Source organism: Perna viridis, chromosome 3 (genome assembly GCF_037379345.1).
Source record: "Perna viridis isolate PV_CMFRI_1.1 ecotype Kerala chromosome 3, ASM3737934v1, whole genome shotgun sequence".
In the NCBI taxonomy this organism is placed as follows: domain Eukaryota; kingdom Metazoa; phylum Mollusca; class Bivalvia; order Mytilida; family Mytilidae; genus Perna; species Perna viridis.
In genome coordinates, this window is record NC_142447.1 from 39928057 (window position 1) to 40194156 (window position 266100).

The 266100-nt window shown below is 32.1% G+C and overlaps 10 protein-coding genes and 3 long non-coding RNA genes across 53 annotated transcripts; 5 read left to right on the plus strand and 8 right to left on the minus strand.

Moving 5' to 3' along the window:
- The first annotated feature begins 1236 nt into the window (after positions 1-1236).
- On the plus strand, positions 1237-22525 carry LOC148622223 (uncharacterized). Of its 4 annotated transcripts, none has more exons than XM_088571888.1 (13): positions 1237-1383; positions 5210-5250; positions 5983-6146; positions 7047-7085; positions 8024-8164; positions 11650-11698; positions 13553-13635; positions 17261-17579; positions 19689-19757; positions 20216-20479; positions 20769-20891; positions 21190-21264; positions 21866-22525. In XM_088571888.1, the coding sequence occupies exons 1-13, from the start codon at positions 1340-1342 to the stop codon at positions 22033-22035; spliced, it is 1581 nt and encodes a 526-aa protein (XP_088428014.1). In that variant the 5' UTR covers positions 1237-1339; the 3' UTR covers positions 22036-22525. The 4 variants fall into 4 exon arrangements, with proteins under 4 accessions (XP_088428014.1, XP_088428015.1, XP_088428016.1 ...); XM_088571889.1 differs by having other exon boundaries at positions 8039-8164; XM_088571890.1 differs by lacking the exon at positions 19689-19757.
- A 1223-nt stretch (positions 22526-23748) lies between these two features.
- LOC148622224 (15-hydroxyprostaglandin dehydrogenase [NAD(+)]-like) lies at positions 23749-33811 on the minus strand. 2 transcript variants are annotated; one of them, XM_088571892.1, is made up of 7 exons: positions 30819-33797; positions 30385-30508; positions 29848-29954; positions 29278-29374; positions 26417-26493; positions 25562-25707; positions 23749-23979 (listed from the first exon to the last, which is right to left on the minus strand). In XM_088571892.1, exons 1-7 carry the CDS (start codon positions 30909-30911, stop codon positions 23841-23843), a joined length of 783 nt encoding a protein of 260 aa, XP_088428018.1. In that variant the 5' UTR covers positions 30912-33797; the 3' UTR covers positions 23749-23840. The 2 variants fall into 2 exon arrangements, with proteins under 2 accessions (XP_088428018.1, XP_088428019.1); XM_088571893.1 differs by lacking the exon at positions 23749-23979 and adding an exon at positions 24008-24595 and having other exon boundaries at positions 30819-33811.
- Positions 33812-37006: 3195 nt separating this feature from the next.
- LOC148622225 (uncharacterized) lies at positions 37007-60944 on the plus strand. 5 transcript variants are annotated; one of them, XM_088571884.1, is made up of 5 exons: positions 37007-37093; positions 39522-39781; positions 50848-51222; positions 51928-51993; positions 53428-60944. In XM_088571884.1, the coding sequence occupies exons 3-5, from the start codon at positions 50890-50892 to the stop codon at positions 58534-58536; spliced, it is 5508 nt and encodes a 1835-aa protein (XP_088428010.1). In that variant the 5' UTR covers positions 37007-37093; positions 39522-39781; positions 50848-50889; the 3' UTR covers positions 58537-60944. The 5 variants fall into 5 exon arrangements, with proteins under 5 accessions (XP_088428010.1, XP_088428013.1, XP_088428009.1 ...); XM_088571887.1 differs by lacking the exons at positions 37007-37093; positions 39522-39781 and adding an exon at positions 43793-44411 and having other exon boundaries at positions 50848-51048; XM_088571883.1 differs by lacking the exons at positions 37007-37093; positions 39522-39781 and adding an exon at positions 43794-44411.
- A 1104-nt stretch (positions 60945-62048) lies between these two features.
- On the minus strand, positions 62049-107345 carry LOC148622226 (band 4.1-like protein 4). Of its 8 annotated transcripts, XM_088571899.1 has the most exons (30): positions 106992-107345; positions 98009-98113; positions 96855-96897; positions 96334-96415; positions 95643-95740; positions 95180-95300; positions 94883-94970; positions 84118-84206; positions 83756-83819; positions 83137-83228; positions 81002-81073; positions 80084-80196; positions 79685-79766; positions 79343-79423; positions 78905-79018; positions 77739-77801; positions 76688-76801; positions 74962-74997; positions 74328-74441; positions 73461-73529; positions 72820-72888; positions 72013-72135; positions 71569-71602; positions 71043-71129; positions 69910-69950; positions 69432-69512; positions 68474-68554; positions 65519-66449; positions 65053-65116; positions 62049-64165 (listed from the first exon to the last, which is right to left on the minus strand). In XM_088571899.1, the coding sequence occupies exons 1-29, from the start codon at positions 107136-107138 to the stop codon at positions 65066-65068; spliced, it is 3285 nt and encodes a 1094-aa protein (XP_088428025.1). In that variant the 5' UTR covers positions 107139-107345; the 3' UTR covers positions 62049-64165; positions 65053-65065. The 8 variants fall into 8 exon arrangements, with proteins under 8 accessions (XP_088428025.1, XP_088428021.1, XP_088428023.1 ...); XM_088571895.1 differs by lacking the exon at positions 65053-65116; XM_088571897.1 differs by lacking the exons at positions 65053-65116; positions 81002-81073.
- On the minus strand, positions 87041-90502 carry LOC148622227 (uncharacterized). The gene has a single exon (XM_088571903.1). It carries the CDS (start codon positions 90080-90082, stop codon positions 89381-89383), a length of 702 nt encoding a protein of 233 aa, XP_088428029.1. The 5' UTR covers positions 90083-90502; the 3' UTR covers positions 87041-89380.
- An 8-nt stretch (positions 107346-107353) lies between the features above and the next one.
- LOC148622228 (small ribosomal subunit protein uS19-like) lies at positions 107354-116701 on the plus strand. Its single transcript, XM_088571904.1, has 5 exons — positions 107354-107432; positions 109748-109848; positions 113840-113972; positions 115829-115930; positions 116537-116701. The coding sequence occupies exons 1-5, from the start codon at positions 107424-107426 to the stop codon at positions 116648-116650; spliced, it is 459 nt and encodes a 152-aa protein (XP_088428030.1). The 5' UTR covers positions 107354-107423; the 3' UTR covers positions 116651-116701.
- A 4732-nt stretch (positions 116702-121433) lies between these two features.
- On the minus strand, positions 121434-126988 carry LOC148622229 (uncharacterized). The gene is made up of 3 exons (XR_015920600.1): positions 126417-126988; positions 125102-125293; positions 121434-122732 (listed from the first exon to the last, which is right to left on the minus strand). It is a non-coding gene; the product is annotated as an uncharacterized LOC148622229 (long non-coding RNA).
- Positions 126989-130321: 3333 nt separating this feature from the next.
- On the minus strand, positions 130322-142821 carry LOC148622230 (uncharacterized). The gene is made up of 6 exons (XM_088571926.1): positions 142765-142821; positions 136184-136289; positions 135539-135668; positions 133176-133355; positions 131246-131381; positions 130322-130507 (listed from the first exon to the last, which is right to left on the minus strand). Exons 1-6 carry the CDS (start codon positions 142778-142780, stop codon positions 130407-130409), a joined length of 669 nt encoding a protein of 222 aa, XP_088428052.1. The 5' UTR covers positions 142781-142821; the 3' UTR covers positions 130322-130406.
- Positions 142822-142823: 2 nt separating this feature from the next.
- LOC148622231 (E3 SUMO-protein ligase PIAS2-like) lies at positions 142824-169778 on the plus strand. 10 transcript variants are annotated; one of them, XM_088571909.1, is made up of 15 exons: positions 142824-142865; positions 145391-145551; positions 146003-146049; positions 147718-147753; positions 148139-148165; positions 154296-154433; positions 154952-155036; positions 155524-155574; positions 155912-156002; positions 157520-157654; positions 158098-158203; positions 159183-159256; positions 163644-163804; positions 165549-165700; positions 166945-169778. In XM_088571909.1, exons 1-15 carry the CDS (start codon positions 142842-142844, stop codon positions 167607-167609), a joined length of 1953 nt encoding a protein of 650 aa, XP_088428035.1. In that variant the 5' UTR covers positions 142824-142841; the 3' UTR covers positions 167610-169778. The 10 variants fall into 10 exon arrangements, with proteins under 10 accessions (XP_088428035.1, XP_088428032.1, XP_088428031.1 ...); XM_088571906.1 differs by having other exon boundaries at positions 142828-142865; positions 145982-146049; XM_088571905.1 differs by lacking the exon at positions 148139-148165 and adding an exon at positions 150749-150778 and having other exon boundaries at positions 142828-142865; positions 145982-146049.
- A 9669-nt stretch (positions 169779-179447) lies between these two features.
- On the plus strand, positions 179448-246529 carry LOC148622232 (myocyte-specific enhancer factor 2C-like). 9 transcript variants are annotated; one of them, XM_088571920.1, is made up of 11 exons: positions 179448-180238; positions 180462-180551; positions 195272-195382; positions 221057-221183; positions 225836-226039; positions 234477-234617; positions 238040-238247; positions 238745-238926; positions 240673-240778; positions 242987-243152; positions 243611-246529. In XM_088571920.1, the coding sequence occupies exons 4-11, from the start codon at positions 221130-221132 to the stop codon at positions 243903-243905; spliced, it is 1356 nt and encodes a 451-aa protein (XP_088428046.1). In that variant the 5' UTR covers positions 179448-180238; positions 180462-180551; positions 195272-195382; positions 221057-221129; the 3' UTR covers positions 243906-246529. The 9 variants fall into 9 exon arrangements, with proteins under 9 accessions (XP_088428046.1, XP_088428048.1, XP_088428047.1 ...); XM_088571921.1 differs by lacking the exons at positions 179448-180238; positions 180462-180551; positions 195272-195382 and adding exons at positions 206597-206737; positions 207706-207824; XM_088571922.1 differs by lacking the exons at positions 179448-180238; positions 180462-180551; positions 195272-195382 and adding an exon at positions 200139-200290.
- On the minus strand, positions 204862-208918 carry LOC148622233 (uncharacterized). 2 transcript variants are annotated; one of them, XR_015920606.1, is made up of 4 exons: positions 208786-208918; positions 207664-207795; positions 206481-206721; positions 204862-205120 (listed from the first exon to the last, which is right to left on the minus strand). It is a non-coding gene; the product is annotated as an uncharacterized LOC148622233 (long non-coding RNA). The 2 variants fall into 2 exon arrangements; XR_015920605.1 differs by lacking the exon at positions 204862-205120 and having other exon boundaries at positions 206429-206721.
- On the minus strand, positions 230109-237027 carry LOC148622234 (uncharacterized). 4 transcript variants are annotated; one of them, XR_015920603.1, is made up of 3 exons: positions 236977-237010; positions 231619-231803; positions 230109-230248 (listed from the first exon to the last, which is right to left on the minus strand). It is a non-coding gene; the product is annotated as an uncharacterized LOC148622234 (long non-coding RNA). The 4 variants fall into 4 exon arrangements; XR_015920601.1 differs by having other exon boundaries at positions 231615-231803; XR_015920604.1 differs by lacking the exons at positions 230109-230248; positions 231619-231803 and adding an exon at positions 232680-234034 and having other exon boundaries at positions 236977-237027.
- Positions 246530-248104: 1575 nt separating the features above from the next.
- LOC148622235 (uncharacterized) lies at positions 248105-263124 on the minus strand. 5 transcript variants are annotated; one of them, XM_088571927.1, is made up of 9 exons: positions 262987-263124; positions 260438-260520; positions 259111-259314; positions 258178-258306; positions 256471-256687; positions 255613-255797; positions 251783-251882; positions 250886-251018; positions 248105-250245 (listed from the first exon to the last, which is right to left on the minus strand). In XM_088571927.1, exons 2-9 carry the CDS (start codon positions 260489-260491, stop codon positions 250035-250037), a joined length of 1233 nt encoding a protein of 410 aa, XP_088428053.1. In that variant the 5' UTR covers positions 260492-260520; positions 262987-263124; the 3' UTR covers positions 248105-250034. The 5 variants fall into 5 exon arrangements, with proteins under 5 accessions (XP_088428053.1, XP_088428056.1, XP_088428057.1 ...); XM_088571930.1 differs by lacking the exon at positions 262987-263124 and adding an exon at positions 261292-261348; XM_088571931.1 differs by lacking the exon at positions 262987-263124 and adding an exon at positions 261317-261337.
- Positions 263125-266100: the final 2976 nt, after the last annotated feature.

Here is a 266100-nt window from a genome sequence, read left to right on the forward strand (position 1 = left end):
ATTTGTCCAGTATGGTGGACGCGTTTTTCAACAAACGGTCGTCATTCCAAAGGGGACAAATTGTGCTCCTCTACTTGATGACCGTATCCCTTCACTCTAATGAGGCTGGCTATATAGCTGATTTGATCAAAAAGAAGGAAAATCGTTTAGCGGATCTTTTGATCTGAGTTTCCGCTATATAGATGACGTATTATTGTTAATACCAATATTATTGTTAAGCAATTCTAGTTTCGGGGCTTTTATACATCGCATCTACCCAAAAGAACTTGAGATAAAGGATTCTACAGACACTGTCAAGTCTGCCTCATATCTTGACCTACACTTAGAGATAGATGGTAAAGAAACACTATTGACCAAAATATGCGACAAACACGATGACTTTTCATTCCGTATTGCCAACTTATCTTTTCATCTTTGGCAAAATCCCTTCAGCATCTGCGTATGAAGTTTTCATATCACAACTCATACGTTATGCCAAAGCTTGCCATAACTACGCAGACTTTTTGTATCGCGCTACGCTGCTTACAATTAGGCTTCTTGAACAGAGTTACGTTGCTACAATATTGAAGTCATCACTACAGAGATGGTCGTCATCATGAACTCGTGGATTGTTATGGTGTATCCATCTGCACCATGAAAACTGATTTGTTCAATGTGTCTTAGTTTTCCTTCCCTCTTTCGTTTACTTTGGACTTGACATTTTATGAGCAACTCGGCGGGTGTTTCTATAAAAGTAGAGGACGCTTACCCTACCGGTGCACCTGGTTCATGCTCTCAGTTATTCGTGGAGCCCGAATTGCTCATTTTTCTTTACTTTGTTTGATTTTGTTTATGTTCTTTGTTGTGTGTGTCTGTTTTCCGTGTCTGGTCTTTGTCCCTGACTTACATCCTTATGATTTCCACTAGAATCTTGGTTCCTTTGATTACTTTTTCAGGTTTTGGCAATGTCTTTTCTGATTTCCTGTTTGATAGTCAGCATTCCCTGTTTTGCTTCATGAGTTAAACACTTTCGTTCCGTTTAAGTTATCCATAGTTCGTTTCTTTTTCACAATCAGAGATTTAGAGATACGATCAACTACCAAAAAAACAAATTTTGGCAAAGTAAAATAGGAAAACAAAGGATTTGATGTATTAAAAACTTATTTCAATTGCTGATGTGCATGTTTAAAAAATTATTTTCATAAACAATTTTGAGTGCCCTGCTGCAGTCACTGTAATCTCGGATTGCGAATCTTGTACCATTAAAGTACACTTCGGTTCTCGTTCAAACCAGTGGCTTATTGTTCAAGCGACGCCATTTTCTCTCTTTTCGGCGTGCAAACGACCGAGTCACCATAAAATGCCAATGCAGAGAGACAGGAATATGCAAAGAAACGAAGCAGGGTGTCTACTTTTTAATTGTTTTTCTTTTTGAAAAAATAAGATTAGATATGTTTCAGTTGATATGCACGACTCGAGCTGTATTAAAACATTGCCGGATATTCCTTCCTCCTTGTTCAACTTCATCCCACTGCATACCAGTATATATTAAAAAGTCTTCATGAAAAAAATTCAAATGCATTTATTCTAAAAAAAAAATGTCATGATAAAATATCCCACTTTTGATTTGATTGTTTGGGCAGATACATACTTTTTGTCATTTTTTTAATTCCACTACACGCTGCCTGAAAAATTTGTTCTGGGCCAGTGAAAATTTTGAGTCACTGGCCCAAATTGCATGACGTTGCCTCCCCCCCCAAAAAAAAGTTATTTGTAGGGGTTGAAAGTTGGGGAAAATGAACTAAGAAATAATCATTCAAATTACTAAGACAATTCAAGCAAAGGCATTAGTACTGGGAACAATTGAGAATTTGAACCAATTTGTTATTCTCGCTAAATGCATCCTAGAAGTAAGAATACCACAAAGAAGGAAAATTTTTATTTTAAGATTTTATTCATTCTTCTATGAGCCCTTCCGTGCACATAGCACTAAACACCCAACTTCAGAGTTTAGAGAGTTTGTGTCTCCGCCCCCTTGAATTTAAAAAAATTCCAGCCCTCTTTCAGGCCTGTCTCTGCCATCCTTGATATTGACCTTTGTTTCGATTTGTTAACATTGTTGCTATTGCTCTAATGTATTTCTATTAACCAATCACAAAGTCCATTATATACTTACGATTTGTCAGACAACAAAGCATTGTGGGAAAGCACCACTCGCCAGCTCGCCAAATACAAGTAGATGTGTATTTTGGCAAGTTCTCATCAGCTTACACTCGTCAATTTGCCGACTGTCATTTGATTGGCAAGTTCCAAGGAAAGTTAACCAGCCAACATGCTATTTAGTAAAACATCCCTTAACATCATTCATTAAAAATATGTCTCCTACATTTTAAGAAGTTCAGCTTGAATATGTCAAGTGAATTTTGGCATGATATGCACAATTTTATTGACTTCTAAAGCATTGTTTACGATCTGCCATATCAATTTCCGGTAAACAGGATGTGCCAAAACCTACACGACAGTCCCGATCTCGTATTAGTATTCAAACAACATTATCTTGGTAATTTAAGATTTGTTACCTTGAAAATTAGTTGTTTAGTGTCAAAATAAAAATGAACAAGAAGCAAATGATAAACATTTTCTTGTTTCATAATGATGTATCTGTTGAAATATAATTTTATTTTTAAAATATGAGTTCAGAAATGGAGTACTTATTTTGTTACTGTAAAGTACATGAAAAACTTCAATGGGAGGGAATGTTCGAAAATGGAAAAGTGTTTGATAGAGTAATCAAGGGAGCCAAGGTTATAGTGGTAATCAAAAGAATGTAATCCAGGGACAAAGACCAGACATGGAAAACAGACATACACAACAAAGAACGTAAAGTAACTGAAATCATACAAAGTAACAAAAGCAAATGAGGAACTCAGACTCCACTAAAAACTGGAGGCATGGACCAAGTGCACTGGTAGGGTAAGCGTCCTCTGCTTTTCTAGAAACACCCGCCGAGTTGCTCATAAAAAGTCAAGTACGGGGTAGACAAACGAGGAAAGGAAAACTATGACCCGTTGAATAAATCAGTTTTCGTGGTGCAGATGGATACACCATAACGATCCACGAGTTCATGATGAATAAAATTGATGATTGATAAAAAACAAATGAAAAGATAGTTATAGAAAGAAAAAGAAAGGAAAAAGATAATCAAAAACAAGAAAAAACATCTGATAGTACAGACAAAAAAAACCCCAAAAAATGGGCTAGTTGAATTTCTATTTGGCTAGCAAGATCAATATTCCACTAGCCAGAATGGCAAGTTGGGGAAAAAAATGGTTTCTCACACTGCAATGTTGGTTGAATCGTATTGTATTTGGTCCGAGTCACACTGGGACAAATTAATCACTTATCTAAGTTATCTACCTTTGTCAAAGAAAGTGGTAAAAAATAAAAACAAGAAATGACGATGATTTTTAACAATTTTTCTAGCACGAGTGTGTAGTCCCCCAAACATTTTTTTTTTGGGGCCAGCAACTTCATGTCTTTTGGGAAACTTAAGTCGCCCTAATACAAAACTGGTTGCATTTGGCGAGCAGGCAACTGGCCATTTCAGGCACTGTAAACAGTTGTACTACTATGAGGCAGGTGTAACCTGTAAGAGGATGTTGTTGAATATATTGATATTTTGAAGAATAAGATTTCATGCAGTCAACTGCTGTAGCCTCACCAGTCACAATTACTAACAAATTTTGAATTGAGATATTTTTATTAAAATTATTGAAGCTCATCAACTTTAATTATATGGTAAAACCCAAGATGGACCAATGCAATAAAAAAAAAATCCTATCAACTGTGTTCTGTTCAGGTCCTGTATATTTCCTTTTTTATGATTGGCATGACCCACTTGTGGTGACGGGGACACCTTGTGGGGGGTCATAGTTTCGAACGGTCCATAAAACTGTCAACATGATCACAATTACTTATTTTGACTCTTAGAACGGATAATTTTAATTGTTATTTTGAGCTTGTATATCTTTTTGCACATCAGCAGAATGAGAAGGTATAAGTCTTTCCATTTTTTACAAAAGAGAATAGAATGAACTTACCTTTGATGATTTTCTAGGGTATTTTCCCAAGAGGAACACTCACTCCTGTGATTTTTCAAAATGGGAATATATGTTGTTTGCAACATTCATGAAAAGCACATGAGCTCTTTTCTTTTTACAGAAATACACCAGCAAACAAGTGGGTCTTTTATATTTAGCAACATTATCAAATTATGAAACATAATAGCAATACAGGAGAAAAATCAATTTAAATAATTCGAAGTTGTGTCCGGTAAGGCTACTGACCAGTGGTACTATTTTTGCCCCTGTCCCAAGTCAGGAAATTCTGGCCTTTGTTTGTATTGTTTTGTTTTCACTTTCAGTTTACTTTTATGTTGCTGGAGTATATGGGGGCAACTATTCTGTGTACCTGAGTATATTTAGGGCCAGGAGCGGCCTGCCCTGAGGTGACGGGTTCGTCATCATTCGTAGTAGACCCATGGGTGGCCTTGAGCTGTCATCCTGGTGAGGTTGTTGTCACTTTGACATATTCACCATATCCATTCTCATTATATTATTATTTTTTATAATTTAACGAATGAATGAATGACAAAGGTCTTCAGTTTCCTTATTTTTTATAACGGGGGTGGTGTGGGGGATGTACAAAAAATGTATCCTGGTTCATGTTCAACGGTGACATTCATGTACATGTATCTTTCTTTATCTTGGTCATGTGTGCATTTCATTATCATCTAACATTAATAAGAATGCCTAATACATTGCATACAATTGATCAATTCTGTTTTTATTATTGTAGGTTGAAATAAATTATTAAAATGTGGATAAATTTTGGATTGCATATAAAGGTCTTAAAAGTGTACAGTAAATCACAATGACTAACTTATAAAATGAATATTACACGATGTATGGAATCTTGAGGTGATTTGCACATGTTAGTATACACCCCATGATGAACAAAAATGTATGATCCAGATGCAAATGAATCTGTTTCTTCATTACAAAAAAAAATTATTGAAATTTGTAATTCTGCTTGAATGATGTACCATTGTACGAAATTAACGGTAGACTGGTAGACCAAGTCAGATTTTAGTTTCCCACACTGATGTTCAATGTATACACCAGAAAGAAATTTTTTTAAGAAAGTGTAATATTTGAACTGTGTTTTGCAGGAAAGTTTTTATTGGTGGTTTGAGTTGGGATACAGATCAAGGTATGTTACTGTTATTTGGTTTGTTAGGATCCATTAAGTTTTATACAAAAACTAAAATACATGTAGGTTAGCTACCCCTTGACTTTCATTTGACTTCATAAAACTATGAAACAGTCTTCTTAGAATGGTGAAAACAATATCCATTTTGGTTTTGTTTTTAGACAACTCTCCTAACTAGCTTTTAATCAGATTTACAAATTACAAATGCTGTGTTATTTCACACTGAAAAAATATCACTACGCTCTAAGTGGATTAATTCCCAAACATTAGTCTAAGAGCAGTTTCTCACCAATTATTTGAACACCCAAAAACCACCAAGGGAAAAGTTTTTTAAACCCACAATTTGTTTTACGATTTGAGTTATAAAATCACTGAAGCATGACTTAAAGTACACCAAAAGATTATTACAACAACATTTTCAAAGATTTGTAAACAAAACAGTATGCTCTTGTCTGCATAATCACCATTACAAATTTAAGTTACTAATTGGATAATTAATTAAAAGGAGGGAATAACCAAAATATCACAAGTGCTGAAGTAAATGAAGTTCAGTACATTAATTAGATCTGCAAGTGTTCTTAGCATGAGTTAATACATTTGTATATTTTGGTTATTCTCGATAACCAATTTACAATCAATGATTATGGTGAAAGGGAATTAAAGAATGTCTTTAATTGTACTCTACCAACATTTTATTCCGTTACATATACTTAACTCATATTCTTTTAACAGAAAGTCTGTTGCAGTACTTTGCCCAGTTTGGTGAAGTATGCGACTGTGTTGTCATGAAGAATCCACAAACGGGGAAATCCCGAGGGTTTGGTTTTGTAACATTCAAGGATCCTAATTGTGTAGATACAGTTCTATCAACAACACATACTATAGATGGGAGACAGGTGAGAATTATTTTGGAGCATTTAGTACCATAAAAGCATATCTAGTCTAGGAGGAACATTGAGGTGACAGTAGGTGGTTTTACCAAAGAACTTGTGACTATATGATAATCATTCTTGGTATAAAACTATATTTTGTTACAACTGAACTTTGAACTAACAATCTGTAGTGGAATGGACACTAGGACTAAAAATGTATTTTGTTTGGGAACCTTATTAGCACCACTACACCACCATTCCATATAAGTTTCATACATTTGCTCTTGCAGTTACAGTCTGATATTCACTTGGAAATTTCCTTTAAGTTTTCTGATTATGTCACTTTATTATGAAACACTTGTGCTAGGTCAATTATATTTGGTATGCATTTGCATTAGCATCATTACATCACGGAACTTTCTCTTTCATGCACATGCCCTGCAGTGAGTCCTGATCTATGGACTTCGATATTTATTTTTTTATTTTAATGTTGAGTTTTATGAACTACTTATACTAGGTCAATGGTATTCAGTTTGTTTAGCATCAGTACATTACAATTCCATATCTGTTTCATGCATGTGCATCCACAATCACTATTATATATTTAATAATAACTACCATGTGTGTGCGCAAAACTAATTTCTGTGATAACAGTTTATTGTTTTGAGTATGACATTGACCTAATGATTGTACTTTTGTAAGAAGGAATTAAGCAGATAGTCCGCACCAACCTCAAAACTAATAATTTTAATTTTAATAAAATAAGTGTATACTAGAATTCAAGACCATGCAGGATAAATTTAAAGAAAGAAGATTTTAAGGGTACCATTTTAGACTTATTTTTTTCTTTACTCTTCAAATTAATTTATTTCTTTATCTAATAAATATGTCTAGAAATAGTTTTGACTGTTCATTTCATTTCAGGTTGATGCTAAAGCTTGCAATCCCAAAGGGGCTCAAAAGGTGGGTTTATCTGTTTTGGCCACATCAAGTTACTTTATAGATTCCAGGAATAACATAAGGTTTGATAAGGGAAATACCTACATATGGGAAGAAAATTTCTCCTCAATTCTAATAATTGTATTTACAAATTAGCTTGGTGTGGCCCACAGTGTATGTTTCTACTGAAAATTTGCATTTTGTTCAAACATGATTTTGTTTATCAGAGCAATACTGGTAGGTATTTTAAATTTTAATGACGTTTTTTGAAATAATACAAAAACCAGATACCAACTGCATACTATTTACAACATTGTATTATACATGTAGCTTGAATATTTCTTATCAAAAGCTTTCAATTTGATCATGGATATTTTTGGGTAAATTTTTCCCATTGTTCTTGCTCTCTTTTTCTTTTTTCTTTCTCTGGCTACTGATGTGATACCAAATAAATATTAGCTATTTTCAATGACAACATTATGTCAAACTAAGGGAGCTGTCGATGATTAACTGTGTAAATTTGTTAATGACAGAGTATTACGTCTCAGTCTGTCAGGCTTGCTGTGATACTATCTGACTACTTATAACTGCTGTTATTCTGTATATATTTTAATTTTGATAAATTTCATGAAAAGATACCATCATATTCTGAATGTGAAGACTATCTATTCGAAATTTTAACCAGATCAATACAAGGTAGAGAAAAACTTCTCTGTGAGTTTGTCAATTTTTTTATTTGGAGATACATTAATATATAATGAAAATATTTTTAACAACGAGGTTTTATATTTCAAGCACAGTAGGATTTTTACCATGATATAGTTCTGAAAGAGCCTTTAATTTAATTACCAACTAATACATGTACAAAAGTGAAAATATAATGATGCATGTTGCATGATGTATTGCCTTTGTACATGTTAATTTTCACAATTTTAATAGTTTCCTTGTGAAACAAATTTTAGTCATTTCAACCACAGGCACAACAGCAAAGGCAACAACAGCAGCAACAAAAGTCCTTTGACAACCACCTCAAGATATTTATGGGAGGCCTGCCAAATGTGGATGCTGATTTTCTCAAGAACTTTTTCAGCAAATATGGACCTGTAAGTACTTATATTTTGGATATATACACTACAGCTAATGACTATTTTGAGGATTCCACATGCCCATAGTGGACAAATTAAGTTGCCCATTCTTTGCCAACCTTTATTGCCCACGGTGGATGGGGGTCCACATGCCCACCGTATCAGGTGAACAGTAGTGTCCACGCTCATGGCATCCGGTGGATGTGTTAAAACTTGTTGATTGGATTTAATGCATGATTGGTAATTTTGTTACTGAGTTCAAACAGTTGACAATTAAAAGGATTATGTGTCAATCATTACCTTGACCATGAGAATCAATTTTCTTTTCACTTAAAATTGGCCTCAAGCCAAAATTGTGTAATCATTTTTCCGTTTTTTCCTTCACCTAGATCAACAATTTGACCACGATAAGTTCTGTTATTAAAAAGTCACAGTAGTATACGGTTGCCTTTTAAATAAGAACGATGCTTTATTATTTTCATTTTTAAGCCAACAACAACAAAAAATGCTTTGAGCACGTCATAAATTGATACTTTTGCTAATTTCATAAACACTTTGTAATATCGTAGTCCAATCATTGTGTTTCACGTTTTAATCAAAAGGTGTGTCCCTGTATGTTGAGCATCGTATGAGGTTGATTGACATTTTGTTGACACTGCAACAGTTATGGATCGACGAACAACGTGCCTTATTTGCATAGATAATAAAAAAAATGAGTAATAATAATTGAAAATATTTAAACTTCGACATAGTCATTCAAAAACATGTAACTTTAGAAATATACAGAAATAGAAAGTTTTGTTTTATTAAATTTTTCATTATTGTCACTTCAGATGTTTTTAACCATTGATATTAAATCAAACTCTTGCATTTTACGAACCAGGCTTTTAATTTCATTTAATTCCCGAAAATTTTCATATTAAGTTATCAGTCAAAATGCATTTTCGTAATTTGATGTCTTACAAAGTGTTTTATTTTGAAATCATGTTATTTTTTAGGGTCTTTTGGAACTTTATCCCAGAAACATAAATACTTTCATTTTCCAAATATCCATTGATAGTGTATGAATGTACAGGTAAATGACACAAGGGGAATCATATTTCATATTTTAAATAATTAATTCTTCACTGTTTCTGGTAAAATTAAGCTATCTAGCTCAGTACAAGTATTTTCCTGTTTACTAAATGTGATAATCTTTTAAAGCATTTATGATATTTTGTTTGATAGCCACCTAGAAAATAAATTATTCAATTAAAGACGTTAACTTATTTAGTTAAATCTCACAAATTCTACCGGAAATAGTGTGTATTATTTGTGTAATGGTGCTACTTAATACTCGAGCCTGTCTCACTCTGCCAAGGAAGTGGTCCATCTACTGCTAATTAACGAGAAGGAAATTTGGTAATATTAAGATTAAAGAATAAATAAAACTAATGTTTCATGCTTACAGAAGTGTATTAGGTACATCCAAAGTTTTTTACTAAGTCAAAATTTTGACTTTTAAAACCTCTATTTAAAATAAAAAATAGTGTTTGATTCCACCAGATAAAATCTAATAAAAAATTCAAATTCTTTGAGTATGAATTTTGAGACTTACTATGGGTATATGTAGAATAAATTAAACTCATTGGTATCTCCATGAACAGTAGTGTGCTGACTTATTAGGCCTGTTTCTGAAAATATCCAACATATTTCAATGCTAAAACGGGACAAAAATAAGTTTGAAGATTTCATATGTTTTGTGTTATTTTGCCTTTCACTTGTAATAGTTGAAATGGATACATATTAAATTATTATAGTGGAGTAATTTTAAAATTTTACCATATTCAAAATTCGTAACCACCAACCCTCTGTAGTTTCAATTGTAAATGAACAATACTTTTTCGAATTTTATTAAGGTTGCACTCAATGTATATCTCATAATTTATATTTTTTCATGGTTGTTGACCAAAAAAAAATAAAATTATTACTCCTTAATCTTAGTACAAACAAAGGATTAAATCATCATTAAATCACCTACTTGTGTAGGTCTTCTTAATTACATGTAAGTGCCATTAGCTAATACATGCCTGTTGACTGTCCAGTTTCAGTTCTCAATACTCTAAACCACGCCCTCAATATTCATACAATTTATTACCTGTCAATCAGTGATACTTTATCTTTACTTAAAACCACACCCTCAACATTATTTAATTGATTACCTGTCAATCACAGATCTGAGAAAGAACTCCTGCATCTTAAGCCACCATGAGAAGTTGAAATTTTAAATATTGTAAGTAAAAAAAGGATGCACTGTTTCCATCACTTGGCCGTAAAAGTATATTACCTCAGAATTCATCTTACAAGATTAGTTGTTGGTTCCAAATTTGTGTAAGTTATGTTGAACTATTTTTTAATACATTCTAATTCATCAAGTAGGACTTGATTAACGTTAAATGAAAATTTCGAGTATAATAAAATTTATTTGTTGACAAGTGGTAGCACTGCACTGCATTTAAACATGTTGCTACCGTTAATTAACAATTGTCAATTAAAGAGATCAAATGGCACCTGTCAAATTCTTACCATGAGTATTTTGTTTATAATTCATTTTTTGGCAAATGATTGCACTTCCTTGCTTTAATCCCCAACCTACAGGTAACTGATGACTGTCAGTCAAAAAAGCTCTCTTGACACACGTGAAATTTTTGTCACAGCAAGTTCATACATTATATATGCATCTTATAATACAACAGGGCCGCAATATTTATTACGTAAGAATGAATTCCTATTATAACAAAACAAATTTCAAAACTGACCACCAGAATTCATGGTCAGAATGGACAGAGATCAATCATGTGTCCAACATGGGCCTGTGGGGACGGTCTAAGAGTGGACACAAATTGTCGACCATGGGCAGAGGGAATCATTAAGATAGTCATTAGCCATAGTTTATTCAATCAATGAATAAATATTAATTGGTTAAAATATATTTGAAATTACTACCAATATTGGAGAATAAAACAAGTTGGATAATGTAAGGGAAAATGAAAATGGGGTGAAGTAATTATTGTCAATGTCATGGAAATCATCACTTTACAATTATACATTAGGCAAAAGTTAACCATATTCTCTTAATTTAAAAACACAATATGTCTTGCTTGTTAGGCCTAAAAATACTTGTTCTTTCTATTAATCAGAATGCTAATATGTGAATAAATTACTGAAGTGGTTTGAATAAGATATATTTTATGTTAATGTTTTAATCAAGTTTTCTGTGGATTTGAGAAAAGGTTGACAGTACTGTCAATGCATATATGACATGTACTAAGATCATCATTTTTAGAATAAATAGTGTTTCCTGTGTTTGCATTTACACTTTACTAAATTAAGATAAATTTGTAAGAAGATAACTTTTGTTGATAGGCTAAAGCCTAGTATTTATTATTTTTGTTTACTGTGTGTTTGCGTTGTAGAAAACAAAGTATAAAATTAACATGGATTTTGTTTTCTTTTATCCGCAGGTACTAGATGTAAATGTAGTGGTTGATCAAGAAACGAAAAAATCCAAAGGTGAAGTTTATTTTTATGAACTCTATAATTCAAAATTAATAAAAAAATGTATTCATTGAATTTAGAAAAAAAGAAAAGTTTGACACAACCAGAAAAATTCATAATTTAGAAATTAAGGCTAAAAATAAATATGCTAGGTTCTCAGGCCCACCACATCCCTACAAACCCTCCCACACCTGCGATTATTATTATGGTAAAATCAGGAAATTTTATATCCGTTCCAGAAATGTTCATATTCAGTCCAGAAAGGACTTTTAATTGCCACTTGACAGAAAGATTAAAAGTATGATGCGATTGAAGCAGTTATTTAACATTGATCATTAAAAACGAAAGTTTGTCTCAAGGCAGAGAGATGGCTCTTATTTCTTGCCACATCTAATATTCCAGTAAAAATTTAATGTAATGGAGTATTTTATTTAACTTCTCAACATCCTGTATGTTTACAATATTGTTCAATTCAATGTAATTTCTTGAGAGAAAAAAAGAAAACTTACTTCTGATAAAAAAAAGCCTCCCTCCGGCATCAGTTTTTTTAAAAGTGGCCTGAGAACCTAGGCATTTTTTTTTGTATGGCCTAGTACAACTACCTTTGTGACTGATGTGGCTGAGGCACAGACAAACACTAAATCATTCATTTCTCTCTTTTTTTTTTTCATTTTGAGAATTTACTTTGTTAAGTAATGGGCAAAGATGGAATCAAATTTTTACTTTCCATTGCTGTGTCAATAAATTTTTTGGGGCTGAAATTGCTAATATAATGGTTGTTGCCTTACTGTAATTTTCTAATACACTCTTTCTTTGTGAAAGTAACTTTAATACATTGTGTATATTAGGTTAAGTTAACTTACTGAAGTACATTTTAAACTGATTTTATAAATATTAATATGTGTGTTTAAGTAGATAGTTGGACATAAAAAGGGTTGGTAAACCTCAGTATTTAACTTTGATGTAGGTATAGTCAATTTAAGTTGTCTTGTGTTTCAGGCATCTACTGATTTTAGAGAATCTGTGGCAGTATAAAATTTTAGAACTTTTTTACTTTAATATGAATAAGACACCAATTTCTTTTTTTTTTTTTTTTCAAAACTCTTTAAATATCATACTGCTTATGGACATGTCTTTGTCATTTCATCTGCCTGCATAGGTATTGATTTATTTTTTTTAGTTGAACCAGCAGTCTTTATAAAAATCAGACAGTAGGTGATTCATGCATGTCAAAAACTCCCTGAATTCTGTTATTTCTAATTCAGAAACATTTACTGATATCAAAGTTATGTGGATTGTGTATGAAATTGGCGCTATGAAGGAATTATCATTCTTGAGTTGGTTTGCTTTGGTTGATTTTAGTGGGAGATGAATGTATGGATTTCTTAAATATGCAGATCAAACTATAGAAAGGACTATTGTTACATAAAAATATAGCATATTTTGACCAAAAAGTATGTTTTGTTTGATGGGTTTTTCAACACCATGAATCACCCTACTATAGGCAGTTTCTGAATTTTATATGGGCTGGTACTTAAATAAAAACGCTTTTTAAACTTAGCTCATAATTTTTCATAGCCATAGTTCATTTTAGACTATGGCAAACTTTATTCAGCTACCAGTATTTGGCAGAACAAATATTCCAGAAAAAAAAACTTACTCTGAACTTTCACTAGACAGAACTTAATCACAGGAGGGCTAGATATTTCCTAGTTACATCCAATCTCAATGCAGGCAAATAGGATTGACTGAGTCAGTTGATTATAAGTAACAGTTATCTATTCAAACAATGAATGTATTTCCAGGTACTGTAATTAGATTATTGCGTTGAGTTATGTTTTAAATTTGTATGCTTTAATTTAACATTAGGATTTGGATTTTTGACTTTTGAGTCAGAAGATAGCGTTGATGCAGTGTGCAGTGAGCACTATGTGGTTATCAGTAATAAGAAGGTTAAATTTTACTTTTATTTTTATGATGTGTACACAACTCATTACTTGCTTTCGAAACTAATACAGGTCAATATATTTTTTTTCTGCAAATATGGAATTTTGTACTGATTTCAAATGGCCAAACTTTTCCAGTAAGGTGAATAATTAAAATATTGAAGACAATTCAGTTGGTGAACAGTCTTACTTACAAGTTTTAAAACCACTTTCTGGTATTAAAATGTTACACAAATTTATGCTAAGATTTCAATTTGTTATGTTATTGGCCTCGGTTAAGATATGTATGCAATGATGAGTTGTGTTTATGATTTATAATGATACAGCTAAATTTGGTCTTCAGATCTGACATTTTGCAGGTTTTTATTATATTCTCATCAAATTAATGTGATTTTAACAGCCTAAAGTATAGTTAAAGTAAAAGTTGTAGTATTTTTATCATGGAGTGGTGTCAACTTGTATTCAGAGTCTGTTCTATCATAGTGAGTTTTACTCTTTGTGTGGTGTGTACTTCAAATCACTTATGCTATATGCTTTAAGTAATCTTTAATATTGATACATTCCACAGGTAATCAGTGCACTGTTTTCTATATACATGTTATTCATTGTACTAGATACATGTAGATACTTAAAATGATATAATATCAGTTATGTAGTATCATTATGAGCTATTTGATAGGAAAAATAAATTTATTTGTATCCATAAGTTACATGTAAACTTATGAAGATGGTAGAGGTGTTAGTAATATTTCAATTACTGCTTGCCAGTTATGGTAAGAAGTTTTATGTGAAGGTGAGTACTGGTAAACAGGAATATTAGTAGGATGTTAAAGAAGCCTTAGAAAATCACAATTTGAAGAGATATTTTCATAACCATAAATATTGAGAAATGTGTACCATAGTAGTTAACTACACTTCATCTACAGTTTGGTGATACTAAATCTGGGTATCTATAGGATTACATAAACCGATCAAAATTGTATTCAGTTTTTATATGAGTTGGTATCTAAGAGAAATATGTTCACTTATTGACATATAAACCTGAATTTGGATCTTTAAGCTTGGGTTTACTTATACTGACATTTACCATCCTAGACATTTTATAAGCATGACATTCAATGATATCATGTTGCACTGCTATTTTACTGAACATAATTCAATTACTATTGGCTTATAACATCAATTTTTAGAAATGCCAAACAATCTGGATTTATCCTTTCAGCACATATTTTGTTTAGCATAATTCAGTACCTACTACATGTAGTAATCTTTGCCATAGTTAGTCAATGTAGTTATTGTTTGGAATAAACTTTTCAATAGATTTTGTACCTACATATTTAAGCATTAGGAATACTTCCAGTTTTATTCTGGTACATGTACATATTTTTTTATAGTTTGCTTCTGATAGCTTTATCATGTCAGATCTGAAAATCAAATGTTATGGAAAGAGGTAACTCAGAGCTTTTATTTCTTCTGTTTATTTATGTTTAAAGTGTAAAGTTTTGATTTTTCAATAAAATTAGGTAAAAAAAAAAGAGTAAGCTCTGAGAGATCTTTTGTAAGTTAATGAATGGGTACACGTTTTGTTTGAATCCAAGGAATGGACTCGAACTGAAGTACAGATCATTCATAGTGTACAGAAATAAATCTTCTACTTGTCAGTTGTGTTCAGTATTTTATCTTGAATTTACTGTTTTATTTTATAGTGTTGGTTACAGTGAAATAAAAAAAAAATGAAAAAAAATGCTGTAAGAAATTAATGGGACACTTGCTAAGATGTACACTATGAAGATCTTTGTTGCATAGCTTTATTTCTCTGCAGCCATCTGTCGTAGATACTTCACCCCTGCCCAAAACATTAACCATGAATGTTCTCTTACTGTATCCAGAGTATGTCCCCTATCAGTCTTAGCACTGTAATTCGCTATTTCAGTGATATACCACTCTCAGGTTAGAAATGTATTATTTTAAGAAGGAATAAAGCCTAGTAATTAAAAAGTTTTTTGTTACATATTAAATGAGCCAAACATTTTCTGTGTTTTATATTTCTCCTGTCAACAGAACTATAAGTATCTATTCCTGTACTCTACCTTTGTAGGGAATATTAAATTAGAGTTCTAACTGCCTGCTTGTAAAGGTCTATTATTTGTGTGCATGTTCTTTAGATATTGTGGCTACTTACACCATTTTGATATAAATAACATGAATTTAATTCAGAAAGTCCTTTCATTGCTTTATTATAGAAGTTGTACAATATATGATAAACAAATGGCATTTTATAATCCTACTCTGGATACAGAAGTGAAGTTCACCTCATCATATTAAATGACAAAGCAGATTTTATTGACTTTTAGAAGTTTAGTTGAGTTAATGAATTTGGTTTCTTCAATGAAGGAAACTGATTATCTTATATGTACTATGTTATGTGCAGCCATTAACTACTGAAAAAAGATTATGAGATGACCAATATACAGTTAAAGTTGTTTCCTTGATTTAAAGTGCAAAGTTCATAGAAATATTTCAAAGAGAAAATTATGTAGAAAAAAATATCTTGGATTATTTAATTTTTCTTTTACTTCTTGTCAAACCTCCAGAATCATCTTTTTTTCTGTTCATTTTTGTAAAAGAAAATGATGTGTAAATTCACCTGCTTGATACATATCTGTGATGATCAAATTGAACATGGAACATAAGATTGTATATCTTCCTCATATGTACAAGTTACAACTTCATCTTCTAACGTTGTTATTTTTAAGCTTAACAAATAAAATTTCATATAACCATCACTTACTTAATAATAATGTCAACAGTAATTGGATAATGATGTATATACTCATTTACAGTACAGGTCTGTCTTATTCTAGTATGTACTGCCGGTGGGAATTACATGAGGTACACTGAAATTGTTAAGTTTTAAATTATTTGTTGCATTATTAAACTAATTTATGTAAGAGTTTGCAGGGGTGTTGGGTATGCCAATTTAATCAGCTGTAAGCATTTAACATACACCTTTATATTTCACTATTTTCTGCTAGGTTGTTATATAGTTTTACCTTACTTAGATTTACTATTTATGTCTATTGTGTGTGTGTGTGTATGTTTTATTGTTTGTTATATCCAGTTATGTTGTCAGTATGTAATTCACAGTAAATGGTTTACTGTTGGACAGTATATATGTACCATAGCTATAGTGTGATTTAGGCTTTAAGTGAAGTCAGTGAAATCTGCTTTGTCTCTGCAAGGAAAATGCATGTTTTCATAATGTGTTAACAGTTTATGGTGAATATCATATTTTAAACATAAACAGCTCTCACTACTGCTTCATTTAATTATACCATTAAGAATTAGTTAACTATAAGAATCTTTACTTGTTATATATTTATTAATGTAATTAATTTAAGACTTATAGTTACAATGTTTACCCAACTTATTACAGGTACTTTGATATTAAGTATTACCATAGATAACATAAGTCTATAGTTGATAAATATATATTAAAGATGTGTATAATTAAGTTACATTTTAAGTTATAGTAGAAAATTTATTTATAGATAATTTAAGGTTCAGTATAATTTGTACTTTTTTTACAATGGACAAGACTTTGATGGTATTATATTTTTGTTTTGAACAGGTTGAATGTAAAAGAGCTGAGCCAAGGAATGGTAAGCAACACCAAGAAGCCATTACTGCTATCACTCAAATGATCACCGGTGCTCAAAGCACGCCTACACCCGAATCCTGGCAAGAGGCTGCTACCCAGTGGACTCAGGCCCAACAGCAAGCCCAACAGGCTGGATATGGGCCCAATGGTGCAGGGTACCAACAGGGATATGGACAAGGACCACCAGGGCCTCATGGTGGACCTCCACAACATCCGTACGGACCTGGACCAGGAGGATACCAACAAGGATATGGACAACCCCAGGGTGGGTGGGGACAGCCACCACAAGGTATGAAGATAGGCATCGTTGAATGAGTTATCTATTGTTTCTCAGAAGTATTAAGGAGTATGATAACTCCTTACATCTATAAGCTAGATTAGTCAAAGTGTTTGTTAACTTTGTCTGGAAATTGATCAAACTGTGACGGGCAAGAGTGTATTTGAAGACACTTTAAAAAAGTAAAAATATTTTGTGGTTAAAACATCATGAGTTGATAAAAACAACTTGTTCACTGTGTTTATGTTTGTACTGAAAAATCCTTAAATTTAATTTCATCTTAATATATTACTATGTTTCTAGCATGATATATCCAGACATGTGGTATTGTCAATAAACAAGGTTTTACTCCAGAATCACTGTAACTACAGTAATGACTTGACTCATGTTTAATTGTTTGGATACTCAGTGATTGAGAGGGAGCTGGGTACCTTTTGTCAAATTCCTGCTGAAAATGTCCCATGAAATACAGATTTTTTTACAAAGAATGTTAAAGAATGGCCCTTTGAAATTCTGAAGATCATTAAAAATGGTCCAGTCACAAAATTTTAATCTCAACCACTGGTTTACTTCCTGGCTAGAGAGTATATTCTTTGCAATGAAGGACGTCAAAATATAGTGATAACAAGTTGAGTTTCATATACCAGTATATACATGTATATGTCCTTAAGAATAAATAATAAATATGAAGATCCAAATAACAATGTGGTATCACTTGGTATTTGGTCTCTTCTGCTATATTAACCAAATCTTGGTCATTTTGCACAAATCCCCCCCTTTTTTCCAAAGAAAAAAAAAACGTCAATAGGGTTCTTAGCTTAAAATTGTTTTGAAAAAAATATGAATGATTGCTGTTGCTAAGAGGAGCTGAATGTTCTTTCATATTATTAGTCATATCTCTAAGGCAAAAGGAAAAACTACCGGTAATATCTACAAAGGCCTTGGTTTAGTACATATAAATACCATTTCTCTGTCAAAGTTGATTATTTTGACACTTTTTGGTAAATAGTCATATCTCAAAAACTTCAGCAGATTGGAGTAAATTGGAGGTAAGTTAATTGGGCAAAACGAAATGTAAAGTTTTTCAAAATAAAAGTTGTACAAAGACTCCAAATAGGAGTCTTTGCCCTACTCAGCTCATTATGTGAGAGAGAGGGCCAGACAAGACATTCAATTCTCTCAGAGACTTGAGTTAGAACTATGAAAGACAGTATGATGTTGTGATTGTAAAATTAGGAATGAAAATACATTTGCATGCATGTTTCTATACTGTAAACTAATTTTTGTGAACAATTTATTATGCTAATTTAGTAAGCAAGAGAAACATGCAAAATAAATCGCCACAATTAATTTTCTTTATTGTGGAAAAGATGTTAGGGTGTAAGTTGCACAAATAAAAGGCAGTGAAATTGAATTGATATATAAGAATCACTTTAAAAACAAGTTGAAAGTTTTTAGTATGTGCTTGTTACACATGAGATTGTCCCAAGTTGACCACCTATCCTGGTTCTAGGCTCAATTTAACAACAAGTCTTAAGTGTAAAATTCATTGTAACTAATGATGCCTATTTTCTATTATGACATCATAACTTATGATTAATTTGACACTTACAACCACCACTCAGTGGTTGGTGATATACAACATGAAATAATTTGAATATCTTGTGACTATCACATCTTACACAAGATGAAATAAGACTGCCGTCATTTTTCTTTGATGCCTTTCAACAGTGTGTCAAATGGTGGTTGTTAATAATTTTACACCTGAAACACTTGAGAACCAGCTACATGTAGATACAGAGTAGTGGAGTTAAGTTCTATTGTGCATGGCTTTGAGCAGTGTTTAACCCTTTTTGTTGTCAGTTTGTGAAAGAAAGCTATACCCTTCCTGGTCTTTTCCCCACTTTGGTAGTTTTCACTCAATTAAAAGAGAGTTGAGGAATTATTCGCATGTTTCATTCTGTTTATGATGATTAGAATTTCATATTTATAAGTGTTGAGAATGGCTTGAAGTTTTGCATGAATGCTGTAGTCTAGCACAGTTGATGGCTTCACTGTTTTGCATGGTTGTTGTCTTCCCAGACTCTTTGGTATGTACACATGAGTGGTCTTTTGTTCTAGGTGGATGGCCCCCTCAGAACCCCCCTGCTGTTGCTCCTCCTGCTCAACCACCTGCCCCAGTTCAGAGTGGTAGGTGATATAAAACTTGACTTAATTTGAATACTTATTGACTTTCACATCTCATGTTGTCATTTTGGTCTGTACACATGGTTCTTATCATCAGATATTACTGTTAAATTCAAGTTGCTTTCTTGATTTTCTTGTATTATTTTCAGTACAACCGGTACCATTTTGTTCCTATTAAATGTTTTGTACTTATACCTCTATTGGAACTAAAGGAATACACTGCTCTTGCTTCCTTTCTTGAGACTGTATCATATAAAGCAGTTTTATCATTGTTTTGTTGAAAAACTCATCTACATTCTGTGTTGGGTATCTAAGGTAGATATAGTCAACACCATGTAAAACATGCTATTAAATTTCAAGGTACAAATTTTTTTAATGAAAATTACATGATAGTAACATACATTTTTCTTTCTGTGAATAAAAAATTGGCAACAATCTTTTAATGAAATACTTTGCTATAGGTTACCAAGGTTACCAGCAGCCAGGGTATCAACAGGGTGGACAGAACCCATATGGTTCCTGGCCAGCTACTACATCACAAGGGCAGGGACCACCACCTGCTGGACAGCCAGCTCCTGGTCAGCCCCATAGTGGTCAGCCTCCTTACAGTGGTGGATATGGACAGCCACCCTCTGGCAGTTCTCAGTACTCTGCTCCTCCTAGTGGAGTACCACATCCAACATCTCCACAGTCAGGAGCACCACCAAGACACTATGGGGATTATAGTATGTCCTTACATATTTCTCACATTCATATGTTTGTTTTCTATAAAATCTTAAAGTCCCAATTGATTAATGAGGATTGTAATCAGATGTATTTTACTTGGAAGTTAATGTATTTCACTGAAATAGCCATCAACAATGACTTATTTCTTTCTTCTTGTCAATTGTTGTAATGAAATGCAAATTAATTTTATTATACCCCCACTCATGAAGTGGTTTCTCATAGATGTTGAAATATCTCCTTTCTTGAATAACTGTACTTGAATGTGGTAATTAAAACTTTAAATTGTAGGTTCACAGCAAAGTCAACCCCCTGCTCATGGAGGCTATGACTCCTATGGAAGGCCTCAAGCCCCAGGAAGTGACCCATATGGCCAACCACAAGCATCATCACAACCACCCCATGGAGCACCAGGTAACTTTGCTTTCTACATTAATATCTTTCAGTTTAAATTAACGCATATATAGAAAAAAATACTTGCTGAACACCACAAGTATGTGTTTCTTGTTACAAAGTACTGGGAAAACTTTGGAGTAAATATCTTTTTGATTTCAGAGGTTCAGTCAGCAAAATGCAATACTTATTGAGAAAGTTAAGATGCTGTATTAAGATCCTCATTCAAAAATAGAGCAAACAACAGAAAAAAACCTGATAGTTTCACAAAGCATAACACGCATTACATGTTAAAAACACAATGTTATTCAATATACAGGCTATGGTCATCCCTCAAGTGGTCCCCCAGCAGACTCTGGACCCAAACCTGATTATGGTGGATACAGTTCATACGGTAAGTGAACAAATATGTAAAGAATAAGGTATAAATACAAATTTTAGACCAAGTACTAAGTTATTGAAAATCACAAATTGTTTAGTCTCGTTTTCTTGGTGAAAAGTGTGGACATAGTAACATGTTCTACTATTTGCTCTCCAGTAATTACAGGGATGGGTTTTTTAGCGGATATCCACTATTTCAAATCCAGATTTTACCATAATGATATTTTTTTTCTGTGTATTTACTTCTGATTTTGCCAATTTCGACTTTATTTATTGACCCAGGATTTGACACTAACTATTTATTTTGTGGTCAACTGACTACTTCAGGTGTAAAACAGGTAGTCCTATTGACAGTTCTGTTCTTTGATCTTGTGAAAAATAAGGCAAAATTTAGATAGCCCATAGGAGTACCACGAAAAATTTTTCAAGTAGTCCTCTCCAAAAGTAGGGTGGTACAGGACTACCAGGCTACTGTTAGTGTAATCCCTGTTGACCTCGTCAAAAATAACTCACTTTCAGTGTTCTTTTCAACTAAATAATTCAATCAGCAGTAAGTTGGACTTTGTATAAATGTAGGAGAAACATTTATGAGATTTTACGTAATTGCTTTGTAGGTGGTGGATATGGAGATGCAGGGTATGGTGGACCATCCTCATCAACACCTGGTTACGGAGCACCCCCAAGTGACAATCCCCATGGAGGCTACAGTAGCCCACCAGGTGGTGGATACTCGAGAGGTGGGCAGCCATCTGGTGGACCGTCTTATCATCCATATAGGAGATAAACTACAGTTGTTTTTTAATGTCAGATTTTTTATGACATTCTTCATTGAAAACTGAAAAATCATCATAGGTGTTTGAATAATGTGGAGATAGGAATATATATATGAAATTATAACATAGATTCTTTATAGTGGAAAAGCTTCACATTGTGAATTGACGTTTGGTATTTTTAAAAATATAGTGGTATTAGCCACACTCTCCTTCAAAGAAGGAGCTTATCCATTCCTTTGTTGTTGTAGTATATAACAGATAAAGAATCACAAAAGTTAATATCATATATTTTGATACCATTTGTTACATTGAATTGGCAGCTCATTAATCAGTCAATGTCATCCTGTCACCAGAAAGCCATTTAATCATGTATATCTATGACCAACAATCTTTTGTTACCATTTTGTTTGAGTCGATGTAAGTGCACAAATGTTGTGCTTTTTAGGTTATTCTGTTTAAACCAAATGTTGATCTTAGAAATCAATTAAAATTATCACAGAATCAATAGTTTGCACTAAAAGTCATACAAAGTCCATCTTGATGTTTTTTAAAGCATGAAATTTCATTTTTTATCAGAATTGAAACCCACTGTATTATTATATTAATTTCTAATGATTTTTGTAATGGCTTTGTCATTGGTCCGTAGATAATTTTAAGAATGTGATTGATAGTCATTTAATGTGGTTATTTGTTGTGATAGAAGCTTTCTTCCAACTAAGGTTATTAAATCTTCAATACCAACAACAGGGTTGGGTTGAAAATTTTAAGAATTCAAATGGTTTTAATCAAAATTTTAAGTCAGGATTTTATCATTACAGTTCTTTTTATACCCCCCCCCTCAAAATTTGTTGGGGGATATATAGTTTTCATGTCGTCTGCTTTTCAGTTTGCCCATCCATTTGCCTGTCCAAAGTATTTTCTAAGCAGTTTGAAGTATAGTTATGAAACTTTGTGAGATTCAATATAACCACATAGAGATGTGCAATACTGTCAGGAATTTTATGTTTGTACAAAAATTGCAGAAATGATGGCTTTTGAACTTGGTATTTTTCAGCAAAACTTGGTCTCATGCATTGTCTGCTACTCCTCAGTGACTTGGATGATTGTTATGGAACTAAATGGGGTGTTAAATTACCAGTTTGTGATGTGCATATTATAAGGAATTTATGTTTGGACAAAAATTGAAGAAATGATGACCGTTGGAACTTAGGCATCTTTCAGGGAAACTTGGTCTGATGTTTTGTCCACAACTTCTCCTTAGCAACTAGCAGGATTGTTATGAAACTCAATGGAGTGTTAGGTTACCAGATGGAGATTTGTATATTTTAAAGGAATTTATAGTTATATTCTGTTATTGTGTTGTCAACAAAAGAGGTACAGATTGCTGTTTGGAGTTAGGTATTTTAGAAATGGTAACAAATTGTTTGTCAAAAGCGCTTAGTCTATCCGCCATGAAAATTGTGTCCAATGTGAATTATATGTCCATATTTGTCCAGAAATGTACAGGGCTCAACAGGCTGTGGGAGTATTATTCCCATTAGGGGCAATGTCTAGTTTTCTACCGTACTTTTACTACAAATATTGCACATTTTCACATTGTTAATACACCTTGTAAAACCCTGTCTGAAAATATGGGGGTTCCTGTTTGGGCTTCTTTTTGAAAGAAAAACAGTGACGAAATGAATAAATATTCCCACTCTCTTGTTTTATGATGAAGAAAAAAATATGATACAAGATTCTTTATTATATTACATTATAAGCCTTTCTGCATATGATATAGATAAAAAAAAATTCTGTTCAGAAGTGGAAGATTTAGCTATTGTTTTGGTGATAGTTTTGACTGCATAAAAACAGGATCTGTCAGAAAGTCTGTTTTGAATGTTGATACTTCTAATACTGAACCATTGGTACCCTCTAAGAGGAGTTTGTCAAAAGCAGTCTCAATTGTTTCCAACCTAAAAGACATACATTAAGTGAATGTTAACTTAAGGTTAGGAGAAGATTAGTGACTTGTACACAAGTCGCCACGTTTTTTTCATTGTTTAATTAAAAAATTGGGTTTGCACTTTCAACAAATATTCAATGTGCATACCATTTCTATACACTTCAGACTAGTGAGACTAATATTAGTTTTCACATTTCTATTGACTTATCAAACTATTTGTTATGGTTGCTTTATAAAGAGTACTTGGTAAAAACATAGTATCTACTTTTAATAGCATTGAAAAAATTTTTGATCCTTCGAAAAACATGGCCACTGTTACTAAAAATAGAACATATGGGTCAGAAGTTTTTTGTATCTATCTCCAAAACTGTTTGGTTAAGCCAAACACTGACAGGTATGATGAGATCAATCTCTGGTAAAAAAATTCTAATCTGTTAAGTCATGTTGGAGTTATTACCTCTTTCCGACATTTTTTTTCTCTATTTTTAATGTTATTTCTTTCAAAAATCTTTTCTTCTGAAACCTCTTGACCAATCAAAACCAAACTTGGTATGAATGTTCCTTAAGGTGTTCTGCTTAGAACTGACATGGGGGTATTTATCTGTCGAAAAACTTGGCTGTTGTTACTAGAAAATTAAACATAGGAGTCAGACAGAAGTTTTTTGCATATATCTCAAAACGTCGTTATGTTTAACCGAATTCTATCACTTGTCAAAATGATCCTCATCAGACCAACAAAAAGTCTGCATTTGGTGAAAGTTGTCAGATGACTCCTTGTTAGAGGTGTTGGGCTTGAAAGGTGAAAATTGTGTAAGTGTGTGTAGGTGTGTTTTTTTCTTTTTTTTTTAGTTTTCCGTCAATATCTTGAAAACTATGATAGATTGAAAGAAACATTCAATTGCTGAGATGATCTTTATGATAAGGCCTACAAGAGCGCAGAGATCAAAGTTGTTGGACGACTCTGTTAGAGATATTGCCCTTGAAAGGTGAAAAGTGATGTTTTTAGCAGTTTAAAGCCAGTGCCTTGAAAACTATAGTGATAAAAGAAACTTTCAATTGGTGAAATGATCCTTATGATAAGTCCTACTGAAGTCTTCTTTAAGTTAAAATTTTTGGGTAACTCCTTGTTGAGAGATATTCCCCTTGAAAGGCAAAAGTTTAGGCAGTTGAGCAATTCAGGCTCCTGGGAGTCTCTTTTTATTTTTTTGGTCTGATTTTGAAAATTTTTAATTGAATTTCAAGTTTTGTGCTTTATTTTGTCCAAACCAGTTGTGGCCATAATGAATTGCAAGTCCCTGTATTTAAGTGTTTCAAAAAATTGCGGTCGTATCATACCGCGCTCTGCAAAGCTTTTATTGTTGTCTATCATAAAAACTTCTTGTCAAAGACAAATGGGAGAATGAGCACAAAAAAGATGCTTTTACTTATTTCCCCCTCATAATTAGGCCTTATTACCATCAGTAACGATAATGTAATTTTAGGATATTTATATGTTCGATTGACTGAACAAACTACCATACATTAAAATTTCCAATAAGCTCTAGCTCAATTAACAACAAAAATGTTTATCGCTATCTAGAAATATTACTTACGGTAATAATCCAATGGCCTGTTTTGCTGCCTCAAAGACAGGTGGGTCCAGTGTTTTAGAAGCCCCATTTTCAGTTAGAGATGTTTTGACAAATCCTGGACATAGACACATAAATTTCAAGCCCAATTCTTTCATCTTTGGATGTTTCTGAAATATACTGCTGTATTTAATATACGGCATACCAATAATTCTAGAAAAGGCAAAAAATATCCTCTAGTGTGCTGACTGACTTATTAATCAATTTTCGTACCTGACCACACGAAATGTTTTCATATTATGTGATGCCCTCTGAAAAGTGTGTCCGTCCACCTCTCAATCCCCGGACAGTTTCCAGATGATAACTTGAGGACGAATCAATGATTAATTTTGGAACTTCGCACAGTTGTTAAGTACCATGCAACACAGGTTAAGCTCAATTTCCATAATTTAAAAAAAAAGTAAACATGATGTGGGAAGTTAACCCAAATATGCAGACAACATAAGTTTATTTTCACAGGCAACTCCTGGGTTTGGAACTCCCCTTTAAAAAGGTTACGCAAAATTTGGACAAAAATTAGCAAATGATAGCCTTGGAACCCTCTATCCTCAACGTTCTTGATTGGAACCCCAATTTTAAAGACTGTGGATCCGCCCCTGCTTTAAATCCTTAAACTGAGTTAATCTAGTATTAACTTTTAAGATGCGTAACTGCTATATACTCTGGAATAGTCATTATGTATGGTACTTAACCATTTTCATGTTCATTTTGTTCAGTCTTTCATTATGAAAACTACTCCCTATTCAAACCATGAAGTTGCTATTCAAGTGGAGTGATACCTGGATAATCTCCCAATAAATTTTCTATCCACATACTTACAGCCCACGATTTCGTAAAATTCACTACTCCACTTTTTGTCGCACAATATGTTGGTATAGCATGGTAGGACTCGAAAGCTAAAAGAAAAAAATACACTTCCTTGAAAGGAGGAAATACTTACAGAGAGACTCTAAAAGACCTGGGTCGTTTTCATAGGATTTTGACCATAAGTAGGGCCAATTTAAAAAAAGTGTCCCCAATTTTCATTGGAGTCTTTAAAAAAAAGAAAACTCGTAATGGCCCCAGAAATTTGCAACTGAAATCTTTGAAAATGATTTTCGACATTTTTGGCTTTAATAAAACTTAGTCATAGAACCCCGTTTGCTTCTTTTGCGGCCCCGAGCAGGTCCGGGTGTTAAAAGAATAGGCCTGCAGCAGCTCTAAGCTTGTCGTATAAGGCGACTAAATAGTGCTCAGAAACCTAGCCGGAGGCTAGGCGCTCTGCCCACAGAGCAACTGGGATGTGTGCCCCAGGTGGTGGAATGGGTACCCCTGGCGTGTTACATGCTGGGGTTGTCAGGCTATAAAACGGAAAACCTGACCGCAAACCATAGTGGTGCACCGTGTTGGGAAAGATGCCACGTTCCTCGCACGTTAAAGAACCCTGCTGTGGTATTCGATAGGAGTAGGAACATTTGCGCTCCGCCACAGGAGGCTAAATTGCCCGACCTTACCCATCCCCCCTTTTTCCAGTGGCAATCAAAGTTTGTCGACCCTATTGTCCTTGTGTCCCATCCTTTTTTTTTCATTTCATGTTCATTTTATCATCCATTTCATGTTCATTGTCTGAATATAGCTGAAATATTGCTGCTCGGACGTTAAACCCCAACAAACAAACAACAGCTTCTTTTGCGTAGTGTGATTTCAGAAAAAACACATTTTCTGTAAGCACAAGATGGTTAGTAATGTGCTTTTGGGTGGAAAAGTAACATTTTCGTTAAAAATATAAAACACTGAAACAGTAAATGTTACGTAGCTTGATCATGATCATGATTTTCTTGTAATATCCGTAGCCAAACTGAATTGACAGTCGTACACTGCATTATTTACGTGTCAATTTCTGTAAGAATCAGGCAGTAGGTGAAACATGATATGAAAAAAAACCCCATAATTTTGATAGTGTAATTTGACTATTTGCACCATCAGAATCAAGGAAAACAGACAAGATTTTCCATATCATGCGGGACCATTGAGTTAAAATTTCATTGAAATGCACCGAAAATGAGCTTTTCAAGGGCAGATAACTCTGTCAAAAACATCATTTATCTATGATTCTGTTGAAAATTTTCTGAGCAAATCAAATGATGAAGAGATCAAATAATGGCCTTTTCAAATAAAGAAAGCATCCTTGAGTGATATTTTATTGTCAGATCGGTGGGGTTTTTACATGCATGTTTCCGATTTTTCCCATTTGGCCTGATTCTTACAAACACTTACATTTAAAATGCGAAGGTTTTTAGTTGGGAGTCTAACCCGGGAATATTTTTTTATGTTATGAATTTTTGATAAAAAAAATTATTATTAAATTGCCATTTCTTTCTTTCGATAATCGATTAGTCCTATTTTATGACAGGAAAGTTCATATTTTTAAAAGTTCACGTTGCACCTCTTTTCTAGGTGTTTCCCAAACAGTCGATTCGTGACGTATTTAAATGCTGAATGCTAGTACGTTTCAATGAACAAAATACCGGGAAAGTTCGCCCAAGCCCTTTCAGTTTCACTTTTTCTGTATTGACGTAGTTGTATAGTATTAATATTTTTTTATCCATTGAGGTATAACAAAATTATTTTAACCAATCAGATTACAGTATTTATCTCTAATTAATTAATATTGGCTTAGTTTTTGGTCCGAGGCTAGCCATATTGAACTGAGGCGTAGCTTAAGTCCAATATTACCAGCCGAGGACCAATAACTCAACCAAAATGGAAAACCTTACGCAGTTGTACCTTTATTGACTAACTAGTCCAATACGTCATATTGGCTTAGGCCAGTATGAATTTTAACCAGGCCAATATGACATATTGGACGGCATAATCCCGCTTTGGACGGCTAAATCCCGTATTGGCACACTTAAGTATTCTGTATTGTATAGGCAGTTTTGTTCATATTAAGTTAATATTCGAACGTTAGTCAATAATAACTGCTATTGTTAGTTAAATAGTCGATTCATTCACCACCTACATTTAGATTCTTTCTGTTTATGTTTCAAAGAGCAAAATTAACCATTCTCAAAATGTCTTCTGCAATTCATTTTTGAATTGCTCAATATATCGAGTGAACCCAACTTCATTGAACCGGAATATCATTGATTAGTCAGATGACAATTCAATGCTAGCTACATTAATGTAGCTCATTTGTCATACGTTGTTCTGGTAGAGCTACATCGAGGTCCCGTTACAAGAAACGGAGCAGTCTGGGTTGTGAGTCACAACTAAACGGATTCGTGTTAAATAGATATTTTAATTTAATTGTTTGCTAAAATATAAAATAAAAAATGAACTCTTTTCAACAACAACAAAATCAGCCCCGTCCCTCTCTCGCTAATAAATGTTTGGTACATTAAACATTGTATTATTGCCGACGACTTTCTGCGAACAAATTTCGTACTTTTATTGCTACAATTGTCTACACGAAAGAGATCTTTTAACCAACGACTTGCCTTACAAGATTGCGTAAATTTTCGTGTCAAGGTGAATCATACACCAACTCCTACTCAATCGCACAATAAATAGGATGTGGATGTACTAGCAACACATCGATGAAGCCTTATACCATACGATTGGACGAACAAGTTGCAATATAAAAGCCCCACTTCTAATATACACGGTGGGTTGGTTTGTAAGCTTCATGGAGGACTTACCCGACATTGAGGCAACATTTATAATAGTGCCACCTCTTCCTCCTTGGTCTTTCCTCATGTGGTCTATAGCCATGTTAGAACCCTTTATCACTGCACTCTGGGAGAAATATAAAATAAGCGCAAATGGTGCCGACTGGCAGTGCTGATTAAGAAGGTCTGTACATTTACAAGAAGTATAAGATTCTCGCTTAATTAGCTTTTGTATCTATTACGCTTTGTTATTATGTGGTAAGTTGCGCCGTTTCCGAAAATACTTTAGTAGCACTATAAGGTAAGGAATAAAAGTACAAAACTTACATATAAGGTCATATATCTGTTGTTTTTTTTTAAGATGTGCAATAAACAAGTTAAGTTGTTGCCATCAATGAGTTAGTAACAAAATTTGTTACATACTTTCATTGCACAAGTAAACGTGCAGTTATTCAAATACCGTTAGAAATTAAGTTATGCAGCACATTTTTTTCAATGTAAATTCACTTTTATGGGATTCCTACAACTTTTTAGTACGGAGCAAATACCGCTACTTCTGGAATAGTTACAGAGTTCATATAGGTGCTTATAAGTACGTACCAAATTTACAGCAATGCAGTTATCGGGTTTATGCTCGTCCGCTATCCCGGCATTATTCACTAACAGTGTAATATTTTTACACAGTCTTACGGCTTCTCTGAACGCACCTGCATGAGGTAGAAGAGTCGTATTATCAAAGAGAAAACGAATATAAAAAAAAATGTTACATAGAAATTACTTATTCGTCTCTTCAATATTAAAAAGGCTCGCATCTTTTAAGATTAAATCCATTTTGTAAGGCCAACTTGATGTATTGAACCTGAATTAAAAGGTGTGTGGTCTCTAAACGATCTCAATACAGGTTTCATTGTACATGTAGTTTTTGATTGAGAAATATGATTATGGAAATTCTTTTAACTGTCCACTTTATAGACAATCTGACAGATTATTATCCTCCAATTTTTTATCTCTAAATTTTACCTCAAAACTGTTCATTCTTTTTTTAACCTCTAAATGTTTACTTAAAAAAGCTGTTCACCCATTTTTAATATCTAAATTTTAACCGCTAAACTGTTCATCATTTGTTACAGATTTTACCTCTAAACTGTTCATCATTTGTTACATCACACTTTAGGAATGTAACTCTGTGATCACGAAGTCTATCATCCAACTCTTTTACGGTCTCGTTGCCGACCACCGAGTTAATATCAAAAATAAACACCTGAATCCGAAGAACAAGGAGTTTACTTGTGAATGGTATCACTCTTGTACAGTTTCAGTTTTCCTTTCGAGATACAAAACTGTTCATTGATGAAAAGATAATTTCAAAATATTTCGAAACGTTCAGTAAAATCTTGCTTAGAATCTTCAAGTGTCATTTTTGCAAACATAAGTTATAAACATCGGCAGGGTTCTCACAAAACATTTAAATAAAATATTATATAATATTAGTTCTAAATAAAAATACAACATCAACGTTCTTAAAAGAAAGACTTTTCTGGTTAAAAAGGCTAATTTAATAATACTCCTACCTTATAACCACGCCCGAGTAGACATTTAGCGATAGATTTGCCAATTCCTTGAGAAGCCCCTGTTACTATAGCAGCATTTCCACTTTCGTCCATTGCAATTCTTCAACTGCTCCGTTAATCTCGAAATTTTACATTTACAGGAAGATCTATCAAATTATTATTAATACCACGGGAAACGTCGACAACCAGAGGGAAACTTGAGAAAAGTATATGAAAATCATATCCGTCACCTTTTTACACAAGTGATAGTCATTAAATATTTTCATCCATTGATAATCGATGATCTGAAGTATGTGTATAACACAGGAAACTTTATCAAATCATTTCAACCAATTTCCTATTAAAACTTTTTTACAATGTAAATTGGGGTGAATGGAGATCTTTATATACATGTACTTTGACAATGACAAACGCTGTCAAATGCCTTGCAGCTGTTGACAACGCTTGTAAGCAAATTGACAAAACCGGAAAATAATTTCAGCTAATTGCATTAAACAATGACAATTACAAAATGTATTAAAAACAGTACCTTCTAGTATATGTAAATGTATTCTTTCATAAAAGTCCCTGGCCGAACTATCAAAACTACATCCAAAAGCTGTTACGCGTCCTACTTAAATCTTTGTTCTATCTTCATTATACTCCCACAAAGTCGAAACACTCAAAAGGGTGATAATCCAACTTTAGGGTTTTACATGTTGAACCTCGTATAAAAACACAACTCCTTCTAAACCACGCAGGGGATTTTGATAGAATCTTATAGGAATATAGAGTCAACACTTGATATATAGGTTTATGATGTTATATCACACCATATTTTTAGCAGCAGAAACATTGAAAGGGGCTTTTTGAAGCATTTTTTATATGTCCAAATGAGCGGAACAAAGTACTATCTGGTTACCTGTATTGTCTTTAACTACAGGCGTTCTTGGTGGTTGTATTTTCCAGGGAGCTTTTTAGTGTTTTAGTGGTTTCACACAACAGACACTATATTTGTGCATATATATTAGGGTAAGCCCAGTTTGGGGATTGGCCAATCAAAAAGAAAACAATGCTGCTTACTTTCGCCATTTGTTTTTCTTTGGGCAATTGATTGGATAATGAAAAAAAAAAAAACAGCAACAAACCAATCACGGAATAGTATTCAGTGGGTAACCAGGACACAGCTCGCACAACAGCAAATGCTAACAAAGATCGACAAAAGCTGTAATGTGATCCCATTCAGGTTTGAAAGTTAAGTGAAATCAGGCTGAAGTTCTCCGGATTAACACCCACCATGTCCAACCAATTCATCTTGAAGGAGTACTCATAGGGAATATTACAAACAGCACATACTGGAAGTATATTTGATTAGAAAAGAGGGAAGGGTGAGAATGTAAATAAATACAAAAGAGCCAGCTTTTATACAGTACACAAGCATCTGAAACATCAAAGATCTGAGAAGGTCAACGAAGATAGTAAAATCAAAACTAACGAAGTCTTGTTGTATGGTACGGACAACTACAATTACAATAGTGGAAAGGGTGCAGACTTTTATAAGCTCTGGTTTAAGACGTATCCTTCAGTCTATTGGCCAAAAGGCATAAGCAACATGTCTTGGAGGATACGTCTTAAGAGTTTATGAATTTTCCCATGGAAAATTACAAGACAAATACCTGTAGTCCAAGAACCTTTGCATAGACATTGGAGGTGGAGACCGCCAACCAGGTTGTTGGGTGTTGGTGGGATATATATACGTCTCTTTGTAAGTCTTTCTATAATGGCTTGCATTCCGTACGTAAATATGGAAAACGACTAATACGTTTAATGGCAATGCACTTAATTACCAGCAACAAGGCGGTTAAAAACACGAATCGTCTGTACAGCAATGTCCAATGGCAATTAAAGCCTACGTGAATCTCATTTTTTTATGCTGAATATAGCAATTTTAATCCTATATGATGCAGATTGCCAATGCAAATGTAAAAAGTTTAAGATAAGCGTATAGGGCATGGAGGATGTCTGACTTAAAAGTTAAAGTACAACTTGAGTTAATTGGAAAAAATTATTTTTCGATATGCCGACTATACACATTCTCGATATAATTTCTATGTCCGCAACAAGCAAAAAAAGTTTCATAGCCCATGAAAGGAAGGTCTGCTTGAAGATTATTTCTGTCAAATCCACGAGTATCGTCACAGTCGAGTGAATTTCAACAATAAAATAAGAATGCTCTGGATCTACGACACCGTCAAACTATGTTTTCTTCAATATGGCCTTTTTGTCAATGAAGCCACGACAGTGGCTGAAATTTACCTAGGTATTACATGAAATCTTCGTTGTTAAGCAGATATCATATTTTACAGTAGCACTCGCAAGCATCCGCGATCAAGTTTTCAGGCACAGACCGTAGTCAATGGGAAGGAGTGAAACGTGAAATGGAAAAGATTAAAAATAAACATAAATTCATTTTTTTTTATCAAAACCAGCATGCAAGAGAAATTTCGCATCTTTCATTTCATTTAGAAGTCCATATAATAAGTATAATAAGTTCGCACTATTTGATGACTTGTTTCATCGGCCTGTTTGATCACGTGGTGACGGTCGAACGTCATCACCGTCCCAAGCGTATTTTAAAATTTCTCACGTGATCTTAGAAAAAAAGTTGCTGAAACTGAAAGGGTTGCCATTCAGGAAACAGCTTTGCTAATTTTAAAAGGTGGGAAACTTCACAAAAAACATCCCTTAGTGTAGACATCATTCTTTCTTCACAGATCCTGAGTTGCGAAAAAGTTTTAATTGTCTTCAAGTTTTTCTGCATCCTTGGCCTTCGTTAATTAGTACCTTCGCGTCACCTTTCACCAGATGAGCATCATATCAAATTTTGATATATTCTTAGATTTGTCTGATTGTTTTAAGATGTAGATTTTAAACAGCCTTCGATAAGATACAAAGTTCTTATACAGAAACGAATCATTAATTCTTCGAAAATGTAATGCCAAATTGCGGAAATATGATGAGCATATACATGTACATGTATGAATGTAACATATTTTGTTTTATAATATACCATTTAAATAATAAATATGTCTACTTCACTAAACTGATATTTATTATGTGATCTGTTATTTTGTACTTTGGAGAAAAATGTGCAATATATTTTTTTTCAAATACATTTTGAAGAGAACATCAAGTTAATTTTAAATCATATGCAATAATTTGAAGTACACATATCGTAATGTACATAAACACATAACAATTAACAACACCTGTTCAAAACTGTGCAACATATTAATACTTGTCTAAGTTCAGACAGTAAAGATCTTATTCACCAAAAGTCTTCAATTTATGTTTATTTGGAATATTTCACAGCATTGCATTTAATTAGAATGGAACTTGCTAATTCACTGCTCCTTATCGGGATTCTGTTAGTAACTGTATTTAATAGAGGTGACAGAACCCTGCCCTTGAGTAATCGGACAGAACTCAGAGTATGGCCTACTACTGGTTGAGTTGCTGCGTTGATGCTCTGGTCTGATTGCATGGTCATAATTCAATTTATGGTAATTGGACAACAAAAATGACAAATTTACATGGTTTGACAGGATTCAACAGTGGTTTAGCCACAAAAGCCTACAATCAGGGGCGGATTCAGACGGGGGCGTGGCGGGCGTGTGCCCCCCTAAAATTTGCAAAGCATGGGCTCATAGGTAGATTTAGGCGGTTTTAGGTTGAAACTTTCATTTTTCGCTAATTTTACAACAAAAGATATCTACATTGCACCCACTCTAGAAGAATATTGCAAAAAATTAACCTTAAAAATTTGTTCGCCTCGCTCCGCTGGGCAAAATTTTAAATGTGCGCCCCCTAATCTAAAATCCTGGATCCGCCCCTGACAATGCACTTATATGTCTTGAGAGAACACTAATTTTAAATCTTTTTAGACTTACATGTAAAAGTATTTGATTTAGTCGTATAATAAGCATAAGCAAATGCTATGTGTAGTGAAATTGGTGAAACAGGAAAAAATGGGAGATCATTGATTTAACATGTATATTCATCAAATCTATGTGTCTGAAAAGTTGAAAAAAGTAATGAGTAATCTTTCTCCCATTTATCATGTCTAGGCGTCATGACTACTCGGTTTATAAACTATCTTTAAAAAAAGTTTTGTGTCTAACAGATAAAAACTTCAATAAGAAATCTGAGAGCAATGACTCACAGTGACCCCCGCTTGAAACCACGATATAAGGAAAATAAACGGAGTCCTCGGTAAACTGAAGGAAGTTGTCGATTTTTTTTCTCGAAAATGCATCCCACCATATGGCATACCCATAGGAAGAATGTTTCAAAATTTCAAGCCGCTGTGATGAGTAGTTGCTGAGAATTTAAACTTGGAAAAATATTAAGTCAAAAGAAAAACAAAGTCCTCGGTAAACAGGAAGTTGGTATTTTTTTCCAAAAAATATATCCTATTATATGACATACCAACTCGAATTATGTGTTAAAATTTCAATCCACTATGATAAGTAGTTGCCGAGAAAAAAAACGACGGAAATTACAACTTGCAAAATAAGACCAAAAAAAAAAAAATAATAATAAAATAAACAAAGTTCTAGGTTAGGTGGAAGTAGTCGATTTTTGTTCCGAAAATAAATCCCACCATATGGTATAACTACAGGAAGAATATGTTTCAAAGCCGCTTTGATAAGTAGTTGCTGAGAAAAAAACGACGAAAATTACGACTTGCAAAATATGATAAAAAAATAAACGAAGTTTTCGGTAAACAGGAAGTTGTTAATTTTTTTTCGAAAAAAGTACCACCAAATGGCATAGCTACAAGAAGAATATTTTAAGATGCCAAGCCACTGTGATGAGTAGTTGCTAAGAAAACTGTGACGCAAAAAGTGTTACGGAAACACGTACAAGGGTAAAACTGTATATCCCTTATCCTTCGGAATGGCGGTTTAAAAATAACTTTCCATATTTTAATATCATACAATCCATTTTTTTATAATTAAAAACGTGAATAGAGCAAATTATGAAGGCCTTCATTGACTCAGTGCTTCAGTACTTTGATATATGGGAGTTACAAACTTTGATTGCAAGAAGTTATACAAAGTACATCATATACTTCTAAAAATTGCCAAGTTCAATATGTAAAATTATTTTGAATTGTTTGTTCGTGTGTAGTAGGAGGTGCAAATCTTGAATATGAAGAGTGTGAAGAATAATATTTGTTAAATAATGTTTTAGGTTACAGGTTACCAGATTACACAAAGTAATGCCGTCCACATCATATAGTGAAAAAAAAAGGTTCAACATAATAAACACTTTTTCATGTTAAATTGAATTTTCCCATAGGAGGTGCACATCAACCTGAAATAAATATTGTAGAAGAGTGTTAGTTCAATAAGTATTGATTACAGAAAGTGTGTACCGAGGACATTGTAATTTTTTTCTTTTTTTCCCCTTTTTTTTTAATTGCTAAATTCTTACACGCAAAATAGCAATGGTTTAATACATTTCACATAGCATCTACATGTACCCCATAAACTTTACAGACGGACAGACGAAGTTTATGTACACCATGTAAACAAACAAAATAGTCCAACTTTGACGGAATTAATTAAACAATTAAAAAAATAATAATGCATAAATCATATAACGTATGTGGAGAAAGATACTTACATATGAGACAGTTCAGTCGCTAAATACACCTGCTAAAACTGCTAACATTATTGATATCAATAAATGATTTACCAACATCTTAATAAATATTTATTAATATCAACACGTTAATAAATATGTATTAACATGTTATTAAATCATTGATTGATATCAATAAATGGATGAATTATTCACATGTTATTAAAGAGGGTCCCACTATAGGTGGCTTAATCGTGATGAGAAAAGTGTAATTGCTTATTTTATTGGACATTGCCCGTCATGCATACATACATGCCAACCCTACCGACTTAAGAAACTTTTCTACCGATTTCAAAAATGATTACCGATTTTTTTTCATCTTTATTTAATTCAACTCTACGTTATGGTCGAGTCCATACTGTGACGACTTTGCCATTACTGGGGGAGTTTAATAAAGGGGAGTAAAACGCATGTCCAACATAGTATACGTATACCCCGACCTTTTCATTGGTTATTTAATTACATATGCACCAATTAAAAAAGTTAATTAGCGCGCTAGATTTTGAACTTGGGAAAATCTCAAATACAATACAAAGAAGTGGGGTGAAGGTTGGCATGTATGATGCAAAACCCGCAATAAGATTTAGGTAGTACACTTGACTTTGTGCCAATTGTGGATGCAACTCCTCGAAAACTGCTCTACTATTTTTGTTCAAATTTTGTAGAATGGTTAGTCATCATAAAGCATCACCTTTTTGATTTGACAAACTTTACAGTTATGGAACTTAGTTGAATTTGTTCATGCTACACAATGGGAACACTTTGTGAACGCAACTTCTTAGAGATCATTCAAAGGATGATGTTGAAATTTTGTAGGATTGTAAGTCACTATTTGTAGTTGATTATATTGTGTCGCAATTTTGATTCAACAAATGTAACAAGAGTTATTGGACTTAGTTGAATTTGTACATACTACATCATGGGAAAACATTGTGTATGCAACCTTAGAACCAGCCCAACGGATTTTGTTGAAATTTTTTGTAGGATTGTTATTCTGACTTATTCATCATATGTGGTTGATCACAATGTGCCATTATTTTGATTTGTCAAATTATAAAGGAGTTATGGAACTTATTTCTCTTTCACAGGCTACACTATAGGAACATTTTGTAGACACAACTCCTTGAGAACTGCTCAATGGTATTTGTTGAAATTTTGTAGGATTGTTAGTCACCATATATGACAGTGATTTTGATTCTACAAATTTTACATGGATTATGGGACTTTTGCTATTCAACTCTGTTTGCAGCAGAGGGGGCATTTAAATATGTGTAGCAATCTTGTTCTTACTAATAAGACTGATGGCTTAAATTAGGTATAAAATTATTAACCTGATCATTTTCTATTTGACAAAAAATGTTCACTGGAGTGAGATACCTTCAACTACAGTATTCCTATTCTTTAACAAAATGCAGAGGAGTTCAATTGTATGGCAAGCCATTTTCATATATATTGGACATTTGTGATATCTCATATGATATATCAGATATCTTATATATCAAATAAGGTATCTTCATTAATATATCAGAGATCTTAATATAAATATAAATGTCTCATATTCTATATAAAAATAATGTAAAAGATATCAGATAAAAATGAACAATAAAGATATATTATATGCTGTATACAATGTCATATGATATATACATGTATTATATAAAATATTTTATATGTTAATTAAGACATTTTATATACTAATTAAGATATCTAATTTATAAGATGTCTGACATATTGTAAGAGATATCTTAAATGCCTAAAAGATATGTCTTGCTATACAAGTTTATTTCTTTGCCATACTAATAACTTATAAACCTAGTATATATTTATTTGTTCATAAATTATCGGTAACTAGGGGTCAAAGGGCAAGAACTCCTATAAAAGATTTTCGTGTAACTTCGGTAACAATGGAACAATTATTGTTGTTCATTATTTTCTTAGTTATTAATAGATTTGATATGAGTCTAATTGCGATCCACTATAAAGAACAATAATTTTAAATTGGGAGAAAGTCTTATAATTCCTCGACAAAAAATTACAGAGATTTACAGATGAAATACCTTTAACATATGGAATTTATCTAGTTCTGACATTAACAGGGAAACAACTAGTCCAACAATTTGACTTACGAGTTTGACCACCTACTAATAAGTACAGCGCTTGATGTTGAATAAGAAAATTTATTATCAACTATTCTTGAATCAAGGATACATTTCAATTTTTCTTTTTTAGATAACAGCTTTCAAAGTTAAAAAAAAATGAGATTCCTGAGAGCTTGTGTCACTAAATGTTATCTGAATACCCAATATCTACCATTAAATGTAACAGAAACATACAAAGCTTTTGAAAATTTAAATCAATACAATGCACTGGAGATCACATAAGGTTTCAGTTGCATTTTTGAGTGATCACTGTTTCCTCAATGAACCAACTGAAACACTAAGTGGATTGTTGTACAGGCCATTGCAGTGGAAAATCTGATGAAATTGTTCTAGAGAAATTGATGTATAATGCAGAAATCTCTTAATTAGAAAAAAACTGGGACCAAAGTTCACTAAAGGATACCTCCTACTTCCCTCCCCATGATCAATTATAGTCAAAATATAAACAAATTCATTAAACAAAAAAAATTGATTTCCCTGGATTCTGAAATAGGGTACCTATATAAAAAAGTAATTTGAGGGAACCAAGGTTATAGCGGTAATCAAAAGAATGTAATCCAGGGACAAAGACCAGACATGGAAAACAGATATACACAACAAAGAACATAAAGTAACTAAAATCATACATACAAAGTAACAAAAGTAAATGAGCAACTCAGACTCCACTAAAAACTGGGTGCATGGACCAGGTGCACCGGTAGGGTAAGCGTCCTCTGCTTTTCTAGAAACACCCACCGAGTTGCTCATAAAAAGTCAAGTCCGGGGTAAAGCTTCAAAATATCAAATGGCTGTGATAAGCAGTTGCAGATAAAAGCTGTGCCTTATTTGTTGATTATATAAATCCTTATTTTGCCAGATGTTGTGAAAAAGATTGAAAATAGGAGATGTGCTATGTAATGAGCACTGTGTGAAAGACACATGAATTCCATTTAGCAGTGTCAGAGGAGTTGGATTATGGTACTCCTTGGTTGGCAAATGACAAAGTCCAATCTTTGCATTAGGAAACCTATTAGTCATTAGGATGGAAAAAAAGAGGTGCACAATGGCAGCATGTAATGAAAAATTTGTGAACGTTTCATCCAATTCCATTCAGCAGTTTGACTAGAGTGGTGGATGGTAAGCAGCCTGGTCACTTTATGTAATTCTCTGTCTAAGAATCAGGCAAAATGTTCATAAAGTGTGGCACATGAAGAAAAAAAATGCAGAGATTTAATTGCATTGACAAAGTATTTATACCTTATAACCTCAAAATATAACCACCAAAGGTTGGCCATTTCAAGATATTGATAGGTCAAATTTAGTTGAAATGCACTATGAAAAATTTTCAGAAAATGTCTCACATCTAACTCACTTGCACGTCAGTTTATAAATACAAATATTTATTCGTTCAAACACATTTGCAATAAATAGTTATGACACAATACACAAATAGTTTGTATATACATGTACACGTAAAGCAAACTAGGACATCAACAAAATAATTACAACAGATTTACATCACCAGATGAAAAATAATAACTTCAGTATCACTTCAACAACACAAAGACTAGACACTGCTGAAGTGCATAAACAAAGATACCATTAATTGTAACTTGAATATATCTGTATATAAATCAACGAACTATTGATTTATCCTATAATGATAGGTCACAATGTCCTCTTGTAGTATTTTTACTTAAACTTTGCTGTACTTTAGTTTAATGGGTAATTTCCTAATATATCTGTTTTAATCTATAGAAATAGCTCATTAGTAACAGGTGATTCCAAAATACATTACAAATATCCCACCACATTAGGCACAGACCATTTTTCTCTTGAGGTGAGGGTGGGGGTAATTTTATGGTTTTATGTTGGGTTTGAAAAAAAATTTCTTCCAAGCGTGAATGTTAGTTTTTTCAGTACCAGCCACAGTTTAATTTGAAAATCTACATAGTTAAGTAATGGGGGAAATATTGAATCATATAATTTTTTTTCTGTCAATGGCTGAGTAAAAGAATTTTTTTGCTCAAATTTGGAATAATTCAATTTTTTTTCAAAATAAACCCAGTCCCCCCTCAGTATAAAATGCTCAGTGCCTTACAGTTCCTGTACAGAACTACAAAAACTTTATTTGGGAGAGTGATAAAAAAACATGTTGGAGTGGGGCCACTAGACAGTCTACCCTCTTGGCACCAGCAAAATATTTGACAAGTCTAGGGAGGGAATCGAACCCTCTTACTCCAACTGCTCATTGAAAGTGAAGGTAAAGGAACTATGATTGATACCAGGAACAAGATATGCAAAACCAGACCATGAACTGGAGTATTGACTATGAATGAACATGACAACATGCCCTTATTGGTGTTGTTTTTATGCACAGTCAATTATCAAATTCAGGTTGTACAAATAACTGTAATGGTTTAACTACCCAGTGTATTTTTCAACGAAACCTTTTAAGATTCCTTATAAAACCTATTTCCATCACTGATCTACTTAAAGACTGGTAAAAACTAAAATCATACATACAAAGTAACAAAAGTAAATGAGCAACTCGGACTCCACTAAAAACTGGGAGCATGGACCAGGTGCACCGGTAGGGTAAGCGTCCTCTGCTTTTCTAGAAACACCCTTTGACAGCATCAGTTGCTGTTGTCAAGAGGTTTGATACTTGGGTAATTTGGATAGGTTCATAAAAAATTGTTCAAAAAATGGGCTGGTCCCTATTGAACATAAGTCCCTATTGAAGATCTGTGATTTCTTAAATGTGTGAGGAAATTCTACATTTCACATGAGCCAAGCATTAGAAAAGTGGTGAAAAAAATGATAAATTTGATTCTAAATAATTTCTCATACGTGGAAGAAATCAGTCAGAGTGACAATATGGATAATTGTAAGTTCCTGTTTCTTCATAAAACACTACTTTTAAAGGAGAAGACCATGTTATTGTGCAAGTCATAAATATAAGTCATATCATTTCCTATATGTGTACAATTGTCAATGTGATGTTATATTGAAAATGAGGGGTAATGACAAAATTATGGAACTGATAAACTCTAGGTAATAATCAAAAGGCAAAGTCAAAAAGGAAATTCCATGCAACAAATGGAATAATCAAGGAAAAAAACTGTTAAGTTGGAAACCACTGTAATGGTTCAGGTGTTTCGGATGGAAATTATGGGTTAAACCAGTTTTATAGAATGAAACTGGTTATCAGCTGTGACATTACATTATGCCAGAGCTTGCCGAAACTTTGCAGACTTTTATGCAGACTTTTTGTATAGCGCTAGACTTCTAACAAGTAGGCATCTGGAACAGGGTTATGTTGCTACAAGATTGAAGTCATCACTACAGAAGTTTTATGGTCATGAACGTATCAATCTGCGCCATGAAAATTGATTTATTCAACATGCCATAGTTTTTCTTTCCTCTTTCGTCTAACCTGGACTTGACTTTTTATGAGCAATGCTAGAAAGCAGAGGAAGCTTACCCTACTGGTACACCTGGTCCATGCTCCCAGATTTTAGTGGTCATTTTAGTTGCTCATTTGCTTTTGTTACTTTGTGTGTATTAATTTAGTTACTTTATGTTCTTTGTTTTGTATGTCTGTTTTCCATATCTGGTCTTTGTCCCTGGATTACATTCTTTTGATTACCACTAGAACCTTGGTTCCCTTGATTACTCTCTCAATGCCCTTTAAATTTGAATATTCACCAAAGATGTTTTCAAAATGCTGGAATTTTTTATCGACAACATATTTGTCCAGTATAATGTTTTTCAACAAACAGTCAGCATTCCAATAGAAACATATTGTGCTCCTCTACTTGCTGACCTATTCCTTAACTCTTAAGAGGCTGGCTTTAAGGCTGACCTGATCCAAAGGAAGAAATGTCATTTAGCCAAATCCTTTGATCTCAGTTTCCACTATGTAGATACATATCGTTAAACAATCCTAGTTTTGGGGATTTTATACATGGCATCTACCTCAAAGAACTTGATGTAAAGGATAGCAGACACTGTTAAGTCAGCCCCATATCTTGATCTACACTTAGAGGTTGATGGTAAAGGAAAACTGTTGACTAAACTATTTAACAAACGTGATGGCTTTTCATTTTGTATTGTTAACTTTCCTTTCATCTGTGGCAATATCCCTTCAGCACCAAGGTATGGAGTTTTCATATCACAACTCATGCCAAAGCTTGCCATAACTAGGCTGACTTTTTGTACCATATTAGTGGACCCCGTGTGGGTCCATTGTCAAATTAATAGGCCTGCAGTGGGCCCTACGCTTGACATAAAAGGTGACTAAATAGTGCTCAGAAATCTGGCCAGCGGCTAAGATGCTCTGCCCACAAAGAAACTGGGTTGTGTGCCATTGGTGGTGGAATGGGGTACCCCTGGGCATGTTACATGTTGGGGTTGTAAGGCTATAATACAGAAAACCTGACTGCAAACCATAGTGGTGCACTGTGTTAAGAAAGTTGCCACGTTCCTCACACATTAAAGAACCCTGCTGAAGTATTCTATCAAAGTAGGAACCTTTGTACTCCAGGCGTGGATCCAAGGACTGGCATACTGGGTGTACGCCCCCCTTCCCAAATCAGTAAGATAAAAATTTTTCACCACAATTTTTACACCATAATACCTTTTGCCTTGTTTTGCACGGCATTTAATCCAATTAGCGCTCCCCCTGACCTCAAATCCTGGAATAGGGTTATGTTACTACAAGATTGAAGTCATCACTACTGAAGTTTCATGGTTGTCATCATGAACTTGTGGATCATTTCAGTGTATCCAATGCACCATGAAAACTGATTTCTTCTACTTCATAGTTTTCCTTTCCTCTTTAGTCTATCCCAGACATGACTTTTTAAGACAAACTTGGTGGGTGTTTCTAGAAAAGCAGAGAAGGCTCACCCTACCGATGCATAAGGTCCATGTTTCCAGTTTTTAGCAAATAATGTTAAAAGAATTAACTTTAAAAAAAACATATTGATACATCCCACAGGTGCAGATCCAATGCAGAAGTATGCACCCCCACCTAACGCTGAGGAAAAAAATATTTTTGTGCATCTAATATTTTTTTTACAAATTTTACTGCCAAAATTACCCCCTCAAGCTATCCAGATGATCATGATGTTCACCGAGGCATTTTTTTTTTAAATCTGACATTCCTCACTAACCAGGGGAGGCGACCAAGCAAAATTAAAGTTAGCTTCTCTAACCTGAAATCTTGGGTCTTCCCTATGTTGGAGATGGCCAAATTTCCTGTTTTAAGAGGTTGTCTTCTGACCACATGCCCAGGGGATCAAAAGTTCTGGATGTATGAACTCATCAGCAGTGTGGCGTCAGGGCTAATAATTGTGTTTAAATGCAATGAATTACTGAGTTTTAAACACTACCTAAGTGCAACATCTAATTTGTAACCCCTTTTGGATGTCACAGTAAGGACTTATATTTTAAGTTCGTAACTTCGTTTACTTCCGACTATGACTATGAGCAGGTAGTGAACCGAGGCTAGTGCCAGATACTTATTATCGATAACAATCAAACTGCCTTTTCTCTGTTGACTGATTCTGGTGTACAACGCACGACATGTTACGATAGATTCGTGTTAAAATGATGTTTACCATGTACCTCGATGGAGATCTTCTACTTTCACTTCGTGAACTCGAAGGCATTCTGGGATTAATCACGTGATACTGCTTAATCGACCTCTTGATGGGGTATCGCTATCACTCTGAAGTTGCATTGTCAAGGACAAAGAATGGTAAGAAAAGTTGTTTTCAGATAATGCAACGTCGGTATAATCACATTTTTTATTTGTATTCCATATCTCAATTACAAACAATCACTTATGCACACCTAGCAAATGCATCAAAATTTTGGTTATTGATTTTGTCAGCCATGTTGTTGGGGGATGGCATGCTGATAAGAACATGTATTTGACATGGTGTAGTATTACTGTTTGTTTCCTCTTGAAGCAACTGAAAGAACATAAAAGCAATTAATTTAGCTATTTATATATTGCGAAGGAAAAAATTTAAGCGATTAACATATGGGATTTGCAGATGCAGGATGCCAGTTTGGGGTATAGTTTTCCCTGTATGAATTTGTCAGAATTTTATTACTTTGCAATTCACCCATAAAATTCCTATACATCCTTGTGTTGCTAGCAGCTGTTAATCCTTGAAGTGCATAACTAAATTAGCTTTCCTTTTGGATAATATGCCCCAAGTAATACAAAAATCACCTTCACATTCGCCGTTTACGTCTCATCTAGTGGAAGCTGGTTTACAGTTTTTACACTAGATAAAAAAGAATATACATGATGCATTTGAAGGGTACAAGAACAGTAATATGTCTCAGAAGATAAAAATATCTGATATGCTACTATGCTTCAAATAATCTAATAAAACAGAAATTTGCATATCTTATCAAATGGTCCTTTGATAAATCAGGATGTGAATATATATTGGTCCATATTCTTTTAGATCATTTTTTAGTAACAAAAAACTGAAAAACTACATTAATTGGACTTAATATGCATATAGTACTCGAATTCCTGACAGACAACATATTTGATTGCTTTGGCCATATCATTTATTGTCAAGTTATTGTAATTCCCATGGGGACTAATTGTGCACCATTTATTATGGATTTCTTTCTGTATTGTTACAAATCACAGTTTATGACTAGAATAAAGACCCTTCCAAACAACATTTGGTAGAACAAATTAATAACAACTTCAGATATTTGGATGGTATATTGGCTCTTAATAACCAAGACTTCTGAATATTTACAATGTATACTAAAGATATACATACAGCAGAACTTTCTTTGAATAAAGCAACTATCGATAATCCAGAATGTCTGTTTCTTGAACTTAGCATTCATATCAATAATGGTAACTGAACTTAATTCTAAAATGTACAATAGAAGGTGTGATTTCCTATTATTAATTATCCGTTTTTAGATGGTGACATCCCTTTGTCACCATCTTATGGTGTTTACATATTGCAACTGGTTCAGTTTGCTTGTACTTGTAACAATGTTTTGGACTTTAAAGAAAGAAATCTTTATATAACTGAGAAATTACTACATTTAGGTTTTATATATTACAAGCTCGTAAAAACATTCACAAAATTTTTCAACCAATTTGACGAACTCATTCTCAAATGCAAATAAACACATGTACTTGTAAGTGACTAATACGTCGCATATCTCTCACCCTCTATTTTATGGTACAGTGGATTCCACTTAATCGCATACTTGTTCCTTGCTTAGAAATTCAAGGAACAAATACATTTCCCATCTTATCCATGTAAAAAATTCCTCTTACTTGCAGAACATCAGACCGAAAATTCATCATTAGTAAATACCTCAGTTTTCTAAAGGACCTTGTTTTACAACACTATTTTATCCTTCTTTTGACTAGACAATATGGCAGGAATCTTATTAGACATGATAAAAGAATATGTCCCACTTAAACACTGATAATATGAGGTATTTTCCCTTGAAATGATGAAAATTACATATTTTTTTCTGACAAATAGGCTATGCTATTAACAGGAATCCACCTAATTTTCTTAACAAAGCATGGAAACTTCAATATTTACACAATAAGTTCACAAAACCTTTGAATAGGCTGATTTGTTAGGGATATACACAACGTAAATTGTAGTTTTAACCTATGATATTAGTATTGTATTAGTATTGATTCGCTCATAGTGTTTTTACATAGAAACTAATACACTATATTTAAAAACAGTTTTGGACATGACACAGGTTGTTCCCTCTAGTCCAATTTCAGTGCCTCCTGATCTTACATGTGTATGCTTGTTGGTTGATGTCAATGTACAGGGACTGAATTTCAGGATTTTTTCCATTAGCTAAATTTAGCAAGTACAGAAAATTAACACTTGCTAAATTTAAGTTTTTTGGGTAATTTTTGGACTTTATCTAAATGACAAATAGAATTACAGTTAGCAAATTTTAGTAAGTGGAATAATTGCTACTGGCAAAATTGAATTTCAACTTGCATTTCCCCTTAAATTTGATCACAGATGTAATTGAAGAACATTTCTGGAATGGTAGTTAATGTAAATATCATTTATTGTTGCTTTCCCATAGGTTAATGCAGTGGTTAAAATAACACCAACCCCTCTTGCCTTAGGGGAGTGAAAATGGGAAAGGGTTAGTTAAAACAAGTTTAAAATGCCTGATGCTGTTGGACTAGTACAGATTTGTCACCATTATTGCTCTTACTTGATAGGGTTCAAATTAGCAGTAGTCCTAGGTCCAGGACCCTTTAATTTCTTTTCAGCCTTAATCCTGGCTTTTTAATCTCATACATTGATACTTTATTGAGGACCTTTCATTTTCCTCAAGTGGACCTTTGATTTGAAATTTGATAGTCTGAACCTATCACTCTTGTAAACTAATTTGAACCCCTGCTTGAATGTACTGGTTTGAACACTTTCATTCTGGTCAGAGTCTTTTCAAGTATTTTTGGTACTTGTAACTGCAATCCAAATACAGCTGTATTATTTTTAAGGTTGAATTTATGTTCATACTTGTTGATTCTTTCTATTTGGTAAGCTCTATATTATCCAACATGTACCAGTGCACCTGGTCCATGCTCCCAGTTTTAAGTAGAGTAGAGTTGCTCATTAAATTTTGATTCTTTGTAAATGATATTTTGGTTATTTTATGTTCTTTGTTTAATGTGTCTATTTTCCCTGCCTGGTCTTTATTATTAACTGGCTTGGAGTATATATTTTTTTCTACTGATTACCACTCAAATCTTGGTTCCCTTGATTATTTTTCCAGCTGTATCGTAGGTCACAAAAAGCTCTTTGAATTGACTTATTCTTCAGACGTAGCTACTAGCACAAACCACTAAGGAAGTAATAATATCACAGTTTTCTTCATTCAATGTGGATTCCTCTTAACCTTTTGTAATTAATTCTATAGAGTAAGTTAAAATATTCGGTGTTTCATAAATGGTAATGAGTTTCTTTTTATCAACATGTTGGAACTTGTATGCATATGTATGATTGGAAAGATGACTGAAAAACCATTTACATACATGTACATTTGTATTTATTTACATGTATACATGAAATGACCAGTAAAATCCAGGTCCGGGTGTTAAAAACAATAGGCCTGCAGCAGCGCTAAGCTTGTCGTATAAGGCGACTAAGTAGTGCTCAGAAACCTAGCTGGGGGCTAGGCACTCTGCCCACAGAGCAGCTGGGATGTGTGCCCCAGGTGGTGGAATGGGGTACCCCTGGCGTGTTACATGCTGGGGTTGTCAGGCTATAATACGGAAAACCTGACCGCAAACCATAGTGGTGCATCGTGTTGGGAAAGATGCCACGTTCCTCGCACGTTAAAGAACGCTGCTGTGGTATTCGATAGGAGTAGGAACCTTTGCGCTCCGCCACAGGAGGCTAAATTGCCCGACCTTACCCATCCCCCTTTTTCCAGTGGCAATCAAAATTTGTCGACCCTATTATCCTTGTGACCCATCCTTTTTTTTCATTTCATGTTCATTTTATCATCCATTTCATGTTCATTGTCTGAATATAGCTGAAATATTGCTGCTCGAACCCCAACAAACAAACAAACAAACCAGTAAAATCAGACACCTATCAAGTCAAAAATCTCAGGCATGAGGCTACTCACCAACTTGATAGCCCTGAAGATAATTTTAATGCAAAATTTGTTGTAACACTGAATTTTATTTAATCTTAATTCTGACATATAGCCCCTAATTTTTATATTACATGTACATGAACTGAATAATTTTATACTTCACATTGAGCTACATTGTTTTCCTAAGCTTGTAATTGTTTACAGAAAATAGTATGGCAAATGAGAGTTGTTGCAGTTTCATTTGACCATCTCCCACATTCTGTGTGCCATAAGAATATTAAAAAAAACCACTTGAATGCTTTTTTTTTTGTTAGAATGATAGTTCATGTATAGGTTACTTGATAGTATTGAATATAAGTTCATTTCTTAAAATATTTAAAATTAAGTTTGACATAATGTTTGAGTGATCATTTTCTTTTGTTAGCATTGTTTAAAACTGATAAGATCAAGATAAATGTATTCATTGTTGATCTTAGGATTTTGAGCCTCATTACAATTTCATGTACATGTATATTTTTAACTAGTAAAGTATAATTTAATATGTGACCTAAAGATCAGGAAAGAATCTACAATGTACAAATCTAATTGTGTGTGCAATTTGTTTATAATTAAAAATTTATGTTTGATTAAATATACTTGATTTACTGTAAATATGTTGGTTTTACATAAAGCAGACATAATTTTTCCTCAAACAATCAATAATATGTATGTATACCGGTAACACACTATGTAAACATGTGTGAGATTAAAGGTCTATAGTAAGTACACAAAATGTGTGTTGGTTTTCTATTATTACCACAGAATGTACATTTGCTGCTACTCTTTCCCAAAAACACTTTTTATTTATATAGTTGGTAGGTACATTGAACGTATGATTATTTACAAGAAAAACAAAATTCCATTTCTTTTAATTTTTCAGTTTTGATTTTAGAATTGTAGCAAGATAAATGTGAAATTTCAGATATGTTAGACACAAAAAGAAAAAAAAATGAATAATTAGCAGGATTAGTTTTGGAAAAGCATTTTATCTTTTTTTTACATGTTGTACATTATTTACAGTTGAAATTACCTAGCCAGTTGATGTAATAGTTGAAGCATTAAGAATTTACTAATAGCACATTATCATAGTCTCATTCAGATTAAGAAATCTCTTAATTATATGCTTGTTTTACTTCTGTGCACATTTGAAAAAGGAAGAAATAGTTCCCTGAGGTATGGTATTGTAGTCATTTATATATATGGGTTGAGTCTTTTATATACAATGATTTACACTGAGCATTAGTGAGGTATAATATATGAATAAAAGGCCAACCTGTGTCGTAAAAGAGTTCATCACTGACAGTGTCATCACTATTCCTAATATGAATTATTTTTAATACTAAAACAAATTCTGCATCTAAATCACCAAGGGGTAGATTTATCAGATAATATTTCTTAAGACATTCATAGGATGTCAAAAGAATAACAATTAACCTAGTAATTTCTGCAGTTGTTTATTTTCATGGATTTTTGTAATAAACATATATATGTGTATCATTTTTTATGGTTTAACGTCCGAGCAGCAATATTTCAGCTATATTCAGGCGATGAACATGAAATGAAAAAAAAAAAATAATAGAAGTACACTGTCAAAATTAATACATTTACTGAGTAACTAATTTATAAACCCACTACCAGTTACAAAAATGTATAACAAAGCAGAAGTGATTTTTTTTATTGAGTTCAGTTGAGTTGGAATACCATATGTGTTGGTTTTGTATTTCTATTTAAAATATGGCATTTAAATCAAGTATTTAAAATATACATTGTAATGTCTTGGTAGTCATAGCATAAATAATCAAATTACTGGTCCTGACTGGTAAAATTTGGGTAGGACCAGAATTTCAATCTCTTGTGCTGGTCCCATGACTGACTGACTGAAAGATTTTGTGAAGTCTGATTACATGGGACCAGCAAATTTTCTGTGGGACTGACAAAACATTTGCCTTTGTCAGTCCTATGTCCAACAGCAGAAAAAAAAAGTTCACAAACTCTGAGTTGTGAGAAGTTTAAAACCTATTTATACCTTTGCTCAGAATATAAGGGGTTTACTGTTTTACGTCTGTCAATCCATCCATCTGACATCAAATATTTTCAGAATTTACAATTCGATGTTTGGTGTGCAACTTCAATTTCTGGTCCCATAGCAATCTTTTCGATTTCAGATTTGTTGCATGTCAACTTTTTGGGCATAGACTTGGTGTATTCTTCCTAAATTTTACCCATTGGCAATAATGATATTTGACCTGATTCAGATGAAAAAAGGAGTACTAGGCAGACACTGAATTTAAGCCAATACTCGGATGTTGTTCAAGAATGAATATGAGTACCATTTGTAATTCCAAGTGAAGTGTATAAGAGACTTTTAAAAAAAATCTTTAGAGTTCTTGACACAAAAAAGGATAAATTTATAAACATTCTTAATGGAAATATATTTATATATACTTATCTACTTGATATTGAATTAGCATATAATAAATGATAATTGTCAATAATTTTATTTTCAGTTGATACTGAGGACCATATGATTGAGTATTGGTGCTGTTAAAATGGATACAGAAGAGACAATCTCCTTAATAGATAGTCTTTCTAATGTCAATAACTACCCAGACCCTAGGTCAGTGAATGTAGTCCAGTCACACACTGATTCAGAAAATGTACAGACTGAAACAGGAGACAGGGAGACAATCAATAATGTTGACGAGAAGGTAGATAACTCTTTGGTAACAGAGTTAGCACCTAGTAGCAACTTTACTATTAAGGATTGTAGCAATGGTTTGCCTCAAAGTGATGAAGGGGATAGAGAGATGGTTCCAATAAAATGTGATGAATTAGATGGAGCTGATACTGCAGACAAAAGCTTCCAAGATACAAATAAACAGGTTTCTGTGCAATTTATACTTGTATATTTACATTTGATTGAAGGTTTTGATTTTTCTTTTCTTTCACCTTTGGGAAGGTATTTATAATGAAATAATTTTCAGTATGTAACTAGTTTGTCTATGCCTTCATCTTCACACCTACTGGTTTATTATATATTCCCTCTTAATGAGTGGATGATATATTAGAATCACCTTGCCTGTCGGTCTAAATTTTGTCACAATTATTTGTATTCCCTATGGATGGATATCTTTCATTTGGGTTGTATAGGTGGGGCATATGTTGTAAGCAGTTTTGGTGGCTGTCTGATATCAACTTCCTGTTTTATTGGACAGCCTTTTTCATTATATACAATGCTAAAGAAAACTTCCATTACAAAAATCTTGGCTGCCATCAGATAGATTGATTTCAAATGTAAGTGGCTTCATACAGATGGGCATTTTGGTAACTGTCTAATATCAACTTCCTGTTTTTTTAGACAAGTGGAAGAATATTTATCACAATGACAAGTCTAACATGCTTGCCAGTTTAAACATTACTTAAATATATTTTTAGCAATATAATATTATATGACATTAAGGCAAGAAGATTGGTTAAATTATCAGAACACTTATTTTTCATGAAATATACTTTTAACTGACATGTTATGAGTGGAATTGAAAAGGAATTGCATTTCTGAAAATTTATTTTACTTTCTTTCTTAACAGGGAGATACCACAACCACAGAGAAAGCAAATCTGGAAGTTGTCCAGGTTCCTAAGTCTAATGAGCAGGTATTTTGTCTGTTTATCATTACTTTGTTAAATATAGTTTGGGACCAACCATTTTGATTTCAGGGGGGATGCTAGGATCAGATTTTGTGTCCTGGATTTTTTTCAGTATAATTTGGGATTAAATTAAAGGTCTTTATTTCTACTGGAATTTCGGTATGCTGAAAGTGACCATAGATTTTTGGTTTTAGCCGTGTTTTCTAATTGGTACATGTTGACATCAAGGAGGTCATATATTTATATATCTCCTAAATCTATCCATGTATTAAGAATTTTTTATGTTGGCTTATTTAAGGAGGTAGACCTGGTTTTAGGGACACAACCAAAAATCACTGGAATGTTTGTATTCACCATTTTACAGCAATCTTATGTAAGCTTCTAATCAACTTAGATTCATTTTATTCTGCTTCAAATGAAAGCTTGAGAGGCTTTGGTGAAATTGAATATGATGTAAACATATCACTGATTTCATGAGTTATGTCCTTTACCCTAGGTCTACCTACTTAATGTCCATTTTTGATCTTTTTAAAATTCTTTAACCACTTTCATTCTGTCAAACAAGTAATCACAGTTCTTAGAGTGGTTTGAATGCTGGATCCATACTGGTGCCAAATGTCATGGTTTGCTGTCATAACGATATGTGTCTTGTTGGTCATTATTTCCACTCAGTTATGATTTGTCACATATGAATACATGTTTCTGATTTGGATATGGAGTCAAAATGTCATTCTAAAGATCACATACAGGGTTTGACTTTTAAGGTTGTAGTATTGCCTGGGACAAGTTAATTACCATTTGATTAATTAAAAGAAAAATTATATTTGCCCAAAGGACAACCAAATTTTGTGTGTTTTTATACACACGTTTGTCTAGACAGGACATATTGTGGTATACCTGTGTCCGTCTGTCATTCACCCTTCGCACAGGTACTCAGAAATGCTGCCACTAATTTTTGTGAAACTTTGGGGAATTGTTTCTTTCTATTGATGTGAGCTCCCTTTTGATTTTTAAAAAATGCTGCCTTTTCACTTCTGACTTATGGGAATTTATTCATATGAAAATGGGGTGTTTTTATGTTTTCTGACTATTAGTCAAAAACCCTTAGAGCAATGTCAATGAAACTTTGATGAATTCTTTATTTATATTGATGTTAACTCCCTTTCAATATTTATCTATTTCCAATATTACAATTTAGAGATATAAGACTTGGTTCTTAAAGTGTAATTTCTGAATAATCATCTTGTCCAATAGGACAAGGTTCACAAAGTGTTAACGTCACATCTTGACATTAAAGGTTAAGTAAAAAAATTGACGGCAGAGAAAAATAAAGATGTATGCAATATACAGTATGATTTGCTGGTTGACAGCTTTTGTCAAAATTGACAGGTTTAATTTAAAAGAAATTGTCATTTTTAAAATGATGTTTCTGTTTTTCAGGATCATAATGATGGATATGAAATGAAGACAAATACAGGACAGAAACCTGTTGGCACAGAACCCAAGTTCCAAAGTAGGTCACTATTTGCTGCTGTTTCTACGGAAGATGAGGATGAAAAACCTTTTGACATTAACAATTCAGAGGTTAGAGTTGAAGAGAATGAATCAGTTGCTTCAAGTAACAGGGCAACACCTACTTCTGAGGTCATATTTGAAGAATCTCACAATAGGGTTACACCTACATTTGTGGTCATAGGTGAAGAATCTAGCAGTAGGGTTACACCTACATCTGAGGTCATAGGTGAAGTATCTAGCAATAGGGATACCCCTATATCTAAGGTCATAGATGAAGAATCTAGCAATAGGGTTACACCGACATCTGAGGTCATAGGTGATGAATCAAGCAGTATGGTTACACCTGCATCTGAGGTCATAGGTAAAGAATCTAGCAATAGGGTTACACCTACATCTGAGGTCATAGGTGAAGAATCTAGCAATAGGGTTACACCTACATCTGAGGTCATAGGTGAAGAATCTAGCAATAGGGTTACACCTACATCTGAGGTCATAGGTGAAGAATCTAGCAATAGGGTTACACCTACATCTGAGGTCATAGGTGAAGAATCTAGCAATAGGGTTACACCTACATCTGAGTGTATTGTAGATAACCCAAGTAATAGGGCAACACCCATTCATGAGGTTCTTGAAAATTCTGTTGATGTTTCTAGCCATGGCAGTATTCTTGAAACAGATGAAAAACAGATATATGATGAGACTGTTTCAAGTACTGACAATCTGAATGAAGAGAAACCATGTTCAATATCAAAACAAAATGAAAACATATTTGATAAACTGACTGGTCATTTCAAGAATACAGAAGAACAGCTTGATATGAGAGATAGTTCAAGTAATTTTCAAAACTCTCTGTATGGATTAAATATGAACCAAAATGATGTTGAGAGAGGTTCCCAAATTGCAACAGATTCTGAAAGAGAGGCTGCAGAAGATGACATAATGAACTTTTCTATCTCTCAGGATGAAAGTGAAGTGGAGACTCCAGCTGTAGCAGATGACACAGGTAGAAATGAATTGATATTAAGTGTCAAACCTAATTCTAATGAGACAAACAGGAATAAGGAAATTGAACCCGATTCACAAGTTTCAAATGATACAATTAAGGAAGTTCCTGTCGTAAATTTTGATAACCAGAATCCTGCTGATTCTCATGACAGTCCTGCTGAACAGTATAACTATCTGCAGAAAATGTCTAATGTGATCAAAGCAATTGATTCTTCCAAGTCAACAACAGCACAAAAGAAAGACAGAGATAATATCTTCTCAGTCTTTAGTGCAGAAATATCACAAGAACCTTCTAGCTCATTACCATCTCAGAAAAGATCAGAAACCGCTGATGGACGCCAAAATATTGAAAATGAGTATAATTGCATTAATGAATCAACTACTTCAGTAGATGATGAATCAGCAATTCATGATAAAGCAGATTTAACATCACAAACTAGTAATTCAAATCCAAATTCCGAATCCATCTCAATGATAATATCAAATGAGAATTCTCAGAGTGAACAGGATTTCATTGATACAAATAATGCAAGGAATGATTATGATGATTATCATCTTAATACTGGTTCAAGGGAGACTGCAAGTGAGTCAATATCTGACAGAGCCTCTGAGGAACCAGTGGAAGTTTCATTACCAACAAGTGGAAGGTCATTTGTGCAAGCTATAGTACCTGAAGTTACTGGACCTCCACTAACTGTTAAGGTAAAACGAGAGCAAGATACAGAAGAATCTGGAGATATCTTAGATATTCTAAATACCACAACATCTACAGTACCTGTCACTAGTGGTATCAATGTTGAATCAACTAACGAACCGATTTCAGCTGTTACCAACAGCAGTTCCTCTACGGTATCAGTTTCAGGAACATTATTCCCATCAGCTGGCATTACAATCAAGGAGGAGCCACAAGATGATTTTAATACTGGCCCTTCAGATGTTCCTCCTTCCAATAGTCTAGAACATCTCTCAAGACAAGTTAACAATCTTCATAGGCCTAAATCTTCAAATGTTGCAAAGAAAAGTACAACCAGTAGGCCTCCATCTCAAGGGAAGAAACCTAGCAGTCAAGTTTCTGTACCTGTGAATGTGATGCCCCGTCCAGCTGCTCCTAATACTATTCAACAAAGGCAAAACATGACAACAAGATATCAAATAACTAGTTCAGCTACAAACCTTACTCAAATACATCCAATCTCACAGGTTCAGCTTGTAAGACCAACAATGAACAGACCCATTACTGTTAATAATATGAAAACCGTGACCATTGTCTCTAATGGTAGAACGCTCACAGTACCAGTGTCATCTGTCATTTCAGTATCAAAACCATCATCCCAAACAGAAGGTGCAAAACTAACTACACAAACTGCTATTAAACCAACTACTCAAACACCTCTACCAAAGAGTACCATTAATATAGATACAGTTGGACTAAATGCCATCACAGAGCTTATCGCAAGGAAAAATCCAATACCTAATTATAAGCCACCTCCAATTCCAGATAATTTAAAGTCAGTCATAGCTGAAGATAAGTGTAAACATATTTGCTTTGAATGTGGTGATACATTTCTCTTTGAATCTAGTTTGAAAGTTCATAGGTCAAGGACAAGTATGCTGCTGAAGTACAAATGTGAAGAGTGTAAAGGAGAGAAGGTTTTCTTCAACAAGTGTCAATTTTTAGGACATCTCAGAAATCATCTAAAAATAGACAAGTCTCAAGCTGTTCCAATTCATATTAAATCTGATTCAATATCAATCACAACACTTGATCATGGACCTAATGTTAATCACTGGTTAAAATGGATTGATGACATAGAAACAAAACCTGAATCACTACCAAGAAAATCACAAGAAGATATCAAGAAAATGTCTGATAAGAACACTGCTAAAAGCAATGAATGTATTGAAGTCACTGGCAAAGCAGGAAATGAATTAAAAAGTTCAGAAAATAAAATTGTCAGGAAAGAAGAAGGATTTCATAGATGTCATGAATGTGGTGGAGTATATACAGACCTTAAGAATCATTTTGGATACTATAGCAATGAAGGGAATCGATATTCATGCAACAGTTGTAAGAAGATGCTACCCTCCATGTGTTCTGGGAGGGCACACCGACGTATTCATGAAGACAAGGAGCCTTATGTCTGTCCTGAGTGTGGTAAAAGTTTCTCGTCCCTTTATGTTGACGAGAAAAAGATGCCAGATCAGAAAGAATCATTTGCTTACCATGTTTTCTATGAGTGTTTTCATACCTGTCGTGCTTTAAAAACCAACTGTCCTAAATGTGATTTGGTTATTTGTAATTCTTTCACAGACTATCAGGCACATTTGGGGTTAGCTTTAGAACAGTATTATAAATGCCAAGTTTGTCCTATGGCATTTAAACAGCCAAATTCATTCTTAAAGCACTTTGTGACGCACAATGATTACAAAAGCTGTAAGAAAAGCTTCAAGGTCATATACCGTTGTCATGTGTGTGATTCCGTAATGGATAATAAAACTGTATTGGAGATGCATATAATGAAGCATGTAACAGAGGCAAGAAATAGAACTCACTATGAATATATGTGCCGTCTTTGTAAAAACTGGATTTCAGGTCGACTTCAAATGAAAAAACATATGGAGGAAAAGCATGAATCAGTTGTAAAAAATCCTAATGCAGATCTGAAAGAAATGTACCAATGCACTGAATGCAGTAAAATGTTCAGCAAGCTTTTTGATCTTCTGAGACATGAGATATTGAACCACACCCATAAGAAACCTGCAGGACATATTTTGAGTGTCAAATGTCGTACCTGTGGAATTCTGCTATTCAACAAACAAAACAATGGCAAACAAAGTAAACATTTCTGTATTAATCCTGACCCAAACAAAGTACCATACACATCAGTTTCATTGGATCCTAACCAGAAACATGTTGATGTGGATACTGTGGAAAAATCTATTGCCTGCGCATTGTGTTCAAAAGTTGTGGCAACCAAACGGTTACTGCAGAGTCATTTAATAAACCATAAGATGCAAGGGGAGCTGATTTGTCAGTACTGCCAAGATACAAGTTTCACCACTGTTGAAGAAGTACAATCTCATCAAGATGAATGCCAAGAAAGACCTTCTGGAAGAAAGAAAGGGAATTGTAAACCTGGTCTTCCGATGATAGAGTATCCATGTGATGTTTGTGGATTTATTTGCTTCAATAAGATTGATCTAGCCAAACACCATAAAGAGAATCACACTGAGACTGGAATCCATCCTTGTCATTTGTGTAGTTCTACATATGAGTCACAAGAAATGCTTAGAAAGCATATCATGGCTACCCATGAAGGGAAGAGGATACTACTTCATTGTCATATTTGTCAGAAAAGAGGCATTAAAAAGGCATTTTCTTCCAAAGATAGATTTGAAAAACACCTCTCAATGAGGCATAAAAATAGTAAAAACAGAACTGTTGTGGATAATGATTCTGATGCTAAAATGACACCATCCCCAGAAGCAGTCAAAAGAAAACTTAGTGAAAGTGATGACTCAGCACCAATGAAAAGACTACGTGTTCATGGTGAAGCACAATTTACATGTGCAAAATGTCCCTTCTCATGTAATGATAAAACCAATTTTGGTGCCCATTTAGTTGAACACAAGATAGAGAATTGCGTCCAATGTTTAGAATGTGGTCTAAGTTTTGCTGTCATGCCAACGTTGAGAAAACATTTATTTATGGTTCACAAAATCAAAGATTTCGACAACTATTGCAAAGAAAATGCCATTGATGAATTACCTGAAGCCAAAATGGATGATAGTGAAATTAGAAAAGGATTATTGAGTGACAGTGAACAAGAAAAGGAATCTTCAGAACAGGAAATGGAGTCTTCAAATCCATTAGAATGTAGAGTATGTTATAAAGTGTTTGATACTGAAGCTGCTGTCAGATCACATCTTCGCACCCATGGTATGGCATTCATTAGAAATCGGCGATTTAAACCTAAAGAAAGGGGAGGTAATCAGGACAAGAGCCAGGATGCTAGTGTAATATCCTGATTAAATTATAAGTGTCAGACAAGAAAGAACACATAATGATTAGAATTATTCTGATGCAGATTTTTGTTCAGCAATTGATTGTACCAGGTATATTATTGTTGTAATTAGGGATTGTGGACAAATTGGATGAACATGAGGAACTTACTCTCTAGGAAACATTAATGTGAAAAGAAATATTATCAATTTAAATGAAGGGTTTTCTTCAGAAAACTACTATTCTCATTAGTTGTACATAGAATTATAAAGAGTTAAATCCAAATTGCTTGAAACCACTTTGTTGCTTAATGGTATTTTAGACTAATTTAAAATGTTGTTTTTTTTTTCTAATTCTCATGATTTAGTTTTAATGCAGTGTAGAAAAAGTAAAAGATTTGTGAAAGATTTGAAAGAAGATGTAGACCAAGAAATATACATATCTAAATATGTGCTCATAAATCAGTGTTTACTAATGAAATTGAGAACATTTGGGTTTTTAGTTCACTGTGAATTGAACACAAATTTTAGACCTTAGAATCTTTTCCATTTTTTCATTTATAGTTATGTACATAGGCTTTCAAATTGTTTATTTTATTTGGAATTTAATTCTTAAATTAGATTATTATACTTATAAAAATGATTTAAATTACATCTTATATATTATCTGGGAAGCTTGTAAAATGTGATACATGTAATGATGAAATGATTTTAGGTTTCTTTTTATGAACAACGTGGTGGGTGTTTCTAGAAAAGCAGAGGGTGCGTACCCTACCAGTGCACATGGTCCATGCTCCCAGTTTTCAGTGGAGTCCGAGTTGCTCATTTACTTTTGTTACTTTGTATTATTTTAGTTACTTTATGTTCTTTGTTGTGTATGTCTGTTTTCTATGTCTGGTCTTTGTCCCTGGATAACATTCTTTTGATTTCCGCTAGAATTTTGGTTCCCTGTATTTCTCTTTCTTTATCCTAACTGAATTTGTTCTCTTGTCAGATATTATCGCTAGTTATGACAAAAATATGGTATTGCAGCTACCAGTTCATCCTTTTGTCTTTACTTAATATCATTGAAACCCCTTAGGTTGAGTATCCTTCTTCTTAGTCAAAGTTTGACGTCACATGATCACATCAATACTCCTCAATATCTGTGTTGACCCTCTAGAATCTCATACTTAATTGATTTTAACTAAAATGGTACATAGTTAATCTTCAAGGTAATATTGAAGCCTGGTTACAAGTCAAAGATAAAGTCACAAGACTATTTACTGTAATTGTTTCATACCCAAATCACTAATATATTGGATTTAACAGTTGAGTGGGGTTTTTCTTAGCTGTAGTTTGCAACATCTTGTTTATTTTTGTCATTTAAAAAATGTATTTTTGTCATTCTCTTTGTAAAGAATATTCTTAAATCATCATTCCGTCATTAAATTTATTTTTGTTAGATCTGATGCGTTGTCTGCTAATTCTCCTTAAGGACTGTAATGGAACTAAATGGAGTGTTAGGTTACCATGTTGGGATGTGCATAGTGGCAGAAATTGTTGGACTGAAGCATTTTTACACAAAACTTGGTCTCATGTGTTGTTCCCATATCCTCCTCAACTTGCAACATTGTTATGAAACTTAATGGGGTGTTAAATTAACATGTTGGTATGTGCATATTGTCAGGAATTAATGTTTAAAGTAAATTTGCAGTCATATTCAGTTATTGTGTTGTCAACAAAAAAATAGTACTGATTGTGGTTTGGAGTTGGGTGTTTTAGAAATGGCAGCAAAATTGTGTGTCAAAAGTGCTTAGTTCATCCCCCATAGAAGTCTTGTCCAATATGAATCATATGTCCACATTGGTCCCCAAATGTACAGGGTTCAACAGGTTGGGGGGGGGGTATTATTCCTGTTAGGGGCACTATCTAGTGTATTCAACTCCATCTATATATTAAACAATTTCCCAATTTTATAGTGTACATACACCAGTAATGTGTAATGAGTTCATAGTTCATATATTCCATAATTATTATGCCATTTATTGTGTTCAGTCTTTAAATGTATAGTGTATTGGGTTATTTGTTAGTTCAATGTGATGGATTAGCTACACTAATAACTTCATTTGTTAATTGCCATATATGCTCATTTTTGCAACTTGCAAATCTTTAGGCTTATTAGAGATGTTTACAGCCCTTATGCGGAACCAGAAATTTTTTTCTTGAAAAAAAAAATCAAATGGTCTTAGTTGTAATTTTTTTTTAATGTTAAGGTTTGGCATTATGTTTTGAATTTTATGGGAGATATAGAAGTCATTCTAGTTAGTTATTTTTATCGAGTTATTCTTAGTTAATGAGTTATCTTTATGCAATTTTGAAAAAATTGTACATATTGTATATGGAAAAGTGTATTGCAACTAAATATATTTGCAATAAAAGTATTTTTATTTTTATCTAATTTTCATTATACAACTACAAAGTATTTGTGGTGTTACATGTATAATGGTATGGCACTAACATCTGCGTCATCATATCTGTAGACACTAGATATCACTTGATGTTTGTGTGATTGATTCATCTTTGTAGAATTTTTCATCAAGGTTATAACTACTTTAAAAGGAGGTTGTATTTTTTTTGTCCCAATTGTTTTGGAATACAGTACCAAAAATGAGCCAAAAACAAGTACATGTATTTCAAATAACTTCAGTAAAAGTATTTGGATGTCTATGATATTATTCCACATTATTTTATACCACAAAGGTCAGGCTTGGATTGATTTCAAGTGTAAGATAAGAACTGTTTAGGAATGAGGGATGACAATAAATGTAAGTAAGTGGGTCTCTGAAATTATACCACAAAGTCTCAGACCATCAAAGGCTTGGATCAATTTTGGGTGTTTTGACTTGAACTGTTCAGTAATTAGGAGACAGAAATAAGCATTTTTCATTTCATTTGACAACTTGAGTTAAAGAGAATGAATCTCTTTGAAATTGTATACCACAAACTGCCTTCCCCCTCCCCAAGGCAGGTGGATTTGGATTTGATTTTGATTTTGGGGGTTGTGACTAGAACCATTAAGGTATTTGAGGCTAAAAAGGGGCCACTTCGATTCTTGCAAATCTTTGGCCTTAGACAAATGCCCCATTGCAATCAACATTCAAAGCTGTACCAAGTTGGAATGTCATGTAAAGACTTTTTCAACTATTCAAGGTTTAACTTTTGCAGTTGTATCAAGCTGCACCGTCAAGCATTCTATCCACTTGTTTTGAACCTTCTGTAAGGTCATAAAGAATGATACATACCATTAACAGTGCATTAAGGATTGTTTTCAGAGTTTTTACAAAATAAATTTCATTAGACTCTTAAAACATAAGTACATAGATACTTTCTCAGATTTAACTTCTGTAGGATCCTTCAGAATGATGAAAATATTTATATGCAGCTTAAGCATGATTTTGTTGTAGTATGCTATGTTTCTGACTTTTTACACAAAAATAGATTTACTGAAATCAGTTCAGTAACATCAATGCATGTAAGTGAACAAAAAATCAAGCAAGTCTTTTTAAATATACTTTATTTCCATCCTCATTAAAAAAAGAATGTACACGATGATATGTTAACCAGGAATTATTCAGACATCTGATATGCATAGAATATAGCCAAATAAATAGGCAGTTAGAATTAAAATGATTAATTCAGATCAGTTACAACAGAATTGGTCCATGCCTTGTGAAAGCATTCAAAACTACCCTGCCATTTCTGCTATACTAAGAAATAAACCATGGATGCAAAAGAAGAATTTCTCCATGAAAAATTTGCCGGAATTGTAGTCATATGAAAATCAAGGTAGTTCTATCCACTAGGTAGTGCTAAAAAAGTAAGATAACACTAGAAATAAAAATCAACTCAAGAATTTTGGCACAAATCCAGGAGCTAAGAAAAAAACATAATGGTAAAAAATTTAAGCAGTTTTACTACAGTTTTACAATTGAATCAGTCAAATTCCAGATAGATTCTTCCCCCTAGTGCCTCCAAGACTTTTCTTTGTGTAACAAGTAAGTCTGCGGAGTTCCAATAGGAAAACAAGATGTAGTGAACACAAGTCCTACCCATCATCCTTACACATTATAATTGATCCATTCATTATAAAAAATACCAAAATATATGTATACATGAGACTCTAATCTAGACTAGTTAGTTGGAATGTATAATCACTAAAACAGAATCAACAAGAAAAAAAGGGTAAAATGTCTGACAGTATTTAAATTATACCAGACTACAAAAAAGTAAGTTGGCTCTCTACCTTAAGTTCAGATTTAAATTTTGGAAATATATATTTAGTTAACTGCATACCTGATACTGTAAAACATGACCTACGTAATTTCTGCTGTTATGTCTTGTGGAGAAATTGAGCCCATACTTGTCGAAAGGTAATGATGAACATTAATCCAACACTTCAGAGGAAATATTTCATGTAATTTAGGTTACATGGCATTTGTTTTAAAATTACTGGCAACTGATGTTGCATTCTCACAACCTTGATTCAAGATTTTGAAATAGACTGATACAATATGACAAAATTAATAAGATTGACATCACATCAAAACAAGAAAAAAAAATATTCATACAAGTATAAATGTATCAAAAATATATTTCACTTATACAAATGATTATTGCATTCCTTATATTGCATCAATTCACACATACACACTTGGTAACTAGTAAATTAAATAAATATCTATGAAAAAGCAACCATATTATAAAATATATACAAGTTACAAAAATTAACAAGAGATTCAGATGTACAAACAGTTACCAACAGGGCAAGAAGCAATAAATTCAGCAGAAATAACTTTTTTTCCATACCTTAGTAACTCATCTAAAATCACCTGAGGTCAATTTCACATAAACTCCAAGTGTAAAATTGATTGTAAATTCTGATGTCACAATGCTGTTTTTTGTCCTGTCATCATAGGTTATGATGAATTATTACATTGGGTATGGGAAACGAAGAATATCTAAAAAATACATGGCCCATAAAAAAACAACCTTCTTTAAAAACCCACATGGCAAGGAGCCAAAAAAAAAAAACCCACAAACAATATACTTTGAGGTTCCAAAAAGGGAAATAATAATTGTAGAAATCATACAGCACTATAAAGTATCACAAAATTAAAACTTACAAGGGAGATAATCACGAAAAACTTAAAATGTGAACAAAATGTACACAAATTTGTATAAATCTTTATAGGACAAATAAGTTTAGACATAAAGGAATTATAGCAATGTTGTTTGCATAGATTAATTCTTTATTGTTTTCATGACAATTTGAATGAATAACTACAGTTAAATAGGGTGTACAATTATCAGTTAATCTTAGTAACTATTTAATCACTCTACAAATGATGACATTTACTATCTTGCAAAATTATAGACCAATTGTTGTTGCTAAATTCTTTGACTACCATCTAACGGGAAATACAGTTTGCCTATTTGAATCACCCTTTAAAATTTACAAAAGACAAGACAAATATTCAAATTATATTTCTGTCCAGAGGTCACGACCATGAGACATTGGTTTATTGACTACAGTTGTGTCTATCCTTTCCCTCGCTACTGATCGCTGTTGATCATGTGGAGATGAATACATATGAGATGACTGTGAAGAGACATTCTGAAAATAAAAAAAAAAAATCAAGTTGTCAAGGTATATTTTACTGTTCAAAATAACCTCGTATCAAGAAATTAAATATTAACTATTTTTCAAATTTTCATGATAAAAATTATTACAAAAAAGCTGTATCCTCTGTCTAATGTACCTGGCATCTATGACATCCGAAGTCTCTAGCAACTATATGTCACTGGTTATGTTAAACTTAATCAGATGGCCTACCTTAATGAAGCTATAAAAATAAAATTAACATAAACAAAAATATAATTCCTGACCTGTCTTTACAGGCAAACCCTTATAACCATTAGTACTTCAGTGCTTTTTTTAATTAGTAATTCACCCTAATTATTACATCTGTATGTGCAAAACACATATACCACTCTCTATAAATGGTTTCAAGTTAATGTTTCCTTTATTGCATGCTTAATTTAAGAATTCAGTGAGAAAAAAAATAAAATATCATGCTCTGAAATAATTTATTATTTGAATTCAAAAATTAAACATGCTGCATTCAATATTTTGTTGTGAACAAGGCAACTCAGCAAAATTGACAATCAGGACACCGAGACCAAAAAGAAAGGTTTTACATATATTTTTCCTTAACAAAAAGCATAATTTCTGATATACATTTTAACATTTAGGAACAGAAACATGCAACATTGGTGCGAAAGAATAATACAATAAAAACAAAATAAAAAAACACCAAAAAACTTTCAAATTGTAATATTAAAAAAAATATATCCTGAGCTCATGCACTCACATAAAAATGTGTTATATTTTCATTAGTGATTGTATCATTCTCTACAAAAATCAAATATTTAAAATGCAGATACACCAAACATGCATTAACTGAATAAATTAGTAAAAAAATTAATTAGTTAGGTATTTACTGTGCTTCCAAAATCACAAAACTGTTGGAATGGTGTGAATGTAACTCTGGGTGAAATTATTGTTCTGAAATAAACACAATGAGAACTTAAAAAAAATGATGTGGGAAAATCACTATTGTTGTCATTATACACATATAAATGGTACTCTTAGTGGTACAACTGGATTTTGAACATTTTGTATAACCTAAGGCAAGGTACTTATTATTAAAATATTCACACTATTTTAGACTTAATTTGGAATTTCAGTATTGTAAGAAAGTGATCTTTTCTACCAACTTGAAAAGAAAAAAAAAAAAAAGAGAATCTTTGTCAGAGTTTACTACTGGCCATGATCTTAATTGAATACTCTTTTACCTTGTTTATCTTCTTAATAAATTGTGCAATGAACATTATTATAATTAACAGATTGCTTCTCATGATACTTCAGTAACCAATCACTTCTATATTGAACATATGTTAAACTTACTGATTGATGATGATGATTTTGTGCCCTTAGAGATGGTGGCCCTTGTCGGTAGTTTGTATTTGAACTATTGTACATCCTACGTATACTGTCTTGTGTGGCATACATGCCCTGTGATCCTTTAGGAGAGCTATACAATTGTTTAATTGCATCTTGTGTGCCATAACTATGGTTATACACACTTGAAGGGGTATAGCTGGTAGGGAGTGTATTTCTCTGTCTATCAGGAGCCATGTTTCTCCCACTGTGATTCGAAGTATTTGGTTTTGTAGAAACACCAGTATTGCGAACTGAGGGTGAGAATTTTTCCTGAGGATTAAATCTATTGTTTGCATTGTCAAAGTTTTGTTTCACAGGAGTCTGATAAGGTGATTGACCATATTGATTATACGAACTCCTGTCAGGTGTATTCCTAGAATGCAACTGACTTTGAGAAGTTTGTCTGTCAGGTGCCACATAACCTCTTGTTGGAGGTCTTTCTGGAGTTCCTGTATTATGTAGTGGTCGCTCTGATGTACCAGAATTTCTGTTCAGGCGTTCAGGAGTTCCTGCGTTTCTGATTGGTCGTTCAGGAGTTCCTACACTTCTTATTGATCTTTCTGGAGTTCCTGATGAGGCCCTTGTTACTGGCCTTTCAGGAGTCCCAGAATTCCTCGTTACAGGTCTCTCTGGTGTTGTTGAGCCCCTAGAATTTCTTCCATGTGAGTCAACAGGTCTTTCTGGTAAAGGTCTATTGTAATAATTTGTATATGACATATGTTGTCTTCCTTGATTATATCCATCAGGCTGACTTGTTGACTGCATATGTCCAGGCAAGGGAGATAATCCAGTATAATTGTTTTGTTGATTTACTGGACTAAAAGCAGTTCTTTCACTGGATCTAGGCAAAGGCTGTCGAATAGTCCTCTCATTTGGCTGGAAGAATGGACCTTGTCTGTATAATATAATAAAATCAAATGAAAATAATAAATCTATTCTATTCTTTATATCAGTACTATATTAAATGTTATCAACTTTTTGAATAAAACTCTTTTTTCTCTTTTATCAAGTTAAAACTAGATCAAATGTATGTTTACCTGACAAATAGTTCAGATTGATATGTCTATTGCTTCTTAAATAACCTTAATTATTCAACTAATTTTCTTTTAATGAATTTATAGGTGCTATAAACAGTCAATACAGCATGAAAGTTAAACAGACCAATAACAATTGATCCAAAATATCATCAGTACAGTCAAAAGAAAGCATGTCAGTGCAGCATACAAATAATCAACAAAATTCAGCATACAAGAAGTATAATATAAAAAGACAATCACCTAAAAACTTGTCTAGCAAAAACAAAGACCACTGACTTAGACATTAGTACAGATCTAATATAAATAATAAAACATTACTTATGTCAAGTCAGTAATAGTCAATTCAACATTTAAGTATTAAAAAGAAGAACCTTATCCAGCTAGTCAATAAAACAATTATCCAAACAGAAAGAAACAAACCAAATCTAATATGTTTCACTTCACTGAATACATGGCTGAAATAAAATGTTCACTGAATACATGGCTGAAATGTTCTACTTGATATGTCATTTCTGTTATTTCAATACAAGTGATTTAGTTAACAAGCATTAAAGAGTTTAATTCATATAGAAATTTGTCATACCACTGAAAACCAATTTATTTTCAAGGTTGCCTTTTTGGCAATATCATAGCATATTTCAATTTAAAATTAAACATCTTTATGATAAATGAATGTTGATGTCCACAAAGGCATCATTTATACACAATGATTTGTTTTCACTATCTATTGTATTTGCAAAAATAGCAAAAATAATTTGCTTGTGAGAAATAAGTTGGTTTCCAGTAATCATTGTCTAGGTAAATTTGCTTGTGAGAAATAAGTTGGTTTCCAGTAATCATTGTCTAGGTAAATTTCAATTCTTTCACAATTACCGGTACTGCAACTTGTTTTTTTATATATATTATAAGATCATAATCAAATAAGAACTTAGCAGTAATTTACCAAATGTTCCCAGTGTAAAAAAATTGATAATTCAAATGCAAAGTGAATTCAGTCATTTCACTAACGAACTTTCTCCTGCCAAAATATCACAAAACATCAAAACATGTAAATCAATCCGCTGTTCACAATCTGAATTTTATGTTGAAAATAGCAACAAATAAAGGAGAAAATCTATAAACAAGATAACATTTCAATTTGGAATTATTTTGAAATTGAGAAAGTGACCAACAAAATAATTTGTAAAACAAACCCTTACTAAGGGGTCAGTCATGCCAACATGGCTAAGGGATATAAGGTTAGCTGGATAACAAAAGAAATGGATGACAGCAGATTTATATATATATTTTTTTCATTTTTTTTCTTAAGTCTAAAATAATTCCAAATTCATATAATACCTTGTTTATACAATGAATACGATAATTCATCGGTTATCGTGAATAATGAAAATACAATCACTCCTACCAAGAACGCATTAAGCACTTGTTACATATAGGCATTCTTCGGCACTTGTCATCTTATTTTGCTTATTCACGCTTTTCAGAAAATTATCCTTTTAATATATACAGTGCATAAATGCAACTTTCTTCAAACTGTAAAGCTAAATTCTTGTTTAAATTCAATCATTGTAAAGTATATTCCAATTCATTATTATATGGTCTTGAATTACATTGAAGACAGTAATCTTTTGTTTCTGAAATAGAACAGTTATGCATGAAATATAAAATATATCATTAATAATGTCTAGCCATTTACAGGAACAAAAAGCTGTATTTCACATTAAAAGTTGGAGTTCTCAGCAAGCCAACCAACTCTTATCACATGTTGGTTTTTGTTGTTAAGTGCAAAGCTAAAGAACATTGCCAAGAAAGAAGATAGAAATACAGGATAAATCCAAGTCTGTGTTGCAGAGGGAAACAATCCAAGGGTGATCCAAATTACCTGTCAGATTCAGACTCTTCCGACCCTGCCTCCTCGTGTGTTTGTGTGTTTGTCTGTGTTTCAGATGTAGGTTGAGGGGTGCTGTTTGTAAATTATACCATAATTGTTTTGGATGTTGTAGATAGATTATGGTTGATGTAATGATATGAAGATGATGTTGTCATGAATTTATAACAATGACATCTGAGCCTGAATTGCTCACCTTGCTTTAATTTCAACATGTCAACAAACATGGCATTCCTTTGCTACATTGAAAATATAACATTTCATACAGAAAATTTATCCAGAGTATGTGCACCATTTATATAAGGATGTCGGATCTACATCACTCAAAATGATGCTACAAAATAAATAATGGACCCTCGGACCTCAACATTTAATCCTTGAAAATCAAAAGGGTTCCAGATAGTATGTACCATGCTCGGTCAAAATCCATTGTAGGATGTTGAATTTAGAGTGATCGTAAGAATGTAATGCACTGGCAGGCAGTTGTATATATCACTATATCTCTTGGTTGTTATACAGAAGTAAACAAAGCAATAGCAAAACTTTGATGAATATCTTTATAGGGATGCTGTCAACATAAAGAATCATAAATGAGTTGTCTGATTTGTGCCAAATTTGTAACATGAATTTTTTACTTGGTCAATGCAAGTCTAAACAACCTCAAGAAAATAAGAAAATGACATTACAATATCCATCATGACAAACAGCTAATAACTGATTATAAAAAAAATAACTAATCACATGCTCCCTATTATTCATAAAAGTGAATTAAGAAAGGCCCAGTAATATTGATAATGGTATAAAATATGACTGTTCTAACTACAAATATACATTACTGTCAATATATAGATATGGACCAATCAATACTACTCCTGTGACACTGACATGTATAAAAAAGTGTGAAATCAACAGTGATACCTTCCTATAGTAAAAACTTTTTATATAAACCTACCTTCTTCCAGTTTGTTGCTGTGTGTTTTGTGAACTTTGACCTCTTTGTTCTGTACTTCTTATATTCATTACATTCCCTTTACTGCAAAAAATATAAATTAAGTAAATTTTACAAAAACTGCAATGAAAATAAGAGTAAATATTGTTATGTTGGACCTTTGTATTTTCTACAGGTACTAGAAACAGGACTTTGAATGTTCAACTATATTAACCATAGAATATGACTACCAAAAAAGCAAAGAATGGTTCTATACTGAGCAGACAACAGTAGATGATATCTGTTTTTGTGTGAGTTTCTAAACAAAAAGTGTTTAAAACTAAGCCAGATCACTTATTTCCTTACAAACCAAGAAGTCAATACTTCATGCAAAAGCAGTGCAGTGGAATAATGAATATCATAACACTGAAAGCTGAGGTACTAATATGTGAAAACACAAGGCTTCAATTTATAACTTGTAAATTATTGATTTCATACATACCTGAATCCACCTCTTTGGTCTGTTGCATTGCTGGTAGAAGTCTGAAAGATAGGAAAACAGTAATATCATTATCATTACTGGATATCAATTCTACCTAAAAATGTTACAACTAATTGATTCATACAGTACCCAGTGTTTTTATCAAGGATCCATTAATTTCCATTTCTTAGGAAAACATAATCCATTAAAACCAAAGGTAGTTTCTTAAGTTGTCTGTCTCAAGTAACATCTCAACCTTAAGTTGTCTGTCTCAAGTAACATCTCAACCTTAATCATTCCTGGTAATTGTACTGAGTTCATAAAACAAATGTTCAGTAAAGACTAATGTGGAATAGTATTAATGTTAAAATGTTATAGGAATGTAAGTATAATTAGTAATAATTGTAAAAGCAAAAAGTGAAATGTTCCATTTCATGAACTCATGAAGTCTTCCTATGCAAAATGCCCTTACCATTTATTATGGAGAAAAAATTAACACAATCAACTCTTCAATTGACAGTGTTAACTTACAGGGATGAATGCAATTGGCCAATGTCTTTGTAAATAAGAATATATATGGTGTAAATGCTTCAGAAATTAGATATTATCTTGAGATGTTAAAGTTAGTAGTAGCCAGAGGTATAGGACCCTTAATTTCTTCTCTAGAACATCTGAAATTTCTTTTACAAGGGTCCTGGGCCTTCAACTAATGTAACTGACTTTATTGTAGACTTTTGTCCTGAAGTGTACCATCGATTTGAAAATTTGAAACTTGCAAAAGTACAGGACCCTCTACAGTTGAAACTAATTTTGAACCGTTGTACATGTATAAGTTTTTTTTTTAACTGAACTCTTTCAAAATCTAACTTAAGACCTCCGAACTGAAAAACATACAAATCTACAATCTCCCAAAGTTTGAAAAAATGAGCCTTTCAAGATTTAAACACAAATGTTTCTGGAAAAGTCAGTGACTTCTGAAGTTTCTGCAATGTAAATGTCCAAAAGACCTGTCTACAGAGAAAATATGGTAGTAAGCATAGATCCTACATTATAGAATCATATTAAAGAAACAAAGATTTGTTTCAGATGAAGAGACAACTAAAATATCATGAAGTTGTTATGGATAGTGTAAGAAATCTTTGATCTACTCCAACCTGGTCTGACATATTGGAGGCATCTTGACTATAAATAGTATCATGTGACATGGCAGACACAGTATCTGGATACCATAATGTATAGTCCTATGGTAAATAACAAAATAATATTTGTATCACCAGTGTATTATATTTCTGAAAGAAGTATGAAATTTCAAGGACTGTCTTAAATTATTTACGAGTGAAATTCATTCTACTTAGTTATATCAAAACTATACACATGCATTACGTTTTTATCTGAATAAAAAAGGAAATGCAATGATTTGATAATTTACACAATTAACTTACTTTCATTTCATTTTAACATACTATGACTCATATATCAGATTTGAAATGGGTTTGCACACAACAATACTGGGCTCATTTTCCACACCTGGTTTTTTAGCAGGGAATCAAGTCAAAACCCTAAAAAGCACCATTGGACATGTGCATCAAGTTCAATAATCATATAGGCACCTAACTCTGTTGCTTGGCAACGAATACCTAACAAATTGTAAATACTGGTATACAGGATAAAAGTACTTACAACTGGTTTTTCTTGAGGTCTGTCCCTGTAAGATCTACAACAGAATTGTCTCTTACAATGTTCCACAAACAATCCTACATAACTGTATTTAAATGTGAGATTAATATTAAGTTCTTCCTAATTCTTTAAGCAATAAAGGATGATACATGCTTTTTTTTCAGAAGTAAACTTTATTATTTTAGCTACTTTCATTCAGAAAAAAATGATGCTAACTACATCTATGAAAACTTTATCATAAGATCTGAAACAGGGATGATTTTACGAGGTCAACAAATGAAAGAAACTGGAAAAATCGGAAGTAAATACACAGTAAAAAAAAAAGAAAAAAAAAAGAATGGTAAAATCCTGCTTTGAAATAGCGGAATTCCGCTATAATGTGAAAAAAAATCAAATGGCCAAATAAATTTGTTTTACTTTCTTTAAATTACCTACTTATACACATACCTGTAAGAGTTAGTGTCACTATAATAATTTTTCTGGCCTGCCTCTGGAAACAAGGACGAATATAGAGGTGGAACCTCAGCCTCTCCAGAACTCCGAGGTAGATTGGCATTGTGATCGGGCTCACTGAAAAGAAATTAATATATTAGTAGTTATCTAGGCTTGTCTTCTTAAATATACTATCAACTAAAGTACAGCAATTAAATGAAGAGAAAATATCGCTGTTATTATATTGGTTTTGCATTGAATACTGAATACAAGGAATTTTGGTGCAGATTATTTATTTAATATTTATTTTTTATTTTTTGTGGTTTTCCAGATCAATTAACTTTTGTTAACAGTCTAAAATTCATAACGGATTGTATGAAATTTACACTGAAGAAAATATTCACAACTGCTTTTATTTTTTTTTAACATCTTACCATGAAAATAGCAACAAAAAAACAAAAAAACTGCTGCAAAAAAGTTTAGATTACCTGTTTAATTTGAACACATTCTTACTTCAAAGGTGATGTCATGTATGGAGTTAAAAATAAATCATTCTTACAAATGATTTTTTAATTCATGTTCAAGTGTTTTTTTCTGTTGTCTCACATTATTATTTCATCCCATATTTCGTATTCAGGATTTAAAACAGATTTACTCTACCACTGTATATCATGTTTCCAGATTACACCTTAACAGGATTTAAAGCATTTTTTCTTAATTGTCTTCTATATCAACTTGAATGACTAATAAAGTAGCACAACCATTGCAAGACTTCACAATGAAAGTAACAATTTCTTCAACTTAACTTTGACTTTGACTTACCCAAAACTTTTTCTCTTCGGGGATCGGTATCTCTGTCTTAATTTAGCTTTAAAAGGCTCAGCTTTTGTCCTGAAATTATACATATATTAATAATAGATTAAGCAGCTATGAAAATTTATTAAGTGCCAATTAAGGAAAAAATAAATTCACATTCAATATCTTATGTTTTCACATGCAAGTTTTAATTATTATCATTATCATAAAAAACAATAGATTTTTATATAAACAAATAACATAAAATATAATAAAAGGGAAAAAAGCTACTAAATAGAAGAATATTTCACCAAATTCATTTATTAGAACTAAGACACAATAGAAATACTGTACATTACAAAAGTATTGCATTTTCTTACTCAAAGGACTATTTGTATTTTAGAAGTAACAAAAATCACACTTACTCTACTTGAACATAAGGTATATCTCTGAGTCATTCCTCAGACATTCCTTCAGTGTCTACTAGGTATATAAATCACACTTACTCTGCTTAAACATAAGGTATATCTCTGAGTTGTTCCTCAGACATTCCCTCAATGTCTACTAGGTATATAAATCACACTTACTCTACTTGAACATAAGGTATATCTCTGAGTTGTTCCTCAGACATTCCCTCAATGTCTACTAGGTATATAAATCACACTTACTCTACTTGAACATAAGGTATATCTCTGAGTTGTTCCTCAGACATTCCTTCAGTGTCTACTAGGTTATATCTAAAATAGGAAAGAGACTTTTATGAGTAGAACTATGCAGTCTATCTAAGGTTGATCATACCTAACTAATAAATAAAAACTTCCTTAATTCATGACCATGTGACCTTTTAACTTCTAACAGAAGCATCCATTATCCTTAGACATGTACATATTTTAAAAGAGTTTTTTTTTCTGTTTATCTATTCAGTTGTACAGGATCTAAGTTCACTTCATGAAAGCTGTATTTATACCTTATATGCATTTCTCTATTGCCATAGGGAGTAACTTTAACTCACTGAAGCCCCGTGCAGGTCCGGGTGTTAAAATAATAGGCCTGCAGCAGCACTAAGCTTGTCTTAAAAGGCAACTAAATAGTGTTCAGAAACCTAACTGGGGCTAGGCGCTCTGCCCACAGAGCAACTGGGATATGTGCCCCAGGTGGTGGAATGGGGTACCCCTGGCATGTTACATGCTGGGGTTGTCAGGCTATTGCACGGAATACCTGACCGCAAACCATAGTGGTGCACCGTGTTGGGAAAGATGTCACGTTCCTCGCACGTTAAAGAACCCTGCTGTGGTATTCGATAGGAGTAGGAACCTTTGCACTCCCCCACAGGAGGCTAAATTGCCCGACCTTACCCATCCCCCCTTTTTCTAGTGGCAATCAAAATTTGTCGACCCTATTATCCTTGTGTCCCATCCTTTTTTTCATTTCATCATCATTTCATGTTCATTTTATCATCCATTTCATGTTCATCCGTCTGAATATAGCTGAAATATTGCTGCTCGGACATTAAACCCCAACAAGCAATAACTCACTGAAAATGTTCCCTGAGTTCCTCAGGAGGTCTCTTGTTTCCAGGAGACTTTGTTCTCCTCCTCCTTCTCCTCTTAGCTTCTCCTGCTGGAGCAGAATTTATTGATGGTATTGACCTAAAAAATATGGAATGTCTATAGCAGTCAAAAACTAGTATAAATATCAAAGATTGAGTATATAAAGTCAAATAAAATGTATCTCCCTGTTATAAAGTAAGAAACAATGTGTATTATACACAGCATTACATTGTAGACATTTGCTACTAAAATAAAGAATAGAGAGTCATAATTCTGTCCAGAATAATTAAATCCTCTAGATTTTACTACAAATTGAATATTCACTGCTTTCAAAAAGACCAGACAACTGATAATAAGAAATAACGAAACTGGATGAAACAGAAATTTTCACTCTACTATTATATAAATATAATCCAAAGTCACAAACTACACAAAAACAAAGTCAAGAAAACTGAAAGAAGCTGAATAAAACACAGCCTAAACTTTAAACTAAGCCCCCTTGCCTTCTTCCCCAGAAGAGACAAAAAACCTAACTGCCAGTGTAATCATTTTTTACTTATAACAAAAGAAGTACAATGATAAAAAAAACTGGTTAAAACAAATTATTTAAATCGCTCACCCATTCATTTGATTTTCCTTATTAGACAGATAATACCTGAAAATAGATTTTCAACAAAATTTTCAAATGAGTTACTACTGATAATTGTCACACTTTATTTTAATGTCACATATTTATCCACATACAAATATTTTACACGATATCACTAGAAGAAATTGCACTGGTTTATATTCATTTAGTTCATTTAATACAGAAACAGATGTAAGTACAAGAAAGCAATATATAAGAAGAGTGAAAACAAAACTTTTCGTCAACCAAACTTAATTTTGAATGGAACCTAAAACAGAAATATGGTCAGGGGCTGCTCTGGCTTTAAAATTCTCTTGCCAGAAAAATCGTGAGCTGCCAATTTTTGTTGCCACTTTTAAGAAATTAGAGCAAAAATCTTTTTTTCTAATTTTTTTTAAATATGACAGTATTAAGTCCAGTGATGAGGTATCAATTCATCAAAATAACCCCTTCATTCATGACATACATGTACCCAAGATTCACTTTTGATGCATGTATAAAGCTGGTATTTAGCTCTAGTCTCAGTCAGGATATAAAACCATTAGTCACTTTGTATATGCAAAACAATAAAGTACTACTCCAGAAACAGGTGTTTTATTTCTATCAAGGACTTTATATTACTATGCTCATATAGTCCCTAATTTTAAAACATGTTCATTGTTGACCTTTGTGGTCTAATTAAGTTTATCTTCAAATATAATTTTGTGTTTTGTTTATAAATTTTCAACTAACTTGATTCTTTTTTCAATTGATAAAATTTATAGCAAACTACCATTGACCATTAATTGTGCCCCTTTTCAATTACCTCAAATTCTATTTGTCTGAATTTAATTAGAATTTGGGAATCCCCATCTATTTGTTTACAGATTTTCCTGCCAAAAAAGGCACATGACAAAAGTGTAAACAAATGTCATCCATTTTCTTTTATCAATTCTTGCTTTTCAAAGTGTTTTAGACACGTCCTGATGGAATAACCATTGTTAATTGGATTTACTTTATTCTGTTATAAGGTAAATCTGTTTCTGAATGTATCCTATGGTTTAACAGGGCTGTGAAGCTTGTATGTAGGCACATGCATATGGCCATGATTATGTTTACCTTTGACCAGATGATAAGAATTTTGATTGGCTCAATAATATATTTACATCTGACTGACACCTACCAGGAGGATATTGTGATTCACAGTAACCTAGTCTAATTACACTCTTCACGTTGACGTACTCCCAAACAGTTAGAGTGGGGAAACGCAATCATCATAGTCTAATTACTTTTGATTGGCTTCAGTCATAAATTGGTTATGGTCAATCTGACCAGGTGTCAACACCATTGTTTAATTGGAGAGAATATCCGTTGTTGACAAACTTCATGTCAATTTTTATATACAAAACCTAGGCGCCAAGAAAATCGCCAACTGGTTATTTTTGTCGCCAGATCAAATAAAAAATCGCAAATTGTGACATTGGCCAAGTCCAGCACGATCCCTGTAGGTTTGTTTGTCATTCACTGTCTGACCTGATAAATAGGTCCTGACTGAAATCATTTTATTGCCCTGTCTCATTTTTTTTCGTATGCAGTTTCAATGGCTGTCTAGGGTGACATTAGTTCAACATAAAAAACTATATTGTTTTCGTACAAGGGACCTCCACAACATGATCAGTTCATTTAAGACAAATTTTACTGTAAATAATCTTTCACAATCATAATGTAAAGTATTTACCCTCCCATAGCATCTTTCCATTGAGATTCAAACCAATCACCAGAACTTTTTGGTCGATGTTGACGAGACCTTACAGGTGATACATCTGATTCACTGCCACTGTCAACTTCTCTCCTAGAAAATAAAGCTCTTACCCTTCACAATGTTTTTTAGTGGACTCCAATCAGTAAATATATTTGTCTAGGGGCAGAGTTGAAGACATGAGAGAGTGCTTAATGACCAAAGATTAATACTGTCACATTCTCTCATTTAAATAATTTTGTTTTCCTAAAAAAGGAGGGCGTGCACCTGGTGTGCCAGACAGTAATTTTGACCATAAACAAGAAAATCTAATTATGATACAAATTACTTTTTAAATGCTGGTACTTTATTTTCAAAAGACTAGCAAACACCAGTAAACTGACCAGTTATATCTGTACAAGTTTTAGAAATTTTAAACATAAGATTATTTCTTTTAATCATGTAGTTTCAGTTGAAATCAATTTGAAAATCATAATTTTGGTCAAATCATTTAAAGATACAGTACATCCTTTTCTAATTTGCAATGACTCACATCTCTAAACAAGATACCATGATCAAAATATCTTATTCCTCTAGAAGTCTATATAGTAAATACCTTATTTTCCTAGAGAAGACTAACTACCTTATCTCCTGGAGAAAACTAAATACCTTATTCTCCTAAAAAGAAGTCTCAATACCTAAATCTCCTAAAGAAGACTAAATGCCTTATATTCTAAAAAAAGTCTAAATCTTACCTTATTCTCCTAGAGAAGTCTAATTACCTTATTCTCCTAGAGAAGTCTAAATATCTTATTTTCCAAGAGAAGACTAATAACCTTATTCTCCTAGAAAGTCTAAATACCTTATTCTGCTAGAGAAGTCTAATTACCTTTATTCTCCTAGAGAAGTCTAATTCCTTATTCTCCTAGAGAAGTCTAAATATCTTATTCTCCCAGATAAGACTAATTACCTTATTCTACTAGAGAAGTCTAAATATCTTATTCTGCTAAAGAAGTCTAATTACCTTATTCTGCTAGAGAAGTCTTATTACCTTATTCTCCTAGAGAAAGACACATCACTTTCATTATCAGAGCCTTTGTTCTTAGGAAAATACCTACAAAGTACAAACATATTCAAACCATTAACATGACAGAATAAGGTAACTATTAACTTAATCTCATATATACTTAAGGCCAAATTGACTTAAATGGTAGATTCCCATCCAACCTCCACAAAAAATATGTGTGGGTGGGAGGATTTTATTTTTTATTTCTTACCAGATATTTGCTAGCCTAATTTTAGCTATTTGAAGTATAGATATGTTCTAAATAATTAGCCACATCAGTTTCAGAGAAGAAACATTGTTTTAGTCATTAAAAAATGAAAGATTTTGGTGTTATAGTTTCTCAATATTAAAAACTGATGTGAAAAAAATACCAATTTTTAAATTTCGACCCGATTCCTTTTTTATTTTTGCCTATTTTATTAAGGGCAGGATGGGATGAAAATCAATAATTATTTTCTTCGGCCTAATACAGGTAAAGCAATCAACATAGAAGTATATATAATGAAAATCTAAGTTAGATTTCTGGTCATAAAAACTCATTCAAAACATAGGTCTCTAAATATCCATGTAAAGTAATTATCAATTTGGTTTCGATAAGTTAAAAAAAAGTTATAACTACCACTAACTCTAATCATACTTTTTAATTACTGGTATTGAATTGACTAGCTCTATTTTGCGCATTTGTACAAAAGAAATAGATATTATGTAAAGTTTTGTAAATTAATTGGCTGATTTCAGTGTAATATTATTTGCAGTTCAAATTACATGACAAATTACACATACTACATTTATATACAATATAACACTTACATGCTAAGATAGATTGTATTTTGGTTACATTAAGAATAGAAGCAACAGCTAACAGGAAAACCAATTCAGACCAGTAATTCTGACTTGAATCCAACAAGTTAACATTCCTTCCTTAATACCTTTTTTTGTCACATTCATAACAGAGAAGCATTCATACCAATATTAATGTCTCTTGTACTTGATATCAAAGAATCAACTTCTAAAACTTAGTGAAATGCGACTTAATCACTTAATCACTGAGGGGGGTGGATGGCCAGTTAAGAGATCTGTTGATAATTTCTTTTTAATAGAAAGTTCTTTCATACCTCAAGTATTCTTAAGGTTTTACTACAGTTTCTTACTTTCTCCTATGACCACTTTCTGTGTCACTTCCTTGGCCAGCTGATCTCCGTGGAAATCTGTTAGCATCACTGTACATAGAAACAGGGGAATCTCTCCCAGAGGTGTATAATCCCCTGTAACACAAAATTTCTTTTTTCACCAACATAAGTACATTCATAAGGAAATGTTATTGAAGTCTGGCACATTGACATAAAAAACTGAAGCATGCTTGCTTCTATTTTGCTTCTGTTCACCTCATTTTCAAAATAAAAAACAACACCATCTTAATGAGAACTGTTTGTATAAGTATTTATGTATGAATCAGACATTTGAAATGAGCAGAAACATAACAACAGTGTAAAAATTAAGGCTGAGATTTGAAAATACTGAATGAATGTGTGGTTGATTAATTAGATCTCTACTCCCACAAAAGGCTTGGGCAATAGTTTTCTACTTACACATCTGTGTTGACTTCCCATGGAGCGGATCTAGTACTCTTAGGAGAATTTTGTAACTCAGGCAAAGATCTATGTCGAGGTCTGCAAAATGATTAAACATATGATCACTTACTGGTAATTCACACATACCAATATAAACAAGTAGAGAGCCTAGTGCCATATAAGATATTAATGGAACAAAAAATAGATCACTTTAATCAGTTATAAATGACAAATAAGATCATAAAAAGAAAGCATGGGAAACTCAATTCCAAATATAGTTCAATTAACAATGCACTCTTTTCTCCGTTAAACACTTACACAAATTCTGATCTTTACAAAAAAAAGTATTTCATTACTCACCCTCTGACATACTCAGGTGCTGCTACCATGGAAACAGCCCTGTCTGTTGGCATGTAAGGTAGGCCTTCTGATGACAGGTGTGCTTTAAAGAAGATAACAAAGAATACACTAAGTTTTATGTTATTCTCCAAAATAACAGTAAATGCTACTTTCATTACAACTAGAATACTATGTCAGAAAGGGCCCTGCCCCCAAAACTGTTTCCTACAAAAAAGCAAATTACCCAATGAAACCAAAGTTGATAAAGCACTTCTAAATACATGTATTTGCGATTAACTACTTGACAAAATTTGAGTTAAAATTCATCACCAAAGTTTGTGTAATAAACAAATATTCTCGTAATTTTTCAAACAAGCCCACAGATTGAATTATAAGAGTTCTACGGATATATACACTAACAGTTAATTCTGGAATCAGATGTTGTCCTTCGTGGATATCGTCTACTTGTTGCCCTTGGAACATCAGGTTGAGATCTGCCAGATTCTGACTGAGTGTCTCTGTTCTGTCGCCCACTGAAATACATTTAGACTCTTTATTCAATATTTTTTTTTAATCTATTTTTCCTTTTTTTTCTCTACTGTTTAAGACTTTCAATTTTCTATCTAGAATTTTCATACATGTTTAAATTCAGTAGAGATTACAATTTGGAATATGTTAAATATGAGATATCAATAAGAATAAAAGTATAAGACGGTGTAGGACTCAAAAGACTGTATTAAAATATATAAATCATGCTGTCAATATACAGTAAACCAGAAAATTTTGGCACCAACTTTATTTAGTGGTTTTTGTGATCCATCTTTTTAGCACAGTATTAAATGTGTGATTGTTTGTAAAATCACAGTGTTATGTTCTTCGAATAAAATATTTATGACAGTTCAATTTTTGTTTCACCGCAAAAATATGGAAGATAAAACTGACTTATTTATGTTCTGGTCTACAGTATCAGAAATACATCTGCATACAAAAATGTCAATATGGTGTTTATTCTTCAAAATCATAATAAATTATCTGGTATGAAGTGAGAACCACTCAAATTCAAAGCATGCCAATTATATGTGTTAGTGGAAGAATAAAATTGACACAGCAGAAAAACACGAACTAAATACTATAAATTATAGAAATAGTAAACATTATCAAACAAATAAGCACATGATAATGATGATGTTTGTTTAAAACATGTAAAATGATATAGTCCTACTCAGCATTAAAAGCATTTTGATTACAACACTATAGTTTTATTATATATGAAGTGGACATTATGTACACCAGCTTTCCACATTAGAATCAAAGTCCTTGGGAAGCTTATATTCTTACCTCCGACTCCTTCGAGCACTTGATCTGAAGTTTTTCCCTGATATAGATAATGCATCAGCCACTTGGTTTAGTCTAGCATAGGGATAGCATATGAAAATGAATGGATATATATATAATGTTAACATGAAATGTAATGATGTATAAATATGATGAATTCAAATGACTTCAAACTAGAAGCAGAGTCGTCTACATTTAAGAATAAGGTGTGTAATAAAACCTACAATGAACTGCCTAAATGTTTCTTAGAAATTTCTGAAAGAGGAGCTTAGTTCAATTCTTAATCATCTACTGTCTAAATCAAACAAATTTTAATGCACTTGAAAACAAATGTAGTTGCAAATCAAAATGCATTTGTCAATAAAACTTCTTTATAATAGAATAAAGATCATCACATCCTACTCCCAAGGTTCAACACAAATCTTTTTTTCTAAACCCTAAGTTGTTTCACAGAAAATAAAACTCTTAACTGTTTGCATCTACATGAACTCAGTGAAGATAAAATGTCTAATTTTCACACATAAAGAAGAGAAATATAGGGTAAACATGAATATCCTCACTTTGAAGTGAATATTAAGGTCAATTAAATTTAAACAGGTGCATTAAAGTAGATTGTAATTGCTCTACCTATATTATAAATTGATACTTTATTTTTGATAAAAAAAAACATTAAGCAATTAAGTATTAAGTACTAGAATTTGTAGGAATCAGGCAAAATTGAAAATAATGAATCATGCTCAGCAAATTACAATATGAGCACATAATTTATAGTCTATTGTGAACAAATTGATATGTTGTTTGTTAAAGAAGTGTCAAAGGATGTAGAAAAGTGATTTCAAAGTTACAATAGAATGATAGAATTAAAGTGAATTATCTCAATTTGATGAAATAGCAATGCATTTCATATATTACTGATATTTCTGCATTCCAGATAACATTTTGAATTAAGATTTCATGGACAGACTTGTGTGTGTTTTTTTTTTCTACCATGATTCATCCACTACCTGATTCTTACAGAGAATAACACTTAAGTTTAAATATGTAGAGGACTATATACACTAAATCACTCAATTACTTAGATGTTGTAAAAATGCATTTGCAATATATAAAATCTGTCAAAAAGCTTAGCTAAGAGGTAGTTAATCCAGAATATATGTATAATACAAACAGTTACTTCTTAAAGCTAGTTGCAACCAGGCAGTAATTATCATATACATCAATTAAGAATTTGCTAATTAAAATAGAATGTATAAATAAGTTGCATCATGCAACCCATATACAATAAGTATATAATCTTTGTGGATTTTTTCTTTTAAACTAAAGCATGTTAAACTATCAACATGTTTTACATTTTGGTTTACAGCCAGTACCGGGGTAATACAGTTAACTTCATGAAGTATAATTCTTCTTCCCTTGGTTGAACAAGAAATCTGTGAGTGATGGCTCACTAGTGATACCCCACCTTCAATCTTGATTAAGGAAAATAAACCAAGTCCTAGGTAAACAGGAAGTTACTGTCAATTTTTTTTTCCTAAAATGGATCCCAACATATGGCATACCCACAGTCCTTGCTGGGAAAAGTTACAAGAATTTTTACTTTTAAAATTATTAAGTAAAAAAAAAACAAATAGTCCTTGGTAAACATGAATTGTTGTCACATTTTTCCAAACATGTATCTCTTCATATAGCATACCTGGAAGAATGAGTTATGAAGTGGCTATGACAAGTAGTTGCAGAGAAACTGTGGCGGAAAAAATTGTTACGGACATAAGGAAACACAGAAACACAAACAAGGGTAAAACATGATCACTCCCTCTCAATTGGAGCAGAGGTATAACAACCATTACCAGACGAAATGTATTAGATAGTTAACTGGACTAAGGAAATTTAAACTTTCTATCAGAGATTTTAATACCTATAATATAAAAGAAAGTTTATGTTTTGATATTATCAACTGTGCAGTTAACTACCTAAGACATTTCATCAAGTACAATTCAATGAAGGAAAGATCAATTCATATAGTTAACTGTAGTACTCACTGTAAAAGAAAACAATAGAAGAAAAAAACCAACTAAGAAGTAGTAATGTAAAATTCTGGATTTACTTCCATTTTCTAAATATCTATAATCAATACCAACCTGAAAAATGCATGATGTTCTACACAACACTTCCATAGATGTTTACAGGCAGCTTTAGTATTCAACTCAAATGCATATGTGTGTTCCTCATTCTGAAAAAATGGCATTAAAGGAACATTAAATGATACCCGCCATGAAGTGGGGAAAATTTGAGATGGCAAAATGTTCAAAATGGCCTTACCTGAATTTGGATAAAAGTTGAACTTAACCTGTATTGAATGGTCCTAAATAATTATGCAAAGTTTCAAATTCAATTGATAATAATTTGTTATTTGACAATAATTGATTGTAAATCAGAGGATTTTAATCGATAGCCATTTGAGTTTGTTTTTGTTTTCTTGAGTATACATGTATATTATTATATTGTACATTCTTCAGTATACCTCAATTTCTTACTATGACAGCATCTAAGTCAACCTATGAATGTCTTTATAAATTATTAGTTCACATGTATTGTGATAAAAGAATAGTTACATTTTGTATTTTATTCATCTTGCTTATCATGATGATTTTTGTTAGCATATACTTATATTATGTAAGAAAAGTAAGTACCTTATTCTGACATCTATTGTAAAGTTCATATGAATCTTTTTTTTTTTGCAATAACCAGCATACTTACACTTTTATCTTTGACTTTAATTATAAATATCTTGTGTTTAAAAGTAACTTTGGTTATTCTTGGCCTGTAATAAAATTAGATTGATATATAGATAATTATGTATAAGATAGTATGTTGTATAACAATTTGGCAAAGTATATTAATTAATTTGTATCAAGACAAACAATGTATATTGTACTTATATTCCAAAAGATTATCATTGATAATATACCTGCAGAAAACTTGAAAATAGAGATTTAAGGTCTTTAAAAATTATTTCACCCCTCTCAAGGTCTTTGGCATCCTCCCACCACTACCCAATACATTTCCAAACACCAAGTTTGAAAAACAATTTTTTTCATGCTTCTTTCCCAATTACTTACCAGAAATAGTTTCCAACTTTGGCTTTATTTTTATACACAACAATACCCGTAGGAGTCAGCCCTAAAAAGTACTCCTGGTTACCTTCACCCTGAAACAGAAACAATTCAACTAAATGTAAGAGTAACCAAGGGAACCAATACCCGTAGGAGTCAGCCCTAAAAAGTACTCCTTGTTACCTTCACCCTGAAACAGAAACAATTTAACAAAATGAATGAGTAACCATGGGAACCAATACCCATATGAGTCAGCCCTAAAAAGTACTCCTTGTTACCTTCACCCTGAAACAGAAACAATTCAACAAAATGAATGAGTAACCATGGGAACCAATACCCGTAGGAGTCAGCCCTAAAAAGTACTCCTTGTTACCTTCACCCTGAAACAGAAACAATTCAACAAAATGAAGGAGTAACCATGGGAAACAATACCCATAGGAGTCAGCCCTAAAAAGTACTCCTTGTTACCTTCACCCTGAAACAGAAACAATTCAACAAAATGAAAGAGTAATCAAGGGAACCAAGATACCAGTGGAAATCAAAAGAATATAATCCAAGGATAAAGACTAGACAGATTTTTGTACCCTATAATACAAGAAAGTTTCTGCAACACAAGGATAAGTACCAAAACAATTTCTAATAAAACAACCATGTTCCAATGTTCCTTGCTAATGAAAAAAGTGCTGAAAACTTTAAATTCACTGAAATTTTCTAAGTCCAGGGGCCATAACTTCCATAAAAAATCAATCAACCCTAACCAAAGTCGAACTTAATCTGTAACCTCTCATAGTAAGCCTACATACAAAAGATAAAATCAATTGGTAAAAGCATTACGAAAAAAAGTGTGGAAAACTGTAAATTCACTGAAATTTTCTAAGTCCAATGGCCATAACTTCTGTAAAAATCAATCCACCATAACTGAAGTCGAACTTAATCTGTAACTTCTCATAGCAAGACAACATACAAAAGATAAAATCAATTTGGTAAAAGCATTACAAAACAAGAGGTTCCCAGGAGCCTAAATCACTCACCTGGTTAAATTTTGTCTTTCAATGCCAACAAATTTAACAAGAAGTTGTCTAACAATTCTGACTCAAGAAGACTTTGGTAGGACTTACCATAAAGACCATTACATAGCTTAACAGATTAAAATGAAAATCTGCCTACAGATAGATCTCATCATGCTGAACACATTTACTCTATGTCAAAATTTGGCTAAACCTAACAGTTTTGGAGATATATGTGAAAAATTACAGTCCGACTCCTGTCTTCTATTTTTAGTAACGGCAGCCATGTTTTTGACGGATCATAAATCTAAACATACCATCAGTGCAAGATACACCAAGGAATTTTCATACCAAGTTTGATTCCAATAAGTCAAGTAGGGTCAGAGGAGAAGATTTTTGAAAGAAATAAAATTAAAAATAGCAAAAAAACGTCGAAAAAGGGAAGTAATACCTAAATGGCTTTACAGATTAAAATGAAAATTTGACCACAGATAGATCTCATCATGCTAAACATTTTTACCCAATTAGAATTTGGCTAAACCCAACGATTTTGGAAATATATGAGAAAAATTACAGTCTGACCCCTATATTCTATTTTTAGTAATGGCGGCCATGTTTTTTATGGGTCAAAAATCTAAACACAATATTTTGTGCAAGATACCCAAGTGAACATATGTGCAAAGTTTCATATAATTCCGCTCAGTAGTTTCAGAGGAAAAGTTTTTGAAAAATTGTTAATAGACGATAACGGACGACAAGTGATGGCAATAGCTCATATGGCCTTTCGCCAGATGAGCCAAAAAAGTGCGGAAAATATGGACAGAAGCCCAGCATTTCCATGTCCCCTTGCAATGCATCATGGGGGACAATAAGAATAATAAATTGTAATTACTCACAAGAAATCAAGAAATTACCAATTCAGTGATAAAATGGACAGTTCTTCATATGATTATGAATAGGATACGAATGTTTGAGATAAAACCAAGTAAACAATGACATAGGAAAAAAATTCTGCCCCAATATTCATATCATCACAATGTACAATTCACGCTAGAATCACTAGTATCACTTGTATTGCCATTCATATTTGTTAAAAGTTCTAATTTAGAACACCTTTTCAACTTGTCAAGAGCAAACTAGAAAGTGAATCCCACAAAGGATACAACACTTAAGCTTTCTGGATTGGGATTAATTTTTAAATACAGCACAAGATAAATAAAAGTGAATTAGGTAGGTTTTTGACATGCATCTCATGAATTACCTCCTGTCTGATTTTTACTTAATAAGACCTAATATACAGTGGATAATAAAGAATCATTTATCAATTCACCTCCCCATATAGAAAAAAAATACTGTACATTGTAAGAACTGTTTTGATTTTAAGTCTTTTTTAAGTCGCTAATATTGTTAGCAACTTCTTGCACTCATAATTTCAGTACTTTACATTTGCATATGATTTGCATAATCATTTATTACTACTCCACATTAAGCTGCTGATCCATGTCATGTTTACCATCATAGCTTGACAGTTCTAGCTTCATACGAGATCAAATTGTACCCCTGAAATATTATTCACATGAGTTCTACATGTGTTTTTTGCTTGTATGAGAACAAGAAGTTTACATTAATAAACGAAATGATCAGTTAGCATTGAACATTACCCAGTTTCTGATACAGACACAGGGGCTTGTTACAATTGACAATATAAGTCATATACATTACCCGCACTTCCTGGTAACCGGTTGTTTTGATTGAAACACATTCAGGTCATCGCGGTTATGAAAGAGTTATCATATCAAGGGAACCAAGATTCTAGCAGAAGTCACCCAATTTTAGAGCATATCAAATTCATGTCATTTTGGATGTTGAAAGCAAGCCAAAATCAGTGGCATAGAATATTTAAAAATCAGCAACTTTGTGACTTCAGTCTTTGATTTTTTAAAGCTTTTTATTAAATCAAATTCAATTCTTTCTCTGTGATATGGAACATTGTAGTACAATTTCATACAGTGCAATACACTTTCACTTAAATTACTGTATAAAAACCAGAAAAAAATATTTAATTGGTCCTATTTAGCCCCTAATTCCTAAACCCTCCAAAATCAATCCCAGCTTGAGTTTAGAGTTATGTTGTAGTAACCCAGTGCTACAATTCTATAAAGAATCATAAACTACTACTCAAGTTAATGTGAGTAACCCAGAAACAAGAGACTCCCAGGAGCCTGAATCGCTCACCTGGTTAAATTTTGCCTTTTAAGGGCAATAACTCTAACAAGGAGTTGTCAGACAATTTTGACTCCATTTGATTCATTGGACACATTTGTAAGTCTTATAATAAGGATCATTTCAGCAATTGAAAACTATTGGCTAAACCTAACAGATTTGGAGATGTATGCAAAAATCTGCTGTCTGACCCATTGTTCTATTTTTAGAAATGGCAGCCATGTTTTTTCAGCGATCAAAAATCAGTCATTTTGTTAAGGATACCCTATAAAACAAAAATGCCAACTTTCATTGAATTTTGCTAAATAGTTTCTGAGGAGCAGATTTTTTAAAGTAATAACATCAAAAACAGCAAAAAACATCCAAAAAGGGCAATAACTCCAACATGGGTAAACAAATTTTCACCAAAATTTTACCACAGATAGATCTCTTCATGCTGAATAATTTTTTCCCAGTCAGATTTTCGTTAAACCTGACCGTTATGGAGATATATGCAAAAATCTGCTGTCTGACCCCCATGTTCTATTTTTAGTAACAGCAGCCATGCTTTAAAACAGATCAAAAATCCAAATGGTCATTTTGTTAAGAATACCCTTTACCAAAAATCCCCACATCAGTTCAATGCACGATACCCCAAGGAACATTCATGCCAAGTTTAGTTCCAAATGGTCAAGTGGTGTCAGAGGAGAAGATTTTTGAAAGAAATCACATTCAAAATAGCAAAAAAAAAAAGTCGAAAAAGGGCAATAACTCCAACATGGCTTAACATATTAACATGAAAATTTGACCACAGATAGATCTCATCATGCTGAACACTTTTAACCCAATGTCAAAATTTGGCTAAACCTAACGATTTTGGAGATATACGCTAAAAACTACTATCAGACCCCTATGTTCTATTTTTAGTAATGGCGGCCATGTTTTTCAATGGACCAAAAATCCTCACATCAGTTCTATGCATGATACCCCAAGAAACATTCATAACAAGTTTGGTTAAGGTAGTGTCAGAGGAGAAGATTTTTTGAAGAAATAACATTAAAAATAGCAAAAATTTTTTAAAAAGGGCAATAACTCCAACATGGCTTAATAGATGAAAACCAAAATTTGACCAGAGATAGATCTCATCATGCTGAACACTTTTACCCACGTCAGAATTTGGCTAAACATAACAATTTTGGAGATATATGCGAAAAACTACTGTCTGACCCCTATGTTCTATTTTTAGTAATGGCGGCCATGTTTTTCGACAGATCAAAAATCCCCACACCAGTTCTATGCAGGATACCCCAAAAAACACTCATACCAAGTTTAGTTCCAATTGGTCAAGTAGTTTCAGAGGAGAAGAGATTTGAAAAATTGTTAACGACCATGACGGACGACAACAGACGCCAAGTGATGGCAAAGCTCACATGGCCTTTGGCCAGGTGAGCTAAAAACCATTGTTTTGATCCCCTTTTCTTTTACCTCTTACTGAACCCCTTTTTGGATTATAAAATTGGTTCTGTTTAGACAGGTGTAAGTTTATCAAGGTTATAAATATATTTAAATTGATATAAAGGAACTAAAAAAGGGATTGGCTTAAATAGTTTTCTGCCTATAAGATTTACCTATGAATATTGCAAAGAGTGACAGGCTGTTCCACCAGTGATATATGCAAACCAATTAACATAGTAATGAGAGAGGTTGGGAAGCAGAAAAAAAAAATGAACATTTTTTTCATGTATTACAATAAAGACATACTGACTACTACATTTTAAGATACAATTGAACCTAACAATAAATACAAATAACAAAACAATTTACACCATTTGCTAAAAATTTGCACATTTCAATGTGACATTAAATACCACTAAGTAATAAAAATAAGTAACTGTTAGGAAAATATCATTTGTAATCCTTAAGTATGTATATATGATGTAAGCAATGTACATGCAGTCTTCTTGTTTTGTTTTTGTTTTGTTTTTTCACGAAACTTGAGTAAAATCTTAAAAGTTCAAAAACGATGTGAAGCACTTCTAGTCCTTCATTTATTCCATATCTCAGTACTTTTTGTGCTCAATAGGTATTGCTTTGTCTCTGCTGGAGGAAGGCAAAGTAGGAAGAATTGCTTCAATGGTTAGTTTGCCACCTTCACTTAACCTTGAGGTCAATGTTTCTGGATTGACTTCTGGAGGCAATAAATAGGACCTTGCATATTCTCTCTTTGAAGAACGATTTTCATCTTTCTCTTCATGTTTCGCTTGAACTGATAACTGGTGGCCTGATGTTTTCACAATAATTTCCTCTGGCTTGAATTGGGACATGTCATACTCTAGATAAAATTTCCGCTTTCCACTACTATCTTCCATGATGGGATTATCCATTCGAAAGTTTTCCATCAATCTCCAGTTATCAGTGGAAGGTAAAGCAAAGCTGTCCTTCATTTTGTTGATTTCATCTGCCATACTTCTAGGCATATCAGTAATCCTTAAATCATCAAATTTTGGCCAGAAGCTTTGTAAACTTCTCTCCCAATTTCTTCTCATTTCGTTGTTTATTCTGGCCATTTCATTGTCAAAACTTGTCCACATTTGACTTGATGATAAAGGTCTCCTTTCAAACTCATATGGAACCAAATCATCAAACCTAGAAAATCTGCTATCATATGGAATTGGATCTCTTAAAACTGGAACATGTCGATCATATCGAGATGGCCAATAACCATCATATCTCACTGGAACAGTCCTTGACATAAGAGCCATTTTCACCTTAAACTTATGAAATAAATTCAAAGAAATCAATTCTCAGAGTAAATGCAAATCAATCTTAAGTCAATCTACATCCAAAATACTTTAATCCAACTATCCCTGGCAGTTCATTGAATTGCAAGCTAAAAATTGTCAATTTCTAATTCTCTCTTTAAAACCACAATCCTCAGGTTTAAACAGTTTATAACATATGAAAAGTTTCCAAATACCACTTCAAAACAGCAATTACAACTTCAACCTCAATTAATTTCTATCTACAGAGATAAACCAGTAAACTTAACCAGCAAATATAAGTATCCCACCAAAATATCTGCTCCAAAACTCAACAAGTAACTAATTATGAACAACTTCTCCCTTTAGATGACCTTCCTCCCCCTACAGGTATGCCTTTATTCAGCATAAAAACAAATTTTTTACCCCTTGACAATTTACGCCTCAGCAACTCTACAAAGTAATATGGTTGTTTACTATCATTCCATAGCCATTATATCATTAATTTGATTACTTAATCATCCAGGTAACAAAAACTGGATTTGTACCTATTTTAACTGCATTTTCATCTCTGCACTTTGTCTAACTTCAGCAGCATTAGTTTCACAAATCTTTAAAATTGAGATATAAAAAGAATTAACTTGGTTAATTGCCAGATTTAAAATCATTACTCCTTCCATTTTAAATCAAACAGCTCCTATGAGTCAGAATAAACTAAAATCCAATTTTGATGTTGGACTATAACCAAACGTTGCTTAAAATGCTGCCATTTAAGGGACATTATTTTGTACTTTGAAAGGAGCCATGCAGCTGATTGTATCTGAAGTTGCAGTAGCTTTCTATCTCTTGCAGCTGATGTGATTTGAAAGTCCCATCTCTCATACAAAATTTGCATGATTAACATGGTAGTGTAGCATACATATGTATACTTCAAATAAACAAATCTAATTAAATATGGTAGCTATCCAACAATCAATTTCAGAGGAGATATTTGATAAGTGTTTATATTAGTTTTAGTCTCACAACTCCTACAACCCCTATGTAAGTTTAAAAACCTAATTGATTCAAGCATAATACAGTAGCCATATTTTACAGATGGATAAAACATATAGTTCAATTACTCTAAAAATTGGTATGTGAATCATCAATAACCTTGTTCCATCAAATTCATTGTGTTTAAATGGGTCATTTATTTTTTTTCAAGAAGACAAATGTAGTTCTATAATATCAGAAGGAAACTTGCAGTTCCAAAAAAAACCTAACTTGTTTGAGAATTCACCAATAAAGCACAATGGCCAAAACTATTTCCAATATAGAAGCTACAAGATCTAATCAGTATAATAAAAATAAATGTGAATAAAATAATGCTTTCATAATCTGAAATGGTTCAAATAATCAAATCTGAGATTTCAGAATGGTCCAGTTCTACCTATCAGTCAATCTCAGTAGAACAATGGCTGGCTTCGTGTACAAACACATCTATATCTGACCAATGAAAATACTACTACCAAGCAGTTCAAAGGATAACAATGTCTGGCTTCATGTACAAACACCTCTATATCTGACCAATGAAAATACTACTACCAAGCAGTTCAAAGGATAACAATGTCTGGCTTCATGTACAAACACATCTACACCTGACCAATGAAAATACTACTACCAAGCAGTTCAAAGGATAACAATGTCTGGCTTCATGTACAAACACCTCTATATCTGACCAATGAAAATACTACTACCAAGCAGTTCAAAGGATAACAATGTCTGGCTTCATGTACAAACACATCTACACCTGACCAATGAAAATACTACTACCAACAGTTCAAAGGATAACAATGTCTGGCTTCATGTACAAACACATCTACACCTGACCAATGAAAACACTACTACCAAGTAGTTCAAAGGATAACAATGTCTGGCTTCATGTACAAACACATCAATATCTGACCAATGAAAATACTACTACCAAGTAGTTCAAAGGATAACAAAATAAAAACACAGTTTCATAAGGTACACCTCTATCTAGTGTACCGTAAGTTCAATAATGTTCCCTAATATAGTCTAATTAACTTCAAATGTATGGGACTTGAACTACTAGTCAGACTGCATGCTTGAAAACATTTAAATTAAAAAAAGTGCAATAAAATTCAATAAATAAAGAATTTACAAACAATGGCAACAGTAAAAATGCAGATTCCAAGAGATAAATGTGTAAAAACAGTAAAGGTTTATTCCAGATCCTTTCAGTCATGTTTTGTTGTTATGTACTAGAATTTGTTTTCATAAAATATGTTTATAGATACCTTTTTTTTTATTCCAACATTTACTATGTTCAATTTCTTTTTCAATTAATTTTAGGCAAATTCCAAATACATGTAGCAGACAGCCATGAAAAATTAAATTAATGCAATGGTTTTTACATGTAAATATCACATTTTTGCAGCAAAGGAAGTTATTGTTATCAAGAAAGTTAGGGGCTGACAGAAAACTTCTATCAAGGTATTTAATTAACACACCTGTTTCACCTTGACACCATCTACAGGTAATTCAATACAGGTGTGAACTTGTCATTAACCCTTATTTTATATACTGTAAGACCACCCAAATGATAAACTGAAATTAAATCTCAATCACTAACAGTCCTACTAGTAAGGGAAACTGAAGCTATTGCTTCTAAAGCTGCAAACCTTCAAAAAACTGTATTTCTCATCTCTTCATCAAAAAACAATTACACACTCCTAGAATTTTCTAAGGATGATGAAAATCATCTTCTGAACTGGAGTCCTTTTTACTAGCAATTTTGTTTTTGCTTCTCACTCTTTCTTACTAACATTCAGTTTATTTGATTTGCTACTATGTTTTTTAAAACCAAAACTTGGTGGTCACAGACAGATGTAACCCCCAGCCCCCACATAAACACATTCAAAATGAAAAATGCTAGTAACTCCTGAATCCAACTTGGCTTGTATTTTGTGGTCAGAGGCATTAATTTTAAATTGGCAAGTACAAGTGTGAGTTCTTTAATTACTGGAATCATCAAGAAATTAGAAGTCTGACAGACAAACACATGGTTAAATGGAAAAAAACAGATAAGACAATCTCTTATTAGGCAGGAGTATGATAAAATACAAGTTTACAACTCTTTGTGAAAGTCAAATAGTCTACAATATTGTAATTAATAAAACAATAAAATCAATACTACAGTGTACTAGACAAAGCCAAATTTCTAGAAGCATTGAAATTCCATTTTCAAGCCACAAAACTCCAAATACAGTTTACATGCATTTTCCATGCAGCAAATGCAGCCAGAGGGTGCATAAACACAACAAGATCTGAGGTGTGTGTATAGTGGTTTGTGAGTGAACTCTTGTAGCATGAATCAATTTTAAGGAATTTCAATGAGTGCAACACAATAATTTGGATACTGAAATTTATAAAAATTTCTGGCTTTATAATATTTCAAAAAATAACTTCCTTTTGAGCAAAGTTTTCAGAAACTTAGTGACACTACAATCTGTAACTTATGGTAAGTAATTCGTTTAGACATAATTTTCAACTGACATATTAAAATTTTAAAATGTAGGGTGTAACCTTTGTAATACCTCTATAGTCACAATGTGATAAATGATGTTGCAATAATTGGGATATATATTGAACAGAAGAAAAAGAATAATCAATTGTGATGCAAATTGTATTTTCATTCTTCAAATGTCACTAAATTTTCTTTCATGTATATGATCCTACAAAGTTTCCACAGCAGTTTAATAAACTTCATATGATGCTATGTCACTAGGCAATGATAAAAGCTCACTTCTACAAAAATGTCTGAAATCACTCTATGAACACAAAAGATCAATCATTGTGCCTAACCAGTAAAGCTTTTAAAAGATTCTACTCTGTGCATCCTTACCAGAGGCTGGTAAACATACATCTGTTTAAAATGTATTGGTAATATAACTCATTACCATTCTCCAATAACATATAAGGATTTTGATGTTTAGGTTTAAGTATTGTCAATACTCAGGCAATTTATCAAATTTGAAAAATACATTTGGAGATGCAAGAAAATCTCGCTAATAAGACAACATACCCTATAGTTATAGAAGTTCATTATAGAAGTTCCTTACACTTTAAATGATCATCATATGACCTAAGATGAAAATATAAAAGATTTTTTTTTACTGTTAGCTGCCCCTGACTATTGCTGTGAAAACTAGTGGTACTGTGAAAAAGCTTTCAAAACAGAAACCTTTTCCATACATGGTCAGTGAAGACTTAAGATTATCTCTCTAAATCATCCATCTTACAGGTACCTCAATCATTATCATATTTATGTATACCTTAATAAGATGCTCTAGTTTCCTTAGTTCCTATAAAATTTGCTGAGCATTTTAGAAGGTGCAACACTTATCTAATCTTAATATATTTACATTGAATTATAATTCCATTTCATTAACAACTGCTATCCTGCCTCGTCAATCTTTAAATGTATGACAACTAAATTAATGATATATCTTATCAAAATATATTGTCTAGAAGTAAAACCAATGAGACATACTGACTGACAGACCAAATGTGTTCCAACAATATAAACCAACACTTTGTTAACAGAGGAGGCATGTTCAGGGAACAATTTTGCTATTATCTTATCTATTTTCCGAATTTTTCTGGTAAAATTGTTTAAGTGGTCTTTTAAAATTTACTCTCAGCTCAGGCATTCTATTAAATTCAAATATGGACAATTAGCACTTGTTAATGTTAGTGCATATATTTTCACAGCTAGCAATTTTTGGTGAGTTAACTTACCAAAACAGGATGAAGGTCCACACCATACATATCATACCACTTAACCTTGTCTAGAAACTTGTATTCCGCTGATGCTGGTACCAAACCACTGAAGATTTAAAAAAATGGCACCAGTAGATATAATAATGATTTAAGAACCAATAAAATATTTTGTTGTATCTTAAATAGGAACAATTTAGCTGTTCACAAACTATTTAAATTTTTTTCTAAAAAGATACAGATTTCACAGATTTATTTGTAAACAAAAGTTATCTTTAGATTTTTTTTTACAGTGAAGATTGACATTTCTATACTTACACAAGACGTTTGTGGTAGGATGATATTCTGTCTTCCAGTTCTTCTGTCTGATTGGGGACAAATCTGAATTCTGACACATAACCTGTAGAATATCTTTGTTGGTCATAATCACCTAACTCAGCTGCAAAAAAATAAACAAAAATTAAAACCTGGAAAGTTAATGTTAAATTGACCGTAAGTTATAATGTCGAAATCCTATTTTATACTCTGATATCATTACTAATGATCAACTTTTAATACAGTTACAACTTTTTGTAAAATTGACTACAGAATTGGGTGATTGTTTTGTCTTCTTCAAATACCTGTAATACTGTAGTGTTCCATATCATACTAGTGAAGAGAGATAACTCAAACTGTCTTAACTAATTATTAACAATCACACTGAAAAACTAAAAAGTCTGAGGCTTTAATGCTACCTAGAGATGAAATATAACAAACATGATGAAATATATTTCAGACTTACATTGTACTGCATATGCAAATAGTTCAGTAGCTTCATCGAAAGTGAGAGGTAGTCTACCTTGCAGAATATCCCTCTTGATTTGAAGAAAAAATTGATACCTAAAATTAAACAATGACAAAACCAGTAAATATTAGCATAAAAGATATTTTCATGTCATCTTCATCTTTGTATCTAGGAAAACAAACTTTAAGTGGTAAAACTACAAACATGAATTTTAAAAGGCAAGAAAAAGTTCTATTGAAATGTAATGGAAATTTCAGTTTTCTTAATATTAAGCAAAAAAAGTTAGGTGGCCCCCAGATTTCTTTTGAAAATTTCTTCAAGAAAGATGAGGACAATTTATATACTAAAAATTATTAGATAAGATCTACGTAAAGCTACTCAAGAAGTATATTAAATCAAAAGAGAATGATGGTTAGATACATGTTAATCTGGAACTTACTGTAATTACTTTAGACAAAAATTCAAAATTAACTTCTGGAGAACAGTGACAAAAAATTTCTCCACATTGCAAGGTTACTAATATATCTTTTAAAAATCAACTTTAAGTATGACATATGAAGTCAATTCAAAGTTCTGTTTAATCCAAAGGACATTTCAAGGACAGATGGACACAGACAGACAAGACACAATATGTCTTCCAATAATTGAGTCATTATGTATAAATGTCTATGCTTGTGGACTTACATACCTAGTTATTTCTTCTCTGACTTTACAAGGATCTGCTGGGTAAAACTTAACACCAAAATACAATGTGTATGGAGTATTGCACACTGAAATGATACAAAGTCAACCTACTCAGCAGACTATTTTTCAAGTGTTTTCCATTATACAGTATACATGAAAGTGTGTTGTGAAGTTTTTCTCCTTTTAAAAGCTCAATGCCAAAATATGTTTGTTATGAAAACAGTTTTTTTTTGTTCAGTAGTAATAACAAGTTCTAATTTATGGCTTACATTTGTATACTATATGCTATCCACAGAATTCTGAGTATCCGCTTCAATTGTAAGGAAGGTCTATTAAAAATACGCTTTTAACTTCAGTTGAAAAATGATCAGTTGACTGAATGCAGGAAACAAAATTTACCTCGTAAATAATATAAAAGACAAATCAAGGTAGTTATTGTTGATAAGTGCCAGTTAAATTTTTTTTAATAACTTGTATTTTTTCATATTTCAGCAATAGGGTTGGTTTGTTAACAACATTACTTACATTTTAACTGTGATGATAATGATTTGAAAGGATCCAACCAATGCTGTTGAATAAATAGAGTAATTAACTATGTCTTACTCTTACATGTTTAATTTTTTTTTCATTCTTCACTATTTATTATTTTTATTTGTTTACTCTTACTTCTTGTGGTAATACTAATATCAAATCAAGTAGAGCACATGTGCTTTCAAGTCAAATCAATTTTCTAGTTAAAATTTTGAAAAATCATTGAAATGAGTGTAACAGAAAGAAAAATAAGAGTTTTACATCTCTCTGCCCAATTTTGAAGTCTTCACACCTCAGCAGGGTCTGTTACATTAAAGATTGCTCTATTACCCAGAAGTCAAATTGTATTAGTCAAAATGACAAACTAAATCTATAGAATTTCTATTTGGATGTCCATCCGAACAAGTCCATTATATTCCAAGCAAAGTAAGATTAGTATTTACTGGCTAAACAGGACAAGTTTTACAAAGTCTTTATACCACTCCCTGACTTTTCTAACAAAAGAGAAGGGTTATATTGGCCATTTTTTTAAACTATCTACTGTAGAAATATTCATCCACTTGATAACTTAAATAGATAATGTATTAAACTTATCCATAGGATAACTACACAAAAGATAGCCAGCATTCTACAATTCTGACGTGTAAAAGGGCAATAACTCTTGAACAGTAAATGCTAATTTTTAGGGTACCCTAACCAAACTTGGCTTTATCCAAAAAAGTGTGACAAACAGAGTTCAGGCCCAACTTTCAAGCAATAAAGATTTTTGTATTGACCATATTGGGACTATTCTGTAGAAGTAGGGGCCTAACAAAATTGGTCCAAAGCTATTGAATATGGGGCCTGTGCTAAATTAGTTCCATGGTATACCTTTGATTATAGTCAAATCAATAAAAACAAGTAAAAGCTTTATGCGTGTACATGTACCTCATAGTTCAAACAAAGCCGAAAAGTACTACCACATGTACTATCATGGAGAATGTAGTTTGAAGAGTTGTGACGGATTGTGAACAGACATATATAGTACTGTAAAGGCAACTTAATTATGTTACACATATAGCCAACTTTCTTATCTCTCTTGATACCTTTAAAATAGGGTTCAAAAGTTAAATAATAAAATGATTCAAACTGGATATAGATGTACTTACAGTCTGGTCTGAGGTGTCTAAATACCGAAGGCCAAAGTAATCTTTTTCTTCTAAATTCAAATATTTGAATACTTTGTCTAACAGTGACAATCCTTTATGGCTACTCTGTAAAGGAGAGAAAAAAAATGTCAAGATAGGGAAGTCGTACCAAATTAAAACTTTTAGTTCCATAACATCAAATGAATCAATTGTTTGTCTAGTTTCCAGTCTTTATAAAACTGTCTTATCGCTATGAAAGGAATTAATATACATAATATACAAGGATATCCAGTCAAATATCTTATGTGATCAGACTATCATTTTATGTGTGGTAGAAAATTGTCTCTGTGTCTAATATCATATGCTATTAGACTGAAGTTTATAATGAGAAAAAAATAGAGCTCATACATTGTAGCTCATAGCAAACAATTTAACTTGCATGCACAATACTAATACATTTTAGATAATTTACATTTATGTATGTGAATTGTTTTTTTTTTTTTCATATTTTTTTTTAAAGGTACTGGTAGATGGCAGGTAGATGACTTTTTAACCTGCCATAACAACTAATAAAAGAAGGATATTTATTACACCAACAAATTCTTCTAAAGCCAGTAAAGGTGGTATAAAAGAGAAAAATATGAATTCCCGAACAATCCACCAGTGGATCTGGCAAAACATTCACTCTGACAATCAATTCTGAATTTTAATTTAAAAAAGTAAAATCTTCTTGAACTTTTGATAAGATGAAAAAAATATGGCATACCCAAAGACAAATATAAATACATCTGCATTTTCATGCATCCCAATGCTTGCTTCACCTAAGTGTTCTCCAAGCAATCAATGTTCATGTTATGTCAAAGTGTTATCATTTCAATTTCATTCAATATTCCTTCCCCTTTTTGACTCTCATTCACAATATTCAATCCCTCTCAAGTGGATCAATGGTTAATTTCACCAAAATACAAGTTGATTTTGATGGGGGAACCTTAGGGTCTGACTTTATACAGACTTCAGGCCAACCGTAAAAAAATGTTGGTTTGCTGTTTTTAGACATACTCATTAAAATCCTACTTACTCAATTTTTTTTCATCCTTTCCGAGACAAACTCTTTTTTATTCTATTCTTAGCACTCTGACTTCACTTTTTGGCCTTTTTCAGAAACAAAAATTCACCTATCTACCTACTCACATAAAATTTTTCAATTGATAAACAGCAAACTAACATTTTTATAAGGATGGCCTATGGGTATAAATGACAAAACCTTGTTAGGAATAATTACATCAACACATTTTTCTTCAATTTAAAAGTGTATGTTTCTAAATAATAATAATTTTCTAAAAAAAAAAAAAAAAACAATTCAAAATTTGCAGAAAAATTTAAGCAAAGAAAAAACCGCATTCTCCATAATAATTTTCAAAAAAAATGTTGACTGACATGTTTCAATTAAATAAAAGGCAACTAAAATTAACTGTAGTGAGTTAATGAAAATAACAGTGAACAATGAGAAAATCTTGTGGGCCAGTTATGGCAGGATACATACATGTACTGTAAACGTATTAATACTAATGTCAAGTGAACATATTTGCGTGTATTATTTTTCCCGGTTTAAAAAAAATTAGCATTATATAATGTTAAAATTCAATTCTGCAGGTATTAATCTTTGTGATTTTCTGCCCACTGCCAAAATAAATACACCACAATAATTAATATATTTACAGTAATTGAACAAAATTATAATCTGTATCTGTATATTGATATTTCAAGGTAAGCACTCATGAATACAAACAAGAGCCTGAATCGCTCACCTGGACAAATTTTACCTTTTAAGGGCAATGAATTTAACAAGATGTTTTCCAACAATTTTGACTCAAGAAGACTTTGGTAGGACTTATTATAAGGACCATTGCAGCAACTGAAAGTTTCTTTCTATCTATCATAGTTTCAAGATATTGGCTGAAAACTGTAAAAATAAAAAAAGAAGTCATGTCTCACCATTCAAGGGCAATAACTCTTACAAGGAGTCATCTGACAACTTTTATCCCTGAAGACTTTTGTAGGCCTTATAATAAGGATCATTTCTGCAATTGAAAGAATTTGGCTAAACCTAGTGTTTATGGAGATATATGTGAAAAACTACTGTCTGACCCCTATGTTCTATTTTTAGTAATTGCAGCCGTGTTTTTCGACGGATCAAAAATCCCCACATCAGTTCTATGCATGATACCCTAAGAAACATTCATACAAAGTCTAATTCCAATTGGTCATGTAGTGTCAGAGAAGAAGAGTTTTGAAATATTGCTAACGACAGACAACGACGATGGACGCCAAGTGACGGCAATAGCTCACATGACCTTTGGCCAGGTGAGCTCAAAAGTGATACAGGATTTCTCAACTTCCATACATCAAGTTAATTAGGGCTAAACAGGGGAAAATATTTCAACCAAAATTGTGTTCTCTGCTATTTGGAAATAAAGGCACAAAACTTAACAATATAAGACAACCTGCCTAACTTTCAGTAAAAACATTCCCCACAAAACAACGAACATATGCATCCATTAGTGGTACATTGTACATGATTTTAAATTAATGGCACACCACTGGAGAACAGTGAGACTATGAGACTACTATGTAATCACAGCTTTACATCTTTTCATAGGTTAACATGTGTGACACTTGCAATTTATTCTTATCAGACGAATTCAATCAAATTTCATTTAACAACTAGTTCAGCTTTAATGAAATACCTTTAAATCACAACAAAAAATATTTATTCAAATCATACTGTTATTCAATTTTATCAAAAAGGATTCAAATGACACTATTATGACCTAATTCTTTCAACTCAAATTTACTATCAGTTGTATTTTATAGCACCTTTGACTTCTGTCATTCTGAAATAGAATTCTTCAAAAGGGCATTGCTAATTTCTTGTTTGCAACTGATATTGGGGTCAGAAGTTTCACTTGTCAATATTCATCCAATTCAGTGACAGTCAGTAGTTTTGGTTGCACAATAATGAATTAAGTCATTTTGCTATAAACTTATAGGGTGTAGTTGTATTTTACTACAAGTGTATTCCCAACATTCAGACCCTACCTCAAGTATTGCACTATGACCCCAACTTTCAGTCACTGTCTCCAGTAAAGTGTATTATCAATTTTTTTATACAGATTGTGATTTTCCAACTGATTTTGGGAAGGGGCCCAGGGTCCATGCAGTTGGGAAAAAGAGTGTGAAAATTCTAACTTCAGGAAATAATCTATAAACTTGGGGAAGTTGTGTCATATTTCTATTTGGGAATGGGGCCAAAATTATGACATCTTAACTCTGGGGTCAATATTTCGTGAGGGTCAAAATGTCTTGTGACTCCGGTACACTGTATTTTTTTCCCATTCATCTCAAAACTTTGATAAATTCATAAAAACTAACAGGCAAACAAATACATGAGTAGTCGGAGAAATGAAATCATGCAAGAGCAATATTGTCTATTTGATTAGATTATAAATGTCCATTTTATCAGAACTCAGAAATGCTATAAAATGCTTTGTACTATTATAATATGCCTGAGGTTTAAGGTTCACCTATGATTTACATTGTATATCACTGCCATTTTATTATAAAGCATGTCCCTTTTCAGATTATAACAGATATACAAACTAATCTAAATTTATCTTGATAAATGATCTATCCAAGGGTCATCGTATGTTACTGTCTGGTTATAACAGTTATATATAACCATTGACCAAAGGGGATAGAAAGTCCTAAGAGTGTTTTTAATAAAGTACTCCTTTTAGACTTGTTTGAAAAATTACATGACCATGATCACAGTACCCTAAATGCATTCACTCTTTAACACATTACTGTTTTCCATGTGAAGAAGTCGTACAAAATGAGGATGACTGTTCTCTTATAGAGAGGGCCAGGTTGTGTCTTCAATCTCCTACCTTTAATTAACGTAATGTTGTGTTACCAGATACCTTCTGTTGTTATAGTATGTTACTGTCTGGTTATAACAGTTATATATAACCACTGACCAAAGGGGATAGAAAGTCCTAAGAGTGTTTTTAATAAAGTACTCCTTTTAGACTTGTTTGAAAAATTACATGACCATGATCACAGTACCCTAAATGCATTCACTCTTTAACACATTACTGTTTTCCATGTGAAGAAGTCGTACAAAATGAGGATGACTGTTCTCTTATAGATAGGGCCAGGTTGTGTCTTCAATCTCCTACCTTTAATTAACATAAAGGGTTAAAAAAAACTTGGAAGGTATCTGGTAACTAGTCTAGTTACTTACATATGTAGCTTCAAGAAAAAGTAACATTATCTCTCTTATATTGTGTGCATGTAAGTAATATATAACACATAATTTCAAGAACCATCAGTAAATGATGCATCTACACATTCACTTCTGCCTGTTCATCCCCACTTCTCCCTAGTGTCTCTCTGAAAGAGAAGTCACTTCTCCCTGTTTTTCTCAAGCCCTGACTAGAGAGTTAGTAAGCTAACTCAGGTTATTAAACACACAAATATCAGATCATTATTGTCTATGACAAAGAGTTGAGCATTTTAATTCTTATGCCCCTGTGCAGGTCTGGGTGTAAAAAGAATAGGCCTGCAGCAGCACTAAGCTTGTCGTAAAAGGCGACTAAATAATGCTCAGAAACCTAGCCTGGGGCTAGGCGCTCTGCCCACAGAGCAACTGGGATGTGTGCCCCAGGTGGTGGAATGGGGTACCCCTGGCGTGTTACATGCTGGGGTTGTTAGGCTATAATACGGAAAACCTGACTGCACATAAATAGTGGTGCACCATGTTAGGAAAGATGCCATGTTCCTTGCACGTCTTAGAACCCTGCTGTGGTATTCAATAAGAGTAGGAACCTTTGCGCTCCGCCACAGGAGGCTAAATTGCCCGACCCTACCTATCCCTCCCCTTTTCTAGTGGCAATCTAAATTTGTCAACCCTGTTGCCTTTGTGTCCCATCCCTTTTTTATTTCATTATCATTTCATGTTCATTTTATTATCCATTTCATGTTCATCGTCTGAATATAGCTGAAATATTGCTGCTCCAACATTAAATCCCAACAATCAATCAATCAATCATTAATACTTATGTACTTATTGGTTTACCTTGAATTTCAAAAAAATTGTGTATTAGAACAGATAAACTGACAAAAATCTGATAATTAGTGCCAAGGTGACAAAACACAAACAAACTGAATTCACTATTGTAACACTGAAATAATTTCACTTTAACCTCTACAGTAAATTTCAAATCTTTCTACTTTTTAATTTTACAAAATGTATTGGATTTGTGAACTTTTAATACCGTTTTGATGTGTTCATGTGTATCAACATAAAAAAAATTTGTAATTGTGAAATGCAACACTGCATTTGCAATAAATCTTATGTTTCATTTAAATAAAGAATGCAATTAGTTTTCATATTATACAAGCCTTTAACTAAAAAAAAAATACATATACATCCCGTGCTTAATATATGGAGATCTCTTATAAAAAGAGAATTTGACTAGAAAATTTATATTATTTCAAAACATTTAATATAAAGCTTTTTTGTTGTTACAACAAAATTGCATATGAAGAATTAAGGTTAGCAGAAAAAATGTCATTATCTACAAATTTACAAATGACAGCATCTTTTTGATCAAAGCACGGCCATGACATGTAAAATTAAAATCAATATACACAAAGAGGGTATACTGAACTCTCCTAATCTCCTTGAAAATCATAATCATAACAACAATAATCTGTTAAAGTATGTGTCTCCTACTACTTAACTGTAATTTTATACCAGTTATTTGTAAATACCACAAAGTAAGGTGTTTATGTTGCATAATTTAACAATCTACAGAATTTAAAAGGATTCCCTTACACACCAAGAGCTGATTTATATCTTGCTGCTTATATTATAAATCTTACAGTTTTGTTAATCAAATAAATGCTGGTGTGGAGTTAAATACTTTTGAATTTTCTTTTTAAATTTAACTAAAATACTTCCATAAAAGGATAATGTTTGTAAAAAGAGTTCCAGACCTTACATGTTTTAGTAGAGCAAAAGAGCATTCACACCTTTAAAAAGAAGGAAGACACATTGAACAATAAACAGATTGGAAAGGATCCAGTTTATGTTAGTACATGTAATATCATAATACAATTGTATTGGGAAAAATGAATTCTACTAGAAATTTTACAGATATATGTATTCTGGATCAAAGCGTTAGTTTATTTGTAAATGTCAAAATTATCAACAACAAAAAAAACAACAACAAAATGTACCTACTTTATATGACTATACTATTTTGTTCAACTTTCTTTGCTCTCTAATTATGTACTAAATTTTTTTTTCAAAAATGTAAAAAAGAAAAAAAGAAACATTTCATAATTTAGGGGGGATTTAGCAAGTGCCTTTGTGGACTCCTGTTCATTCCAAACCCTGAATCTGATGTATTATCTTCCCCTTGAATGGAAATTAACCATCATGAATGAATCATTACTCAAGGCCACAAAAACTTAAAATACCATTTTCTTTAAAAGCCTCTCTTCAAATGAAAACAAAAAAAAATAAAATAGAATATAAATTAATGGCATCCACTCAGGAAGACTTATCAGAATAAATACTAAGTACATAGCGACATAAAAATTTGATGTCTCAACAAATATACAACAAAAAGATTACTGTAATTATCCAAATACAAATCATTTTTTGATAAAATAATTATACATTCAATTCCATACATGTACATGTAGGTGAAGCAAGAACATACAATGTTAAACATTAACAAGAAGATAAAGAGAAAATTCAGAATTGCTTTTTTATAAATAGTGTAAGTTAAATTGATTGCATTTATTCAAAACAGCATGCTAATATTCAACTACATCATGTGTTTAAATCCAAATTATCATGATACCCCCAGTACATGAAAATGAAATTAGAATGAATTCTTCAAGTAACAAATGCCACGAATAACTCCTGTCAAACGTAAACAAAGATAAAGCATGTATAGGATAAACATGGAAATTTGCTTACAACTGTAACTCCAATATCTATTTGAGAAGGTGTAACCCATGGTGGGATATCACTAAACATGTAATTTACCTTTACTAAGTGACTTTAATTAGTCGTAATAAGTTTAAGTGTAGAACTGATGCAAACAAGGTCAGGGTTGAAAAAAAAAAGTCAGAAATACTTATTTTGAAAGGAAGTTAGGAACTACACTGCATAGGGCTTCTACAATGTACATGTAGTTAGTAGTACTTTGAATGGCAAAGCCTAAAAAGTTCATGTAGCTATTATTTGTTGAAGTGTGTATTATATTTTAGAACTTCTGATTCTTTCAACTTTTGTGTATGAACTACAAGAAATGTACATTTCATATTGTTGTATGTCCACAAGCCTTGAAGTAATATCTGTCCATAAAAGATTGAATTACTATTAAATATTTTCATGTACAGGAAGAAGGTTTCTTTTTATTACTTATTAGTTTGATACACTTGCCTCCAGACACAGATCTACACCCCCTAATTTTTTTGCATGAAATCTTTTCACAAATCCTCCAAAAATTCTCTTGCTTGACACAATAAAGTTAAACAATCCCAGTTTTGGGGATTTTATACATCGCATCTACCCCATGCCAGCGCTTGTTGTAACTACGCAGACTTTTCGTATCATGTTAAACTTCTTACAATTAGGCTTGTGGATCAGGGTTATGTCGTTACAAGATTGAAGTCATCACAACAGAAGTTTTATGGTCATCATCATGAACTAATGTATCTATCTGCACTGTTAGAAATGATTTGTTCAACATATCTTAAGTTTTCTTTTATTCTTTTGTCTAAGGTACCCCAGACTTGACTTTTTATGAGCAACTCAGCAGGTGTTTCTAGAAAAGCAGAGGATGCTTACTCTAAAGGTGCATCTGGTTCATGTTCCAGTTTTTAGTGGAATCTGAGATGCTCATTTACTTCAGTTACTTTGTATGTATCATTTTGGTTATTTTATGTTTTTTGTTGTGTTTTTCTGTTTTCCATGTCTAGTCTTTGTCCCTGGATTACATTTTTTTATTTCCGCTAGAATCTTGGGTCCCTTGATTACTCTTTGCTTTGCTGAGCATTTAATCATCTTGCCCCCCTTCACCGTTGATTTTAGTAAACGGACTAGTTCTTTACTATTTTATAGAGTTCCAGCTATTATATCATTTCATCAGAATATTTGGAAATTTGGATTATTTCTTCGCAAAGATCTTATAAATGTACATGCAGAGTTCTTCCAGAGATTGCCACAAGTCTAATGTGTACTGCAAACTTTTATATCTATATAGGCTACTTATACATTAAACATGTGCATGTACATAACTGTCCACCTAACATGCCTCTAAACTATTATTATTATATTTTACTAAATATGTGTAGTATAGAAGTAAAAATAATGGTAAAATGTTAGAGAAAGGTTCCCAGCACATCCGCACTTGAATTTTCTCAAACTCTGCTGATTTGCTTGTGCTGCAAAAACAAATGACTATTATGACAGTTTGACAGATCCTACCATGAACAGTTCCAAACCATTCCTGAATTTGTATTATGTAAACTTCCTTTCATTCAGGTTTATTTACCATTTTAGGCATCACAATGTCTCATACTATCTGTATTAAAGGGATTTTCCGAGGGAGATAGAGAAGTTCAAACATAGCAAGATCTTATATAATGGGTAAAAAATCTGGAAGATACATTTTGTACCAGAAAAGGGGATTGCTACAACTACAACTCCCCTGATTTCATGATGTTACAGCATACAAAACATTTATGATGCAAAACATATACAACTTCCAACTATGATTTGATTTGACTAAGCAACTTCAACACTAATTGGGGTATGAGCCTATTCTTCTTTGTAAGCAATCCATGTATCACTGTCTCATATGATACATACTAGTAGCTGATAGGGATATTCTTTTGCATGCTATACTACTAGTAAACAAACCTTAAATGAAAATAACTGGTCGGCATCGTCCAGAAATATGACTTTACAGACAGGTCCACCTTTAGAATCACCATGTTTGCCGGAACTTAACTTATCATTCCTAAAGAACCTAGGTAAAAGTCTGGATAATCGAAACGAATTTGACATGTTCGATACATAAGTTTGTATCAACTCCCGGAATACAACGTTTTTTCATGTTCCGTATTGCGTTTAAATCTCAAAATGACCGCCTTTGCCATGTCTAGACATATCTAAGAAGAAAATGAATCTTTCTTCCATTCTTCACAATCAAAATTCACATTTTTATTCGTCGCTCTTCACCTGTCAACAAATTGTCGCACCTGTCCTCAGTTAACTTCCGTTTCAGCGAGCAGTACTCGTTTCTAATTCCAGTTCCGGTATCTGTCTTTTTCCGGTTTCACAACTCTGAAAATGTCTACGGTACATGTTTTTATATGAAAATCAGTTAAAATCTTCTCAATCGGTTTCAGTAAGAATAAATTTTGTACTTTAATCGAAACTCCATTCATAATAGTTTAATTAGATGTGTCAAGTTTTAGTGTTGGGAGGGATTGGTTCATGGAATGAGCATCTTTCCAAACTCGAACGTAGTATTTTCAACACTGATATATTCAAGTCTTTGCTCTTAAATATAGTGGGTTTTTTTCTGAGGAGTTCATGTCTCACAGTAATACCATGCACATATCACACATTTCAAAATATGGAGGTCCAGATCATTTCACTAACTTTATCTTCAGTATTCTGTTATGTATTCCATGAATCGCATAATTCAGAAAACAAGTTCAGCATTTTATGATAAGGCTACTTTTGCCTTCATTTTATAGAGAGTTGTCACACTTTAGAGCAGTTATGTACAGGGTTGTTGAATTGTGAGATTCCACACCTGTCTGAGGTTTTATTATTTTTTTTGCAATGCAGGTACCTTATTTATTACGGTTTTTGTAGGAGGCACTTTTCATTATTTTGTTTAATATAATAATAAAATTGTATGAAATTTTTAAAATTCAAGAGGTACCTTTCAGTAATTCAGGATAAAAGTACCTGGTACCGCCTCTTATGAAAGGCCTGAATTTGGTGGGATTGCCAATTGGCAAAACTGAAATCGGGTGACAGGTTGGGAACAAGATTTTTGAAAGAGATGGGGTTTACCCCTGTTTGTACTACTCCTCACATGGTGGGTGTTTTACTCATTTAAAAAATTTCGGAAACAGTGATTTTGTTAATATTTTTCCGAATATCCTCTTCCCTTTTGATTGGGAAAATTTACACCAAAAAATGGAAAAAATATGCAGACCATGACGACAGCGCCAAAACAAAAAACAGCCATATACATACAAATAAGATTTATTTGCATGTAAAATTGATTCATTGTTTTAAATATTAAAGAGAACAAGTAAGTTTGATCTTTGTTATAACTTACTTGAGAGTACAGTTTCACTTTGTTCACTAAAAATTCATAAGAAATGTCTAAGTCCCTTAAACATTTCATCCTGTTTGTCTAGGTGTCCATTTGTTAACTCTTCATTTAAGTCCTGTGACAAATTCTCATGATTGCATCAAAGTTTATGTAAGCTGGTTTCTATTAGACAATTATACAAACACAGTTTACTTTGGACATTTGGAAAAGGTTGGAAAAGTCTTCATGATTGAATTTGACATGTATATAATTCATGTAGTCAGGTACTCCTTGCTGGAACACCGTTGGTAAAAATATTAAAATGAAACAGATGAGTACTGCTGTAAGTCAAATGGTTGACAAGCAGACCAGTATACCTCAACATAAAAAGCTGCATTTTGTGAACTTTTCAACTGAAATTCTAATTGCACAGGATCCATAAGGGGTGATTTATTTACTACAAGTCTCTTCATTTTTGATGGGGGAGTTTCAATATGGTCATCTAATTCACATGTCAACACTGGGCTGATTGGAGCAAGATGTAAACATGTTTAAAATAATGCCATCAACAATTTTCTGTACGATCTTCTTTGTGTCACTTTTATCACTACAGTACTTGTAGATGGAGTTGTATAGAATAAGTCCTTTATGGTTTTAGAACCTGCTGTGTCGCGTTTATTTTACTTTTTGAATTAGTATAATTTGTGTTGTGAGACATGATTCCGTCTCGAGAAATATTAGGGTAAAATGTGTATTAGGGAATGAAAAGAAGTAAAGTTGAATTTCTGGATGGAAAATCGTACCTGCGCCGACTTTGGACCAGAAATAAACGACATCTGAATCTCTTGAGCGCTTCAGGAAACAAAAATCAGAACCACAACACTTGAAATCTAAGCAGAGGCTTTTCTTTTCAAAAGTAAACTATCAAATTTTTACCAGTTTTACATTGGGAGTTTTTATAATTTTGGGAAATAAATACACAGAATTGTGAAATTATATCTGGGGGAAACAGCCGAAATTCAGAGGTAAATTAAGGCTAACAAAATCACTGGAAAATGAGGTATATATACACATATATGTTGAAAGTTTAAATAATATTTTTTTTGGGGGGAGGGTAACCCTTATTTCAGGACTTGTTCCCAACCTGTTTGAAACCTCAAAGTTACATGTATTATGCCAGATTTTGGTTAAACTTTTTGTGAATCTCCTGTAGGTTGTATGAGACTTGGATGTGATTGTCTGGCTACAGATACATTTGTACTATTTTCTTGGAAGGAAAACTAAAAAGCATGATCACAATTGTTTCTGATAATAATTATAGATTTCTTTCATATTGCAGGAAGTTGATGAACAGGCTTTGTTGGAAAAGAAGAAGAGACGTACCTTCAGGAAATATGCCTACAGAGGTGTTGATCTTGACCAGCTTCTTGACATGTCTAAGTATGTTCACATTAGGAAATACACATCAGCATGCCCACTAGTTTTTGCATCTGGGGATTTGTGCAACCCTGACCTTTGAGTTAGGGGTACAGAGGCTTTTTTAAGGGTACAAATTACTAGACATAGTCAGACAATGTTTAACATCTTTAGTAATCAAATATTCTATAAAAAAATTTGATGCATTTTGACAGTGAACAATCTGTTCTTGAAGACAGAACTAGTGGAAGACCTGAAATTCAAGAATTAAAATAAAAATAGAATATTGCTAATGTATATGCTTAAACATTTGACTTACAAAATTTTACATGCATATAAGTGGAAAATGTACTGCAGTATTTGAATGGACATATTGCACATACAGTACACTCGGGGGCATTTGTTTCACCAACACTCAAGTCCAAGTTATAAATCCATATTAATTGGTGAAACACCATGTCAGTCTGATTTTTTCTCGGTTAAATACGGGAGTTACTGGTTGTTAATTGTGTACTGAGAATAACTGACCTGGGTTTGAAATTCATCCAGTATTGTTAAGTTAATCTCATTGATCTCCGACAATATGAATGTTGGCACTTGAGCTTCCAGGTCACTGACCTGCAAAATTCATTGGGGACCCATGGCAATAACAACGGAGGAGTCAAGTGGACTTGTGAAATCTACGCTAGTAACACAGGGGTCGCGCTGGGCTTCGCCAATGTCGCAATTTGAGATTTTTTATTTTATCTGGCAACAAAAATAGTCAGTTGGCGATTTTCTTGGCACCTAGGTTTTGTATTATAAATTTGACAGGAAGTTTATCAGCAACAGATATTCCTCTAATTTTGTGTTGACACCTGGTCAGAGTTAATTGACTATGACCATTTTAGGACTGAAGGCAATTAAAGATAATTAGACCAGGCGACTGTGACTGACAATATCCTCATGGGAGGTGTCAATCAAATGTAAATATATTATTGAGCCAATCAAAACTCTCATCATCTGGTCAAAGGTAAACACAATTAAGGCCATGTGCACACATGTGCACGCAGCTGCACACAAGTTTTACAGCCCTGTTTACCATGTAATACATTCAGAAACAGACTTACCTAATAACAGAATAAATTAAATCCAATTAACAATGATTATCCCATCAGGAAGTGTCTAAATACTTTTAAATGAAAGAATTGGTAAAAGAAAATGGATGACATTTGTTTACACTTTTGTCATGTGACTTTTTTGGCGGGAAAATCGGTAAACAAATAGATTGGGGATTCCCAAAATCTAATTAAAGAAATGCTATTCAGATATCAAGATACTTAAACAGGGACACAGTTAATGGTCCATGGTACAAAATGTAGTTTTGAGTTTAGATTGAAATTTTATCACTTGAGAAAAAGAATCAAGTTTGTTAAAAATAAACTAAAAAATTGTATTAGATAAATTAAACCATAAAGGACAAAGGTGAACATGTTTTAAAATCATTGACTATAAGAGAATATTAATATAAAGTCTTTGATAGAAGTAAAATACCTGCTACTGGAGTAGTACTTTTTTTATTTTATGCATATGAAAGTGACAGACTAGAGCAAAAAACCTGCTTTATACATGCATCAAGAGTGAATCTTGGGTACTTGTATATCATGAATGGAGAGGTTATTTTGATGAATTGACAAAGATAATTCAACAGTGGACTTATACTGTCTTTTTTTTTTTTTTTTTTTAAGTATAATTTTTTTGGCACCCTATGGCCCTAATTTCTGAAAACTGGCGACAAAAAATGGCAACTGGCGATTTTTCTGGCAACAGAATTTTGGAAGCCAGAGTAGCCACTGTAACATGAGTCGATTGTTGATTTGTCAATCTTTAATCAAAGCCATCAGCACATTAAAACAGTGGTTGGGACAATTAGTATGTGGTGTTAACAATTAGCAATTATAACCTGGGAATCATAAAACAGATATTTATCGTTTATAAATACTTCATTACTGTCCTGTATTGAGTCAAAATTAATTGCAGTCAATTTGATGACCAGACACACATCAGAGACATTGTATGCAACGTGTTCATTTAAATTACTAAAAATAGACAACTGTGTAAGTTCCAAAATGCGATTATTTTTATACAGGAGTAAACATCGATCGGCATCAATTAAAATTCTTTAACAAAACTTATCATGACAAGACAAAACAACTTTTTCAATTACCTCAGTTCATTAAAATAAAGATATATGTAGGTTGTATTTGAAATGTACTTAAAGTAAGAAATGTCTCAGAATTAATTTGAAGCATTTTAAGTGGTCAAAAATGACCTGATGAAGAAACAAAGTCGCTGTCTTGTCCTCATTTGATAAACATATTGTAACTTATTACTGACAATAATTGCAGTCCTGATTAAAGGCTTCTACTTTGCAATTCTTTCGTACACATTATCTAGATGGTTTGGGACCTTAAGTAATCTTTTATATCTGGAAAAGCAGTTCAATCATTAAAACTATCAGAAACAAAAAGCATGACCTGACTGTTTTTTACAAGTCCATCACTCGAATCAAAATTGTTGGTATAACAATCAATACATTCAAAGTGTTTTATTTATAATTATTATAGTAATTATCAATATAAAAGTGCAAAATTAAAATATCAAAAGATTACATTATTACTTGATAAAAATATGAAGTAATATTTCTCCATGACAGCTACACAATGTATATATAAAAAATAAAAAATTAACAATGATAAGCATGTACAAAATTATAAAAAAAAAATAGAATGTACAGAATGTTTAATAGCATGACAAAATTTTTATCCTAACTGGAGTGCTCCAAATTAACAGAGAAACAGAATATACATCGAATCTTACAATGAATTCCCTGTTACGCCTCGTTGAATTTGACTATTACAATATACAAAGGTCGGTGTTGGCTAGGTGGAATCAGGGTATTAAACACTGAATATGTTGGTGTAACGCCGAGTTTTACTCTGGTCGGACTTAAGTGTTAAGAGAACCATTCTGCTCTTGAGTGTAGTGTACATGTCCATTATATGATCTTGAAGTGAGGTTTTTTGGGAAAGTGCAATATGATTTAAAATATGAATTGTCAGTAACTTAGGACCACTCTTCCATTTGGCGTATGATAACCTGTCATGGAAATTGTGAACTTCTAGAATGTAGGATTGTTGAATACTGTAGGTAATCAAAGTGTAGGAGGGTGTATTACAGTTGCTGTCTGTGTTAGCGGTAGTAGAATATTTGCATTAGTGACACTGTTATAGAAATAAAGGCTTAGGCAAATGCTGTGGCTAATGTCCAATGTATTTGACAGGGGTTTCATTAACTTTTTGCAATGCAGGTACCTTTGGTTTTGTAGGAGGTACCTTTCAGTAGCTTAGGAGGGTTAAAGTATCTGGTACTGCCTCTTAATGAAAGGCCTGATTTGAAGGCCATCCTCAAAAATTAATCAGCTACCTTTTACTGCTAACACAGGTTTATATTTGGTATTTCAGAAAAAAACTATTCCATGAATAAGTAAGTGACCTAATGCTAAGTGAGTGGTCATTTTGAAAACTGTCCCCATTTGACATTTAGAATATGTATTGCTTAAACACTATTAGGTTTAACTTCCCCTACAGAACTGCAGGTTAATTAAGTATTTTGAAGAAATTTTTTTAAATTCTAGATTAAACAAATAAGCAGCGACTTCAATCAAGCTCTATGTTATAGGTTACGATAGCACCATGTCATTTATTGGTGTCTGCATGACAATATTTTTACTCTGTATTTTCTTTTTCCATGCTACATATTAACCTGATTATCACACCCACTTTCTCATCCCCATGGAACAGAGTTCATAATGTTAGTTTGTGCTTACTTACATGGGTTTTGTTAATTCATTGTTGAAAAAATTTATACACTAATGTATGACTATTACCAGAGACCTAAAAGAAAATTATGTGGGGTTTTATTAAGCCTCTGATGTAAACAAAACATAACTATTTATTTTTATTTTTTTCAACAGTGAGCAGCTGATGGAACTTTTCCCATGCAGAATCCGTAGACGACTGTCAAAGGGTCTGAAAAGAAAGCCAATGGCTTTGATCAAAAGACTGAGACAGGCAAAGAAAGAAGCTGGACCACTTGAAAAACCAGAGGTAAATCATGAGTCGGAAACTGTCAACATAGATATTTTTTATATATTAAGCAAGGCTGTATTTGGATGCTGTGACTTAATCTACCCAGGAATAAGGAGGAAAAAAGGTCTGGAAACAAGAATTTTTTTTTGTTTGGGGACTCAGGGCTATAACTTGAGAAAAAAGTACATGAATCTCTTTGCAACTAACCTAATGTCCCATACTAGGATAGACCACTTGGGTTGCAACTTAAACCAAATAGGAATAAGTTGTCAAGAAGGGGCCACTAACAAGCATTTGCCTGTTGTCTAGACAATTACTTGAATAAAAGTGTATAAATTTCTTTAACATTGTTCGATAAGGTGCCATACATTTAATTGCATATCCAAATTCAGATATCATAGCAATAAAAAAATTAGAACTTATGCAAAACTCTTTACAACATCAAACGATGATGCTAGAATAGTTAACTGACATTGTAGGCAGGCATATAGAATATCTCCTATGTATAGGGATCACATTTTTAGATTACATGAGACCTGTTTTAACAAAAACCTGAATAACCTGAAAATCTTCTAAACCAGACACCTGTTAAAGTCATCAGTCTAAATGTATTTGGAACCTTGGTAAACTAAACACTTCTAAAATGATACAACTTTTATGAGAAACTTGGCGAGTGTTTCTAGAAAAGCTGAGGACACTTACCTTACCGGTGCACCTGGTCCATGCTCCCAGTTTTTAGTGGAGTCCGAGTTTGCTTTTGTTACTTTGTATGTATGATTTTAGTTACTTTATGTTCTTTGTTGTGTATGTCTGTTTTCCATTTCTGGTCTTTGTGCCTTGATTACATTCTTTTGATTACCGCTATAACCTTGGTTCCCTTGATTACTCTTTAAAGCCCAAATAGGTTTTACTGTACGTTACAAGGATAAACCATGTGAAATTACCTAAATTTAGCTCTGGGTGAGGTAAAGCCTGTGATGTGTCACTGTGTGACATCACATAGAAACGAGTACTATCTTTAAAAAATTATAGCCGACACAGTACAATTTTGTTCTTTTACTTCTAAGTTCCTTCATTTCTTTCAAGAAAATAACAAATGACACGTAATTTCAAATTTTCTATACAAGAGCGTCCTTAAAGGAGAAGACCATGTTATTGTGCAAGTCATAAATATCGAAACTGATCTGTTAAATATTCAGGAAAATTAAATTGAAACAAACTAATTTCCTTTTCTTTTTTAATTTATCGAGATTTATAATTAAGAAATTTGAATTTCCCACGCCTATGGGCGCCACCATGATCAGTCGAACTGTGACGTCACGAAGTCGGTTTGTGAAAGTAAATAGGTAATAGATTACGATGTCCGAAAAAATTTGGGGCTTTTCTCCTGTAACTGCAACCCAAAATAAATAGAAGAAGAGATTGAGGCACAACATGCAAATGTCAGACATCATTGACGCACAACAGGATTTGCAGCCAGATAGTATTGGTTGTAAGGAAAATCTTAAGGCTACTTCCTAAGAATGTTCATGTTGCTGGTAAAAAAACTTTTAGAACATTTCTCTTTTATCATTCGTGCAATCATAAACTTGACAAGTCATCATGTTTTGGTGATTAGATAAACAGAATCATAGAAATATTTACAGAATATTCTTTGTTTACATATCATATGCAGTACTCGTATCAGTACCAAACCGACTTAGTGACGTCACGAGCCAATCGGAAGCTATCGGTAAAAATTAAATAAGCCTGACTATGATCTTCCTTCAGAAATTCCAGACCCTTAATTGTAAGTTATCAAATTGTCAGTGATTATGGCACTATTCTAGTTTGATATATATATATCAACTGATAAATACTTCCTCATTTTTTAGGTAGTCAAGACACATTTAAGAAACATGATAATTGTTCCAGAGATGATTGGAAGTATTATTGGTGTCTACAATGGAAAAACATTCAACCAAGTTGAAATCAAGGTATAGATACTATTAGAGTAGGATTAATGTTGTAAGGCTTGAGACCATTTTCAAGTGCGCAGATAATAATAACACTTATAGTCCAAAATTAATAGTGTGTTTTTGATTTCATTTAATTTAAAACTTACTAAATAGTTTTTTAGGTACTATAAAAATCAAGTCACCAGTAAATAAAACTTAAGAATTCCTATCTTTATTTCTTACATTAGGTAAGCATAAACCTAGTTGGTTGTTATGGTAATTTTTTATTTACAAAAAAGTGCAAATAGTTTCTTCTGGGTAAAAATGATGTCAACAACTTTTGCTCATATATTTCCTAAAAGACCATGGCCATCAATAATAGTTTAATCAAGTGTTGGGATAACTTTAGTCAGCATTGATTGATTTCTCATTGACTTTGACCATTATTGCACTCTGCAATATCTGCTTTTTGTCATAAAAAAGATTCTTTCAAAAAAATATTCTGGACATTCTAATTTAACCTTGGTTAATTTTCAAAACCTTAATTCCAAGGTAATATTTAGCAAATCTCCAATTCACACAATGCACATGTAAAAAGAAATCTTTATTAATCAATTTCACTCTTGTTCATGTTTTCTCTTTCAGCCTGAAATGATTGGACATTACCTTGGAGAATTCAGCATCACATACAAACCAGTTAAACACGGTAGACCTGGTATCGGTGCTACCCATTCATCTAGATTTATTCCACTTAAGTGAAAAACTGGACCTAGTGATGTAAAGAAAATAATAATAAAAAAAAAAAACAAATATGTATCATTATTAATGGTGTATCCCAGTAAGCCATGGTGTCAATGTGACAACTTGTCCACCTCCTTTAAAGATTTTTTTTTCTTAATTAATGTCCTCATTGTCCTGAATTATAATTAAACACTAGTTTAGTTTTCCTTCGGACTGCACACACACACACCCCTTGCATTGAGGCTGAATTGCAGAAATGTAATTTGCTGTCTCAAAGCTTGTGTAGTCTTGTCCACCTGGTCTGGTCTGGGTTTATTTGAAGTCATGTGTAAAGCATTTCAAAATTTTTAATTTTTTTTGCAAATTTTCCTTAAAAAACTAACAATAGACTAATTGTTATACGAAGACCCATATACCACTGTTTAAAACTGGAGGAAGACTTTGACTAGGCCTCATTACCATTTCCAATAGTTTTATTTGTGAAATTGTATTAAATCAACACAACAATGAAAGCAAGTGAACATAAAGGTTTAAAACAACTGCTGATATATCTAAACCAAGCCCTTTTCTGAATTAAAGTTTCAGTCATTTTTGTATGGTTTGTATAGGGTTTTATATGGCCACAAAAAAAAACGGCAGTTGTAAAATAGTATGATGCTGTGTTAATTTGTAGACAATTGGGTTTTGAGCATTAACTTGAAAATTAGTTGATTGTCCTTTATATAATTTTATAACAATGTTCTAGTCAACAATGGAAAGATTGATATTGATTATCAAGGCTATGGCCCCAATTATTTTAGAATTAGGGTTCAGAAACAAACGTGATGTCTATGTTCTACAATATTCTATACCACAGATTGTTTTGGGGCTGAAGATTTGGAACATTTTTGAAATAAGGTGCCAGATGCAAGCATTTTCCTGATATAATGACTATTGATGAATGGATATCTCTCCAAAATTAGAACCATCAAAGTAAGATATAATTTTGGAGGTTGTGACTTTCAACCAAATATGTATGTGCCAGAAAGGAGCATATGATAACTTTTCAATCTAACAAAATTTTGCCCTTTATCTAAATAAATTGAAAAAGAAGATATTTTAGTTATAGGCTATAGCATTGTGTCCAAAATAAGCACAGAAAAGAAGTCTTAACTAAACCTAATGTGCCAGCATTTCAAATTTTCTATGGAAAGAGGAGATAACTCTGTCAACATAGCTGAAATGAAATTTGATACAAATCATAATCTGATCAATAATATATGATGGTAGACATTTTAGTATTAATTAGAGGATCATTGACAACTTAAAAGAGTTTTTATATATTTTACCTATCTTAGAACTAGAAACTATCGAAATAGTGAACCATGTGTCCATTTTTCAAGTAATCGAATTTTGATGAAAATAATGAAATAACTATTCTACATTTTGTGGTTAAAAAAATCATTTTACTAGGGCAAAACTAAACAATACATTTTTTGTGGTTTTTAATTTATCAAAATACCGTATGTCGCTGGTCCATAGCTGGAACTTTCCTAGTGTTTCAGAACACTGCATAATGTAGTCCAAATGTAATTCTTTTTATTTCATTCAATACATCTTTTTTTAACCTGTAAATATGTTTCTGGCAATTATTCAGCTCAATAACATTCTATTATTTCTGCCAATAAAATTAAGATTTAATCTTAAAATGAACCAAGGATTTATATATTTAACTCCTTGAATGAACTAAAGATTTGAGGGACTCCTGTTTGGATGATTAGTAGTAAATTAGCATTTATGTCCTTGCTGTAATTTGCCAAGAAGCATTAAATGTGCTAATCATGTTCCATTTAATATAATCAGTCAAAATCTCAATTCCATCATCAATATTTTATGAACTGGAAGTGAAGAGCAGTGATTTTAACTAAGTAAAATTGGCGGGAAAATTCAAATTGTTTAAAAAAAAGTGTAGTTATGAAAATCTTAATATGTTGATCAAGGAAATTATTTTCGCAAACTGAAATTAGTTCCATTTACAGTATAATTACAGTGTAGAATAATACTCCGTTAAAGCATTTTTGAATGTGATTGCAAATTTACTATTGGACAGGTTTAAAAAATTGGTGAAATGGTGAAATAGAACGAAATATGTAAATGTGTATGAACTTTGATACTGTTCTACTACCGAATAGAGTTTTTACTTCAGAAATCGGTAATTGATCGATATTCAGTCTTTACATATTAGAAAAAAATTCTAAATAATGTGGAAATGCAAATATATGAAAATAGTTTAATTTTGCATCATGTAATCTTTTGAATTTTTTTCCATGCTACAGTTTTCACAAGAATCAAAAACCTACAGTTCTAACAACACTATGATTTAATTCAAAATGATGAAAGTGTCAGAAAATAAGCATTTTCAGTAATGAAAAATTCAAAAGGTACCTATCCCAATTCAAAATAACTTTCATGTTAAGTGCGAAATAATATGGGAGATAGTTAATATTTAAGAAAAAATACTTCCATCCAGGTATTGCGGTAACTTCACATGAAGTTGATAAAGGAAAAAACGGAGTTATATCCCCTTTCTAATGTTTATTTCCATAGGAAATTAGATGTGCATATTTTGAGGTTTCCGCACTATGAAATTTCTGTTAGACTTTTTTCAGTGTTTATTTTGGCCATAATGCTACATGTTTTAATCGCATTTTCTGTTGCTTAAAAGTTATTTTGACTGGACCTAAAATGAATGGATCTCTTTGAAATTATACCTTAAATTGTTAAAACTCAGAATGAAGGTTGGAAATGTTTTCACCATTTGCGAATAGTGAGCAAAAAATGGCCACTTGGATTCTGGTCAAATTCTTAACCTCTAATGTCTAATCACAAAGTTCAAAGTTGTTACAAGCCTGAATGGTGTGGCAATACTTGCCTCAACTGTTTAGGGTTTGATATTTGCGGTCGTATTAGGTTGCACCCTGCGAACCATTTTATTTTCATATAGCTTGTGTTTAGGCATGTACTGAAGAAACGCAGTTCCAAACTTGAGAAGTTAATCTTAAATAACACAGTACTGTATGTGCATCAGACAGAAAATTGTTAAAAACAGGAAGGCCTGTATTCATTTTATATATTAACGTGAATTTAAGCATTTACGTATTAAGGGACATAAAAGAAGCACTTACCTTGTATCCATGAGTACACGGTAATCGGAAAGGGCACCCGACGCAACCATTCGATTTTGAACATTAATTAGGATATTTATGTCAGGACTATGGGTTTTTCAGATCCATTTTCGGAAAGAAAATTTGCGCAAATATATCTTAACTTCTATCAGAATTTGGTTGATCTTGCTTTTGTTAAGAAGTTATGTTTATAAAATCTAACTTGTTCATTTGGATTGAACATGTAATCGATTAAAATTTCAATTGTTATTTTGATTATTTCCGATATTCGATTTTAACAAATTTCGATTTTTCAATTGCCCAACAAAGTGTGGTTCCCTACTGAGTTGGACCACAAAAGGAAGATTATGAGAATTGAACAAACATTGTTTTTGTTGCCACACGATTACTTGAGTTGAAGTGTTTGGATCTTTATGAACTTCTATGTGATGTGTTTTAAATGACATTCCAATGGGGACTAATTTCACTCCTTCTGTTGAAATAATTCTTCACTAATATTAGTATCCTAGTTACGGGTTTTCACTGTATATTGTAAACCATGGCATCGCATCTATGCATTGTTGGCGGGTTGTACCGTGTGCAAGCCTTTTAATCAAGTAGTAAAAGGGCGTTTAGAAAATTGATTTGGACGTATGATTCCTTTTCCTGATTAAAAAGTATCAGTATTTTGATATGACCAAAGTGTAGGAGTAGTAGTATGGCACCGCAGTCGTTCGTAGACGCTTGGGCAGTTATTAGTTGCTGTATGCTAACCGTGTTTATGTTTATTTTGAACTTCGCATTGTGATAAGTATAATTCAAATAAAATAATTAATTTCTTGTTATCTGTTCACAGTTATTCGTTGTCAAATATTATAGAAAAAAAACAAATTTCAGAGCTGCATCAAGTTTGCACCAAACCATTCAGGATTCGACATCTGTGGTCATAGCAAGCTGATTCCAGTTCATTTTATTATTTTTATTGCCTGCAGTCATTTTTAGCTCACCTGGCCCATAGGTAAAAATGTTCAGCATACTGAAATCTACCCATGTGCAAATTTTAGGACGATGATGATCTTTCAACCGTTGTTTGATTTATTTAAATGCCAGGATCCAGGTGAGCGATTCAGGCTCCTGTGAATGTCTTAAAAACGTTACCCCCTCCAAAAATGCGCCGTTGTAGATAATTGATATCGTCCCACCATATAAGAAATGTCAAGCACAAGTGTTGAGGGTTTGATAAGTGTGCTCGTTTGCAGGTGCGCCTTGCTGGACATTTTGTTAATTGGTATTCTTAATTGGAAGATTTTTTTTATGGAACTTGAATATATAGTTACTACGATCTGAAGTCATTGGAAAGATATCACATGCATTTATCTGCTCATTGTAAATCACCAGTGATGTTGTTGCTTCTGTTAGTGAAGAGTTACTACCAACTCGAAAATAATAGCTGATATGAAAAAAAAAATGACAAATACAGATCAATTGATTAACAGAATAACCATATACTATAGTATCTGCATTACTAAAATTTTTGATACATATTCATAAACTGAATACTCGGTATTCAGCAAATATATTTCAACAATAATATAAGGCTGAATATCCAAATGAAAATAACATGTACAAATTTATTACAATACAAGCTATATCGGGAATGTAAGATACTTAAATCATCAATAGGATGGCGACTATCAAACAATACATCGCAAGAAATCTGGCCAATGAAGATTTCCATAAAATATGCAGATTTATTGACTGGATTGCTCCATACAATTTACACAGATTGTCATATACGCATGTATATATACAAAATTATTTTACCGCGATTTAGTAACGATATAGTAAAATATTGGCTGGAACTAGTGTATATTGTCCACACTGGGTTTCTGGATATCAAATCAATAACTATATTAAAGTATATCGTGTGCTACCACGAATTCACTACTGTCTGTTTCTTGTACATATAGTACTCCCGTTGTCCACCTCGCTATTGTCCGTCGTCTCTTCACTTGTGGCGTCCAGAGTAGCCCAAAAATCAGCGACTGGCTGTTGTCGTCGTATTGGAATTTTTCTTGCGAACTGTTTCAGTGCCCACTTTCTGATGAGTTTCCTATCAAGTGTGCGTGCTATTACAAACGACGGTACAACTGCAAGGAAGTGAAGAAACGGTGCTGTACTACAGACCACCAACATTACTTTTAAGTTGTCCATGTCCAGATTCGTATAAGTAGTATCAATTATTGAGAATGCCTTTCTGTTCCCTTTCAGATACAGTATTAACTCGAAATATCTTGTAGGTGTCACAAATACGAGGAAGGTGAGTGATACAATCATATTTAAAAACAAAAGCCACCTACAATTTACATTATCACTATTGTGTGAAGCGACACCAAAACATCCTAGTGAAATGTCCGATGTTCCCTTGATTGTTGCCATCTTTTTAAGCTTCATTACATTAGCAATAAGTTTGATGATCAGGAGAATTGATGCTACTGTTGTCCCACACACTACTTCTGTTACCTCAATTGAGTCCATGTAGTGATCCGAGAGTTCGCATGTGCTCATAGTGTAAGAGAAACTGTTATTTCGTTCCATAGCATATTTTTGCTCCCATTTAAGCTCAGTGAACACTAGATATGGAACATTCAGGGCTCCACTGATAGTAATCATTGCTACAGAGAGGATTTTCGACGTTCGTCCATTGTTTGTCCATGATAACAGCAACAAAAAAATACAAGATGCATTGGAAAAATGCTTAAACCAGTTCAAAAGTTTACAAAGCGAATCCGAAAGTTCTGTCCATCCAATAAACCTTTCCTGTTGCAGTAGATGAGTCAAACTGAATGAAACCATAAATATAAGCTGGAAGACGAAAAACATTGATTCTGGAACTGATACTTTTGTCTTCTTGATACTCAAAACAAGTCCTAGGAATACTAATTGTGACACAAGACCTACCGACGCAAAACAAGAAAAAATGATTGAAAATGTTTTGGTGGTTAAATGTGACTGCCCACAATGTTCACAATCTAGTAAGTCATCCCGTGAAGCATTACGACTTTTGTTAACAGCCATGTCCTATCATTTCTTTGATGTCGGTAAATATGAAGACTTTGCCACAAATTTTAAACTTTGCTTAATGCGACAGCTTTTTATGATATGATGTAAAGGAAATGAAGTCACGATATATAACATGTAGTCGGCTTATACGCTGTCGTACTTATTTGATCCCTGTATTACAAAACAGACAATTCTGTAACTACAGAAATTAATATCTATTAATTAAATATGAGAACTCGTCACGATTTCATCGATACTTTTAATACGGTATTATTATAAGTACCATGAACTTATATCGACTTCACCATTCTTGCTAAAAATAATTTAATAAAGAAAAGTTACAAAGTATGCAGTTGGGTACGTCCGCACATGCCACATTCCTAATTGAACAAAGATGGACAAAATATTTAAACTGGATTCAGCTCCGACTGAATTGTGATTATATGTTCGACTTCGAGAAAATTGTAAGTGGTTTAAGAACTTTGAAATTAGACAAAATATAAGCAATGTTTACAAAGTTGGCACCCAATTCCTAAAAAGTTAGGATCATAACCCTTTACATACATCAAACCCTTCTTTTTGTGATATGGACCTTAAAGTACATTTTCGAAGATATATAATGATATGTACTTTTACTTGAGTATGAACGCAGAGAATACCTTCACACCACAGGGCAGGCTGCAGCTAGCTCCAACACAACATTATAAACAGTAGTCCGAAATTACTCAGATGTCCAACGGCTAATTTGTCAGACAAGCCAGGACATCCCTATAAAAAAACAACAACAAAAAAAACGGGATTTTCGGTAATAAGTCGACATTGTGTAAATTAAAAGAAAGACATTTATTTTTTGTCAGATGTACATTAGGCAACACTATTGACATTTTCAAGATCACAATAGTTTGCTATTATTCCAATTTCCTTTCTCAAAACAAAAATCACTACAGAAAAGTATAAATATTATTGCAGAAATACAAATACATGATATTGGTAATAATGTAAACTTAAATTAAATACCAAGTTTTAACTTTCCAAGAGCCATGAAAGCAGTAAATTTGAGACTCGAAGCGCGCATCAAAATCGGTGCGCTAAATCCCATGAGTTTGATATTGGACGAGCTTTGACGCCCCACAGTCCAGCTTGTCTGGCAAATCAGCCGTTGGATGTCGGAGAAATCTCGGGCTATTTACACAGGCACAAGGAAACAGTTGCCCCTGTATAAGCATATCAAAGATCACAAAAGACCGAAAAATCTGAAAAGATTCAGTATATCCAAGAAATTTGTTTGTTTTTTTTTTTTTTTTTAAATTAAATTAATTTTGATTTTGATCCGAATTCGGACAAAAACTGAAAACTTATGAAACATGATCATATTCAAACATCGATGTTTAACCCCATTCAGAAATGCACGCAGTTGCTATAGTCCTCTGTTTCAGCTCAACGACAACAACTGCGAGGAAAGCACCATACTGTTATACAGCAGCAAAATAAAAAGTGACTTCAAGTATATGGAACTCTGCTAACCACTGATCATTCAAACTCAATTTCAAGTATAGATCATTCTATTACTTTATCGATACCATATATAAATTTAATTCATAACAATAGAATATGTAGTTACTTGAACTAAGACAATAGAATATAATAGTGCCAAGCAAATTGGAACAGAAATGCGGCCTATTGTTTATTTTTCGAGAGAGATTTTTAGTCATTATTTTAAAATCAATTAACTCTTTTTTTCCCAAAATTAATGTGATTTTTGACTTATAACCCCTTTCAGATACATCAACTGCTCATTGTTATGAATACTTCTTTTATTCGATTTAGATCTTCATATGTATTTGCTTTTAATGCTGCTGATTAGAAGTTACTTCTTGAAACACGTGTACATCATATCATCATAGGGATGTTTGAAATAATAAAGCATAAAAGATTTATTTGAAGTCGGTTTTACATGTAACAATACAACATAAGCTCTGTAGAGCTTTTATGCGACATACATATATGACAATCACAATACATAAAACACATAAAACAGTACGCACATCATGCAAAGAATAAATAATGTTTTTAAGCACAGCAATTCTAAGCAAAGTTAAAGCATATAAAGCAAACATAAAATGCAGATTAACTGACATTCATGTAATAGCTATCATAAAAAGCACTAAAAGTAATTCAAGCATTTAAAACAAAAATAAAGTTAAGCATCAAAATATAAAAGCCAGAGTATACAAGATAAATAAATAAATGATCTACAACTCACTGAGATCTGCAGCAGGAACACTGACACGAACTGCCCTCCCAACTACCAACCTAACTTTTAAACTGACCCAAAGGCATTTCTTCCCTCATTTTATTCGGCAGTTCGTTCCAGAGTTTGGCCCCTGCATAGCTGAAAGAGTGTAGTCCATGGGTAGTTGTCCTTACCCTGGGAACATCAGCTATGTTGTTATTTCTAAGAGTAATTACATTTTTTAATTTCAATAAGTTAATGTAGATATAATGGGCACTGTTTATTAATAATTTTATACACCTCTATTGCTATCATTCTAATTCTTCTGATTTTTAAACTTGGTAATTTAGATTTAAATAACAGTTGTTGATAAGTACTACAATAGTCTTCATATATAAATCTAAGGGCACGCTCCTGTGTTTTATCTATTTTTCTGGTATTACAATCACCACAGAAGTGCCATATTACGGGACAATAATTAAAATTTGACATGATAAATGAATAATATATAGTAGGTCTAGCTAATTTGGTTCAATGTTTACTAATACGTTTAAGTACATGTAACTGTCTTGATGCCTTTTTACAAATGTTAGAAATATGGGCATCAAACTTACGCTGATAGTCAATTGTTACACCAAGTAATTTCACTTCTTTTTCATAGTGTATGATATTACCATCTAGATTAAAAGAAATATTTTTATTTTCAGTTTTCTTACCAATGGCTATTGCCTGAAACTTGCCAGGGTTGGCCTTCATATGATTTAAACTAAACCAGTTAGTTAGCTCTAAGCTTTCTTTTTCTAAGATATTTACAATAGTGTCTATATCCGAATGTGAATATGACGAAGTATTGTCATCTGCATAATTATACGATGAACTGCTTGTTAAAATATGAAAAATATCATTCAAGAAAATATTAAAAAGTACAGGGCCTGATATAGAGCCTTGCGGCATATATATATATATATATATATATATATACACACACCTTTCCAGGTACTTATATCTATACCAACTTTTACACATTGTTTTCTTTTACTTAAATAGTTGTCTATCAAGCTTAAAGCTGATTCAGATAATTCATATGCATTTAGTATTAAAATTAATAAATTATGAGGACGGCAGGTGAAGGCTTTCGAGAGGTCAACCAACACGGAAGCAATATATTGATCATCATCAATAGCCTTCTTCCAATCCTCAATGATTTTCAAAAGTGCGGTCTGGCAGCCGTACCCTGCTCTAAAGGCAGACAAATATGGGTGAAAAACATTTTGAAAAAAAAATCAATTAGCTGTCGGAAGATGGCTCTCTCGAAAAACTTTGATACAACGGGTAAAATACTGACTGGCCTATAGTTACCGACTTCGAGTTGACTATACTTCTTGTGAATCGGCACCACTTGAGCCTCTTCTAGTTTGTCCGGAAATACAGAGTGCTCGATAGATCTGTTTATTAATTTTGTTATTGGTGTCACAACTGCTGGTTCAGTATTTTAACGGATAACCCGTCTTTACCTGTAGCCTTATTTACACCAAGTTTGTTTATTTGTTTATCAACAAATTTCTCTTCTATACATTTAAAAATTAAATTACCTTCAGTTCTACAATGATGATTGGGGTTTTTACGGTCTTGACTATCCTTACGGATCTCGCACGACCGCCCCTTACGAGGATTCTGTTTGTAAATTTATGTTAGTACTTGGAGGTAGCGAAGCCCAGCCTTCGGGATACCCGACCGAAGAACTCAGAGTATGTCCTACTAGCGGCTGGGCTGCTGTGTTGACGCTCTGGCCTACTGCTAGACCCCACGTGGGTCCGAGAGCGTTTCCCCACTCTAACTGTTTGGGAGTACGTCAGCGTGTAGAGTGCAGTTCTACAATTATTATATAAAGCTTTTATACTAGGGTGGTTCTGATCTACAGTACAGTCTGACCCAATATCTTTTGCTACATTAACAAAAAAATCATTAAACATATTAGCAACCTTTGCCTGATCATTTATAATGTTATCATTGTCACATAAAATAATGTTGTTCTCAAAATAACTACCTTTGTTTGTTAAGAAAGGTATGATGGTGGGCCAAAAGTCTTTGCTTTTTGGTCCCCCTACACAACGCTCTATAAAATAGTTTCTGACTGATTTACGCTTGATTTTGTTTACAAAATATCTCTGGACTCTGTATTTTGTCCAGTTTTTCTTTGATTTTACCTTATTATATTTATTGTACAACATCATTTTCTTAAATATAGATTGTCTAAGCTCTTGATTCATGAATGGAGCAGGATTTTGTACATTTTTTCGCTGTTTCAATGGTATGTGTTTATTTACAATATTTAGAAGATCAGATTTAAAGTCTTCATATGCTTTGTTGACATCATTGTTCTTATCAATTTTCTCATTAAATGTGCTTTGTTCAAGATCTCTTAAAAAGTGCTCATGATCAATTTTTTTGAAACTTCTATATGATTTATATTGAGGATTAATTACTGGCACATTGCTTTTAAATTGAAATGATATCATATTGTGTACTTATTGCAATTGAAATTTACTACAATTTGTATGTTGTGTTTTTTGTTTGTTAGTATAACATCATTTAATGTTGGTTCAGCATGTTGTGTGAAGCAGGTGGCATCTTTCTCTACATTCTCCAGGTCACATATATCAAAGACTGACTCTAATGTCTGTTTCTTCTCTTTAAACATTAGGTCATAATTAAGGTCACCAAGAAATACAATATTGTCATATCTTACTGATATCCTGTCATACGACTGTATAGAAGTGTTATTAAAATCATTAAAATCATTATCTGTAATTGACTGTGGCCATATAGACCGGCGATCAGCCACTTTTTAGCATTTATAACCACTTCCACACATAAGAATTATATCGTTTTAAAATCAAGGTGTTTCTGTCTATCGCTCGCAAGATGAGATCTGATCAAATCTATGGCAAGCTAAAGTGAACAAAAATGAGCATTTTCTAATATTAAAAAATGATTTTTTAATATTACAAATTCATTTTCTAATATTTCAAATTCATTTTCTAATATTACAAACTGGATTTCTTATATCACAAAATAAAAAGTTTCAAACACTTGTTTAATGTTAAAAATTCAATTTAATTTCTAATATTAAAAGACTATTTTGGAATATTAGAAATTGATTTTCTAATATTAGAAAATGGATTTGTCGTCTTCAATGACAAGTTTTTAATATTAGAAAATTATTTTGTAATATTAAAAAATGTGACTGATTTTTTAATATTACAAATTCATTTTTTAATATTACAAATTCAATTTGAAATATTACAAAATGTATGATATTTTATAATATTACTAAATCAGGAATTTGTAATATTAGAAAATGAATTTACAATATAAGAAAATGAATTTGTAAAATTAGAATATAAATTTGTAATATCAGAAAATAAGTGTTTTCTAATATTAAAAAATGATTTTTTTTATATTACAAATTCATTTTCTAATATTACAAATCAGAATTCTAATATTACAAAACACTTTTTTAATATTAAAAGTTCAATTGAATTTCTAACATTAAAAACCGATTTTTTAATATAAGAAATTGATTTTCTAATATTAGAAAATGGATTTGTCGTATTCAGTTATGATTTTTTAATATTAGAAAATCATTTTGTAATATTAAAAAATGTGACTGATTTTGTAATATTACAAATTCATTTTCTAATATTATAAACTGTGTGATATTTTATAATATTACTAAATCAGGAATTTTTAATATTACAAATTGAATTTCTAATATTAAAAAATCTTATCTAATATTAAAAAAAAAAAATGATTTTGTAACATTAGAAATTCATTTTCTAATATTTCAAAATATTGATTTTTGTCCACTTTGGCTTGCCGTACAGATTTCATGTATGCGGCTACCTCCACCATGGGCCGAGCTATCTGCCCACCAGAGGTGGTTGTGATCCAACTTAAATTAAGCATCTGGATAGGTGTCATCAAATTTTGTCTCGGCTATGATCAGTAAGTCTACTATCGAAATCGAAACTTTATGACAAACTTGTCGATTTTTAATTTTCAAACTGTCAACTTACCTTTACTTAGCAGCATTATATCAACATCTCAAGCCAACAGAGCATTTCAGACAGTTCAATTACTGTCAAATATGTGATCTGTATACAGATTTTCTTTGTAGAGCACAAATACTGTCAAATAATGGGATTTCCAGTCGTACCAGATTGACAACCTGCTGAACTTGACACTCTTCAGTGTAGCTCCTTTGACATACCGTTTCAGAGGAGCCACATAGCTAGATCTTATGACTAACAACAAAAGAAACACATTTACTCAATTGCAAGTACTTAACTATGGCACAAACAGAGTTTTCCTGTGAAGGCCTTAAAATTTATTAAAACTAAGACATTGTTATTGGGTAAGTTCATTTTCGCTAAGCTTTATTGTCATGATTATCAAATTCAGCATTGGAGGATTTAGTTGTTTAATGTATTTCAAAGGTGACCTTTTATGTCTATTTTGGACAATTTTCACCACTTCCATACATTTTATATCATGAAACTTTGTAAAATTAAATATCACCTTGGGAGTTGCACCATTGTTATTGTTGGGACCTCTTGACGTCTGACAGTGATTAGATGAACTTCACTATTGTAGCTTTACATTTTTATAATTTTTTTTTACTTGAAATATATGTGACAGGTGCTGCTTGTGGAACAGAAAATGCTCACCCTTCCAGAGCACCTGATGTTAATCCCATTTTTGTTGTTGTGGGAGTTTTTATATTAAGTGCTTTATTTTTGTATGTGATGTCTTGTTTTCCTTATCTTCAGTTTTATTTATCGATTTCTGTTTACTATTTTGTGTATGTAGATTGTCCCTGATTTTTGTTTTTACATTTATGCCATGTACTTAGAATCTGATGCATCAACATTGTTCTATTATTGATGCTTCAGTATATTTTGTCGCTACATATCCTCTCCATACAACCACAAAAATTCTGTGGTCCTAACACTAAACATTATTCTTACCATATATTTTAGTTAGTTAAATATGGGTATTACATGTCTGGACCTGCATCACCATTGTATATTTGCCACCATAAAGCGATCTTTACTCTTTTAAATACAGATTGCTTGAAAATGGCTGTTCAGTTACAAACTTTCATATTAAAAACAAAATAATTTTACTTTTTTGTATGTCAGACATCAGAATCCTCAGGGCTTTGGTACATGTTGTATATAACAGAGATTGTAGGCCTCAGATAATTTATTAACATTAAAATTCTGCAACACACGATCCATTGTTCAGATTTTCTCCTCAATATCCATACACATTATTGTCTGTACCTAAATGTCTGCAATCTTGTATTACGTTTTACTTTCTTTTGTAACTGTAAAAATCCATATAATAAAGCTTCTGCTGTGGGTGGGCAACCTACAAAAAAACAATCAATTTAGTGTGCATGCTCATATACCTCACACCCCCAGATTGATAGACATTTTCAATAATTGATGATGCAAATATCAGTAGTGTATTTCAACAACCTAATTAAAATTAAACAAATCAATTGTTCTATACAGTCACTGCATGTAAAGGGTCATCTGAACAGAAAGTACAATAGAATGTTGTGATATCCTACTTATAGTGACTGAATGGAACAATGATGGATCTAACTTTAATTTGATTGGCATTTCTGGAAACTCAGTTCAAAGAGGCAAAACTCCCACTAATACAAGGAATCAATATTTGCTAGTAATATGCACAGCTTCAGAGTTTGTCCTTACTACCTACCAAGTTTTGTGAAATTATGTTCTATAGTTTGAGAGGAGATCCAGTGATAAGATGCTTCAGAAGTCTTCTTCTGAAAACTATGTTAAAAGTACTATAAATCTGTGTTTGAGGTATTGAAAGTCCTGGTGATATGCACAACTAATATTGTGTTATACATATTTATTATGAAACTCTATTTAGCAGTTTGCGAGGGGTTGTGATGATAGAAAGAAGATGGACAGGCAGATGGACAGACTGATGGACATGCCAAAACATAACACCTTTCACAACTATGTTCAAATATTTGTTTGGATTGATTGCAGTATACAATATACAGACTAACATTTGATACAATTATTAAGTACAATTCATTTAAATAGCATTATGTTCTATGTTACATACCAGGTACATATATATCTACAGGAACAATTCTATCACATCCTCGTACAACCGAGTAAGAATAATGGTAATATCCCCCACCATTGGCACAGCTTCCCATGGAGACTACCCATCGTGGGTTAGGCATCTGATCATAAACCTGTAAAAAGTAAACGTAGAATTTGTTATAGCAAAAACAGATGGTTTATCAAGGCAAGCTGACATAAATAACCATTCATCAGTAGACTCTTGGTATACGGGTTATATTATAATCAGGAATCTATAAAAATTAGTGCTATTCCCACTTGCTGCAAATACTCTTTGCTGCCCCATGAAGGTGAATATAGAAAGGCCTGTATTTATCACTCAACCTTGGTGTTTAATTCTAATTTTTGAAATGGTTTATGTACCTGTATGCTCAAATTATTTTCTTTTATAGCTAAAGTGCTATCTTTCCAAGATTGTGATCCTCTATATTATTTTTCTAACAGGAATACTTCTGAAGTCATTGAATTGTAGACTTTATAAGTCATCTTGTAAAACATTCATAATATTTTAATTCTAATGCAATATTTAAATATTAGAGTTTTTTTATTGACTGTTAAAGAGTAGGATTATCCATGTGGCATCAGAACATCTTCACAAAAATCTACTGAAAGGACCCATTTCGCAACAGTAAAAGTACAGATATCTCTTAACCCATGGACACTAAAATTCTATCTGTAGTGGAAGTTGTTACAAAGCAGGTCCTTGTCAGAAGAATAAACTTCCTCCATTGTTGAAAGCTGCCATAGCAGAAAATTGAAGGAACTTTGTTTTTGTAAAATGTCTAGGTAAGCAAGCAACCACCTGCACACATCCATATCAAGGGTCCGGAAACAGTAAAAAATGCTGGACACTGACCGAGAAATTTTGCAAATGACCATTTTCCAATATCCGACATATAAAATTGTCAACCCTTATAAATTACAATCTGTGTGGTTTTATTGGTGTATAAACATCCTGTCTCTCTGTATCCTAATTGTTTACTGAAAATTAACTGACAGGTGTGTGTCAATTTTGCCAACAAGAATCCCCTGTGTCAGTGATTTACCTGTAACTGATAAGTTGATTGCATAATTGAATCAATGGTACACATGCAGCCCCTTTGTGTGTATGAATTAATTGAAGTGACTCAGAGAATTTTCATACATTTATTACTTGATTTATTAAGAAAAAGATTGACGAAGTCCATCATTTTCCTGCATTTTCTCGTTCACTCATTATGATATTTTGTAAAAGACTGAGTATGTGATGAAATAACACTAATTCCAATATTTATCTTAAAATAACTACATAAAATAGTTTTTTTTTTTAACTTTTATTATGTTTATTTTCGATCTGAGCATGAAAAAGACTGACACAAATATCTTTTGAAGTTTGATAAAATGACTGGCATGGGCTGTCAATATTTCCAAACCCTTGATGCATATGTATGTTTTTCTCAAATTCTGCTTAAAATTTTTAATGTTTATATCACATCTAAGCCCTGTACTAAAAACCTGTGTGAATTTTCAGTCCTTTTCAACGAAAAATATAATTGATACAGTAGAAAGAGCACAAACTTTGTAACAGAGAGCAAATGACGACCTGAAAGAAGGCATACGCAGAATCCTTTTCCTCGTATGGCACCATGTGGTACATCTTCAAAGAGATCCATTTACTTTTAAGACATAGTATTGTATGTATACCATGAAAATACTTGTTTCTGGTCCATTTCTGGTCCCTGATTCCCACACTTAAAGTGACATCACAAAAATCAATTCCAGTGTTTTTTTTGTGGTTTCACCTTGTGGAAAATTTCATAAAAATCTATTTACTTATAAACCAAGTTATTGTCTTGACATAAGGCAATGGTGACAGCATGATGCCATTGTACCACTGAAGTTTTTTTTACATTAGTATAAAGATATACCTTTCTTAATGCTGGTGCCATTTTATTTGTGAGGGTTCCAGCAACAATCATCACATCAGCCTGTCTTGGACTGGCACGAAACACAATTCCAAATCTGTCCATATCATATCTAGGAGCTGCAAAGTGCATCATTTCCACAGCACAACAGGCTAAGCCAAATGTCATGGGCCACAATGAATTCTGAACCATAAACAAACGAAAAAAAAATCAGTCAAATGCTGAGATTAAACTAGATTTTTACATTTTCCTAGAAACAGCATAAGGTGAAACATTTTTAATAGTATAAAGGAGGCTCATGTTAGCCTTAAATACAACTGAGAATTTAACATTAAGAGTTGAATAATGGAGACTTGAATCCATAAAAAACAAGAAAACATATAGTCTTCTGATCATTCTAGCAATATAAGGACAAAAGAATTGCTTGAAGTTGACTAGAATTCAGATAAATTTGTATTCTGTCAATTTTGTAATTTTTGTTCACTTTCCAGTAATTTTTTTGGGAAAGGAAATAGGTGTCCACATCAAAGAAACAACTTCATATTTGGGAAATACATTCATTATTACATAATATATCTAAAAAAAAAACACCAAAGAAACAACAAAATTAACAATCTTCAGAAATTTTTATTAAATAATGTATAACCATTATAAGGTGATTACAATGAACTTATGCCACAAAACATTATTTTTCCTAATACTTATGTATTTTACTGCGTTATGAAAAATTTAGTTATTACAACAAAATTGATTGACATGCTCTACACATTAACTGCATTTTTTTTTCTATTTAGACATTTAAGGAATGGTTCTAATTTTTAACCTGTTATACAAAATATAGTGTAAACTGATCAAAACCAGGTTATTTCTAATGTGTGACAGTCCAAATATTAAGAATTGATTCATAATCTAAATGTTATTATGTTTGGGATTATTTGAATCCTGAATTGCAGAACGATCAACATAAATGACGTCATTGTACAAAGCCAGGTTATATTTGTATATGGACTAATGGCTTTAACAATGAAAATTTTGAACCAGAATCTTTAAAAAAAAAAACAAAAAAAAAACAAGAGGCTCCCAGGAGCCTGAAACGCTCACCTGGTTAAATTTTTACCTTTCATGGGCAATAACTCTAACAAGAAGTTGTCCGACAATTTTGACTCCATGAAGACTTTGGTAGGACTTATCATGAGGATCATTTCATCAATCGAAAGTTTCATTCTATCTACATTGTATTATAGTTTTCAAGTTATTGACTGAAAACTGTAAAAAACATATTTTTTTTGCCTTTCAAGGACAATAACTCTTATATGGAGTCGTCTGACAACATTGATCCCTGGGAACTTTTGTAGGCCTTATAATAAGAATCATTTCAGCAATTGAAAGTTTCATTCTATCTATCATAGTTTTCAAGATATAGGCTGAAAACTGTAAAAAAAGTTATTTTTCAACTCTCAAGGGCAATAACCCTTACATGGAGTCATCTGACAACAATGATCCCTAGAGACTTTTATAGACCTTATAATAAGGATATTTCAGCAATTGAAAAATATTGGCCAAACCTAACAGTTTTGAAGATACATGCAAAAAACTACTGTATGACCCCTATGTTCCATTTTTAGTAACGACCGCCATGTTTTTTTAACCGATCAAACATCCAAACTGTCATTTTGTTAAGAATACCCTAAAAAACGAAAATACCAACTTTCATTGAATTCTATACATAAGTTTCTGAGGAGAAGATTTTTGAAAATAATAACATCAAAAACAGCACAAAATGTCCAAAAAGGGCAATAACTCCAACAAGGGTCAACAGATTTTCATAAAAATTTTACCACAGATAGATCTCATCGTGCTGAATTTGGCCCATCCTTACAGTTCTGGAGATATATGCAAAAATTTGCTGTCTGACCCCTATGTTCTATTTTTAGTAACAACGGCAATGTTTTTTAACAGATCAAAAATCCAAATGGGGCTGAATACTTTTACCTACGTCAGAATTTGGCTAAACCAGACAGTTTTTGAGATATATGCAAAAATCTGCTGTCTGACCCCTATATTCTATTTTTAGTAACGGTTGCAATGTTTTTTAACCGATTAAAAATCCAAATGGTCATTGTGTTAAGGATACTCTAAGGAACAGTCATTATAAATTTCAGGCAAATCTATTCAATAGTTTCAGAGGAGAAGATGTTAGAAGAAATTGTTAACGACGATGACGACGGACACCAAGTAACGGCAATAGCTCACATGGCTTACAGCCAGGTGAGCTAAAAATCAGTAAAATTCTTCCAACTGAACTGAAAAGGATAGCAAATAATTGTTTAGCAGAAACAGTAATTATTAATAAAAAAAAATGTAACCTTTCGACACCAATTTAAAGCATCATCTAAACGTGCTACTGCCCACTGGCCTTTTGTCTCTGGAGTAAATGGGGAATATGGGCGTCTTTCTTTTGGCTCCAAAGGACTTTCTTCTGATCCAACAGGTGTGCTGAATAATATATACATGTTGAAAAAGAATAAATCTTAAAAATATTTCAAAATTGTGTACTTGAAGTTTCATGGGTTTGAATGGGTAAATTTTCAGGATTTTTTTTTATGAAAGAATTTGTGAGCTCTCTTACCGTACATAATAAAAAAATCACATAAATACTAACGGTTGGTGGAAAACATAAATACCCCAAGAAACATGTGGAATAAATAAAAATTTAGCCAGAAGGAGTAGACTCTGGTTTCATCATAGATACATTGTATACATGTAATAATCGTCATAATGAACAATGCTATATGTGTGTGTATTACACCCACAAGAGTAAAACCAAAATTAACTATAAGCTTAGGAAAAGCTTCATAAAAACCAGATGGTTTTATGGTTTCTTTGCGGGCTCAAATTCTATTTGAATAACTCATAAGATCTTGCTATGTAATATATGAGGACTGTTTATAAAGTCTTGAACAAAAAATATCACTTGATTTACCTTTTTCTTCAAAAATACAATTCCTCACCTAGTATTTTGTGCAGTTGCAACTTCTCTACATTTGACTGTTAATGGAGCTTGCCGTTTCAAAAGGAGATTAATGGCCTGGCTGTAGCCTCCTTTTAACAGCATTACTGGAAATGAAACGAACAAAACTGTTAGTACTCTGTACATATACATACAATACATAAATAAGATCGTATATGAAAGACCTATGTGTCAGACTATTGTTACAGGTAATAATGAACTGTATCTAGTCCAATTTATTCCCATTTGAGGCACCTTATTTTTAAAGGTTAAAAAAAATACATAGTGAATTTACATTAAATAATAAAAAAAGAATTAAGTTCCTCTATACTATATGTGCATACTTCACAGGTTTTCCTTGAATATCAAAACTCAGATAGAAGACTGAAGAAGATTAATTAGTAAAATTAATTTAAATACCTCCATAAATGGTTTTATTAACCAGTTGTGTAAAAATATGTATACAATTTCCTCATTCAATATCAAACTAAAAGAGCCAATACAAATCAATTATTGCGCAAATATAGACATTACAGGCTCAAAATGGCCAGCCTCTTCATGGATTTTTCACTTCTGGAGACTTTTGCTTTTTATTTCAAGACATGAATTTCCTTTAAACAATTATCTGAATAATAAATCACCAAACTAGCAAACTGGGCATCAAATAGCTGACCTCAGCTCATTACAGATATCCTTGACCAAATAATTTAATATTACTGAACCAATATGAAAAATAAATGGGACAAAAAATAAAGAATAATGACAGAAATTTTGTTTGCAAAATTTCCATCCACCAGTATTGACAAGAACTTACTATGTAAGAAGTATAGTATGGATCAGTAAAAACTAGTAAAAAATGCCAAACCTTGCCTGAAAATTACCAAGGCATAATACCACAATTTAGGGGAACTAAGGGTGTACATACCAGAAAGCAAAATAATTATTAGGATGCATTGTATATTTTTTTGTGATTAGCCAGTAAATACAAACTTAGTATCATCTTAAAGCTTCTCATACTAGGTACATTTGTGTACACACAGAACACCAGTTTTTTTACTTAGATGTAGAAAATTACTTTTTAGAGCCTAGATCTATAACTTCTTGTTTTGTCAAATTTTCAGAACAAAAGCTTATTTTAACCAACTTTTAAAAAGTAAGTTACATCTAAAATAGATGAATTAATCACAGAAAGCAATGGGGCTTTAGTGATATTACACCCCAATTCAATTTGTACCTTCATTCAGGAGTTAAAAAATAGCATAAAGCAAATTTATTTTGGTATACTCGTATACTGTTAGCATTTATTGCAATTGCAATACCAAACCTTTCTTTGAGATTATTTGCTTGCTTCAGTGATTATATACAAATTAAATCATAGTTTCCAAGATAGAAGATAGCCGAACAGACTACAATTCATGGAATGCTTCTTTCAAAATGATGATGCTGAAGTGTTTGAAAACGAAGTCATCTTCCCCATAATTCCCGCCGAACACTGATAATTCAGCCAACAGACATTTCAGACAATGAAAATTGGTCAGTGTCTTCATATATCATGACATTTTATAAAAACTGTATTGGAAGGTAATTATTATAATATAACAGGGCTGACAAAATAAATAATTGTATGAATTCTTGGGGTGTTTTGTCTCCTTGACATATTTATCATATCCATTCCCCTTAAACTAATTTGTTTTCTAGTTTCTACATTGTCAGTTAGTATAGTGGTTAGAGAGTAAAGTCCCTGAAAATCAGCACAACTATTTGATGGATTGATGATCGCAGACCGATTGATCACAGATGGATCAATAACTAATGACCAGTGACCGATCTCATTGTAATTAAAAAATTATTTTGTCCTGTAAAATGATGGATGATTGATTCATGCGAATTTACGAATTTTCACTGGAAAGAATCTCCATTATAATATCATATTAAATATACCTTAAATTTATGACATTAAATCAACAAATTGTATTTGTAAAAAATAGATGTAGTCAAATGTGTTGTGTTCATTCCGGAAAATTGCAAAAGGGGGCTAGTGGCCCCCTTGACAGCAAAGCAGGGGGTCATTTTCAGAATAAAGGGGGCCAGTATGGCAATATCATAAGGGGACATTTTTACATATCAGGAAAGATTCAAGCAACAAATAAGTTAACCTCAGGTTTGTATACACTTTATAGTTTCATTTTAAGTAAGAGGTAACAGAGATATATTAACTCCAAATGAATAAAAAGAAATACTAGTATATGTTGTTTTTTATTATGGCACTGTCTTGATTCAAACTGTAAATCAATAGGATGTTGCAGCTCCACTCACAATCTTTCTGTTCTTATCAGGATCTTTTCCAACCCAGCCAAGGCCCATGGACAATGAACAATTTCATCTTCTTCACTTGAAATTCTTGACCCCATGTTCACCAGCCATGTCCGTTTTTTTCAGTCAGTCAGCTGATCTGAAATTTACTGGGTCCCGTCAATAGGATCAGGGGAAATAATTGTGTCCCCTGCACACCGCCTGAAGTTTCATTAAATTGTTTTTGACCTGTGAAAAGTTATAACTTTTACTTGTTTACTATGGAATGGGCATTTAAATGACGGATACGCATCCAGACATGGAAATGAAAAAAAAATCCGATCAGATCAGAAATCAGATCCACCTTTTTGTGCGCTATGCATAAAATATCTGTGCCAATGCCGCAAGGGCACGGTCTGGAATGAACACTGATGTGGACGCCATTGGCGAAAATAATATATTCCCATTGATTTTTAACTGAATTCTCTATCAACTTAAAGATTAATGATGTCACAATTTAAAATCAGATAGTTTCAAAGACATAAAAAGGTTGTTTGGAGACAAATCTTGGGTTATTTGGAGCAAGTGACAGTGTTAATTCATGTGTAAAACAAATGTAAAATAAAAGTAATTAATTGATGTTTAAATCTATTGCATATGTAAATATGTGTAAAAATTGGCAAACAAAACAATGGAATCTGTTAAATATATTGACCACTCTGTGGTAACATGATATGAACACCAGTTTAATGGATCTGTCTGACAGATCTATGACTGATGACGATTTATGTTACATGAATTTGTTCAGGTACTGTAGAACTCGTTGTTTTCAAGAAATACATGAAAACAATTCTCAGTGATCTGCTCACCAAAATTTTATTCCTCAATGACAATCATTGTATAATAGCCTTACCGGACGCAATTTCCAACCATTTTTGCAATTATTTAATTTTTTTGTTTTTTTTTCAAAGATTCAGAAAAAAGTGGTGTTTGGGCTTTTATTACCGAGAAAAAGCAGGCCCTTATCTAGAAGGAGAAATGAGCAAAAACTTCTCCTTGTTTGTGCTCACTTCTCCCTTTTTTCTTTGACAGGGAGAAGTTTTTGTAATAGATTACATAGACAAAAATGTCAATATTGTAATTTTTCAAATAGAATTTACCAAAACTTCTCCTTGTCCATGATGCCTAGATTAAGCCCTGAAAAAGCATGGGTATTCTTGAAATAAAATTGCATGCGCACTTGTAGATATTCGCAGACGACGAAAAAAAAAAGGAAAAATAAAGACATTTTGGTAGATTCTCCTATAAAAAAACTGTTAATACATGAAAGGTACGTATCCCTATGTAATTAAACTGTTATTTCTAAGTATATATAAATCCAGGGTATCATAATAACCCATCAAATGTCAAAAATCCACCCACAATAAGGAGTTTCTTCCAATGTTTACACATCATAAGATCACAGGATGAGCCTAGTTGAGAAATCTGAGGTATGGTCTAAAATGTGTAACCTGTACCTGTACCTGTACCAACTTTTCCCTGTACCCAAATACTATTTTGACAACTTGCTATAGGGTGTGTAAGTCTCGTCATGTGACCCTGTGATTTCACGAGAATGGGTCCTAGTCTTCCATTCAAAAGCATGGAGATGTCATTTAGAGAGTGTTGAGTTCAGTGTTAAGGGCAAAACATCTTTTTGTGTAAAAAATATCGATAAAATGCCAAATATCTACTTCTGCATGATAAAAATATTAAGAAAAAACATAAAATAGAAGATTTTGCATTGTTATACAGCGTTTCGAGTACCCGGAAGTAAACAATTAAAAGCAGACCAGTCTTTGGTTTTTAATACGTTCTACGTTGGAAATTGTGGTAAAGGAAAGGAAACCTGAACAAGACTTACAAACCCTATTTCCAGCTGAAAGTTGTTACATGTATTTGCAAAATGACATGATGGTAAGGTTAGAATTAATGATTTGTAAAATGTTTGTCAAAAAAATTGATTTTATTTGATTTTCTGTTTTCAAAAGGTCTAAAATGTGTAACCCCATACCCAAAAATCATTTTTTGTTATCTTTGCTAATTCAATGTATATTTAACATTAGAACATTATATTATCAAAATTTCCATTAATGATAAGTTAAAATCGCATCAGACTCTGTTTAAGAGACTTTGTATTTCATTTTGGTTAAGATCGTATCCATGCTTTGCTGGTAAGGGGATTGACACTAGGTACTGTGCAGAAATCAAACTCAATCACTTCTTTTTTTAAAACAATATCAAATCTTTCAAAACTATCCAAAGTCTTCAAATGAAGATTTAACCTCTTAACGATTTTAGAAACACTTAAAAATCGGACAGAATAGTGAAAAATAGTCCATAAATAGTTGGATTAGGTAACTTCAGGTTACACATTTTAGACAATTTGACTTCAGAAAACCGGTCAAACAAGAAATATCAGAAAAATATACATTATTTTCTTGATAAGAAAATGAATTGGAACAGACTTTTTCACATCTCATGCAATTTTTGGTTCTTAACATACCGTGAGAGTGAATATTTTAGCAAAACATTATTTGGGTACAGGGAAAGGTTGGTACGGGTACGGGTTACATATTTTAGACTCTACTGAAATCTGAATGCAATTACATAATGATGTTTAAATGGCTGACTTTTGTCTGCATTGTTTACCTTAGAAAAATGTGTATTTCACATGTTTAATCTCTTAACAGCCAGACGACAATATTATGAAACAATAGAAGGATAAAAATTCAACATCAAGTAAATCTTTATTTTGTTATTCTTATATTTTTAAATGGTTTTATAGGGTGTTCGCATTTGTGTCTCCGTAAAATCACAAAATAGTGCAAAAAATAGGTCATCAAACTTGACCAATATATATTACGCTAGGTTCCGAAGATTAGAATTCATACATTCAATTTAATGATGAAGGGTATATCTTAGTTCACACAGACAATAACAAAATTCAAAGCTTTATTAAAGGGAAAGACCACCTTTGCATTAAGTTGGGCTCTTATGATAAATCATACCCACATAAACAAAATTAAATAACCTTTAATGCAAAATGCGCTTTTATAAAATGATCAAGGCTATGCGAAGTTCTAAATCCTTGAAATATAAGGGGATTGCCATCATGCAGAACTCTCCTATCTGAAGGAAGATCATAGCCAGATTTTATTGATTTTTACCGATAGCTTCTGATTAGCTCATGACGTCACTAAGTCGATTTGGTACTGATACAAGTACTGCAAATAATATATAAACAAAGAATATTCCGTAAATATTTCTACGATCACGTTTATATAATCACCAAAACACGATGACTTGTCAAGCTTACGATTGTACGAATGATAAAGGAGAAATGTTCTAAAAGTTTTTTTAACAGCAACACGAACATTCTTCGGAAGTAGCCATACGATTTTCCTTACAAATATTAGTCATCTGGCTGCAAATCCCGTTGTTTGTCAATGATGTCTGACATTTGCTTATACATGTTGTGCTTCAATCTCTTCTGCTATTTATTTTGGGTTGAAATTAGAGGGGAAAAGTCCAAAATTTGCAATTTCTTCGGACATTGTAATCAATTACCTATTTACTTTCACTTTACAAACCGACTTCGTGACGTCACAGTTCAACCGGTCATGGTGGCGCCCATAGGTACAGGAAATTCAAATTTCCTAATTATAAATCTCGATTTATTAATTAAGAAAGGAAATTAATTTGTTTCAATTTAATTTTCATGAATATTAAACAGATTACTTTCGATATTTGTGACATTCACAACATGGTCTTTCCCTTTAAAAAAGTTTATATAAGTGAACCTCCAAAAACATTCGAAATTGCGTCCACCAAGGGCAAGGCTAGTTCATTTTTGAGAGCAAAATATCTGCATTCTGTGAGACATTCTTTTCAAAATTTTGAGCAAAAACTTGTCAAACAGGAGAAAATGACCCCTTTTAGTCTGGTAGTTCAAAGACGAATTCATTTTTTACAAATCAAATCAGTCAAAACTGATCTACCGGCAATATGGGATGTTTGAATGTCTTATTGAACTAGATGTTTGACGAACCTAAAAACATCACTTTGAAGGCAATGTCACAGAACATACTGAGTGGAGGGTTTTTTCTAAATTTTAGGACGATTACAATCGTGAGAGCTTTGCAATAAATAAATAAATATATATCTATCGACATCAATCAATAAATCAATAAATTTTGCGGAAACAGTGTCTCGTTTCAAGTTTCTTTCATTTCTTATTTCGTAACCTACAATTTTTTGCAGCCATTTCTGTTTAGCCGGAAATGAGGTCAACACTTTTTGGCGTCTGCGCAATTCAGCGAACAAACATGGCGGACACTGGAGATCTGAAGGTAGGTGATACTCAAATTTTCCCGCTTTTATCTTTATTTACTAAATAAAATGGAATAAACTAAGTTTATACTGAAAGAACATAGTGTGATGTTTATTTTTGACAACATGAAGTTTGATTAAAATCTGTTTGTTTTCGAAGAAACTTGATTTTTATTCCATTTTTTGACATCCTCTTCATATGGTCGTGACCTAGATTTAAAACCTAGAAGATTTTGACACATTACCCGAAAAATTGTGTATCAGTGAATCTCTAGTGTAATCTGTTGTTCAGAACAGACTTGAATAATCAGTTTACGTTTACAGTTGTGTATTTTTTCAAACTCATTTTTCTGGACATTGTCATAAAATCTCGAAGCGGGAGGTTTTCATGTTGTAATGTCAAGGTCATGATGATCTAAAAATAGACTTCTCCAGTATGATATTTTGTTGAACATTTCCTTTCTTTCTGTAAATTACCATGTAGACTGTATTACAGACTGAGTTATGGATGTGTTGTTGCTATGGTAGCAACTGCCTCAATTTTACATTTCCTCCAAGTCCAATGAATATTGGTAGGTTTCACTAGTCCTCATTATTTTATACTAGGTTTCTTGGTTCATGACATTATGTTTTAAAAACTCAATTTATTTCACTTATTTCATTTATTTTTAGATACTAAACAAATGCATCTTAACCAGGGGTCACGCTGGGCTTCGCCAATGTCGCAATTTGCGATTTTTTATTTTATCTGGCGACAAAAATAGCTAGTTGGCTAGGTTTTGTATATTCAAATTGACAGGAAGTTCATCGGCAAGGGATATTCTCTTAATTAAACAATTGTGTTGACACCTGGTCAGAGTTAATTGACTATGACCAATTTACAACTGAAGGCAATTAAAGGTAATTAGACCAGGCGACTGGACTGACAATATCCTCTTAGGAGGTGTCAATCAAATGTAAATATATCATTTAGCCAATCAAAACTCTCATCATCTGGTCAAAGGTAAACACAATTTAGGCCATATGCACGTGGCTACACACAAGTTTCGCAACCCTATTTAACCATGTAATACATTTAGAAACAGACTTACGTAATAACAGAATAAATTAAATCCAATTAACAATGATTATCCCATCAGGAAGTGTCTAAATAATTCGAAATGAAAGAATTGATAAAAGAAAATAGATGACATTTGTTTACACTTTTGCCATGTGACTTTTTTGGCGGGAAAATCGGTAAACAAATAGAATGGGGATTCCCAAAATCTAATTAAGGAAATGCTATTCAGATATCAAGACAATTAAACAGGGACACAATTAATGGTCCATGGTACAAACTGTAGTTTGATAGAAAATTTTATCACTTGAGAAAAAGCTCATCAAGTTTGTTAAAAATAATAAAAAAAAAGGTAAATTATATTGTATTAGGTAAATTAGACCATGAAAGGCAACTTAAGTGAACATGCATGTTTTAAAATCAGGGACTCTATGAGAATAGTAATATAGTCTTTGATGGAAGTAAAATACCCGTTTCTGGTGTAGTACTTAATATTTTATGCATACTAAAGTGACAGACTAGAGCTAAAAACCTGCTTTATACATGCATCAAGAGTGAATCTTGGGTACATGCTTGTCATGAATGGAGAATTGACAAAGATAATTCACCAGTGAACTTAATACTGCCTTTTTTTTTAAAAAGTACAATTTTTTTTGGGCACCCTTTAGCTCTAATTTCAGAAAACAGGCGACAAAAAATGGCAGCTGGCGATTTTCCTGGCGACAGAATTTTGGAAGCCAGAGCAGCCCCTGTTAACCATACACAGAATATATTATAACAAATGTCCAAGTTATATGAAAAACAATTTTGTGAAGATGTCTGATGTCCATACTTATAATAACAGACATAAGTGAATGTAACTTTTTTGTTCCATCTGCAAATTGTCATTCATCTTGTCTAATACTTTTATTATTATATTTATAATGTGTGAATGTAATAATACAAATGTATGTTGATATACAGTCTAAATAAAGCTATCTAAGCTAGCTATCTATCAATAATTATTTTTCATTATGACTGCATACTTACAGAATTTTCCTGAACATTGCCATCTTTTTGACAAATTTGACATTTTATCCTAGCATTTGTTAATGTTTAATACACATGGTTGTCATAAATGTTTTAAAATTCCAAGTGTGACTGTCTGTCAAGTTTGGGCCTATGATATCTTCTCCTATTTAAAAAAAATAAGTCTTTCCTATTACAAGTGCGTGTGTGTTTGTGTGGGTATTTCATCAGTACAGATTAAATTATCTTTACTGCAGTGTAGAGGATGCAGTATAATTGAGTCTATGATAATGACTATATATTATGAAACAAATAACAAATTTGTACCCCTCTGTAGTTTTTAAGTTTAAAATGTTTTTAAACTGTAAGTAATGAATACATGTAAATATTTAAATTCTTACTGTAAAGCTATAAAAATAAGATTTTTTAAAGCTTATAGTAATTGTGTTCATATGCATAACATATATTTTTTATTTGTAGCAAATGGTAATGAGCTTTAGAGTGTCTGAACTACAGGTACTACTAGGATACGCTGGCAGAAATAAAACAGGAAGAAAAACAGAGCTCATGCAGAGAGCTTTACAACTTGTCCAGAAAGGTGCTTCAGTACCTATACAAATAAAGATCAGGGAATTGTATAAGTAAGTATTGTCCTATGGCATGACATGAACTATTACTGTCTTGCCCAAGTTTTGCAATGATTTCATTCTTTCATACAGTTCTTTAAGATAACTTTTGATAGATTGATCCATGTACATATATGTATCCAAGCTACATAAAAATTAATGCACTTATAAAATGTATATAGTAGTCATTTGCATGTTAGTCAATTCTGCCATTTTACCAGCCATGAGACTGATATTCATGCATATCAAATGTTAAATAAATTAACTTATTTTTTTGTATAAATACTTAAATGTACAAAAATGTATGAAAATGATCAATGTGAATTAATTTTATGTTGTGTTAGTTTTGTAACTTTAACAGCCAAACAAATTTATAGTTAACAACATATTGTGTGCTCATTACTCAACTATTAATGGTTCAGCAAGAACTTTATTATCTTTTCAGTCAAATTTTTTCATCTAACAGGAGGAAGCCCCCTGGAAAGCCAGATGACGGAGCAGTATATAGTAACAGTAAGTTGATGTTGTGTACTTGCTTGTCTTTAAAACATGATGTCTGTTTTCTATTGACAATGTGGTTATTGATAATAGAAGGTTCCATCTACAATATTTTGCTGTCCCTGAAAACAGGATTTTTAAAGATTCATGCTAGATTCCATTTTAGACATATTCTTTTTAAGGATAGAATCACGAAGGACAAAAAAATGATGAGCCTTTCAAGTTTGAGTTTGACAGGTATTTCATTTTTTGAAAAGTAAATAGAAAACAGACACTGCCTACAGGTGATAGAAGTGTGGATAAGCATGTAATCAGTTATCTAATCTAACATTTAGTTTCAAAGCTTACTATCTAATTCATATTCTAATGCTTTTTGATCAAGTGTTTATGTACAGTGGTATTGTTTGCCTTTAATATACTTCCTAAATAAAGCTATTTCCTCTTACGAAATTTTCCCAATTTGTCCAACAAATAACAAAATATTATTCCAAATAAGATAATTGTTTTCCCAAGTTGTAGTAAGATGCTGGATATACAATGTAGTGTTTCTGTTTAAAATTGCATGCACTGACAATTATTTTATAATTTGTCTTTTTTATTGTCCTTTATGATATTGATAGTTTTTAAATTTTTACATCGAATTAAAGGATTTGTATATTTACTTCATTATTTAAATGAAAATGTATCACATTTTATCCCATTGAATGCATGTAAAGAAAAGGGATGGAGTAGTTTTGAAAAATGCAAACAACATCACTGACATACTTGTATTCTTTTATCAATTTTTGATTTTTTAAAGGCTGTTATCTGATTAAATTTAGAAGCATAAATTAAATAAATTGATTAATGAATTATAAGATTAGGTGTAAAAATGTCCTTTGAAGATTGCCTGTCAGAATGATCACTATGTATGTGTGTTAAATCCCTTTTATGCCACTGATTTATCAAGTTCTGCTGAATTTTGAAAAAAAGCTTACATGAGTTTTTATACAACCACAAAAAATGCAGTTGTATCATGGTTGTGGTGTTGTCGACTTTGTTAATTTTTCATTTCTGTGCTAAAGCTTAAGGTGTAGTGAGCCAAATGTCACAATTTTTTTTTAATGTAATATTGTTACATGCTACTGGAGGAAGCTTGCTACTTAAAATGGTGTAACTGGCCCTTGCCATTCTGCAAAAAACAAGGGACCGTAAGGGGTAAAATAGGTGTTTATTCAAAAATGATGTAGAAGGTACATTTTATTCTAACTGTTTTTGAGGTAATGGGGTACAAAGTGATCAATAAAAGCACCTTGAATACAGAATTTTTTACTTAAATTGAATTTCAAAACATTGTGCAATATTGTATTCAAACCAGTTGTTATATCCATAATAAGCTGACAGTCCCTATGTTTATGTGTGTCAAGAATTAATTTTGTGTCCACACTTACCCTAAGTGAACAGACTTCAAATGGCTATGGTTGTATCATGCTGCGCTTTTTATTTTAAAATTTCATCAGTTTTAATTTGAATTATGACTGTAGAATTTTTATCTTTTGTTACCTAGGTGTTTATTGTAACATGACTGTTCCTGTCCCTTTAAAAGGTCCATTTAGACTGTGTCTGTACCTTTTACTTGTTGAGTTGAAAGTTACTCTATCAAAGTCATAAGGTTGACATAAAGTTTTGTATATTTTGTTATAGGCAATCCCACTACATTTAACCAACCAAACTGGTTCGGTAAGTTATACAATAGTATTACCAATGGCCAGTCTGAAATTCTTTTCCCTGTCTTATATTGCATGGCCAAAATTCATAAGATTGGTACACTTCATGCAGCTTTTTCAGCAAGTTTCACAAGTATAACCATGTAATAGAGATTTATGATACTGAGGTATTTCAAGTACAGAACAATACGGGTAACACATTGAGATTTAGTTATTGTCCATAAACAGAGTGCCAAACTTTGTCAACTTGTAACTCCTTGTCCAAACCAAAGATTGCAACTATATTCGTTTTATAAGCAATCAAATTTTTACCACTTTAATTTGACCTACATTCCAAGCCTGTACATGCTGTCAAACATGATAAAATGATGAAAATTTGTGCACTATCTTCATTCCAGACACTGAGAATGTGCCACCAAAGAATGGTAAAGTGGGATGGGAGTTTTATTTATTTCAACATTTTTTGTTCACATTCCATTTCAATTGGAATCACTTCTAATTAAAACTTAAGTTATTGATATCTGTTCATCCTTCCCTGCATGGTCTTTTTTTTTCAGTTTTTTATATTTTTTTATCATTAGTCTCGTAACTGTCAATTTTTGATTAAGAGGTACAATGTACCAAGTACTTGAATTTGATTCCTGGAGCAATACTTATTACTTGTACATAGAACATAGTATCTGATAAGGTATCTTGCATAAAATTCAACTTTGCAATATAAAGAAATTATATTTGCAAGATAAAAGATACAATAGGTAACAGGTAACCTACTGGAAGCATTGCTAATACACTTAGTTTATTATCTCATTGACATGGAAGAAATGCTCTATATGAAAACAAGTTTTTAGAAATCTTTGTTTATAAGATGTCTTTTAATTTAATCAATGATTAAACTCCTCACTCTAGGCCTGAAAAATCTCAAGAAAATTTCCTCAAATCTTTATTTTTTTGTGATCTCGTTTGTCCAAATTTGACTAGAAGAAGAATATGAGGAAAATCTCAAGTTGCAATTTTTTAAAATTAAACTGAGCCACTGGCCTGTCAATGAATATTCAATGATTAATTTGAGTGCTTACTTATTAAGTGACAAATTGGTTCAATATTATTTTTCAACATGTCTCAAAAAGATTAGTGAAAAGAATAATGTATGATGTTTATTCCAAAAAAATATTTTGCTTTAAAGCTGCATTAGCTGTCATTTTTGTGAATTTCTGTTTCTGTTGAAATATGCATTAACTTTGAATTATTTCTACTAAATTGTACTTTTCTTGTACAATGTCATTTGATATCCATAAATAAAATGTTTTAAATACATGAAATACACATCTATATGTTTATTGTCTTGCAAGGCAAAAAATCGACCTAGATGAGTTTGTATGCACGTGACTGCCATGTGCTGTAAGGGTTGCTTCTTTAATAACAAACCTGATTGCATAGCGAAAGTGGTTATTCAACGACAAGGAAAACTGACCGACTCAAGCCTGAAAAGAAAAAGCTCGAATATAACTCAAGGATCTTTTTGAAATTTATGTATTGTGATATAATGCGGCTCAAATATGATTATTATTTATTTGAAAAACAATCGGTTTATTGGTTCTGGCAGTGTAAATCTGAGTTTAGGAAAGCTCAATCTGTGTCCATCTGCAAGCAGCTTGACTGTGCTTTAAAATGAAGCTATCTGATATAGTGTTTGTTAATAAAAATGACTTGAAAGCTAAAAGAAGAGGTCAGTAGTTTCAGCTGTCGAAAAAAATTTGATTTTTTGGGGGGTAGGGTTCATTCCTCGGACCCTCAACAGAGCAGAATTACTCTGTAGTACTCTATTTTGCCTGGAAACTGAATAAGAATGATTTGTCACCACCATTTCAATGACAACACCTTGTATTGACTACTTCCGGTTTATGGACAAACAAAGGCCAAAAATTGGGAAAAAATCCTCATTTTTTCACACGAAAGACCCTTCAGAGAGCTCCTGACACCCCCCAACTTGTGACAGTAACACATTTTATTTGGCTTCAGTAGCCTTCACAGTCTTCAGGCTGTAGGATGAATGTGCTTTGGTTCCTGTTTTGTTCCCGTTGAACCCCACAGGTAGCAAATAATGGCTAGTAATGGATAAAAAGGACTATTTTCAAGTGACAGACCCATTTTCATGTGTTGGCCCACTCACCCTCCTCACCCCATCCACTGCACCCCGTGATCACCCATCTTCAATTTATATATAACAATATCAGTACCATTGTGTAACTAATTTGCATAAGTTTGCAAAATAATGAAATCTAGACTTTTGTTCAGAAATGCGCAGGACGGCAAGGGTTAATTATTTCAATAGCATAACTACAAACTTATTTCATTGAATCAGCAAAATTCAGTGGAATCAAAACTGAGCAAATTTGGCAGCTAATGCAGCTTTAAGAAATTATTTACTAATTCTCACATAAATTGTTTAGATAAATCATATAAGCTTCATCTAATACAAATTATGTCTTATCCTGCGTTTCCATTAAAGTTGTCTGCAACTTTACAGACATTGCTAAATTTAATTCTCACAATGAAAATTTTGTATGGTAAAGTGAAAACACAAGCAACAGTCAAATTTTTCTACCAAATCCATTTTTCCTGCCCTTGCTACCCGACAGATTTTGTTATTTTTACCTCAGTTGTCAGCTTAAAGGCATATTTTTACGACTGTTGAAAATTATCAGTAAATATTAATGAACAAATAAGTCTTCCAGATTTTTACCTGAAATATTTTATGTGGAAGCTCATTATTAATATGTAGATCTTATAGTTGTTTTTATTGTTAAGAGATATTTGTTACTTTGTGGTCATGCATGTTACAGTTATTGATAAATTTGTCAAGACATGAAAATGAAAAGTTAGTTTTCATGATACTTGTTGTATTTTATTCAAACTTTTCAGCCAGTTTCAAACAGTTTAATGTTATAACATACTAATTAAAGAAATGAAGTAAGATACATTTTCTTTTGGAAATATTTATTTTTCAGTGAAACTGGAAAATGGAATGAGATACCGAGGTGAATACAATTATTTTTTGTACTGTCACATAGAATACTGCTTCCTATGCATGTTAATACTCCCTTCATGCCTGTATAGTGATTTTGTAGATTTGTATCTTATATTTATGTATTTAGCTTCTTCTGTTTTTCACTTTAAAACATTTTGATAAAAGAAACCAAACCAATTTCTTCTTTAAAAATTCCCAAGATGTTGAAAAATAAATGTTGAAATTGTTCATTTTTATTTGAGCATACATACATATTTATATGTCACATTCAATAAGTACATGAAAATACTTTCAAAATTTCCAGGATAATATTTTTACAGTCTGTCTTGTTATACATGGACTTAAAGTGGATGTAAAATTGAACTTGAATGAAAGTGTTATATGTAATCAAAACTTGCATGAACAAAAAATGTACTGGGATGTTTTCAAGGTATTGTTATCTTTCCATAACTACCGGGTAGTAGTCACTGATTTGTGTATGACAAGGCTTTAAATTTTCTGTGCTCTTGACAATTGAAGTCCATGCTTAATGCAGATGGATTGTAAGTCACATATTGACATCATTTTATTTGGAGTTTTTTTGTTGTGCTATAGAGTATAGATGTTGTTATGTCATTGATACATATAATTATTAGTGTGATAACATAACATAGGTTTAAACTTCAAACTTACATTCCCCCCTTCAACTACTGTGCTTTCTTAATTCTTTCATCCTTCAGTGATTCTGTTGTAATTTGCAGAGTAGTTACAGTTAAACAATTTGTAATTGTTCAATGTATGACATTACAGGAAATGATTTGATTGAAAATTTTTAAAAAGCTGTAGAAAGCTTTCAGTATGTTGTTTTCAAGAATTTTTATCCATACAATTTATGCAGGCTTTGCTTTTTTTAATACATATATTACTTTTAATTATGAAAAAAAACTAAAGCAAAGGCAGATGTACTTTCTGTTTGAAGATGAACACGTAACAAAACTTTAAAATTGTTGCATTTTGTTTAATAACAGACGTTAAGATTTCTACAAACGTTATTATTTTATTTTAGCAAAGATGGCACAATAATGAATCCCCCCAAGTTTTCCTTGTCTTACCTGTTATGTCTCTGACAAAGCCTAATTTCCTCTTCTGTAGGGACATAAAACAATAGGTAGCAGTGCTCTTGGATTTCAGAAAATATTTAAAATCCGATAAAAAGTTTATTTGGAGTTAACTTTCCAGCAAAGGAAATCAACATACAAAATTTACAAATCAAACTTTTCTTGACGATTGAAATAGTGTATCCTATTTTTTAACCCCCAAGGGTGAGTTAACTAAGCAATGCATTGCATACAATGGTTGCAACCTCATGTTACTTAAAATTACAGTTGACAGTTTTATGTGCAGTGAGCAAGACTTGTAACTCACGAGTGAAGTATGCAGCATCTGGGCTTGGGACATGTGAATGTGTTCACCAAATCATCCTGAAACACATCCATTACTAAGCTTTATTTTGTTTGGTTTTTAAGATAGGAGGAAATGTTTGGTATATACTTGTAAAAGTTGAATAATTTACCTATTTTTATAGGACTTTTAAAATGTGGTCATAAATGACAGTTGTTTTCCATAGCTATTCCATGTCCAGACAATGACTTCATCATTAGTGAATTTTTATGAACTTATACAAGAAGCAATACTCCAAAAAAATTTTGGGGTTTGTGACTTGAACTAACAAGGAATTATGGACCAAATATAAGCAGTTTCATTATGTTGATAGATAAACTTGACTTTAAGGTGCACTATACAGTTGCATTAAGGCACACTGTGTTGCACACCAAGTGACCCCCGTCAAATTTTGTAAAACTTAGAATTAAAAGTTGAAGTTTGGTGAATATATTGTTTAAATGTAGTTACGCATTTATACATAGACAGATGTAATGTACATAATGGTAAACAGGTGTTATTTAAATGAAGAATGGTATCTGGAACGTTTCGGTCCCCTGCCGTATTAGGTTCTCTCCTAAGTATCTGATGGCTGATTTTCAAAATACCTTATTTTACATGAAGTTTTGGAGCTAAAATTGTGAGAATGAATTGAAAAGGGTCTTATTATTTTTACCCTTTTTCCACCTACTCCATGCATGCTTTCATCCTGTGGTAGTAGTGCCTGATATTTCATAAAACATAGTATTTGGCTGTTAGTTTTTTAAAAGGCATCCCTGATTTGTACTAAAACTCAGTATTATTTATTTCAGTATGTTACCATGGCTATTGGATTTTATAACAATAATCACTAAATTACTTATAAATGACTTGAACCTCTGATCAAATTCCTATCCTGTGTCAAGTATTTATTCAATTGAAATTCATAGCTGTATAAAGCTTGAATGATGGTTCCATACTTGCCTTAACTGGTCAGTGTTCAACCTCAGCTGTCGTATCAAGCTGTGCCCTACAAAGCAAATTTTTAAAGACTTATTGTGAAATATGAATTATATACATCTATGCTTGATATGTAGTATTTTAGCATGACCATTCTATGTGACAGTACATAAACAATTTAATTAGGAAATTTATATTTATACCACCTCAACTCATTGTGTATTCTAGTTTCAGTCCATTTAGTAAATTTACCAGGTATCATATTAAGAATTTTCATATTATACATGCATGCTATGTGCACATTGAGCTGGAGGGAGTACATATGTTTATCACTGATTTCTACTGAAAAAGGATTTAGCAAAATTTTTAAAGCTGTTATGTGTACTAAAATTGTCAACTCTGCTCAGCCACATGTTTAGCATGAACTAGTGATATTACAAAGCCAAAAAAATTCAAGATTGTAAGAATGATGATTTGAATATTTAAGAAAACTGTCCAGCATGTCATACAGTTAAAGATACATGTACCTGTATAATCACATTTGCTAGAATATCACTATGGTGTCACTAGTTACATGTATGTAGTTATATGGATCAACATTACTGTTCTAATTATTTGCACATCTTATAACATACACAGTATGGAGGATTTTAAATTACAGATTTGTGTTATATGATTTGTTTATTGTTGAATATCACTTATGACAAGTTATCATTGATTATGTTTCAAATTTGAATTGTTGATTTCACATTTCTATGTTATACATGTACATAGTACTTCTATAAAACAAAAGTTTTCAAATTCATTGTCATGACTGTATAGTTATTTCACTACCACACACACTACTGGTAATTACTGTTTTGTAGTACTAAAACATGTACAGTAGATAAAGCAATGTTGTATCGAAATAAGCAGTTTGGTTTGAGCTATCATTTGGTGAGCACAATTATAAAGATGCTATGATGAAATTGCAGGGGTCATGAACTCAGTTGTAATGTTAACTGTATCCATGGTAACAGTTACCATCATTACATGTGGTAGAGATGGTATATTTGTTGCTGTAGATGACATCGCAATATTCTGAGCTATTTAAAATAAATGGAAGCATGAAACACACACTAGGTACTTAAGTGAAAAGGAACATATCCACATTAATAGAACTTTTTCAGGTGCCCTTGATTTTTCTGGGGGAGCCAGCCTTGTACAGCCTCCATCATCTTCAATGTTTCCTGTTCATCCTGATGTACGACTGAAACATCTTCCATTTTATGATGTAATAGCTGAGCTGATGAAACCTACAAGCTTAGGTAAAGTGATTTTGAGAAAGACAAATAAAAAGGAACTGTGCCACATTGTGAAGGATTTTCTGAACACGAATATTGTTATTCTTTTTCATTATCTTTACTTGTGATATCAGTCATATCATATCATATAAGAGGCTACATGTAGAAAGGCAACAACAGGTGATATGGTTCAGTAACTGTATTAAGTTTAGGTTGACCAAGTTAAACATACATTACATTGAACTGCATGTGTCAGAAGATAAAAGATACCAACTCATTACAATTAAAGCAGTAGAACCAGTGTTCTTCCTTGAAAATTCAAATGACATTCTGGTTACTAGAAAATTTGTATAGTACTTGTATCTTAATTATCCATTGATGTTTTTGTTTCTCATGTTTTGTCATAATTTATAAAGAAGTACAGTTGCAGTACTATTTAATGTGGAAGAGATATAATGTAAAATATTTAGTGGTTACTCGAAATACTTTGTATGCATGTATAATTTGCATGTACAAAATGTAATTGAATAATTTAATTTCAGCCCCCAGAGGATCATCAAAGTTTCAGGAAACACATTATAACTTTCATCTGACACCCCAGCAGGCACAAGATATTGCGATGTCAAGGTAACAGGACTACACATGCTTCCTTCAGTTCAAATGTAATAGTCATTTATACTTGTATGAAAAAAAAATGCAGGAAGAAAAAGCAATGTTTTATGAAATAGCTGTTGTAGATTAAAAGCAAACAGATAGATTACAAGTCAATAATTAAAGTGTGCAAGTGTTGCAGGGACAGTGGAGAAATTTCACACAATAACTATATTGACTTGACTTGAGAAAAAAATAATGCACATGTCTTGTGTTAAATTTATGTTGTTTCACCAAAAGCAAAAAAAAAATAACAGGAATCTACTATTTGAAAATATGTATTGCTACAAAAATTGAGCAAGTAATGATTAAATGTATCAAAGGATTATCAGAGAGGGTTATTTAAGTTCATGTTATTGATTTTCCATCTCTAAGTACAGCATGTTCTGGTATAATTTACCAAAGATCAAATTATATAAAAATATACAATTATATTATACTTTGAATCATTATTCTTTTTCAGAGATTTTAGACCTGGTGCCAGATGTGAATATATAACACAAATCCAGTTACGGTATGAGAATTTATGAAAAAGATGACTTTTCAGCTTGTATTAACTTGTTAGGATTGATTATAATTGACAAACTAGAATAGTGATCTAACAAATCTGATTTCTTACAAACAAGAAAAAGAATGAATCATCTGGTTTCAGCAGCATTCTTCTGTCATTTTGATGAACATTGTATAATTAATGTGTACATTCAAGTTACCAAGAATTTTGAAAGTGTATTAATCTATGTATAAAGTGTTATAAGTTAGGGCACTTACAATTATCTAATGTTTGTGTGTATTAATCTATGTACAAAGTGATTTGAGTAAGGGTACTTACAATTATCTAATGTTTGTTTCAGCTTTTGTTTGTTAGAGACAAGTTGTGAGCAAGATGACAATTTTCCACCAAGTATATGTGTCAGAGTTAATGGTAAATTGGCTCCTTTACCTGTAAGTATGGGGCTTTGAAGGAAATTCAAGGCTCTACTGTAAGCTTCAGTGTATAATAATAGAAAAGGCCTTATTTTGCTGAGAAAAAAATTAGAAACAAAACAATGCAACAGTCAATAAAGATATTTTAATTTACCTCAAATTCATGCAATAAGCATGTACGTTAGTATACCAAAAACACCTTTAAAGTGTTCTTCTATGTAGGGATTAAATGTTACCAAACACAGGGTTGAAATATTATCTATAATAAAAATTGTAACAGTGTTGAATATAAAACTCAATCGTTGAAAAAATAAATTATTTTGGCAAAAAAATTTACCTTATTTTTATATGAACTTTTGTGGTTGTATAAAGCAAGTATTGTTTTCTTATCTTAGTTTGCAGATCCTCTCATATTCTAATCTTTAATATACTGTTATGGTTTATTTTATATTTGGTTTTCAAGTTGATTCAAACTAGGGTCCAAAATGAAACTCTTGATGTTCTTTGAACACATTTATTCTCAGATATACAAAGAAACTCATATTCACAGATGTATTTATCCATGAATTAAGTGTTTGTACATGCCTTCACTAATCAGGACTTGTGTAGTCATATAAAGCTGTACCCAGCAGAGAATTTTTACAAGTCTTTACCAAAGCTCATGGAAAACATCTAAAATGTAGTCATTTGTTGAAATGAAATGTGTCAAAGAGGCCCTTCCAAAGAGTGAGAAGTAAATTACACCCGAATTTTTATACAAAGATAAATAGTGAATACACATTCAGCATAGGTAAGTTAGGAAAAGATCAATTTTTAGCAATTTTTAAAAAAATTTCATTTGACTTATTCATCAAAAATATACCTAATCCTTTGTTAACTATGATGAAAGTGCAGGGGTCATGAACTCAGTTGCTATGTTGACTGTATCCACAGTGACAGGTTTCCTTTTCTACATGTGGTGGAAGTGGATTGTATGTTGCTTAGGGTGACACTGCAGTATTCTGATTTCTACCTTGTTTGATCTATGTATCTTGATGTACTTCAAAAGTCTTAGATTCTACTATTTTGATATTAAAGAACAATTTTAGATATTGGGAGGAATGAAATCAATAAATAGACATAGGGTCATGAAACAGAATATATTTAATATGGATATTGGATATGAAGTTTATTATTTCCAATTGATTTATATCAATAATGACACAATCATTGTCAAATTTATAATTTATATTGTATAACATCTATTATAGAGGCCAACAGTAATCTACATAGATTATTACCTTAGAACCACTGAGGTCTGGATTAAGACAAAGAGGGAATGATCTAGCATAAATCACTTGGCGCTAATATAGAAGTTAAACATTGGACAACTTGGCATGCAGACAGACAAGTTGTCCCAAGTCTACTGGTTTCTAGGATGTCACCTAACTTGATAATTGACATATTTATGCCTCTCTAGCTGAATTTTGTTCTTTTACAGGTTACACCTGCCTCATACTAAATGTATAACATCTATAACCAAACTTTTTTTGTAGAATCCTATTCCAACAAGTAAACCTGGTGTTGAGCCTAAAAGACCTGGGAGACCAGTTGATATTACAACATTTTGTCGTCTATCACCGACAATGCCCAACCAGATAGATGTTTCATGGGCAACAGATTTTGGACGTGTTAGTACATAGATTTTGAAATGCCTTGTTATATCAGACCTGATTTTCCTCTGCTGGAAAGTGGATTCTGCTTTTTCAAATTTACAATTATGACTTTTATTTTACTGTTATTTACTTCCAATTTTGCCAATTTCTGCTTTGTTAGTTGACCTTGATAGATCAGGTCTGATGGTATGGATGTATAGTATTTTCTTCAAATTCCCAATAAAATTCCATTGTAGTGGAAGAAAAGAATTGATGTTATTACCTATTTGATATGTTGAAAACATGCTATACAAATTCAGTACATATGAAAACATGGTCAATTTGAATATGATTTTTTTACCAGGATTATTTATGTCTGAGATTTGAACTGAAATTTTCTCCTCAATAAAATGCTATATTCATGCATCTATTATGAATTGCTTTCAGATAGTCCGAATGTTTATACTTCCTCATTACAGGGTTACTGTGTAGCTATATATTTGGTGAAGAAATTATCATCTGATACACTTATGATGAGGTTAAAACAGTTTGGGAACAGACATCCAGATCATACCAGAGCATTAAGTATGTCCATTCTCAACTTAATCCCTTTATAATAAAATTTACTCCTATGTTGACAACTGAACTGTCCGTCTTACTAAGGGGTTATATACATCCTTATTGTCACTTTGAAATGATCTTGTCTCATTATTGCTAAAACCATGCATATACTGGAAAACAGTTAAGTAGTAGTCTTTATAAGAATCATACAAATTTTGTACTATTTTATACACCTCAAAAAAGGCTACATATTTTTATTTTATTTGCTTTATACGTCTATATGATGAAATGTATAATTATTCATTCCAATTTGTCTGCTCTTAGGAGATAATCCACATCGAAAATCCAACAGTTCTATTGTATTTAAGTGTCATTTACAGAGTTAACTACTCTTTTGAATTCTACTAATGTACATTTTATATTATTTTTACCCTAAGAACAAGGGTTATATGAAAAGCCTCATGTTAATTTCTGTTAACTATAACATTTTGAACAAAATATCAAAAATAAAAATTTGTAGGCAACCATGAATCACATTTTACATGATTCTTATCTGGAGTCTGGAGTGCTACTTAATGCTAAAATCAGGGATCAGGACAAAAGCCACCTGTATAAATACCTATTGTAAAAATCCTATTTACATTTAGGGAATAATTTTCTTAAACTGAAATTGTTTTATTTGAGTATAACTACAGTATAAGAATACATAATCTGTTGATATAGTTTTTTGAAAGTAATAGCAAATTAATTCTTGGAGATTTTTTAAAAAGATGAAATGAAACAAAGTGAAGTTAAATACTTTTAAACTAATCATCTACAGTTTACTTTTCCTTAAATCATGTCCACAATAAATTTCTTTGCATGCTACAATTTCCACAAAGGATATTAAAAAACTCCCAGCACTAACAGCACTTTGACTTTAATATGTGAAATTGCATTTTGAGGAAGAATGTTTCTTTGTGTGCTTATTACTATGTGAATGAACAATTTTGTGTTTTTGCAGTCAAAGAAAAATTACAGAGTGATCCAGACAGTGAAATAGACACTACAAGTCTCAGAGTTTCTCTTATGTGTCCAGTAAGTTGATATCATTTCACAAGACTTAATTTGGTCCTCTACCATCTTCACCTTAGGGGACTATATACATCAGTTTTTTCATTCCCTCATCTCACCACATATTTTGGGGACATTTTTTCTAAATGCTTGAGAGACATTTTGTATGTAATTTATCATAATTAGGTTACAGATCAAGTGTTTATATGTTTCTTCTTTGACTATTTTGACAATATTGCTGACTATTTACTTAATAAAACTTAAAATACTTATTATTATCAAAATCCTCACAGGTGTTCAGTAGGTATTTTTATGTGAGTGTATCTAGCTTACAAATTCAGTATTTGATCTATTTCAGTTATCTGATTTTAAAAAAAAAAATTGTAATTATTTTTTTTTATTTAAAACATTTCATAAAAACAAGACTGACATTTTCTTCAGTTACACTCTTTACCTTACCAAATGAAATTAACTAGAATGTTGAAATTGAAATTCTTGTGTGATTGTTTAATTTTCGACACATTCATAGTCCTTTTATTTTCATTTATAGACTAGTAGGAGACTGTTGTATTGTCCTTAAACTATACACATGAATCTTTGAGAAAGTTGAGGCTTTGGTGTAATAATAAAGGGGCTTCTGGTTTATACAACAACAACAAATAATAATATTTTATTGAAGTGTCACCATTGTTTACATTATATATTACACAACAATAAAAGAACATAGTTATCGTAGAAGATGCCAGCCGATAACGGCTTATGAGACACTACGAATAAAACAAACCACAGAAAGCAAGATAAAAAACATTATATACTATAATGCTTAAAACAATATACTAAATGATTGCATCTTTTCATCTGTAAAACAGTTTATGTACACAACTGGCTAAAACTAGAACCATTTCTAAATTTGACATGAAAATTCAAGTTTGTTATCAATATCTAAAAGATAAAAGTCCTTAATAAAAACACAGGCATTGGTGAATAAATCTTCTGGTAAATCTGAGTAAAAATTCCATTCAAACTGAAAATGTTACTCATCCTCAGTACTATTATTGTTACAGTAAATACATAAACGTTCATTCAGAGGTATAGGTGGTCTATTATATCTGCCAGTCCACTTTGAGTTGTAGTGGACCAGATCCTGACAAAATATGTTTGTGATTTTTTACAAATTTAACATAATCTTCTGTACAAATAGTATGTTTAAACAATCTATAAAATCAAAGTTTTTGCCATTCACAGATACATTGTCATTTCATACTTCTTCATACCATTACTCTCTTTCAGTAATACAAAGAGATTCCCATACATTGTTCAACATCATGTGCATCATAAATTAAAATATATTTGTGACCAGAGATATGTCCGATTACTTTCAATGTAATTGATTAAATTACAATTACTTTGTCAGATGTATGATTAAATTAAATTAATGATTACAGCATTTCTGAAAGTAACTGATTAAATTAATTATTACATTGGCAAATCAGGGATGTCATTAGAAGCCGGCAGCCGGCAAAAATCGACGGCTACTCTTTCAAACGTCGCCGGCTACTTTCGTACCCCACAAAAATAAAATTCATGAAATATTCTTCAAGACCCTCTTTATATAATATACTGACAATATTCATCCACAAATATTAAAGATTGCACTTGAATGACGCATCGGTGTGACTTTAATGCATTGTTTGGTTGCTAAAATAAATAGTCCGCGTTTTTTCCCTGTTTCTAAATATAGACTTTCTTATTTTTACCGAACTAAAAATACTTCGTTTCTGGTCAGCCTGTGACACAGGGACAATCATCTATCTGTAGTTTTTTGTCACCAGGGCCAGCTAAGGCCAAAAAGACAAACAGTGACAATGGTAGATATAAATTAACAATCATATTATCGATGATATTTAATATCTTATTTTAATTCAATAAAATACTAGCAAGGTCATTGGGTATGACAAGTGCCATTTTTGTCAAAACAAAATTTTCAACAAGATTGGATGGATTGATGGTTCAAGCGTGTAATGAGAGAAAAGATTGATATGGGAGTGGTTAATTATGCTAGTTAGCAAAACAATTTAGAAAAAAAAAATAATTAAAATCTCAAATTATTTATAATTAGTTTGTGTTTTTAGATACTTGTCATCAAGAAAATTTAAAGGAAAAAATGGAATGAATGTGCATGTGACAAAGACATTTATTTGAAGAAAGAAACAAAGCAAAAACTTAGCAATTTTGTTGCCCCGTATTCACTTGCAACTTTATTCTTAGTTAGAAAAAATATGACATTCATACAGGAAAAAAGGAAATGCATCGTAATGTATGTAATATTGTATTTTGATTTTATTTATTTTTTCTACATCTAGTTTTCACCCTAAGATTATGCATTCTTTGTTGTCACTTGTCTTAAGTGGAAAAAAGAAGGGTCTATGCAATGGGGAACTTTTCAATAATAAACAATTTGTTCAAAATTAAAAAAAAATATCACATTTTTTAGGCTTAACCAACAGAAACTTGTATAAAAATTGTAATCTTATTGTCCTGTACAATGGCCCAGGAGAGCCCTAGAATGCAGGATATTGCACCATTTACCCCGGACCCCCTGCTGTAATGGGCGGCTTTGCCGCCTACTTTATCTAATTAGCCAGCTACTTAAAAACTTAGTGACATCACTGCAAATAATCATGATTACATCTGATTATGATGAATTGCAAATGACTATGAATGAATTGAAAGGTCTGGAACATTTTGTTTATGTTATTTATATTTTTCTTAAGGCCTTAAATTCTTTGAATTTTACAGGTAATATTATTTTTTAAAGTGAAGTAGAACATCAACCTTCACTAGTTTATTAAACCGCATAGATCTATAAAATATATACAAGTTCAATATACAAACCGTACCCTCAGAAAACCAGTCTTCCCTACGAACCGGCCTTTTTCAAAAGTCTGATATACCTTAAAACCTGTGTGTTTTGTCTTCAATAGACCGGCCACCCCCTAAAACCGTATATCAGCCATTTTTTTTCACAGTTTTAGTGACATATTTCAAATAAAAACAACCTCTCAATTCCGGCTGCCCAGTTATTGTTCACTTGTAATATATGTGTCAACAAAACTAAATGATTACGTAATATTATGTAATTAATAATTCATTCACTGATCGGTTTGCATTTCATCAGTGGACAGATGATAATTAAAGGGGACAGTAGTTTAAACAACAAATTTAATCTAGACATTACATTTTGTCACTGGTTGGCTGTTAATTGGTGTGTATACACATCAGGCAACCAGGGTCATTTAACAGTACAGTCTTTACGATCTTTTAACATTCAATTAATGTGACCTGTACCCAAGCCAAAACAACGTAGGGATGAAATTATTAGACTTTGTTGATAGGTAATTTATGAAAACAATACATATAATTAATTACCATCAGTATCCCTTTGATCTTGAATATACATTCTTTCAAAACTGTGAACATTATTTTGTCTGCAGTACCGTTTGTAAAATTAAATCATTTACAAATGATGCAAGCTTTGAATAGTAATATAAGGCCAAAAGTTTTGAATTGGCATTAAACATGTCTCAACCAATAAACTGACAAGGTGTAGGGTTATAGAACACATTAATTGAAACAGCTCTTAGAATGCATTGCTATTTTTCACTAAACCAGACACCCCTATAAACCAGCCATTTTTTCTTGTCACAGTGGTGGCCGGTTTGGAGAAGTTTCACTGTAACAATTTGTGAATTTCATTTGAATTTTAAGAACCACTGCGCTCATTTTATATATATAAATAAATATATAAAATAACCATAAGACCCTTGGTTTTTACTTTCATACTTACAAAATTCATTAAAACAATTGTATAAGATCTTCTGATAGCTCTTACAAACATTTTTTCATTAAATAATTAGATTTTTTTGCATGTTGGTATTGAATTAATAATGGTAATACCTTCACAAAAAAAGGAGAAAAAACAAATGAAAAATTTACACAAAGAAGCATTGAATGATTAACAATCATTTTACTCTTTTTTTGTTGTTGACATAATGCCTTATCCATAGATACTCTCTGTTTGCGATCTAGCTCTAAAACTCTATAATCCCATGATGATTCATGTCTGATAGACCATGCATGTATCTTTTTACATATCACACTAGTATCAATGTTCTTCAAAGGATTTCATAAAAGAAAAATTTGCATTTTTAACAATGCATCTCCTGAGAGAAAACCCATATCCCCTCTTGCAGCTAAATTACTGCTTCTCCTAGTTATATATGATAAGATCCAATATCTGCCCCTGGATTGCAGATGTATTTGTATTTAGAAAAATCAGTAAGGAGTTGAAAGTCTCTTATTGAATGTCCTATGTATTATCATACAAATTTTGCATGTTTTTTTTTTTCAGTTGGGTAAAATGCGGATGAGTATTCCCATTCGAGCGAGTTCCTGTACACATCTTCAGTGCTGTGATGCAATGACATTTTTGATGATGAATGAGAAAAAGCCAACCTGGATGTGTCCTGTGTGTGATAAAATAGCTGCATTCCATAAATTAATAATAGACGGGTAATGAAATAAAAACAAATCTTGTGTATTGATACAGTTTACACCAATTTAATGTAGCAATGCATTGATACTGCAACATCACTATCGCATCTGCTGCAATAAACTTATGTTGTAAATATTGGATTTAGTCATTCAAAGAGATATATTTTTATTCCCAATAAACCACTTTATGGAATAAGTTCTTAATTTAGGACAGCTATAGTTAACCCAACACTTTAATTAATTAAAAAAGAAGCTTAATCAGCGATAACTACGTACATATTTTATGGATGACATTTATCCTGTGAAAAAACAAAAGTAAAAGGTATATTGAAAATTAAAAGACATTTTTCTGGACAGATCAAATATATGTAAATGAAGTATTTGTTAAACATGGTCAAAAAAACTTTTTGTTTGTCTTATCAATTCATACTTCCTAGATTAATGTTAGATAATACATTCATGTAAGTCATACTTAAGTTTGACATTTAAATGCTTGAAAGTAATATTGGTGATAAAATGGTCACAAAATATTAAAAATTTTTATGTATGAAAGATTTTGTTTTTTTTGAAAGAATTGCCATCACCTGGCATCTGTAGTCTTCGTCATCGTTAACAATTATACAAGACTCTTCTCCTCTGAAACTACTTGACTAATTAGAACCAAACTTGGTATGAATGTTCCTCGGGGTATCCTGCATAGAACTGATGTGGGGATTTTTTATTTGGCCGCTGTTACTAAAAATAGAACATAGGGGTCAGACAGTAGTTTTTCACGTATATCTCCTGAACCATTAGCATTAGCTGAATTCTGGCTATAGGGTTAAAGTGTTCAGCATGATGAGATCTATCTCTGGTCAAATTTTGGTTTTAATCTGTTAAGCCATATTGGAGTTATTGCCCTTTTTCAACGATTTTTGCTATTTTTAATGTTATTTCTTTCAAAAATCTTCTCCCCTGACACTACTGGACCAATTGAAACCAAACTTGGTATGAATATTTCTTGGGGTATGCTGCATAGAAACGAAGTGGGGATTTTTGATTCGTTGATAAACAGGCCGCCGTTACTAAAAATGTAACATAGGGGTCAGACAGTAGTTTTTCACATATATCTCCTAAACCTTTAGGTTTAGCTGAATTCTGATATGGGGGTAAAAGTGTTCAGCATGATGAGATCTGTCTCCGGTCAAATTTTGGTTTTATCTGTTAAGCCACGTTTGAATTATTGCCCTTTTTCAACAATTTTTGCTATTTTTAATGTTATTTCTTTCAAAAATCTTCTCTGACACTACTTGACCAATTCAAACCAAACTTGGTATGAATGTTCCTTGGGATATCTTGCATAGAACTGATGTGGGGATTTTTGATTTGTCGAAAAATATGGCTGCCATTACTAAAATTGAACATAGGGGTCAGACTAGTTTTTCACATATATCTCCAAAACCGTTAGGTTTATCCAAATTCTTTCAGTAGCTGAAATGATCCATATTATTAGGACTACAAAAGTCTTCAGACTCCTTGTTAGAGTTATTGCCCTTGAAAGGGGAAAAATGACTTTTTTTTTAAATAGTTTTCAGTCAATATCTTGAAAACTATGATAGATTAAAAGAAACTTTCAATTGTTGAAAAGATCTTGTGATAAATCCTACCAAAGATGAGTTAAAATTGTTGGACAACTTCTTGTTTAATTTATTGCCTTTGAAAGGCAAAATTCAACAAGGTGAGCGATTCAGGCTCCTGGGAGCCTCTTGTTTTTTTTTTTCAGTTTATTTGTTGAAATTTTGAAGCAGGCTCCAGATGTCAATGAAGTACAGTTTAATCAAGATGGTGAATGGAGCAGAATAAGCACTAAAAAGGAAACCCATGTAATTTCTAGTCCTGTTATCAAAAATACAAGACCAAGTCCTGAAGCTAAAGGTAATATTGCAGATAGCTTTTAGGTTGGTTATTTTAAGATGATTTATCATTAAAAATTCAGTTATTCTCATTAATAAAAGCTTAGAAATATGGGGGTTTTACCTGTGAGTGTTGTCTGAGAAAATCTCACAGCATTAATTTTAAGAATTACAAATTTGATAGTTTTCAATTTTATGCTTTCTGCTAGGCACAATATTGGAAGTAGAAAAGAAACCAATATTGATATAAAACTTAATTTTCAGTGAAAGATTAAAGCCAATTAAAATAATGTCATGGTGTTCATGTCCTGTCTAGTGTCTTACTAAGATGCATCATTTCCTTTTTCAATAAACAAAAAATAAGACCAAAAAACATATCCTGTATCAATTCTTCTAGCTATGAACCATGTAAAAGGACATGCATAAGTTTTTGTGGCTATTAATATTTTTTAATATTTCCATAGCTCATATTGATTTGGATACAAAGTGCCCTGATTGGCAAGAAATTAAGTACAATTCTGCCTTAAAATCAGGCAGAAGCTTATGATTATTGATTTGTACATTTTTTAATCCCCAATTTTTTTTTTGCTTGGAAATCCTTCAGTAGGCTTCAAAGGAACTGTGTTCATTAACCCTTACCCTGTGGGAACCGTGTGTGTGTATATATTTGTGTTCTGGCAGTTTTATTTTTAGCTTTGAAAAGCACAATATGATTTCATATGCAAGCAGAGTGAATGTGCTTTAAATTGAGCTATATTATACAGAGTTTTAGCAAATAATAGGGACTTGACAGCTGAACAAGAGATTATGAGTAAAGAAGGCCATAAAATTATTGTGATTTTTTGAGGGGTAGGACTCAAGTCTCGGTCTCTAATAACAGCAGAATGGATACATAGTGCTTGCATTTCAAAAATATTCAAGATATATAGCAGATCCAAGAAAATGAACACAGTAAGAGTTGTATTAAGGATTTATTTAAATAGTTTCGTTGATTATTTTGAGATATGAAGACTCACCTCTTTATTGGTTTTTAAACAGACTTGTACTTAATTTTAAATGCATGCCAATTTTTGTTTATGAATTTATTACTTGTTACCAGTTTTTCTCTTTTGATAATGGAAAAAAAGATCAAATGATTTGATAAAAAAGTGCATGCTGCATCAATCAGTCAAGGTTGAAAGCTCACCAAGGAGCTATTTCCTTGTTAAACCGTGTACTACCTGATCAGTTTTGGTTTGAATGATTTTTATCTTCATCTCCTTGTAGGTGCTTCCCCAGAAAAGAAACCCAAGATGGATGTGATAGACTTAACATTAAGTAGTGATGAAGATGATGAAGGTGCATGTACACCACAACCTGCACCATCAAACACAAGTTCCTGTAGTCCACGGGTAATCAGCCTTGATTCTCCTACTCCAGTTAACTCTACAATATCGTCTGATTCTCCTATACTATCTTCACCTCGTTCAAATATTGGTTCTCCATCACCGGCAAGTTCAGTGTCAAATTCACCAAAGTCAAACAAAGGATTATCACCGAATAAATCACCATACCGACCAGCCTCAGCTGCTCGATCTCTCTCTCCGGTTTCGTCAGATGGAACCATCCCAAATCCTCCATCACCTTCAGTGCCAGTCATGCCAAAACCACCACCAACATTGAGTTTCCCAACAGATTTTCCACCACAGACAGGTGCACCATTACATTCACCATTGGGTGCACGGATATCCCCCATTACACCACCATCATCATCACTTCCTCCTTCATTCCAGCCTTTTCCTTTTCCTCCCCCTGCCCCTGTGTCATTACCTACTGTCCAACCCCCGTATCATGGTCATTACTCAAATTATGATCCTCCAGCTCCAGGACTTGACAGAGAAATTGAGGACTTTATAAGAGGTATTGTGTGGGATAATCCAAATTATCGGTAATATACTGTTAACTGTTATACAGATGTGACAACAACGATAAGTCGTAACTAGTCATTTTTTAGTGGAAGCAAGCATTAATGTTCAGGGAATACAATTAATTTAGCTGAAATACATTTTAATCATTATCAAAATTCAGAATAATGAACTCCTCATATATATACTTGTTTTACTTTGCATTTTCCCCTTCTATTTTTAGATATTTTTTTTTTTAAAGTAGACGTCTTGTTCATTTTGCAGAAATCTTTTATTTTTTGTTTTTATTTATGACAAAAGATGATCGAGGGAAAATGTTGACTCTGAATACTGCAAAATTATCTGTTTTTATAATTATGTCTGATAAGTTAACAAAAATTGAGTATTTTTTATCATGTGGTATGACTGGAAATGTTTTAATGCACTTGTTTTTAATAGGCCCAGATGAAAGTTGACAGATTACATTGTTCTTCTTTATTTGTCTGCAAAATATCTTTATTTTACGGTTTTAGTAAAAGTTCTGTTTTCACATGTTCAGTTCTCTGAAGAAATTCATGACTAAATTTAGCAATTGATATTTCAATTTAAAGTGGGCAAGGATCATAACACAAATATGTTAAATCTTTTCACTTTTTACTGACTTAGAACCAATGAAATGTCAATATGCTGAATGAATATGTTAAATTGTGGTTATGTGCCTTCACTATAATACAATAGAGCAATAATCTGTTTACTTGATATTAAAAAAAAAAAAGTGTATTGACATATTTTTAATGTTAATTTTATCGGAAAATCTTACTGCACTACTTCTGTTAATTGTCATAGAAGAAGTCTACTTGAAATGGGATTGAGTTTAAGTTATTATTTCAAGTAATAACAGGGGCCATAACTACTAGTAAGTTCTATGTAGATATTGTAACAGTGAAACCTGTCTAAACCAAACCTCTTCAGAAGGTCTACTTCAGTTTTAGATCCAGTTTAAAATTCTTTTAAATTGAGATGTAATGTCAGACAACAAAAGTATGCTGGTATTCAGGGTTTAGTTTTGACATAATTCACTGAACATGGGTTAATACTGTGGATGGCAGTTTACTGAATTATAACAGTTACACAAAATCAAATTTGTATAGAATGCCAAGAGATAATTAAAGAATAAAAATTAATTGTAGCATAAAGCTCAAAGGTCAAATATCTTTTTCACACATATTTGGCTCAAACTTTTTAATATTTCACAGAAGGGTATCCTATCTTTCAATGGATTTAAGTTTTGTAATTCAATTTCAACCTGTTCAGTGGTCCTACTTGTAGTGATAATTCTGGGCAACTGTCAACATCTGTATCTTCTATCTACAGTACATACATGTCAGTATCTGTCTTAACAGTTCACAATGCATGATATATTTTGTTGATACTTCACATGTTATCATCAGTGCATATTTGCTCTTGTGTTGTTCATCTCATTTGGTCCATCCATTTGTACTTCATCATTGCCATTATTCTGTATTACAAACCCTTGAGAAAAGTTGATTTGAATGTCTATTATGATGTGTGTAGTGAATGTTTATTGTTATAAGTTTGTCATAATTTATCAGCAGTGTTTTCCAATATTGCTGTAACAGCTATTTCTATTTATTTTTTTGTAAATTATTGAATTGTGGGGGTTCTTTTTGCCGATCTTGAACTGTTATAATGTGAAATTCTGGTCTGAAATTCATTCTTAATTTTTTCCTTTATAGGGTAATATAATTTAAAATTTTAGGCTTAGTTTAATTTTATGTTTGCGAACCTGCAGTATACTGATTTGGATCATAGTAGTCGTACAATGTATTCTATCTCATTTTGTTCCAGCAGTTTTGTATCTCATTGAAAATATTTTCATTTTTATTTCATTTTTTTTTTTGGTACTTCATAAATGATATCATCTATTTCATGTTTTAAAAGAAAATCCTCATTTTGCCTTCTAATGAAATGGTTGGTTTGTTGTATATTTTCATTTCATCTTCAGAAATGTTAAAATTTCTTTGTTATCAGAATATATTTATTTATTAAAAACATGTCATAGATGATGATGAAAGATGTTAATAAGTGTGAAAGTTCTGTAGAGTGAAAGATGTGAAATTGACATTTTAGTCGTAAATATGTAAATACACTGTGCGGAGTCACTTGGGTCATTGATCATTAAATTGTTGAAACATAGTTTTGTTTGGTTTTTTATGCTGGTGTACCAAATTGATAAACAATACTACAAATGTTATACATAGTCCTCAGGTGAAATTATCTCCCTTTCAGGTGGCAACCCGAAATTAGATTTAAAACTTACATAAGAGCAGAATAGCACTGATTTTGTTTATTTTAATACAGTATTGAGTAACATTGAATGTTATACCACAGACCACAGACTTTGTATAATGTTTGTAGTAATGAACAGCCTGCTAGAAGTTCAACATGATACCTTCAAATTCTTTGATCAAACCAGAATTATTTGAAGCTTTATTTTGTGTAGGAAGTTGGAGATTTTGTTGCCGATTAAGTTTTTTAGGTTAATGTTCTCAAGCTTTACTTTATCTACCACTTTAAGAAAGCAAGACTAGATTTTTAATTTAACCACATATCTGCCATTCTACCATCATGTCATGAAAGGTTAAAAGATTTGTTAGGAGCTAGAATCGGATCTCATATCAAGTATTTCAGAGCTGCACATCCTTTTTCTTCAAGTCGGGATTGATCCTCAAGTCATTTGGTCACTTTTTGGGTTTCTTAAACATATTTAAAGAACCATCTAACAAAGTCTTTTCAAACTTGAGACAATATTTTAGGATCAAGACTCTATTTAGGAAATAGGTGTTATTTCATTTGAAAAGGGGGTTTTATAGATTGCTGCATGATAACCAATACTTTCACTTTAACAGAATAATATGGATATAAGATAAAGGTCAATTTGAATACAATTGTATATATCACATTAACAAGTCAGAAGTTATGGCCTTTTCCCACTTATGAATGTGCCTGTGATAACCCAATCAAAATTATTCCAGTTCACTCAATTGTAATTCTCTTTCCCAGGTTAAAATAGTTGCTTTCAAAAGTCCCAATAATTGTATTTTGTAAATAACCCACCCCCTTTGAGACATATCAACATAACCATATAATATATTCCCATGAAAAATTATGATGCATTATGTACTAGTTGAATGGTATAAAATCTCTTGATAATATAAATATCAGTTCATCTTTAAAGGGATGAAATAGCTACATAATAGGATACTGGTAATTTCTTCAAATACGGTTTCATATGTTTAATTTGCAGAAACAAGTACTCTAGATACCAGAGAAGATCAGTACCAGGTTATCTAGAATAACTTAGATAATTCAAACACCACTTCAGCTGCACACAAACTCCTGTGTTCATTTTTGCTACCCTTTACTGACATGAAATGGCAGGAAATCACTGGTTTACTATCCTAGTAAAATATATGATGGAAACTTCAGAATTTCTCTTATGCATGGATTCTGTAATTGTTTAGTTGGGAGAAATCTAATTATCCATGATTCATAATGTATCACCAGTTAGTCCAATTTAGTACTATCAGCACTAGAAGAAGAATTAATTTTTAAGAGAGAAAAAATAAGTGGAATCAGGGTGATGTGCAAATTGCAAGCTCTACCAATTCAGAACTAATACTAACTGGACAATATTTTACACAGCACACTAAGGTAATTTTTATCATCTTGAATTAGACTGATCAAAATCAACCTGCTAAACAATGCAAACAATGGTAGACATCAACTGGTATAAACTATAAATTATTATAGCTTCTTGTTATATATTACCTGAAGATTAGATTTGTATGTTTGTTGGGGTTTAACGCCCGAGCAGCAATATTTCAGCTATATTCAGGCGATGAACATGAAACTATGACGAAATGAAAAATGGGATGGGACAGAAAGGATAATGAGGTCGACAAATTTTGATTGCCACTGGAAATAGGGAGAGATGGGTAGGGTCGGGCAATTTAGCCTCCTGTGGCTCAGCCCTATGGTTCCTACTCCGGGAAAACAGCACAGTAGGGTTCTTTAACGTGCTAGGAACGTGGCATCTTTCCCAACACGGTGCACCACTATGGTTTGCGGTCAGGTTTTCCGTATTATAGCCTGACAACCCCAGCATGTAACACGCCAGGGGTACCCCATTCCACCATCTGGGGCACACAACCCAGTTGCTCTGGGCAGAGCGCCCTAGCCCCCGGCTTGGGTTCTGATCACTATTTAGTCGCCTTTTACGACAAGCTTAGCGCTGCTGTAGGCCTATTCTTTCGACACCCGGACCTGCACGGATGAAGATTAGAAAAAAAGACATTTTCTTAAATATTAAATACATCAACAAAATTATTGATTTCAGAAATTTATTGAGCATATTTAACAGCACAACTGTTCAAAAGCTTATACCTCCCTATTCTGATAACACTTAACCATCTATTATTTCATATAGCTATCAAACAAATATAGTAGAAATTTTATTTTTAATGATACATCGGATAATTAAAATATTGAAGATAGTATCCCTTTATCATGAGGCTTTACAATATTAAAAATCAAGTAGGAACCAGTGGCGATGTTATTTCGGTTGACCTTAATAACGTCAATGACCTAGAGGTTATCGATTAGAAAAAAACCCTAAATATCGTCCACCTTCAAAAATAAACTGGCCATAGTATCGACGGGTCATAGACGACGCCCATTTGTCTTATTGTAAAAAAAGTGGTGCAAGCGAGATAAAGTCGATAAAATTCTAATCTCTCACCTTGAAAACATCATAGAAATTAACAGAAAACGTAATCCATGTTCTAGAATTTGACTTCTGAAACTCAGTTCTCAGTTCTCAGTTCGTATTTTTACCGACAAAGCAGCCAATGATGTGGTAGTAGTGTGACGTAATTGCTAGTTAAAATGTACTTCAGAATGAAATTTCACAACTAAAATGCCCGTCTTTTTAACCAATGCTCTCACTAAATTAAAGATATTGTAATAAAGCCGCTATGGTGTTAAACTATTTTTGTAATGTGAAAAACTCAATGGAAGTGTTGGATAAACCCATAGAAAGTCCTTACTTCCACATTACTTCATTAAACAAAGTTTCTTATCAAATAATGTTTCGATCAAACCAGATCAAAAAAATATTTGCTGTAATAAAGAAAGTAAATTTTTTTCTCAGACGAACGAGACAAATATAAAAATCATGCTTACTGGACTTGTGAGGACATTCTTAATTAGTATATTCTCTTCGTTTCGGCGATAAAAATTATTGGCAGGTATTCCTATGGGCACAAATTGTACTCTTGCTAGCATATTTATGCCTGTACTGTTATAAATCTCAGATAATGACCAAATGTCATAAGGAACCTTCCAAATCAGATTTAATAGACACATTTCATAATACTTAACGCTATCTTGATAATATTTTTTGCGGTGATCAATCCGGATTTCAAAAATAGTGCTGAAATTTATCCTAAGGAATTGACTTTAAATAAAGGTAATAAAAACAATTTAATTGACCTTTTTCTGAATTTGGATGTTTCCGTTCCATAAGGTAAACTCAAAAATAAAACTTACAAGAGGGACGAATTTTCGTTTCCAATTGTTTATTTTCTCTTTCTTGACGGGGACTTTCATACGGTGTATATATTTCTCACCTAGTTCGATATCCCCGTGTTGTAGCGATGTTGTACGTTTTAAAGAACGAAATCTCAGTATTAGTGGTATATTGTTGGCAAGGTTTTCGTTATTTAGAGTTTTACTAAATTCTTCCTTAAATATAAAGATTTGGTGCTGAAGTTAGGTCGTTACTTGATCCAAAATAGGATTTCACATCCTAATTTTTTTTATGGAAGTGTAATAAATAAAGCTCGAAAGTTTAAACAAAATCTTTTTTGTCTAGAAAAAAAATGAGTGAATAAACTTATCCCTAAGGGTTATCTTCACCGTAACTTGTTAAGTCTTTGAATTGTTTTTCTTTCTTTTTTTTTCTTTTTGGTTTTATTATTGACTCTCTTGTTAATAAAATAAATATTAATTAATTCTATTACATTTCGTCCTACTTCCTGACATTGCTTTTTATCTTGGCATTTGCACGAAGTCTTATATTTTTGTTTAAGTCAACAAGTTGCTTTTGGATTTTGAACTACAGAATTCGAGGTAGATACAGCTTGTTGTCTTTTGTTTTATTTGTTGAAATGTCCGTATTCTGTGTTGATCTCAAATTCGAATTCAACAGATTTTTATAGTTCGTTTTATTGTAGTACTTTATCACCAGTGGCCCCAGTTAAGATAGAGTTGAGCGCTCACAATCATGTTTAACCCCGCCACACTTTATATGCATACCCCAAGCCAGAAACTTATAGTTCAGTTGTCGTTGTTTTTTTATGTACATTGTTATTTGTTTTACGTTTTCTTTCTTTTGATTAGGTTGATTTTCGTCCTTTATGAATGGTTTCACTTCATTTATTTCGGGGCCACTTACAGCTTGCTTTATAGTGTGGTGACCTGTATAAGTTTATTTGTACGTTGCTTGGCTTTTGGTGAATGGCACTCTTACCACATTTTTTGTATATTAGAGAACTGTAGTTGTTTAATATGTCATGCAATTATACATTTGATAAAAATGGTCCCTTCAGCTAGCTGTGACAGTGGAGTTGACAAGATGCTGCCTATTTGATAATGTCATTGCTGTGTTGCAATATTAAATATTATACGACTAATACTTTCACAAAAGAATTGTATCGTAAATTTGTTATCTGTTCTGCAGTTGTACATTTTATACTATCGGAAATAAATTACAGTTGTATACTGGTATGGGGCTGTCGTCGTCGTCATCCGAGACACTTGGTTTTCGTGCGATAATTTGAGTATTAATGATCTTAATGAGATATTGTAATAAAGTTCCAAGCCACAAAAGGAAGTTTGGTATTGACTTTAAGGGTTATGACCCCAACCGTTTTAGAATTAGGGTCCAAAAAGTGTTCTTAAACAAGCATTTTATATAATTTACATAACTCCAGTTAAAGCATATGAATGTCGATGACATTGTTCCACAACTGAATTTGGGGGTAAAGCCTTGAACTTATAAGAAATTAGGGGCAAGAAACATGCATTATTCTGATGCTCAGACGATAACTTGTCTATTAGTGAACGAATCTCTTTGAAAATGTATTGCAAGGTGTCATCACCAAAAGAAGAATCACTTGGATTGATTTTGGGGGTTAAAACTTGATTCTTTTTGGAATTATGGGGGGCCTGAAACAAGCATTGCCATATATCTGTATAATAAATTGGGTCTAAGTGAATGGATCTCATATAAATTTTATTACAAAGTGCCATAACAACAGGAAGACTGAGATTGATAGTTGGTGTTGTGACTTGGGCCACGTAGAATAAGAGCCACATAGGGATCAGAAACAAGTATTTTTACTGGAAATATTAGGAATAAGTGCCATAAAGTGACTACTTTAGTTCTGGTCAACTTTAAATCCTGTGTCAAACAAAATTCAAACTTCTGTCAAATTTGAATGGTGTATCCATATATGCTTGCCCCGACTGTTCAGGGTTCAATATCTGTGGTTGTATCAAGCTGCGTCCTGCGAAGCATTTTATTAATTATAACAGACAATGCTGTTTGAAGGAAAAGGAAACCATTTTCAAAACTAAAAGCAAATAAACTTTACTCCTATTGAGCTGTGATTTATGATTATCTAAAGGCTAAAAAGAATGACCAAAAACCAGTGTTGCCAGTATCAATGATACTAACAACTTCATGGAGACAGTGACGTGGAATAACCCAAGAATGGACAAGCAGTGCGGAAAATGAAAAATTATAGTACTCTCATTTACCTTATATTAAGTTGCTGATGAAATTTCTTTCTATGTGAGCCATATGTCTTCACTTTTCGCCCGTTGTCCTTATTTTCAATTACTTAGAAATCCCATTAGTGGCAGGGATTGGCTGGAATGATTAACTGAGGACAAGACAAACAATCCACTCTTGTTTCACACGCTTACCACATAAATCATTGCGTGGATTACTTACAAACAGTGTTACTAAATGCTAATTCTTTGTTAAACAGGCACGGAACGATTTAAACTACGAAAAATTCAGGAACGAAGTTACAACTAAAAAAATGTCCGGAGAATTTCATTCTTATTGAACGAATCATGGAGAGTCTAGGGGTCTAAATCTGCACCAAATTGCAACTATCGCTTCCAACGTTGGGATCGACATAATATGCCGAATTATATCCTCCGTTCGTCTCGTATCTTCACATGTTATTGTTTTGTTAGTGTAAATGTTTCGGTTCACCAGGGAAACATGTATGTCCATCAGTTCTTGTATCTTGTCGGTGATAAAAACGGGTTTTTCACTTTGCCTTAACATATATTGCACACCATTTTCATTTTAACTGGTTGCAGACCTATGAGACTTTACACTAAATGTCAAGTAAAAGCTGTTTTCTATATGCATCCGAAATGGAATAAATGTCAGTATGAATCTTCATTCGTTGGCAACGAGGTGAAGGTACTCTGCCTGTTGTTAAAGTTTTTATTTTCTACCAAAATATTCTTGATTTTGACAACACTTTCCATATTTCAGATTAACATGGTTTCTTAATATAGATTCAACAAAATTACTTTAGTCGAATGCTTTAGGAGGACTGACGCATTATGTTCTTGAACACAGTGCTTATTCATTATTGGTGGTTCGGGGTTATTTCGTAGTTTTTTTCCGATCATCGAGTATCGTTTTTTAGCTCACCTTGCCAAAAGCCATATGAGCTATTGCCATCACTTGGCGTCCGTCGTCGTCGTCGTGGTGAACAATTTTTCAAAACTCTTCTCTGACACTACTTGACCAATTGGAACCTAACATGGTATGAATGTTCCTTCGGATATCATGCAAAGAACTGAGGTGGGGATTTTTGATCCGTCAAAAAAAAAAACGTTGCCGTTACTAAAAAATAACATAGGGGTCAGACAGTAGTTTTTATATATCTCCAAAACCGTTAGGTTTTGCCTAATTTTGACAGGATAAAAGTGTTCAACATGATGAGATCTATGTGTTGACTAATTTTCATTTTAATCTGTTAACCCAAGATGGAGTTATTGCCCCTTTGGAATTTTTTTTGCTATTTTTAATGTTTCTTTCAAAACTCTTCTCCTCTGACACTACTTGACCAATTGGAACTAAACTTGGTATGAATGTTCCTTGAGGTATCTTGCATAGAACTGATGTGGGGATTTTTGATCTGTCCAAAAAAAAAAAAACATGGCTGCCTTTACTAAAAATAGAACATAGGGGTCAGACTGTAATTTTTCGCTCATTATATCTTCAAAACTGTTAGGTATAGCCAAATTCTTTTAATTGCAGAAATGATCCTTATTATAAGGCCTACAAAAATTTCCAATTATCAAAGTTGTCAGACGACTCCTTGCAAGAGTTATTGCCCTTGAAAGATGAATAATGACTTAGTTTTCAGCCAATATCTTGAAAACAATAATAGAAAGAAACTTTCAATTGCTGAAATGATCCTTATGATTAGTAAAAGAGTCAAAGTTGTTGGACAACTCCTTGTAAATCTATTTCACTTGAAAGACAAAATTTAACCAGGTGAGTGATTCAGGCTCCTGGGAGCCTCTTGTTTTACTTCTCCCGTTCATTCGTGCAAGAGGGTGCTTTCGTTCATATGTATTTAACGTTCATCGTGATTTACAGTGCAATTACGTGCAATTACAAAATTGTATCCCCGGCTTCGTAAAAATCTAGGATTTCGATTTGTTGATGGCACATGTTGAAAAAAAACCATATACCCGGACGTTGCTAGCTATTACCCAGGGGGAAGTCACGCGCGTACTTGTTTTGTGATTTCTACTCCATCTGCTGCTTGTTTTCAATGAGAAATGGATTCTGCAGAAGCACTTGTATGTCCTTTATTTAACTTCATCATTTATTCCTGGTTTTATTCCATGAAACCTTTTACATAATATCCTTATCTCTTGTGCTTCGATGAAAATGTCATGACGTCTTCATGAATGGAATTCCTGACTTAGTTATACAAATGACCCACGTCGACGTTGCAGCGCACGACACGCGCGTTCTCCGCGAAATTAAAGTTGGCCGATAACTCTTATTCTGAAAGATAAACGTTGAATATTTTGGTAGGTGTAGGGTTCTACTGAAGGTAGTAACACATTTTGCAAACGAATATTCAAATTCTAGATTTTTCATATTTATTTTTACTAAGAGTAAAACAAAAAAGTCACGTTAGATACATTATGTACTTGTTTCCATTTGTCCCTAAATGCTGCTATTTGGGCAAAGACCAGAGGATGAAAATAATTTGATGCTTTTCCGCACGATATGTTATTTCATTAAATATCAAACCAAATTTAGAAAATATGTTTGCCTTATTTACAGTGCACTGAGATTGCATCATGAAATCGTTTTTTTTTAATTTGCCGTTCTTCCGTGCACTTAGCCCCCTTTTTACAACCTCTATGTATATAATAATTGATAGACTAATTATGATTGCCAGGTTTTTTAGGGGTTTATTCCTGGTTTACTTCTCCGCGTTGACATAATATCTCCATGCATGTATATAATTATATAATATCCAGTGTATTCGCGACAAGAGGCCAAAATTGATGTGAATGCATTATGCAAGCTGAAATTATCTTTTCAGGACTTTGAGTTATCTCCCATGGAAGTCGTTCTACAGAATATAAGCATTGAAGACGACGAACAAGACTCCTTGTGTGGAAGTTTTAGTACAGGACATACTTGTGTGAAAACTTAGCCTATCTGTGATAATAGAATTAGAAGTTTGCAAGAGTTATAAATCTTTACACATTGAATAAATGGAGCTCAGCAGATGACGGGTCGACAATTGCCCACATAACACATTATTGTCGTCGTTCGACATGTCTTAAGCAGCATCCCGTTCAATAATCTGATAGGGATTAGTGGCGGATTGTAGTGTTTCACTCTGATTGAGTTCCAATCAATATTAAAGGGAAATATTCGAGAATGTTTAGGGGGTTAAGCATTTGCAACTGCGCATTATGTCACTGGTTCAGCTTCATTTGAATTACAAGTATATAGAATATGCGTCAATCATTTCATTTTGTCGCCTATATGCATATTACTGATATATAAAACAAAACAAAAACATATTTACTATTTGGGACAACCGCAACTACATGTCCTCGGTATACCGAATATTCCAGTACTATTTTCAGTAAGACTGCGGCCAGTAAACTCTGGTTGTACCTACACATTCTCTAGATTCCATAACTGGATTGTCTATATTCTTGACAATGCCATAAATTTTGGTTCTGCGTCACTATAGGAGAATGTAAGGTTAATTGGAATTTGCGGTGATAATTGGATCAGACGCGATCTCCGGATTTGTAAGATCTACGATACCAGCGGATTCTTAATGTCAATTATACAACCAAGGATTTGAACGGGCGCTGGTCTAAAGATTTAAGCCTTGTATAGGAGACACATAGAAAGAACTCCTGGCTTTGTTTGTGGGCTCCGACTTGTCATTTAAAAGTTGTTAGGTCTTGCCAATTTCAGTAAAGAAATGACGCACATTATTACATTAAAATGCGCTGCATGCTTATCTTCAATAATTTTGAATTCCATGTCACATTGGTTTTTGTTGTTTATTTTGTGCATAGCGGCAGTATTTAGAAACATATTTAAGCAAAGCCTTTAGCATTCCATTCTTTGTTTTTATGATTTTGTCTGGTTTTTCGTGAAACTGTTTTTAAACTAGTAAAAGGTACGATTGTTTTAATTACATTACTGTTAGACAGTAGACCTTTTTTACTTAAGTCCACTTCAAGTTTCGAACATAAAGACTGTATTGTTCTTTTTCCAAACCCCCTTTTCGAAGTTCAAAGAATCGGACACAACTTTTCGTTATTCATTTGTACATTAATTACATTACCCTTATGAGCACGAAAGTTTAATATTATTTTGGTTTTACGTAGTTTACTAAAACATAAGCACCCTAAACAAGGACTACGGTCCCAAAATTTGCGCAAAGGAAAACACGTGTCATGTATATATGAGACTAGATCAGGATCCCTGTTGAATTGAGACAGTCCACAGTCGTTTATAAATATCTCCAATTTATGCCTTAAATTGATTTAGGAGGAAGTCTGATAATAACGGCAAGTTTAAAATGGATTTATATTGATCCAAAAAATTTATATATCATACGGCTGAAGGTGAAATCAGGTCAGTGATGACGCAAATACATAAACACGCACTGCCTATCTGGAATGTAGTCTTACTCAAGACGAAATAGTTTCCACAAAAACAATACCCATCGCTGCTATTGTACGGTTAGAAACCCACTGATGCTTGAGTGCATGCAGTGTCTTTGGCAACAGCAGCCGATTGGTATCATCTGACTGAGTTGTGCATCGGCCTTGTCAATCAATCCGCGTAATAATACGCTAGTAACGATCAACCTATATATAAGATATAAATGTGTTTTCTCTTTCCTAAAATAGCATATCTCGTCGAATTTAGTGACAGTCTCTAGCAAAAATAGAAACACTGAGGCTATTTTGGTTTTAATGATATAAGAATAAAGGTAAGTTATTTACATTTTTGATATTATGTTTAAATTACATTGCAGTTTCTAATTTTTGGGCATTAGTTCAAGAACATAGCGAATTTTCTTAAAGCCGATAATATGAAGATTTTAGTGATTTTGGAGATCTTTACAGTGTCTTTGGGTCGAGTTGACATAGTTGTGCACCTGATCGTGTATGATGGTAAAAAATGCATTAAATGGCACGTGCATTATCTTTCAGGCATACCAGAGCTACAAAGTTGTGCCTGCAAAATTCGTCTGCTACAGTTCTTAGATCACGAACATCATACATCTGATATAAAACATATAGGTAAGTCTTTGTGTATTAAAGCTGTACAATATTAAACACAACTTAAAAACATTTTACAGAGGTGGAAACGTTTGGAATTATCTGATTGCCGCAATTAAAGCCATTACGACTACAAGACAAAACTCGGGTCAGAATAGTCTGAGAAATAATTGATGTTAGTCAACTTAATGAAATTGGATAGAGTTTGCGTCATCAGCACGTCAAAAAGAATAGGTTGTCACTAGCAACAAATTACCAAGGTAATTGGTGCACCTTGTATCGGAAGATCGGCTTGAAAATTGACTCTGGTAGTGGAAAAATCGTTGACAACTGGTAATGAGAACCTTCCTAATCTAAATGTAGTTCGGAACAATCAATGCTATTCCAGATATTTAATAAAGGTAGAAAAACCAAGGACAGTTTGGTATTTTATGTAGGTTGTCTCCCTTTGAAAATCTCTAATTGTCAAATATTCTTTATTTTTTATGTATATCACTAATCAGTAAAAATATTTTTTTGACATTGAATTAGATTGAAAGATTTCTTGTGAAAATACTGATATTTTCTTCAACCTTTTATCTAAGAGCGGAAATAGTCGATGATTTTCAAATTCATTCATACCTAATACTTATTCCTAAACGTTCGGTGAGCTGCATCATACATCGACCATAAATTGAAAAAAACTTTGACATATATAGGTATAGCAGAATATTGGCTCATACAAATCAGAACTTTTGATACATTTATATGCTGATACATGTTTCAGAATTCAGCAACTCAGAGCATCAATGTTGAGAACTTATGCCTTTTTAATTTCTTATCACCCATGGCCAACAAAGATATGAAGAAACACTGTAACACTATTGTCTATCTATGGCATTCTTGAAAACACCCTGGAATAATTTACATCCTTTGGAAAGATTTTAACAGTAACAGAACTCAGTTAATACTTGATTACCGTTTAGGAAATTTTATAACTGTGTTGCTTTATAAGATAATTAGAGGATGCCCTCGAAATCGCGGTCAGTTGAGCAAAGTGTGGACACAGTACTAAATTGAAGGATACAAATAAAATGAGTATTGTTGTAAAGGATCTATGATCATCTACCAAACATCAATGGTGTACAGTTTTGTTCATATTGCTTAAGTGGTTTAAGAGGAGTTGACAATTAATCTTTCAGGAGGACTTTTGACTCAGAATTATTTTTTTTTGTGTGCGCAACACACAAAAATATGTACTTTTCTAACGCACGTAAGCGAATATTTTTTGTCTTTTTTTATTACTTATTTTTAACTACTTCTTACCAAAATTATCTTTTCTCCAAAGTCAGGATTGAAATATTTTTAACAACCAAAGAAAAAAACCAAGCCCCCTGGAAGTTAAATGGTGCGTTTCATATCCTCATGCCAATGCATTTTTCTGGAAAAGTTTGTTTAATCTGGGACTAAGAAGCTGTTTTATTGGTCCTAGGTTTAATTTGACCCAGGGGTATGGGAGGAGTTTATGTTTTACAACAACGATAACAACACAGACACACACAAAAAGAAGACTTGAAAAGTTGATATGGCCCGTTGAAGTAAAAAAACAAACTCCATTAAAAGACACTTGCAATAAACAATCTGACTGCTCCAGACATGCGTTGCGTCAATAACATATTTTTGCAGCGAGGGATTAATTCTAGATTAGCAGTCTCAATCTGCAACTCTGGTGCTATTAGCTGGTTATCCAGAGGCTTCGCCCAAGTTTTCACTCCATGGCCAGTGGACAGCAAGAGAGTAACCTTGATTTTTATTTTATTGAGAATTCTGCTTATGTGCACGTTATAGGGGACCTACTTGGTCTGGTTTAAGGGTTTTAACGTTTTTTCATTGTTGAAGACCCTCATACAACATCAAGACGCAGAAGAGGCATTAAAGCCCTGTAGATATTGGTTATTTTCAATGTATTGTGCGAGTTTTTTTTCAGAGGCACATTCACTCCGTAACCACCCTTTTATATGTACATGTATATACAAATATGTGATCAATCAACCCCAAACTGGGACTTTTTAAAAAAAAATTAACGTTTGAATAGGCTAAAAAAGTCAAAAGGGGACTTTCTAGCATATTTTGTCCAATTTTTCTGTGAAATTTTCTGTTAGTTATGCCCAATAATGCTTTCGAGTAGGTTATCAAAGTGGTCGCTTGCTAACTCAAAAAATGTTTTTTTTATCTAGCTCAAAATTAAACTTGCATGTATTTTGTGCTTAACAACTGTACAAAGTTTTGTTTATCAAATGGAAAACGCCGGGAAATGAGCGGACAGACAGACAGACACTCAACTGAATTTTTATGCATAATAATAAGTGTGGGCTTCATTCACACTTTATCCGAACTGTGCATTTTGCTTGAACAGTAGTTTTTATTATATAATGTAATAAAAGGACAACTACATCTACATATATACTATAAACTTTTCAGACTTGGTACTATGTTTTTTAAGTCATTCTAAATGTGTGAAAATGTCATTTCCTGTTTGTTTGTGATTAATGCTTCAGTTGTTTTTTTGTTGGTTTTTTTTGGGGTAGGGGTGGGGTGGGAGGGAAGGGGAGCTGGATTGAACACCCTTTAATTTTCTGGAGGTTCTGCTCCACACAGTTAAAAGGTGCATAATATATTCTTAAAATTCAAATAATTCATTATGTTATTCAAAACGATGAGTAGGGGGGTTTACCAGTCATGCCAGTTTACACATAAAAAGGGGGAGGAGCCGGACATCGGGCACAGATGTTTACACATAGAAGGGGAAGGTTTATTTCAACACATTATATGTCTGGACAATTTTGAAAAAAATGGTGGATGTTGTATAATTAAATTAATTAACGTACTATACTCGTGTAACACATGTACACATGATCCGGACGGTACGTCATTTGAGCATTTGTGAAGCGTATTATAACGCTAGGACCAATGACAGTCTCTGAATTAGGATATTTTACTAAAAATTCACATTTTCTGTAGAAAAAAAGATTGTTTTAAAGACAAACTTAAGAAGTACAGACCACTACATTTATACCTCATGTCATAAATGTATTTGATCTTGTATGGTTTCAGAGGAGTTCCGCTCAAAGAAATCGGTCTCTTTCTTTGGTAGTATAGATAGGCTAAAGGTCAAGGTCATAGAATAAGATTTTTACACACTGCTTAGGGCTATGATTTCCATTGCCTGGAAGTTAGTTTAATAAGAAAATTTAGAATCAATCGACGGGATTAATGTTGGGATCTATTTGCAAACTATCTTATTAAAGTTCATTTGTACTTTGTACTCCTGTAATCCACTGTTAGAACCCAAACTTTCTCCATGCCTAATCTAATCTAACTAAAAATCAATGTCAGAAATGGTTTAATACTTCTATGAACTGAAATTGCATTTTGACAACTTATGATGTCTGCACTGCTCAATTGAGAGAAATCGCAGCTGGAGTAAAAATACATTATCAAGGATGCAAAACCTGATAAGTTTCAATTTATATTTCAAACAGCTTAACATAGAGTAAAATAGATGTTGAGGATGAAAGAATAATTGTTTTTAAGTCATGAGTAGATGGAAATGTGATCATGGTTGGCTAAAAATTTCACAATCGCTGCAGTTGATCTTAGTATGATTTGTTCTTTTGAATTGAAATGTTTACTGAAGTGTGACATAATTCTAATTTTATGCAACTGGAAGTGTGGATTTATTGCATGAAGAGGTTATAAAAGTGTTAATGTTTCCATTTATGCCAATTTTCAAAAGAGCTCTTCAGAATTCTGAATTGAATAATTTTCTCAAATAGTTATTAGTATTTGAACAGTTTGAGGGAGATGGCACTAACGACTTTCATTTAAATGACTTTTTAACCTTTTACATTTTATCCAAGAGGAATCAAGTAGCTGAAGTGATCTTTCTTAAATGTTGCCTCATCACCTAAAGACAAGGTCATGTGTGACTGAATTTAGCAGCCTACTCCTTTAGGTACCAGATATATGCTTAAGATTTGTACACATCCATGTTGTTTGGACTAATAGCTGAAATCTTTCTTTTTTGGCACTGACTGATTTAGTCATCTATGCAGATTTTGAGTTGTTGTAAGATTAACCACCTTAGGGAATCTTCCATCTGTTTTACTTTTCTTGCAATTTGAACATCACCTATATTGCCATCAGCTTCAATCACATTTTGATATTTTATTACTGTCGACATTGATAAATATGAAGTCATTCCATGTAAAAAATTTGAGGAGCAATGTTAGGATGTATGACCCCCTGAAAGCTGAGTTCCAGTAAACGTATTCCCTTCTACAATGTAACAGTGAAAGACATGAGAGCTAGTTTAAAAAATCTCGGCTTATGTGCCATCAACAAATTTGATATATATACTAAGATCTTTTTTCAAATTAATAACATTCTGGTGTTCATTTGTTCCAGAATATTTTCAGTCATATCTATAGTATTTTGTTAAAAGTTTTAATTAATTATTTGTTCCACTCCCACCTTCAAACTTATGACACTAACAATACCCTGGCCATAGACAATGAAACATGTCAGACAGCAGGCATTTAGCCTGATCAAAATGGTTTTTAGTATTTTTTTCAAGTAGTCATCTTTTTGTTATCAAACAGGTTGCATCATAATGCTGATTTTCTAACTAGTCATGTTAGATGCCATTTGTGTATCCAATTTTAGCAAGTTGTCTTTATTTGTATAAATGTGCTCTAGATATATTCCATACATGCTGACATGAGTGCACAACCATGCCTGTAGCGAGATCTACATGTGATATTCTTAAATGATCACAAGATTACTACCTGGTAGATATTAATTTAACCAACATTGTAAATCAGCTACTATGAAAAACTTCCGTAATGTTTTTATGGAGATTTTGGAAATACTAGTCTGTTTTTGACACTCCTTGAGAATAACTGCTGGTTCATCTGTTACATATTTTTTGCATCCTGGCACAGGTTGCATTTAGATATGAATCTATTTCATGAAAAATTAAAAAAAAAATGATATTTTTGTATTATAATCAGTATACAAAAAATATCAACATGATATGCTATCTACTTTATAAGCATTGTTTTTATTTATTAAAATATTGAAGGTACATATATTTATCTCTATTCTGAAATATGTTCATTTCCTTCTGTTGAGGTTGTTGTATCTTAGTTATATTCACTGTATTCATTCTCATTGTATTTATTATGATAAACTCACTGAATATGGCCACTTATACTATAAATTGTTTCTTATGGACTTGTAGACTTTGTATAACATTTTCCCCATCATAAAACGGGCAAAAATTTATTATAGTTTTTATCATTAATGCCAGAATAAAGGATTTGTGTTGTAAAAAAATATATTCATATACATAATTATGATGTAGTACTGCCTCCCTCATGATTTAATGATATTGAAGTTAAGAATCATATGTTTTATCTCAAAATGCTGTAAATTTATTACATTCAGTTATTTATCAAATAGATCACAATGTGTCAAAATGGGATTTATATTTAGTATGTTGCAAAATATTTATAAAGGTGTTCCCCAAGGCTCAATATTTGGACCAGTATTATTCAACATTTTCATAAATGATTAATTTTCCTTTGTTAAAGACAGTACCCTGTATAACTGTGCAGATGATAATACATTGTCATACTCAGACTGTGACATTGATGGATTAATCACAACTTTGGAAAACGAAAGTGATATTTTAATAAAGTGGTTTAAGATAATAAGATGAATGCTAATCCAGAAAAATTTCAGGCTAATGCCATTAGGAGAAGAACTAAAACTAAGTATTTAAAATTCAATTTGGATGGGAACAAAATTATTTGTAAAAATGAAGTGAAGCTCCTGGATGTGACAATCAATTATCAATTGAAATTTAATTCATACATTTCAGATATATGTAAAAAAGCATCAAGGCAGTTAAATGTACTAAAACAAATCTGAAACAATAGAAGTGATATTATTAATAAGAAATCTCCATTATACCATCATGATGTTATTTCATTAGCAAAATATTAATTATTCTTTTAGAAAAGACAATATAGCAGAAGTTCTAAGGGTAAGAATAAACAACTATGAATTGCATTCAGAAAGTTATGCTGGGGCCATACTCTGGAATGAGCTGCCTAAAGAGGTTCATGCGTAGTCTGACTTAATGCAGTTTTAAAGTCTAATTAACAACTGGGATGGCAACTCTTGCAGATGTGGCTCCTGCGGATCTTAAACTTCTTTCTTTTTCTTGACTTATTCATTTCTATCAGTTCAGACATGGTTGATTAAGCATTTATTTAGCTTACACATGTGATAAATTAGGACTTAATGCTTGAGTATGTTTTGATCCCTTGTGCTGTAAGTATGCTAGCTTCAGCTATGTACATGCTAGACTTACTGTCTTATGTGTGTGTGTCTTACATTTATTTTGTTTTATATGTCCTATTGCATGCACATGTAGTGTATCTTATGTTTTATGTGTATAATATGTTTTGTTTTATTGTAATTATTTATTTTGGTGAAAAGCTCGATATAGCTTATGTTTGTATGTTTACTTAAATCTGACTTAAATAGTTTCTTAGTCTTAGTCTTAGTCTTAAATCAGACTATAATTGTCTAGTATTGTTAAAGAACATTTGAAATTTAGGTTTCATTTTTAGCACATATGGCCTCAATCACTTGGCATTGTCATTTGTTAACAATTCTTGTCTGAAACTACTTGACAGATTTTAATGAAAGTTGGCTTGAATGTACCTGGTATTCTGTCTAAAAATTGCATCTGGATGTTTTTTATTCCTGAAAACATGGCTGTCAGGGGAAAAAATGATGTTTTTGTGGTTCTAGCAATTGTCTTGAAAACCGTAATAGATGGAAACAAGGCCTACAAAAGTTTGTTATTGTGATGAAGTTTTAAGATGGCCCTTGAAACACTAGTCATTTATGTGGTTTTTATACCGGCCACAAGTAGTGGTGAGATATTATGTGATACCCTTGGAAAAAAATTTGCACTTGTGTGTCTGTCTGTCTTTCAATCCATCCACCCATAGTTTCCAGACGATAAATTGAGAACATATCAATTAATTGTTTTGAAATTCTTAACAGTTGTTAAGTACTATAAAATACAGGTTAATTTAAATTTTCAGATAAATCCTTAAGAATACTTTTTGACTTTTTTCACTGTTTACCATTTACCATGATGACCTGAGAACAGATGTAAGAATTGCTTTGAAACTTTGAATAGTTGTTAAGTACTATGAAATACAGGTTAAATTTAGTTTTGAAAACCCATGGGCTGCCTTTGGCTGATATTTATCATTCTAGTTCTGTTGTTTCTTTGACATATTCACCATTTTTACTGGTTTTAAATCCTACATTTATGTATATAAACAATGTGGTAGGGTGTCATTTAATCTCTCATCATATATCCAATTTTTGGCTTATACTTTAAAACCTTATCAGGTAGGGAAAAGGTTTCATATGATATATATATAGAATATTTTTTTATTCCTGAGGTCAAATGTTAATAAGGTGAGAAATGAGTTCCAAGTCAGGACATATAAAGCTTCTAGTTATTTGAAACAAATTCTGGAATTAAAAGATAAAAAAGTTTAACTCATTTCTTGTTTGAACTGAAAATTTTGTTTCAGAAATGAGAAAAAAATTCCATGTAAGAAAAAAGTGTTTTGTTTCTTTAAAAATATTCAGTATTCAATAGATAAAGTTTTTGACTGGCAGCTAGAAAATTTTTAATTCAAAGGTATGGTTTTCCTATATATAACTTTTTGCTTAGTGTTGTTCTATTTTGTTTTGTTACAGTGTGTTGTCTTGTGTTTTTTTTTTTTTTTTTTTTTTTTAATTTTTAAAAATTTGTTATTTCATATATTATTTTTTAACAGGATGATGGGTCCTGGTAGCTATTTCAAATATTCTTTTCTCAGGAGATTTCCTTACATTGAAAGTTAGGAACAATACTGGTAGATATAATTGGTGCTGCTTGTATATCTGTATAAAATGCTCACCCTCGCCACCATCCTTGTGTTAAGGTTAAAGGCTAATTGTTGAATCACTGAAATGTCTTATTCTTACAGGACAAATGTTTTCAATGGACAAATACTCTCAAAGGGTATTTAATTTCTCCAGCCCATGATCTTTTAGTCACACGAAAATTTTGTAGGATTATTTGAAGAAGGGTTGTTCACATCTTTCAAAGAACATTGGCCTTAAAATACCTTATTATGTGACCTCTGGGTCTGTCAAAACAAGTCGACCCTCCTAAATATGTAATGAATAACCAAATGTTTCTTAACCAAACAAAATGGAGAAAAGGCATTTTAAATAGAAACCTTTTGTAAAAAGACAATATTTAGTAATGGCTCGATGACAAATAGATACAAGAATCGGTAAAAGTAGATGTACTCTATAGAAACTTTATTGGCCAGTGACCGAAATTTATAAAAAAAAATTACAATGAATTTCAATTTAATTTTATGTTTTAAAATAAGTTCATGCTTGAAATGATACATGATAAATCGATTTAACGTTGTTGTAAGTTAGAACATATAATATATCAGATAAATCCAGGCTTTATATTATGACAGTAGTGGTATGTTTTCTCATCTAATTACAGTGTTTAGTGAAAAAGTGTAGGTCTTGCAAATTATACTCAAACTGTATTGATTTTTGACTTGTAGTGTTTGGAGCCATTATTATTGGAACCATGTAAGTTGATTTGTAAAGTATTGTATTCCTCTTAATTTAATTTTGTTTGGCAGTATTGAAATTTTATAGTAATGCAGTCATTTCTATCAGGTTTAGGACATCGTTACGGCTTCCTCTCTTGGTTAGAACGGTAATTGCATTATTTGCTTTTCCTATTTTTTTGGTTTTTTTTATGTCACAATATCTTGACTTTCTGTGTTTTCAGTACTCTTGGAGAGTAATGTTGAGATATTGAGTTTCTTTTTGAAAACTGCTGGAGTTAATTGATTCTCCTTGTCATCCAATAGTTTCTTACAATTATTATTATGTCACATATAATTATAATTTTTTTCATCTTCATTGCATAAAAGGAAAAATAACTTGTAGAATAAAAACGAATTCTCTATATTCCTTGTGAATCAATGTAATGGTAGACAGTAAATCCCATCCATCACACCAGGTCCATGCTACCAGATTTTAGTGTAGTCCAGGCTGCTCATTTACTTCTGTTTTTGTGTTATTATGGTTATTTAATGTCCACTGTTGTGTCTGTATAATTTACCAGCTGTTGTGTCTGTATATTTTGCCAGCCTAGTGTTTATCCTTGAAATATATTCTTTTGGTTTCCCCTCGATATATTTGGTTTCCTTTTTAACTCTTACTCCACATTGTAGTCCTACTGGTAGGACATTAACACTGGACAATGTACTTTAGCTGTATTTTAGTCCAGCTTTCATTTCTAATATTGACAATTGTTGTTATCTCATGACCCTAACATCTCTATTTGACTGTAATAAGTTAAAACAAAAAATAATAACAACATTGAATTATAAATGATAGGTCAGCTGATTTATTTAGGATTTATTTTTCTATATCAGAGGTTACAATCTTGGACCTATCTTAAAAAGACGAATAAGACCTCCTTATAGAAGTACTAATGCTTCATTTATAGGTGCTAATAGAAGACCTGGAGTTGTTTAAAGTCTCAACACTGGTTTTATTTACTTGTTTTTCTTTACAGTTGTGAAGATAAATTAACAGCTATTCTATCTGTGAAATGATTTGACATTTAAAGTTGACCACTGCTTTGATCTGCTAGTCCTTTCACTTGACCAATGGCTCTTTCTATTGTCAGGTTATATCTTTAAAGTTTTATTTTATTGTCATAGGTTGAGCACCATTTGTTGCATCTTACGCCTTGCTAATGAAAGTTAACAATACATTTTAATAAAGACACGTGGCTATAACCATTAATTAGCATCTTCACATTGATCCACCCGTTATTTCATGAGTGAATGATTGCTAGCGGTTTCTCTAGGTTGTCGATTAAAGTTATGGGCCATCTTTAGTGCAGAGAAATTAAAGAAAGTGTTGTTTGAATAATGGTGATTAAAATTTTCGCAATGGTCTGACCTCTGGTCATGTCCTTTGACCACAAGTTCAGGACAGGTGCAGTCACTGCATCACAAATTTTCCTTTTATTTTAATAATTCCTTGATGTATTAATATTTCCATGCACGCATCTGTCCATATTTTAAATCCCAATGTTGGTCTGCTGGTCTTATCAGGAGATAATGTGAGTTTAATGACATAGGTTAAATTTAAAATGGACATGATAGTTGTGAATTTATTTTGGAACCTTATGGTAAGGGGGTACTCTGTGTTCCTAGCTGATAGCAATTAATCATGAAGACATTTTCATTATTTTTTGCTAAAAAGCTTCTGTCAATTATGATGTGTTTTTGGCAGAAATTGTGGTCATTTTTCATAACATTAGCATGCATGACCAAATTTTGTCTGTCTATGATTGGTTACTGTTTGGTCTGAAAAATATTTGATTCAGCATGATAATACTTAAACATGAGGTAGGGTCATGAATTTAAAAAGAATATATATGCACAGACATACTGAAATAGATGATGTTTGTTTTTTTATTTTGCTTAACCCTTCAGTTACTTGAAAGCTGGGTTTGGGTGAACAATGAAGTACTTTGTACTCTATCTGTCAGATTGAAAATAAAAAGACATGGGGATGGAAGCAACATTCTAATTTAGAGATTTATCAGATTGTAGAAACAAAGCATTTTATACTGCCTCAATTACAGATCATATTTTTTTTTCAATTTTTAGAACTAATGCAATGAAATACATTTTGTTCAAAATTATTGAAACATGCTATTCTTTGTTAGTTATAATTATCTACCATATTGATATAGAATGAAATGTTTTATTTGTTCATAATTATGCAACATTTTTGTAATGCATTTTCAAGTTTTAAAATTCATGAATTTAATATGACTATTTTGTTTAATAATAGTGAAAATAGTGGATTTAAATTATGCTGTTTAAATTTTAACAAATAAACACAACATTTAATCAAATACCCCATAACATATTCCACAATTTCCACTCTGTTTAACATCAAATTGATAATCAACAGAATTTTTGTGGGAATATATTTTCATGATTTTTTTTCTTCCTTGAGAAATTAGTGAAAATAAATTTTCATTAGTTTTGGCTTGCATTGTAGAAATGTTACTCTGAGTAGCTACCTCATATGATAGGAATATAAAATAAAGATATAGATCATCCTTATACAGGGAGACCTGGAGAGACTCATAGAGCCTGAGGTAGACAAACCACTGTTAAGAAGATTAGAAGCCAATAAGGGGTAATGAAAATAAAGATTTATTAGGAGATAAAATGAGCAAACCAGTATGGAAGGTCCTGGACTTTTCTGACTTTGAAATCCATGGACCACTTGAGAAAACTAAATTCCTCAGTAAAGTATCAATGTAAAGAGTAAAAGATCCAAGATCTATGTAATTAAAATTTCAAAGATTCTAAGTCAGAAATTGAAGGTCTTGGACCTTGAACCATCACTAATATGAACACTGTTATATTAAAAGAAATGATGAATATTTAGTAAAGATGTAACCTGTTCTTATAGAATTATTGATTAAGTGGTTCCAGAACATGAGAACTTGTGTTTCATGAAACATATGATTATCTAGGTTCAAACACATTAACTTTATATTTCTCAGTCAATGATGTAGAGTTGGACACAATTTAATCTCCATTTTAAGTCTATGCATACTTGCTCATAAAATTGTACTGACTTGAAAGTAAAGGTTAATTTCTATGAAGCCATTTTCTCATTTTGGTTTATATTTTCTGATGAGCAGGGAATAAAATTGATTTTGTCCTCCAAAGTTATGCTCATATTTTGATCAAGATTACTAACTACATTACAAGGCCATTTATAATGTTAACCTGAGACTTGTGTTTATGTAAGATAGGATCATTTTTGCCAAAGTATGCTGTTTCTCCATTTAAAAAAGGAATGGAATGAAATCTAAATACACTACCTGTAGCTTATTTCAACTGAAATAAAATGTACTTTATTCTCTATACATGATGTATACCAGGTCAGTTTGCAGGTTTCCTGAAACAGGGGGTTGAGGGGGACCTGGGGAGAGGGTTTTTAGAGCGGGGTCCCCTGCCAGTTAGAAATTTTTTTAAAAATGGAAAATTTTTTTTTCAGAATTGGGTTTATTATAAGGTAATGACATGTATATTAAATTTATTGAAAAAATGGAAAAATTCTATTTCTCTCTTACCCTTTTTTGTGGAAAGGGGGATAGGAAAGCAACCAAGACACCCATTCCAAAAGCCATGCATACAAATTACATACATTATGTGAAGGAATCACGTTGAGATTTATGCATGTGTATCATTCAAAGAAGTATTGCATCGAGTAGTTAAACAGGTTTATGTAACCACTGGATGTCGTGATATCACCATCCCCAACAGTTCAGAGGTTTGATTTATGCAGTCATATCAAACTGCACCCTGTGAAGCATCTTATTTATAATTTGATGAGTTTTGATTGTATTGCAGGCAGAGATAGTGTAGTCCCCGAACATACACCACATAAGTGCTAAGTTATATATATATAACAGTAGTCATTTTTAATAGAAAAAGTCCGTAACATCACATTAACGTGACTTCGTGTTATATGCATTGAGAACTGACTTCATATTGAAATTCCTGTAGTTTGTTCATTTTGATATATAAACAGAACATGCTGTTTTACATGTTAAGAATATACAGTATTCTGTTTTGTTTAGGTTATACATATCAAAAATTCTGTTTTTATCAATTTTTAACAAATTTAAAGTGGTTTTTGTTTATTGTTGATACTTGTATTGTAGGTTATTTTTGTGGTACCTAAGTCTTGTTTTCGTAAAAACAAATGTCACTCTAAATGGCGTTTAATGATGAAATAAATTTGTTTTTGAGTTTTGTATCAAAATACCTCGTGTTGCCGGTTCATACCTGGAACTTCCCTACTATTTCTGAACAATACACAAAAATATATTTCAAATGTAATTCCTTTATATCATTCAATACATCTTTTATAACCTGTAAATATGTGTTTGGCAATTTTCCATCTCAATTATATTCTCTCATTTCTGCAAATAAAATGAAAATCTAGTCTTCAAATGAACTGAAGATTTGAGGGACTCCTTTTGGGATGTTTAGTAATAAATCAGCTGTTAGGGAATGAAATTTTTGCAGTAACGTGCCAAGAAGCATTAGATGTGCTAAGCTTGTTCCTTTTTTATACAATTATCAGTCAAAATCTCCATCCTATCATCATTATTTTAAGATTATTAAACAGGAAGTGAAAAGCAGTGATTTTACCCAAGTAAAATTGGCGGGAAAATTCAAATTGATAAAGAGTGTCTAGTTATGAAAATCATAATATGTTGATCAAGGAAATTATTTTCGTAAACTGAAATTAGTTCCATTTGAGTCTAATTACAGTGTAGAATAATACTCTGTTGAAATACTTTCGATGTGATCGCAAATTAACTTTTGGACACTGGTTTAAAAAAAAATGGGAACAGGGTGAAACAGAAAACAATTTGTAAATGTGTGTAAAGTTATACACTGTTTAACTATCAGTTACAGTTTTTACTTCAGAAATCAATAATATCGATTGACATTCAGTTTGTACATATTAGGTAAATCAGTTCTAAATAGTATGGGAAATGCAAATGTATGATTATTGTTTTATTTTACATCATGTAATATTTTAAATCTTGTCCATCTTAAAATTTTCACAAGAATCAAAAACCCCAGTGCTAACAGCACTTTGATTACATCTTTTTTTTTGTGTTGAAAAAAAAAATAAGATTGAGAATATTCTTTCTCTAAAAATTTCTGACAATTCGTGAAAAAATGTCAAAAAATTTATACCTAATGACTAAATACAATTGAACAAAGATCATTAACAAAACATTCGAATGTACATTGATATTACCTCAGGTCAGAATGACTTAAACTTTTTAGAAAACTAAAAGAAAAAAGGAAAAACTTTTAAAGCATACATACAATAGAACCAATATAATATATATAAAAAATGAAGAAATTTGAAAGACATTGATATGTTAGTGCCCATTTGATTTTACAACTTTTACCTTTGAAACATAATTTCTTACAAATTACTAATGTCCAGTTACCTGGTTTCTGATTAGGATTCAAATTGATCCATCTGTCCCGTTAAAATTACGAGAGGCATTGTTCAAAAACCTTTATGGTCATCAGGTAGCCACACCCACTTTTAACCACATCTGCAGCCTCAAATTTGACTTGTTGAGGCTATTTACAAGTAAGGTTTGGAAAAATCTAGAGTGTTTTTTTCTGTGTCCTTGTTAATTGGAAATACAGTTATTAATTTAGATTTAGTAAGTGAGGTATCACCAAGTTATGAATAATTATTGATGTTAAGGGCCATTAAGTGCCGATGTACTTTGAAGTTAGATGTATTTTTTCTGGTAATTGTACAGAGAAAATTGTATTTCAACTTGACTGTTGCATTTAGGCTTTATTTTCAATTCACAGATTATACTAATACATTTTTGTAGTTTCTTAATGGAGTTCTTCAAGTTGCTCTGTTATGACCAGAGTTTCAGTAGTATATATATTTAGTTTTAATTATGTTTTATTTCATTTTAGAGTACTGATGTCCACTAGTAGATCAATTTAGAAGATTTAGTCCTTTTGGAAGATACTTTCAAGAATAGGATCAAAGTTGAAATTATCAAGTTCTGAACGGACTTGATTCTGGTGAGTGGATATTGATGTATTGACATATTTAAATTCATATATATTCTATTGTACACACGTCCATTAATGTTTACGTTCATGAATACTAATGTTTGTTTGAATATTGTTTGAGTGTTAATGGTCTGAAAGTTTTCAAGAACAATGAGAGTCTGGTATTAATTTGTTTAGTATTTGGTAGGATATGGGACTTCTTTCTGGAGGCTGATTTTGGAATACAAGCTCTACTTCTAAATACTATTAACACATACAATTTTTGCCATTGCTAATGTTAGCTGTTCTGTTGCATGGACATAATTGGGGTATAAATTTTTGTAGTTTCGAAAAATGATAAGTGTTATATATAGTGTTAAAAGTCAATTTAGCAGGTAATATTTATGTCCATGTTATCATTTTGACACTTGGGTTTCATGCAATAAATTAAGTATTACTTGATTGTTCTTCATTAAATTTCATGATATTGTTCAAAACCACAAGTGGACAGTTGGTATTGAATTTGAGGGTTATGGCATCAACTGTTTTGGAGTTAAGGGCTTAGAAGGGGACCAAAAACAAGCATTTCACTGAATTTAACTACCCTATATATGCATCTAATAGAAGTACATGGATGTTCATAGTAATGTTCCACAATATTCGATACTACAAGGGTTGTACTGGGATTGGGGGTTCAGCGATACTGCAATGGTTGTATTGGGATTGGGGGTTCAGTGATACTACAATGGTTGTACAGGGGGGTTCAGGTTTGAGCCTTTTTTGAGGACTAACAAGAGACCTGAAACAAGCATTTCTCTGATGTTTAAATGATAATTATAGTAAAATGGGTTGGCTCTCTAATATTGTACCAGAAAGTGTCATTCTTCCGATGGTAGGTTGTATTTAATTTTGGTGGTTATTTTTGGTTTTTGGAACCATTTAATTTTGGTGGTTATGACTGGAACCATTTAACTTTGGTGGTTATGACTTGAACCATTTAATTTTGGTGGTTATGACTGGAACAATTTAGGAATTGATAGCCAAATAGTAAGTAACCACTTCATTTCTGGCTAAATTCTTATTTTGTAGCATATGTCTAATAAAGCTGCACCATCCCCAACAGTTCAGGGGTTTGATTTATGCAGTCATATCAAACTGCACCCTGTGAAGCATCTTATTTATAATTTAATGAGTTTTGATTGTATTGCAGGCAGAGATAGTGTAGTCCCGGAACATACACCACATACTTGGTTTTGTCTCTTGGTTTTTTTAAAGTAATAGTAAACAAGAACGTGTGACATTCTCCATCATTTTACCAAAAGAAAAATCAAAATTAATATCAAAGCAAAAAAATCCACTTTGTGAATAGGTTACCCACCTTTTAGTTGGTATTAAGAATGGGTTTGCCACAGAAGCTGTAAAATGTGTTTACCCTTCAATTTGAGGTGGGGGCATCAGTTGTGATGTATATAGTGTGTGGCTCAGTGTTGAGGTATACATAATAATGTGTCAGTAGGGGTTTTGATGTGACGCAGGTTCCCTCTGGCTCAGTTGTAAGGTGTTAAGACAGGAAGACTTTTAATATTGTAAATAATATGTGATGTGAAATTGGCACTTACTGTCTTAACTTTGTTGACCATGAAATTGTTCTGTTTAAACATTTAAAATCTTATTATAAGAACATTTAAATAAATGTATAGGCAATTCATGGACTACAATTTTTCAAATGTTTTTTTAAGACCTAGCATATTAATGTTAAACAAATGTAAATGGTAAATTTTAAAAATTGTTTATTTTGCTGTTGTTCTTGTATGTCTAGACTACTCAATGTTAGAAAACACTCATGTCAAATGACAGAAATAAAAGAACCCCCTCCTCCAAAAAAAACAAAAACAACAACAAAAACAACAAAAACAAAACAAAACCAAACACAAAAATGCCACAAAAAAACACAACAAAACAAAAGCTAAAACAAAAATGAAAAATATACCCAGAACAAACAAAATAAAAACCCTTAATGGGAGATCATAGTTTTTTTATAGTGAAACAAAACCTATTTCATTTAATAACAGTTGATCAGAAATCAATATCTTTAATAAAGTTTTTTTTTCTAATGTTTTTACATGGTGTACTAGTATTACATTTTATAATAATTTAATTTGAATGTGTATTTCTCATCTGGGCAAGATAGGTTGTTTTTCATTACTTAACTTGGTACTGAGACATCATTAATGTTGATTGGTCGACAGTCCGTAATTAAAAAAAAAATCTTAGCTTAATAAGGCTTTGATGAAGAGAAATATCTTAATTTTGACTTTAATCGATTAGAAATTAAAATATATGGATTATTTTTCATTTTTGACCAATTTATGCTTGCATAACCTAGTAGAATATTAAAAACAATCCTTAAGTGTTAATGTTGATCTTTGAATCATCAGATATACATGTATCAGTAATTGCAAGATTATCACTTTATACAAATGTTTTGCAGATCCACCCTTTTTAGCTTGTAGTAAAAGTATTTATGGGTGGGTTCTATATTAAACAGCTGAGTCTTATTTATCATAGTGATAATTAAAAAATACAAATTTATCAAGCATTAACCAATATCTATACAAGATGTGTGCCTGAATGATTGTCTAACCTAGGTACAGCCTTCTAAATCTTCTCTTGGGTCAATTAAATTAGATGACCTTGAATAGCCTCTATCAATGACCTTGATCAGTGGAGATGGTATGTTAGTTGATGTTTGCTGCCACCTCAGGGCAGAGGAGAAGTATAATATGTAGTGAACATTTTACAATAACATGTTCAACAACAGTGGTTCATTGATTTTACACCTGTTTCTTTCTATATTGTTCTGTTGTGTAGCTGGTTTTCATTTAATTTGATGGAAAATCAAATTGATGCACAGCATTATCTCTGCATATTTTACAATGTAAGGTTTGGCCATTATTTGCACATTCATCACATCAACATTTATAATAATTTTTTAAACCCAATTGATATATATTTTGAATACAACAGATGTTCACAAACCCTCAAAAATGTGTTTTCTATCATATTTTACAGGCAACTGGCTTAAAATTTGAAAAATTCAAACACTAAGTTTTATTGAAAACTTAGTGTAGGAAAACTTATAGTAGTAAGAGACATTAAAATCCACTATGATTATCAGCATATGTTTCCCTTTGGTGTGTCTTGGTGAGTTTTTGTTTTTCTGTGGAAGTTTAGACAGATAACTAATTATTGCAGGTTTTTACCCCATGTATAATATAGACATCATTTTACTAAGCCTTGGGCAACTAAGATCATACTAAAGTTTGCCAAGCTAGATTGTTATTCCTTGGATCTCCTGTTTTATATGACTGCGTTTTTCTACAATGATACTTCTTGTGATTTTTTCATGCTTTGCATTGCTGTAGCCAGAATTTTAGCATTCATGGATATGTTCTTGCTTTTTCTTTTTTCTTCTGTTTACCAAGAATAATGTACCACAGTATATTGTGCAATGTGCTACTAGTGATGTTCCCTTCCCTGGGTACTGGAACTTTTACAGACAACTGACTGTATGACCTGCATCAACCCTGTAAATAAAATCCCTACATCAATGGAGACACTCCTATTTACTTGAATGAATTATTTTTTTTTCATTTTGAACATTTTGACTATGTGACATGTGTATAGTTTAGATGGAAGTTCGGATGGAGATGATGTAGTTCTGACCTAATTCAGATTTTCCATAGAAAATAGCACTCTAAAATTACATGCCTATTACATAACAGATTTTTTTGTTTCCCTCATTTAAAAATAGTTTTGATTTGAATCTTCTTCATATTGGAAAAAACCTCAGATATGGCTTAATATATCTTTTCAAAATATTTTATTGGGGTGGCCTGTCTCTCCTAAAACAATATAAATACTAGAAAGTACTTATCAAGTTCAAACCATGAATACAATGTTATACCTTGTAGAAGCATACAAATTGTACAAAATTTTTATTTGTTATAACAAATCATACTAATGCTGACCATTATGATGGAAATTATTTTTTGAGATTGATAGGTCCAGGACTTTTTGGCAGCCTAAAAAAAAGTTCCACCTGAAGAAAATAAGAGTAACTGAAAAGTATTAGAGGTCAAGGACCTAGTTAGACGAAAATCAATGGCCTTGCGTCAGAATTTGAGAGTCCCGGACCTTGAACCAGTGGTAATTTGAATGAGTATGATGTGCACTGTACTGGTAATGTTTTGATAGAGCTACATTAGTACATTGGTAACCAATCTTAATAGACATGATATTGTATTTACTAAGCATTAAGGAGGTAGTGTTTTTAGGAAGCAAATAAATAAAAAAATGAATTAAATAAGACATGCAGAAAATACACAGTGTCGACATACTCAGACAGGTATTTGCTGTTTGGGAATTACCGTGAGGTGAAATTCTGAATTGTTTCTCTATCAATTTCTATATTTTTTTTCAGCTGTGTTATTTTCTTTCAAAACAAAATAATAATAATATAATGGATAATAAAGAATTTTTACAGGTTAATTACTGAAGACACAATTTTCTACTTATAAATTCACATCTGTTGACAGGTTGAATAGACATATGTCACCTAAGTCATCCTGACTTAATGGTTAAAGTAATATATAATGAACTCACTGGGCTACCTGTAGATTTAATACAGGTATTAACATCCAAGGATTTAATCCTGTGTACTTTGCTTCAATGAGTATCGTCCTAAGGTTTTCTGCATGTGACGTCACGACAAACTAAGTGTCAGTTTATGTCTTGTAAACCAGAATAAATTACAGGTATTTTTATGTCATATGTATACAGGAGCTATAGAAATATTGTACAGGAAAATAACATTCTGTGTGAAGCTTCATTGCATACTATAGGGATTTAACTATTTAACAGATAGTTAAAACTTTGGTAAGCATTCTGTTTTATTCTTTAATTTAGGAATAATACAATATTCATTAGGAGGTACTTTATATGTTTACATTTAAGTCTGAGCATTGACATTTGTCAGCTATGTAAGGTAATATTCTGCATAACTTATTATGAATAAAAGCCCTGACCTAGCACATTTAAATGAGATTTGTATTTACCATTTGACTTTGTTATGGTGTAGTTTAGTCAAATAGCAACACCTCTTTACAAATTTCTACTTGCTGTGAAAAACAGGAAGTCATATTATATTTTGTCCTGTTGTATTTTCCTGGGACATTCTTTCCTTTGCACTATTTTAGAAGTTCTATTCAAATGTATTTTTGTCTTGTCTTTCAGAATTATGATAGAAACAGTTTGTTTTCTTCTTTAGTTTATGCATCATGAATAAAGCTTGCAAATTGAAGAATATTCTAAATAAGCACTGATGTAAACATTGCTAAAGTTGATTAAATTAAGTAAAATTGCTTTCTCTAAACAAAGTTGTATTTGTAAGGCTTAGTCCAGAACTGATTGCATTCAATGTTTTCAGAGCCTGAGTGTGTCAGATCCATCTACCAGTACCTTAAACCTGTTTATATTTATGCCTTTTCAGTGTATTTTAGAGGGCACCTGAGTTTTCTTATATTAATTTTAAATTAATTTATTACCCTCACAATGGAATCCTTCCCTTTCTGTTAATTATTATGTTAATTTCCTGCAGTAATGAACAAATAAAAGCTTGGGGATCCCTATTTTTTTCTAGACCTCCTTACTTAAATATCTGGATTTTCTGCGGAATGTATTTAATGGTTAGGCCCAAGAGGACAGTATTTCGTAGGTCAAATTTATTTAGTCTGTTTCCTTATAATTAAGTACTAATCTTAGGTAAGACAAGATGGTTGCATTCTACGTTGGTTATCACATAAACATGGTTTTAGGTCTCAGTGATCATATCATTGATATACAGAGTGGTTAAGGACCAGCTATGTTGTCTTGTGAATTCAGTCATATGAACAATCATATTATCTCTATTTGAAGAGTGAAAAAGCTAAACTGCCTTTTTCAAAATCGAATTTCTGATTTAGTCAGGAGACATGGTATTAGAAATGCTTGATATGGAATGAAACATTTCATCAAAAACAGTGACTGTTTTTTTGATGATTCTGCAAAAGTAACATATTGCCCAAAACGTACCTGCATAGAATTTTTGTATTTAAATGTTTACTTTTAGATAGCAACACATGGATGATATTTTTTAAATAAAAAATGTTTTTAACAAATCTGACTGAATTTACTGATTTCTCAGCTAGATTCATTTTTTAATTTAACAATCATCAAAATACTTACTTGCATAGATCACTTACATAAGTTTCTAACCCTGTTAATTGGTGAATGAACAGAATGGCTTGTTGACTTCCTCTTATGTTAGAGAGATCACTCAACCCAGAAATGAACAATAAGTTTGGACTGTAATATATTAAACATGTCAAAATGGTGTCATATATTATCATTTCTATGCAATTTTTAATAATTTCTTTTGAAACTGAGAAGTTCTGAGTGTTTGTTTGGTTTGGTACTAAAGGTCTCGTACTTAAACAAACTAAATATTTCGGCAAGTTTTCTTGTCAGATTATACCTTCATGATATGTTATCGAGCTTTTATTGCACATGGCTGCTATTTTCTTCTTAGAACAATTGTTATTTGGAACTGCTTTTGTTGCAGGAATTTACATATTTTAGCTTCATTCTGTGCTTTGGTTTCTGTGTCATGTATGCTTAAACTTCAAAATAGGTTTTGTAGGCTCAAAAAGCACACATTGTACCAAATACTATGCAGTATCCATTTTGGTTTGACAGTTTATTTTCAGGGCTGATTTTGATATAAAGCAAACATATCCCTGTGATAGATACCAAAAGAAGTCAGAAGTGTAGCTCAGTTTTATATTTGAAATGAAAGGATGATTTGCAAGGGAATGCAAAAAATCCCAGTTCAAATTGAAAATGGCCCATTGACTTAGATAAAAAGATCAAGATGGACATGTTCAGTGAAATTGTTCATCTTTTTTTTGATTTACCATATGATTTTATTACTACTTGTAGATACAATTTGGTCTACTTTGTGCTGGTAATTGATGGATTGCTAATTCAATTCTTTAATGACCTCTAAAAATGTTCCATATTATTTGAAACTTTCAGTTTATTTAGACGGATGTTGCTATCATTCTGTGATCTGTAATTACGTTTATAAGCTTATTGTGTTCATTATACTTGTATAACTGTTTATATCTTGTTGATGTATAAACTTGCTTTTCTTTATATTTGACATGGCCAGTTTTCATCTTTCCTGAATTACATTGACATATGTAAATCTATAAAGTACCACTCTGTGATGTTGTAGGAGTAGTAATTTGGTGTACTGGCTTGCTCAACTTTGCTCTTTGTCTGGTATTTACAATTCCTGTTCTAATAAGGGACCACAAGCTGTTGTCGTATTTGGTTTGGAAATGTAATTTTGTTTTTCTGAAAATTAAGTTCCAATACAAATGGTGTCCAACTGCTTTTCAAAGCCAAGCTAGCAAGATCAAGTGAAGTCAAATTTTACAAAATGATATAAAATGAAGTGTAATTTAGGTATGTTATTCTGAAGTTGTTTTATCCAAATAGCTGTGTAAAGGAGCAGATTGAATTGACAGGCCTGCGTAGGTGGTCAGGTTGGAAATAAGACTGTTAACTTCCATCTATACTTTATTTCTTTCACGTTGTTTTTAATGAGGAGAACATCAGATTTTCATTGATTTTTGTTCCGAGAAAAGCCTCAGTGAATGAAGAATCGGAATTTGGTTAGGATATATATGTCCAATTAACGACACCAATCAGCACTGTGCAGCGGGTTAGCTGATTGGGAGTGGAAGGATAGGTGATGTATACTCCTGTATGGGTCGTATATTGATTAGTCTTGGTCAGATTATGGTTCGGTAATCCTGATGTCATTTGGATTAAGATGGATCTCTGTAACAAAATCTAGGTGGGAAGTTTTGTTGATTGATTGTTCATTTCTATGCAGCTATGTTCTGTATGAGGGTGACATAGCTACACTTTATTATAGGATTAGCCCCTTGTCATGTGAGTATGCAATCATTAGCTGTTTTATTCTGTTCCCACATGTATGTTAAAAGCATTGATGGTTTGTTACTTGGTGGATTGGTTGCCTGGCAATATATTAGCTTAGAGGAGCATAACTGAAAAAAATGACTGACAGTTTAGGCCCTATTCTTATAGAGTTTAAAGTTTGTGAAGATAGATCAGAGACAGCTGTGGGTTACACATGTAAAAGAGCATCCCGATTTAGATTCAGGAATGCTGTTCTATTTCTTCAATTTTTGTATAATTTATAAATCAAGTTAATTGTCTAGCAGTTTCCTTGTCAATGTTTTTGGTATACATTTGCATATATATATATTTGTATGCATTTACATTTTTTATGTTACTTGAAGTGAATGAATTCAACTTGATTCCCCAAAAGTTTTGCTATTTTTACTTTGCCGAAATACCCATTTTTAAAGATCTATGAGGATGGCTTCTTTCTACCAGTGCATGAAGATACATACTAGTGTGTTTACTGGTTGACTAAGTTGATGATTTAAAGTGCAGGGTTTCTATGTTAATCTTGACCTTTGTGTTAAAACAGTATATGTTCATTTTCTCTGTAAGAAGATCATTCCCGTTTTTAACATTATCAATGAAGTGGATGCATGCAACCTCCATCATTCTGTTTACCACAATATTTTGTCTAGTGTGATTTAACTGTATTCTAGCTTGTCTAGCTGGAGCTTGTCATTTTCTTCTTTTGCTGTTGTCTCAGTTATTTTGGAGTGAACTATATTTTTTTAATATGTGCCATGTTATTATTTAATGATAGACTTTTGAATCCTCTACTGAGTCACCTGAGCAGAGAATTTTGCCTGTAGGTTGGTTTAGGGCATTTTAGAGCTTGTGCTTTTTACAATGGTTAATGAGGATGATTAGGCTGTGTACATACCATTAGATCTTGGTACAGAGAGGTTGGTTAACCTGAGGCTGTTGTCAGATGTAATGATCCTCCTCTATAGATAATGTTACACACTTAATTGACTACTATATATCTGTCAAATCAGATTCTTCAGTATTAATTAACTACACTGTACATCTCACTTGCTTTTATCTCCGTAGCACTTTCTTTCATTCTTTGAAGCATTATAAAATCTGGCAATATTTTATATCATGTTAAAAGTTTTTTTGTTAGTAACTTATGAAGAGAGTTGCACTTTGTGAAGCTTTGAGAAAAGGTTTATATTAATCATTTTTCATCTTGAGACTAGATAGATGTATTTGACCTTATTGGATACCTTCCAAAATTAAATCTTGGAAAAATATCAATAAGACTAGCAAAATTGAAAAAAAGTCACTGATTTAAATACTTGTTTACTAAGTTCTAATGAAAAATCAATAAATAAAATGAAAAACAAACTTGTAGTGCATAAATATTATATAAATTTTTTGAAAAATACATCATAGAATTAAGATAACTCTATTCAGAAGAGGAAAGACTTTAATTAAATTGAATTTAAAATGCCATACATCCATCAAAGTTGATATATTTTATCCAAAAGGGAACATCTTTTATTTGGTGACACAATTATAAGAACAAGTTTATAATCCACCAAAACCACAAGGGAAAGATATAAGTGTAATTTATAAGGTAGTTGACTTGCGGAGGTTCCGGGTACAAGTTGTTTGAGGTTGACAAGAAGTAGAAGTAGATCAGGTATATTGGTAAAGATATTTGTATCACTGAAAAGAAATAATTCAAATAAAAATTATCATTTATTATTGGTTTCTACTCATAGGTCTTTATTTGTCACTGAAGTCTGTTTCTTGTGTTAATGACAATTTACAAATGTTAATTTTTTGGCTAAATTTCACATTTTAAAATTATTTTAACCCCCCCCCTCCTCCCCCATCATTCTTAACTGACTGACAGATTTATTTAGTATTGAAATTTTAACTTCACCAGTAATTTGATACTAAGTAAGCATGGAGCTACTATATCTTGTGATATTTTATAGATTTTTACCATTGAAGTCATGGTAGTTATGTCATTCCCAGGCTCTGTTGCTTATAGAATAATGGCACTGTATTGATTCAGTAAATAGCCTGTGTTTCAAACCTTTAAAAATTTCATTAGCTAAATGTTGATACAAAAAGAATAACCCATTGATTTAGCTTCGTGATGTGTAAATAGTCTAGCTTGAATGTCAATAACTTTTCAATGCTTGCATATTTTCTTTTTAATTCTGTGAAAAGTGTTTCCTGCTTCTGTAAAATGGTGGTCATTTGTTTTTTTATTCTTCTTATAACTAGGATTTAGCTAATATTTAAGGCCAAACAATTCTTTTTTAAAAGATAAAGTGGTAGATCAGGTAAAAAATTTGCAAATGGGTTTTTCCTCTCTTTGATATATTCATCTACGGTCCATTATTATTGTTCCAGTATTAATGCAGTAAGCATGTATAATATCTTGCATAACTGTTTGAGACTTTAGTGGTATTTGGACTGTTGATTTATGTAATTTGGGTTATAACCATATACCTAAATGGTTAGGGGTCAACAAGCTAAACCATATGAGTTTCCAGACCTGATTAATATTTGATGAAATCTGTATATTGACTTCAGATTTTGAAACACAAATATTCTTATAGCTTTATACTTAAGATAGCAAAATATTAATTTTGTTGCTTGTAAAAAAGTTGATTGAAATAAACTTAAGTATATTTGTAGTTTAATTGTTTATGTCTGTTTTATTCCCTTTTTAATACTTTTGAAATACAAAATTCCTGTGCTTAAGTGATATTTTATAAAATTTTAGCGAAATGATATTTTGGCTATTTATTTCCATGATCAGTCAATAGCCCATGTTATATGTATATAGTTTGACCGTACAGGTATGTTAAGTAACCACATCCGGCCTCATGGATAATACCAATTTTTTATTCTAAGGAATTGTTTTTTTGTTTTTTTTTTTATAAAACTATTTCATGAAGATGTACAGCTTCTTTTACAAGTTGTTTCCAATCAATCTATATGCATGTAATAAAACTGTTGTGTTTGTAGTCTTTTATTTTTTGATGTTATTTCAATGCCATCAACATACTCCTTAAGGACTAGCAATGCACTGTCTTGATTCCATAAGAGATATCCCATATGGAACCCCAGTACACCTTTGGTAGGTAATAACATAACAAACACAGTTCCATGTGTCTTGTGTAAGGTAGAAGAAGATGCATTCTGGATGAGTCATTTCAGCAACTTTGCAATCATCCTCAGGTTTTGGCAGATTCCTTGTGTTTTGGTTAAATCTTATATAATCTGGATATTTTTATTGTCTGTTGAAACTTAAAGATAAAAAAGGTATGATTTAATATTATTGTAAAGTCATTTTTTAATATCTTATGATTATTGTGATTATTGTGCGGTTACTTTGGTACATAAGTACTTGACAGCTTTTTAATCTGGTTTGAATTTTTCATTTGAGAGAAATATAAAATTTTAGGATTTAAAAGATTTATAAATCTTGATTTTTATTGTTTCAGAGGGACAAGATTTAATTATTACATTAGTAGGGGTATCAAAGTGAAAACATTTGGATTCTTTTTTTTTATTCATATATGAAAATATTTAATTTTGCCATCCTATCCAACAATCTTGCCAACTTTACCTCAACCATCCAGAAGATGGTAATGAGTATCTAGTAGAATAGATTAGTGGGGTACCACAATTCTTACCTTTACAGTTCTTTATACTAATTATTATTGATACTTTCTACATTTTAATGTAAAAAGTCCTTTTGTTGTTTACACAATCAGTTATTTGCAAATAGTACATATAACTTGATCTCACCATGTTTATCAGCTATTTAGAGATTTTATAAAGTAATTTTTCAATCATAGTTTTCACAGAGTATATTTATATGTATTGAATAAACTGTAAAATATGGTTTGTTATGTTCCAAAGATAGTAAAATTGATTTGACTGCCTTTCAAATTGAAAAAAATCAAATTACAGCCATTAAATAAACAAAAAATCAAAAACCAAGTCAAACAAGCTCAAAACCATGCACACAAATGAAGAAAAAAACAGAGAATAAACAATACACATTTTTTACTTCCTTTTAACAACAGCTGTACTATCAAGAGCATGTTTTATAATATAGGATTAAATCATATTAATCAATATTGTATCTATTCTTTGTTGTTCAATTTTACACAGCAAAAAAAAAGTGTGCATATAGTTGTTGAAAACCAAATTGTGTTGTCATAGTCTAAACTTGATCTTACCTGTTAATAACAGTACTTGTCAGTTCTTTAAAATTGAAACAGGAAGAGAATCATTGGAGACTTTGTAAATATCCTGTATGATGACTGAAAATTAGACTTGGGTGCAAAATTCCATTTTTCTCAAGGAATTTCCTGAGTGAGATGAAGTAAAATCTATTGTGGTAAGCATTGTAATAATTACAGTGATTAGTGTTTACATAGACCTACATATAGTCATGATACTAAGAATTTAAATCTATCCATTTTTACTTGTAATTTTTATAAACAGACCAGATGTTTTAATTTCCTTGTTTTTATATTTCATTCACTTTGTATCTTATTGTATGAAAAAATACTTTACTAGCTACATGTGCCAAAAAATCGTGCCTTGTTGGCTTGAATGCCATACTTACACACTCTAAAGGTTAAAGTTTTTTTTTTTCAGTAGTCAGACATACCAGAAATTTGAGTACATTGTTTAATTGGCACCACTATATAGGGTTTATATGTGTTACATCACGTATGACTTTTGATCACATTTTTCTGAAGATACTGACTTAATGGCACAAGTAGCTGCACCTCTGACCTTCATAATTCACTTTGACTGATTTTGTACATGAAACATTATCTTTGTTGATATATTGGACTATGAGCCAGTGAATATGTTTTGGGGTATGCCATAATGGATAATACAAAATTTCAAATTACAAGTGTTTGACTTATCATTTATATGTTTAGCAAAAAATTATTGTTTGTTTTGGTATCATAACCCTCTAGTTTGTTTGCTAACTATTGTTACAAATCATATTACTGTAAACATGGAAATTATTGTGCTGTCTTATTTTTGCGGTTTGAGCCATCAACCTACTTTTGTGCAATTTTAAATTTGCAACCCTGCCTTTTAAAAATTACATTGTAATGTTCTTTGAAGAAATCTTCACAAAAGTTTAATTTTTGCTTTAGAAGTCTAATCACGAAAATAGTGAAAATGTAACTGCCATAAAATCTAAAGCTTTACAGTATCCTCTCATGCTTTATTCTATGGTTTAAAAAATGTGATTTAATTAGTTTTTCTAAAATATTATCTCAAGTTTTACAATGAAAAATTATAAAATTAATTTCATAACATGTCAACAAATCTACCTGTCTGAATGAAGTATAAATCCCAACAGAAATAAAAAACAGTTTTTCTTGCAGTTTTAACTCTCTCCTTTTGCCATTCAAGTATCAAATGTTTAACTCTACAAATTACCCAGCTTTTTATGGCTTTTATGAAAATAAAGATTAAACAAAAATAACTTTACTACAAATTTATATTTATCTTTGGTAGTATCTATTTTTGTTCGGAATGCTTTGTGCTTCTGGATAAACTTGTAATTTATATTATTAGTTAGGTATATTTAGCCTTCTATTTAGAAACCTTCCACAGTCAGTGAAGTTGCTAAATCGGGATCAACGTAGCTCTATAAATGTATGATTAGACAAGCAAAAGATATTTTTACCTCACTATGTAAACATTGACTCTCAAGTGAGAAAAAATACCTGTTCTCATATTCAAAGAGAATTGACTTCAGAACAGGCAAGAACTTGCAGCTTGGTTCGCTTCGCTTCACGCTTTTATTGAAGTTGATAATAGACTAAAATTTTGCATGAAAATTTACATAACAAAATTGAATTGGGTTAAATAATAAATAGGCATGAAATAGGTTTATTGATGGATGAGTTAAAGTAGAGTGCATTTTGCTTGGTTTGTGTCCAAGTTGGAATGAAAGAAGGTAATATTATTAAGATAATGCTTTATTACTGAATGTTATGTTTTCTTGTTTAAGTGGAAATAGAATTACGTCTGCCTGGCTTAATTGGTACTATTTCTCATATATCAGCTATTTGGTTATTCCTTAAGTAAAGTTAGTTGCAGTTAAGTAAATAACTAAGTTTCTATCCAGAACGACCATTTGAATTGACTTTAAAACAAAACAAAAAACCTCCCTAGAACCAATGCTTGTTCAATTCCATATTTCTAGTGAACAAGTAGGTTTCTCCTTAGTTGTTTCTAATGATGGATAATCTGATTCCTCTCTGCCATTAGACTATGCATTGTTATGGTAAGTTGTGTTTGGGATAGTATATGTGTACTAGTTAGACGAAATCTAATGCCAGATTACTACATGCTTTAGGAAACATTAAAGCTTAGTCCCTTATCACCATATAATCAAATTTTGTGGAGATTTAAACTTAAATGAACTTACTGATAAGGTCATGACATAAACTATTTTTAGTAACTCATTGTCTATAAATACCTATACTTCTTTACTAAGTACCAATGCCTTTTGTAGTGGATCATTCAGTGTATGATTTCTGTCTGATCTCAAGATAAATATACGGTACTGTTATTCATATTACATTCTTGTGGTTGATCAATACATGTAGTTAGTCAGACCTTGTGTTTGAGTTATCTCCCTTTCAAAGGTTTTATTTTGATTATATATACAAGATTGGTACTATATTCAAGTACTGTTGCACTTCTTTGATTTTACTGACTACAGGAGAAATTTGGTTGTAACAGAAATGTTTCTTAATTACATTTAGAAGATTAAAGGAGAAAAACTTAAATATATCTTTTATTCTTGTACTTAGTATGTGCTGTTGTCCTAAAACTGCATTTAATAACAACCGTTTCATAAGGAATGAATATATTTATGACAAATTAATGTTTGGTTCAGTTTGTTGGAAAGGAGAATGTCTGTGTAAATAAATGAAAAGATGACTTGTTTTTGTAGGATACAGCTCTCTTGCTGTTTTCCATTTCCTTGCTCCGGAATCCGATGTTATTTATAAGGATACAGATTACTTGGTGTGGCCATTACAATCCTATAATGAGAATATTATTTTCTGTAGGATGGCCATAATTAGCATCATCTGTCGCAAATTAGTAGCAAGCACCTGTCCATGATTGTGTATTGATCAGAAGGATGTTAACTCATCAATAATTACTTATTTACATTATTTTCCTCTTTAATTGATGCTTATTTTTTCTTGACTTGTGTTAATTGTCTATGTTGATAATCATCTACTGATCATGTTGTGTTTTGTTCTGATGTTCTGACACCTTTAAAATCTATATATTAACAAGCCACTTTTGTTACTGTTCATCTTTTTGTTGAATTCCAGAACTTGGCTGAAAAAAAAAAATTCAAAATCATCGTGTCAAAAACGATTTTAGAAGAAAGGGTGAGTTGAGTATATTTAGCCAAGACACAGTACTGTGGTTGAAGAGAAAGTTGAAAAAACTCAACAGACATTGTTTTTGGTCCTTTTGTTGCTTAATTATCAATTGATTTATCGACTGATCAAGAAAATTTCCTCCAGTAAATTATCTGTTATCTCCTCCTTAAAAGTTCACGTCCTTTAAGTGTTCTGTGATTTAGAAGATATTGAAGTCCATCCTATCCATACAAGTCCAATGATTGTCAAATGCAGACTTCTTCATTTCGAAGTCAATTTTCAAGTGTGATAGAAGCAAACAGGATTAAAAATGAAGAGATAAATCTCACAAGTGTGTCGTGGTTAACCAGAGAGCTGTGTATTGGAATTCTCCCTTATTAATTGCTGACATCTGAAATTATCTGTTATACATTTTCCTATAGAACAGCCTGATTTTCTGGGTTATTTGTGCCAGATGTAATACATATTCCTGCAAGTCTTGACTTCAGTTTTTTTTTAGTTGTTTTAGGTTTTAAAAAATTCTAAGAAATTCATTGTTCATAAAATCTGCAATTGGTACGCCCACCTTATCCTGATTTTTTCATTCTGCAGGAAGATAGGTTAGAATGTGACTGGCCTTGGTTTACTTGTGTATCTAAGATTAACGGAAATACTACTTGAAGATTCTGATAAAACTGAGTTTCTCAACAACATGGTAAATATGGTACTCCATTGAAACTGAATCATATTACAACTCCAGTATGTTACAGTGTCCTAGGTTTTATGTTTATTCTAAATTCCTATAGTCTAATCGGTTTCTGAAAAATATTGTTTTTATGTTTGGTCTCATCTTGATTCTTTCCTTTGGCTTCATACCAGTATATCTTCAGAATAACATTTGTAAATCCTTTTTTTAATAATAGCTTTTTTTTCAAGTTCATAAGAGATTGGAATATTGGCACCTTTGTACTTTGATAATTCTAAAACTTTCTTTGATGTCACATTTATAAAAGCAAACATTAGTAAAAAAGAAAAGTATTGAAAAGTGTCAGGTGATTTTTTCTCAGAGAGCTTTTTAAATTGATTTGAGTTCAAGCATTGAATAGACTTTCAATAAACATGTCTACAGGTTTTTAGTAGATGTTGATAGTGTGGGAGTTGTATTTTGTCACATGAGGTTGATTTGTATGATGTTTGACAACATGGGCCTCCATTTTGTTGCTTGTGGTCATGTTCCATCCAAAGAAATTTAGGTGTGGATTCAGTGCTCTACTTTTTAAAATCGAATCCATTTTTAAAAAAGTATTGCAAAAAGACAAAAAGAACATCTTTTTGACTGTTGGTTACTTGTAAATGAGTTAAAATTATTTATAATCTGTTTTTTACATATTCATGTGAAAATTCACCTAAAATTGCAATAGTTATATAAATTATTTCATTTTTCCTTGTGATAAGTCATTTGATTCATATATCATACCTAAAAGGGAAATCCTATTTGAAAGAAGCTTCCACAACAAGACTTCTAACTTTCCTGTTGTTGTATTTGTCTGATTATTTCTTGTCTTTCCCATTGAAATACCTAGGAAATAATGATCCTCAAGTACTGCTATAGAGGATGCAATAAAAATCATCATATATTATGAATATTAATGGGAAAATCAATAAGTTTACATTCACATGTGTATTTACAAGTACTTGTCACACTTATCTAAGGAGGTTAAAAGTCATACAAATGGAAGATTAGGGACATCCCTTTGTTTGTATCAAGGTCTGTAATGTTTTTCATTATTGACAATTTTCATTGATAATTCATTGGTGATTTTGTAATGTCAAGTATAGAAGAAATTCTTCTGATTTGTGTTAACAGTGTTTCTGTCAAGACTGGTTACAGAACTTTACTGATGTTTAACTCTGGTGTGTTTACCCTGGTGTGTTTAGTCTCACTTCTTGGCAGCATGTCTAGAGGTCTTACTAAGATATTAATCTAATTAGTCAAAGAATCAATTCCTGAATGTGAGATTATTGAGGTCGTGGTAGAATATTGACCTATATAACTTTTTGATATCTTATTGATCTTATTGTTGATGTTGGCACTCTTGTATGGTGTAAGATAAGGCTTAGAAGGATGTCATGATATTTTCTAAACATAAAAATCTTAAGTTTGTGTCTGATTTTCTTTTAAGTCTGTGTCACAAACATCAAATTATTTTGCATTATTTTTATTACATGATGCATCTGTAGAAAGCTTTAGCTTAAGTTTTTGGATAAAATCTACAATCATAGTTAGCTATAGCTTATCAGAGGAGCAGAGAAAAACAAACATGTGATTAGCCTCTTACACAGGCAATATTATTTCACATGATTTTCACAAGAATTTCACATGATTTTCACCTGAATTGAGCAAATAAACTAAGTGACAGAGTTCACATGAAATTCGGGTGAATGGAGCCTTTATGTGAATTTCACATGAAAATCATGGGGATGGGGGAGAACCAAACATATATTACCAACCAACCATAGGGATGTGGGGTGATCCAAACATGTGTTACCTACCAACCATAGGGATTGGGGAGAACCAAATATGTGTTACCTACCAACCATAGGGATGGGGGTGGGGAAACCAAACATGTGTTACCTACCTACCATAGGGATGGGGGAAACTAAACATTTTTGATTTACTTCTTATGTCCTAACATGTGACTTGCCTTAACATGCTAACGACTTGAGGGAGAACCAAACATACGATTAGCCTCACTGTTTTCCAACCAAATGACAAGAACATTGTAAGACAATGTCAGTTTTATTATTAACTTGTTATAAATGTTGAGGTATGACTTTGTTTACCTGTATTTCAAGGTGAGTTGTGGCATACTTCCTGTCAACATGGGGAATGATTAGTCTTCATTGGCATATAAATGTATTTTGCTAGTATTTGTCATTTTTAAGCTTTTCGTAAATGGGGTTAGTCTCCATTTATTATGGCCTTTATTGTCAATTTTTGCCTTCATAGGTGGAAACATAAATGAAACATAAACTTTAGGTAGATTTGCATACAGAATTTGAACATATGTTAAATAGGGTTATCAGTTTTTGCAACATGTTTGTTTGACTGTTTTATATGGGTCAAATGAAATAAGCAATTACCTGAATCGATGTATGTATACTTATGAATTTTGTGAAAGTGAAGACTCCACACAAAATGTGAAACTTCTATTACCAAATAGTATGTATGTTCATGCCATTTGTCACAAAAGATTTATTGACTTTCCTTACTAACCCTTACCATCTGGGAACCTTAGATGGGCTATTTTCCAATGTTGTGTTCTTGTAATTTTATTTTTAGCTTTGGAAACCACAATTTGATTTCATATGCAGGCAGAGTGACTGTGCTTTAAAATAAGGCTAGCTTATACCACTTTATATAAAAAAATAGGGACTTGACAGCTGAACAAGAGGTCATGTGTTAAGAAGGCCACAAAAAAAAAACTGTGATTTTTTTTAGGGGTAGGGCTCAGTTCTCAGCAGAATGGATCCATTGTGCTTCATTTCACCTAGGTTCTATAGAATAATGATGTCTCTCACCACTCCCACAATGTCAACCCCATATATTAACCACTTCTGATTTTAAGCCAATCTGAAGCAAAAAATTGCAAAAAATCCTCATTTTTTCTCATGAGTGACCTCTCTGCAGTCTTATGACTGTAATGAACAATTTTTGGCTTAAATGACCATCAAAGGGAACAAGCTTTGATAAAAAATTGCACTTGTGACACTGTCTTATACCCTGGTGAGCACCACATCTGGTGAAAAATGACAAAAAATCGCCAGAAATGACAATTTTCAGGCAACAGACCATTTTCCCATGCATCACAGAATCTAGACCTTTTTTCAAACAAATCAACATCGTAAGTGTTAAAAACAACCCTGAAATAGTTATAATAATTTGTCTCTAGTGCATAACTGATGTCTGCCTGGATTATAACCATTTCTTCATGGTCACCAGCCATTTAGGTGTTTCTAGAAAACTTTAGATCCCTGACTCTCATGGTGCACCCAGATTTCGGTTCAGGAATACTGGTACTTTCACTGTTTTAAATCTTTATTGCTTGTAGACATAAGAATGCATTCAAGGAAATATTACAATCAATCTGTAAAGTAGTACATTAACTTAGTCTGGTCACATGTGTTATCCAAGATCAGTATCATAATTGTAAAGAATTTGACATAGTTGCATAATTGGGGTTTACGTATGATGCATTATAATTACTTTTAGTAGGGTGGGGTGGTATGATTTAAGTGGAAACTTGAATCTTCTTCAGAATTAACCTACTTCATAACAACCACCCCCATCTAACCTATCATTGGTAAATCTTTTGATATTTCAATGGGTTCAGTTAATGGAGTTCTTTTTAAAATTAATTTTAGACAATATGATTATTGTTTTCTTTTTTTAGTTTCAAGTATTCTCACTTAACATTTCCAGTCAAGCATATCCCCTTTAATATAAATGAAATAATGGTTCAACAGTTTTCGTAATTTTAGAGTTCACTTCAAGGGTTAGAAGAGAACTATCTTTGAATATGTTTTTTGATTCTGATTTAAATGAGTAGACTTAAGGTTTGGGAGGCTTTATAAGCCCTCAAGGTTCATCAAATAGAACTATAATTACCTTTGGTTTGATAGTCAAGGTTAGAGTAGACCATAACTTTACCATACTGTCACCTGTACCTATCAAATAATACCTTTTTATGATAGAAAATGATTTATATAACCACAAGTTACTATATATGGTAACTCTTCTACATGTAGAACATCTAAATATATACATTGAAGTAAATTATGACAAAGTGTTGTTTTATGCTCATGTATTATGAACATGTTATTTAAATATTTCAATTTTTTTTACATTCAGAACTTTATAATGCTCTAAAGAAGGTCTACTTTTACAATACCAATGTTACTAACAGTGATGTCCTAAAGAAACACATCAACTGTCAAAACTTGGCAATGTTTCTTATGTGTACCAGAGAGTATCTTTAAATTATAGTTCCATTACTTAATGTTAGTTTTGACAAGAAATTTCAATTTTGAGTCCTTTAAACTGTCTACAAGTTAATTAGTAATACAGAATTTTGTTGACTTTACTGTTTCAGTTTTTGTGTTTTGTCTTATTTTTCTTATCATCAGTTTATAAATGTTATCTATTTTATTGGGTTTCCTAAGTGATGCATGCAGATTGTTTTTGATTCCTGTTTTCATGTTCTGGCCATGACTTTGGATTTTGACTTATTTGAATTGTCCCATTCTTTTTGTGGATATTTGTTTGAATTGTCCCATTCTTTTTGTGGATATTTGATACCTAAATGAAACAATCTAGCACATTAGATTAACAACAGTTCTTCAAACCATATCAACTACCCTTTACTTTAACTTGACTCCTTAATTAAAAGTCCTTTATGTTGGTTACTTACAGTAATTAACCCCTGGTTCAGTGTATTTACAATGTAACAATCTCCCATTTTCTTTCTACAAGAATGAGGAAAAATTAAGGTAGCAAAAACTAATGCTTAAGGTAGCTTTGGTAACATTCAATATCTGCATAAATGTTTAATTGTCACTCACTTAGCTTCTAATTTATTAAACTTAGTTAAGCAGGTGATTCTACTGTTGGCAATGCAAATCAATGGGCAGCATGATACTTATTTTCTTATTAGTCACCTGATTCCATTAGTGAACCAAGAGAACCATTTAGTAAATATCTGATGTTTTTAAGATACTGTACCATCAATCATCATCATACGATCCAGAGTAACAAGTCCTGTAAGGTTTCTCAGTTAATCAAAAGACTGATTTAATAAATTCTAGCATCATTATGATTGTAGGGTGTTTCTAAGTACATATTTGTAAGCAATTGTGATAACGTTACAATAAATCCTCTCCTGGTCGAACCATATCTCGGTACAAATAGCCTATCACGGTCCCATTCAGTATTTGACAAGCTTAGCAGTTAGGTCAGGTTTCCCTACTGATTTTCATGTACCGAGTGTGTTGTTGACACTAGAACATCATCCAAGTGTGTTGTTGGTGGAAAAAACACTTTGATTTTTTCAGGACTATGTGGTGTAGAATATAATTTTATTTATATCTTGGTTCCATTAATTTGACTAAATGTAAGTTATCATTATATGAATAATTAATACAGTTGTTTTTTTTCTCATGTTCATATTACAACAATGAGAAGGATATTCATCAGACATGTCTATCAGTGATATTTTATCATACAAAAATTTTATTTGATTCATTGATGCTTTTTTTCTTCCATTTGCATAATAAATGTTTTGATTGCAGTAAAAAGAAAGAAGTGTTGAAATAGAAAATGTTAAAGGTAACTTGTCTATAATGTAAAATAAGACATTAATGGTGGGCTAATTCATTTACATGGAAAATATGTCACTTTCCAGTTCATAATGAAATATTCTTTTCTATAAATCTGTCTCATTAATTATTAAAGTAAAGAGATTCTGCCATGATTACATATGCATAAATGTCTATTCATTGACTTATGAAAAAATTCTGATTGATAGATTTCATACACTCATAGAAAACTTATGTCTAATCAGTGTCAAAGGAATTTGTTCTGAGCTGTGGAAAAATATGATAACAAAATATATCTTAATGAGGATCTAATTAATTAATACAATTACTGGACAAGGAAATAGGATGCAACTGATGCAGTCAAGGATTTTAAACAGGAAATCCTTGCTGCAGTGACATCATAGTAGTCTGAACTATCTGTAAGTTGGCTTTGTTTTTTTTCTTTAATGAAATTTATTTTTACTACAATGTTTTAAATTTTTGTTGGTTTTGTTAAAATGTCATTTCATGTTTTTCAAATGTATCAATCATTTGTGTATTGCATATCAATGAAATTAAGAAGACAATTGTTACACTGCAGCTTTCAGCATATATTGATGTTTTAGCTATGTAACATTTTCAGGTGAAATAGAAAGTAGGGTTTCTTTGCAAAGCCTAAACAATAAATTGTAACATTTTTCTACATTTCTCAAGTTCAATAGTGACACAGTAATAGTGTACTAGATAAAAAATACAAGTTTGATTTTTATCTATCCCTTTCCTGTAGACTTTTTATTATGAAAGATTTCTAAATAAAAGTAGTTAGTCATATCCTCATTAGATTTTAAGTTATCACCTACCATTATAACCCAGGAAATCACTGCTACTAGGTATTTGTTTACATTAACAGAAACAAGAGTAATAAGACAGATCTTTTATTTTAAAATTATGAAAATATGATGATTAGAAAATCCCATTATCATCAGGAAATAATGATGTTAGTATTAACAAATTTCAGCTTAATCTCATCGACTATGTATCAATAACCAATAAAGAATTATGAAGCTTCATTTCAGTTTACTTTGTTTTAACATACATACCCTTAGATTGTTAAATGTATGTCAGATATTTTTTTAACATTTTAAAATAAAAATTAAGTCATAAAAGTCAATTTACTTGCTTGTGGTAAAAGGAAAAGAATCAGGTTCTATAAATACATTGCATTAGTCGTGGGTAGTTTGGTCTATTTTAAATGTATATATTTACATATAAATATGATAATCTATTGGGATTAATCTATAATTGTCTTAGGTTTTCTATACTTAGTGACAATTTCATCTTATATTTTTCAATAATATAGTTTAGAAAATATGGATATTCTATTTCAGTAATAGGTCTGACGTGGAGATGATGGATATTATAAATAAGAGAAATATCACATGTGCAAGTCGACTGATGTTCTTTTATTCATGTAAGGGTTATTACTGGGTACAATGTTGTTGATAATTAGCACTATGTAGGAATCATCTTCATGGGAGATACAAAATAAGAGTGTTAACAGTACCATAGAGAGGCTGTGAAGGGTGCATCAGCTCTTCAAATACCAATTTTTTCAATTTAAGCCATCATTTTTAGCTTGCTGACAGTTTTGTGTTTGAACATTGTGGATTAGATGACTTGAGGAAATAAGAGTGGTTCTGTTGAAGCACAGTAGAGATTGATTGTTGTCTAATGTCATGTAATAATGAACAAATTTATTGTATTTTATTGTATTGTATATGGTTTGTTTGGATTTTTGTATATTTAGTGGAGTATTTACTTTGATAAAAAAAAAAACTCTTGTGCATCTAAAACATTTTGTTTAAGAAATTTGAAACCTAAAGTAAGTCCTGAATTTATTACAATGTTTTGGTCATTGTGAAAAATGCAACAGACTTAAAATTGCAAGAAGAAAAGCTCACATTATTGATAATTTTACAGGAACAGAGTTGCATTTTTTTTTCAAAACCACCAAAATTTAAGTTAAAGTTTTTACTGAAATGCAAAATCACAATTATTTATAATCTATAAATCTGTAAATAATATCTGAATTTTCTAATAGCAGTTGGTTTCAGCATTACATGTGAACTTCAGCACACTATATTTAAGTTTTACTGAATAATTATATCTATTTAACATTGATAGACAAAGAAATTCATTTTAAATGCCAAGCTTATATATTAAAAAGTTTTGTAAACTGTTTTCTGCATGATTAAGAGAATTAAGGAATTAATAACTGAATATTTATAAACACAAGTGTTCAAGCCAAGATTTTGTGTTTAAATGATTTATTGTCCTTGTGTTGTCTTCTGTGCTTGTTAAATGCCCCTAAGGTGTGCTCAGAACAGAGGGTAAGTTAGCACTTTTTTTGTATTTAGGAGATAACTGTATTTTACTTGAAAATTTGGTGGTATTTAGGCATCATTCATATATTTGATAGTAGTAAATAGAGTTTCCTGGCATCACTTTTGAAAAGCCAGAAATTTGGTTATTTGTTACCATTAAATCAAGATTGATGGTGACAATTAAGTTATCATGTATATTTTTTTTTTCGGCACTGCAGCCCTCTCCTGTTAATTCTGACCTGGTATTGCAACATGCAAGACAATATCCTGCTTACAAAGAAATCATTTGTAAATATCTGCATTTACTTCATCTTCTATTTAGCCTTAGCTGTTGCAGTTGTGTAGAATTATAAGAATTTGTTTATTTTCTAACAGCCCCGTGCAGGTCCGGGTGTTAAAAGAATAGGCCTGCAGCAGCGCTAAGCTTGTCGTATAAGGCGACTAAATAGTGCTCAGAAACCTAGCCGGGGGCTAGGCGCTCTGCCCACAGAGCAACTGGGATGTGTGCCCCAGGTGGTGGAATGGGGTACCCCTGTCGTGTTACATGCTGGGGTTGTCAGGCTATAATACGGAAAACCTGACCGCAAACCATAGTGATGCACCGTGTTGGGAAAGATGCCACGTTCCTCGCACGTTAAAGAACCCTGCTGTGGTATTCGATAGGAGTAGGAAACTTTGCGCTCCGCCACAGGAGGCTAAATTGCCTGACCTTACCCAATCCCCCCTTTTTCCAGTGGCAATCAAAATTTGTCGACCCTATAATCGTTGTGACCCATCCTTTTTTTCATTGCATGTTCATTTTATCATCCATTTCATGTTCATTGTCTGAATATAGCTGAAATATTGCTGCTCGGACGTTAAACCCCAACAAACAAAAAAAATATTTTCTAACATGAGACAGTGTTGTTTATTATGGTCAATGTCATTATACATTTACCATGTATCTTGGTTATTGCTTTAATATGGCAAACTTTTGTCTGTGGGATTGTTCTAAAGTAATAATTTGACTAAAAACAAGCTAACCTAAGTAAGTGTAGCTTTAACAGGAAGTCAGGATCCTAGCTGTTTCCTTTCACAATAATGGATAATCTATTTTTGTATTCTAAGACATTTTTTCTGTGTTAATGCAAAAAAGGGAGTGATCTTTTTGCTTCATGTGGAGCATACAAGATATTTCCAGGACAGGGAATTGTTGTGGCTGTGGTGTTTTGTCTTATTGGTCATTTAGTCTGCTTGGACTTACGGTAGCTGAATGTCTGAATGGTGATTGAACATTAATATTCATTGAGATAGTAATTGAACGTAACTGACAGTAGATGTAGTAAGCTGGAACCATCCAGATTAAGAAAATCCTTTGCTTGCTGTTGGATTTTTTTTGTGTTGATATACATGGTCTTACAACACAGGGTCACTTTGCTCTTGAAGAAACCCTCCTATTTTGTATGTTTAATCATTTATTTCTTTTCTTGCAGGATTTCTAGTTCTGGTGATAAATCTTCAATAGTGGCTTCAGTACAGGAATCCCCACAGGAGGAAAAAGGAAAGATGGGGAGGAAAAAAATACAGATCTCAAGAATTGGTGACGAGCGGAACAGACAGGTATGTATCTGTACTACATCTTATTGTTACTTTTCATTGCTCAGATATATATTTTGTTATTACCAACTAAGAATATTGTGTGTTTTATTTTTGGGAAAAGCACCAAACTGTGAAGCTAAAAGACATGCTGTGACTCTTTATCATGTGAGCATACTTTCAACTTTCAAGCTGCTAGACTTTCTGTAATACTCTTCACCATTACAGCAACAATGACATCGGATGACCTACAGTTTTGCCCTTTTAAAATTTTTTTTTTTTTGAAATTTTGTTTCAGTAGTTCAAGACTTAGGTTTACAAACACAGAAAATCTTGATTTTAGCAAAGCTGTTCTTGGATAAATCTCTATTATCCCACTTTATCCTTTCCACAACAAATGTGAACTACAAGTGTCATAATAAGTTCTCGACACTCTAAAACAAAGTCAGGATGTTCAATATTGTATTGACATTAGTTACCCAACTTATTCCAGAGCATTGTGTCTATAAGGAACTGTACTCTATATATTGAATGGTAATACTCTCTCTGTTATAACCCAACTTATCCCAGAGCATTGTGTCTATAAGGAACTGTACTCTATATATTAAATGGTAATACTCTCTCTGTTATAGATAATGTAACAAACATGTGTATCTCCTTACCTCCCCATACTATTAATTAATTGGTGGAAAGTAATGACCATGGTATTGATTAGTAATTCATATACTATTTAATTAATTTAATCATGCATGGTAATTAATATTGTAAGATAATAAGAAATCTAACACCCTAGGAGATTTGTTATTGACTTGTCCTGTTAGCATTATCTTGTGTTAGAATGGCGTGAGACTGACTCTTTCTGGAGGTAATGTTGGTGAAAAAAAAACTTCATTAGTTAAGGTTGATTTCTGATAAGAAAAAAATGTTGTGTGCTGGTTTTTGTAGTAATTTTGTGTGTAGCCTTAATATACTTATCAGGGTTGACTAAAACTGTTTACTGGAACTATCAGACCCCAGGGCTACCAAAGAGACATGTGTCAAAATGACCCATAAAATGGGTTCAGATGAATTAACATGGCGCAAAACAATTAGAATTAAAGAAAATGCAGACGCATTGTTTCTTCTTTGATGTGTTGTTGATTAAACTAAGAGAGATTGACCTTAGGGGTCCAGATAGATGCCCAAGACACCTGTAAGGACCCTTCCAAAAAGAAATTAAAAATATTAAATTTTTTAAACAGTTTCAATGTATTTATCTTGATACAAGATTGTCCATTAACTCTAGAAAAAAAATTGTTCTGTTAATAATGCTATGATACAGCAAACATGCCACTTATAGACCTGTTTTCTGCTTCTCAGTGATAAAACTTACTATTAGCGGATTAGCTTTCTAGTACATTTGTACACAAAGTTCAAATATGTGCCCATTCACAATTGTTACCCAGATGTAAGGTTTAATTTATTAGTGGTTGCATTTATATAAACAATTATTCAGATTCATTAATTGGGATTAACGTAATTAATAAGCAAAAGTTAAATCTATTGGATTATTAGATTATCTAGAGGAAGTTTAATGGTTCTATTGACCAATGGCAGGGCAAAGGACTACAGGGACTTTCCCCATGTCTACAAGTTGGAACAAATGTTAGGATTGTTAAGAGATTTCTTATAATTTCACGTATGAATTTGAAACTTTAATTGAAATTTTCTGATTCCCAAATAACAGCAAACAAGTAAAACTGGTCATAGGGAAAAAATCCTGAAAAATTATCAGTTTTGAATAGTGGCAAGTCATTTTTAGGATTGGTCCTGAAATTATTTTTGTTCTTAGATGTTTCTTAATTTTTTTTATTAAACCTCTTCAATTACACAACATATATAAAGTGAAGTAAAATTAATAGACTGCCTCAATGATCTGTTGGTAGTATGCTCGCCACGAGTATGGGAGGTCGTGGGTTTGATCCTAGGCTGAGTCGTTCTAAAGACTTCAAAATTGGTAGTCACTGCTTCTCCACCAAGCTTGCACTATTTACAGGGATAAAGTGATGACTGGTTGGGTCAGAATAATGTGTTTGATTTGTGTGGCATGCCTACAAGTGGGCTGTTGTAAAATAAAAATCCAGCTCAGCCTGTTGAACTAGTACAAAACACGGTCTGTTTGATTGGTCAGTCGTTCTCAGCCTGTTGGACTAGTACAAAGCTGGGTCTGTTTGATTGGTCAGTTGTTCTCAGCCTGTTGAGTACAAAGCAAGGTCTGTTTGATTGGCCAGTCGTTCTCAGCCTGTTGAGTACAAAGCAAGGTCTGTTTGATTGGTCAGTCGTTCTCAGCCTGTTGAGTACAAAGCAAAGTCTGTTCGATTGGTCAGTCGTTCTCATCTAGAAATTCATGAAACATCTGCCATAGGACATTAAATCATATACAAAATCAATCAATCAATCAATCAAATAACCCAGATTTACATTTGTCTGTTTTGCTCGATACTTATACATTGTATTTGTTTTGTGATCATTGTTTAGCTGAGTGCTATCCTTCTAATGTCAAGAAAGCCTTAAGTTCACAATCATGTAACTATCTAGATTTGATATGTAACATTCATTAGGAAGTCTCCATTATGGATAATCTGTTTAAAAACTTTGGATATCTTGGCTGAAATTAGATGAACTGACCCTCTCATAACATTGGTATTTGAACAATTGAATTACACACACTTTAATAGCATTTAAAGTTTCATAAAAATTAGTCCATGTAATTGCAGAATTAAAGAATAAATTGTCATTTAGTTCATAGTTTTTATTCATTTTCAGTAATTGTATCCAATTTTGTTGTGGGTGGATTTTTTAAATTTTCAAGTGAAATACATTGTAGTACTGTGTTTTTTTTAGTATTGACGTCAGATTTAATGAATCCAAAGTACAACGTTGTGTACCAATTAAGTGAAATTTAATGCAATGGAAACTATACTTGAAGAAAAATCGTGACTTTCTACACAATGAGTAACTGCAGTTGTAGTTTGGTGTCATAGGCTGCACTGTAAACAAACAGTATCAGAGTTTAATTTCTTATATTTATTGGTAGATTGTTACGATGTTGTATGATTGTTTTAAGATGATACAGATAGTCTATAAGTTATATAACAATATGTTTTTCCTATAAAAAATATTCCAAAAAAAAAGATTTGTTTGTGGATCAATATGACAGATGATATGATTCTTGTCTGCTGAGTTACAGATCATAAATATCTGTCTGTAATTGATCCTGCTATGAATGTACTGCTTGTTTAACTATGATTGAAAAAAAACTCCTCTTGAAATTAGAATGTAAAATTCATTGTAACTTAGAGGATATGTGCTTTCAGTGTGCATGTGTTGTCTGCACCATAATTCCTTGTAAACTTGATACTGAGATGAAATTAATGGCTTAGATAAAAGACACATTAAGGGCAAAGCAATGCATAGTCACCAGGGGCGTAGCTAAGGCCAAATTGAAGTGTAGGCAAAATCATGGCAGGGGGTCTGGGGCCCCCAGCAGGTCCAGGGCAGAGCCCTGGTAGGGGGTCCAGGGGGGCAAAGCCCCCTGAAGCTCTGCCGAGATAACGTTTTAGAGCATCATTTATGCCTCTCCTGGATGTATTTTATCTCCAAAAAAAAAATTGGCAAAACAGCAGCTACGCGCCTGGTCACTTTATTAAATGTATAGTCATTTGATAGCAAGTTGCAAAGATTTGTTCAATACATGGTACTTAGACTTAAAATTTTTATTTTGTCCCATTCTTCTCTCCATCTTTTGTGGAGTGTGAGTTGCTTATTTGCTTTTGTCCTTTGTTATTTTTATTATTTCATTTCTTTGTTGTGTGTGTCTAGTTTTCCTGGTCTAGTCTGTCCCTGGACTATATTCTTTCAATTTCTGCTCAAATCTCGGTTTCCTTTGCTACTCTTATTATAGTACATAGATTTACCACAAACATGTGCATGGAAAATAAAGTTACTATATGAATTTACCCATATCAAAATATTTTGACAAGTGACAAGGACACTAATACTTGGTTATGAACATTGAAACAGACAGATGGTGACCCCATCATGTAATGAAATGAACATTTGAAATGGTGCTGTCAGTCTATATATGGTACAGAGTTACAGACATCTGTTGGTGTACAAGAAGCCCACAGCTGACATGAGATTAAATTATTATCTGTGTGGTGCTGGAAGACCCTAACTATGTTTTGACTTACATGAAACATTTGATACATCCCTTTTTACTTGAATATTTTGAGCAACTATGGTTTTTATTCTTATCAATGTACCACATTTTTTAGTGATTTTAAACCCTTGCTGATTAGAGTGTGATCACCTTATCTGTTTGTAAGTCTGTCTTTCTGTGATTTCTCAGCTTCTATTGGAGGGAATGCTATGATATTTGGTATATTGCTTTGGTATATCTTGTACCTTGTCTCACCTTTCAGGTGTCTTGCTTTTCAACTCCTTGTTTGCCTTACAAATTAATTTGTGTGGGGATATTCTTAGCATGACCTAGCATGCAACATCTTGTTTCAGTACAAAAATAAAATGATGACTACTACTTTGGATTAGTAATAAAAGAATGAATCCTGATAAATTCTTTGTAAATAGACAATACTTTTCATGCATACACAATTGTATTCATTTGTATTTTGTAGGTGACGTTTACTAAGAGAAAGTTTGGTCTGATGAAGAAAGCCTACGAGTTGAGTGTATTGTGTGACTGTGAGATAGCTCTGATTATCTTCAATAGTGCTAACAAACTGTTCCAATATGCTAGCACTGACATGGATAAAGTTCTTCTCAAGTACACGGAGTATAATGAACCGCATGAAAGTCGCACAAATAAAGACATAGTTGAGGTAAGGATTACACTGGTGCCTAAATTTATGGGAAAATTAAACCATGCAAATAACCAGTGGTTCAAGTAAGTGGTAGTTCAAGGTCTGGGACCTTTAATTACTGATCTGGGACCTTTACATAGGTACTGGGCCTTCCACCCTTTTCACTAACACTTTATTGAGGACTTTTGATTTTCTACAAGTGGACCATTGATTTGAGACTTGGAGAAGTCCTGGAGCTTCCTCTCTAGGAAGTAAATTGGAAACCCTGATAAAACTTTGAAGTTACAAAAGTATTTAACATATTTTCCTTGTACCTTTACCTTGTCTCATAGTGATTCTAACTGGCATAAGTGTTTTTCTTTAGCTTTTTCGAACTGTTATTGATAAATTCTGATTTTTAATTTCACTGCAGTGGAAATCTCTCTAGGGTGATTGATATATTCTAAATACTGCTTTTATTCTTATACTTTTCAGTTTGTGTTGTTTGTCACTTGTTCTTTTTTCTGCTGTTTGTTGCTGTGTTTTTTCCATAGATTCTCTTCATTTGATACTTCATTATTTCCACTTAGTGTTTTAGCTGCATTATTGACATGTAAAACTACCTTGTTTTTTCTCAAGCAAATTTGGAATAACTTTAGGTATGTTGTTTTTTAATGTCTTTAGGTGATAATATACACAGCTCATAGTTTACATATAATTTGTAGAACTTGCTTATAAAAAAAGAAAAAGTTTGAATAAAAATCCCAAGTCTGAATTTTTTCTTAAGACTGTTTATTATTTTACAGTACACCACAACCTGTCATTATATGATTTGTGGATTTAGATATACAAATGCATTATGTCAGACTGATTTTGCCAGTCTGGCCCTATTCCCAGTCTATAAAACATAAATGTTAAAACTGTTTTCAGCCCAAGAGGTCCAACATCTGTCACATACACAGCTGACAAATTCATATGTTTTAGATAGGGAAAATAAATGTGTGCAAGCATGTACAACACTGTTAAAATGACATAATTTCCTTTATTGGAGAGGGTCTGAACAGTAATTTGTACCACAAAGTCAAAAGGACCTTCTGTATTCAGATTTAATTTCAATGTTCCAGTACTAGTAAAAACAGAAATTCAAGCTTTCATAAAAATCTAGATGGGTATGTCTTTCCCAAAAATACCCTAGAGTTAGGTTAAAACGGTATTCATTTTTGCACATACAGTGTATTCTGTATCATTTATGTGGACGTGTTATTTCATATGTACAACCATAATTTCTTTTTATTGAGGATATCCTTATTAGCTTACAATAAGGTTATGAATACAGTTCAGTGCTTTTAAATTAAAGCCTCTTGACTATTGTGCTGTGATATTAAAAGAAATGATCTATTATAATATGGTGGTGTGAGAAAGTTTTTTTTTGTTGTAAATGCCAGTTCAGCAGTGTCAGTGCGTGTGTAAGATTCTATGATGGAGTAAAACAAAATAGGTTTTATGTGCACTTTCCATTGGGTATTTGTCATGTTACTAAATATTTGTGTTAATGAATGAGTCCGCTATAACTTAGCATTTGGCATTTTTACCCACGCTTTATTATAAACTTTTTTCATAACTAACTTTACCAGTAATCTTTGATTACCATCAGTAGTTTTCACCTAAAACAAAAAACAGGTAGAACAATGCTCTCATATTTATCCAAAAGAACATTCCTTCCTATCACTGTGTACCTCTCTGTAGCCTTCCAACGGTGCAAAAATTTATGGCCCTGCATTGTCTCATCTGTACAAAGATGTTGGGTTCTGTACCCTACCAACAGTGCAAAAATGTCTGGCCCTGCTTTCTCTCATCTGTACAAAGATGTTCGGTTCTGTACCCTACCAATAGTGCAAAAATATCTGGCCCTGCTTTCTCTTATTAGTATAAAGTTGTTCAGCTCGCTGTTCTCCTAACAGGCTCTGTACCCTCACCAGTTCAAAGATGTCCTGCTCTCCATTCTCCTAACAGTGTAAAGATGTTGGATTCTGTACCCTCTCATCAGAACAAAGATTTCCTACTCTGTATTCTTCTGTCAGTACAAATATCTAACACTGTACTTGCCTACCAGTACAGCAATGTCTGGCTTGTTGATGCATTATCAACAAGAATTACATGAGTATCTATGGTCATATGTCTGTACCTTACTTATTATCAAGATATATTCTAATTAAACTAACAAGAACATGGTCATATCTAAGCTTTTCAGCCTCATTTAACATATCTTAGCTCTCCATTACATCTCTGTTGAATGAGAGCCAAAGAATATCTGTGATTGGCTATGGTCTGGTAAAAACTAATAGATTCTGACACTTGCCATGACCAATTGTTAACAACATATCAGAAAAATGCTAATCGCTTTTGTTATGTTATATATTTATGCATAAAGATGTTGTACTTATAAATTTAGTTTACCATGTAAAGTACAGTCAATAGTTACTCCCCTTTTGTGATGACTTATGTTTTCTTAATAGCACTCTTGAGCTTTGGAATCTTATGTCTTTGTCTACTTAGGTAAAAGTACAAGAATTTTGTCATTGGCCTTTATGAGTGACAGGTGTATTTACTGACATCCTTAACTTAAACTAGTGTGTTAGTGATTCCATAAGCCAAGCCCTTGTACCAAAGTGTGATAAGCCAAGCTCCTTGTACCAAAATGTGATACCATAAGCAAAGTCCCTTGTACCAAAATGTAATGCCAAAAGCCATGCCTCTGTACCAAATTTCAAGTGAGGGCAGCCTGTTAAAAACATGCAACTACTGATTTTTGGTCATGTATCAAAATGTATTACTTGTGATTATAAGAGCGATTATTTCTACATTGTGAGGTAGGCAATATGACTGATACATTTCAGTCTATTTCAAACTTAACATTTTTGTCGAGTTTTACCCCAGAACTGTAAATTGGACCAATCTTCACTACACAAAATTTCAATAAAATCTACTAGTTATTGATAACTTAATCTGGTTGTACTAAAGTAGGTTTTTCTTTCTGATTTTTATGTTTTTAAGTTGCTTTTATAAATTGTCTCTCTTTTTTTTTAAAGGGAATCTATCTCTGAAAAAATGTTGTGGAGGAAATACTGACTGGTCTTTAGTCATATGATGTACAGATTTATATGGAACATGTATACATGTATGCTGCAGTAATGTACAGCTTAATCTTCCTTGTTTACAGATGTTGATATATAATGGGGTCTTGGGAAGGTTCACATGAATGTCAGCAAGTTTTCAAACAGTATGTCAAACCAATGGTTCCTATCTGTGGTTTCACCATGGGAAATATATATCAGGGTTTGTTGAAGGAATTATCAATAAAAAGGTCTGTCAAGTGATTTGTTCAGTATAAGAATCAAAATAGTCAAGTGTTTTTGTCTCCATTTTTTAAAAGTGATGTAGAGTAGTCTTTTTGTTTAGCATCAATAAAATTTTTGTCACTTCAGTTGACCAAGCAATATAAATGTTCATGATTTTGAGAATAATCCTGCAGTTGGTTAAAAGTTAAATTATAGAATCAAATATTGTGATTTAAGCTCAGACACATTTTTGTAATAATTAAAATATTGCAATAATTTCTTAATTTACAGTTAATATGATGATAGTAAATGTACATCAAAAAGAAGTTAAGTTTAGAATTCTCTTGTAGATGTAAATTTAGATGTGGATGTTATCACAGGCAATGTTTGAAACAAAACATATAAATGAAAGAGTTAATTCCCCTTGAGATATCGTTGGTAAGAAAAGTGATAAGAGAAAATCCATTTGTAGAGGTGATCGTTTTACTTTCTTTCAATTAAAATTAGAACTCTCTGGATCAAATTTATATAAAACCGTTTTGCCAGAATATACGACTAGCCTACTCGCACTAGAAGTTCTATCAAAAGTTGGTTGTTTTTTTTATAAATCATATGTGGATGAGTTGTCACTGGTAGAGTTCAACACATTAAAATCTATGACATAAAAGACAGTATAAAAGGCAGTTAATTACCATCATTTTACATGTTCTTTAAGTTCTGTAATAAAATTACAATAAAACTCTACATGTGAATTATTTTTATACATAAAATAGTTTCTAAAAAGTTTATTAACTTTACTATTTTTGTTGTCCCTTTCTATTGAAACCAAACAGTTTAGTTGTTGGATTTGTTTTTTTCTCTGTGTGCCATGTTCTCCTTGGTCAACTTTTGCAGTTATTGATGTTTATATCTAAAAATTAAAGTATTCATGATTCATGATTCTATTATGCCATGCTTCAAAGCTATGATAAAAATGTGATAAACACATGACCAACTATTCCTGCAACACATAGGCCGCTTCTAGTAAAAAATGTGAAGAAGTCCTGTAGAAATCCAAATAAATCACAGAAATGCTATTTTATCATTGTTTTACCATAGGCTCACTATCGCTCAGGGTAAAACCATGTGACATAAATGGCCAGCCCATGGTAAAACAATGATGAAATGGAGTTACCATGATTTTTCTTTTGTAATTCAATGATGGACAAGTCTAGTAATTTGTGTTTGAATGGTATGGTGACAATCAAGTCGTAGTTTTGACCATGTAAAGATGCATTGAGATAAGATCCTATTCAACAATAGTAACTACTGATTGAACCTACCTTCATACAACACCTTAAAAGTACTTTGAAATGTTTTGATAACTTTTGTCAGTGTGTCATTGTGAAAAAAAGCTTCTCTTTAATATTACCTGTCACACATACACAGGAAGTACTACTCTCCATTTTAATAGACAGAATATGTCAGTCTGTCTGTTCCTAGGTGAACATTAAATAGAACAAAAAATTTTTTTTTTCAAATTATTGACTACAGGTAATGTTTTAGTATCAACAAAAACCCATTGTAATTTTCCAATTTTGGTGTTTTTGGCTTTGTTTACAGTTTTAGTTTTTTTAATTTCCCATTTCTATTGCTGTAATATGGTTAGGGTGATTTTTTTCTAACCTGATTTTAATCATCTCAAAATATTTTTTTGATTAAATAATGTAGAAATTTTGTCCACTTGGAAAAGAGTAATAGATATTTTGGTAAAATCAGTTATTTAGGTGGTAAGATAAAATAGAGGAAACAAACTTTTTTTTCTCTTTGAGTTCATCATTAATTTACTTGCTTTTCCATCCACAAACTGTTAGTAAACAAAACCCACGTGAATGAAAATTACATAGTAAAAAGAATTTTTGGAAAGGCTAGAAATAGATATCTTAATATAACCATATAATATTCTTAAAATAAAACAACTTGATCTGCGGCATGGGGATTGTTTCAAAATGTGTGTTTGTTATTTGTCAAACTGACTTGAATTTCTGCCAAACCATTTTATGTCCTATTTCACTGCGAAAACATGCCAAAATGATTCATAGTTACATAGCATAGGAAATTAAAACTTAAAAACTTTCATTAGGATTGAATATTTTTCTAAATGTAAACAAATTAAGCTTCATTGGTAAACCTTTTCATGTTATTTAACTTGGAAATGCAGTTATCAACAACGCATTAGTTATTATCTAGAGATTTCAAAAAACTACTTGATTATTTGGAAGTTTTCCACAACTTACTAACTATGCCATAATACTGTGGGAAGTTCTTACTGCGCCAACATTTCATGAATTCTTTTGAGATGCTCCCTTTTAATGAGATATGAGAAGCTGCAGCTATATTGATCCCAACCAAAAATAGCCAGACCACAAGAGTATCTTGAAGTGCAGAAATATCTGGCAGCTTAGTCAAGTTATCTCTTCCTATCTCTGTAAATATTGACATGCCTGTGATAAGAACATACTGATAGTAGCATTATATGTGGCTGTGCTTTCAATTACCTAACATTATAGAGGATATGGATTGAGAGAAATTTGGGTTTTGTTAATTGTTGACAAATGATTAACATAAGCTTAAAATCTTTGGTTTTGAAAAAGAACGTCAGGATCTGTAGCCATTTCTCCATATTACATATATGTCAGATCAGAGAAAAGTACCATGAAAAATTATAGACTGTGTGCTTACATATGTACAACAGACTTCTGACTACATTATGATAGAAACAATGACTTTTAACAATCTTACCAATAAGATATATGGCTTATTAGTAATGTCAACTAAACATGATGGCCAAATTCATTGAACTCTTGTTTAAAATCTGTAGATTCTTATGCGTGCTTGTCAACCAAAACTTTTACACTTATCAGGATATAACATTTCTGTTCATATTAGAAAATTGTCACCTTGTCATGAATTTTATGTCCATAGTTAAAAGTTAAAGGTGTTTAAACACTGCTTTTTATGTAGAAAAATGACACTTTGATGATTGTGTTGCAGTTAAAGGGGGATGTGTTGATTTTGATACTGTATGTTTTATAATTAAAGATTAAGTTAGGCTTGAAAGCTGCATTCCATTTGTTAATAGAATCCTGTAACTTTTGACCATATGGTTACTGGAATAGGACATTTCATAAAAATGTTAAAAACATGGGTAAATTAATATCTCGCCTGTTGAAAATGTGCTAACAAGAATACCATAGGTTCTACTAATTAGTATTTAGTATTAGATTCATGCTGTTTTATATCAATTTAATGCCTCAAATTTATTACAATATTCATATTATGAAATATTTATGGTATATAGATTTCGTGGTCAAATTAGTTGTTCTATTGGAGGTTGTCACATGTTTGCCAGCCTCTGAAAACATATGTTGATATTAGTACAAGTCACACTGAGATAGGTTTAAATAAACTACATGAATAGGTGCTTTTATGAATGCTTTCTGTAAGAAAACTGAGTATTCAATAGACAGGAAGAAAATCTTTTATAGTATGTATGGCATAGAAATTGAATATTTACATCAAATTGACTGTGTATGGTCTTTTTTATCACAATTACAATGGCTTTATCCTAAATTTGATGCCTACTGATTTGAATCATATTTCAATAACTATGTCTCCAGCCTTTCTATGATTTGATCAGGGTCACACTGTTCTATAAATTGATCTCAGTACTCTTAGGTTATAAAACCATTATTTGAAGTGTTGACACAATCATTTAATATCACTGACTTAACTCAGCATAAGTTGTAAAAAATATTCTGTCCACTGCCTTTTACCCAAAAATTAGTGCTTTAGTACTTTTCAGTGAATGAAAATAATTAACATTAGTTGTTTCTTGGTAACTCATTATCTAATGAAAAGTAATGAAATAACATGAATATACACAATATTTTGCTATTTTTGATGGCCAAGTAATATTTTTAGCCTTTCATTTTTGTTCAGGGTTTCCCAAAAATTGTTAAGTTCAGTTGCAAGTAGATTTAAATGTTATTTATCTTGGCTTTTTGATCAAATATTAACATTGAGATACATGTATTAAACAAATCCATTTATTGTAGAAAGAGAAGTATTCTGTATTGTTGATTAATATTGGTCTATAGATTTGTCAATAGTGACTTGTGCTTAATCAAAAATTTATGAAATTTGTAGTTCCAGTTTATCTGATCTAAGTCAAAATTTTTTAATACCTATTGAGTTTTACAACATATGTCAACCATAAACAGAACTGTTCTAACAATATTCTAGATATAAATGGCCATATCATTTAGTTCCATCAACTCTAAATTGACACTTCATCTGACAAAATTAGCACTATTCCATTGGCCTGTTGTAAGCAAATTCCCTGACAGGCAAGTCCAAGTCATACAGAACTTGCCTGCTGGACCATCTTCTTCCTGTTCTTCGCCATTATACTTGAATGCCAGTCTCCTCAACAAATCTGGCCATCTTCTGTAGGTCTTCCACAGGTCCATACAGTTTCTCTGTGATGGGGGTTGGTTTATCCCATATCTTCTCTTTCTGTGCCTGGTGTAACTTGCACGTCTGCAGAAAGTGTTCTGTATTCTGCTCTGCTTCTCCACATGGACACACAGGTGATGGTATGACCTTCAAAACTCTGTACAGATGTTGGTTGAGGCTGTTGTGTCCTGTCCTGAGCCTGAAGATTGTAAACTTGACCATCTGATTTTGAGTGTTCAGTGTTCTGTTCAACATATCATAAAGACAAGTAAACTTCATTCATGGCCTGTTCAGTATTGGCAAAACTTGCCCCCTTGACCAGTTGAAGAAATTATGTTATAACTACCCTTGGGACATTTTAAAGAGTTTTCATAATTTATCCCATTCATTATTCTTCCTTATTTTCTGCTTTGTACCTAATCAAATAATCCCTGTGTTAGAATAATGATATTATTTTATGACTGCATGAAATCCCTCTAAATCAGGAATGTTTAGTCTTTGCCAGTTTAATGACGTAGATTGTCAGTTAGTTCCGTATAAAAAAGCTTTCCAAAATAAATAATCTCTTCCTTATGCAGATAGTTTACAAGTTATTTTCAGCATCAGTTTAATTTAGCTTTTTGTTCTTTTTATTGTTTTAGACTCTCACAAAGAAAGAAAACAAAGGGTGTGAAAGTCCCGAACCTGATATGGACCCATATGGAAATTCATTAACACCAGATGAGAAGTATACACGGCTTAACGAAGAATATCAGAGAGCAATGCATCAAAATTCTATGAGAGTAAGTGGAACATTGTATGAAGGTTCTTTTAATTTGATATTTATCGTAACTTGTGCACTGTCATCAATATTGATGGTGTAGATTGACGTCAGTAAAACAGAAATGCGGTTAAAAGTTTCCCTGATTACGGCGGCTCAGCCGATGGAGAAGTTTTTAATTGTTAGCATTATTAAGTTCTGTGTGGTCTCCGTTTAATTTATAATGATAGCTTTGTAGATGCAGAATCAATCATTAACTAAGTGTAGGAGTTGCATAATATCAGGACCATATAATTTCTGATATTGGTGCGTCCATTAGAAAAATCATAATGAAAAAGCTGTCATAGGAGACTATATGAGCTTAAATTAGAACAATGAATAAAAATAGGCTGCCATTAAAGGAATCTAATCGATTACGTCACATGCCTTATCATGTTCAGGCTAGAAATATTTTTATGAAGACTCCATGGAATGCTGAATTAAAGGCTGCTTGAAATTTAGGACAATCAATAATTGATTATCGAATGTGCTATTGCGCAATATTGGAAGAGAAGAATGGTTGTGGAAAAAATATAATGAGACAACTGGCCCATTATCAATCCATATAGGTTTTCCAATAAATTTATGCATAGAAAAGGTTAGCATAGGCTTCTGGTTATACTAAATCAACAAAAAAAGCATGGGTTAAAAGTACATCTATCAGAACATGGGTGTTGTTAAGACACCAGGGAACGAACTTTGATATGGCAGCATTGACAGATTGATGTTGAGATCAGACTTTGGTGGTGTCAATTTGGACATTGGTCATTATTCTTCTTATATGTTAGCCCTATTGTTGTTGTTTACCTAGTCTTCCCTGACCTTGTATATATGTAAATATGTAAATAATAACTACAAAATATGACATTTAATATGAACTATGAATTTCTTTGAAAGAACTCAAATTTTGAAATTAGACTCAAAGCAAAACTTTGTTTGAACATTTCACAGATTACTAGAAGGCTTTTAACAATGTTCTTCAGTCAAATGTTTGTTTGTTGGGGTTTTACACCGGAGCAGCCAATATTTCAGCTATATTCAGGCGATGAACATGAAGTGGATGATAAAATGAACATGAAATGATGATGAAATGAAAAATGGGATGGAACACAAGGATAATGGGGTCGAGAAATTTTGATTGCCATTGGAAATAGGTGGGTAGGGTCGGGCAGTTTAGCCTCCTGAGGTGGAGCCGTATGGTTCCTACTCCGGGAGAATACCACAATAGGGTTTTTTAACGTGCGAGGAACGTGGCAGCTTTCCCAACACGGTGCACCTTTGCGGTCAGGTTTTCCGTATTATAGCCTGACAACCCCAGCATGTAACATGCCAGGGGTACCCCATTCCAACACCTGGGGCACACAACCCAGGTACTCTGTGGGCCGAGTGCCCTAGCCCCCGGCTATGGTTCTGAGCACTATTTAGTCGCCTTTTACGACAAGTTTAGTGCTGCTGCAGGCCTATTCTTTTGACACCTGGACCTGCACGGGTCTCTTCAGTCAATTAGCTTCCCTTTTTATCATATGAGTTTCTGTACTTACACAGGTATTATTTTTTAAATGTGATGAATAGTTTTGGTGTTCATAGAAAAGTAGAGGATGCCTACCCTTCTGGTGCACCCAGTTCATGCTGCTACTTTTTAGTGGAGTCTGGGTGTTCATTTACTTTGGTTTCTTTATAGGTGTTATTTTAGTTATACTATGTTCTTTGTTGTGTGTGTCAGTTTTGCCTTTCTAGTCTTTATCCTTGAAATTGATTTCCACTCGAATCTTGATTCCCTTGATTACTCTTTTAAGAACAACCTGTAAATTTGTACGAAGTTCAAGATCAAACTGTTTATTTGGTTTTTTTTTTCGGGTGGGGTGTGAATAGATTATAAATATTTTATGACAAAGACATTGTTGTGACTTTATTTGTTATTATTTGTATCCATTGTTTTCATGAGATTTTCATCCAAAGAAGGTTGCAATGACGAAAATAAGCAAATTAATGCATTTTTACTATATAGTAACAGAATTCATATCTCTTTCCATTGATGTATAAATATGTAGCACAATTACAGTAGACTTAATCACAGTTGTATACAAAAAAATTGTGCCGAGACCAGACGTTCTAGTGTAAATGTATGAAAGACGCACAAAGGTGTGTTACCAATGGAATACAAATTATTCTATATAGCAATACAATAGAATGCTATTCTCAGTGTGATTTTTGACAACTAATCTGGTTTCAATCAACAGTAGAAATAGAAACTCAAATAAAAATTAATAAATCTGATAGTATCTGAGATAAATCTTAAAGATTTTATAAAAATATAATTAGTTCAGGACATACACACTTACCATCATTGAGTACATGCATGCTATCTCATGCTTCAATTTTTTTTATTCCTGATCAGGTGACACAATCAATGACAAGTTTTCATTAAAATAATTATCCACTTGACATTGCAAAAGAAATAGATAAAGAAAAATATGTCCTTTTATAAAACATTTTTAATGTGTAAATCAAGTGCTTAGATACTAAATGTTAAAACCTTTATTTAGTGTAATGTCTTTGAAAATAATTTCAAAAGCAGGTATTAAAGTCCCTAAATTGACTGAATAATGTGAAGCTTATCAGTTCAATAAGTTAATCATGGAAAAGTTAAGGAAAGATTTATTTGTTTTGTTCATTTGGAAACATCACAAAAAGTTGGCATTAAAGGCACCATTCATTAATAAAGATGTTTGTAGTCTAGTATATGTTGGAGGCTAACTTGTCTGGTTTATTTCATATACCTTGCCTTGTACATGACAAATTTCTAACCAAGCCAATGTTGATTTAGATGAAGGAAAATTAAATAGAGGTTAACTCTAATGATTAAGTAGACAGTTGAGACTACACCTTATCTTCTAGTTATACTGTATAATAGGATGGTTCAATATTTGGTGTGTTTTTGTTGCATAAATTAGCTGACTTAGTCTGAAGTGGGGTTTGGTACATGTAAATTTGCTTTAAAAGTTGGAAGTTAATCTTCAATATGTTGTTCTTGTCAGGTCATGACCTCATATGATAAAATTAGTAATAATGAAAAATGGTTTTAGATAAGATTTTTTAGAGCATATGTGGTAATGGCATGGAACGGCTGTTGACATTTAATTTTTTTTAAATTGTTGACATCTGTAAGATGTTCATCTTTAGTAGTCAACATTTCGATATAAATTTTTTATGCATTTTACTTTTCAAGGGTCAGAAGGTTAAAAATCAGAACTGTTTATGAATTGGAATACTGTGGGTGACAAATCTTCATAAAATTACAACGCTTTTTGTCATAGTTGGTGAAATGAATAGTTGTTTTATTAATACATGTATTAACTTTTTTTCACACATCAAAAAAATCTTATTTCATGCCTTCTTTTTCAGCACAATCTGAGTCCATACCCTAATCAAGTGTTGCCACCACCAGGAGTTCCCTCCCCTGGTTTACAGATGCACAATTCTCCATACATGAATCAGTCATTACATCCACCGCCACATGCAGGCATGTCACCCAACCCTACGATCAGTAGTCCAGGTCTATTACAGCCACCCCCAGTTCACCCGAGCGTCAGTCCAAGGCCAAATTCTACAGGTAATATTGTGAACAGTACATTAACAAATCTCCAAGGCCTTAATTTTAAGTTAATAATGACTATGACATTTTACTTCTGCTCTCTATTTTGATTGATCTGTTAACAAAAGCTATTTCCAGGTTTTGAAATTAGATGATGACTTTTAAAGATTATTGTGGAGAACAATCAAACCAAAGCTGCAGTTATGTGTTGGTTCTAGCCATACAATTCTGAAAGTGTATATACTCCACAGGGTATCATGTATCATGTATAAGATGTGTGTTCATTTATTTCAGTAATGTATTAATTGCAATAATATATTTGTTCATGTAAGATTATTTTCATTTCACTTGTAAATTAACAAAACTAACAACGTATGTGGAATTTCAATGTTTTAGTAACATGCTATGATATGAATGAATCAGTATATTTCGTTATCATTTGATATTACAGATGAAGTAATGCTTTGACAAAATAAAATTTTATGTACTGAATATATGTTTAAAATCGTTAATAGGTAACATGGTAGATTTGACTGGATCGTCTCCTGCCAATGGTTACACACACAGAGTATCCCCGTGTCCTTCTCCCGGTGCAATGGTTAACAAAGGGCTTTCACGACAATCTCCACCATCAAGACAACACAATATGAGACCAATGATGCCCAACTCTAGGGCCAATATGTTAAGCCCAGACCCTGTAAGTAGTGTTAATTGATACCCAACTCTAGAGCCTGTATGTTGTACCCCTGACTGAACACAGTGTTAATTAATGCCCAACTCCAGAGTCAATATGGGGAGTCCCCTGACCCTGTTAGTAATGTTTATTTTAGCCTGATCTATCATTTTAGACCACACAGACTTAGAAAACCACATCAATAGAATCAAGTGAATTAGTATGAAATTATGATATGCAAGAAAATGGGCACATTTGAAAACTGCATCATTAAGAGTTACTCTTTCTCCATAGATAATTGATAACATTTTAAATTATAAGAACTTTGGTAGTTCATGTGAAACTTTGTCTCCAAATCATTAATGTTTGTATAAGTACATTAAAACTGTATTGAAGTATTATCATGTTAACCAGGACAACATTTATCAAAGGATAGAGAAAGCTTATTTATCATGATGGAGGCAATCTTCCATTGTTATGCATACATTTTCAACAGTCTGTTAAGTTTTCTGTGCTATTAGTTTAACAAGACACAATAAGATATTCTTGCGTCATTTATTACCAGGCATTTTGTGTAGATTAAGGTTTAATAGTGATCGTTCTCACAATAGAATGAGCTTGTACAGTGTTGATATCATGTTTATTGTATTATTAATATGACTGTTAAACTGTTCGCCCCACAAGATGTTACCACTCTGTTCAAATAAGCAGTTTATAGGACTATAATTAACTTCTATAACCCACAAATAAATTTAATACACCACATTTTAAATATTATTGGAAATGAATGTATTTTTAAATCATTTTTGGTAGAACTGCACAGCAAACAGTTGGTCTAGCAATATAGATAATATATTGAAAAAGCTGTTTAAGGAAAATGCTGTCACCTTCATGTACATTTAATAGTTCTCAAACAAACAAAAAGATGTTGGATGCAGGCAGACCCAACTAGAGAGAACTCATTGTAGTGATCATCTCAATAAGATGTTTGAATACATCACCTGCATGTGAGATCTGATATGGACTACATAAAATTTATGTTCCTTCATTTAGACATTGCACTTATAAATTTTGCTGCTGTCATGTGGATGTCTCTCCAATAAATTTTCATCTGCTTAACATTTGAAGCATAATTGGAATGACTTTTAATTTGATATAGATCTTGAAATATGATGGGTTATCATGTTTGTGATTTACCACTCAGTCACACATCAATTCCTATTTTATAAATACTATCTTTTAATAAAGCGACATCTAAGTTATATAGACACACTTTTCTTTGAGTGGAATATTTCTTTTCTGTACTTAATTGCATTAAAATTGATAGGTTACACCATAGACCTATTATTGAATTGAATTTATACTATGGTTATACTACAACTGTGTCAAATAAAAAAGGATAGCTGTTAGATCATATAGTGAGTGATTCATGGGTGGTTTTTGAAAGATATGAAGATTATATTTCCCAATGAGAAATGAAATAACTTTTCATATAAAATCGGACTTTTATTCTGACCTAGTATTCCTTATTACTAATTTATTCTTTACAAAATTGGTCCTCATACAAAATATGTAAAGTTACAAAATGTTTATGGCAACTTTATTAATGCTGTATGTTTTGATGTGAACCACAATGGTAAACAATTTCAGACTGAAAAAAAAAAATGCAGAGAAGGACTGAAAAAAAAATATGATACAAAAATGTTGTTGGTATTTAGCAGTTTGATTTGTAACACTACCTAGTTATTATTATCTGTTTCTTTTTTGTAGCAGAGGACATCTAATTCCAACTTGTTGACTCCAGCAGTGTCGTTAACTAGCCCAAGTAACCAGATTACAAATTATCCGTCCCCACTACCCACATCATATCATTCTAGTAAGTACATTTGCATTGCACTTTATCGTGATGTAAAGAAGGTTTTTATAGCAGATTGTACATTTTCTAAAATATATGGTGGGAATTTTTTTTACTGTTGGAGGCTGGATGCTACCTTCTGGTTGTGTATTTCTGGTCATGATATATTTTGCCCTGGTCTCTTGAGGCTTTGCTTTAAAATATGTCACCTTGTCAGAATTTTTTTTTCTATTTGGCTATTGATTTAAGGGGATAAAATACTAATATAGAAAATTTTACATAAATTTGATATGAACACAAATTGTGATTTTCTCAGTCTAGGAAGCTTAGCAGTAGCACATTCAGTCATCAAAATATTCACAATTTCATCAGTTTTGAAAATGATACACAATATAACAGTTTTCATGATTCATAACAACTTTATATCTTTGAAGTTATGACCCAATATTTATAGGTAATAAACATATTGTCAAGTGTACGATGTGTTTTTTGTGGTTATTTCTGCCTGTTGATTTTTAAGGTTGTCTTCATAAGTGCAATTAGTTGAACACTCTATAGAGGTTAATCAGTGACAATTTAATTATTTTCACTGTGGGATACAGGAAGACAGTTTGTGTAACATATGGATAGTTTCAGTCCCTGTTAAAAAATAACCACACCATTCATCATACTTTCCTTTAGGGGACATACATGTTTAATGATGTTGCATTTTAGCTTCCCATGAGTATTTTCCATTTCAAACAATTAACTTGTATTTTCATTGCACTGGTAATTTTATGGTATTTATCCGTACATTGACCCCAAATTATTTGTTTCAACCTGAAATTGTGAAATATTCAAAGCATTAGCATAAATATATAAATGTTCCTAATTCATAATTAAAGTTTTTTCGTTGTTGGAATATTTGAGAGGAGTATAGGAGATATTACATCTAACAATGGCATTTTATTTAACAATTCATAGCACAATACTAGATTTACTAATGCAGTTCTATTTGGTATTTTCAATCTTTCCCGAGAGACATTGGTTATTTTAAGGCTCTAATGAAACTTTTATATAATTTGTGTTCAATTCGAGTATCAAAGATATTTCTTCAGCAGTAATTAATAATAGATCAGTAGAGTATTGATTCTATACTTTGTATTCATCTGGGTTATAAACTGAACTTAAAAAAAAATAAAAACTGTTATTTGCAAATGTAATAGAGTCAAGAAATTGAATCAGAATCTAAATTTTCATTATGTCAAAAATGGGAATAAAATTTTGGTGTTGGTGTTTCCTGAAATAAGTCACTAAAATTCAACAATGCAATCATATGGTAACAATATGAATAATTAAAGTATTGAAATGAAATAAATATAGTAAAATAATCATTGAAATACCAAATCTCTATGCCAGTCCTTCTCTTATGTGGGTGTTGCAAACATACAGACATAACATGAATTTCATGTTTACAAGTATTTATTGTACAAACAGTGATACCCATTAATATGACTATCAGTAAAGCTTGTCAACTGTCACCTCATATGTGGAATTTATCACCTTTATTTTGTACATTTAAGTACACACTACATGCACCATATGTTCAATTAATGTACATTTCAGTGATAAGTGTGCATGATTTTGTAGTAAGATTATATATTACATTGTACATATTTATCATAAATTTATGGTCGCTGCATTATTGTTCATTTGCCAAAATTTTTGTATACTTGAATTTCTGTCAATAGTCTGTGGCAATTATTCTTATTATAAAGATATTTAAGATATGATATAGTTGTAGCTTTTAGTGTCAATTTTTTTTTTATGTCATGCTCTTAAAAGTACAATTAGTCTTTCATTGTTTGTTTTCAAATATGAACTATGTAATTTATCAGAATTATTCTATTATATATATATATATTTTATTTAAAAAATAAAGATTGACTTGGAGGTAATTGTTAAAAGTAAAACAATGATATACAATAGAACAATGATATTTGTTTATGATCGTTATATTATTACAATTATTAACATTAAAATTCATATCTGTGTGCAGGAAAGGAGGTAATTTTCCCTATTCATAAAAGAAACAGTTCTTTTTTAAGAAATATTCCTTAAAATAAAAAAAATACATATAACTTCTTAGATTAGAACTACCTCATGTCTATTCCGAAAGCAGTTAATCCCTTCGAAATCTATTTGTAGCCAACGATGACATGCCTTAAATATTTTTTTTTTGGATTACAGATGACTTTGCCTTGAATAACAACAACAATATTGACATGAACAGTAACAGCATGCCAAACTATTCCAACCAGTGGAGTGGCGGGTCCTTGACCTCTGGGATACCCCCTGGTGGAGGAGGGGGTAATGGGCCTGGTAGCATAAGTGGTTTTCATCCAGCTTTACATGCGTAAGTCATGTCATGTGGAGAGATAATATCAATAATCTTCCATTACACATTTACATAATAACAAAACAACCATATATAGTGAAAAAAAAACTGCTGGTAAAATTTTTCAAAAATTTAAAATCAAGCTCATAATACTTGTTTAAGGTTTAGAATTGATTTCCATTCTTCAAGTTTAAAGAAGAGATAAGTCTCAGTGTAACACTTTATGAACTGCATATCTTTATTAGAATATATAGTAAGGAAGTTCACTGTATACTCGTTAATAAAAGTGAACATTGAAGATTAGTTCTGCTTGACCAATGTTTCATATCTAATTGTAATATTTACTTTCTCCTGTGCTAATAACTTAACAGGTTATTTCATGAGATTTCTAGAATGTTTGTCCATATCATATTGAAATGACTGAAAGTTTGGGTAAAGTAATTGCAGTTGCTAAGATGATTTGTTTGTCTTTGTAGGTCTAGTGGTCCAGGAGGAGGGACTATATCACCTCTAGCTGTTAATACCATGAATCATCACAATCTTAATATGACTATAAAAAGTGAACCATTATCTCCGCCTCGAGACTCCGCTACTCCATCGAATCATCATACATTACGACCTCCATCAACAGGCCAAAATCATCTCTCTCCTGGTCATATCAATCATTCGCATAGTAACACTTCTTCACCAACAGGAATATCACATTCTTTGGACTATGATGGGCCAATGTTAAAACGGCCCCGTGTTGATCATGGGGCATGGGCAACCTAGAGAAGTGTTATTTAGCTTAGTTGATATGAATTCAGTAGTCATATAAATTGTTTTTTGTTAAATATTATGTACATGTTGCCATGGTGTTGACCTTTTGACCCCCCCAAGCTTCACTGTGACATTTGAGATTTTTACCTCAGCTGTGCTGTTAATTGTAACCATGGTTTCACACTGTGTATGTGCCTTTTTGAATGGAGAACTATTTTGCTGTACATATATATATTTTATCATTGTTGACACAATGTTTGTATCTCATTTTTTGTTATTGTTACTGTACAATACACACATTGTTATTTTCTGTAGAAACAAGATGCCTATCTCATTTTCTATTGCGTGACCAGAATTGCAAATATAATTCTAAGAAAGGTAACTCCAGATACTTTATGTTGTTCATGAGTGTAAAAAATTTGTCTCACCTGAATAAAAATTTTTAAAAAAAATTAAAAAAAAGGAAGTGGGTGACATTAAATTTTCATACTTAATTTTAACTTAAAAATAGAAAAAAGTTGAATTTTTAATTTATTATATTAAGTTCTGTTGAAAATTTTGAAGAATCTGAAAGTAGATTTACATAGTTGTTAATTCACTGTAGTAATCTTTGATTTTGTTACACACAGTTTTCATTAGTTCCTACTGTTGTAGATTAGGTACCCTGATCTACTTAGTTTGATAAATTCATTTCATTTGGTTTAAATTTTATAACTAAGAACAGTCCATGTGACAATGTAAAAATGGAAATTGAATAGTTAAGTCAACTGCCAAGCAAGTGCTACACTATATTAATCTCAGACTTCTAAAAAAAAGGTTGCAGGTAATGGGTTTTAATGTAGTGCTCACTAATATTGTTATTAATTTTATTCTCATCATTTACAGTTGTTAAAACATCTGTAGTCTTTACTTCAGGTGCCACTTGTACTACTGAAAAATTTCTACTCAATAAAGCACAAGATTTCTTTGAATATGGGTATATGGAAATTGCAAAATTATATAGTTTTGTTTTTATTTTACATTTATTATTATTACTTATCTTGTGTTTTGAAAAGGCAACTATTTGGTAAGAGATAAAAGGATCATCTAATAGTTTTTTTTCAGAAACCAATGTAAAAATAATGTTTGTACTTTTAATACATATACTAAATAAGAGGTATTTCTACTTTTAATACTTTATAATGATTTATATTGTGTGAGATTTGTCTAGAAGAGTATTTTTCTTTGATATGTGCCTATAAATGTGTTTTTATACTGGAAGTGTACCTTTAAGATCTCTTCATTATGACATGGTGAAAACTCAAAAACTATATTTTGTTAGGAACATGTAAACTGTACTTACATAGCTTGAGACAGAGAAACATTGAATTCAGACAAAAATTAGTTAATTAAATAACTACCATATTTTTCAGTAAAAAAATCTACCATTCATCAATTTAAATGTCAAAAGTATGGTACTGCTTTTTATAAAACAGACCAGTAGACCTATAATAGTGTTTATACTGTTAATCATTTTAATATAATTATGTTTCATTTCATCATTGAGTAAATTGTTTGTACAGATTTTTTGGTTGATGAATTTTCAACAACTGGACTTGGTGCTGGAGAATTTTTAAAATTTTCTGCTTTCTATGGGAAAGTGTGCCATGAAAATTGACAACAGAAATCAACATGTGTGTTTTACAAATATTATACTCTCTCTAGATTTCACTGGTCTTGGTGAAACAGAAAATATGAAATCTAGAGCCCTGTTAGTAAATAAAACCAAAGTCACAAGTCCAATGTAAACTGTTATTACTACCAGTAGGATTTACTGGCGTAGTAATTCCCCATTTTTATGCAAAATATCATTTAATTTCTCCTTAGACAGTCGAGAGAAATATGTCAATTTGTTTTACAACTCTATTTTCAATACTTCAAATGATTAAACAAAGTCTTTATCTCAGGGAGATAGTCAGGAAAATAAACAAAAAGCAAGAAATTTGCATTTTACTTGTTTTGATCAGATCCTCATTTGTCTTTTGTTTAAAAAGATTAAAATAATTGGATTTACTCCAAGGTTACTTGAAGTACCAATGATGCAAAACTACTAGGAATGATTACCAATTAATTTCTTTAAATTTAGAATTCATCAGGTAATAAATGTGGCTGAGTTCTGAGAGTTTTTTTAAGTAGAAATTGTCCTTTTGCCAGGTTTGTGCAGGTAATACAAGAATATGTGATTTTTCGAGTTGGCTATAAAAATTTATTAAAATCATTAAAATGGGAGTTTGAAATACTTGGATATGTTTTTTTCCGGTGGTGTTATATTTACTACTTCCCTTTTGTACTTTTTCAGTATAATTGTAGGTATTGTGTTAATGTTATTTATTGTAAAAAGGTAACTACAGTGTCACCCATTCACCAGAACATAGTAATCCCACAAGTGCTAAATAAAAGTGCTGATGTTTACCCAGTTATAATATAAATATTAAATCATGTTCCAGTATTCAAATTTATGATTAATGCTTGACACATTTTTGAAAATTATTTTTATGTACACAAGTGTATTAATGCATAAACAAAAATGTTTCATCACTGTCACATTGTAAATATACCAAAAAAGAAAATAAAAAATAAAGCTTGTATTATTGAGAGTTTGTTGTTTTCTTTTTTAGTTTGTGCCTTAATTAGTCTAATGCACTGGGGGAAAAATCATGCGAATCCAATTTTCAAAGATTTCAGTCTGTTTTTCTAGATCTAACTCTTCATGTCGAAATTGATTCACCAACTTCCACCTGCCTTTCATTAATAGACTATGTAGGCTATTGACAAAGTAGTTCTTGCCTCAAGTTCTTTTTAAGATTAAGTAAAGGTCTTTGGCTTAAACATACCATAGAATCCGTTAAAATGGAACATTCTGTTTCACTAGCACATAACCTCACAGCTTGTAGTAGTATTGCATTACCATACCGAATTGAAAAAAAAATTTAGCAAGCTCATATATTCTACACCCACATATGTTCTTAAACTCATGACCACTATCCAGTATAGTCCAAGTAACAATGTGCTCTTGGGTAGACTATTAGCTTTGATGATATTTGGCCTGTCAAGTCTGAATTTTTATGATATTTCTGTGATTTTTCCAAATTTTGTCAAACCTCATGCATTTGCCTCTATAAAGCTTGACAGCCAAGTGACCCACAAGAGGTGGAATAACAAAAACAGTAATAAAAATGATGACTGGTTTTCTTTGTCATAGCCTTAACAGCTGTAAAGAAAGCTTAGAGAAGAATTTACATTTCTGACTTCTTTTATCATTTCAGTAGTAGGAAATCCAAGAAGTCTGTCATTTACTTCTAAGTAAAATTGTCATAGGTCAACAAGTGTTAAACCATTATAAACACAACTTGACGCAAATATATATGTATTTCTAATTTTCTTACTGATTTCAATAGCAGCAGCTTCATTTAAACATGTTGCCATACTGTGAACAAACATCAGTACCAAGAAGTCTGCTTGTATACCTGTAGATTGTATCAATTCCATATTTTATCACTACAGAAGTTACAGTTGGCTTGACTGATATAATTTTTATCTCACAGATGAATCAATATATTTTGAGTTAGATTTCATGTCTTACTAGATTGACAACCCATCAAAACCTGATGCTTACTGGATATTATTAATTGCAGTGTGATGGGTGCAATTGTCGGAGCAGGACATGCTTACCCATCCAGAGCAAGTACTTTGAGGTAGTTTATACTGCAAGTGAATCTTTTGGTTTTTGTGTGTGTGTGCACTTATTTTTCTTATCTTCCATTCTCACAGGAATTTTATTACATCCCCACTCAATAGGAGGGGGAAGGGTATACTGTTAAATCTGTGTCTGCAATTCTGTACCCTAATTCCCAGCTTCTGAATCTGTAAATCAGGAACTTATGATTATTTTATACACAGATTCAATGGTGTTTACCTAGTTATTATAATAGTACGTAGCAATTGTCCAAAGAAATAATAATAAACTCATTTTGGTCCCTTTCAGTTCCTGATTCCTAAACAGTTTAATTTATAACCTTAAAAACAAGATCTGCCAACTTATATTCAAGTAATCAAACAAAAACCAAGTGTCTATGACATGAAGACAACCACATAAACAACAGTACCATACCAGTACTACTGTTGCATTTTTGTGGTTTTATTATAATGGGTGATGAGAAAGACCAATCAAATTGTCAGAATTCATTTAATCTGCATAATGGATGTATATATACAATATGGATCTGATAAAAATGTCAGATAATTGAGAACACTGTATCAACAAACAATAAGTATACATAAAAAGGATTTCAACAAGATAACAAAGTCAACATTTCAATACATTTTTTTTAATTCTCTTTTCTTACCAAAAAAAACTAATAACTCACTCTAAGGACCATCTTAATATTTTACTGACTGTTAAGCAAGATCAATTTCTAAACACTTTCACTACCATCTGGAAATCACAATTTCAAATCTGTTTAGTTTCTGCTTGAAAGGAAAGAAGTGCAATTGTAATTATTCATCTACAACTAAATGAGCAACCTATTTGGTTGTTAAAAAGTGTAATATTTTCAAGAGTGGTTTATGTGTATCAAGATTATGATACTTATTTCTGTCTGAACTATTGAGAACCATCAAAACAACAGAACTTTGTGGTGTAATTATGTATTTTCATGGTTTTGGTAAGATCCTTCAAGATTTGATCTGGTTTGTACTTGCACATGACCTGTACTTTACTTTTTTTTCAAGTACCAGATTTTATCAATACATGACATACTGCTAAGCATATAAAAAATACTACAATAGTGTGAAAAAAATTACATTTGAAATATTTAATTCCAATTATACATAAAAACAAAATTCATTCACCAAAAAATGAAAAAAATAAAAAGTAACTAAATTTCTGTTATCACAGACAGGTAAAGGGATCACTTTAAAGAACAATTATTTCTCTATACACCTGAAAAAATTTGAAAAAGACTTTCAAAGTGTGGGAAATTATCTACTTCAAAATTACAGTTTAATATGGTAGCTGAGTCTAAATTTAAAATTCTTGAATTAATCATGAATGAATAGCATGATGAAATATTACAATTATATTAAAAAAAAAACAACTCCAAAATATAGAGTTTAACTAACAAGCAATGTAAGTGTCTACACGAATATTGCTGCTTTGCATAATACGATTAAAATTGCGAATGTTGATCAGTGCATATATGCAACAAAGACACCAGTGTAATATTACTCACTTATTTGATAAAAATAATTTCCTCCATTCATTCTGTACTTAAGAGTCAAATTCTGGTGTAAAGCTTGGATAATTTTGTCTGTAGTTTTGATTAATATTGAGTTAACATCACTACAACAATAAACATGTAAATTATTGAAGAGTTTCACTTTAAGGCATCAGAACTATTTCTACACAATTTCCATTTTTATTTCAATACAAGTCATGGATGAATGGATTTAACTAACAAGGATGGCGTTCAAAACAGATTGTCTTTGCTAATTATAGATAAGTCAACTTCAAATCAGGATTAAAGCTGAAGATACATCAAAATATGCCAATCACAAGTACATCAAACTCCTGTAATCTATAATTTCAATATGGAACTCTCTAAATTATCTTTTTAAAAATAATGTTCAATATGAAAAAATGATAATTCAAATAAAAAGGCATCATTCAATTCATATTTTTTTAACTGATTATATAACCTGTAAAAAAAATCTTTATTATACAATGAAATAATGATTGTCCCATATGACTGCTTTCCAAAATCATAAAAAAAATCCACTGTGTTATAGAAAATTAGATATTTATTATTAATAAGTAACAAATTTATATTACAAATAAAATTCTTTTTTTTTTTTACAACTGATAGAATCTCGTTAATAAAGACCATTACTTAGGAATGAAGTCATACAAAAAAATATGAAACCATTAAATGGTTAAACGATCAGATCATTACATGATTTATGTCACCAACTGTACTCCATACATTGTTCTACATACATCATAGCACTATAATTCTCAATCACGCCATGCTAAATGATAAGGTGAATCTCATTTATTGCTACAATTCTATACATATATACAAAAAAGTTAAAATCAATGCATCATCACCTCTCAGACGTGGGTTTGGATTTCTTTTCAGGAGGGTCCCCATCTTCATCTTGTTCCTCATCACTGTCTGCACCTAGAGCTCCCCGCTTCCGATGAGGTGATGATGGTTCTGTTTTTACACCTTTTTGTTCTATAAGTTTAAGGGCAGCTGCTGAACTTGCTGGTATTAACAGATTCTGTAGACTTAATGTGGTAGGAGTAAGGGCACTGGGAAGAAAAATCATCATTTATTTACAGAAAAATCAGATATTGTTGTGATAGGTTTATTATTGTGAAAATGCAACTGACTTTTGTTGTGATGATTAGAACTTGCATGGTGGAACATTTAAAAATCTAATGAGAAATTTCTTTTTAAATCACAAAAATTAAAATCAAATTATTGATTAGTGTGAAAAAAATCACAATAGTTAAACAAAAAAGAAATGAATGTTTCCAGTTTCCCAACCTACAATATTTTTAGCTGCCAAAATTCCAACCTGAAGAAAATATAATTTTTACTCTCTAATATTTAGTCAATGTACATCAGAAGGAATATTTAGGAATTCTGTTTCTCCATTATTAAAATCTGATAAGCTATAGACACCATTATTCAGATGATGTAGCAAGTTTTTACATAGAACAGCTGGTTTTCAATAGATTTGGACTGAAAATCTACTGTTTCCTGTATTTTTTTTATGGACATATGTACATGTACAGTGTGTATCTATCTGCCTGTACTGATAACAAATAATTTCTCAATTTATGCCTGTAGCTTTCAAAAGGTTTTTTTTTCTATAACTTTTAAAATGATGTCACTTCAATATTTACTTTACAATTGTATGGTCATATGCACAAGACATCGATTTACCTTGGAGTGAGAGTTATACCAGAGGCCTGGACTGCTGCAGTTAGTGGTCCTGGATTGGCTCCTTGAAGTTGAGCTGACATTGCCCATGGAGCTAATAAGTTGGCTAAGTCTGCACTGTCTATTCTTAAATCACCTGTAGAGAGATACAAGTTATTAGTAATGTGTATCAAACAGCAGCAAGTTTTCAGAAAGTACATACTATGATTGTTTTATGTTTTTGTTTATACACAAATTTTAAATTCATAATTTTTTTTATCACAAAACCATGCCATAACACATTTATATTTTGGATCAACAAAATGTTAAAATGTCATTACATATATCCTTTCAATGATTTCTTTGCATAAAAGTTTTTAATATGACCTCTATGCAGTTTTGTCGAATAAATAGAATAAACCTAAACAAAGAAGATATGATTTTCAAATATATTCCAGCATTTCAATTTCCTCAGAAAAGAAAGCCATAACTGAGCTAGAACTACATAAATGAATTACACTATACTATTATCTCTGTATTTAAAGTTACTTTTTACGCAAACTTACTTTGTATATATATTTTTTACATATACAGAACAAAATTATAACTGATGGGTTTCAGATTAAGTTTCTATAAAAAACTGCTGGTTTTCCATTGGTTTGGACTGAAAATCTACTCTTTATGTTTTCACTGTATTTTTAATGGTCATATATACATGATCTATCTGCCTGTACTGTAAACAATAACAAATAATTTTCTCATTTTACACCAGTAGCTTTCAATGTAAAACTTCTATAAAAGAGTACATTGAAAAGCAATTTTCTAACTACTTGATGTTATAACCTATATTGAAAAGTTAGGACTTCCCTTGAACTACTTTCCCCGAACTACTGATAACTTGTTCTTCATAGCATTACTCACTAGGCAATAGTCCAGAGGGTAGCCCTGTAATATTAGCCTGTTGACTTGGTGTTGCCTGGGAAACTAATGGTGTATCTAAGGATGTAGATCTACTGGTACCCTGTAATTCAAAGATTAATAGATACTAACAAGGAGTCCCTATTACAGATATGGGGAAAAACTTCAGAATTCAAGAAATTCAATAGGCCACCTCTAAGTGTATAAGACTACACCATACAAAAATATATAGCTGTCCTGAAGTAAATTTTAAGCTGTTAAATATACCGTATTTTGGTGCGTTCAGTGTACATTTATGCATTGAGCGCAGTTCAATTTTGTAAGTCTAAACATGTGAAAAAAAGTTCTTTAGACTAAGGTTGCAGTACAATTTTGTAAGACAAAAAAATTGATATTTTGCACTTGACTGGTCAATTTATTTACCTTAATGCAGTATTTCCTATGTAAATGTGAAGGAAAGAAACTTCTATGCAGACCAAAACATCATGTAAACATCAGTAGGAACATAAATTGGATAATTTTAATTTCTAGCATGATAAAATTGACACAGGATGTATGAAATGGCTTATAAAACAAAATCAAAAGTCAGGAAAATCGGACACTTCCGGTTTTGGTTGTATCTCAAATTTCACAATTTTTCATTTAAAAACATACTTTTAAGAAAGAAAATTGTAAGAAACAATCAAAATAAGTATCAGAATAACCATTTTCAGCTGTAAAAGCATTTGATAAGGAGGGTTTGACGAAAAAGTAATTAGTTACTTTTTAGTTTTTATTTGTTTCAAATTAATTTCTAACCTTGCTTTATAAGTAGGAAGTATTGTACAACCTTTGTTTGAAACATGTTATTAAGTCATTTGAACATGATTTGAAGAAAATATTACAAAAAAATTTAATACATGTACTTAAGATGTATTTGATGATTAGATAAAATTTCTTTCAGTAACATTTCACTTCCGGTTTGTTTGTTTACATTACGCAATGTCTTTTCACATACCAAAATCTTTAATTTCATGGCCAATTCTTATGTATTGATGTATAATACGCACCCCTATGTTCTAGAAATAATTTCTATGTAAAAATGTGCACATAATACACACCAAAACATGGCAGAATCCAGAATGTAGTGAGCTGATTATGTATTTTCTCACATAGAGAGAAATGCTTTTCATATTTTTAATATAAAATCTTGCTGAGATATTAAAAATAGAGACATTTATTTCTGGAGATGTGGGAAATTTAATTATCAACCAGTTAAATTTGTAGATTCAGTTTCTCTTTACTTTCAATACTGTATATTCTGTATGGTACAATTAAAAAAAAAGTAAACAATGTAAATAAACTATTTAAATTACCAAAAAGGGCTGCACATATCATTTTAAACAGCATAATGTTATGACACCATCACACATATTATTTGACAAATTGAGATGGATGCCAACGCCTGATTATTTCATATATAGAAAAGCCATACTAGTGTTGAAGTCAATGAATTAATGAACACCTGAGTAATTATATGTTTTTAAATTTGTTCATCAAATAAGTTCTAGAAATACTAGACAGAGTAAAAGTAATGAATATTTTAAACAGTATCAGGTAGTTTATTATGGAACAACATGCAAACAAATATTAGAAATTGTACAAAACTGAGAATTTCAAAAAAGCATATCTAGAAAATTATTTTTAGAAATGTCACTGCTAATATGTAATACATTATTATGTTTATCAATTTTACTGAGTTACGTTTAATTGCATTTTATTCTTTAGTTGTATACACGTACAATTAGTCCATGGACTACATATGCTAAATAAAGGAGATTATTATTATTATTAATACAATGACAATCCAATGGTCCTTAAAACATCAAAAATTCCATAAAAATTAGTGTGATTCTTAGCGATTCAGATAAGCTGACAAATCTTCTTGATGTCACATGCATGCTAAAAATCATTTATCTAATTTTGCTTAAATTTTCATACTGCTTGTCCAATGTGGAAAAAAATGTTCTTATCACTAGAGACATTTTTGTTCTCAAGAGTTCGATTGACTTAGAAATTGATTGTCTTGGACTCCACCTTGAATCGCCTCGATTGCCATTGTAATTATATTTCAGTTAAATGAGATAATTTTGGCGTTTTCTTACATTAAATAAGAATTATGAAGGGACTCAGGAAGATTTGAAGTGAAAAAAAACCTTTGAAATCGTCTGGTTTCTTTTGTCTGGAATGTTTGCGTTAGTGTGACGTCAACATGTTTCCTATGAATTGGAATCAACTTTTCGTGCGCTTTTCATTTTTTGATATTTTGGAGGTTTTTAGGGCATTAGAGAAACAGAATCTACACTCAAAGCTCGTTGATTATGAATTTCTCACATCTTGTGAAATAAATTTATAATTTGAATCGCTCGGCAAGCCATGTGATCAAAACTATAAAATTTATTTCACTCCATGTGAGAAATTCCATAACCAACTCGATATCGATGTAGAATGTATATGTAAATCAGTCAACTATAGACTTTTCACATGCTTCGATAATTCATCATTATCTTCAAAAAAGTTTTATCAAGGTAAGAAAATAAAAGAATATCTTGAAGTTAAGAAAAAAAAATACCTCCAACCTTCATGGTAATGAACCAAGATGGAGTCCAGGACAATTGATATCTTAACCATTCAAAAGCTGAGAACAGAAGACTCTACAGAAAAAAAGTATTTTTAACCAACCAGCCAAGAGGAGTGAAAATTGTCTAGTAATTAGAGAACCTTTTATAGTGTTCAAAGTCCAATAACTCCGAAATGAAAAATCTGTCAACAGAAAAAAAGGACCTCTCTTCTATTTAATTACAAACATTGCTCAAGAAAAATAATAGATATCCATCAGAGCTTTAAATTATTGTAAAACAAAAGGGTGGATAGACAATGCAAGTGACTGACCATTTAACTACAATGTACATTCAGGGACATGCAAAATAATCTTTTTTAAATATATCGTCATGGTTTTGATATTATGGAGATTTGTGTTAAAGGTATATTTGAAATGTCTACTCTGGGATTAAATTGAATTAAGAATGCCAATACTGAGTAAGCTTATTATAAATATTTCATAATGGTACCCTCCTCAGCCTGGTTTACATGCATATAAACTATATGATTTAATAATATACCTTTATAAACCTATTTATCATATGTTGTGTATTGTTTGCATTGCTCTGATGACAATTCTTTGTTGGATTTTATATCAATAATTAATTTGAAATTTGAAAATTTAAATATATCATCATAAAAGGCATCATTAAAACATTGCAAGCATTGTCAGTGACATACTGTTATATATCATACAGTTCCTGACAACATTTTTACTTGAATTTAGACCGTTGTGTGTGACCCGTTCTATCGTGTTATGTGTAATAAAAGGAAAAATGTTGGTTTTTTTTCAGATATTTTGATTAATTTAGTAGTATCCTTGTATAAAGGACTGACTGTGAATATCAAAACTTCCACTTTGGTCACAATTCGTTTCAAGCAATTATTTCAATAAATTAAATGAAGAGCCATTGTAGTGGCTTCAGCTAAAAAGGCAGAATCACACATTTGTGTATTTGGTATATCTGAATTGAGTACATTAACCTTATTATTTTACAGCTGGACTAGAAAAGCATGTCACATCAACACTATTTTCGGAAATTTACCATAGAAGAATGTACAATTCTTAGTACTAAGCTTATACTGCACTTATCGAAGTCAATCTGACCATTTCATAGAAATCTGAAAACCACTATGACACATTTCTTTATTCTGCATGGGCTTAAATTTATTATTTTACCATAAAAAAGTACCTGTGCAGCTGCAGGTGGCTCTTTGTTAGGTATGACCACCCTTAATTTAGGTTTCTCTTTCTCTGTCTGTGAAACTGCCTGGGGATTCGATAACATCTGTAGCATCTCTTTGCTTAAGGTCAAACCCTGTGGCAAGGTCAGACTTTTACTTGCTGTGTCTGATGTTGTCAAATCAGCAACTTTTGCTGCAATACAAGAGAAACACTATGAAATGCAATGTTACTTTACTGCAAAATACAACAAATTTCTCTTAAGACCAATCTTTTTAAAAATGCTTCACAAAGCACATCTTGATTCATTTGCTAAGAACAAACCCTGAACATTGGGCAATTATGGACACACCCTTGATACAACTCTTAATTCTGTTTGACACAGGATAAGGATTTGACCCAAACAAAGTGGCCTATTATTCATAAATGGTCCAGTCACAACCCAAAAAACCAATTCCAGCCTTCCTTTCTGTGGTATAACACCTTGTGCTACAATTCAAAGAGATCTAACTTTTTAAGAGATTAACTTTGCAGACATATCAATTCTTTAAGGTTTTTTGTTGACAGTGTAGGCTGTGAATCTATAGCAGAGGCACATTTTCACAACTTGTGCCTAACAATTTTAACAAAATAATTAACTAAGGACTCTGAAAATCTCTAGAAGCTTTTGTTTTACTTTGCAAATTTAAGTGGTTTTGAAGTAGCATATTGTTATCTTAATACAGATTTTTGACAACATCTTCATGTTTCTTGCTCTATTTACAGTAAAAGTTTCCATGCAACAGGCACACATTCTTTAATTATACAATAGTATACTCAGTCCTTTTGATAAAAAAATTTATTTTTACTGTTTAAATTTATGTAATACCTGGTTGGCTACTCTGTGGTGTAACAGTATGTGTAGTAGAAGGTTGTAGCATCACCACTGATCCACCAGATGTAGAAGCTTGGCTGACTTGTTGCGCTTGTTGTTGTAACTGTTGTAACAACTGCTGTTGGTTGGCTTGTTGAATGGCATAGGCACTGTTCTGGACTGGTTGTCCAACAGGAACAGTAACACTCATGGACTGGTACTGATCTGTTGTCTGTAATGAGAATATATAAATATGTATCCAATATGCTACTGCAACAATGCACCAGTTCTAAAATGCTGTATTAAAGTATGGGCACAGTAGCCTAGTAAAAGTGATGAAATCTCTTCCAGTTGATCTTTACTTGATTCATTCATTAACAAATAATTTATGTACTTTGGCATGCCATGTACTGACTAAGCAACCCCTGTAAGTTAAAATCTTCTTAGGCAAAATAAAATATAGTCTAGTTTCCTGCTACCAAAAAGAAAAAAATAGGGTACTGGGATAAAAATTATAAAATACAAGCTGTTTGCCAAAACCATAAATTTTGTATATTATCTGTTCAACTAAATTTTACCCAAAAGTTTGTTAGCCCAGCTCAAAATCTAGTAGCCATGGGCTACTTCAAATTTTTATCCTATTTTCATTCTAGCAGGTAAAGGCTGTTTAGTATTTAAATGAACTACAAAAAATATACTTTCAAAATATTTAAAATAATTTTGGGACAAGCATATAGGGATAAGTCACAAGCATATATAGTCTTAGCATTTTAGTAAAGGTTATCTTCCATGTGGACAACTTCCATGTTCAAATACTCTAATTTTTAATCAATATCACACTCTTGTTGTCTGCAAATAAACCAAAATATCAATATCTGGTATCACAAAAATATCTATAGAAAGCTCTGATGTAATACAAGACAACACTGCATTTATAAACTAAATATAGCGTGGCTCATTATAAAATCAATGAAGAGACAGAAATAGATCCGATTAAAATAGAATACCACAGATGCCATACAGCTGCTTGCTCTCAATAATATTAGGTTCAGTATTCAATACATTATAAAAATGATCTTTCAAATATAGAGATCAACTTTTGATTAAAATATTCATCAAAGTATTGACCATGTATAATGCACATTTGGAAATGTACTAGCTCTGTGTACCATCAAGTTTTATTGAGTTTTTTCCCAACAAAGTTGCTCCATTTCTATGATGGCTAAATCAAACAGCAAACTATAAGTAATTACAAAGGTCTAAAATTAGTGTTGGCCTGTGGTCCCAATGCAGAACCATTGAAATTTCATTTACCCAATGTCCTGGACCTACTATTCTTTACATTCACTCCTATTGAGGACCTTAAACTTTTTTTGTGGATACAAAAAAAGTCTTCAAAGTTAATTTGAACCCCTGTTGACACTGCTTTCACTTGCATCACCTTTTTAACAAAAAAACTCACCAGCTAGGCTAGAGTACATGGAATTCAGTCTCCTCTTTAGGAATTTCAAGTCCAATAAATTTTAAATTATAAAATAATTTGCAGAAGCTAAACCTTGAACAATAACAATGGTGAAAATTCTGATTAGAATCAAATTAGCCACAGAATTTTAAAATCTGTAGTTAGACATAAAAAAGGTACACACAGAGAAAACCTGACTCTTTAACCACAATGTTTTAATAAAGTTTTTATTTTTTTTCCTTAAAAAAATTATTACTTACTGAGTGTTGTTCCATGGCCTTCTTAAAGTCAGCATCAATTTTGCGATATTTTTCTTCAGTCCTTGGAGTCAGTACATAGCTGTCATCACCATCTTCATCAAGCATATTAGTATCTTTCTTGTTCAACATCTAAACACAGTATTAAAGTACACATTATAAATGACATCAATCCTCCCAACACATTGCAAAAGGAACAAGACTAACAATGACTTCAAGATCTTATAAAAATATAACACGGACAAATATTTACATGTATATGGTATGATCGGTTACATTAATGTACAATACTTGTGTGAATAAGATAGTATTCATCACAAAAAAATAAATAAATCAATCGATCTCGGTTGGTGTTCATAAAAATATAAATGTACATGTATGTATAGATACATGTGCATTTCACACTTTTAAATGTACATTAGTCTCAAGACTAGCTTGACAACTTTTTGAAGAAATGATTTTACAAAGCTAACAAAATTGGTGGAAATTGATGAAATCAAATGTAAATATACAATAAAAAGAGAAACTTATCACTAAAATCTGGTTTTGTTAAAGCGGAATCCTGTTTTTAAATTGAGGAAAATCATGTCTGTTCTTTAGTTAAGCATAAAATTTTTAGCTACCATCAAGTGTTTTCTTTTTGTGATGTAGATGTTAGGACTGTAGTTAAGTGGCAAAAAAAAGGCTACTTCCTAATATTATCATATTATAGATGCAAAGCTAAATTACTAAGAACTGATAATGACAAGTTCTTTACTTGGGAATTTGTTGAGATTTCCTTGACAAGTGCATATAGTGGCAAATCCACTCATTACATGTATATATATGCTATAACACTGTAGACATCATTTTAACTATGAGTTAGCTATAATTTCTGTTTACATGTACATCTATCCTTTTTCTTTCTAAATCTTTATTTACTACATGTACTCTTACTTCAACAATATCCTTATTGGTCTGACTAACTACTGTATCATTGTATTCTGTGTACTTGAGTAAAACTTTATCCATATCTGAGCTAGCATACTGGTACAGTTTGTTATTACTGGTAAATATAATCAGAGCTATCTCACAGTCACAGAGCACACTCAGTTCATAGGCTTTCTTCATCAGACCGAACTTCCTCTTGGTAAATGTCACCTGAAAAAAAATGCCTTGATTTCAAACATGTGCACAAAAAATCTTTCACATGATGCTATGATCCATATAATCCACATAATGAATTCAGGACAATAGAAGGAAAATGTACATGTTAATTGTAGTGTGTGAAAAGCATTCCCATACAAGTTTGATGGTCATATTTCCCAATTCCTATTTAAATATTTTCTCGTATTCATAAATTTAGTTTTTCAAGTACACTGTACATACTGGTAGACAGTATATAAAAGGCTTTATACCAATGTGCCATTACAGAGGTATGCCTTAAATATGTACATCCATTATGAAACAGTCTATAACAAGAAAATTGCTTGAAGCATATTCATGTTATTGTGCAAAAATGGGAAATACCCCCCTGTTTTTATTAATCAAGACTGTTAACTTAAAACTGAAAAATCAGAATTTATAAAAATTGAAATGGAGATCTCATTAATCAAAAGAAACAATTCACCAAAGTTTCATTGAAACTGCTGCTCAGGTTTTTGAGTTACAGTTTGAAAAACAGAAAATCTCCGGTTTTTTGTACTAATAAGTACCATAACTCAAAAGCCAAAAAATGGAACTTTATAAAAAATTAAAAAGAAAAAATTCACCAAATTATCACAAAATTGGGAGTAGCTTTTTGAGTTATTGTTCAAAGAGTGAACTACGGATGGACAGAAAGATTCCGGTACATCATAATCCTTCCCATCTTGAAAAACTGGTGTATAAAGGTATTAAAGTTAATCTTTTCTATTTAAAAATTAACAATATTCTTATTCTAGACTTCTTCAAGTATTCATGAAGATGGAAAATGCCACAGCGCTAAATCAATTTAATAAATTACATGTACCTCTTCATATTTTTGTCTATGATAACAACTAACAATGTCAAAATCTTACATACACAAGTACATGTACATTTATAAATTCATGGATAGCTGTACTTAAGTACCTGTAAAAGTAATAAACTATTTTTAATAAAAATGAATAGTTTTAAATGTGAAGAAGTAGAAAAACCTGTATTATTTTCATGAGATAAAAAGTCTCTCATGTGAACTTGAGACTTAAGACTTCCACACAACTTAATCTTCATGGTACATTGTATTTTTAAAGGTAATAAATACCTGTCTGTTTCTCTCATCATTTATTCTGGTAATGCTGATCTTTTTCCTTCCCATAATGACTTAATTCTTTTGTTAATATTCACCTATAAAGAATATTTGCAACCATTATGAATACATCTGTCTAATCATCTCTGTAGTACAATTCATGAGTATCATACAACTAATTTGTAAGTCATTGTATATTGTGTAAACATTTGTTAATGTACACCTACAGCACAGAAGATATATCAACCAAAACATCACAAAACAGGATTTAAATTTTCAAGGCCAAAAGTAAATATTCACTGTGACACATTCTTCACAGTTTCTTGCATGGTCTGTTTTTTAACTCCTGTATCTACATAACGTTTTGTAAGTTGCAATGTCAATTCACTAACAAAATTTAGTTATTCTGTACCTGCTGTATATATAGTCACAACTTAATTTGTACCTGTAAATAAGGATTGTTTATCATCTTCCTGCTTCCAAATGCTTATCCAGTGAAAAATCAATGAATCTTTGTTTACATTAAGTATTTATAAAATCCTATTCCTGACTTAACATCTGTACTTAAACATACCATACTAAACCAAAATGAAAAAGTAAATTTGTTAATACCAAAAATAATTCAGAAAACTAGGTCATTATTTATATCCAAGTGACAGACAGTTTTTTAAAATAAAAACATCACAAGCAACAAAAACCAATTCTTGTAATTTTTAAACTTAATAAATAATTAAACTTTGACTTACAGGATTATAAACTGTGTAAATGAATTACTTAGGTGTTATAATACTTGTATCATGTATAAACACAAAGCTTAGAAAGTGTATTTTGATCCTGTCCTATTTAACGAAAATACATCATAGTTTTACCTTGTGTTAATTTTACATGTTTTACCTGTGATTAAAGGTGTAATACACAGAGATAAAAACATGTCAAGGCATGACACAGTTCACTAGATTTGTATAGTGGGATTTTCCATTTGGCCTATTTTTAACGCTGACATCAAGAGGAAGTTTATACCCTGTTCTATGTGATAGATAATACAGTCTAGATAGAATAAATGTTTACTCAGTTACTTATTTCATTTGCCCTTAGTTTCCGAATGTAGATAAAAGTAAAAAGTTATAAACAACATTATGAAAATGTTGAACTTTAGCTAAATAAAAAAACAGAGAAGAGCTGCATGTTCATCTTGCCTGGCCACCTGCTCATATATTAAACAGTTCAATATTACATGTACAAATGTATGTCATGCATGCAGTGTACTACTAAGAATTGCACACATATTCTGCAACATACAAATCACAAATGATGTGTACTGGTACATAGACATTGTGCATACTGCTAGTATGCAGTGCATGTACAGGGGTTTCATTATTTGTTTGCAATGCAGTTACCTTTGGTTTTGTAGGAGGTACTTTTCATCATTTTGTATAATAAAAATGTATGAAATTTAAAAATTCTGGAGGTACCTTTCAGTAGTTTAGAAGGATAAAAGTACCTGGTGAAGCCTCTTAATGAAAGGACTGCATGTACATGTATATTGAAGACAAAGTCTTCATGTACATGTAAATTGAAATATACTCCTGCCTGTTCTATGTGTATTTTTTTTGGAGGACAATTGTGAGTATATTTATTATAAAAAAAATGTAGGATACAATATTTGTAGATCCATTTTTGAAGCATTAGGCTTATAAAGTGCCAGTGATTTGAACATGTGCATTGTATATTATATATATTGCTTGAATGCAACTTTTCTTATGTACATTTACTGATAGTTTTCAGAACATTAGCATGTTTATTAACATTGACTTAGAGAAAAGTTTTTTGAGCTGTGAATAAAATATATAATTGTTCTTGAACTGTTGTAGTGTATTTTGAATATTGCATACATGTAAAAGAATGTACATGTAAACATGTTAGTGTAGTCAGGTAAAATTCTGTCCTACATGTATTTGAAAAATAAAATCTGAAGAAGGCAATTCATTGCACAAGGAAAATATAGCATATGTATGAAATACTCAATTAAAAAGTCAAAAGACTGATCATTCCCAGACCCTTCTTCACATCAGTCAACTCTCCTCTATTTAATAAATGCTTGCAATCTGCACTCCGGCTAAAGAAAGCCATATCAGAGACATGAAGTCTAAATAAATCGCTTTTTATTAAAGTGGCTAAATATAAATTTTCATAAATATAGACGCATCGACACGTGGTTCAAAACAACAACGAACCCGTTACGATGCCAACTTAGCCATATCGCCCACTTTCGATTTCAAAATCGATTTCAACACAATCAGATCACAAATTATCGAGAAAGGTATCCATAGTAAAGTTGACAGAAAGACAACACGAGTAACTCTGAAGTCTTAATTCGACAGATCATTTAATGGCAACTTCGGTTATCTGAATGGGCGGAATTAGAATGTGCTGGGTAGACAAGCCGACGTTGAAAATGTGCCAAATATCACAAGGCCCGTTCACTGCCATTTTGGGTGGACTTCTGGTCAAAGACGAAATAGAGAACGAAATAGATTAAAATAAAAGAAAAAACAGTTATTTACCTTATAAAAATAACTAAGCTGCTATTTTTATTATCCAGTAGGATCTTGTCGGTTAATTCTACTAACTTCTGTGCTATTTTAGGCACGGGAAACACTATGGTATTTATAGCTGATTCCAATATGGCGATTATTGCGCGCAAGAAATATTTTTTGGCGTCACATGACTTTCCAAAAAAAACAAAAAAATATAGGCTATAATCTAAGAACATAAGCAAAATTTTCAAACTAAGTATCACTATAAAATAAAATATTTTTTGTTTAATGTCAATTGGATTCAACATCATTCTAGCAAGTTTTTAATGAGAACTATTTTTTGTCATGACAAGGTGCCCGTTATGGTAACGCCTGTTAGGTTTCCTGGTAAAAATCCTTCCGCCATTGTATATGTTTTGGTTATGGAAATTAAGTTAATGGCATGCTATGAAATAATTGGATGACGGTTTAAAAAATTGTAGTGTGTTTATAAAATTCGTAGGGCAGACTAATTAAGTCGTTTACTTGAAAATAAACTGCAATTAACTTTGAACCAATGACTGAATAGAACGGCGAACAAAGTACATGGAGCGCCAAGTTCAAGCCTACCGACAAAAATAAATATTTTTGTTTATTAACAAGTACTAGTTCAGTCGTAAATAATTTAATTTATAACGTAGCATGCTTTAATATGGGTTAGGCATTGCCTAAATCAGCGAGCACCGTGAGCTTTACCATACATGTAAAGTCTGTGCGAGACTTGTAAAAATAATAGAGGACGTTACAACGTTACAAATTTTTGCCTCGCAAGTGCAATATTTTTATTTACATTTAAGCCTCAAGCAAAATCAATATTTCTATTCGAAAAGCTGTCTACGGCAAGCCGAAGTGGACAAAAATTCCTATTTATTAATATTTATAAATAATTATAAATATTTATAATTCAATTATAAATATTTATGGATCATATATTAATATTTATAAATGAATTATAAATATTAATAAATATGGTAATTATAAATATTAATAAATGAATTATGAATATTTAGAAATGAATTATGAATATTTAGAAATGAATTATAAATATTAATAAATCAATTATAAATATTTATAATTGAATTACAAATATTTATATTTATTTATTAATATTTATAATTATTTATAAATATTTATAATTATTTATAAATATTTATAAATAGGCATTTTTGTCCACTTTGGCTTGCCATAGCTGTCTTTTCATTAATAGGGGGAGTTTTTTTGAATTAATGAATAACTTGAACAATTTTTTCCTCAAAATTTCAACCCCATCCCCCTCTTTCCCTCGCTCTCAAAATGGTCAATAACTCTATAGTACTTCGCAATACTTAACATATTTTATCCCTTAAGGGCATCTCTATCAACATCCATTTCACTTTTGGCCTGTCAGCCGATCAATCTGTATAGATAACGGAAATATTACAGTTCTCCACGGATGGTGGGAATATTTTATACATATCATGTGACGTAAACATAATTCACCCTACCGGTGCACCTGGTCCATGCTCCCAGTTTTCAGTGGAGTCCGAGTTGCTCATTTACTTTTGTTACTTTGTATGTATGATTTTAGTTACTTTATGTTCTTTTTTGTGTATGTCTGTTTTCCATATCTGGTTTTTGTCCCTGGATTACATTCTTTTGATTACCGCTATAACCTTGGTTCCCTTGATTACTCTTTCAGACCACAGCTGCAAATTAAACAAGAAAATGATAATTGCCTTACCTATCTTAGAAAAGCTATGCTTCGATTTTGATAATATATTAGGAGTTATATTTTTTTCCGAGGCGGGTTAGGTTCTTGACAACAGCAACAGTGGAGCAGCGGAGATACACTTACGTACACCCACGTGTTTCCCGAAGTTTTTTATAAACATAACATGCACTTTAAATAAGTATAAAAATTAGAAAAAAAACTTGAAAACTATCAGAAAAGATGAATTATTTTTACTGTAACGTAATCTTAACCTATATTTTTTTATTTTTGTGATTGAAGGGAATGATGAATTTTCTCTGTAAGGACAGTCACTTTGTTACTTCCGGGACATGACTTTTTTTTCGTTAGTATATTTGGGAACCTTAAGGGAAATTAGAAAGTACACGTAATAACAGTAGAGCTCACACCGCTTCGGGGTGCTCGCTATGATTGGATGAAAAGTTTGTCCATCATCTCATAGACCAAGTTTTGTAATGTGATTGCGACGTCATCAACCTTTTTGGCTGATTAACTCCACCTAAAATTAAGTTACAAATTAAGGAATGTCTATTACAAATGTATATCTTATCGGTCTACTTGAAAGAGTAACCAAAGGAACCAAGGTTCTAGTGGTAACCAAAAGAATGTAATCCTGGGACAAAGTCCAGACATGCAAACAAAGAACATAAATTAACTAAAATAATATGATACCAAGTAACAAAATCAAATGAGCAACTTGGACTGCACTAAAAACTGGGAGCATTGACCAGGTGCACCGGTAGGGTAAGCGTCCTCTGCTTTTCTGCTTTTCTAGAAACACCATAAAGTCAACCTGCCGAGCAGGTTATGTAGTGTTCATCACACGATTGAGATTATTTCCTGATAGACCAAAAAAAAAAAAAAAATACAAGTCATATCAGATCAGCTATAAAGTCAGCCTCATAAGAGTGAATGAATAGGTCAGCCAGTTGAGGAGCACAATTTGTTTCCATCGGAGTGCAGACCGTTTATTGAAAAAAACGCGTCCATCACACTGAACATATAGGTTGTAGATCAAGAATTTCAGCATTTTGAAAAATTCCTCTCCTGTATATTTGAAAGATGATTTGGAATTGGTTTTTTTTTACAAAGTATAAGGAATATCTACCAAGAACTACATATTTGTTTCTAGATATACCACCTTTTTTGGAGTGGTAACGATATAAAATGTTTTTGAGTCGGGAAAATAACTGAGTATGGGTAATATAAGTATAAAGAGTTGAAAATCTTTGTTTTAATGCTATTATATTCTGAAAATAATCTAGAATTTAGGGTTTCCAGAAGATCTTTCCATTTTTTTTAGAATCTACATTGAATTAAAACCACTATGGGAGTAAAAGGTGTCATGGTAGGACTGGAGACCCTCTTAGAAG

Coding starts and splice junctions, on each gene's coding strand:
- LOC148622228 (XM_088571904.1), top strand. Junction 109,849..113,839: donor CAGCTTCTTGACATGTCTAA/GTATGTTCACAT, acceptor TTTTTTCAACAG/TGAGCAGCTGATGGAACTTT. Junction 113,973..115,828: donor GACCACTTGAAAAACCAGAG/GTAAATCATGAG, acceptor CTCATTTTTTAG/GTAGTCAAGACACATTTAAG.
- LOC148622231 (XM_088571905.1), top strand. CDS start 142,842: ATGGCGGACACTGGAGATCTGAAG. Junction 142,866..145,390: donor CGGACACTGGAGATCTGAAG/GTAGGTGATACT, acceptor TTTTATTTGTAG/CAAATGGTAATGAGCTTTAG. Junction 165,701..166,944: donor ACCAAGTCCTGAAGCTAAAG/GTAATATTGCAG, acceptor ATCTCCTTGTAG/GTGCTTCCCCAGAAAAGAAA.
- LOC148622224 (XM_088571892.1), bottom strand. CDS start 30,911: ATGGACGAAAGTGGAAATGCTGCTATAGTAACAGGGGCTTCTCAAGGA. Junction 29,955..30,384: donor AAATGATGAACAGTTTAGAG/GTAAAATCTGTA, acceptor TACCTCATGCAG/GTGCGTTCAGAGAAGCCGTA. Junction 29,375..29,847: donor ACTGCATTGCTGTAAATTTG/GTACGTACTTAT, acceptor TATTTCTCCCAG/AGTGCAGTGATAAAGGGTTC.
- LOC148622225 (XM_088571884.1), top strand. CDS start 50,890: ATGGATACAGAAGAGACAATCTCCTTAATAGATAGTCTTTCTAATGTC. Junction 51,223..51,927: donor TCCAAGATACAAATAAACAG/GTTTCTGTGCAA, acceptor CTTTCTTAACAG/GGAGATACCACAACCACAGA. Junction 51,994..53,427: donor TTCCTAAGTCTAATGAGCAG/GTATTTTGTCTG, acceptor TCTGTTTTTCAG/GATCATAATGATGGATATGA.
- LOC148622230 (XM_088571926.1), bottom strand. Junction 133,356..135,538: donor CTTTAAATTGGTGTCGAAAG/GTTACATTTTTT, acceptor TTTATGGTTCAG/AATTCATTGTGGCCCATGAC. Junction 131,382..133,175: donor TGGCACCAGCATTAAGAAAG/GTATATCTTTAT, acceptor TACTTTTTACAG/GTTTATGATCAGATGCCTAA.
- LOC148622226 (XM_088571895.1), bottom strand. CDS start 107,138: ATGTCAAATTCGTTTCGATTATCCAGACTTTTACCTAGGTTCTTTAGG. Junction 73,530..74,327: donor GAACTCAGGGAACATTTTCA/GTGAGTTATTGC, acceptor TTCCTATTTTAG/ATATAACCTAGTAGACACTG. Junction 71,603..72,012: donor AGTGACACTAACTCTTACAG/GTATGTGTATAA, acceptor ATTCTGTTGTAG/ATCTTACAGGGACAGACCTC.
- LOC148622223 (XM_088571888.1), top strand. CDS start 1,340: ATGCCAATGCAGAGAGACAGGAATATGCAAAGAAACGAAGCAGG. Junction 6,147..7,046: donor ATACTATAGATGGGAGACAG/GTGAGAATTATT, acceptor ATTTCATTTCAG/GTTGATGCTAAAGCTTGCAA. Junction 8,165..11,649: donor TTTTCAGCAAATATGGACCT/GTAAGTACTTAT, acceptor TTTTATCCGCAG/GTACTAGATGTAAATGTAGT.
- LOC148622235 (XM_088571927.1), bottom strand. CDS start 260,491: ATGGGAAGGAAAAAGATCAGCATTACCAGAATAAATGATGAGAGAAAC. Junction 256,688..258,177: donor AGGCCATGGAACAACACTCA/GTAAGTAATAAT, acceptor TTCTCATTACAG/ACAACAGATCAGTACCAGTC. Junction 251,019..251,782: donor ACCCTCTGGACTATTGCCTA/GTGAGTAATGCT, acceptor ATCTCTCTACAG/GTGATTTAAGAATAGACAGT.
- LOC148622232 (XM_088571916.1), top strand. CDS start 218,640: ATGTGCAAGTCGACTGATGTTCTTTTATTCAT. Junction 221,184..225,835: donor GTGACGAGCGGAACAGACAG/GTATGTATCTGT, acceptor TGTATTTTGTAG/GTGACGTTTACTAAGAGAAA. Junction 238,248..238,744: donor TCCAAGGCCAAATTCTACAG/GTAATATTGTGA, acceptor AATCGTTAATAG/GTAACATGGTAGATTTGACT.
- LOC148622227 (XM_088571903.1), bottom strand. CDS start 90,082: ATGGCTCTTATGTCAAGGACTGTTCCAGTGAGATATGATGGTTATTGG.